The sequence below is a fragment of the Suncus etruscus genome, chromosome 13 (assembly GCF_024139225.1).
Source record: "Suncus etruscus isolate mSunEtr1 chromosome 13, mSunEtr1.pri.cur, whole genome shotgun sequence".
Taxonomy (NCBI): Eukaryota; Metazoa; Chordata; class Mammalia; order Eulipotyphla; family Soricidae; genus Suncus; species Suncus etruscus.
The window spans coordinates 52,470,365-52,758,722 of NC_064860.1; the positions used below are offsets into that span (position 1 = coordinate 52,470,365).

Below are 288,358 nucleotides of genomic sequence, written 5' to 3' on the forward strand. Positions count from 1 at the left end.
CAAATGCTCTACTTACTGTACTTTCACTTTGGTCCTCAAAATAATATTTAATAAATTTTTTATTATTGATATCCAAGTAGAAAAATAATTAAACTTCTAATAATTATTTTACCACTCAAAAACAGTAATTAATATAAATATTTTTATTAGCATATTTAACAAAAATATTCTTCTAGGTTCCCTTGATCTTCTTGACTGCTTCTTCACTTGGTGGTGAAAGTTTTATTTTTATTTATTATTTCCATAAATTGTTTTTTATTTAGAACTGTGATTTACAAAGTTATAGATAGTTGCATTTTAGTCATATAGTATTTTGACACCAATTCTTCTACCAGTGTCAACTCCCATCACCAGTGCTCCTCCCACACAACATCACCTGCCCCCCCACCCCCAACCGCCAGACTCACCACCAGCCCCTGCCTGCTACCTTGTCAGGCACATTACACAGTTTGGTGGTTTTAGTTCATATTTTCAGTTATTGAAACTATGCTTTGGTTTTATAGCACCTCAGTATAATAGCAGCCCTAATTCTGTTCCCTGATTACTTCCCTTTTTCATCTTCTTCCTTCCTGCTTTTATTGTTTTTCTTTTTCTGTATTTCTCCTCCTTAAGCTCTGGGACCAAGGGTGAGACCTTCTTTGCTATATTATATATTCTTTGCTCATCCAGTTATTCTACATATTACAGATAAGTGAGATCATCTTATCCTTGTCTTTCTTCTTCTGGCTTACTTCACTCAATATGGTATCTTCCAGTTCCAAACCGGTTGCAGCAAATTGCTTGATTTATTTCATCATTCCTTGCAGTGGCAGTATTCCATTGTGTATATATACCACATCTTCGCAATTCATTTACTTAAGCTAATTTCATATCTTATTTATTGTACTAAGTGCAGCAATAAATAATGACATACAAATGTCCTTCTGAATGAAAGTTTCCAGGGGTAAGTGGAATTTTTGGGTTATATGGCAGCTCAATTCTAAGTTTGCTGTCGTCTCTCCACACCATTTTCCACAGGAGTTGAACCAGAGAACATTCCCAGTTGGTAAAGTTTTAATACAAGAACATGCTTTCCTTTTGTCCTCTTTTTATTTTAACAATTCTATTATTTCTATTTTAACAACTGTGAAAGTGATGCAAAGGCAATGAAGTGAGAACCTGAAAACATGAGAGGGACCAGCTTTATTGCCCCTACATGAAAAAGGCAAGTCTGAGCAATATGAACATAGAAAGGTAAGAGACTAGGTAACAAAAAGAAAATGTTGTAGAGCTCTTATCAGGCTAGGTAATGAGTTAGGAAACTCAACCTCTTCTCCCCTACTATGTATTTCTTCCATATCAATCTCCATGACTTCTCATCTTTGTTCTTCAAATGTATGAACAATTTTATCAGTGCATCAAGTAGAGATTTTAATAGTGCTGATTTCTCTAATTTTATCTTGATCTCACTTTATGGACTTTGCAATAACTTTAAAACTCTGCCTGGAATCTTTTTTAATATAGTTACACAGCTCATTCTACATCTCTCTTCATTTTTAAATGTTAATTAATTTATTTAAAAAAATGCATTACATATTTGACATAACTGATAATAATACATTTTTAGGAAGACCAAAAGTAACATATTTTTTAAAAAATAGAAAATGTAAAGTAAAACTAAAGAGATAAAATAGAAAGGAAAGAATATGTTTGAAAATTATTGACTAACAATGAATTCGTTGAAGCACCAGCAGAAAGTTTAGTAAGCTCTTTTTTTTTTAAAAAAAAAAAAAGGATAAGAGTTAAAAAAAAAACAGTGATAACAGTATGACAGTGGCAATTGTTGTTGTTTGCATAGGTCCAGCAAAATATGGGTAAAATGGAAAAAAAAAAGCCTTGGCCTAATTACAAGGAGACCTTATCCCTAACCTTATTCTGGCATATATCTTCATATTTTTGACCAAATATCTTTTTGGTGAATTTCCACCTTCTTGGTGTTTATCTGATTACTCTCATTATTCTGTTTTGTACTTCTTGTTATTTATTAATATAATTAAGTTTTTATGGACACTTCAAGTGCATAACACTTAAAAAAGATTAATGAGATGATATAAAGTTTTTTCCATATTCTCATTCCCAAAAGCATGTCCTCTCTGTAATCACACAGAATTGTATATTAATTAAATTGCTAAACTTGTTCTGATAGATAATAATTGAAATTCATAGGTCACAATACATTATTAAGATTCATTCTTGGTATTGTGCATTCTATGGGTTTGGAAAAAATATAGTAGTGTATTTGTGTCATTATGATAGCAAGCAAAGTATTTTCTCTAAGCCTATTTACTATACCTATTCACCCTCTCTTTCCTTTAACTTCTGATATTTGTAGTATTTTCATGGTTTTCCTTTTATATACCGTAAAAAATTTAAGGCCATTCAGTGTAGTTTTTGCAGATTTATTTGTTTCCACAGAGTGATACACACTTAAGGCTTCAGCAGGTCTTTACATGGTTGAATAGCTCATTTCATTTTAATATTGAAAACTATTCCAATACACTGGTGTAAAGAGTTTATTTATCCATTTACTTACTGAAGGACATCCTTTTTGCTCCCATGTTTGGCAATTTTATCCAAAGCTGCTCTAAATATTCTTATGCACATTGTTGTATGGGCATATGCTCAAGTTTCTGGTGAGATACTAAGAAGTATTATTGTTGTATAATATTTTTATTCAGATTATACTTAATTTGATAAGAATCTACCAAAAAGCCTTTCAAAAATATTGAAATGTTTTGCATTCCTACCAACAATAAACGCGTACGTTGCTCTAAATCCTCTGCATTTTCTCCTAAATTTATTATCTGAAATACATATGTTTAGGAATTTTTAATAAAACTATATACAGCACACATAACTGAGTTTAGTATGTATGGACATTACAAATATTTGTTTTTAAATAATATCTTTATTTAAACACCGTGATTACAAACATGACTATAGTTGGATTTCACTCACAAAAAGAAAATCCCCCTTCACCAGTGTTAAATAAAAAAATAAGTTACAAAATTTAGGAAAAGGTAACTTTTTCTTGAAAAGTTGAATTTTAAAACTCTTTCTTTGATTTTTTTTTTTGTGGTTTTGGGGTCACACCCGGCAGTGCTCAGGGGTTATTTCTGGCTCTAGGCTCAGCAATCGCTCCTGGCAGGCACAGGAGACCATTTGGGACACAGGGATTCAAACCAATGACCTCCTGCATGGAAGGCAAACGCCTTACCTCCATGCTATCTCTCCGGCCCCAAAACTGAATTTTAACAGCTTTTGCCCTCTGGTAAATGAAGATGTTGAAGAAACACTCCCCGTGGGCTTAAGTTTCTGTGTTTCAGAGTCTATAGATATTTAGTTTGAAGGTTCTATGCCTAGAGTTGGATGATATTCCAATGCTTGTTATTAAGAAAAAATGCAAAGGATTAAGATGTATATCAGATCAGAGCTATAATTATACAATACAACTGTGGACCAGCTATTATTTATTTCTCATATGTTAAGTTTATTAGGAAAATATTCTTTTTCTCTAAAGAGTTGTGATTTTTCTTTCTTCTTGAAAATCCCTGTGGGAGATAGAGACTTAGTGAATCAGGCACCAGCTAAATCTTTGTTTTCACTCTAGTTACTGAAATAGGCTGCAGTTTAAGAATTATCTTTTCTCCCTTCCTTGACACTGACAGATCATTTTCTGGAATAACTTGGGGCACAGTGTGTTTCAACTGTAGGCCTTTGCTCATCACATAATGCTTTTTGCCTTAAATGGTGCTTTGCTGAGTACCCTCTTGTGCCTACAGCTGAGATGTCTGGCTTTTACAATGATGTCAGATATTGCATGAAGAGCAAATGGTGTAATAATCAGCCCTAAGTAGATCAGCTTCTCTTAGCTTATCATTTTCTAATAAATTGTGTTCATGTTTCCTTTTGTTCTTGCAGACAGTGTTTCATTTATAGAAGTAAATGAAAACTTTAGCAGACTCCTGTGCCTTTGAAAAGGAATCGTTATAAAAGGGGAACTGCTACTTAAAAGCTCCTTGGAGAGAAATCTCAAAGTAAAATATAAATTCTGCTCAACATATATGCAGTATTGTAACAATACTCCACTACATATTATTTTATTGGAAGAAAAAAGGAATGTTTCTACTTTTCTCCCAAACCGTTCAGAAAAAATTGAGTGCGAATGTGATTATGACTTTAATTTCAAAGGGCTTATTTCACTGTATAATGTTGGTTGAAGAATTTATTCCCTTTAAGTTTTAAGATAAGTGGTCATAGGATAGGAACTTTGAACTACTATCTAAAGCAGTTGTTCTCAAACTTTTTAAACTGGGGCCAGTTTACTCTCCCTCAGAACGTTGGAGGACCAGACTACAGTAAAAACAAAAATTGTAAACAAATTCTCATGCACACTGCATATATCTTATTTTGAAGTGAAGAAACAAAACAGGAACAAATACAATATGTTGCCCGTGGGCTGTAGTTTGAGGACCACTGTAAACTCATATGAACATGGACAAACTATGATGTTTATGTTTAGTAAAGACAGTGGAAGAGGCAAATTGACCACCAGTTCAATATAGTCAAAATGTCTTAGGTATATGTAATATATACACATATGACTTTTACATATTCTGAAATCAAGTTATACTGAGATGAAGTGACTTTCTTGTAGATATTGGTAGAGTGAATATTTAAATAACTTTGAGCTGTTGATCCACAGTGCTTCACCAACCTACCCCATTAAATAGAAAGGGTGCTTAGATGATTAGATCGAATCTATTTTGCCCTACTCTTTGACTTCCACACAATTTAAGACTGAGAGTTCTTGTCTTTGCTTGATCATTTTATCTGTGTTTTATCAATAGATATTTATTTAAAGATTTATTAAACAACTTTTATAGACTGGGTACTGTGTTAGTTATGTGAGAGACAAATATAAGTGAAATGAAAATCTTTGGTTTTATAGAGCATATATATCAAAAGCAAAATGCCATTTATATTTTTTAGGTGAAGTATTTCTTGTGCAGTTTTGTTAGTAAGGTGTGATATTTTGTTATGTATTTTCAGATTATAGGCATAATATAAAGAAGTCCCATAATTTGCTATCTAAAGCAACCTAAATGTTGTTTTATATATCTTTACCATACATAGATTTAAATATTATTTTATTTGGCATCATTTTGCATATTTTAATCCTGACCCTTTGATCATATCATTATACAGAAACAAACATTTTCCTCCTGTTGGATGTTCAGATTGTTTTTAATTTCCTACTATTAGGTAACTATCTTTGAAAAATGTTTTTAGTTAAAATGGTCACAGGTATAGGGTAAAATCCTGAAAGTGATGTAACTGGAAAAGTCATAGGATATTTTAAAAACTTCTTATCTGCAGGAGGACTGTACACTTTGTAAAAATAAAGCTATTTTAAATCTGTCCATTTAGATTCTTAGATTCTCACTTTCATTCTAGCTATTGTGTTGGATTTTCTCTAGTACTCACTCTGCAAAATCTAATGTTATTATTTCCCCAAACATTATTCACTTGCTCCCAGAGGCAAGAGGAATGGAGTGATAGGAAAACAAAGCTGCTGAGTGCAGATTGTTTTGTGAAATGACAGTCTCCACATATATTCATATGTGGCTGCTCCATTCTCTGGGCTCTGCTTTTCAGAGTCTTATAAGGGAGAATTTTAGCTGTTTTTATTCAAAACAGAAGTATGCCATTCACCAGGACTTTCTAAAACATACTGAGTTCAGCATGTATACCACCTATGTCATTGTTTTGGTGCTTGAAATACCATTTCTTAGCACAGGATGTTTTGGAATTTCCTCAGAAGTAGTAGATATCTTAATAAACAGAAGTCTTTTTTTTATAATAATTTTTATTTTGACCAAAGTGGATTTCAAATCATTCACAGTAGTATTTTAGGTACACAGTGACATTGAATCTGGGACATTCTCTCTACCAATGTTGTCCTCCCTCCAACCTTGTTCCCAAAAAAGCAGAAGTCTTTTATAACTCTCCAGTACCACTCTTTTTTTTAATATGGATTTGCAGGGGTATTCTTCTTCCTCAAACAACACTATACTTCAGTATTTATTCTGATGATAATAAACACTATACTTTGTAGTTGAACATCAACTGGAATTTAATCCATTTCTGGAATATTTCTTCAATACTAATTAAACAGAATCAAGCGTGTGAGGTGCTTGTTATTTTGAGTTGCTATGGGAGACTAGATATAGTTTTACATGAGAATATGATGAATGATCCATTGTTTTCAATAAGATAAAGTTAAATGTATGTCAAAATTCATTTAATTTAGCTCAACAATTCTGTTAAGAAATAGAAACAATATAAATTCCAGAACCTATATCAAGGTTTATATGCTTTCTGAAGCTTTTGTTTTAAGTGAATCTGCACTTTTGCTGTTTATTTAACAGAACTGATAGGATACGCAGATAAATCCTGAGACATGTTTATAGTCATCCAAGACAGTGGATGCTTCTGTCTCCTTTATTTCACTGCTGTCTGATCAAAGCTCTCTATAAATGCATGTATGATTGATATGCAACACATGTATACACCTGCACAAATATCTATTAAAAAGCAAGCCTCTTCACATTAAAATCTTGCTTAGAAAAATCCCTGCCAAGGAACATGTTGCCAAATACTAATTGAGTGTGTATGCTGGATTAAAATCTCTGTATAGTTTTTGTCCTACAATATAATGAGCTGGCAGTTGAAAAGGAGCACAAGGGAAGATTGGCTTTGCTTCCTTTTGTTGCATTTTTTTCTTAAGTGAATATTCTGCTCTTTTGGACAATGCAAAATTCCAAATACTTTGATGCTTTTCCAACTAGTACTTAGAAAAAAAAGTTTGATCTATGAGACAATGAGGCATGTGAAGTTTACACCTGTTAGGCTAGAGGAACCATATATATTGCTTGGGATTGAACGCAGGCCACCTATATGTTAGGTAAACTACCTTGTCAGAACTATTGCTCTGACTTCTAAAAAAAATCCTTATATTGTATTTTATAGAAACTGATCCAGTTTCCACTGGTAGCAATGAAAGTTGATTTCACCCCCACATTCTTGCCAGCACTAGTTTCTGTCCTTTTTAAGAGTCTTTTCTCACTAGCAAAAATGGTGATTTTTCTTTTTCTTTTGGTTTTTGGGCCACACCCAGTGATGGTCAGAGGTTACTTCTGGCTATGTGCTTAGAAATCGCTCCTGGCTAGGGGGACCATATGGGATGCCGGGGGATGTCCTAGGTTAACCATATGCAAGGCAAACACCCTACTGTTGTGCCACCACTCCAGGCCCCCCAAAAGGTGATCTTTTCATTATTGTTTTGAATATTATATAATTGATAATTTTTTAGCATTTAAAATATTATATTTTTGATGAAGTAAATTATTTTGGGTCTTCTGGGAGAAAGGCTTAGGGCCTGAGTGGGAAGCTGGAAGCTTTTGGTGGAGTAGGGCCACATTGATGGTAGAATTGGTGTTAAATGTTGGATACCTGGAACAACTGTTTTTTGAACAACTTTGTAAATCATGGTGTTTAAATGAAGTTTAAAAAGAAAGAAGGGGCCAGAGAGATAGTATGAAGGTACAGCATTTGCCTTTCTTTATTTTTTTTTTCACTAACGAAATCTTTCACACCTTTATTTTTTCCTTTATTTTTCTTTACTTAAACATCTTGATTACAAATATGATTGTGATTAGGTTTCAGTCATGTAAATAACGCCCCCTTCAACAGTGCAACATTTTCAGCACCAATGTCCCAAATCTCCCTCCATCCCACCCGACCCCCACCTGTACTCCAGACAGGCTTTCAGTTCCCTCATTCATTCACATGATTATGGTAGTTCTCTGTGTAGTTATTTCTATAACTGCACTCACCATTCTTTGTGGTGAGCTTCATGAAGTGAGCTGGAAGTTCCAGACCTCCTTTCATTGTCTCTGAGGATTGTTGCAAAAATGACTTTTATTTTCTTAAAACCCATGGATGAGTGAGACTATTCTGCTTCTCTCTCTCTCTCTCTCCCTCTGACTTATTTCACTCAGCATGATAGATTCCATGTACATCCATGTACGGGAAAATTTCCTGACTTCATCTCTCCTGACGGCTGCATAATATTCCATTGTGTACATGTACCACAGTTTCTTTAGCCATTCGTCTGTTGAAGGGCATCTTGGTTGTTTCCAGAGCCTGGCTATTGTGAATAGTGCTGCAATAAATATAGGTGTGAGGAAGGGGTTTTTGTATTGTATTCTTGTGTTCTTAGGTTATATACCTAGTAGTGGAATAGCTGGGTCGAATGGGAGTTCAATTTCCAGATTTTGGAGAAATCTCCATATTGCTTTCCATAGAGCTTGGACTAGATGGCATTCCCACCAGCAGTGGATAAGAATTCCTTTCTCCCCACATCCCCACCAGCACTGATTGTTCTCATTCTTTGTGATGTATGCCAATCTCTGTGGTGTGAGATGGTATCTCATAGTTGTTTTGATTTGCATATCCCTGATGATTAGTGATGTGGAGCATTTTTTCATGTGCCTTTTGGCCATTTGTATTTCTTTTTTATCAAAGCGTATCTTCATTTCTTCTCCCATATGATCCCCTAAACCTGCCAGGAGTGATTTCTGAGCGTAGAGCCAGGAGTAACCCCTGAGCATTGCCAGGTGTAACCCAAAACCACATATATATAAATAAATTAATAAAAAAGAAAAAAGAAAGAAAACAGAGTTTACTAAACCTTCAGCTATTCTATTAATGATTTCATTGGAAATTACAGTAATTTTCACAAATAGGCTTGCTACTCTGCTCGCTCCTTCCTTCCTTCCTCCTTCCTTCCTTCCTTTCTTGTTTCCTTCCTTCCTTCCTCCTTCCTTCCTCCTTCCTTCCTTCCTTCCTTCCTTCCTTCCTTCCTTCCTTCCTTCCTTCCTTCCTTCCTTCCTTCCTTCCTTCCTTCCTTCCTTGTTTCCTTCCTTTCTTGTTTCCTTCCTTTCTTGTTTCCTTCCTTTCTTGTTTCCTTCCTTTCTTGTTTCCTTCCTCTTTCTTTCCTTCCTTCCTTCCTTCCATCCTTTTATTTTTCCTTTCCTCTCTTCCATTTTATTTATTATTTATTATTTCTATTTTTCAAAAATTTTGCTTTCACTTACCTGGGAACAAATATTATGGTCAATTATGTGATGCATTTTCTTTAAATAAAGGAAAAAGTAATGAAAAATGTTTTAGGAAGTGATAAAAGTGTTAAAGATTAAGGTATTTATTGACATACAATATCACTGTAGCCTACCACCACCAAAGCAATTGCCCTTCTCACTGATCTGTGGCCACCTGACATCTGACATCTAGTCTTTAACACACTCTACTCAACTGTAGCCTGGTAATTTTTTTTCTCCCATTGCCAAGGATTTTCATTGTTCAGTACTTGCTTTCTTCATTTTTTCCTCCTTATATTTCACATATGAGTGATGTTGCGGATTTTTTCAAATGTCTATTTTTTTTTTATAGTAATGTCTTCCCCTCACTTTTGCCCTGTGGTGGGCATACCTGAGGTCATTTCTGGCTCTGTCCTTAAGAATGAGTTTTGGTAATGCTCAGGGGAACTTTCAAGGTGTTAGGGATTGACCTATGTCAACCATGTGCAGGAAAGTGCCTTAACTTTTGAGCCCAAATTTCCCCATTTTTCGGATAAAGTTGTTTGAGGACAAATGTTCTTTAAAGACAAACACTTAATGTCATTTAGTATCAACTCTGAAGTTAAATGTGTGTGTGTGTGTGTGTGTGTGTGTGTGTGTGTGTGTCTGCATGTTGCTGAGGACTCATGCATACAGGAATAATGCTTTAAAATTAAGTTCCACTCCTTGATTCTGAAATTGAATCTCACTCTCAAAAAGTTTTTGCATTTTATTCTTTGATTGTTGCTATTTTGGGGTTGCAACTAGAGATGTTCAGGGGTTATTCCTGACTCAGCATCTTACTGTTTTTTTTTTTTAATTTTTAATTTTATTAAAAAATTCTTTAATTGAGACCATTGTAAAGTACAAGTCCTCATAGTTGTATTTTAGGCATATAGTGACTGAATTAGGGCCATTCACATCACCAATGTTGACATGCATGCATCCCATACCTCTATCTACCCTTAGTACCCTGGATTATTAGTATAACAGGTCCATTTGTGTTTTGCTTGGTATAGTTTGGGTTTATTGATTCTATTGTCATTGACTTTGGCTTGGGTATTTATTTTTTGACCATTTTTTCCCACCCAATGGACCTGATATCACTTGGCCCCTGAGCCTCATCCACTTTTTTCCCTCTCAATTTGTAGAAAGACAGAGAAATATAAGGTAAAGTGATTTATGTCTCCAGGTTCTCTAAAAAACGTAGAAGTCCCTATGTAGAAGAATAAATAAAATAAATTTTTTAAAAGTTTTTTAAAAAGGGAGGAGAGTGTAGCAGGTTTTATTTTATTTTTATTTTATTTTATTTATTTTATTTTTTTTGGTATAGGTTGAAGATTACTGCATTGGGGAAATTAGAAAGGAAAATACTTTTGGCCTAAAAGAAATAGGATGTCTCCACCCTTGAAGCATACTGTCATAAGACTGACTACAGTCTCCAGGCATACTGATAGTTAGACTTCCAAGGTCTTCCTTCATGGTCTCAGAAAAATTTCTATTCAGTTGCGGTTGTTGTAGTCAGGCATCTGTAATTAGAGATCTTGGGTTTTGCACAGATCCTAGGTCAAAGCCTGGGTGTCACAGAGTTTCTTCTGATTTCAATTTCACCAATAGTTGGCAAGGTAGGGAATCCTGCCCATAAAGCAAGTTGTTGTTGTTTCTTCATTGTCATGGAATATATCTTAATCTTATAATATAGCAAGGACTAACTTTTCCTAAACTTTAAAATATTTAATTTCAGATTTTTCCTTGTCTTTTCCTTCCTCAATTATATTGTGATATAGGCTAACATTTAAGATGTTCAAATAATTTCCACTTCATTAAATATACACATATGTGTATCTGTATATATACATATATATATATATGTATATATATATACACACATATAGAAGCTTTGCAGCTTCTCAGTTAATAAGGCGTTATTTTTTTTTCTTTTTAGCAATGTGGAGGAAATAAAACTCACCTCAAAGTTTTGACACATGTTTTTCCCTTGCTCTGAATATAAACCTTTTTAGTTTTTTTTCTTACCATATCTCACTCACTGTGAAACTTGGTTTCTAATAGGTTGCTGCCAACTCAGTTTGAATTTTCTTTTGAGAAATTGCTACTAAAATATTGGGATATAGTCCTTCCTTCTCAATCTTAACTGTCCACAAACTTCTCACTAGTGACTAATTTTTTCTTAGATTGTCAGAGTCCTGCACTTACTTATGGATTCTTTATTGATAACACATTCTGAGAAATTACAATCCCCACCCTCAGCTACAAGTTCTTCAACTAGCAGTTGAAAAGGCAAAGCAAAGCTTTTTTTCAAGTCAGTAAGTTAGTATGTTTATTTTTATGCAGAATATAATAAAACATGGACTTTAAAATTATTGATAGGCCTGGGCTATGATAAAGTGGGTAGGGGTGGTTGCCTTACAAGTGGCTTAACCAGGTATAACTCTTGAGCATTGCTGGGTGTGTAGACAAAATACAAACTAGAAAGAAAATATTCTGTTTTGAGAATCATTTCAATATTGGGAAATATTTTATTTTAATTTAGCTCACTCTGATTATTGATAATTATTTTCTATATTTATCAAAATAAAATGAATAAGTGAAGAAAATGAAGCTAAATTTTTGCTGTTTTTTTTTTCTTTTTTCTTTTTTTTTAGGTCATACCTGGCAATGCTCAAGGGCTACTCCTGGCTCTGCACTCAGGTATTATTTCTGATGGTGCTCAGGAAACCAAATGAGAATGTTGGTAAGCCTGATATACTATCTTTCAATCACTGAAGTCTATATGAATCATAAGTAAATGTTTGCACAACCCATTAGAGCCAACATATATAAATGATACTATTAATTTATCACTAAACTCTGAGTATAATTTTCAAGCTCTGTGTATTGACATGGCTTTGGGGGGGGGGGAATAACACTTTTTGGTTTGAAACAAAACAATTTTTCCATTGTCTTTTTGTTTTGGAAAAGTTCTCCCTAGTGGGGGTAAGGACAACCAGGGCTATATTTGATGGTGCTGGGGAGGCCACATAGTGTTAGGTGTTGAAACTGGGGCCCTCTGAGGGATATCTGCAAAACTACAAACTTGTAGCTGTATGCCAGGCATACCTGCCTGCCCTAATAGCAATCTTCCTATTCTCTTGCTTTACTGCCTTTCTCGAATTTGCAAATTATGTTACCATTTTTTATTGACCACACCTCTTTTGAATTAATCACAGTTTGAAAAGACAGTCCAACATTCACAAATCATGCATGCATGGAAACCCTCCATGCATATCTCAGTTCATACATAACCTATATACACATACTTAACATCTTCTAGAATTATCCTGATCTTAGTAAAAACACAGATTATTGCAAGGAGGCTCCAACTGCATTGAGTGGGTGTCTTCTGATTGCTCTTTATCCTAAAACTCTCTCCCCTGCTACCCACATAGACGCACACAAGTAAATCACCCCCATAGAAGCTGTAGCTTCCTCAAAACAAAATTTTGGTTTGTAAATGCTCTGTATATTGATTCCTTCATCCAAACTTGACGAGAATAAATTTGCTTTTAATTGATAAAGGTGGAAAAGTGTTTCTGGATAGAATTATGTTAAAGACATAGGAAGACTTTTATGTTGTTTTTTTATCTGAAAAACACTACAATTGAAGAGGGTGGGAAAAATATTAAAGAGCTGGTCTGGTGAATAGAGTCATTTGTGCCATAAGATGATATTTATAAGGTAAAAAGTAGAGGAGAATGTAACATGATGTAGGAATGAGTGCAAACAAGTGACTTTCAATAAACTTAGGTGAATTAAAACTCTGGAGATTATTGTCAAGGAATGCCTTGGAAGAATCTAGTACTTGCTTCTTTCTCTCTCTCTCTCTTGTCATTCCTTTATTTTACTTTTAACCTTATATTTCCTATTTTTCTTGATTCACAGACATGCCAAAGATGCTTTTTAAGTTATGACAAATACATAGACGTATTTTTGAAGCAACCCCTATCTATAATATGGCCCTACATCAACATCTATGTAAGAAGCAAAACCAATTTTATATAAAAAGGAATTATTTTATAATACCAATAACGTTTGTTTGACTTCACCTTTTATTTTAATTCTTCTGGTTTTTTTTTTTCTTCTGTTTGTTTTAGAGCCACTTTCAATGGTATTCAAACTATGTCCTGGCTTTCATGGATCACACTGCTGGGGAGGATGAGGAGAACATATGAGGTGCTGGGGATTAAAACCAGTTCAGCAGCGTAAACATCCTATCCACTATGCTATTGCTCTGGTGCCTGACTTTCAAGCTTTAAAAATTGGAAAATTATTCTTGTTTCTTGAAACAGCCAGAATTAATGCAAACGAATGGAAACCATTGCAAGATAAGAATGTGCCATCCATTAATTGCCACAGAAAGACTATACTAATTTGTTTACTTAGGATCCTAGTCACTTTTAATGTGAAAAATTAATTGAATGCATTAAACATTTCAATATAAAGTCAAAATGAGCATTTCTTCGCTCACCTTGGAACAAGAGCACCCTGTCTGCTATGACTAGAAACAGTGTTTCATATGAAATAGTGATTTGGCTCTTTTCCTTTGTACAGAGTGACTAAGCAATTGGAAAATGTTCACTGCTTATTTGTGTACTAAGGCATAGGTTAGGCAAAAGTTCACTAAAGTCATCAATTCATCTGAATATAAAATGTTGAAAGCTATCCACGAGAGAGTGTTAAATGTTCCACAGCACTGCAAATTTGCCTAATAGAGGAAGAGTGCATTAATTTACCATTAACTTGTTACACCTCATTGCAATATTTTTGCTTTTTATACCAATTCCAAGTCAATTGAAATAAAAATGGTAAGAGCTTTATGTACAAGAAAATATGAGATGAAACTATGCCTGCCCAGTGGGGCCTGACTGTGAAAAATTGTGAGTGTTGCCTGTGTGTGTCTGTCTACTGTCCTGCCACGTGAACCTCTTGGGAGTGGGCCGAAAAGAGGCTCCAGAAGAGCACGGCTGCTCTGCTTCACTAAGCAGCGAGCGCTCTTTCTAAGGAAAGAACACCATTGCAACAAGAAGAAAAAATCACACTAAGAACTGTGCTGGATCACTGAAGCCCAGCATTTCTCTCTGGACTATCTTCTCTGCTGCATGCTCAGGCCTAAGATTTGATCCTGTGTAAGGCTTCATCCGTGGAGGACTCCCCTCCCTTGGAGGCAAGTCGACCCACCCAGAAGGGGTGGAGCCAGAGGAGTGTGGCTGCCTACATCATTTAGCCAATGCATACCACCACAACACGTAGAAAAACCCACAATACAAGTGTGACAATGGGGAAACAATGAAGGCCAGCATCAGACATAGAGAATGAAGATGAAAATTCTGATGACCAGATAATGACCAACCAACTAATCAACCTCTCAGATAAGGACTTTAGACAAGCAATATGGAAGATGCTCAAAGAACTCACAGAAACCATGGGTCGAATTGAACAGAACACTAATAAGAACCAAGAAAATATAAAGACAGAAATCACAAAACTCCAAACTCAAATAACAAGTCAAGTAACAGGCCTGAAAAACTCAGTAAACGAAGTGAATGACAAAATGGATAAGCTCTGGGACAGGGTATCAGAAGCTGAGAATAGACTTGGTGCTGTGGAAGATGAGATACATAACAATTCCATACAGCGGGAGAGATTGGAAAAAAAAAACTTAAAGCAAATGAACAGACAGTGGAAAAATTAATCAAAGAATGGGAACAGATGAAAATAGAAGTCTATGATAAACTCAACAGAAACAACTTAAGAATCATTAGAGTCCCAGAGACCCAGGAAGAAAATTTCCAGGAAGAATCAATGGTCAAGAACATCATTAAAGAGAAACTTTCAGAGCTAAAGAATATATGTGATCAGGGGCCGGAGAGATAGCATGGAGGTAAGGCAATTGCCTTTCATGCAGAAGGTCATCGGTTCGAATCCCGGCATCCCATATGGTCTCCCGTGCCTGCCAGGAGCAATTTCTGAGCATGGAGCCAGGAATAACCCCTGAGCACTGCCGGGTGTGACCCAAAAACCACAAAAAAAAAAAAAAAAAAGAATATATGTGATCAAATCCTGCATGCTCGAAGAGTACCAACCAAAAGAGACCCCAGAAAAACCACCCCAAGACACATCCTAGTCACAATGACAAATCCCACAGATAGAGACAGAATTCTAAAAACAGCAAGATCAAAAGGGGAAATTACATTTAAGGGAGCATCCTTGAGATTTACAGCAGACCTGTCACCGGAAACACTCAAGGCCAGAAAGCAGTGGTGGGATGTTGTGACAAGACTGAATGAAACGAATGCTTAACCTAGAATACTGTACCCAGCAAAACTCACTTTCCGGTTTGACAGAAGAATACATGGTTTCACAGACAAAAACCAGCTCAGAAACTTTACAGACTCAAAACCAGTCTTAAGAGAAAAATTGAAAGACCTAATTTAAGACAAGACTAACCAAAAGACACACCAAATTTCGATATAAAGATGGCATTAAATGCCAGGACAATTCTTTCTCTCAACGTCAATGGTCTAAATGCACCAGTTAAGAGACACAGAGTGGCTAAATGGATCAAAAAACTCAATCAAACCTTCTGCTGCCTACAAGAAATGCACCTGACTAGTCAGAACAAACATAGACTCAAAATAAAAGGCTGGAGAAAAATTATCCAAGCAAACAATACCCATAAAAAAGCTGGAGAGGCCATACTAATATCAGATAATGCAAACTTTATACTCAGGAAGGTTGTAAGGGACAAAGATGGACATTTTATATTAATCAAGAGGTATGTAGAACAGGAAGAAATCACTCTCCTAAACATATATGCACCGAATGAGGGGCCAGCAAAATATTTAATACAATTGTTGACAAATCTGAAAAATAACATCAATAACAACACAATAATTGTGGGGGACCTCAACATGGCTTTGTCAACACTGGATAGGTCAACCAGGCTGAAACCCAACAAGAATATACTAGACCTGAGAAGAGAAATGGAAGAAAGAGGCCTAGTAGATATATAGGACACTCCCTCCCCAAAAACCTCGATACACATTTTTCTCCAATGTACTTGGGACATTCTCCAGAATAGACTACATGCTGGCACATAAAGCATACCACCATAATATCAAGAGGATAGAAATTTTGCAGGCTACCTTTGCTGACCACAGGCTCTGAAATTATTTGTGAATTCCAAAGGGACCCAGACGAAAAACACCTGTAAGTTAAACAGTCTTATACTGAGTAACCAGTGGCTCTGAGATGAAATCAAGGAGGAAATCAAAAGGTTCCTGGAAACAAATGACAATAAAGACACAAACTCCAAATAGGAAAGGAAGAAGTCAAGCTCTCCCTGTTTGCAAATGACATGATACTCCACTTACAAAATCCTAAAGACTTTACCAAAAAGCTTCTAGAAACAATAGACTCATATAGCACGGTGGCAGGCTACAAAATTAACACAGAAAAACCAATGGCCTTTCTATACACCAATAGTAATAAGGAAGAAATGGACATTAAGAAAACAACCCCATTCACAATATTGCCACACAAACTCATATATCTTGGAATCAACTTGACTAAAATGTGAAGGACCTATACAAAGAAAACTATAAAACTCAGCTCCAAGAAATAAGGGAGGACACTTGGAAATGGAAACACATACGCTGCTCATGAATTGACAGGATTAACATAATCAAAATGGCAATACTCCCCAAGGCATTATAAAGATTTAATATGATCCCTCTAAAGATACCCATGACATTCTTCGAAGAAGTGGATCAGCACTTTTGAAATTCATTTGGAACAATAAACACCTAGAATATCTAAAGCAATCATTGGGAAAAAGAATATAGGAGGAATTACTTTCCCCAACTTTAAACTGTACTACAAAGCAATAGTTATCAAAACAGCATGGTATTGGAATAAGGACAGGTCCTCAGATCAGTGGAATACGCTTGAATACTCAGAAAATGTTCCCCAGACATACAATCACCTAATTTTTGATAAAGGAGCAGAAACCCTAAATGGAGCAGGGAAAGCCTCTTCAACAAGTGGTGTTGGCACAACTGGCTAGCCACATGCAAAAAATGGAACTTAGACCCTGAGCTAACATCATGTACGAAGGTAAAATCCAATTGGATTAAAGACCTCAATATCAGACCCAAAACCATAAGATATATAGCACAACACATAGGCAAAACACTCCAGGTCATTGAGATTACAGACGTATTCAAGGAGGAAACTGCACTCTCCAAGCAAGTGAAAGCAGATATTAACAAATGGGAATATATTAAACTGAGAAGCTTCTGCACCTCAAAGGAAATAGCGCCCAGGATACAAGAGCTACCCACTGAGTGTGAGAAACTATTCACCCAATATCCATCAGATAAGGGGCTAATCTCCAAAATATACAAGGCACTGACAGAACTTTAGAAGAAAAAAACATCTAATCCCATCAAAAAATGGGGAGAAGAAATGGACAGACACTTTGACAAAGAAGAAATACAAATGGCCAAAAGACACATGAAAAAATGCTCCACATCACTAATCATTAGGGAGATGCAAATCAAAACAACTATGAGGTACCACCTCACACCACAAAGAATGGCACACATCACAAAGAATGAGAATAAACAGTGTTGGCAGGGATGTGGAGAGAAAGGAACTCTTATCCACTGCTGGTGGGAATGCCATCTAGTTCAATCTTTATGGAGATTCCTCCAAAAACTGGAAATCGATCTCCCATACAATCCAGCTATACCACTCTTAGGAATATTTCCTAGGAACTCAAAAATACAATACAAATACCCCTTCCTTACACCTATATTCATTGCAGCACTATTTACCATAGCAAGACAGTGGAAACAACCAAGATGCCCTTCAACAGGTGAATGGCTAAAGAAACTGTGGTACATATACACAATGGAATATTATGCAGCTGTCAGGAGAGATGAAGTCATGAAATTTTCCTATACATGGATGTACACGGAATCTATTATGCTGAGTGAAATAAGTCAGAGAGAGAGAGAGAAAAACGCAGAATGGTCTCACTCATCTATGGGTTTTAAGAAAAATGAAAGACATTCTTGCAATAATAATTTTCAGACACAAAAGAGAAAAGAGCTGGAAGTTCCAGCTCACCTCAGGAAGCTCACCACAAAGTGATGAGTTTAGTTAGAGAAATAAGTAAATTTTGAACTGTCCTAATAATGACAATGTATGAGGGAAATGGAAAACCTTTCTAGAGTACAGGCGGGGGTTGGGTGTGGAGGAGGGAGATTTGGAACATTAGTGATGGGAATGTTGCACTGGTGATGGGTGGTGTTCTTTACATGACTGAAAACCCAAACACAATCATGTATGTAATCAAGGTGTTTAAATAAAAAAAATATATATATATATATATGAAAGAAAATATGAGCTAGATCTTGGCTTTGGAATATTATCATAGAATAGCAGAAACTTACAGTCTGCAAGTAGTGAAGATCATTCATTGAGAATAGAAAGTTTCAGATGGTAGATGAAATACTTTGCAGTTACATTTTATTTTTACCTACTGTAAAGATATTATATTAGTAATCAAAGAGTTATGTACTCTATTGGGCAGCATCCAATATATTGTGTGGTACCTAAAATAGCTAGAACTCTAAAAAGGTTCCCAATAAATATAAAAAACACAGAATAAGTATGTTGCCTGTAGCTTTTCTTCTTCAGTATTTTAGTCAAACTCGGGTAAGAAAATTAATAAAAGATTCTTGTGATAAGTATATAAATAATTTTGAGTAGACTAGAAAGAGTTTACATAAGGTAATATTTTAAAAGTTTTATTATAATGTTTTAAAATCAAATGCACAAGTATGCTTGGACATAGGTTTGATGATTTCCTATCATTCTATTTCTATTAAGTTGTTTCTATCAAAATGTTACTTCCTAAAAACATGTTAAAACACTACTTATGTTTTTGTTAAAATGCTATATTATTGGATTTTCAATTAACATGTCTCGAAAGAAATTACTTTTTCTTATTTTGCCGCACCAGGTGATGTTCATGGATTACTCCTAACTCTGGGAATCACTTCTGACAATATACAGGTACCATATAGGGTGCCAGGGTGCCAGGGATCAAACCTGAGTTGACTTGTGTAAGGAATTTGCCTGACATGCCACACTATTGCTCTGGCACTTTAAAACTGATTTTTAGGGACCAGAGGGTTATCACAGTGTAGGGCTTTTGCCTTGCACTTGACTAACCAGGGTTCAATTCATAGCATTCCATATGGTCTCCAGAACCTTCCTGGAGTAATTTCTATGTGCAGAACTAGGAATAATCTCTGAATATCACTGGATGTGGCCCAACCCCTTCATCAAAATGGATTTTTATTTTATTTTATTATTATTTTATTTGTGAAATATATTTTCTCTTTTCCTTTGCTTTAGTTTATTTGTTTTAAAACAATAGCTTTTTTATGTAAGCATCGTGGTTAAAAACATGTTTGTAATTGGGTTTCAGCAATAAAATATACACACTCCTTACCAGTGCAATTTTCCTCCCACCAATGTGGGGTTTCACTCCTTCTTCATACCCTGCATTTTTTTTCAAGACATGCTTTGTATTTCTCTATATATCATTATCCTGGTAGTTGTTATTGTAGTTATTTCTCTAACTGCACTTATCATTCTTTATAGTAAGCTTCATATCATGGGCTAGTCCTCCATTTCTATTGTCTCTGGGTACTATTAATATACTGTCTTTTATTTTTCTTAAATACCACAGATGAATGAGACTATTCTGTATTTATCTCTCTCCCTCTGACTTATTTCAGTCAATTTAATAGTCTTTATATCCATATATGTATAGGCAAATTTGTGACTTCATTTTTTTCTAACAGCTCCATAGTATTCCATTTTGTAGATGTACCACAGTTTCTTTAGCCATTCATCTGTTGCCAGGTATCTGGGTTGTTTCTATGTGATGGCTATTGTAAAAAGTGCTGCTATAAACATAGTGCAAAGGGCATTATTGTATTGTGTTTTTGTCCTAGGGCATATCCCTAGTAGAGTATTGCTGAATCATATATGAGCTCAATTTGATAACTCTAGTTTTATAGTACAATTTTAAGTACAGAATAAAGGCAAATAGTGCAAAAGTTACATATAGCCTTACACACATCAAACCACGGTATAATCCCTGGTATCATATATACCCCTCCCTCTACATCATCACCCCAATCATGATGCCCTCAGAATAAAAACAGAGACCTAAGATATATTTATTTTAGTCTACTTTAAATATTAAATTTTCTTTGTTATTGATAATAATTTTCAATTTCAAAATAATTTTAGGATGTTTTTGGCTTGATTCCAAAATAGAAAAAAGATATTTTCATAGGAATTACATAGTATCTCTTCATTATTTTAGCTTATATGGCAATTTTTACAGTGTTAATTCTTTAAGAATATGAGCAATAGAGATCTTTACATTTCTTTGTGTCTTCTATTTCATTCAGAAAATCAAAGTATATTTTCAACCAGCTTAATCAGAAAGATACTAGAATGAAACACTTTTCCTCATTAATAATACATAATTATTACTATTTATGTTAAACACATTGCAACTTCAGAAAGTTATATTATTATGAATTTCAGTGGCTTAAAGCAAGGATTAGTTTTGATCTTCTACTCTGAAGTTTTAATAACATAATATATCAAGACTTTATTTACTGTTCTAGGTAAAGTCACAAATTGTTTATTCGCAGACTCAAGCAAACAGACTGCAGAGCTGAGAATAGCTTGCAAATTTGATTTATATTCTAATCTAAGCTGAGCTCAACTTTTGGAACATGAATACTCAAATACATTACTCTCTTGCAAATATTCAAACTTGGAAAGGCATACAAGAATAATATTAATGTCAGTAGTATTGTTCAATTTACTATTTCTTTGTTAGAAAGTATTCACTGAGAAAATTATTTGTACAATACTGCTGTTTTAATGCTTGCACTTATTGCAAATGAAAACACTGAGACATTTAATAAAAAATTGTCTAATCTACTTCCTGATGACTGATAAACAATGGGGTTGCAACAAATGTTTCTTAGTCCACTTGGGAATACTTTAAAAAAAAAAGAGGTGGCTACCTCTTTCATCATGGGTTAATCCCTGCTCTGCATCCAGTTTCAGTGGCTATTTTCAATGAAGATTTTATTAGCTATAATTCATGGGTATCATTCATCACGTAGTATCTTTCTAACAGCTAACCAGACTTTCTCTGAGAAAGCTGGAATAATTCTCAAGGGTATCAGGAAACGTAAAGTGACAAATATTTTTAGATAAACCTGAGTTTGCTCATGGTAGTCAGGCCATAATGAGCATAGTGACAGGCTGTTCCTAGTATGATTAGAGCTCACGAGACAGATACTTAGAAAACCAAGGCAATTGAATTTGACCATGAAGTGTCCAGACTCCTTTAGCAAACACATCTGTCATGGTCTTATTAGCTCCCACCTGGAGTCTCTCTGAGACACATTTATCTCTTTTGAAATGGCATCAGTCATATGAAGGTCAACAAATCTTTCCATTGGTTTTGGATCAGAATATTGTTTAGCCCAGGTAAGTGGGCTATGGTATGTGAATACATGAATGCTGCTTTCTGTGGCAAGTCTCTGAGCAATTATTGCCTTTCCAACTTTCCTGGAGCTATAGGACCGTCAAGATGACGTCCATGCGGTTACTTTCATCTCTTGCTTTGCTAAATCAGTCAATGATTTTGTTTTTGTTTTAGATCACACCAGAAGTGTTCAGTGGTTACTCCTGGTTCTGTGTTCAGAAATTACTCCTGGCAGAACCAGAGATCATATGGAATGCTGAAAATTGAACCTAGGTCAGATGAGCCCAAGGCAATGTGTTATAGCTCCAGTCCCAGTCAATGATTTGTTTTGTTTTGTTTTGCTTCTGGGCCACACCTAGTGGCCCTCAGGGATGATTTCTGGCTTGGCACTCAGAATTCACTCCTAGTAGGTGCAGGGGACCATATGGGATGCCTTTCTTAACAGGTATTGCACAGAAACAAGACTCTCCCTAATTTGAAATAACATTGTCTCAACTGATACTTGAACTAAAAAATCTGATAGTACCTTTTAGTCTTTAATTTAAATTCTCCAGCTTTATATTCTTAGTATTTTCTTAATATTCTCCTAACAGTTTAGTAAAACCGAGTTTGTGAAAAAGCTATATGCTATTATTTATAGTTAAAATAGTTTTTAACAATATAATTTATTACTTTGCCCAAGTGAAGAATGTCACTCAGAAAACCAAGGCTCACTGTACATTGTATGACTGAAACCCAACAATGAAAAATTTTGTAATCACGATGCTTAAATAAAGCAGTTAATATAAAAGTAAAATACACAAACACAAACAAGAGTAATGGCTAAAATTATTGTCTTCTTAAATTGAAATTTTTGTTTTTGCTTTTGTTTTTGAGCCACACCAGGCGTTCCTCAGGGGTTGCTCCTGGCTCTGTGCTCAGAAATCATTCCTGACTTGGGGGATCTTATGGATGGAACACATGTCTGTCCTGGGTCAGCCATGTTTAAGGCAAACACTCTACTGCTGTGCTACCACTCAGGCCCCAAATTGAATTGGTTCATTTTATATTTTTAACTATATTTTCTTTTCCTCTTGGTGACTAAGACGTTCAGGTGAGTTATTCTTACTTGCTTTTGGCTCTCTGTGAATGGTTCAAGTGAATGCTCAGTACAGGTTTGTATTGGAGACATTTACTCCATTATATCCTTTGTTTATTGTAATGGGTATTGTAATGTTGACTTAAAACTCTTCAACTCTTTTCAGTCATGAATATTACTTCCATCTTTCTCATTTATAAGTTTTATTTTGATTAAATTAATATGAGGCAGGCACATAGGAACTTTTGGGTTAGTGAAAATATTTTGTTTTTAATAATGGTAGTCACATGGCTATAATTTGGTAAAATTTATCAAGCTATAAAACTTCAAGAAGAGGTGCTATTTATAATACCAAATTATACCTTAATAAAGCTGATGAGAAATATATTTGAGTCAGAATTATTCATTTATTAATTGTAGTCACCGTTTGAATGCTAAAATATTAGTAGTTTTTCAATGATGGAATAGTTTCAAAATAAAATTGAAAGCATGCCTGAGAAACCGAAATCTCATACTTTTTAAAGACAACTGCTGTATTTAGCGGTAAGAACAGAAACTTAGTCATCTAAGGTAAGTTTTAGATAGAATATTAACTTAAGAGCCAGGTCTTCATAAATATTTATTATTTTTATAAAACCACTCACTGGATTTTCTCTACTAATATTGAAAATTAATTTTGTGTTTCTGCAGTTTTATTGTGAACACACAAACATATATTTTCCTGTTGAAAAGTTATAAATATATGCTTTTCTTCTTTGTAAAATCATTGAAAAAGGCAACATGCCAAAATTCCAGGTATGTTATAAAATGTCACAGGTTCACCAGAGATAATACAGTGTATAGGGTGCTTGCTTGCACAGGGTTGACCTGGATCCATCTCTGACACCCCATATGGTTCAGTTAAGCACTACTAAAAGTGACTTCTGTGTGGTGATACACTATAAAGAAATAATCAACAAAAAAACCCCCACAAAAATAAACCCAGTGTGATAATAGAACAGTGGTAGAGCATTTACCTTGCATATGGCCCAAGTTCAATTCCTGGCATTTCATAAGGTCTCTCGGGCCTGCCAGGAGTGATTTCTGAGCACAGAGCTAAGAGCAACCCCTGAGAGCAACCAGGTGTAACCCAATAACCAAAAAAATAAATAAATAAATAAATACTCACGAATTCTAGATATTCTTTGGGGCTGGTATTATTGAACACAATAAAAAAAACTACCCGTGACAGATATAATTGCCTTTATTGTGATAACTATCTTTTATCCTATATATACATATAAATATATATTGCAATGTCATTTGTATACTTTAAATATATGCAACTTTATTTGTCAATTCTAAACCAATAAAGCTGCAAAAAGAAATTTATTTCAAAGGGATAACTGCAATGGTTCTGGGTCATGTCTCCAAAGAACCCTCACTCGAACAAAAATAAGGTGATTCATTAACTGCCTGTAACTCATCCATCATCAACAGGAGTCTGAGGAGGGTGATAAATGTGCAAACAGAATACATCTCACAATCAAATTAAATACTTTGTTTTAATTATTAGGAACAAAAGATGTAGATAAATCAAATCAGTTACAAATGTTAACCTGGCATGATAATGGAGATATCAGCAAAAAATAAATCACTTAAGCAAGAAAATGAGCCACGATTTGGTAATTTATTCTCTCTGACTAAATGAGATAGGCAAAAAAGGAGACAGAAATGCAGTGTTGCAAAGTACAAAGATTTGTCTCTACATCAAATCAGAAGTCACAACATTAAATATTAAAGAGAGAGTGAGAGAGAAAAAAGGGAGAGAAGGAAAAAGAGAGAGAAAGGAGGGAGGGAGAGAGAAAAAGGAGAGAAAAAAGGAGAGAGGGAGGGAGAGAAAAAGAAAGGAGGGAGGGAGAGAGAAAAAGGAGAGAAAGAAAGGAGGGAGAGAAAGAGAGAAAGGAGGGAGAGAAAAAGAAAGGAGGGAGGTAGAGAGAGAATGAAGAATTAGAAAACACACAGGCAAGAACTTACATCCATAACCCTCTCCCATAGTCTTAAATGTGTGTGTTTGAAGAAAATAGCATCTGAAATAGGATTGAAACAGAAGTCAAGTGTAAAGGCAGGAAATATCGATTACTCATTTGAGAAGTATGAAAGTATAGTATTAGCCCAAGAGTGTGACATAGAATGAGTGTAGTGGAGTTTAGGGAAGAAATGAGGAAGGAAGAGATACACATAGAAAAGTGCATATTTGTGCTTAGATAAAGGAGTGAAGGAAGCTTGGATAAAGATATACCAAATATGTGACCAAAGAGACTGAGTCATGTAACTAAAGAATTGTAGATATTTTTTTCAAAGTCCCACAGTCTACTGGGACTATTGTGATGTCGAAAGGCAGAGTTAAGTTACTAACTGGTAGAGCTGGCAGATGATGGAATGGCTGCTGGAAACTCTGCGTGTATATTAATAGCCAACACTCCCTGAGCATTACTGAATAGCAAGCTTTCTTCTAAGCAAGCCGCCTGGTTAAACCTATTTATTATTCATAGGAGATTGGAGCTATTAATATCCCTATTTTTTCAGCAGCATAGAGAATTTGAGCAACTTGCCCAAGAATTAACACCTCATAATGGTAAAGTCAGGCATAGAATTCAGTCTTTTGATTCACACTTTCCACCCCATCACAATTCTGTTTCCATTTTAATAAATTAAATGAGCTGCTTAAGGGTAGAGTTCTACCATTTTAGCAGGTAGTTTGCAAGGGCAAATTCAGGCCTGCAAGAGAGCAGATTTCTTTCTAATGATGAATGTGGCCATTCCATTTTCATTGCCCAGAGCAAGACTACGATACCTGTAGGTAGTGATATGACACCCGTAGGCTGATTTTCTGTCTTCACATGTCTATGCTCACATATCTTATATATCCTGGGGTGCTGTCAATCCTATTGATTTTTTTCCAGTAATTTTTCAATTGCATCCCATAATTATGTAATATTAAAAAACTGCTGAAGACAATAGGAGTTGTTTCTATTATTTGTTATAGTCCAAAGCTTTAATGGTATAAAACAACAGCCATTTGTTATTTCTTATGGTTATACACTAAGAAAAGTAATTGTATTTACTTATGTGATAACAGTAGTTACTAATCATCATTATCACTACTACATACAATCTCAAAGTAGGTATTCAATGAGGTATTCTTAACACCTTAACTCCTCAGAAGCAGGAGTATGAAGCTATAAGGAATAGCATAAACTTAACTTTCTAGGTGAATCCAGTCATAAGCACTAGGCCAAATCTGAAAGGAATTTGAACCCAATCTTGGTTTCACTGTTTGGTAACTATGCTAACCTGGGCAATTCATATTTAATTAAACATTCTGAAAATCAATTTTTAATACTGTCAATAGGCTGTATACTGGCCTTGCTGGGTTCTCACAATGCTGCTATAAATAATGAATTTTGATATGTGTCTAATTCTTTGAAAAGAGAAAAACATAACATCAAAAATACCTAATATATTGCAATGTTTATACTACTTGTTTGAGCTTATTTGAAATTCACTATATGTATTATATCATTGATGAGTGCTATTATTTCTATTTTGCTGTAAGACTAAAGGCACTAAAATCACCACTAATTTTCCCTAAGCCAGGTATGCCAGAAGTGACAAAGTTATAATAAGAGGGGGTTCTAGAGACTTCTGTTCAAATCTGTTAGATGCATTAAATGACTGGAAGGCTTCCTGGTAAAATATCTCTGTGTGTGCGTGGTGTGTGTGTGTGTGTGTGTGTGTGTGTGTGTGTGTGTGCAAGCATGCATGCGTGCATGTGCTTGCACCAGGGTGACCAGGGAGTATTAAAACAGTTTTGTTTGATTCTAGGCTACACTTTAGAGATCCTATTAAAAATTACTTGAAAAGAAAGGAGGATGGTAGATACCATTTGATAAAAAAGAAACCTAAGATTTTAGTAATACAAAATGAGACAACTTGATTGTGAAGTGTGTTTCAATAGATAGCAGATTTAGAAATATAACTCTTCCTCATGAAGAATATGGGGCAAAGAAACTATGGTACATACATACTACAGAATAGTACTTGGTTTTAAGAAAGATGGAATTATGGGATTTGCTGCTATGTAGATGGGTTTGGAGAGTCTCTGGCTTAGAGATGTTAACCAGAAGGAAAGGACAGACATGGAATTATCTCTCTCAAATACAGAATACAGTGAAAATCAGTATGGGAATAATAGATGCCTAAGCAACAGTAATTGCTAGCAGTGGTTTTGAGTAAAAGCTTACTAAGTCAGGGAAATCAATGGGGGCTTGGAGTTAGGTGAGAAGAACAGGACTCTGGAATGATGTAGAGGGAGGCAAATTATCTGGTAAAGGATGTTGTCCTGGAATTTTGGATGCACAAAACCTGACCAATAACAGTTTTGTAAATCATAATGCCTAAAATAAAAGGAAATAAAATTAAGCATATAATGTTTAAAATTACAAAAAATATGGGCAAAAAGAGTTATTACTAGCCAACATTCTAGTTTTATTTTTATTTTTGTTGAGTTTTTGAAGCTAACAGGATGATTTTGAGTAATATTTATATCTATCTGGGCTTAATCAAACTATGAAATTGTTATGCATGTTTCTCTTATATTTTCAATTACTTTTTCTATTATTATCATTTTCATAATAGTTTGTACAAATGATCCGTCTCTGTGAGTTCTAGATATATTTTTCAAGTTAACTTTTAGATAAAATTATTTCATTTTTTTTAAATATAATTTTTATTTTGATCATAGTGGCTTACATATTGTTGACAATAATATTTTAGGTATATAGTTCATGAAATCAGGGGATTCCCATCTCCCATTTGTCCTTCTTACACCTCTGTTCCTGTCCTACCTTCCATATCTTCCTCTCTCAACCCTGGGGCTGCTAGAATATGTGGTCCCCTCTTTACCTAGCTTACTACTTAGTAGCCTTACACCTGTTTGGTCTTGGTACCTCCCTTATTTCCCCCTCTAACTGGGGGGCAGGACTAGATAGTTCAAGTTATGTGGTTTTGTTTGAAGAAGAGAAAAGTAATAAACTGGGGTAAAAATCAAATACTCCGAAATGGGTGGAATCCTTCTAGAGGCTTTCATCATCGATTTGAGAGATGAAGGGGAAAAAGAAGGTGAGACACCTCAACAGTACAAAAAGAAGTGTCAAATAAAATATCCAGTGAGCACTCTAACAATAAAGATAAGCACCACAAAAAAGCCATGGTCTTGATATAAAAAAACATGGCAGAGCACATAAAGAAAGAAAAGAAAATAAGAAAAATAAATAAATATAAATGGAGACAACAACTTCAATAACCACTCTTAGACAAAAAAAATCGACAAAAAGTAGATAGGTAAATAAAAAAATATAAATAAATAAAAATAAAAAATGTTTTGTGCTTTTTGCTTTTTTTTCCCCCTCCTGCACAGGCACAGTAAATAATGGTGTCATTTGAAAAGGAATTCTCTTGGACTAAGAGATACGGGGTTTCTCCACCCTTGGAGTATATTGTCATGCGATCAACTATAGACTCCGTTCAGGTTCATTTACTCTCCCTTTGGTGCTTTCGTGGTGTTTGGAGAAATTCTGCTTCATCCTGGGTGATAAAATCAGATCTCTGAATCTAGAGATCTCACTATCTGCATAGGTCCACGAGTGGTACTTATGATGAAGTCTTTCTTTGTGGTTCTAAAGTTCTGTTTTCTCAGTGTCATTTCTGGGCTACATATAGTAGCTCAGAATTTACTCCTGGTTTTATTCTGAGGGATCATTCTTGGTGTTGCTCAGAGGACCATGTGTGGTCCCAAAAATAAAATCCAGGTTGACCATGTGTAAAGCAACACCCAACCTACTGTACTATTGCTGTGGTCCTTCAAACTTCTTTGTCAAAAATTAAATTGGGTTATTTAGTATTGGATGCATTTTGATTTCTACATTAATTACTTCTGAACATTTTTCTGAAATTTTTTAATATGACATTTGCCTGTTATTTTAAAGCTTTTTAAAGTTCCATGACACTTATTATATTGATTTCAGAAATGCCAATCATTTTTATTATAAGTGATATACTGTGGACTCTGAGCTTACTCAGACATATTTACACATTTGTGGTATTACTGACTTATTGGAAAAAAGGACTTTGCAGCTTAAAAGATTTATGATGGGATGTGAGTTTGTAAGAGGTGATGTTGTTCAAGATTCCCTCCACCCCCAACCCAGCTGTAAAACTTATAGTCAGGTTTTAAAGATATAGTTTGGAAAAAAAAAAGAAAAAATACAATTTTAATGCCTGAATTTGTGCTAAGTGACAAGAAATATCAAATCAGGTTGACTGGTAGAATTTTACCACATTTTATTCTTTCCTTAATAAATTGACCCTACAGTGGTATGGAGTTATTTAAGGTTATCTTTCTATACATATTATTTTTGTAGAGACTTTAAATGAATAAAATAATCAATTATTGTATTATCCCCTTCTAGGCTTGGTTATCGGTAAACAATAATAATATATTTTCAGAAATTTTATTGTAAACTTTCAATAGTCTATTTTTCTAAATAAAAGTGCAATTTCATCTTTCAGTTGGAAGTAACTAAACATTTTTTTTAATCTTTATTTAAGCACCATGATAGCAAATATGTTTGTAGTTGGGTTTTAGTGCTAAAGAACACCCCACTTCACCAGTGCAACATTTCCACCAATGCCTCCCCCACCACGCCCTCGTCCACCACCCCTTGCCTGTATTCCAGGCAGGCATTCAGCTTTTAAAGTGATGGCATCTTGAGAGTTCACATTATGTAAATTAAATTCTTTTCAGGACTCCTACTTGATAGAAGTATCTTATAGTATGTGCTTTTGGTTAACTTTCCGGTGGATTATTGAACCTTCCTCATCGGACTAAATTGCAATTAAGAGTCCGCAATAAAGGAGCATGCTGTATATTTTGTGAATAAATTCAGACTTCAGTCTTTTATATGTAGTTTATAAGAGGCAGTCAATCTGTAGTCATTGGAACGTCACAACTTTAGTGTTTTGATTCTTTTAATGATCTATTTTAATGCCTAATATATAAGATACACTAAATATCAAATTACAAAATAAGATATAGGTGTCAGAATGAATGTCTTATAAGACAAGCTGGGAGAAGAAGAGATAGGTCAAATGGATTTAGAGCATGCTTTGCTAACAGGAGACCCAGATTCCATCCACAGTTTGGTCTGAACTATAGATGGGGGCAGCCTCTGTGCATCTAACATGGGGTAGCCCCCAAGACTTCAATACTTAAAATAAAGACCTACATACATATTTAAGCTATGTTCTATTTTTTTTCTTCTGGGCTTTTTTAAGTTACAGTACAGTGCATCAGCAATGAGAAGTAGCAATTTTTTTAAGGAGTGGGTGATGAGATAGGGTGTGAAGTGAGGACATGCTAAATTCTAACCAAAGGTTATTCTATCTATGTAACCTTGCACATTTTAGTTTGAGTTAGATTTCATTTTCCTAGGAATTATAAATATGTATGCCAAAACCTGTTTTGATTATTGTACTGATATACAAAGAATAATCAGAAAAAAATGTCTGGGTGCCTGGCAATTCAATAGTCTCAAGAAAGAAGTGTTTGGTTCATTTAAATCACTGAGATGAGTCCACCTACCTGCCTTAGAAAGGCACCTTTCATTCTGCATTCCTGGCTCTGCTTCTTACAAGTTGGTTGGGTTTTTTTGGTTTGTTTTGCATTTTAATGTAAGTTCCTTAGGGGAAGAACTGAGTCTGTTTGAGTTGCTAAAAGTCTAGACCAGCCCTTGCATCTTAGAAGTTATTCAATTAATTTTGAATGCTGAGTTCCATTCTTATCTGTTTTATTGATCACATGCTCTCAATAATAGTTATAGTTCATTGGAGCAGAATTCTCCAACCCATATTTCTTTCTTACATTGGGTAGGAGCAATAAATAAAAAGAATCTTGATCAAGCAATATTTTTCAATAATAGTTACAAACAGTATACCTCTGATATTTTTTCCTCAAAATCACTCACTTAATGCTTATTTTGAAAAAAAAAAAGATCTTTAACTAATCTAATATATATGTGGCATACTTGTATGACTGATAGGTCCTGAGTGAAACAATGAGAAAAAGAGCTTCTTTCAGGCTTTATATTTAGTAGAGAAAACCAATAAATATGACATTTTCGCCTCTGCTTTATAGTAAAGCAGCCGTGAAAATTAAATATCTACCCTCTTTAAATATTTATAAGAGATACAAATTAATGCAGTTAAAATGCCAATTAAACATGGTTAGCAACTCTAAAGTTATGATTAGTAATCTAAATGATATTAAAAATTGAATAAATTTTCAGGAGCTGGACCAGGTTCCACAAATTAATATATTTTGTACCCCTCCCAAAAATCTATCAAAATAACAATGGAAAAAATTCTTCTATTTTTATTCAGCCATGAAATAAAGCATTGTTAAATTCTTTAAATTTGTATGACCACAGATCATTTATTTTATGTCTGTTAGTTCCTTATACAATAGCAGAACATTTAGCAGGACCCCTTAGGAGCAATGGTGACATTATCCTGTGGTTATTGACTACAAAAGGCTCCAAGTAGCAGAGGAATCTCTTCACTAGAGCTTAGAGAATTCATATCTTCCTTTCCTTCATATTTTTTCCAGTTTTTGGCAAAGTACCAGTAAAACTGTGCTGGATAAGTAATAGGCAAGTCTGGAGGCTATTGCATTTCACAGAAAATTGAGATTTCTTTCTTTGCTATATATTCTAAACAATATTATTTAATCAAGAGGATTATTTTGAAGGTAATGTAGATGCATTCCTTCTTTCTGTATAAGATAATTAAGAGATGCATTTTTTATTTTCCTGAACTCCTTTCTATGTTTTTGTTCCTACTAAAATATAGTGACTTTTAAAAATAACTATATTATATCTTCTTGTTAGGAATAAAAAATTATTCACCATGAAGAACAAATATTAATTTATATGATAAGCTTTCAAGATTAAAGCACAATCTTATTACTTATTTTTCAAGAAATATCTAGTACATCTTCACCCATGAAATACTTTAATGGTTTCTTTTATACCCCTCATGGTTTCTTTCTACTTCACTGGTTACTTACTTTTGCTCTGACCTTTAGAACATTAAATGGAATGTACTTGATGCTCAATCCTCCACTCTGTTCAACAAAATGCTATTCCTAGGGATCTCATCCAGTTTTGTGACTTTAATTGCATCAAGAAGGTGTGAATTCTAAAACTAAATTTGCAACCCTTTCCTCAGTAAGTTATGGATTTTGCTCTTTGAGCTAATTGGCTCAATAGACTCACCAAGTTTATTATTTGAAATAATAATAAAATCAGAAATCTGAGTTCTTGATTCTTCCATCAAACCAGTAATTCTATAGCCTTCTCTTGCCAGTGACTATTCTCAACTTTCAGTTATTCATTGATAAGACCAAAAAATTGGGAGATTACTTACCTTTCTTTAAAAACGTCTGAAATCTTTTTCATCAAGAAATACTGTTTAGGGTCAGGAGAAATAGTACAAAGGGAAGGCACTTGCTTTGCATGCAGTCAACCCTGGTACTCACCCATGGTCTCCTGAGCATGGCCAGGAGTGATTACTGAGTTCAGAGCCAGTAGTAACCCTTGAGCATTGCCAAGTATGGCCTCAAAATCCCCCCAAAGAAATACTGTTTACTTTAAATAGGTCCTTCTTCTCAATTGCTCTTATTATTCTAATTTAGGACCCCATTGTACTTCACCTTAATAGCACAACATACCAGACTTTTTGATATGATTTAAGTCTTAACTTTGCCTCAATTAACACTGCCTCATTAAATATGCAAAAAGCACTTAAAATTTAAGTTGAATTTTCAAGAAGTTTGTCTTTGAATAACAGATCTAAATGCCATTATTTGTGTCCTACAACTCACCCCAATCCCAAACCCTTTCTCCCCTGCTTTACCTATGTCTTCACTCATTTCCAAACCTCCTTCTTTCTCATTACATTATCACCTTCATATGTATAGGTTCTCTTCACCAGCTAGTTCTCTGCAAGGAATGATAGTAAACATTTTAAGACACCAGAGTTTATATTACTATTCCTTGCACTGTCTTATAATGCAAAAAACAGGTAGATACTATGCAAACAACCGAGTGTTATATGTTCTAATAAAATTTTACATTTTGGTATTGAAACAATAGAGTTCTATGCTCAAAATATTTCATATCCACACCCTCCACCAGAGTATATGTAATCTTCCACTATTATCTTGTGTTCTCCCCTTAATTTTTTATATAAACCTTGTTATTTAAGATATAAAAACCATTCTTTTGCAGCATTTATTATAGATTTTTATCACTCGTTCTATCATATGGAGACTAATACTCCAACCCTGTCCACCTAATTGTATATATTAATTATAAATATATTTTATTCCACAATTAAAATTTTTAAATTACACATTAAATATTTCTATATTTATTACTTGCCTCTATTATTTATTTTATTTAAAATAATTTTTAATTTTACACATTTTAAATTCTTGTTATTTTTTTATTTAAAGCATTGTAATTTATGAATAAAGTTACGAATAATTTAGGTATTGATAGTTGGGTTTTAGAATTACAGTTTCAACATCAGTCCCACCATCATGTCAACTTCACTCCATCCATGTTCCCAGAGTCCATCCCATATATTGCCAAACCCAGCCTGTCATCATAATAGGCAACTTTCTTGTTTGTTTTTGTTTTTTGTTTCTGGGCCGCACCCAGTGACACTCAGGGGTTACTACTGGCTATGAGCTCAGAAATCACTTCTTGGTTGGGGGAACATATAGGATGCTGTGGATCGAACCCAGGGCCATCCTGGGACAGCCATGTGCAAGGCAAACACTCTACTGCTGTGCTATCACTCGGGCCTCCATAACAGGCACTTAAAAAAAAATAATTGCTAAAGTCAGGGTTTCCTTTTTACAATGTTGTTAATTTGTGTTTAGGACATTTAGTCCTGTCCTTCTTTAACATCACAAATATACTGGAACCCCCTTAATTCCTTTTCCATTATTTAATACTTGTCTTTCTCCTCCTCTGCTGTATTTCTTTCCTACTCCTCACTGTACTCTCAGGCCAAGAGTATTTTAGACAACCACCATTTAAACCTTTGTATTCCCTAATGCAGTTATTCTAAAATACCACATATAAGCAATATTTATGTTATTTTTTATTGTTTTTCAGTCCTTTGTAAATCTGATTTTAATGTCTGTGTTTCTGTTTTTCCTGCTCACTATTTTTTTTTGTTTGTTTTTGGATTATATCCAGCAGTGTCAGGGCTTATTACTAGGTTTGTGCTCAAAGATCTTCCTGGAGAATCTGAGGGACCATATAAGGTGTTCGAGGTAAAATCTAGATTGTCAATATGCAAGCAAGCACCTTACTGCTGTACTAACTCTCTGGCCTTAATTGCATTAGCTTTTGTGATTATTGAACATGTTTTTGTATTTCTTTCATTTGAAAAATATTTTTTCATTTTATCTGGTGGTGTACAGATACTACTCCTGCTCAGTGCTCAGAGGTTGTTCAATGTTTTGGGAACCAAAATTTTCTGGGGATGAAACTCAGCCATCCAACATGTACTCCAATATGTTATTCTCTATTCATCCCTCCCCTTCGTCTTAAACATTCATTTCTGTGAATTTCAGGGGTGTGAGATAAAGATGGGTCGACCTGGAACCAGAGAGATAGCATGGAGGTAGGGTGTTTGCTTCGTATGCAGAAGGATGTTGGTTCGAATCCTGACATCCCATATAGTCCTCCGAGCCTGCCAGGAGCGATTTCTGAGTGTAGAGCCAGGAGTAACCCTGAGCACTGCCGGGTGTGATCCAAAAACAAACAAACAAACAAACAAAATCCCAAAATAGGTGGGTCGACCTAGAGAGGACTTGTATTTTCTTATTCAAGCACCTCAGCCATGTAGTACCACTGTACACTGAAAATATCTATAGGCTTTTTGACCATCCAACACATTTGGATAAAGTCTGCAAACTAGAAATAGACCTAAGCTTGGGTTGTGCATTTTATTGAATGTGTTTCATGTTAATTTTGTACCCATAATCATGTTTTAATTACAAACCCTCAGGTGGAGGATTTAGATTTTCATAATAGCCCAGTTGAAGGTCATAGTCTTTTGGGCCTTACTTAAATGAGATGGTCTTGAATTAGAAACTACTTAGTGCTCTGTCTTTTGTTACAAAAGGTCTTTGAATCCTTGGAAATTGAGACTTACTGACTTGGAAATTACTCCATATATTTCTCTGGCTTCCTATATGTGTTACTTTGCTTTGGCTGAACATTCCTTCTTTTTATTTATATATTTAGAAGAAAAATTTTAGAACTTTGTCCAAAAGTTTTAGTTGTTTTTGGCAGGATTGTTGTTCTATCTGGTCCAGATTCCAATAGTGCTGCTCACTTCAATGGTAGGTGGGAGATTTGCATTCTGACTCAAGCTAATTGCAATATGTTTAAGTGTTATTTTACTGGGAAGAGTCCATGTTACAACACTGCCACATACAATTCCATTAGCAATAATAGGGGAAGGATTGGATAAAAACAATTCAAGCGAAGTTTTCGAAACTAGAATGCTAGAAGTTGGTGGCAACTAAAGTGTCCAATACATATCCTTTCTCAGGGAGGGAAGGTCCAATATCCATAAGGAGACATTTGAAGACCTCACTGAAGGTTTCAGATTATGGATATGGAGTCTCATGGTAGTCCAATTTAGCATAGTCAGATACCCCAGATTTTTACCATATTTTATATATGTGTTATCAGGACCACCTGTCAATTTATGTCTGTTTTGTGTACATTGTTGCAAATGTCTCGGGTTTATTAATTTTCATTGTAGAGTATTCCAACATAAAAATATATATTTATATATCATTTATTTGATTTGATCTAGATATTTTTATCACATATTCATGTACCAGTCTAAAATAATTCTTGTCATGTGTTATAAATATGAAATACAAGAGAATGCAATAGAAGCCTTGATAAATTCAGTTACTTAACAAAATTACTACAGACTCAGCTGTTCTCAAAATTTTGGCCTGAAACTCAATCTTTTTTCCCCCAAAGCTGTAATTTAATTATTGCAGCTTCAAACTTTGCTATCCTCAGCAAAGTTTTATTAAGGGACAGGAAAAATCCTTATCAAAAATAATTTCTTTTCTTAGTTTTAGTAAAATTTTCAAGAATTCCCCTTTTCCCTAAAGAAAAAAATAGCACAGCTCAACTTTTAGGCACATTATTCTTTTTTTTCCTTTTCTTATATGATGTGCATCACAATGAGGTCACAATTCATGATTCTGACTTCACAATAGATATTATTATGTATTCTAGTATGAGGTTATATGTCAAGGTTGTGATGTCACAATGAACATTAAGTTGTACCCATACTACGAGATAATAATTCACCATTATTATATCACAATAGACATTAGGATGCACAATGCTATGAAGTCATTATGTTTGTGATGCCATAACAGACATTTTGATGCACCCATCTATGAGGTCATTTCTCATGCTGTGAAGTCACAGAATTCTTTAATATGCACCACCATTATGAGGTTCATATTTCGTGATTGTGATGTCACAATGGATATTATGATGCACACCACTATGAGGTAATAATTCAAGTTTGTATCATCACAATAGACATTGTGAAGTGGGCCACAATGTCATCATAATTATGATGTAACTTCACAATGGCCATTATGATGTGTTCCACTCTGAGGTCATAATTAAGCATTGTGAACTCACAATGAACTTTATGATGAACACAACTATGAGGGCATAATTAAGGATATTGTGGAATCACAATGGACAGCTTGATGCATACCTCTATGGTAGTGATGTCACAGAATCCTTTATGATTAGGCACATTGTTCTTTTTTATATTTTATTTAAACACCTTGATTACATACATGATTGTGTTTGGGTTTCAGTCATGTAAAAAACATCACCCATCACCACTGCAACATTCCCATCACCCATCACCAGTGCAACATTCCCATCACTAATGTCCCAAATCTCTCTCCTGTACTCTAGACAGGCTTTCCATTTCCCTCATACATTGTCATTATTAGGACAGTTCAAAATGTAGTTATTTCTCTAACTAAACTCATAACGCTTTGTGGTGAGCTTCCTGAGGTGAGCTGGAACTTCCAGCTCTTTTCTCTTTTGTGCCTGAAAATTATTACTGCAAGAATGTCTTTCATTTTTCTTAAAACCCATAGATGAGTGAGACCATTCTGTGTCTTTCTCTCTCTCTCTGGCTTATTTCACTCAGCATAATAGATTCCATGTACATCCATGTATAGAAAAATTTCATGACTTCATCTCTCCTGACAGCTGCATAATATTCCATTGTGTATATGTACCACAGTTTCTTTAGCCATTCATCTGTTGAAGGGCATCTTGGTTGTTTCCAGAGTCTTGCTATGGCAAATAGTGCTGCAATGAATATAGGTGTAAGGAAGGGGTTTTGTATTGTATTTTTGTGTTCCTAGGGTATATTCCTAGGAGTGGTATAGCTGGATTGTATGGGAGCTCGATTTCCAGTTTTTGGAAGAATCTCCATATCGCTTTCCATAAAGGTTGAACTAGATGGCATTCCCGCCAGCAGTGGATAAGAGTTCCTTTCTCTCCATATCCCCACCAGCCACTGTTTATTCTCATTCTTTGTGATGTGTGCCAATCTCTGGGGTGTGAGGTGGTACCTCATAGTTGTTTTGATTTGCATCTCCCTCATGATTAGTGATGTGGAGCATTTTTTCATGTGTCTTTTGGCCATTTGTATTTCTTCTTTGTCAAAGTGTCTGTCCATTTCTTCTCCCCAATTTTTGATGGGATTATATGTTTTCTACTTGTAAATTTCTGTCAGTGCCTTGTATATTTTGGAGATTAGCCCCTTATCTGATGGGTATAGGGTGAATAGTTTCTCCCACTCAGTGTATCCTGGGTGCTATTTCCTTTGAGGTGCAGAAGCTTCTCAGTTTAATATATTCCCATCTGTTAATCTCTGCTTTCACTTGCTTGGAGAGTGCAGTTTCCTCCTTGTAGATGCCTGTAGTCTCAATGTCCTGGAGTGTTTTGCCTATGTGTTGTTCTATATATCTTATGGTTTTGGGTCTGATATCGAGGTCTTTAATTCATTTGGATTTTACCTTCATACATGATGTTAGCTGGGGATCTAAGTTCAATTTTTTGCAAGTGGCTAGCCAGTTGTGCCAACACCACTTGTTGAAGAGGTTTTCTTTGCTACATTTAGGATTTCTTGCTCCTTTATCAAAAATTAGGTGATTGTATGTCTGGGGGAACATTTTCTCAGTATTCAAGCCTATTCTACTGATCTGAGGGCCTGTCCTTATTCCAATACCATGCTGTTTTGATAACTATTGCTTTGAAGTGAAATTTAAAGTTGGGGAAAGTAATTCCTCCCATATTCTTTATTCTTAAGTGTAATGGAATTGTCAAGATAGGCTTGATCATGGTTGAAAGATTCAATAACCTTATTTTCGATATGACTAATGGAAGATAGAATTGTTCTACACTTTATAGCACTGAATTCTGCAAAGATAAGAAAGGAAAGATGTATTTTAGACAGCAAATTATATTTTACACACAAACTGTTTCACACATGTTCTAAATTTATTTATTTCCTAGTAGTTTTTAATTATGGACTCAATAACAAGTAGTCAGATATAAAGTCTATTGATGTAAGATTATTTCTTGTATGTGTATGTGTGTGTGTCTGTTGGGCCACATATGGTGAATCTTTGGGATTAACAGGATTCCTATTAGGCTTGGCTACCATATGTTCTACCAGGAATGGAACCAGTTCAGTTCATGCAAGGTACACTCTACTTTTCTACCATTGCGATGGTCTCAAAATTGATTCTCTCTTAACTTGATACTGCAAAATTATAATATAGACTGGAGTAAAATAAAAGTATATTGTAAAATAGTAAATATATTTAAATGGTATTGTGGGTGGATGTTCAAGTTATATTCCACTAACAGGGATTATTCCTGATTCTGTGCTCAGAGATCACTCCTAGTGATTTATAAGAATCAAACCTGAGTTGGCTGCATGCAAGACAAAGTGCCTTATATGTTGTACTAATCTCTGGCTTCTTATTTGCTATATTATTACAGAAAAGAAAAGTCATATTTTGAGCAATGGGATTATTAGGTGTCAGGGGTCTATACTAGACACTATCCATGTTAAACACACATTCCTGCTTTTTGCAATATCTTTCCAGTCACAAATCAATAAATTTCTTATGACAGTAGAATGCCTGTCTTTCATAAAGGCAGGGACTGAGGGAGGAGGGTGATAGGGGGCTTTGGTGTTGGGAATATTGCACTGGTGAAGGGGGGTGTTTTTGTTTGTTTGTTTGTTTTTTGTTTTTGGGTCACACCCGGCAGCGCTCAGGGGTTACTCCTGACTCTACACTCAGAAATCGCCATCAGCAGGCTCGGGGGACCATAAGGAATGCTGGAATTTGAACCACCGACCTTCTGCATGCAAGGCAAATGCCTTACCTCCAGGCAATCTTTCTGGCATGGGGTATTCTTTTTATGACTGAAACCCAGCAACAAAAATGTTTGTAATCATGGTGCTTTCATAAAGTTATTTGAAAATTTCTATGACACAAAGAGAAATATAGGGGTTAAGAAATTATACAGAAATTATTTAAAAATTCACTTTGTTTATCTTAGTGTTTTACTTGGCAAACATTTTCAATACTATAAGAAAATGCAAATTATATGGTGTATACATCAAAAACATTCTTAATAACATATGATGTTTTTCCTTTTAGCAATTCAAATAAAAAGTTTTAAACATTTTATTAGCATCTAACCTGTTAGATGAAAGAGAAAGTTTATAAAGTAAAATAAACCAAATGTATTATGTTGTGTGTTTTTCTAATCTTTTAAAGATAAGTTTTCTCTGGTGCTTTAATATATTTGATAACGGATAGAAATAACATCTTGTCTTCTTGAGAATATGCCTCTGTTGCATCAGTGCCTAAATACATGATTTACTGTCAATGGTTTATTCTCTAGTTTCTATTGTTCCCAATCCCTAAGATTTAATCACATTCCCTCCCAGTTAGAGAGCTACAGAAAAGGTAAAGAAAAATGGGATTTGAAACCTGGAGCTAAACTTCCAGGCAGGAAAACAGGCTAGGGCAGGAACTTGAAAAACAGAACAAAGCATTCGAAAGCAAAAAGAGGTTGTAGTTATGAATGCTATATAGGCAAAGAAAATACCTTACCTCTGGCTGAGGATGCTTCATGAACTTTTACTCCCTCGCAATGAGAGTTCAACTCATTTGTAGACTCTGTAACTATTTGACAAAAAAATGAGTGAAATAAAAGCACAATGGGATGTAAGAAAATGGGGAAAAAAGAGTAAAGAAAATGGTTTGCTTTAAAAGTGTTTTTTATCCATAATATTTTTAATCTAAACAAAAAAGTAGTATTAAAATTATATTTTTTCAGTAAATAAAGGAATTTATATAATAAGTGAATGACCTTTATACCTCTTCAACAAAGTTATATCAACAAAAAGGACTTTATAATGCATCTATTTCTAGGAGATATTGGTCAAATATTGATATGAGAGTTTTGGGGATATGTGGCTCCCTGAATGTTTTTCTTTTTTGTACAATATTAAGTCTTCATAAAATGAAAGCTCATGTAGGGATCACCTTTCCCTTTCTAATAGAGCTAACATATAAGACAGCCTGAACCAACTTCCTGTCTGTGGCAGTAAATCCTTATCTATTATGGGGTCCTGTGCTTACTGAGTTTGAATAACCTTGAGATACTATTCAATGTCCAAAAATTTATCCTTTGTAGCTATTTGCCATTTTACAAATTATATTACTGCTTGCTATGAGTACTTTGGTGACAAAATTTTGTTATCTTATAATCTCTGGAGACAATAATTTTTGTATATATTATGCTATTTGCAGGTTCACAACCTCTGCCCTTCCAGATATGTACACTGTTCTCTAAAGCAAAAGGAAAGCTAAGAAATCCATTTATATTTAAAAATAATTTAGAAAAAAAAAAACCTTCCTTAGAGTGAAACAGAAAAACACAGACAAAAACAGACCAACTACTTTATGACATCCAAAAAAAATTACTATTAAAAAAAAAGAACTAGCACAACAGACACAAAAAAAAACCCAAATAATTCAGTCAATAAAAGACATTTCCCCAAGGAAATTTTATGGATTACCAGAAAGTAGTATTTATCAAAACAGATTCTTAAGTAAATTAAAATTAAAGCCACAGTGAAATATTACCTCATAACTATGAAGAAAAAGTTTATAACTACCTTCAAAGAGATAGACAAGTGAAAAAATGGTGTAGAGAATAAGACACCTTTGTACACTCATAGTGGTATTATAAATTGGTAGTTTCCATTAAAAACAGACTATTCAAAAATATTAAATTCAGATTACTATATGATCCAACAAATTTCACCTCAAAGCATATAAAATAAGGCTATAGTATATTAATGTAAAAGATGTATTTATTATAATACTATTCAAAAATAGCCCCCACATAGAAGCTGCTTAATGCCCATGATTTGGTAGAATGAATAATCTGGTGAAATAAATGCTGCATATATACACAATAAAATACTACTCAGCTATAAGAAAAATTAAAATCTTGTTTTTTTAAAAATATTCAAAATTTTATTTAAATAGGTATTTGCAAATTTATTCATAATACAGTTGTTTCAAGTATTTAGTGTTCCAACACCATTCCCACCAGTGTGACCTTATCTTCACCAATTTACCCAATACCCTGCACCCTATTTTGCTGTTTTCTTAGTAGGCATAAAATAATTTACTTTATGTTGCTTATTACAACCTAAATCTCACAATGATATTATTAAGGTCATTGTGGATTAACTGAGCATTTATGTGCTATTTGTGCCCTCTGTGTTATTGTTTTGGCTCATTAAACTTAGTGCATTCAACCAAATTTCTTGTATTATTTGCTGTACTCCTACTGTGTTGTCAGTGTGGTGAAATTTGAAAGGTGTTGTGTGGCTTCATATGCTGCTGCATGTTCCAGGAACTGTGGGACAGGAATGATTCAGCTGTTTGACATTTCTGCAAGATTAATGGTGGAACTCTGTTGTTTGTATGCCAGAGGAGGTCAGGTTGTAGAGCTGGTTTTTTATATCCTGGAAGAAGTCAGGTCTGTGATAGGGATCTATCAGGTAAAGTGGTACTTTGCATGTTCCAATACCAAGAAGGCTCTAGAGATCCCCAGATGTATACTGGGAGGCAGATGAATCATCTGCAGAGTCTTTTTGAGAATCTGAATGCTGTTTTTTGATACAGCATGCATGGAATTGGAATGGATCACACACTAAGCAAAATAAATGAGAAGAAAAATACCATATAATCTCACTTACGTTTAAAAAATATAGGGTAATGCAATGAATATAGGAGTAAGGAAGGGATTTTTGTATTGTATTTTTGTGTTCCTCGGGTATATTCCTAAGAGTGGTATAGCTGGATCGTATGGAAGCTCAATTTCCAGTTTGTGAAGGAATCTCCATATCGCTTTCCATAAAGGTTGTACTAGACGGCATTCCCACCAGCAGTGAAAAAGAGCTCCTTTCTCTCCACATCCCCACCAGCACTGCTTGTTTTCCTTTTTTGTGATGTGTACAATAGCCAGACTCTGGAAACAACCAAGAAGCCCTTCAACAGATGAGTGGCTAAAGAAACTGTGGTACATATACACAATGGAATATTATGCAGCCGTCAGGAGAGATGAAGTCATGAAATTTTCCTATACATGGATGTACATGGAATCTATTATGCTGAGTGAAGTAAGTCAGAGGGAGAGAGAAAGACGCAGAATGGTTTCAGTCATCTATGGGCTTTAAGAAAAATGAAAGACATTTTTAACAGTATCTCAGAGACAAGAGAGATGAGGGCTGGTAGGTGCAGCTCATGACATGAAGCTCATAACATAGAGTGATGAGTGCAGTTGGAGAGATGACTACACTGAAAACTATCATAACAATGTGAATGAATGAAGGAAGTAGAAAGCCTGTCTCAAGTACAGGTGTAGGGGGATGGGGAGGAGGGAGATCTGGGAAATTGGTGGTGGGAATGTTGCACTGCTGAAGGGGGGGTGTTCTTTACATGACTGTAATCATACAACTATAATCATGTTTGTAATCACAGTGTTTAAATAAAGATAATTATAAAAAAATAAAGGGCAAAATAAAAGAAAAGGAAAAAGAAAATAAAATCTGTTAGCTATAATGACAAAATGGTGATCATTGAAGGAAAGAATATGGGAGGTGGAATGAAGGTGGAATGAAGGGGATCAATGGGCTATTGGTGTACGGAATTGGATTTTTGGTGATGGAGTTATAGAGTTTATGCAATTATCTAGGCATTAAGTTTTACTCCTGAAACTCATCAACAATTTTATCTCAATAATAAAATAAACTTAGTTAAATAAACAAAATTTACTATTCCCCCCAAACATCCCAAGATCTTTATGCTAGCTTTAAATTATCTATTCTAGCTAAAAATTCTAGCAACACACATTAGCATGATCTATTGTTCAGGGTACAAACGTGTTATCTAAAGACTGACAGATACTTAGATCTGATGTTGTTTCAAGACATCTTTAAGACAAATGGCTCTGTTATTTATGACCATTTGTCTTATTGTGAATATACAAGCATATTTTCCAGGTGTGAAAGGGGAGTCTGTCTTTCCCTCGACAATTTCCAACTATTGTCCCAAGCAACTTATGATCCAAGCATAAGCTTGTTCATTTACAAAAATGAAGAATGAAAAATTTCAATTCGTAAGGTAAATAAAAACCCTCAAAAATTGAAGGGTACTGGCTGTTACAGCTGTTGTTAAAAACTTTGATGTATTTTGTTAGGTGAAAGCTTCCTTAGTGTGCAGAGTGGCATATGTATCATTCTTTTATTTAGAGCTTTGTCCAGTTTAATATTGAACTAAAGTAAATTTAATATTAAACTAAAATAAAGTCACTAACTTTATTTTGTCTACATTATCATTTAAGAGATAGTATGTTAAAGAAGAAATTGATTTTATAGTATAAATATCTAAAGGTGGATAGATGGGATTAAGAGAGAGATTTATTTTATTTTTGGTCTAAAAATTTTAAAAATGATACTCCAAAATTTTCTTAATGCATATGAACCAAAACAACTTACTCATATGTATTGCTGAAAACTTATGTTCCAAGCCTGAAACTGATGTAGGAATAATAAATGAATGTTCTTGAAATTTAAGACAAGCCTCTGCTATCAAAATGCTTCTGTCATTCTTTCTAAAGCTGTCATATTCCTGATAAAACTGATGTACAATTCTCAAAGTTCTAAATTTATTGAGTTTAAAAGAGAGGCTGATTCATATTTTTGAAAATCCAGTACTTGGATGATAGATAACCTGTATCAACTCCTCTGGTGAAAATATATTAGAATTTTATTTGCCCTCTGCCGTGATCGAATATATATAGCTATATGTTTGACAAAATGCACAAAAATGTTTCTTATATAGAGGATTAATCTTATTTATTTAATTAAAACAGTTTCAGGCTGGCAGCATATTTATTTATATTTTAGTTTGTATTGCAATTTAGAAGAAAATAAAATCATATTTAGCTATTTCTCACTTGAAAAAAATGTCTTTCTTGTTTGTACTCACATTGAATGATTGCAAAAATATTTCTTTCATTTTGGGGCCTGCCACAGGTACATAGAATTGTTCTTTAGCATGTTCTGCCTAGAGCAGCAACTGTTCTTTATCTTTGTGACAGAACTCTCAAAAGGGCTGTGCATCATGGCTTGTCCATTGACAATGTTCCAAAAAAAAAGGCTGATTGAAAATAAATTGCCAACCTACTAATGATTCTTGCTCAGGTAAATCTCTCTGTTAGATGACTGTGGGCCACTTTTATTCCAAATAAATTTTTGAATGTCTACAGAGCTTTGGTTTGGCATAAGGCAACCTCAATAGTTTCTTTGACATTTCTTAAATGTTTTGAAGTATTTTTAAGAGATTAAAAATTGATACTAAATATACCTATGATCATATATAGTAATTCATGGATTATTTTATGACACCGTAAAATGCTCTTTTAGAAGTTATTCAAAATTCCTCTCAGTTGAACTTTGAAAAACTATGAATTAATCAATTGTATATATTTTTATTTTATAGAAGTAGATTTTTGTTTGTATTAATGCCATCAATGAATCACTTGTGCACTATCTTTGTTACAACTTAATGAACCACATGCATAAATATGAATGACTATAAAACAGCACCTTTGGTTACTGTGAATGCTGTGGTAAGCCTCCATAAATTAGTAGATAAAAAGAACAAATTTGTTCCTTTATAATTATGGAACACATAAGTTTAAAATAAACTGATGTAACAAAAACAAAGTTTTTTTTTTTTTTTTTTTATCAGCAGAGCTGCTCTCTCTTAAAAGTTTTTACAGGAGTATTTCCTTGTCTTACTTGCATTGAGACAGCCTGCATTTCTTTGGTTTTTGACCCCATCTCCATATTCAAATCAAACAATTTAGCATCTTCCAGTTTTTCTTTCTATTTTGATTATCATATTTGCTTTCAATATCTAACTCTTTCATCTCCCTGTCATAAAGACACCCTGATATGCCAAGAAAATTTTCTCATCTCAGGATCCTCAATTAGGTAACATTGGCTTTATTTTATTCACATATAGTAATATATTTACAAATTCTGAGAATTGGGATATTGTTAGGAACATATATTTTTATCTTAGTAAACTCAGTATTTTTTCCATTGTAAGAGACTACTTAATTGACACAAAAATTAATAAAACTTCTGAAATAATATATTAAACCATCCATATGAAGCATAATGGAGCCATAATTTTAGCTAATAAGCTAAAATTTACAGGAATAGTATACATAACTAACAATTAATAAATATACATTGAACATATAATTGAACTTTTACACTGGACAAGTTTATAGTTTACACAGTCAAATGGAAGAACATTAAAAAGACAATGACCAGGGGCTAGAGTGGTAGGACTGTCAGGAGGGTTCTTGCCTTGCACAAGGTTGATCAGGTTTGATCTCCAACATCCTTTATGGTCCCCTTAGCAACTTCAGGAGTGATTCCTGAGTTTAAATAAAAAAATAAATCTTAAGCATTGTCAGGTTTGGCCTCCAAATCACAAAGGACAATGACCAATTCAGCTAAGTACAGACATAATTCACAATCTATGTCCCTTTCAAATTTCGAGGTACATGTTTAACTGTGAGGATCACAAAATTAATCGCTTTTCATATTTAAACATAATAGTGATGCTACTTTAACCTCTCAATATTATTTATTGCAATGATGCATAAGCAAAGATTTTGATAGGATATCAGAACATAGTATTTTATTTGTTTGGGGGCCCTCCTAGAGATGCTCAGAGATTATTCCTAGCTCTGAACTCTTAAATCTATCTTTCAGATTATGGAGAACCACATTAGATGCTGGGGATCCAACCCAGGTAGACTGCACACTAGATGAGTGCCTTATCCATTTTGCTATCTCTCCTGTTTTATAATAGGGTATTTCATAGTTAATGAAATGTAAAGCTACTATTAACTAAATTATTTGCCATGCAAAGGTTTGCAAATGCCTAGTTTCATAATTAAATTTTTGATATGATGAATTTCTAAGTTATTTAACTCTTATTTTAGCTAAAAATCATGTTAGAAAGTCTGTAGTAAAACTGCATTGGAATTGTTAAATCTCAACTCTGCTAGAGCAAAGAATTTAGCAGAAGAACCAAATAATATATTTTAAAAATTTCCAAAAAATTCCCCTAATTTTAGCATGATTTGATGTAGTTTTTCATTTTAAAAGACTTTTTATATCAAAAAAGAGTCCTTTGTGTGCCTTCTTTTTAATTTTTTCTAGCATTTTTAGCTATTTGTAATATTTATACTTATATTTTTAATATTTTATAAATATAAACATCTTATTTATAATTATGTATCCATTTTTAATAATTATATTCATATAATATATTAAACAAACAGAATTATAATATCAAACAATATTTGATATTGTTTTAAATATATAATATTTATATTTATAATACCTGTTAATATTATTTAAAAATGCAGCAGCTTAGTGACAAGAACTGAAGCTCCATTGTACTTCTTTAGTTATTCATTTCTAGATCACTCTGATTTTGCTTTATTTTTTAAATCAGTGTTTCTTTTATAGGCTAAGTATTCATACTATAATTTTCTCTAAAAATGAGATTTTAATCTAGTCCCCTAAAAAGTGATGCACAACTTTTCAGCACTTAGAAAATATTACTCATGTGGGTGACTAGTAAGAATAATTCCATTTCTACCAATAAGAGGAGAAAGCTTAGAAATTAGAAATTAGTGTGTGTGTGTGGTGGACAGACTTCCTCACCTTTTGGATCCATGGCCACACTTGCTGAGGCTTGGCTTATGCAGAGCTATTGGGCATAGATTTCACGGAGAAATCTATGGCTCTTGTCTAGTAGTTATGGGCATGGGAGCATTTGGGCCAGGATTAAATTCAGGCCTTGAATTACACTGCAAGTTCTTTACTCTTTGAATTATTTCTCTCCAGCTCTTGCATAAACAGCTTAACTAAGCAGTTATATTTATTGATTTTTTCTTTAGATTCTTTATTAATGGAGTATTTACTTCCTATGCTTAGTATATTTAGATAATGCATATATAGTTTTACATGGTTGCAAAAAGAATAACATAATAAAAATATTAAAGTAAATGTAGAGTGCTGAACTGATAGTACAGGGATTATAGTGCCAACCTTAGCTTTATCACTAGCATTATATATGCTACTCCTAACATTGCTAGGGACCACTGGTGAGCAGGGCCAGGAATTGTCCCTGAATACATCAGGGTATGGAGGATTTTGCCAAATAAAATTCATATAAAGACATAAGCATATGTAAATACTAGTGGCAAGTCGGTTTTAAAATACCTCAATTATTTCCTGTAATCTTCAACTGAGCTCTACAAAATAATTATGTCTTCTATTAATAGATGGGAAGAGTAAAATTAAGAGAAAAATGTGTAGCTGGTCTGACGTACTTTCAAGAGGCAATGGTTAGATTTTCATTTAAATATATTTTATAATCATAATATTTTTGTTTTGGGTTCACACCTGGTGGTATTCAGGGGTTACTGCTGGCTCAGTACTTGAGGCTATTTCTGATTCATGCTGGGAGACCAGACAGTATCAAGGGTGGATCCTGGGTCTAGCGTGCAAGTCTTCTGCTCTGGCTTCTTTGCTCTGTTGCTTTAGTAGCTCTCCCAAAACCTCATTCCATAGTTTTGGGATTTAAGCACTGTTACAATAGGTATCAAAGTCTAAGTTCATAACCACTGTGCCCTTTTGAAGTGAATGATGACAGTGATTATTGCTAAACATTGTGTTAAGATCTAGACTTTATGAAAACCAAGCTTAGGGGAGAAAAAATGACATAAAACTATATGTTCTCATGAGAAAAACAAACATAACCTTTCGTCTGTTATATATTACTTTGAGAGGGCTTACAGCAAAAAATATATACGAGTTTAAACTTATTCTGAAGACTTCTTCAATGATCCCTTTTTTTTCATGCTTCTTATTTTTCAAGCAAGCATGACACAAAGTGTAATTTACTAACATGTTGGTTAGCTAATGAATGCAATCTGTTGTTTATGAATTCCCAATTAAAATGTTCCTTAAAAACGTATAGGATGAATAGATCTTAACTATCATGTAAAAGCTGATACATACTAGATTTAACTTTTTAGGGGAAGGATCTCTTTGGATATATAGATAAGTTCCCAGGAGTTTCTGCTAATGGCTCTATAGAAGTGAGATAATTCAGATTTTTTCTTACCAGGATGAAAAATCATATCTCCTTAGTATACACAACTTTTCAGAATTTTCCAAATAGCTCTTTTACATATACTCCTGAACATGAGCAATGCTAATTTGAAGCATATTTGTTAAAAATATTGAGAAAATATACTTAGTTCTTTCTGTAAAACTTTCACTTCTCTTTTCTTATTTATTTATGGCTAGGTATGTATGCTTATATTTAGTTAGCACCATTGATGTAATTAGGCTAGGTATGTATGCTTATATTTAGTTAGCACCATTGATGTAAAAATCCCATATTGCTATTTCAACATGAAAGTGTTAATAAGACTCATTTGATAACTAACAAAAAAATCAGAGGTTATGTTTAGAATTAAGATTGCAATAATGCAAGGTTTTATGGCAGTAAAAGGAGCAGTCTAGAGCCCTAGCTGAGTTTATTTAACTTCACATTTTCTTTTATATTTCTCCAAATATCTATTTAAGTTTCTGTTTCTTCTCTCCATAATTTGAGCTTCCCATTCAATTGTGAATATTTGTATTCTTTTTTTATATTTTATGTTCAACTTTTGGATAGATATGTCTTGGAATACTTTCATCACCAACATCCCCAATAGTCCAAGTGCTTAATTAAAGGCTATAATTTTAGGCAATTCCAGATGATATTTTTGCAATAATTTTCTAGGTAGTGGCTTAAAGTCACAAAAAGTCTTTCATAGTTAGGAGACCAGAAATTCAAAATCAAACTGTGCTCAATGTCTTAGTACCTCCTGAAGACTATAGATAATTTTTCCTTGGTTCTACTTTTAAGCACTTCAGAAGACCCTTGACTGTGGCTGCCTAATTTCTACTTTTTTTTGGGGGGGGGGTCACACCCAGCAGCACTCAGGAATTACTCCTGGCTCTACGCTCAGAAATCGCCCCTGGCAGGCACGGGGAACCATATGGGATGCCAGGATTCGAACCACCATCCTTTTGCATGCAAGGCAAACGCCTTACTTCCATGCTTTCTCTCCTGCCTCTAATTTCTACTTTTTAAAATCTATTTTCACAAGGTGATTTTTTACCCGCTTTATCTTCTCTTTAATCACTTGTTTTATTGGTTCTGGGATTAAACCTAGGTCCTCATATATGCAAAACATATGCTCTTTCACTGGTTTGATTTTATGGTATAATTTTTCAAAATCCAGTTGAAAGAAAAAGACTAAATACTCGAACATGCACTGTGAAGAATTCTCTATATATTTGTCTTCCAATATTTGAGTTCTTTGTATTGAAATCACAGTTCCAAAGAGAAGCAGGACAGATAAAATGCAGACCAATGTATCCTGATGGAGTTTCAGAGAAAAGGTGATTTCATTCAAGTGAGAATTCTTTTTTGTTTTAAATTCAGACTTGGATTTTGCACTTGATCTCAGTCTGAAAGGTCAACTTTCAGATTGTCAGAGGCAAAGCAAATCTCCTTACAATAGAACTTGTGACCCAGTTTATCAAAACTACTGATGTCAAAAGCTGTCTATGCAAAACTAATTCCGGAGCTTCAAGGGATTTGACCCAATGAGAGATCTTGGGTTTAGGGTTTGATCCCTGGCATCACTCTCCATGACTGATCTAATCCCAGCAGTAGTGTTGTCTAAGGTCTTTGATACCACAATAGAAATACCTCAGCTGTTATAAAAATCATGTGCTATTCTATTTCAACAATATAACAGAGAGAAGGAAATAATAAACATGTTAGTCTTTGACACTTACTAGTTTTTTTTTGTGTCTAATACTCACCCCCAAATGTTTTATCTGAGATAATAATGTAAATGTCTTCTGAAGAGATGAAGCAAACAGGTTTTTCTATAGTTTGAAGTACTCTGCTTAGTTTTCTATCATTCATTTCTGTTATTTTTCTATCTATATCACAATCAAGCCGTTTGGAAAACAGGGCTCTTTGGTACTGTTCTTGGATAATCACATGGATTCTATTTTATCCAAGGCTACCACTGCTGAGAAAAGATATCTCTTAGAAAAAAATATATGCACACAGTTATGTATCACAACCCAACCATAACCAACCACAAAAGCTTCAGTGAGTAAAATTTGTAACCCTTGGCAAAATTTGGACATTGATTTGAATTTTTATGAACTTTTATTTTCATCTTTATCCCATTTACATTGAGAAAATTCATTTTAGAGAAAAGTTATTTGCACATCTTTGGTTATTTTATGTTATTTATATCATATTCATAAACTTCTTATATTTTCATGTAGCTTAATATATCTATGTACTACTTTACTTTTATTCTCTTTTCCTAGCTTCATTGAAATAGGGTGATATTAATTGCAGTTCTGTAAAATAGTGAAAAAAATGTTGACATTTCCGAGTCACTATTAAATAAGAAATATGTTTTCTTAAACTTTCATGTTCATTTTGTGGCCAATTAAGGAATTGAAGTAGTTTATAATGGCAGAAAATATTTTCACATTGAGATAACTTTGTTTTATGAAAAATATTTCCTTATTCCCTGAGGAATATCTATAATGTGAACTTGAATTAAAAATGAAGATGCTTCTCTTAAGATAAAGTTTAATTTTCCACAATAAATAAATATTATTTAATTAATGGATATTTATAAAATTATAGGTGTTTTATATTTTCTTTCAAAAATTTAATGTGAAATGAATAATAAACTATAGAAGAAATAAAAATGTTTTAAAAATTTGCATATTGACAATATAGCTAGCTATGTATATATGACATATATATGACAATATAGCTAGCTAGTTCTTAAACACAGGCAATTGGAATGCTTTATTATATTTTCATACATTATAGACTTATGTACTTATGTAAAATTATAATTCTTCTGTTCTTTATTAATATTTAAAACATCAGAAAGAAACAGGGTATAATTATTATGTAAAATATGATGTGAGATTTTTATATTCTAAGTACTATAGAGTGGCTTTGCTACTTAAACTTACATGCGGTAGTTAGAGGTTCACTTTGAACTTTGTTCATATGAAAAGACTCCCCAAATTTTGAAATTATAGTTATTATTTCCTTCCTAATTCTTTGTTTAATTTATTTGAGATTATTTGCTTAATTGCTGAGATTATTTCTTACACACTTTGTTCTTGATTTGTTATCACATTTTAGTAGCTCCAGAGAATGAAACAAATGGCTTTTCATTTATCTAACTTGCATAAAAATTTTATTATAATATTTACAAATCAGCATATATGTTTGACATAGAAGTTATTGGAATGGTTCTTCTCTTTGAAATAAGCTCATATTTTTCTTGAAAATGGTCATGTATAAGTTTTCAACTTTAGCTGAGGGATGGATTATTTGTAAAGGTGCTCAAAACTTACTCTGCTGCTGTGCTCAGGAATCATTTCTGGGAGTCTGTAGGAAGAACCATGTGTTGGAAATGATCCATAGTAACATACAGCACCAGTGGTTGGTGCCACCAGAAAAATTCTGGACCCCAAATGCTCTTGTGCTGAAGACCTCATTTTACAGATTATAATCACCCTCTTTATTGCACATTGAATTATTTATTATTATGTAATATATATTTCCTTAAGCACATCATTTTATTAAAAATACCCTCTAGGGGCCAGAGAGATGACTTGGAGGTAGAGCATTTGCCTTGCATGCAGAAGGATGGTGGTTCGAATACCGGAATCCCATATGGTCCCCTGAGCCTGCCAGGAGCGATTTCTGAACATAGAGTCAGGAGTAACCCCTGAGTGCTGCTGGGTGTATCCCAAAAATCAAAAACCAAAAACCAAAAAAAAAAAAAAAAAAATACCCCTTAGGTGCAGTTTAGGAACCTCTGGGCTCCAACTCACGGATTTTCTTTCAGCCTTAAGAATAATACCACAGAGCAGCACGGGCGGGCAGCTGGCAGACCTCCGTATGTGCCAGCGGCCTTTTGGCCTGGCCTAGGGTGGGGGGCCCGGACCTGGGTCACCCGAACCCCCTCTCCCCCTTTCCTCCGGATCTCCAGGTGGGTTTCTGGGAGGAGCTCATGGGGCACCCTGGGTTTTCCCCACTCCCAGGCCGGGTCTGGGGACCGGCCTAGGTTGGGCTTAAATCCCTGTCCTTCGGGCTTGGGAGGGTCTCTCTCCCTTCCTGGAGCTGGATTTTTAGCAGCACGGGCGGGCAGCTGGCAGACCTCCGTATGTGCCAGCGGCCTTTTGGCCTGGCCTAGGGTGGGGGGCCCGGACCTGGGTCACCCGAACCCCCTCTCCCCCTTTCCTCCGGATCTCCAGGTGGGTTTCTGGGAGGAGCTCATGGGGCACCCTGGGTTTTCCCCACTCCCAGGCCAGGTCTAGAGGGTGGATCAGGGGGTGTAGTTTGATCTGGGGGGAGGCAAATAATTTCTCAGCTATACTCAGGCTGTCACTGGCAATTTCATACCAATCTACATTTTGAAACCGCGCGGGGGCTAGCGCCCCCGCGCGATCATATGCTCCTCCCAACCATCAGTACCCCAGATTTACCCTTCTTAACTTCAGTAACACACAGCTTCAATCTCTGACCAAAGACATACAGTAGATCTTACAAATCCCAGAACTATTTAGAAGGACACAAATCGAACACATATTGAACACATATATTTTTTGAATATTTTATGGTTATTTTCTTTAACTGCTGTAACTCTCTATATATTCTTCTACCATGATGTTTCTATCCACTTTTCATCTTGTCTTTTCTTTGTAAGCTGTTCAGTAAGGATTTTGGTGGAACTATCCCTCAGTTTGATGCCTATGATTGAACTATGTCATGGAAATTGCTGGTCTTGTTCCTATTGCCTCCAGATGCACCAATAACGCTTCGTGGCATTGATCCTTGTTTGCATAGACACATTAAAATGGGAAAACACTATACATACAGATTAGTTATTATCTAATAAATCTCATTACAATGTACCTTACACCCTGAATATTGATATAATGACCTGGCATAGGCCTCAGTTGAATGGGCATTCTCCATTCACGCTGGAACCAGGCAAGCTATCTACGAAACATCCAAGGTCTTTTATAGCAACAGTTGGAAGCAGTCCTCTACCAGGAAAGACACTACCAAGGGTGTGACATCGACCTCCTAATAAGACACTTCCGTTTACACTGAGAAGACGTGACAACAACAATGACCTGCGAGAAGACATGACAACAACGATGACCTGCTCTACAGGACATGGTTCTCTCTATTGCCCCTTAAGTGTGAGGTGAAACGAGAGGATGCTCTGCACCATCCTGACTGCAATATGGGATATGCAGACTCCAGGATCTTTAATACAGAAGAATGATACCAACAACAGAGACTATGTGAGGAATGGAGGTGTATTGCCACTACAGACTATGACTTGAATTGGACAAACTAGTTTGCCTGGAGCCTAGAGTCAGTCCTGTGCCAGGAAACTTCAGGGGTAGGGTCTCCATGTATTTAGACCATAATTTGTCTTTCCATGTCCCTTATGTTTTGGTGGGCCTATGCAAACAAATGCCACTTTAATATCGTTTTTTACTATGTTCTCTTGACTCCAATCCTTAAGAAAAACAACCCATTAAAACTTTTGAGGTTAACTTAAACTAGTAAGCATGTGCATGGAACTAGATAAATGTACTTTGCCCTCAATGTTTAAAGAGTTACATAAGTCTAATATCTTTAGATTATATGGTGTGCTGCTAAGAAACAATATGTACTACAACTGGGGATTTGAGGGACAAAGTAATTGTATTGTACATGGGTTCAGTTTTGTTTTTCTTAATGTTCTTTGGCTGAAAGTTCAAGGCTGGGATATCATCGATGGAACTACTGAGAATCCTGTTTATGGGTGATTGGGCTTCCACTGTAACTTTACCCTGTCCTCTTTCTTTGCATCTTTGTTGTCATAATTAAAATAATAAAAAAAAATTAATAAAAAAATTTATTAGTGAATAAGTTATCAGCTAAATTCCCTTTACTTCAGGGACAGTGATTATAAAATATATGGCTCCGTAAGCAAAGCTCAAAGAATAAATTTTGATATTAAAGAATAATAACTATTTTGACATTAAGGTGCATCAAAAAGCTTACATAACAAAGAAAAACTAAAGAATCCAACATATAGTTGCCTAAAATTATTATTGCACAAATGAGATTGAACTACATTGACTACAGTTTCTGTTCAATGAATATTAGAGTATTTCTCTATTTTCCATATTTTATATTTGAGTATTAACATTTATATAAACATAATCTTTAACCCACATCTTATTTGTTAAAAATTGCATACACTCATATTCCTTATAATATTCCTTATAATTTCTATATATTTCCTAATTACTTGGTATGTATGTGATTATTTCAACAATATTTATTTGAGAAAGTAATTATGATTTTGAAATTTATTCAAAGCAAATACATTGGGGACCTTCAGAGAATAATATTTAATGAAGGTCTTCTTGATTTATTGTAATCAAATAAATGCAATTAAAGGAAAAAAAAAAAGAATAATACCACAATACAAGATGTTACTTGTTGTTTAAACTTAGGTACATTTAAGAGTAAAAATCATAATTATTAATAAGTTTTATTAGTGGATAAGGTTAAATCAGAATTAATATTTTACTTGATATGATTCATAATGCTGATGATTTATTTTGTATAATAAAGATGTGTTAGTCAGATAACACTATTTAAGTCACAATATGCACTACTGCATAAACTTCCTTAATTTTTCTCAATTGTTATCTCTCTCTTTCTTTCCCGAAGAAAAAAAGCCACTATTCTTAGTTTTATGCTATTACTTATTTCAACTAATCTTCTTTTGCTATTGTGTTCCTTGTAAAATAATTTGTTTAAATTTCAAAGAGTAAACTTTACATTTCCTCAATCCCCAATTTCATATCTTCGAGACAAACAGGGTTCAATTCCATTGATTCCTCCCACTCATGTATAAATACACAAATATATATTATTTTTTTTAAATTGACATCTTGTAATACAATACTTATTTTCTATATTTTCTTGAATAAAATTTGATGAATAGCAATGAGTAATTTCTTGGTGTTCTGCTAGTCACTTTGATTTTCTGATGTATCATGCTATGTTTACCATTCAGCAATATATATCATGGTGAAAGTGTTGTAAGTGTTAGTAAAATAATAGCTGCAGCAACATACAAAAGTAAGCAAAAGCTTATCTGCTCACTAAATTTAGTGGTTGTATATATAATTACTAGATGAAGGAAAATAAATAAAACGAGAATATAAAGTTTGAAGGTGAAGTTAGTGCTGTGTTTAAAATCTTTTGTTCTTTATGTGGACCATAGAATCTATTTCTTAAGTTCTAACAGTGATGTTTTTAAGATAGGTGGTTCTGTTTTTTCTGACTTGGCTAGAAATCAAGTGGAATAAAAATACTCAATAAAAAATCTAAAATCTGCCCGACATTTTTATTTTACCATTGACTATCTCTGTGACTGTATTTCTAGGAGATGAAAATTATAACTAACAGCTTTTAAATTTTGAAAACATGTAATATATTATTTAATCTTATAATAACTACAGTGATCTTTAACACCTAGAACATTTTTTATTATATTTAAAAAGGCTATCATGGGATAATATTCAATGAGTTATTCCATGATTGGTTGCAAATAGCTTAAGTTTTGCATAAATTCATAAAATTACATGATATGTAGCACATACACAAGATATATTTAGTAAGACATTAAAAAAAATGACACTGGTTTTTCTTTTTTTTTCTTTTTTTTCTTTTTTTAAAATTTTTTTATTTAAACAGCTTTTTACATACATGATTGTGTTTGGGTTTCAGTCATGTAAAGAACACCACCCATCACCAGTGCAACATTCCCATCACCAATGTCCCAAATCTCCCTCCTCCCCATCCAACCCCCGCCTGTACTCTAGACAGGCTTTCTATTTCCCTCGTACATTCTCATTATTAGGATAGTTCAAGACATAGTTATTTCTCTAACTAAACTCATCCCTGTTTGTGGTGAGCTTCATGAGGTGAGCTGGAACTTCCAGCTCTTTTCTCTTTTGTGTCTGAAAGTTGTTATTGCAAGAATATCTTTCATTTTTCTTAAAACCCATAGATGAATGAGACCATTCTGCGTCTTTATCTCTCTCTCTCTCTGACTTATTTCACTCAGCATAATAGATTTCATATACATCCATGTCTTTCTAATCAGGAAAAATATTTGAAAGTTTACTGAGATGGTAAATGTATCTTTATGAATGTTGTTAAAATGAACTACTTTTATTTTGGGTAATTAATTCGAAAAGAGGTGTTATAAGACAGTTGTGAAATCCAGAGGGACATTATTATTATTTTCAATGGCATTTGTCATGGTAGTGATATAAGCTCTAGAGATAAAACATGAGTTTTGGTACTGCACAAGTAATTTAGGGTAATCAGATTATAGCTGATGTAATTTAGATGTTTGGAAATGGGGGTTTTCTGATAGCAAAATCTAATATATGTAGTTCCTAAAATGGAAAGCCTCTCTCCAGAAGATGACCTTTTTTAAGAGAAATATTTTCTTTTTCTTTCTTTCTTTCTTTCTTTCTTTCTTTCTTTCTTTCTTTCTTTCTTTCTTTCTTTCTTTCTTTCTTTCTTTCTTTCTTTCTTTCTTTCTTTCTTTCTTTCTTTCTTTCTTTCTTTCTTTCTTTCTTTCTTTCTTTCTTTCTTTCTTTCTTTCTTTCTTTCTTTCTTTCTTTCTTTCTTTCTTTCTTTCTTTCTTTCTTTTCTTTTTTTTTTTTTTTTTTTGGTTTTTGGGCCACACCCGGTAACGCTCAGGGGTTACTCCTGGCTATGCGCTCAGAAGTCGCTCCTGGCTTGGGGGACCATATGGGACGCCGGGGGATCGAACCGCGGTCCGTCTCCTAGGCTAGCGCAGGTAAGGCAGGCACCTTACCTCCAGCGCCACCGCCCGGCCCCTCTTTCTTTCTTTCTTTCTTTCTTTCTTTCTTTCTTTCTTTCTTTCTTTCTTTCTTTCTTTCTTTCTTTCTTTCTTTCTTTCTTTCTTTCTTTCTTTCTTTCTTTCTTTCTTTCTTTCTTTCTTTCTTTCTTTCTTTCTTTCTTTCTTTCTTTCTTTCTTTCTTTCTTTCTTTCTTTCTTTCTTTCTTTCTTTCTTTCTTTCTTTCTTTCTTTCTTTCTTTCTTTCTTTTCTTTCTTTCTTTCTTTCTTTCTTTCTTTCTTTCTTTCTTTCTTTCTTTCTTTCTTCTCTTTCTTTCTTTCTTTCTTTCTTTCTTTCTTTCTTTCTTTCTTTCTTTCTTTCTTTCTTTCTTTCTTTCTTTCTTTCTTTCTTTCTTTCTTTCTTTCTTTCTTTCTTTCTTTCTTTCTTTCTTTCTTTCCTTTCTTTCTTTCTTCTTTCTTTCTTTCTTCCTCCCTCCCTTCCTTTCTTCCTCCCTCCCTTCCTTCCTTCCTTCCTTCCTTCCTTCCTTCCTTCCTTCCTTCCTTCCTTCCTTCCTTCCTTCCTTCCTTCCTTCCTTCCTTCCTTCCTTCCTTCCTTCCTTCCTTCCTTCCTTCCTTTCTTTCTTTTTCTTTCTTCCTTTCTTTCTTTTCTTTCTTTTTTTTTTTTGATTTTGGGCCACACCTGGTGGTGCTCCGGGGTTACTCCTAGCTATCTGCTCAGAAATAGCTCATGGCAGGCATGGGGGACCATATGGGACACCGGGATTCGAACCAACCACCTTAGGTCCTGGGTCGGCTGCTTCCAAGGCAAATGCCACTGTGCTATCTCTCCAGCCCCGTACATACAATTTTCAGCATCAAACCCATTACCTGTGTCAACCTCCCTCTACGAATATTGACAGAGTTCATCCCAGTCCTGACCCCACATAGGTCTTTTTATTTACAAATCATAGCTACATTTTTAATCCTCGCCAAACCAAATGCTTAGAGCCATAAAATTAATTAAAGTCATAAAAGACATGACTCTGAGGTCAAGAGAGGTTGAAGACTTGTCACAATCACTTAATGAGTGATCTTATGGGCCAGAACTCAGTTCCAGATCACTCTCATTTCAGATGATTCTCAGGTAACCAGAAAACAGTTCTGATGCCTTTTTTTTTTGCATAGGCCCAGCAAAATATGGCCTAAATACAAGGAGACCTTACCCCTGAAGTTTTCAGGCACAAGACCAACTCTAGGCTTCAGGCATATTAGGTTGTCCAACCTAAGTCATTGTCTGTAGTGCCAACACACTTTTATTTTTCACACAGTCACTGTTGTTGGTATCAGGTTTCTGTAGCCAAGAATCTTGGAATATGTCCATATTCTATATAAGAGTCAGGATGATGCGGAGCATCCTTTAGTTTTACTCATAATCAGAGGGTGATGCAGGGATCTCAGTCTTTAAAGCAGGCTGTTATTGTAGTTATGTTCTCTGGGTGTTAAAGGGAAGTCTCTGTTGAATAGATCTATGCCAGAGCAGTGGTAGGATCTTCCCTGGTAGAGGATTGCATTCAGGTGATGTAGTACAGAACCATGGTTGTTTTGTAGATGGCATACCTGGTTCAGTGGTTAATGGACAATGCCCAATCTTTCAAGACATGAGCCAGGTCATTATGACAATGTTCAGGGTGTAAGGTCCTACTGCATTACAAGATTTGTGTGTTCCCATCTCTATAAGATAAGAACGTGTTTGAATATAATTTCCCATTTTAATGTACCTATGCAAAGGAAGAACAGTATCACATGGTGAGATTGGTGCCTATGGGGATGCTAGAGCAAGTCCAACAATCCAATTGACTTGGTTCTTATATAAACGTTAAATGGAGAGACACTTCTACAAACTTCCTTATTTAACAAATAACAAAAGGATAAAATGTGGGGAAAATAAACAATCTAACTTAAGACAGTGGACTCAATAGTCACCGTTTGTGGGAACTAATCAGAAACCTAGTATGGTAGCAAACACAGTTACACAGTGAAGGAAGAAAGAGGCCAAGAAGTCACTTAGTAAACAAGTAGGAAGGGTACTGACCTCTTCCCAAGGGTCTTTCTTTTTATCCTCATTTTTTAGTTTAATTTATCTTTTCATCACTTAATAAAAGCTTCCAAAATTAAGAAAAATTGATATAACAATTTTAGATGCATAATGTGATAATTACTATTGCATATATTAAAATGATCATCATAATACTTTTAATTAATATCCTTCATCATAATATTTTTCAAAAAAACTTTTAAGATATTAAATATATTACTTAATATACAGTATAGAAAGTCTTACTATAGTCATCATACATACATTACATTTCCATGAAATAAGTTCTTTTTGATATTCACTCTTTTCTCCTATTCATATATCTTCACCCCATTTTGATATTGATAGTTTATACTTTGTATCTATGAGTTTTTTAACTGTTGATCTGTTTTAGATTTTACATATAATTGTGGTACTTATTTCTCTCACTTATTTCTTATAGTATATTGCCTATAAGGTCTATATCTGTTGTTTCAAATAGCATTTTCCTCTGAATAATAGTATTCCACTGTATATCTTTTTCTCCCCTATGATATGTATTTTTCCATTATTAATTAATTAATGGAAACAAGCATTATTGTTATATCTTGGTCTTATAAATAATGCTGTAATAATCATGGAGGTGCAGATAGCTTTTCAAAACATTGTTTCAGTTTCGTTGGTTAAATATCCAAAAGTAAAATTGCTGGATCCTATGGTAGTTCTGATTTTAATATTTTGACAAATCATCTCATCATTCTCTTTCATCATAGCAGGTGCACTAACTTGTTTTTCTTACCAACAACATTCAAAGACTATCTGTGCTTCATATCTTGACCAACACTTGTTATTTCTTGTATGTTTTATCTTCTAACAAGTGTGAGGTTGTATTTCACAGCAGTAGCTTCTTTGCACATTTGTTATTTTATGCTCAACAGGCGCTATGTCCACATACAAAGTTCCAAACTTAATGAGTCATGAAAACAGAGTGAAATGAAGATCACTCAAGTCTTGATGCTTTTAACAACTGTGCAAAGACCTATTTTGTGTCCCAGCTATCTTTAATGTGACTTTCTTCAGAATCAATTAATGTGCTTCTTTGTGTCTCCTCATCATAATTCTTCAGTGTACCAGCCAGGTGTTTAAACATTTGCTGAATCTAATTTGCTCAATTAGAAATTCCTTTGGTCGACTAAAGATAGAGTGAAAGTTTAAGCTCCATCTACTCAAGTTTGCAAAAATAAATAACAACTTAGGAAGTTATTGAGATATATCGGAAGCCTTTATTTGGTCAGTTTTATTTGGGGGCTACATCTTGTATTACTCAGGGTTTACTTCTGGCTCTGAGCTAAGAAATTACTCCTGACTGGCATAGGGGAATATATCAAATGCCTAGTATCGAACCCTAAGTCAACCATGTGCAAGGCAAACGCTCTACATGCTGTGCTACTCCAGCCCTATTTCAGAAGTTTTAAAATAATGACCTTTAAAATACTGACCTTTTACCGAGTATCAGATTATGATTCATCTTGCTTTCCTTCTATAGGGAACATAAGAAAGAAGTTTTTATTTTTATTTTTTTATTTAAACAACTTTATTACATACACGATTGTGTTTGGGTTTCAGTCATGTAAAGAACACCCATCACCAGTGCAACATTCCCATCACCAATGTCCTAAATCTCCCTCTTCCCCACCCAATCCCCGCATGTACTCTAGACAGGCTTTCTATTTCTCTCGTACATTCTCATTATTAGGATAGATCAAAATATAGTTATTTCTCTAACTAAACTCATCCCTCTTTGTGGTGAGCTTCATGAGGTGAGCTGTTGCTCTTTTCCTTTCATGTCTGAAAGTTATTATTTCAAGAATGTCTTTCATTTTTCTTAAAACCCATAGATGAGTGAGATTATTCTGCATCTTTATCTCTCTCTGACTTATTTCACTCAGCATGATAGATTCCATGTACATCCATGTATAGGAAAATTTCATGACTTCATCTCTCCTGACAGCTGCATAATATTCCATTGTGTATATGTACCACAGTTTCTTTAGCCATTCACCTGTTGAAGGGTAACTTGGCTGTTTCCAGAGTCTTGCTATGGTAAATAGTGCTGCAATAAACATAGGTGTAAGGAAGGTTGTTTTTGTATTGTATTTTTGTGTTCCTAGGGTATATTCCTAGGAGTGGTATAGCTGGTTTGTATGGGAGCTCAATTTCCAATTTTTGGAGGAATCTCCATAGTGCTTTCTATAAAGGTTGAATTAGACGGCATTCCCACGAGCAGTGGATAAGAGTTCCTTTTTCTCCACATTTCCACCAACACTGCTTGTTCTCATTCTTTGTGATGTGTGCCAATATCTGGGGTGTGAGGTGGTACCACATAGTTGTTTTGATTTGCATCTCCCTGATGATTAGTGATGTGGAGCATTTTTTCATGTGTCTTTTGTCCATTTGTATTTCTTCTTTGTCAAAGTGTCTGTCCATTTCTTCTCTCCATTTTTTGATGGGATTAGATGTTTTTTTCTTGTAAAGTTCTGTCAGTGCCTTGTATATTTTGGATAGTAGCCCCTTCTCTGATGGGCATTGGGTAAATAGTTTCTCCCACTCAATGGGGGGCTCTTGTATCCTGGGTGCTATTTCTTTTGAGGTGCAGAAGCTTTTCAGTTTAATATATTCCCATCTGCTTTCACTTGCTTGGAGAGTGCAGTTTCCTCTTTGAAGATGTCTTTAGTTTCAATGTCCTGGAGTGTTTTACCTACATGTTGTTCTATGTATCTTATGGTTTTGGGTCTTATATAGAGATCTTTCATCCATTTGGATTTAACGTTCGTATAGTATGTTACCTGGGGGTCTAAGTTTAATTTTTTGCAAGTGGCTAGCCAGTTGTGCCAACACCACTAGTTGAAGAGGCTTTCTTTGCCCCATTTAGGATTTCTTGCTCCTTTATCAAAAAATTAGGTGATTGTATGTCTGGGGAACATTTTCTGAGTATTCAAGCCTATTCTACTGATCTGAGGGCCTGTCCTTATTCCAATACCATGCTGTTTTGATAACTATTGCTTTGTAGTACAGTTTGAATTTGGGGAAAGTAATTCCTTCCATATTCTTTTCCCCAATGATTGCTTTAGCTATTCTAGGATGTTTATTGTTCCAAATGAATTTCAAAAGTGCCTGATCCACTTCTTTGAAGAATGTCACCAGTATCTTTAGAGGGATTACATTAAATCTGTACAATGCTTTGGGGATTATTGCCATTTTGATGATATTAATCCTGCCAACCCATAAGAAGGGCATGTGTTTCCATTTCCACGTGTCCTCTCTTATTTCTTGGAGCAGAGTTTTATAGTTTTATAATTTTCTTTCTTTTTTTTTTTTTAGTCAAGTTGATTCCAAGATATTTGAGTTTGTGTGGCACTATTGTGAATGGGGTTGTTTTCTTAATGTCCATTTCTTCCTTATTTCTATTGCTGTATAGAAAGGCCATTGATTTTTGTGTGTTAATTTTGTAGCCTGCCACTTTGCTATATGAGTCTATTGTTCCTAGAAGCTTTTTGGTAGAGTCTTTAGGATTTTCTAAGTAGAGTATCATGCCGTCTGCGAGCAGCAAGAGCTTGACTTCTTCCTTTCCTATCTGGATTCCCTTGATATCCTTTTCTTGCCTAATCACTATAGCAAGTACTTCCAGTGCTATGTTGAATAGGAGTGGTGAGAGAGGACAGCCTTGTCTTGTGCTAGAATTTAGAGGGAAGGCTCTTAGTTTTTCTCCATTGAGGATAATATTTCCCATTGGCTTGTGGTAGATGGCCTTAACTATATTGAGAGAGGTTTCTTTCATTCGAATCTTGCTGAGAGTTTTGATCAATAATGGGTGTTGGACCTTATCAAATGCTTTCTCTGAATCTAATGATATGATCCTGTGATTTCTATTTTTCTCATTCAGATGTTGTGTATTATGTTGATAGATTTATGGATGTTAAACCATCCTTGCATTCCTGGGATGAAACCTACTTGATCATAATGGACGATCTTCTTAATGAGGCATTGAATTCTATTTGCCAGGATTTTGTTGAGGATCTTTGCATCTGCATTCCTCAGCGATATTGGTCTAAAATTTTCTTTTCTTTTTGTAGTATCTCTGTCTGGTTTAGGTATCAGGTGTTGTTGGCTTCATAAAAGCTATTTGGAAGTATTCTCAATTTTTCGATTTCATGAAAGTGTCTTGCCAGTATTGGTAGTATTTCCTCTTGGAAAGTTTGAAAGAATTCATTAGTGAATCCATCTGGGTCCGGGCTTTTGTTTTTGGGGAGATATTTGATTACCATTTTAATTTCATCAGTAGTGATGGGGGTGTTTAGATATACTACATCCTTTTCATTCAACCGTGGAAGACTATAAGAGTCTAAGAATTTATTCATTTCTTCCAAGTTCTCATTTTTAGTGGCATAGAGTTTCTCAAAGTAGTTTTTGATTACCCTTTGAAACTCTGCTATATCAGTAGTGATCTCTCCCTTTTTATTCCTGATATGAGTTATCAAGTTTCTCTCTCTTTCTTTCTTTGTTAGTTTTGCCATTTTTCTATCAATCTTGTTTATTTTTTCGAAGAACCAACTTCTGCTTTTGTTGATCTTTCGATTGTTTTTTGGGGTTTCCACTTTGTTGATTTCTGCTCTCAGCTTTGTTATTTCCTTCTGTTTCCGTATATTTGGGTTCTTTTGTTGAGTACTTTCTAATTCTATGAGCTGCGTCATTGAGCTAGATAGGCCCCTTCTTCCTTCCTGATGTGTGCTTGCAAAGCTATACATATTCCTCTCAGTATTGCTTTTGCTGTGTCCCCTAAGTTCTGATAGTTTGTGTCTTTATTATCATTTGTTTCCAGGAAAGTTTTGATTTCCTCTTCTATTTTATCTTGGACCCACTGGTTATTCAGTATCAGGCTGTTTTACTTCCAGGTGTTAAAATTTTTCTTCCTTGTCCCTTTGGAATTCACATATAATTTCAGAGCCTTGTGGTCAGCAAAGGTAGCCTGAAAATTTCTATCTTCTTGATATTATGGATTTATGTTTTTTGTGCCAGCATGTAGTCTATCCTGGTGAATGTTCCATGTACATTGGAGAAAAATGTGTATCCAGTTTTCTGGGGATGGAGTGTTTTATATATATCTACGAGGCCTCTTTCTTCCATTTCTCTTCTCAGGTCTAGTATATTCTTGTTGGGTTTCAGTCTGGTTGTCCTCTCCTGTGTTGACAAAGTCGTGTTGAGGTCCCCCACATTTATTGTGTTGTTATTGATATTATTTTTCAGATTTGTCAACAATTGTATTAAATATTTTGCTGGCCCCTCATTCGGTATATATGTATATATATGTATGTATATATGTGTATATGTACATATGTTTAGGAGAATGATTTTTTCCTGCTCTTTATGTCCCTTGATTACTACAAAATGTCCATTTTTGTCCCTTACAACTTTTCTGAGTATAAAGTTTGCATCATCTGATATTCATATGGCCACTTTAGCTTATTTATGTGTTTTTTGCTTAGATAATTTTCATCCAACCTTTGTTCTGACTATTCAGGTGCGTTTCGTATAGCTAGCAGAAGGTTGGGTTGAGTTTTTTGATCCATTTAGCCATTCTGTTTCTCTTAATTGGTGCATTTAGTCCATTGACATTGAAAGAATCATCCTGGGATTTAATGCCATCATTATATCAAGATTTGGTGTGTCTTTTGGTCAGTCTTGTTAAATCAGGTCTTTCAGTTTTCCTCTTAAGACTGGTTTTGAGTTTCTAAAGTTTCTGAGCTGTTGTTTTTCTGTGAAACCATTTTTTCGTCAAACCTGAAAGTGAGTTTTGCTGGGTACAGTATTCTTGGCAAAGTATTTATTTTATTGAGTTTTGTCACTATGTCCCACCACTGCTTTCTGGCCTTGAGTGTTTCTGGTGACAGGTCTGGATTCAAGGATGTTTCCTTGAATGTAATTTCTCCTTTTGATCTTGCTGCTTTCAGAATTCTGTCTCTATCTTTGGGTTCATCATTGTGACTAGGATGTGTCTTGGGGTATTTTTTCTGGGGTCTCTTTTGGTTGGTACTCATTGGGCATGCAGTATTTGATCGCATATATTCTTTAGCTCCGGAAGTTTCTCTTTAATGATGTTCTTGACCATTGATTCTTCCTGGAAATTTTCTTCCTGGGTCTCTGGGACTCCAATGATTCTTAAGTTGTTTCTGTTGAGTTTATCATAGACTTCTACTTTCATCTGTTCCCATTCTTTGACTAATTTTTCCATTGTCTGTTCATTTGCTTTAAGTTTTTTTTCCCAATCTTTCCCGCTGTATGGAATTGTTATTTATCTCATCTTCCACAGCACCAATTCTATTCTCTGCTTCTGTTAGCCTGTTGGAGAGCATATCCATTTTGTCATTCAATTCGTTTACTGAGTTTTCAGGCCTGTTATTTGACCTTTTATTTCAGTTTGGAGTTTTGTGATTTCTATCTTCAAATTTTCTTGGTTCCTATTAGTGTTCTGTTCAACTCAGTCTATGGTTTCTTTGAGTTCTTGTAGCATCTTCCATATTTCTTTTCTAAACTCTTTACCTGAGATATTTATTAGTTGGTTGGCCATTTTCTGGTTATCAAAATTGTCATCTTCATTCTCTATGTCTGATGCAGGCCTGCATTGTTTCCCCATTGTCATTCTTGTATTGTGGGTTTCTCTACGTGTTGGCTAAATGATATGCACGGCCACGCTCCTCTGGCTCTGCGCTTTCAGGGTGGGTCAACTTGCCTCCAAAGAAGGGGAGCCCTCTGTGGATGAAGCCTAACACAGGATGAAATCTTCTGCCTGAGCACACAGCAGAGAAGAGTCTGGTGAGAAATGCTGGGCTTCAATGATCCCACTCATTTCTTATGTGATTTTTCTTTTTGTTGCAGTGGAGTTCTTTCCTTAGGAAGAGCGCAGGGCCATGTAGCGAAGCAGAGCATCCATGCTCTTCTAGAGCCTCTGGGAGAGTGAATTATCTTATAGATGGTTTTCACTTTAGGAAGTAGTTCCTTGGCGTTCGGCCTCTTGAATGAGCCTCTGGAAGAGCAAATTTTCTGGGCCCTTTTCGGCCCACTCCCAAGAGGTTCACGAGACAGGACAGGATACAAACAAACACAGGCAGCACTCACAGTTTCTCACCGGATATATTTATTTTTAATTAGATATCATTAGAAATATACATATACAGATATATTCATTATTTAGAATTATATTTTTTAGAAAAATATATCTATTATTAATTAATAGGGGTTATTTAATTTGATTTATTCTATAATTTCTCGGAAATATCTATTTTTGTAATAGTATTATTAAATGCATGATAATGATTCTTCTTTTGGAATTTTACAGAAATTCTTCTTTTCATTGCTATACTATATACCATACTAATTTTAGCTTTATTAAGGTTTTAGGCCAAAGGTATTACATATCTTTGAAATGATGAGAAGAAACCAACACAATAAAGAAATTTTCTGAATTCTTCAGAATACAACTTATTATACATTTAACTGAGATTGAGAGGAAAATAAAATTCTAATTACCTATAGGACAAACAAAGTAAAATCTATTATTGGAGGTTGCATGATTTTCTTATACCCTAATTTTTTTAGGATTGAAACTACTGTAGAACTCAGAGTCCATACACCAATTAGATCTTTGCCTGAAAGTTTTTCATAGTTTAGAAAATGACTTCCCCGTGGTATCGGGTGTGTAGAATTTTAATCACACAGTTTTATGGAGACATTAAATCTTCATAAAAATGTATTGTACTCACCTTATCCTATGCAGAAGACAGACCTATAATCCTTCTTTATTATTGTATTGCATTATAAAGCACCTTTGTTTAATTTAATTTTAGGTTGGAAGTATGATTTTTAAAATTTGCACTAACATGTATAATTTTATTATGTGTTATCATCTGTGGATAGTAAGTGGGCACAAGAAAATATTAGTTTAAAACATTTGTGTTGTATAGGCTAGTGTCAAAGACTACCAGTCTTAGTTGTAAAATATTTAGGATGTATATCAGGAACAAGTATTTTTAATGGCTAGTAAATTTTTATTTTAATGGTTATCATTTATTTATAGAATGCTTGTGAATTTCTATAATTTTTAATTATACCCTTTTTGGGGGTCTGGACTTTTACTCAACTGCCTATTGGTCATAGATTCATAAATATTATAAGCTCTCATATGTCAAATTAACTGGGCTGAATACATTTATTTTTCCCATATGAACTCCTACTTCTGTTTTCAATGTCAGTGGTAAAGGGTCATACATGCTGGTGCAAATAGCCATTTTAATTTTCCTTTTCATCCTCTTCTCTCTTGCCTTATGATTTAGACCAGACCACAGCCATAGCTTGCTTAGATGGTTGCCACTTATTTTGCCCCGTAACATTACTCTTCTATCACAAGCTTTAGCTCAGGGGTCCTCAAACTATAGCCAGTGGGCCACATGTGGCCTGCTGAGGACATTTATTTGGCCTGCTGGTTTTATTACGCCATCACTCTCTACCCTGCTTAGCAACCAACTCTTCCCTGACCTCAGTGCAAATATGTGGGATGTGAGCCGCACTTTCCAACTCCCTTCATTCTCTCTGTCTCTTGACTCCTTCTCTCAGTTTCAGGCAGGGGTCCTCAAACCACAGCTCACCAAAAGTGGGCCCATAGTTCCCATTTCCCATTGAAAAATTGTAAGTTTGTTGATTAAGTTTACTTGTTCTTCATTTTAAATATTGTATATGAAATGAGATTTGAAAGGACTAGCCCATATATGAAGCTTACCACAAAGATTGGTAAGTTCAGTTAGAGAAATAACTACACCAACAAATATCATGACAATGCTGGTGAGTAAGAGAAATAGAATTCTGGTCCTGAAGACAGGCAGGCGGTGTGGGAGGAAGGAGATGAGGAGCATTTGTGGCGGGAAGGTTGTACTAGTGAAGGAGGGTATATTTTGTATGATTGAAGCGCAACTACAAACATGTTTGTATACATGGTGCTTAAATGAAGATACTAAAAAAAGACTTAAAATGTTGTATTTGTTCCTGTTTATTTTTTTTATTCTAAATAAAATATGTACAGCATGCATAAGAATTTTTTCATAGTTTTATTTAAATTCTAGTCTGACCCTCCAATGGACTGAGGGACAGTGAGCTAACGGCACGTTTAAAAAGTTTGGGGACTCTTGAGATAATTCCTCATATTTTGTGTTTCAGAAAGCAAAACACTGATAAATAAAGAAAATATTTACCAGTAACAAACCCTGAATACTGAAGTATAAAATTTGAGTTCCAGATTAGGCGCAAGTAGTTTGTGAGAAATGTCTCTGGGCATGGATAGGGTCATGATATTTTGATGAAATGAAGACCATAAATGCCAATAGAAACTATAGAAGGAAAACATTATAAAAAGATTTCATTTTCTTTTTTTTAATATTTTTTATTTAAGTAATATGATCATATTTGGGTTACAGTCATATCCAGAACACCCCCCTTCACAAGTGTAACATTACCCCTGCTCCTTTTCTAAAGTGAATTACAAACAAAAAGAGAAAAATTTATGCACGCAGCTGACCCAGGACAGATGGTGGTTCGAATCTTGGCACCCCATATATATAAATTATATATATAATATGCATTATATAATAATTATAATATAGTATTATAATATATAATATAATATATTTATATACTATATAAATATATATTTATAGATATAAAGGATTTAATTTCCATTTCATTATATTTTAATAAGATGTAAATATAACCATAAAATATGCACCATCCTTTAGACTTCCAAAAATACAGATTTATGGTCTAAATTGCTATAGTTGGTTTATAAGGCAGATAAAACTTGGTTTCTGTCAAGTTTTTACATTTTATTCGTTAACTGGCTTTAGTTCTTTGTTTCTTCATACCATAATTCTTCTCTGGTTCTGTATTCTTTGGTATAATATTGCATAGACTGTACTGATACAACACATTTTCATGGGTATTAGCTCAATGTCTCTGTTGTAATGTTTTTATTCCAATTTAAGTTACATATAAATTCTCAGAGAAACATAGTTTTAAATGTGGATGTACAATATTTTTCATAATCATTTCTCATTGTATTATGTCAAGATATTGTGATCTTTATAAAAATGCTCTTTTTATTTTCCTTTTTAATTTCTTACTAAATAGTTTGGATTTGGGGGTTATATCCAGTGATGCTCAGGGCTTTCTCCTGGCTCTTCACACAGGAATTACTTTGAACTGGCTTTGGAGATAATATAAGATGCTGAGGATTGGAACTGGGTAGGCTTAGCAAAACCAAAACCAAAACCAAACCCCTACCCATTTTATTATTGTTCGCTCCATTTTCTGTCTTTTAATATCAGTTTTTTAAATCCAATTATCAGTCCAATTGACACTAACTATATAACTGAATAATAAATGCACAACAATTGATACAATAATTAAAGTAGGATTGTTGGGTTTTGTTTATGGGCCACACCTGGCATGCTCAGGGATTATTCCTGGCTTTGCATTCAGGGATCATTTCTGATGGGCTCAAGGGACCATATAGGGTACCAGGAATTGAACCTCTGTTGACTGTTTGAAAGGCAAGCACCATATCCTTTGTACTATGGCTCTGGTATCTAAGTAGTTTCATCTTTTTTTTTTCTTTTTTTATTTAATATTCCCTCACAACCACAAATTATGCAGTCGAGCTTCCCACATTTGGGGAAATCGCAGGGGTCAGCACATCCGGAATGCAATGGATAAGCCTTACCCTGGGGAAACCACCTTCATGATCATGGTATCTCCCCTGCCATGTAAGTATAAGTATTTTTATTTTGATTATGTAACCAAAGTAAGAGTTTAATCAAGCAATAGATATTCACATAAGATGGTTTATTTTCTATTTCATTAAAACATTCTAGTCATGACCAAATAATGGTTTGTAACCTGCAGTTTTAAAAACTCTGTTATGACTCTTCTTTGAAGTGAAAATTGTTTCCAATTAATGATATTTTTAGAATTCCACTAATTAGGAGATGGTCACATGCATTTGACTTTATCCTCATGTGAACATCCTCATGGAGCTCTATGATATTTAGTAATCTAAGGAGAATTGAGTTTTTAGCTTTGCATTATAACAAGCATAATTTAAAGTACTTAGGCAAATTATGCACGGATATGTGTTCCATATCATATTATGTGGTAATGATTAGAGTATTGCTATTCAATTAGTCTGCTCATCATGCAAGATGTACCATTTAGAACAGCACTGAAAGGCCATCTAGTGCTTTCTTTTTTTTTTTTTCCAATGCTCTACTTAAGTTTCCATGTTTAAGCAAAAAGAAAGAACACTATTAGACAGTGTTTCCTTCTTTCAAGAGCAATGGCTAAATTCAGCCATGTCACATAAATTTTTAGACCACTACATAGGGCCCTAGGAATTTAGTAATGTAGTCATGGCTCCACCCCAGAAACCTTCAGATGGTATTGAATTCCGTCCTGTGCCTTCCTCCTTTGCTTGCTCTACTTTCTCTTCCAAAGCCTTTTATAGCCGTCATATACAAAATGTTTCCTTTCTTTCTTCCTGCCTTTTCTATTTTCTTTTCTTTTTTTCCTCTCTTCTCCTCTCCTCCTCACTTTTCTCTTCTCTTCCCCTCTCCTTTCTTTTCTTCCCTCCCCTCCCATCTCATCCCATCTCTTCTTCTCACCTCCTCCTCTCTTCCCTCTCTTCTTATTTGATCTCTTTTCTTCACAAAATCTAGTTAGGCTTCTTGTTTTAAACTCTGTACTTTAGAAGCAATGTCTATAGTTATAGAGAGAATTAATTGATCCTGGTTTTATATTTCTGAACAGATTTCTAAGAGATAGTTTTTAAGAATTGTGAACACAATTGTAAAGACAAATTTTAAAAATTATTTTAGACCTGGGGCCAGAGTGATGGCTCAAGTGGTAGGGCATTTGTCTTGCACGCACTAACCTAGGATGAACTGTGGTTTGATCCCCTGGAATCCCATATGGTCCCCCAAGCCAGGAGTGAATTCTGAATGCATACCCAAGAGTAACCCCTGAGTTTCACCTGGTGTGGCTCAAAAAAAAAAAAAAAAAAAAAGAAGAAAGTTATTTTAGACCAGTGATAATCTATGTTCTAAAGGACTATCAGTTAATTTAAACATGCTTTTTTTTATTTCTGGGTGCTCATAGCATCTTTCAATTAATTCTACATTTATAGTCATCTTATTTTCTCCTGCAATGAAGTGAACTGTCTGACTGTATATTTTAATGCTTCTTTTTGCTCATGCTATCCTTCATTGACTTTTTTCTTTCTGTTATTCTTCAAAGCCCTTGATGCCAGACTTGTCAATGTCTTCTTCATTTTATTTTAACTCTCACCATGGACACTTCCATATCTAAGAGGAGAAACATTTGTTGATAGACCTTTTATGTCTGATTTTTCTCAATCTTAATAGACACCTTTTCAAATGCGAGTCATTTTTAAAATATATGTTTAAGTATTGTAAACATGTATTTCTTAGCTTCTTTTAGTCACCTAGGGATTACATTCTAAGTCCTGTTTTTTAATCTTAAATTCTTATTGTCACAGCATTATCCTTTAGTTTTTAGGCAAAGGGTTGTCTTTATGAAAAAAAATTTTGAGGCCAGTCAATGGTTTAGTAACAAAAATGCTTTGCCTTGCAAGTGGGATGTCCTAAATTCTCTTTCTGTAAGTCACAGGGTCCTGCCAGCTCTGCTATTTATGCTTGGCAGCTCTGTTGCCTGGCATTAAATATTGCAAGATATTCTTAGTCACCTCACTGCCGGGTGTGTGAGATCACTGCCTGGGTGTGACGCTTGTAGTGAGAACTGAGATTCTTTCTTTTTTTTTTTAAAGGTATGTGATCACTCTAGTGTCCCCTGATGAGCTCAACAACCAGAGTCTGCATAAGTCCCGCCATTAAATGAGTGTAAGCTCTGAACTGCAGCTGTGCAAGTACTGTGACCCATGGAGAGTATCACTGCTTATTGAAAGAGCACAGCTCTCTGACATACTCGCCCTGCTAAGCACCACAATGGGAGTCTGTGAGCCATACAACCAAGTGGGGGAAAAGCCCAGGTCATTGCAATCACATCAATAGAGAAAATGAACCGAGTTAAAAATGGGCATTGCTCTACTCCTTAATGTCTATTCCTCTTGAAGATGTTAAGAGCTCATTCAGTCAAAATCAGTGCTCACTTAGAGACCTTAAACTTCCTTTCTCCAGAAAAGAATCTCCTTTCATATAATGTATATTCCCTACAATAGTAGCTCAGATCTTTTTTTTTTTTTTTTTTTTTTTTTTTTTGGGTCACACCCGGCGGTGCTCAGGGGTTACTCCTGGCTGTTTGCTCAGAAATAGCTCCTGGCAGGCACGGGGGACCATATGGGACACCGAGATTCGAACCAACCACCTTTGGTCCTGGATCGGCTGCTTGCAAGGCAAATGCCGCTGTGCTATCTCTCCGGGCCCAGTAGCTCAGATCTTGATGTAAGTATCTACATAAGCATCTTACCCAGGTTACTCTCCAATTTATTTTTATTTATTTTATTTATTTATTTATTTATTTATTTATTTATTTATTTATTTATTTATTTATTTATTTTTTGCGTCACACCACGGGGGACCATATGGGATGCTGGAATTCGAACCAATGACCTTCTGCATGAAAGGCAAACGCCTTACATCCATGCTATCTCTCCGGCGCCCAGGTTACTCTCTTGAGGTTTCTTTCATCTAGAACTTGCATTTAATAGGTCACAGAAATGGTCAAATGGGCAGCTTCATGTAGGAAAGTAAATGGAGCTTAGACATGTGAAATTCTTGGTTTAAGATAAAAGTTTGTCAGGAGAGAAGATGTCAGGCCTTAGGTGGTAAACTGATTCTTCACCGGGAGTACTTGGACCCTACCAGATAGTGACGAAGATAGACAATACTTAGCTTTATTTCTAATTTTAAAATATTGTTTAAGTGGTATATGGGTGTTACTTTGTAAGCTTGTCTGAAAGTCACAGTGTTAAGGCAACAGCTGCCTCATATATTTTCTAACAAACTCTAATCTTTAGTTGTTCACTCTTTTGGTTTTTTGACTCCTTTCTCTTTTTTTTTTTAATAATATTTTTATTTAAACACCTTGGTTACAAACGTGATTGTTGTTGGGTTTCAGTCACTCCTTTATTATTGAAATCTGTCAGATTTTCTTTAGGTAAAATATTCAACAAGTTTGAATGAATCAAATTCTTCCTCTTTTTACTTAATTGAACTTTCTATGATTCTACATCTAGAATGAAATCAGTGGATTCTTCCCCCATCTTCCTTCTTGGTATTTTTTTTTATTTAAATATTTTCTGGATAAAATAATTGATACAGTGCATCACTGCATCTCAGGCTACTATATTATCTTGATAATGTTCTAAGTACATTTCATATTCACATAAAATGAGGACTTCTTAATTTCTTTTTTCTTTCCTTTTCTTTTTTTTTTTTTTAAGGTTTTTGGGTCACATCCAGCATTGCTCAGGGATTACTCCTGGCTCTGTACTCAGATGTTGCTCCTGGCCGTCTTGGGGGCCCATATGGGATGCTGGGATTTGAACCTGTTTCCATCCTGTGTTTGCTGTTTGCAAGGCAAATGCCTTACCACTGTGCTATCGCTTCAGCCCCAAGACTTCTTATTTTCTATTTTAAATGAATATTAAAATTTTAGGAAAACAGACTAAATGATCAGAAGTTTTTAATCAAATTTTAATTTATAGTATAATAGTGACTAGATGGGGTAGATTTATTACAACAAAAGATACTAAACAAATGTCATTTTACTTGTTATTACCTTGTATTTTTAATGCTTCATGATCATGTCAAAATTAGACCCTATTTTTTAAATTATTTTATATATGCACACTCTTAAAACATGAGCTTCTAGGTTTCTTATTGGATGATAGCTCCTCATGTATGATCCTAAATATCCTAGTAATTTACTTTTGTCATACAGAAATGTCTGAAGTCAGAGATGCTTATTTATAAGTTTAACTTTCAGTGATAAGTCTCTTTGGTGCCCTGCTACCACAGTGAAAAGAAGCTCTTAACTGGTCAACTGCTGAATGAGAAAATACCTTCAGAACCAAGTTATTCTACTCCAGAGTCACTTATATCAGCTTGCTAACCAATGTGCATTTATCTCAGCAAAAGCAATGATATCAAGTGAGCCTAGTCAATATTGAAAGTATCTTGTAGTCAGTCTTAGAAGCATTAGTAAAAATAAAGACTTCTTTTGCTCATTGTTTTCTATTTTTTTTGTTCTTTATGATAATGATAATTGTTAAAAGCTTATTATAATGATTTGTCATCTTGGACAGGATAAATGCTTAATTTGTCATTTGAATATAAATCTAGTTTTGGCTTGGAAGGTATTTTTTGATGAGATTAATATTCATAACCACTGACATTAATTTGAGGAAACTATTCTAGATAAAGTAGCCAGTCTAATTCAGTCCATTGAAAGTAGTAAATCTCAAAAAATCACTTTGTTCTGTAGTGGTTTGTTCGATATTGTGATTCAGCCCAATTGTGTATGTATATGTCTACATATACCAAGCAATATACGAATATTTTGGGGTGGTGCTAGAATACTAGTATAAATGTTAGTGCTTATACTTGACAGATTCAGAGATGCTGACCTCAAGTATGAGGTGTCAATGTCTAACTGTACAAGCCCTTAGATTAGTGTCCTGAGAAAACTAATGAATATATCCATCTTAATATTAGAAATGTTGGGGCTGGAGCGGTGGAGCAAGGGGTAAGTTGGCCTTGCCAGAGCTAACCTAGGGCAGACCTTGGTTTGATCCCCTGGTGTCCCATATAGTCCCCCCAAGCCAGGAGCAATTTCTAAGCACATAGCCAGGAGTAACCCCTGAGGGCCACTGGGTGTGGCCCAAAAACAACAACAACAAAAATATATTGAAAATGACAAGAAACTTTTTCAAGAAATGACCTTTTTGAAAGACAAGGTAGGAGTCCTTTAGGAAGAAATGAAGAGTAGAAAATATTTAACAGTGGTTAACAGGTAAAAACCAGGTATATTGAATTAAACACGTCAATATTTAAAAGACATTTTTCTCTTTATTAGTAAATTCTTCAAAGAGGTGTATTTCATTGAAATTTTTATACTAGATGGCAACTAAGTACTGTAGAGATAAGGAGCGGGATAAAAGATGCTTGGGATGCATAATTTAGGGGATCCTTGACTTTCTGATCAGAGTCTGTTTTCCTATCTAAATAATGTTAGATTACATGATCTCCAATGTAGTTTTACAGTTAAAATCCTTAATTCCTTGATTTCATTACTAGTGCAGGTTTCCTGTATTAAAAATAGATACAATCAGCAAAACCTGCACAACCACATACTAACGTAGCTATTGATGAGGTTAGACTATCATCCCAAAGTGGACAATACCACTAAGTAGGAAAAGAAGGACTAGAATAAGACAGGCAATGGCAGTAATCTGGGTACAATTAAGACACAATTGTTTGCTTAAAGGAGACATTTTTCTTGTGTGTGGGTGGAGTGGGTGGGGAAGGATTTGATAGTTTTTTTCTGAAGATGGGTAGGCCAAATAACTTTAGAAACATCTGATGGAAAGCTTGCTGTAAATGACATTTTATTAGCCCATCAGAAAGAGTTTGATCTTGATGAAAAATGTAGTCCTTGGGAGATGGTAGTTTAACTTGGCCTGACTAATAGTGTATTATGGAAATATGATGTATGCACTGATGCATTTAAAACATAATTATTAAATTCCAAGCATTTGTAATGCAGTGGGTTTGAATACAAAAGGGTCTCTTTTTGTTGGATTCTGAAGCAAATACTGGAAATATTCTGAATATGAAATGGAATTTGTTGTCTACCCTAAACAATTTTCTCAGAGTATCTTCAGTCAAGCAATAGAGATTCATTGTTAAATGACATTCAGATACAAATGGATAATTATTTGCATGAATACTAGTCTAGTTTCATAATTTCGGGATCAAGGCCTTAATATGATATGACATGCTTGCTGAATACTATTATTGTGAAATCTTCTATTAGAATAAAATATACTACAAACTTACTGATATTTTGTTTTTACAGAACACACACAGAGAGATGCAAATAAATGATAAGAAGATAATAGCATTAACAGTTTGGTTTATTTCTAGAAATGTTTTTATGTACCTACATTAAATGTGATAGTGAAAATTCAATGAAAAGTCAAGATAATTCATCATTAAAATCATAGTTTTTAAATTTCTTTTTTATTCTGCTCGTTTTTGGTCTTATTGATGATTTTCCCATAGATTTCAAAGGACTTTTTAAAAAATGTGGCATGCAAAACAAACACTATTTTTCCGTGAATAGCTGGCTCATAAAATTGAGCTTGGACAGTTTATCAAAAAATGTTTATATGTCTGGGAATCATCCCCTTCCAGAACATTGATACACAATGCACTGGGCCTATGAAGGACACAGGGAAAGTAAGAGAAGATGCTGAGCACTGCAGAGGGAGGTTTGAGTGCCAAGTACCTACTTTGGAACAGGTGCCCAAATCGCACATTTCATAAACTTTAAAGTTGCTCTTTCCCTTTTTGCAAGGAAAGAAGGTGGCTTCATCAGTGAAATCAGATGAATGAACATTTTAAAATGTATAGATTTCTTCTGGAAAATTCCATCCTATCCAGATGGCATTCAAACATTTGTGTTTGCACTGAAATAGAAGGGAGATTATGTAGTGCCCTTTGAATTTAAAAATTTTTTTAGAAGTTTACAGAAGAGCATTTTACATGCATTTAGTAAATTTTGTCATTTATATAGATGATAGTAATTCACACATTCCAAGTAATTAGCTTAATAATGGCTATAATAATCAAGATAAAAATAAGGCAAGTGATGTTTTGTTTTCCTCATTTGCTTGCTTCCCAGCTGGGTTCTTTTGTTTAGCCTGAAGAGTAAGACTTTAGAGAGAAGTTGATCAACTGGAAGGTATGAAAACTAAGGAGACTAGAATTGTGTAGGGATTTGAAAGCTTGTCAGTAGAAGTTTCCCTAAAGGAACTATAATATTAAATCTATGGAAACATCTACAGTAGAATTTCAGGATTCCTATGAAATAGACCAAGAACTTTTATGTGCAAGAGAAAATTGATTTGCTCCTTGTGAACTTGAAATTATAAAGCAGAATAAAAAGAAATGAACTTTAAGGAGAATTATTTTGGATTCATGCAAAAAATATTTTTCTTTTTATGTTTGATTTTAGAACTTCTAATAACTTGTTCATGTTTTGCCCTTTCTATCATGATTAACATTTTTATTATTATAGTTTAGGTAACAGGTCTCCAGTGTTATTAATGTTTGTGGTTTTTATGTACAGTTCTCATACCTTGTCCCCAATAGTGTACTCAGGAACCTCCATCAATATAAGTTAGTTATTCAAATATGATTTTCCACTAACCAAATTGTCTAAATATGCCTCCAAATGCCCCTGGGGAAGTAGAACTTTGTAATGATAACATATTAATAGGAGTATAACGAAATGCTCAACAGGGGTTTAACATAAAATGTTGGCAAGGTTATATGCTTTTCAAGGACTCCATTGATTGAGAGGAAGACACCCGAGTTAGAAAATTTCAACCACCACTTTTTTTACGAAAACTAATTTAAAAGCTTTTTTGACAGATTATCAGTTTACATAGATAAAAATGCATGTTTGGAACAAGGCAGATTAAAATTTTGGCTGTGTCAAGGGATATCATTTAAATAAAAATTGACAGGTGACCCTGTGAATATGCTTCTTAAATTTCATATAGCATTGAGCACCAAATTGATCATTTTGAGACACATTTCAAAGTCTTGTATTATTGTCTTTTTGTTTGTTTTGTTTTTGCTTTTTGTTTTTGGGCCACACCTGACAATGCTTAGGGGTTACTCCTGGCTATGCACTCAAAAATCTCTCCTGCCAGGCTTGGGGGATCGTATGAGATGCCAGGGATTGAACCCAGGTCCGTCTGGGCCATCATTGTGCAAGGCAAAAGTTGTTCCACTGTGCTATCGCTCTGGTCTGTGCTATTGTCCTAAAACTACTACAACTACTACTAGTGTTTTGTTTCTATTCTTCTTTTCTTAACATTTAATTGTATGAATTTTCTATTAAAGGTAATTTTTTTTTACCAATTATCCCATCATAATTATACATGATTGGTTTGAGTTATAAGTAAAATTTCTTACTTAGGAGAGGTTTCAAGTTAACACTTGAAATTTGAACCTCTTAGTACTTTGTACTCCCAAGGATGTCTAGAAAGGGACAATTAGGTGGGTCCCATAACATGAAGATGTCATTCAAAGTTAATTCAATGGATCTTCAATATTTTAAATCTTTAAAATGTTATTCTCAAATCTTTAATAAAATGAAAACTTAAGCTAAATTATACTCATGTTACTTATTCATTCACCATGTTAACACATAGACATCTTAAAATGCAATTTGTCAAAATGAATGGTAAATGGACTCATTTAAAATATGATGAATATACACAAGGTCAAACATTTACCAAGAACATCATAAAATATTTTCTTTAAAGGTAACTTTAGTGCAATGTTAGCCCAATCATAGAATACATTTTATACTTTGAATTAAAGGTGACTGAAATAAATTCCATTTGAATTTTAACTTCAGAAATTGGGGTTTACAACCATAGAAACCTCAGTATTGGGCCCATAATATAAGGCACCTTTGCCATTGTAATTACACAGCAGCAGTGACTTGCGGCAAAATTACAACAGCAAAGGTGGCACATGTTATGTACTTATGTATTTAAAATAAATAGTAATAGATTGACTAGAAATATTAACTATTTTAAAATGCCCTGCCTTCATCTATTGATTATTCTGGTTGTTTTTAAAACTTTGATATATCTTTAATAGTTTAACAAAATGATCAGATGTCAAAATGTTATAAGAGAGAAAGTTCATTGTTGATTACATGTATAACTTAGGGTCTATAAACATAGGTTTTCAAATAAAGTTTTGCTTTGTTGTATTGAGCAAAATTTTTACTTTTAATCTCTATGATAAAGTAGAAATAAGCAAATTATTACAAAATATCTTAAATGATTTAAAATGTTAAAACTAGTATTTAAGTGATTTGTGCTATATTGTTATTTGAAATACATTAATCAATATTTTTCCGAAGAAATTTGATCAAGTTTTACTGAGAAATAAATTTTTATCTTGTGATGGAAAATATACATACTTAAAGGATTAATAATTATTGGTAGATTATTAATAACAGCTTTAGATTCTGGTGAGCCTTTTATGGTTCATTATTTCTTAAATTTCTAAAGCACCTTTTAAATTTTTTAATGTTTTTATGCTAATATCAGCTAAACTTGTTAGGGAATATAGATGTAACTTTTATGATGAAATAAAAAATATGATATGATGAATTTTCATGCCAAAGCATCTACATAAAATATGTAGACTTCTTAAACTTTTACATAATTCAATCTTTTTCATTTGTTTGAATGGTTCAAAAGGTCCTATTATAAAAGTTCACTAAAATTATGGCTAAAGGGCCCGAGAGATAGCATGGAGGTAGAGCATTTGCGAAAGGACAGCCCTTCGAATCCCAGCATCCCATATGGTCCCCCGAGCCTGACAGAAGCGATTTCTGAGTGTAGAGCCAGGAGTAGACCTTGAGTGCTACCGGGAGTGATCCCCCCAAAAAATTATGGCTAAAACTTAAAATCATTGAATCTCCAGACCTAACTATAAAATTATAGTAAAGTTATCTTATAAAATTATCTTGCTTTTGCAGACTTAGTATTGGAGTCTGGGGAAATATTTTATTGCGTTTGATGAGAATAAACATTTTTTTAAAAAAATTTATAGATGTTTTCTGTGGATAATGTAAATTACTGCAAAATCAAGTTCATCGAGGAGTACAGGAAGATGGAATGCTGTTTACAGTAACACATGAAACTAACACCTATTTGTCAAACTTGTATGTTCAAACATCCTTGTTTTTTATTGCATTCTTATTTTTTATTTATTTTTTAATATAATTTTTATTTTGAACTTAGTGGTTTACATATTGTTGACAATAATATTACAGGTTCACATTTACATAAAATCAGGGGGGGGGTTCCCATCACCGATTTGTCCTCCCTACACCTCCGTGTTCGTCCTACGTCCCATATCCTCCTCCCTCACCTCCCGGGGCTGTGAGAAATTGTGGTCCCCTCTGTATTAGCTTACTACTTAGTAGTCTTGGTCTTGATGCCTCCCTTATTTCCCCCTCTAACTGGGAGGAAGGACTACATAGTTCAAGTTATGTGGTTTTATTTGAAGAAGAGAAAGTAATAAACTGGGGTAAAAGTCTAATATGCCAAAAATGGGGGAATCCTTCTAGAGGCTCTCATTGTTGGTTTGAGAGATGAAGGAGAAAAAGAAGGTGAAACACCCCAACAGTACAAAAAGAATTGTCAAATATCCAGTGAGCACTCCAGTGATAACGATAGGCACCACACACACACACAAAAAAAGCCATGGTCTTGAGTTAAAAAACATGGCAGAGCACCTAAAGAAAGAAAAGAAAAGAAGAAAAAAAATAAGTATAAATGGGGACAACAACTTCAATAACCAAACCAAAACAAATAAATCAACAAAAAGTAAATAGGTAAATAAAAATAAAAATAATAATAGTAAATGAAGAAAAAATAATATATAAAAGATAAAAATGTTTTGTGCTTTTTACCTTTTTTTTCCCCTCCTGCACTGGCACAGTAAATATTGGGGTCATTCGAAAAGGAATTCACTTGGCCTTAGCGCTATGGGGTTTCTCCACCCTTGGGGTATATTGTCAGGGGATTAACTATAGACTCCGTTCAGGTTCATTTACTCTACCGGTGGTGCTTTCATGGTGTTTGGAAAACTTCTGCTCCATCCTGGGTGATGAAATAAGACTTCTATCTATAGATCTCAGTATCTGCACAGGTCCAGGAGTGGGACTTATGATGAAGTCTTTCTTTGTGGTTCTAGAAGTTCTATTCCCTCAGTGTCATTTTAATCCATCTTCTGTGGTTGGTCGTCTTGGTCTTTGCACTGATCCTAGGATGGAAACTAGGATAGCGTCTTTCATTGTGTTTCCAGAAGCCCCATTCCGTTGCTATTATCTCTGCCGGACCTTTGGAACTGGGGATCATGGTTATTGTGTGGGTCATAGTTCAAACCCTAGACTAGGGCTTTTTTTTTATTGGTCTCAAGATATATTCAATCCAGACATGGTTCTAGCAGCCAGTCATCTGCAAATCGCGGTCTTGGCTTTTGGACCGACCAAAGGGTGACAAGTCTTCTGATTTTGTCTTATAGTTAGCTGGTGAGGTAGGATAACCTGTTCTTAGGTGAAGTTGTTCCCATTTTCTTTGTTGTCAGGATATCATATTAGTGCTGGCACTTGTTGGTGGCTCAGCAGTATTAAGGATGTCCCGGATGGAATTTGTTTCCTGTAGCTGTTGTGAAGAACTGTGTCTATCCTATGTCTGGGATCCAGGGTTCAAGGCTGGACGGATGGTGCCTAATCACCTGAGGTCTAAGTTGGGTCTGTGTGACATATTTTCAAGGTAGCAAACATCCTTGTTTTAATGAAGAGCTAGAAAGGCTTCTTTTAGACAGTTTTGGAAGCACATAAATGTAAACAGTCATTGCACTGATCTGTGAAATGGATAGTTTTGTAAAAAGATAAGCAATTGAAATTCTCTATTGTTTTAATTGCTGAAGAAAACTATTTAAATAGATTACACATATAAGGAAACATTTATTTCAGAGCTAATAAAGTTTAATTCAGGTTCAGTTGACTTACTATTTCTGTGACATGAAGAAAATCGTTTATATTCCCAGAACATTAGTTTTCACTTTCTTAAATATTAGAATTAAAGCTACTTAAAAGCTCATTAAATTGTAGAGATTCAATAAATGGCAATTTTTCTAAATAAGTACTAGAACACGAATCAGTCCATTGCAGATAAGTTTCAGCCAGAGATTCACCATAAAATCATATTGACATAAACTCTGCATTAAATGGCATTATGGTTAGATTATTTGCTCTTGCTATTTTCTAACATGAATTTATAAAAAAACTAAAGCAAAAATTTGTCTCTAATTATTGCAGCTGCACTTTTATTTAAATGTAAGTTAGCAGCAGTTTTATCAAATATTCTTATCAGTATTATTTCGATAAGCATCACAGGAGTAACCCCTGAGCGGCAATGGGTGTGGTCCAAAAAAGCAACAAAAAATTTCTTCTATGAAAGAAACAGTTATTTTTACTGTTTTTATTTTATGTTTGGAGGGAGACTCCCAGCCACTCCCTGTGACTTGAGCAATATGGCTAGCTGTTCAGTGCTAGGGTCCACTGATACAGCGTTCTTTGGGGACCCAGGATGACTGCACTCTGGATGTTGTTCAAGGGCCTCAAGGACCTCAAGACTTACAGACTCTGTGACTTTTCAAAGCTCGGGGCCCTTCTATTTTATAATTAACTAAGAATTATTTTTTTGTAAATCAACTTTCAAAACATGTGCTTGATAATGTGGTGTATGTCTGATTGTTTTGTGCTACTTCAAAAATGTCTCAGTTTAGATAAAGCTATATTAGAGACTTAACATGTTTCTTTCTGGTGAATTAATAGCTTCAATGCATCTTAGAAATATGTAGCTCTTTTGAACTGCATGTTCTCTCTCATTAATGCCTGCAAATACATCGACATGAATGTGAAGCTTAAAGGGATCAATGAAAAACATTGAATGGAACAAATTTTTCTAGAAATGCTTTGATGAGTATTTTCATAGAACACCTTTTCATCCTGTCTGATAATGTTCCATTTTAGAGAGGAAGGGAGGCATTTCCCTAAAGCAAAATAGTGTTTTTGACTCTTAATCACAACCTCATTGCTAATCAGGATGTTCTAGAACTATATTATAAATTTACTTGAATAAGAACCATGTTAATTTCTGATCCTCTAGTTTAGTAATACAAAAACAAACAAAAAAACCAAATAAACAAAAAGCAGATAAAACCTCAGGATATAAGGTCTATTTTGCTATTTTTTATCTACTAAACATGAATTTAACAATAATATAGATGTAACAGTCCTATTTTTATTTTCTTAATTATATGTACATTATATATAATATATTATGAGTATTTATAAATCTGACAAAATAGAATAGGTAATCTTAATTTGAAGAGTAAATAATTAAGAATTTGAGTAAACTGTGATTACAGTTGTAACAAGGGTCAATCTTTTGGACTACCCCTAGCTGAATTAACCTTTTTTCCAATCGCTATAAAAACACTATTTCTGTTTTTCATCAAAGAGATGTAAGAAATAGAGATGCTTGAGTATCTATTTTTCTTGGGGGAGGGGCACACTCAGTGATGCTCAGGGGTTACTCCTGGCTCTGAGCTAAGAAATCACTCCTGGCTTGGGCTACCATATGGGATGACTGGGGATCTAACAGCTGTCAGTCCAAGGTTAGCTCCTGCAAGGCAAACGCCCTACTGCTTGCTCCACCACTCCGGCCTCGAGTATCTTTTATTTTTACAGGGACCACTTTCAGTCATGCTTGGTGACCCAATGTAACAACGATGATTTGATTTGGTGATTTGGGTCTTCTTTCTGGCTTTGTGAAGGACAGGTAGTCCTCAGTGCATCAATGTTCAGAGGAATCTGTTTATCTTAAAATGCAATTGTGCATTAGAATGTCAGGGAATAAAACGAGGTCGATGTCAGAAAGTACAAATAAAAACATAATTTAAAGGGATCACAAAATGACTAGACTGTTAAAAAGCCAGACTCTGTGCCTTGCAAGCAAGTGGTTGTAAATGGATCTCAGGTGATACTCACATATCCAGAGAAAATTCTGGCAGTAGCTCTGGGGTTCATTCCTGGTCCATTAACATCAGTGGCAAAGCCACTTCCAGCTGCATCTTAACCAGGTGTCTGCAAGTACCACGGGTAAAGTAGTGGGACTCCTGGTGAGTATTACGATGAAAGGTAAAATCGTGTGTAATTCTTAGTCATTACAACAAAATAAACAGATGCAAGGACAGTGTGTGTGTGTGTGTATGTGTGTGTGTGTGTGTGTGTGTGTGTGTGTGTGTGTGCGCGCGCGCGTGTGTGTGTGTTGGAGAAAATTTTGAATACTTCTAGAAACCTGTTTATTCTTGAATGCATAAGAAGGATCAATATACTCTAAGATATGGATGACCCCTTGAAAGAATATTTGGCCCGAGCTTCACGCACTTTGCCTTCTGCCAGATGATCTGAGACTGTCGCACCCCACACTGCCCAGGCAGGCTGTTTGTGACTACATGTCAGTCTCCTGCCAGGAATTTTATCAGCATAGCCTCCCCTACAACCCCAAGGAAGAATAAACTTCAGCTACTCAGTTTTAGGACACTGTAAGACAACAGTGACCCCTTCATTGTAAAATTAGTCAAAGCACAACCTTTGATTCCCCATTTGACCTGTTGGAAGTTTCTTCAGTCCTGGAATTGTCTGTTTCTATTAATTGTGTGAGCAGTTGAAACTTTCAGTTCAACTAATGAAAAGATGTGAGCCATGAATTGAGATTGCTTTTGTTTAGCTAGCTTTCCTCAGACCATAACTGCAGGGTATATGGGCTAAAACTAACAAAATAGGTGGTAATGAGCCACTTAAAATGGCAAATCTGGGGGATACTATGCAAATATTCCTCAAACTCAATAATTAGCAACATGACCAACAATAAAATTCTAGGCAAATAGGCTGAAAGTCCTAGGGAAATTAATATTATTGTTCTAGTATTGATGTTGCATGTAGTGTATAAATAAAAGCAATTTTGTAGACTTTTGCTAACGTAAAATTTTATTGTACTACTGGGGTCAACCTTTGTAATTCTATTTGCTTAGTAGCCTTACTCTCTGGGTCATTTTAAAGGGAAAATATGGTGCTATAAAAACTTGAAATGGATTAGACAATTGCAGAGACTTCTGGAAAGGAAATCAACACACAGTGCTGAATTTTACCCAATAGGAAAATAGTCTTTAAATACTTAATTGTACACAAAACAAGAACCAGTGAGAAAAAACACAAATTACTTCAATTATTTTTTTAAAGGGCAGAAAAAAATAGCTTCACTGTAGGTCTTCCATCTGTCTAAAGAGTAAAAAGTCACCACCTGGCTGCCTTATAAGATTATTGCTCTCTTAGTAAATGCCACAATTCTCATTTAGAAGCCAGCTTCCTTCTTTAGCTGTTTGTTTCTCAACCTCAAATAATAATGTACCTGTTACCAAAGTTTAAATACGTTACTTACTTATGTGATGCCCACTGCGGAGATATTACTTGAAACAAGCATGGTGGAATGCTGGATTTCCATTGCATTGTATATTTGTGACCAAAAATAGCTGGATGGTGTTCTAAAATAAAGAATTGATAGTATATGCTTTATCTTTTGATACCTTTATAACAAGGTGGCTATTGCTTAATGGAAATTACTACTATTGCAAATAGTACCGATCTTTGAAATACTGCAGGACCACTTCCACTATAATTTTATCATAGAAACTAAAAAGGTGGTCCACTTGAGCTTAATCCTTAGGTTTTCTTGTTAGATACAAGAATGTACAGAAATTCCCTGATTTTTTTTAGCAAAAAATATTCTCATAATAAGGTAATCCACAATACCTTTATTATATTAATAACCTCTGACTTTATCACTATATAAAATTGGTTTGAAAATAAACAAAATAAGTGTGCCAAAACAAGAAAAAATTTAGAAATATAAATATTGAAGTTAGTAGAAATATTTTTCAAAAAATTTGTGTTGATAAATATTTTATCTCACAAAGCAGCATATATATACTATGCTCTAGTATATATTATAATATACTATAGCATTGCTATATATTATAATATACTATAATAGCTATATTTTTTTTGATTTGATCAAACTTCTGCTTATAGAAATGAATGAGAGGCAAAAATAATATATTAATATATGTGGCTGAATAGATCTATGTACTCATTTTGGAATATTTAAACTCAGCTTTGATCAAGACTTTATTTCTTTATTTCTTCATTTTAATTTTGTGTCACACCCGGCATCGCTCAGGGGTTACTCCTGGCTCTATGCTCAGAAATCATCCTAGCAGACACAGGGGACCGTATGGGATGCTGGGATTCGAACCACTGTCCTTCTGCATGAAAGACAAAAGCCTTACCTCCATGCTATCACTCTGGCCCCATAATAAAGACTTTATTTAATTCCCTTGCCTTCATGTTAATAAAGTTTCACTCTATAGTATGGAGTAAGATTGTCATCATATTAATACAAGTTTTATTGAAAGCAAAAGGTAAGCTACCAAACAGAAAATAAACTAATTTGTCATTAAATATAATAATTTTTATTTTTGTCCCACATTTGTGTCATGAACTTTTATACTTAACTCTTAGTTGCAAATAATTCAAGACTGCTATTTCTGAATTTATATAGTTATACACTAAGATTTTAAACATGACTACTCTCACAGTTTTATCCTTATATTGTCTTTGTTTAGTTGATCCAAAAATACCAACAAAAAATTTTAGTAAGAAAAAACTGATGTGAAATAGGCATATGGACAATTCTCTGAAAAGAATCATAAAATAATTATTTTATAAAATTCAATCATCCTTATCCACACCAAAACAAAGAAGTCAGAAAAAAGAATAAAAAATTGATTTATTTATAAATTATTATATTATAAATTTATAAATCTATTTCTTTTATTCTTTTTTTCCTGACTTCTTTGTTTTGGTATAGATATTGAAGTTGGTGTCTCCATTTTTTTCTTTCTTTTTCCTTTTTGCACTCTGCCATGTTTATATTTTAGGACCATATCTATTATGTGGCGCTTGTCTTTATTGCTGTAGTGCTCACTGGATATTTTATTGGATATTTCTTTTTGTATTGTTGTGGTGCTTCAATTCCTTTTTCCCTTTTCTCTCTCAAACTGATGTTGAGAATCTATAGAAGGACTCCGCCCATTTTCGGCTTATTGGATTTTTACCCCATTTTATTGCCTTTCTTCTCAACCAAAACCACATAACTGGAACTATCTAGCTTCGCCTCTCAAATAGAGGGGGAAATAATGGAGGGTACTGAAACCAAACAGTTGTATGAACACTAAGTAGTAAGCTAGACACAGGGGGACTACTCATCCTAGCGGCCCATAGGGGGGCATGGAGGACATGGGATGCAAGATGGGAACAGGGGTGGAGGGAGGACAAATTTGGTGATGGGAATTCCCCTTATTCACTCTTAATATGTACCTAAAATATTACTATGAAAGATATGTAAGTCACTATGATAAAAATAAAAATTATATATTTAAAAAAAGTAAAATAAAAAATTAAAAAATTCAATCATCATATAAGGGACAAAAACAACACTTAGAAGCTAGCAAACAAGTCTGTAACTAAGACTGTAACTATGACTGTGGACATTTTCTACACAAGTGCTCCCTGACAAAGTTATAACATTATCTTTAAACTAAGCTGTCTTTCTTTTATTTTATAATTCTGAAAAGCAAGAAATTTATAGAAGACAACTTATAGAGACTCCCTATGAACTTCCTTTGGTCAATGTTAAAACGATCACAATTTCTTTACAATATTATAAGCAGTAAAAATTATAGATATTATCTTAAGTTCCTTTCATCTAAAAATAAACAATGTTCTAGACTTGATCTCCATCATCATATTCCACCTATTTGAATTTTAATAAATTTAAAGATATGTATATATATATATATATATATATATATATACATAACACATATAATTCTTCAGGTACTTTTTTTTTGAACTCGGAAATATTTTTTTGCTTTTTTTTTGAACTCAGAAATGCTTTCAGAAAAAGCAATCTTTAGCATAATATAGCATATCTAAACATAATTATGCTGCTACATGTATATTTTTATAAATTAAAAGTACATTATGATAATATGCAAATATTTTAGTGTTAAATTTTATTTCTTTATTGATGGTTATTTGGATTATTTGAAACTAAGTCATAATATATAATTTGTAAAAACAGCTATTTTTCCATAAGCTTCTGAAAATTTTTCTAGCCTGGATGCTAAAAGTGTGGTTGTTGAATAGGTAATATTTATTTTCAAGTTTAAACATGTTAAATTTATCTAGAAACATATTGTATAGAGCTATCTACATAAAGCAGGTGCTTTATATCTTAAATTTCGTATTTTATGATATGCTGATAAGTTGACCATTAAAAAGGTCTTGCAGCATCATAAATCCATTGCAGATAGACCTAAAAGACTCCAATATTGTAATTTATCAGTGTAGAAATATGTGGGTTCTAACGTAGGATAAGACTTTCACAGACACGTGAGCAGTAGGCAAATTCTCAAGTGCTTACTTGGGAAATAGTACATGAGAAGTAGTGAAGTGATTTTCGTTTTTCCCTTCCAGTAGGGGAGTGTTCTCTCTGCCAGTCAAACCTGGCTCTTTCATTATTTTGAAGCAGAATGCCAATGAGGTGAACCAATGTTTGTACCAGGATTTTGTGCAGGAATAAGATACAGAGGCACACATAATCAAGTAGGAAGCAATTTTCTTAGCTCTACTTTTTTTTGATTTGGTGGAATTTCTGCTTATAAAAATGAATGAGAAGCAAATCTTCATTATCACCCTAATACTTTTGGAATGATTTGTTATTTAGCTTAGTGCAGAAGGAAAAGCATCCATGGAGACTTTTATTCATGAAAATTTTTATCATTCTGTTTACGACTCTCTTTCTGGGATGACATCTCAAGTTCAGTCAATTAAGGAAATGTGGTGACTTGTAAAATATTCACTACCATTTCCTGTCCTTTTCTGTTTGCCTAGGATAGCTAACTGCATTTCTGATGGCCCTGTTGAATGAAATCTTCTAGGTTGTGGGAACATTTTCTAAAAAAGTCACCAAATCAGACTCCTTTCATCTTTACCTTGTCTGCAATGTAACTGCTACTTTTTTCTTTTTTGCATTGATAACACTTGCATTAGCATATTTAAATTGCCTATTTACATCATGTTCCATTAACAGCATGGAGCAAATGAGGCATCTTGGGGGAGTAAACAAAGTGGAGATTCTAGTGGCCTCCCTTAGGCTGAAACCTGGTTCTATCTCGTAGCAACTGAGAGTTTGAACAAGTTCCTTCAGTCTTCTCACTTATAAAATGTTCCCACTAATTTAAATACTGCATAGCGCTGTTATAGGAATGAATTAAACTACTATTAACTAATGAGTGAGTGCATTTTGAGGTATTCGAGACAGGCAGAATACAATCTGTTAATTATTCCTAGCCTTGTGTCCTTGAGGTCAGGTTTGTGTCTGCATCTATGCACCTAAAAACACCTGCAAATAAATAATTGCTGAGATATATGTGTGTAGTATCAGTAAACACAGATGTACCTATTTTCTTAACAGGCATTTTATATAGCATACATTTCATCCTAGTTGGCATATGTTCCATTTTTACATCAGTCTTAGAGATGCCTGTTAGCTATTCTTTGTTTTGACAGATTTTTAAGCTTAAGTTGTCACCTTTATGCCATGTCTGCCTGATAAGTTATGAAAGGATGTAGGAAGGCATGATAACTCTTAGCAGCAGGAAGATCCTATTGACAGAGCATTTGGGGACAAAGTTATTACAAATGTTATATTATTTCTGTTATAAGCCAAGAAATACAATTATTTATAGATTTCACTAGAAGGTTCTATCTTCCTTTAACATCATGGATAAATGATTTTTGGGGAAAACATTTTTTTTTGAGTGGGGGCTCTTACTCAATGCTCTGGAGGCTATTCCTGGTAATATTTGGTGAAGCAGGTCAGATGATTAAATGTTCAGCTCTGAAATATGATCCTGTTTGGGTCCAGTGATGTTCATGACCAGATTGTATTAAGAGCTTCAAATAAATTATTTCTTTCAGTCACAGACTGTTAACTGGAACAAAAACAAAGCAACTTATGTTCAATAGAAATTTTGGTATTTACAAAACAATATTTCACAATGAAAGATTTCACTTGTCTTTGTCCATCAATTTGTAAAGCATGTTTTAAATGTTGGGCTTTCACTAAATGGAAAAGCAAAGAATCTTAGAAATGGACCCCTGGTTTAAACTTCCAGCTGTTGCTCATGTAGATCTTATTTTAAATTAAAATCAGAATTATTGGGAATGGGGAGGTACTATAGGGTTCAATTCAAAACACTATAGGCCTTTCACCACCATTATTGACAAATATATTTCTGGAGCAGCCATCACTAGCTGGAGTGGCCCAAGAGGTCCCCAACACCACAAGACCTAAGCAGCATAACAAGATCTATAGGCCCATACATTGAACAATAATCCAAATGGATTAAAGACCTCGATATCAGCCCCAAAACCATAAGATATATAGAACAGCACATAGGCAAAACACTCCAGGACATTACAGGCATCTTCAAGGAGGAAACTGCACTCTCCAAGCAAGTGAAAGCAGAGATTAACAGATTGGAATATATTAAGCTGAGAAGCTTCTGCACCTCAAAGGAAATAGTGCCCAGGATACAAGAGCCACCCACTGAGTGGGAGAAACTATTCACCCAATACCCATCAGATAAGGGGCTAATCTCCAAAATATACAAGGCACTGACAGAACTTTACAAGAAAAAAACATCTAACCCCATCAAAAAATGGGGAGAAGAAATGAACAGACACTTTGACAAAGAAGAAATACGCATGGCCAAAAGACACATGAAAAAATGTTCCACATCACTAATCATCAGGGAGATGCAAATCAAAACAACGATGAGATACCACCTCACACCCCAGAGAATGGCACACATCACAAAGAATGAGAATAAACAGTGTTGGCGGGGATGTGGAGAGAAAGGAACTCTTATCCACTGCTGGTGGGAATGCTGTCTAGTTCAACCTTTAGGGAAAGCGATATGGAGATTCCTCCAAAAACTGGAAATCGAGCTCCCATACGATCCAGCTATACCACTCCTAGGAATATACCCTAGGAACACAAAAATACAATACAAAAACCCCTTCCTTACACCTATATTCATTGCAGCTCTATTTACCATAGCAAGACTCTGGAAACAACCAAGATGCCCTTCAACAGACGAATGGCTAAAGAAACTGTGGTACATATACACAATGGAATATTATGCAGCTGTCAGGAGAGATGAAGTCATGAAATTTTCCTATACATGGATGTACATGGAATCTATTATGCTGAGTGAAATAAGTCAGAGAGAGAGAGAAAAACGCAGAATGGTCTCACTCATCTATGGGTTTTAAGAAAAATGAAAGACACCCTTGTAATAATAATTTTCAGACACAAAAGAGAAAAGAGCTGGAAGTTCCAGCTCACCTCAGGAAGCTCACCACAAAGAGTGATGAGTTTAGTTAGAGAAATAACTACATTTTGAACTGTCCTAATATTGAGAATGTATGAGGGAAATGTAGAGCCTGTTTAGGGTACAGGCGGGAGTTGGGGGGGGAGGAGGGAGATTTGGGACTTGGGTGATGGGAATGTTGCACTGGTGATGGGTGGTGTTCCTTTTATGACTGAAACCCAAACACAATCATGTATGTAATCAAGGTGTTTAAATAAAAAAAAAATTAAAAAAAAATACTTAATTAGCTGAAAATTTCTGGATGTATTGCTTGAAAGACCCACAAAATTAAATAAATTCAAATAAGTAAAACTAAAGACTTTTTTTGATGAAAGTAGCAGAGACCTTTTCCCAAAGCTTTTAGTATTGGGGATTCTACTCTGAAATAATATAGTCTATATATTATTCTTGAAGGATGATTTGTTAGGGAGTGCCTAACAAATGGTTAAATGCTTCCTTTTATAATTGTTAACTCTGTACTCAGACTTTTACTGGAACATAGTTGAAATCCTAAAGAATAACAGATAGAAAAAGAATCTAGATAGATCGGATAGAAAAATGTCAATGTCATTTTAGACAAGAAACTAACCCTTCATAGGGCAATAAGCGTTGGCTTGGAAGAGATTCAAAGGTGTACAACCTTGTTCTGGCAAAAGAGGATTCATACTATACCTAACACCCCAATCCTAAAATTATATAATCACAACAGTGGACTTGAAGGCACTTTTGGATTTAAACAGGGGCTAGAATTACTAGGAGGTGCCACCTTGCTGAACTCTACCAACTTGATTAATGAACATTTCATGAGATCTCTCTGCTGTGTAACACACCCTGAGAACACATTCTTGAGGTTGTAATCTAGGTGTCTTCTAGTCTTGCACCACAGGCATCATAACATGGCATAGGAGGATCTATAGTCTCTTATACTTAACTACAAGATCAATAGTCTCTTATACTTAACTACATACAAAGTTAGCTGAAAATTTCTAGGAGTGGGATGAACACTGCTTGAAAGCCCAACAAAATTTTAAAAAATTCAAATAAGTAAAGCTAAACAATATTTTAATGAGCATTTGGCCTTTCCCAAAGCTTTAGTATTGGGGATCCTTCCTCCATTGAACACTATAGTCTATATATTGTCCTTGAAGGATCATTTGTTAAGGAAAGTTGAATACATGGATAAATGCTTCTCTTTATCATTGCAAACTCTGTACTCAGAGTTTTACTATCACAGGGACATAATTGAAATCCTAAAGAATAATAGATAAAAGTAGATAAGTAAAGTTATCACACCACATTTTTACAAGATATTCCCAAATGCAAATGCTTCAGCAGTCTCACAGGTTTGCCTAGGTTACAGAAACTATTGGGCACTCAAGACTGCAAATATCTAGTTGCTTTCCATAACCTCTTTATTTTGTCTTCACAAATAAGGAGGAATATTAGTATCTCTGACCCTCCCTTTGTCACTCCCTGTGTCTTGGTGCTAGAGCTGATGCAGTGCAGTCATGCCTGCTAATTCTTGGTGGACAGGCAGGTCTCACATCACTCAGAGTTAGAGCAATTGCTAGAATCTGTCTAATGCTACTAGAGTCTCTTCTCTGTCTAGACTTGCCCAATCACAATATTTTCTGTAGCCCTAGGTGCCAAGGGTGTGACAAAGAAATAAAAAATGCACATATGCTAATGTAGAAAAGCAAAAATGTGTGAATGTACTCACCAAATTTATCAAAACTTTCCAAATTCCTTGATGAGATTTCAATAAAACTGTAACAATCAGGTTATTGGGGGAATAAGTGGGGTTTAATAGAGACCAATAGGCTGTGATGGGTGTGGTGGGTTGTCATCATACCCCAAAAGTACACAATTATTTACACTCTTGTAAAGCAAAATTACCTCAAAAAAGTGATGTGTGTTTGTGTGTGTCATAAAGAAATGGTAATTTGAATATATTTAGGAATAACAAAAATTAAATTTACCAGTTGATTTTATATTATATCATGATACCTAGATTCTGAACTGATAGGAAACATTAACTGGAAAGAGAAAAGTGGAAGGAAACTCATGGAAATTGAAAAAGAATAGGAGAAGTTAGAGTCACTAAAAACAGAATGAAGTATTTGGAACAGTGCCCACTAAACTTAGAGTATCATGACTTGAGTTCACATACAGCTATTATTCTAAGTACATTAAGGAAGATCAATTTAATATTTCATTATATGTATAGCTCTGATCTCCTGCCTTAAAACAAGAAGTGCTTCTGTAAAATCACACAAAATGGTTTCCACATTTCTTATCTTAAAAGACAATGGGGTTTAAGAGAACAATGACTGTTTATAAAGCATTTTCTGAACTATTTTTATTCACAGGGGACTATCTTCTCTTTCTGATAAGTATCTCTCAGTAGAGATAATTTTAGAATCCATTTTATAAAGTATTTTAAACTGTTTAAAACTTTGGTGTCACTCATCATGCAATACCTTAAAATTATTTTTAAGGTGGATAATTGCAGTTTCACTGAATTTTCTGTTCACAGGAAAATGGATGAAAGTGTTTTTATATTAAAGTACATTGATTGTTAAATATTAATCATTTTATTTGAATATGATGTAAACGGACTATATTTTAAATATCAGAACTTTCTGTGTTACATACAAAAACACTTGTAATATTTCTACAAATTTACTATCATCATTATAAATTCATGACATTGTGGTGTTGGAGTGATAGCACAGCAGGATCCCATATGGTCCTTTAATCCTGCAGGAGTGATTTCTAAGGAGTAACCTGGAGCATCTACAGGAGTGGCCCCCCCAAAAAAAACCAACCAAACAAAAAGAATTTATGACATAATATAATTATATATTTATGAATGCATATAAAAGGGGATTTCCTTATTTGAACATTTTAAATTTGAATAAAATAAAATAAGTATTGTAATAAATTAATTTCAAACTCTTGAATTCTTATAATTATGAGTTTTTTAAATTATTTTTTTTGGGGGGTTGGGTCACACCCGGCAGTGCTCAGGGGTTACTCCTGGCTCCAAGCTCAGAAATCACTCCTGGCAGGCTCGGGGGACCATATGGGAGGCTGGGATTCGAACGAATGACCTTCTGCATGCAAGGCAAACACCTTACCTCCATGCTATCTTACCAGCCATTGAGTTTTTTTAAATTAATACTTTTATTTAAACACCTTGATTACAAACATGATTGTGGTTGGGTTTCAGTCATATTTACATAATTATGAGTTTCAGTGATTTTTTTACCAAACACACCCTTGAATTCTTTACTAAAATAGATGAGGTAATTGATTAAAATTTGCAATTTAAAAATCTACAGTGTTAAGCTGGAACATAGCACAGTGGGTAGGGCATTTGCCTTGCACTTGGCTGACTCCAGGATCTACCCAGGTTTAATCCCCAACATTTTTTTTTTTTTTTTGGTTTTTGGCCACACCCGGCGGTGCTCAGGGGTGACTCCTGGCTGTCTGCTCAGAAATAGCTCCTGGCAGGCACGGGGGACCATATGGGACACCGGGATTTGAACCAACCACCTTTGGTCCTGGATCGGCTGCTTGCAAGGCAAACGCCGCTGTGCTATCTCTCCGGGCCCTAATCCCCAACATTTTATACCGAGCCTGCCAGGAGTGATTTCTGAGTTTAGAGACAGGAGTAAACCCTGGGCACCACCAGTGTGGCATAAAAACTCAACCCCCCAAAAAAAATATCTACAGTGTTAATGACTACTGCAAATTTATTTTTGTATATCTTCTTTGATACATTCATGTCAAAAGGTAATTGGTACAAAATTAAGCTTTTATTAAAACAACTCATCTATTTTAGGTATATTGAGGATTATTAAAAACAACATATATTAAAATATAAAGGGTTTAGCAAAAGTTAGTTACCACATGCAGCCAAATTTAAATTTTTTAAGAAAGGAATTAATCCTGGAAGCCCACTGGATAAAGATTGCTTTTTTTTTAGTATTGAGGAGATTTTGAGGGAAGGATAGATGATTGACAATAAATATCTTCAGGTTGTCAAAACATCTAAATATTAGAAAAAATTCCAGTCCATATTTTAGCAACTCCACAGTCATGACAGATCTAGTGTTTCTAGTCTGTGAAACTGAGAGTTTATGCTCTTAATGTACATGATGTAATTGTCCTCAAAGCTCTAGGAAAAATGAAGACCTTGACAGAGCCTTGATTAGATGTCCAGGTGTTTGAACAATACAAGAGATGAGCTTTTTACTGCCCTCACTAGCCATGTGGATTGTTTTTCTTGATCCGGCCTGTGCCTGGTTTACATTATCAGTAACTTCTGGCAACCTCATACTTGCTTGAATTAACTGCACATGCATTTAGAGATGAGAAGAGTCAAGCACAATGTCCAATGACATCCGGAGTTGTCTCTCATTTTCACTCATTCCTTCCTAACATATATCATAGCCTTGGAAGAAGTTGGAGATGCTTAGTGGGTAGGTGCTTCCTGTTTCTTCTCATGGAAGTCTTTCTCTTCTTGTATACACAATAGGGAAAGGAAGATAGATGACATCTCTCCTCACTCTATTCCCTCTCAAGAAACAACACTCCTTGGAGTAGCTTTAATAACCTCTGTAGAGAAAGAGGAGTGAGAAGCTTAGCCTTTTTGAATGCCAAGAATTATTGCAAGTAAAATAACTTTGTAGATAGATAGTTGTCTCTTCTAACTAACCTGAGCTGCTTTGTCTGTCTCTATTGTCACCTGGGTAGATTTATCAACTGATAGTCACATAGCTCTACTGTTCCCCAAAGCTACATATATATATAAGATTCCACTCATAGAACTTGTGGGAGTTCACACAGTTGGCCACAAAGAGGCTGCCTCAGTCTCTTGACCTTCAAGAGAACATCTGCATAAGCCACTTGCAGATTCATACAGCTCCCTCAGCTGGCACATCTGCATTGGTGCTGAAGAATGCATTCTATAATTTTTTGTCATATACTTAAACTTTCTTTTCATGATTCTGGGTTGGAGCAAACCCTGAAATACTCTGCAGTAACCTTCTACACTGAAGTTACTGAAGTTGACTATTGGAGAGAATAATAGATACATCTCAAAACATGAACAATTCCCCCCCCCCATAGACTTATTTATTCACATCAGTCTTCTCACATCTTCATGCTTTAAACAAGGACACATCACTCTGATTTTATATATAAGGCTTTATTTTTGTAGAGCAATCTCTCTCCTTTTTCCCTCTCTTTTTCTCCTCCCTTCGCATCTTATCTTTTATTCTACCCCTTCACTTACCTCTTTCCATCAATATTTTTTATTTTCCACTCATTTTCTTTGTCTATCTTTTTATTTTCATAACCTACCTCTTCACAAAGTATATATAATAACAGTGTTGGCAGGAAGTACATTAATTTTACAGTAAAACCTTTCAGTATAAAGTTAAAAATATATTTCACATTTATTAACCATAAAGTATTACCAGATGATAGGCAATATAGCTTAGTGAAATACTTTTTATATAAAAGAGATGACAATATACTGCAAGGGAGGAGAAACCGTGTTTCTCTTAGGCCAAGGGAATTCCTTTTCAAATGACCACAATATTTACTGTGCCTGTGCAGGAGGGAAGAAAAAAAGAAAAAAAAAAAGGCAAAAAGCAATTTTTTTATTTATTTAAATAGTTTTTGCCGATTTATTTGTTTTGGTGTGGTTATTGAAATTGTTGTCTCTGTTCATATTTTTTTCTTCTTTTCTTTTCTTTTCTTTTCTTTTCTTTTCTTTTCTTTTCTTTTCTTTTCTTCCTTTATGTGCTCTGCCATGTTTTTTATCTCAAGACCATGGCCTTTATGTGGTGCTTATCTTTATTGTTGGAGTGTTCACTGGATGTTTCATTTGACACTTCTTTTTATACTGTTGTGGTGTTCCACCTCCTTTTTCCCCCTTCATCTCTCAAAACTAGGATGAGAGCTTCCAGGAGGACTCCTCCCATTTTCAGCATATTTGATTTTTTTCCTCAGTTTATTACTTTTCTCTTCTTCAAACAAAACCACATAACTTGAACTATCTAGTCCTGCCTCCCAACTAGAGTGGGAGATAAGGGAGGTACCAAGACCAAACAGGTGTAGGACCACTAAATAGTTAGCTAGGCACAGAGGGGACCACTTATTCTGGCAGCCCCGGGGGTGAGGGAGGAGGATATGGGAGGTAGGATGGGAACGGAGGTGGAGGGAGGACAATTTGGTGATGGGAATTCCCTTGATTTTATGTTAATATGTACCTAAAATATTATTGTCAATGATATGTAGGCCCACTATGATTAAAATAAAAATTATATTAGAAAACAAAACATCATCCTGTTAAAAGTAAATTTGCTTTCCACAATTTCAAAAAAAAAAGATTCCTGGATTTTCCATTTAGGTTAAAGAAAAAAAAAAGAAAATGATCTTTGTTAGACAGAGAGAAAGCAGTAAATAAATTACATTTTATATATTCTCCACTAATGGTTTTGACAGAAGAGGCTGATCTTTGGGCTACTGTATGAGCTTACCCCAGGTACTTCTTACTCTGCTGTACATTATTCAATGTGTTTGCTTCATGTTGCATATTATTTTCATTTCTGTGCCCTAAATCCAGAATTTTCTTCAACTCTTATGTAGACTCAACTTAAATCTGTCCTTCCTTTGATATGAAAAGCTAGTGTTCCAGTTATCAAACTTTAAATTTTCTTACTGATCTAATTACATGATACAGCCTTGAAAATAAGATCTGAGTTATGAGGAAAAAAAAAGAGATGAAGAATTTATCTGAAAGAGCTCAGGTTCTAATTCATATGACATGAACAAAGCAAAGATTATTATTTACTAATGAAACATTTCATTGTTGGGATATGATTTTTGTAGTTTGAATTTTCTCTACAGACCTCTCCCAAGGGATAGAATCACAGTGATCTGAGCATAGAAACCAGGTGTGTTATGAGAACGTAAAATTTCCTTTTTTTACCATATGAAATTGATTTAAGAGAATCTATTTGCTTTTCTGCAATTCAGAGAAATGATCTGAGAAATTAAAAAATACCAACTCCCTTCAGTGATTCTTTATATTCTTTCATGGTTGCATCCCTCATGAAAAAGTTTATACTAATAGTCTCAAGCATGTGGCTTATTAATATCCACTTGAAGTAAATCTATAATGATAAATGGTGTAATAAATAAGCAAAGGCATGTAATAATAATGGGTTTTTAAAAATAGAAATTGAAAGAGTGGAAATAAAGCATATTGATTTACCAGGACTTCTGAAACAAAATAACAGTCTCATACATTTTTCAATATTTTATAATACAATTATTCAGAGCTATGCATATGTTTTTCTAAAAGTTCTATAAACTATAATTATTAGGGAAAACAGGGGGATAAAATAACTATGCCAGTTAGATGTAGTCTCTTTTTTAGTTTATTTAGTCTTATATTTTATTTCTTACTAAATTTCATTATCAAAAAATGACATGCCCATTGATCACCGCAGCTGCAATCCATTAGCCTAATGGATTGGAATTATAGGTTGCCTTAGGAATTGTCTATTATGTGGCAAAACCAAACATTAATTCTACTGCTGAAAGTCTTGTGAACATTAAATGTGAAAAAATATTATGTGTTCAAGAAGATGTTAAGATAAGACTATGAGGACACCTGACTAACCAACAAGAAAGCAATATGAAGTTTATGTCAAAATATAAGCTTCATACTTGTGTTTTCTTTCTGCTTTGGTTTAGAAGTCCAGTCATAGATTGTTTATTGCCCGGAAGTACAGGGAGATTAGTAATCATCTATTAATAATCTCATGTTTCTAATAAATACTGATACAGTCTACTTGTATGACTATCATTATTTCACTTAAAATTCCATACCAGGACAGATTTCTTCCACTTGATAAAACATTTGACTGTCCTTATACCACATCTTAGGAATGCACAAATTTATAGATATGCCAAGATGGCAAAGGATGACCAACAGGAAGCTTTTAGTACTTGTCAGACTTATTTTGTTAAATTAAAAATATTATAATCTTACTGAGATTACAGCAATGCTAATAATGGTTTCACATTCACACAATTCCAAAACCACATCCAGTGGTTTATCTTCTCCTTCTGCCAAGGATCCCAATATCTTCCCCTCCCCAAATCAATTGTGTGGATCAGTTCTTGCATTCTTTAGACCATTCTTGCAACCTTACTGTATATATATTTTTAAATAAGTTCTTTAATTGAATTCAAGTGACATACATAATTACAGAACTGTTAATGATTGATTTTTAATCAATGTCTAATATTTTTCACCAGTGCACATTTCCCACCACCAATGTCTCCAGTTTTCTTCCTGGCCTCCCCCTTGCATTTTCAATACCTGTCTCTGTGGAAGACATCTTTCTCTCTCCTCTTTCTCACTGTCTCTCTCTATCTCTCTTTCTCTCTGTCTCTCTATCTCTCTTTCTCTCTGTCTCTCTCTCTCTTTCTCTCTGTCTCTCTCTCTCTTTCTTTCTTTCTTTCTTTCTTTCTTTCTTTCTTTCTTTTTCTTTCTTTCTTTCTTTCTTTCTTTCTTTCTTTCTTTCTTTCTTTCTTTCTTTCTTTCTTTCTTTCTTTCTTTCTTTCTTTCTTTCTTTCTTTCTTTCTTCTTTCTTTCTTTCTTTCTTTCTTTCTTTCTTTCTTTCTTTCTTTCTTTCTTTCTTTCTTTCTTTCTTCTTTCTTTCTTTCTTTCTTTCTTTCTTTCTTTCTTTCTTTCTTTCTTTCTTTCTTTCTTTCTTTCTTTCTTTCTTTCTTTCTTCTTTCTTTCTTTCTTTCTTTCTTTCTTTCTTTCTTTCTTTCTTTCTTTCTTTCTTTCTTTCTTTCTTTCTTTCTTTCTTTCTTTCTTTCTTTCTTTCTTTCTTTCTTTCTTTCTTTCTTTCTTTCTTTCTTTCTTTCTTTCTTTCTTTCTTTCTTTCTTTCTTTCTTTCTTTCTTTCTTTCTTTCTTTCTTTCTTTTCATTCTTTCTCCTCCCCATTTTTCTTTTAGACATTGTGGATTGCAATATTGTGAGGAGTATCACTTGACCACCTTTCAGCACCCAGTTCTTGTCTAGGGTGATAATTTACATCTATCATTGTCACAGTAGTCTTTTCTCTGCTCTAATTGCACTTCCCTATTATTTGTGGCAAGTTTCTTATTATGGTCTAGTCCTTATGGCCCTCATCTCTATTGTCTTTGGATATTATTACTGTACTATTTCTTTTAAAAAATATCCCACAAGTGAATATGATATTTATGTTTTTCCCTGTACCCTGGCTCATTTTAGTCTCCTTATCCACCCTCTTATAATAAAATTCGTGACTTCATTTTTCCTAACAGCTTCATAGCAATCCATTATGTAGATGTATCATAGTTGCTATATTTATTCATTTGTTCTTTGGCATTTAGATTGTTTTCAGATTCTGGCTTTTGTAAACAGTGCTGTATGAACATAGAAATGCAGAGGGCTTTTCTGTGTTGTATTTTTGGCTCCCTTGGGTATATTCATAGGAACAATGTTGCTGGGTCATATGGCAGTTCAATTTCTAGTTTTTTTTTGAGGAATATCATAATATTTTTCAAATAGGCTGGCCTAGTTAACATCATCTCTCCAGCCTTGCTCTATGTTCTTAAGTCCCACATATGAGAGATCAATCTGTATATATCTCTTTCCTTTCCTTGTCAAGCTTTCTTAAGCAATATAATATTTTTCTGACAACTTCTTCTTAGAGCAACAGTTCTAACTGGGTAATCCAGGGAAATCTGGGATTTTGGAGACTGTTGGATTCTGGTCTTCTAGAAATTCTGAAATTCATTCTCATATTCAGCCTAGACTTGGAGATAAATGTAAATAGACTTAGCTGTACTTTCAGAGGCCTCCAATATATACATAAGAAACAACTCTTTAGGGAGGTGAGCTCTGTTGACAGACAACCACTTATAGACATGTTTGGGAAGACTTAAAGGCTGTCTTATTTGGAAACAAGTCTTGAGAGTGTGGAAAAATCATTATCCACTCTTCTAAAGTTATAGAGATGATGCAGCCCCACAAGATTATTTCTGACATGTTCTATCTATTCAACTTTCTTTGAGTATTTCACTGATTTGTCTAGAGATGCCTAAGTTATATATATAAAAAATGTCTGTTATTTACATAGGAAATAAAATAAATCGTTGAATAAAAAATCAAACACATGAAGTTTATTTCAGAAAACCAACACAATGTAAAAGTTGGGCTGGAGCAATAGCAATATGGGTAGGACATTTGCCTTGCTTGGGGCTGACCTGGGTTCTATCCCTAGCATCTCATATGGTCCCCTGAGCCATATTCTAAAGTATATTCCTTGAGAATAGATAAAGAAAAAAGGAAAAAACTTATCCCAAAGACTGCTCATGTTCTAAAATTAGGTACAGAATTTTAACTTTTATTGATAAAATATTAAGTTTTGTGGTTTTATTTCTTTTTAATTAGGTTTTGGGGCCACATCTGACAGTGATCAGGTGTTACTCCTGGCTCTGCATTCAGAAATAGCTCCTGACCAAATGGGATACTGGGAATGAAACCTGGGTCAGTCCCATGTTGGCAAGGTGCAAGGCAAATGCTCTGCCACTGTGCTATATATAGCTCTGGCCCCCAAATATTATCTTTTCATATAGGCGACTTGAAATATTTGCTAGGATGCTAGTATTTAATCTCCATCATGGAGAAAGCTTAACTTTTTAATATAATATTAATTTCTCCAAGGGTTATACTTTTGTTGTTGTTTGTTTGTTTTTGGTTTTTAGGCAATACATCATGACACTCAGGGGTGCTCCTGGCTCTGCTCTCAGAAATTGCTTCTGCCAACATTAGGTGACCTTATGGGATGCTGGAGATTACCAGAGTCAATTACATGCAAAGCAAATGGCTTACCCGCTATGCTATTGCTCAAGCCCTGAATTATACCTTTTAATAAAGTGATAATTTTTCCAAGAGTTAATGAATAGCTTTAAATTGTCTCTATCTTTCCCATATACTAGGACAGACATATTCTTTCATCAAGCCAAAAAATCTGTATGTTATTCAGATTAAGAATATAATGTACTAAATGGTAAAGAATTAGCACTCTTGCTCTTTGTGGGGGAAAATTACAGAAAAAAACTGATTTCTGGTTGGCATCCTATACATTTGAAAACTGGAATACTCATAAATTTTTAATCAGTTATTATGTGTTTATCTATGCAATTTTTGTTAAATAATTGGTAAGTAAAGTACTAAAAATAAGAGGTCAGAAAGGTAAGTGAAGAAATGGTGACAAAAGCGAAGCTAAATGGACTAGACAGGATATCAAGGACTCTAAAAGAAAAATGATTTATAGAAGATTGAGTTCAGGTGTCTGTCAAGATGGCATCGAAAGACTGGATTGAGGTGGAATAACGAACTTTCAGTCCTAGGCTTGCTGTGACATGCAGATTAATAAAAGTTGTACTTGAAAAGACTAACTTCTAAGTCAGAATTTGGGTGGGAGTTGTACAGAAGGTGAGGTCTTCCCCTTGCCTATCGCCAAACCAGGTTTGATCCCCTGCACTGCATCTGTTTCCCTGAGCAATGCCAATTGCCACTTGCACTCATTGTCAGGAATAGACCCTTGGAACAGTTGGATGTGACATCCAAATTAAATAGATAAAATCAGTATTTAGATGGAGGAGTTTAATTTGGATACAGTAAGGGGAAGAGGAAGCACTTCTAAAGTAATATGAGATCACAAGTTGGAATCCAGTAGGAGATTTTCAGCTAAAGTGGGAAGGTCAAACATGAATAAACAATGGCATTAGAAATAGAACTTGATTAATGAACTGGGTATATTGATCACTACTATAAAGAAAATGGTCACCATTTATTGCTTCAAGGCTTCAAGATTGTTCAATAGTTTTTTGTGTAAATATCATGTTATATTTCAAATAATTGGTTTAATTAAACTCTAGATGGTTATTCTATCCTATATCTGAAAGCATCTTAATAATCCTTTTCACAAAGGAAGAAACTATAATCCTTTTTTAACAAGGATGTAGAGATTTTCAAGGATTGAAATTTCAGTAGAACAGCCAGGAAGAAGCCTTACTGGGAAGTGACATTTAAGATCTGAAAGATAGAAGTGAGAAAACCTTTTCAAGCAGCAGGAAGAAAAAGAACAAGAGCCAATGTTAAATCACCTATTTATTTCTGTGTCTGCATTGGCTTCAGATTCATTTTACTTATCTATTGAAAAAAATAAAGATTTATATATTAATACACTAAAATAGCCATGCATTAAGTAGATTTATAATAGAAAGACTCCATTAGGGTGAATTTTTTAAATATATTTTTTCTATAGAAATCTCTAGACTTGAGACTATCTCTTCCATTTCAAATCTGTTGTCAGTACATAATCTAAAGAAAAGGGTATTTAAAATTCTACTAGATTACACAAAGCCATCATATAAATTATTTAAATTAAAAAAATTTTCAATGAACAGTATATTGTACATATTTTATTCTGAATTAATAAATAATATTTTACCATTGGTCAAACAATGCTTCTGTTGTTCATGCTGGAGTAATTGCATAATTTTCAATATAATTTTATAAATTTAAATTTGTTATAAAAAGTAATTTTTAAGTTACTTTTTAATTTCATTGTCTCGTTAAGCTTTATTTAATTCAAAGACTATAAATATGCCAAATTTTTGCTTTAGATTTTCTGACACTAATTAACATTTACAACTATTTTTTTAAATTTTATGTGCCTTTATTTTTCCTTTCATTCTATATACTGGATATTGAGTATTAAGTGGAAGGAGTTACAATTTGTATCTTTATCATGGTTTCTATTTAAAAAGGATACTTTTAACTTTTCATTTTTACCAGTAAAACTTTCTGTAGAATGTTCATAGGTAGTTGAGATTAAGCTATCGGACTCCTTATTCTTTAAATTTTGTCCAATTTCTTTAATTCTATTTCTAGCTCATAGTCTTTATCTTTAGAGAAATCTGCTCTTTAATCCATTTACCATGTTTTAAAATTTGTTCACTATTATTTTGATTGCTAAAAATTCTTTTTTACTCATGGATGTTTTATTCTATTGGTCTAGTCAATATTAATAATTTCATCCTATTTTGTATTTGTATTTTATCCTATTGAATATTTATACTTAGTTTTTCTGGAGAGTAGGTTGCTTCACATCTAGATGTGCTCAGGACATGTGCCTGGCTTTCAGTGATGCTCAGGTATCACACTTGTTGGTGCTCAGAGGACCAAACACATAAGGCATTGTAGGACAAACTCGGGGCTATTCTCTTTATACTCTGGTCCTCATAATTGTTTTTTTATAGTCTATATTTGTATGTTGTTTAATATTTCCAATATAAAATACCTTAGTACAAGCTCTTTTTTTTTGTAGTCTGTTTCTGGTGTCATCTGGGTCTACTCATTTGTGTGCTTTTCAATATAGCATATACATCTATATAACACAAAGATAAAACATAATATAAATACAAGAAAAAACACAAACATATTTCTAGAATAAAATATACTTAATAATGTAAGTATAACTCTATATTTATACTATTATTATCAAATAAGTTTAAGCATAAGTTAATCTGTAACCATCTGTAGGTATAAGTCACATCTATATCTTTTAAAGAACACTGAATTTCACGACCAACCCAATTGAAATTCTGTGTTCTCATGGATCCTTTTAGCTCCTTTCAGTAGTGGTTTTGGTCTAAAATAAATGTGTCAGGTCCAATATCCAGTATTCATGAATCTAGTTCCTCTAGCAAATCAGTTTAATGCTGAAATTAATTTAGTTTCTTTAGTTCCTGGTAAACTTATTCTGTTCTCAGACAAGTGTTTTGCTATTGCATTCCTTTGAATAATTTTGCTACTTTTATTAAGGTCAGATGAGTATTGAAAGTTGCATGCATTTGTTATAATTATTTTGAGAGTTTTAAACTACATTTAATTGGCAAACAAGTGGAATATTAGAGCAATCATATAAATATTTCATAAGCATTAACATTTATTGTATTTTATAATATATGTAAAGTACAGTGTTTAGAAAGTTCAATGGAAATTGTCACCTTTCCAGAGGACAAATATGGCAAAATGCAGAAATCTTTACTAAAAATAATATAGTTAATTATCATTTCTACATTTCAATAAGTCATATGAGAAATCAATTTGTGTTTTAAAATGCCTCTCTACTCCATTGTTCTTCATTAATTTCATGCTTATTTTTTGTATAACAAAGTCAGCTTTACTCAGATAATTCCTATGAACTATTTATTATTAACTCTTCATTTTAAATAACAAGACAAACTTTTAATTGACTTGTGTAAAAATAATTTTAATTACCTAGTATTCACACATATTTATGAGCCAATTAGGCAGTGACCATTCACTACAGAAATTATTTAATGCTACAAAGTTTTATTAAAACATCTCAGTGAGATTCATAAATATATATTGCTATTTCTTATTGTAGAACTTTTTAGTACATTATTTGTTAAGCTCAAAAGAGTAAGAAAGCATAAAGAGAGGGAAGTCGCTATTAAATAGGAGAAAATAACAACTCATACATAGAACCTATTAACAAGATTTAAAAACATTCACAAGTTTAATAACAGAGGGGAGAGGAGTTGAATCCTCTAAGAGGACATACAGATAACTAACAGGCATATGAAAAATAATTCTTCATCATTGTTGATCAGAGAAATATACATGAAACATCATCACACCACTGAGAATTGTCATTGTCAAAAGAATAAAAATTGTATAATTGGAAATACAGTAAATGGGGTCTTAATTCACTGTGGCACTGTTCTGTGTTCAAACTACATGGAAAATGGTGAAGAGACTTTTTTTCTTTTTCCTCTCTCTCTTTCCTTTTAGGTACTGAGGTTTGCAGGGGTATAATGCATATCACTTTTACCTCCTTTTTTTAGCACTCAGCTCGTGTCTAGAGTGATAAGTTACAATTATCACTGCCATAGTAGCTCCTTACTTTTATTTTAATACTCTACATAGTGAGAACGATCGTATCTAATACTTGCCTTTTTTTCTTAGCATAATACCTCCCAGTTCCATCCACGTTGCAGTATACTCCATGATTTCATCTTTTCTTTTTTTTTCTTTTCTTTTTTTAATAATAATTTTTTATTTTGACAAAAGTGGATTACAAATCATTCACAGTAGTATTTTAGGTACATAGTGACATTGAATTATGGGCATTCCCACCACCAATATTGTCCTCCCCCTACCCCTGTTCCAAGCATGCATTCCATATCTCCCCTACACCCGGGTTGCTATTATAAGTGGTCCCTTCTGTGCTGAGCTTGCTGTAGATTGGGTATTGATTCTGTTGTAGTTGGCTTTAGATTTGGTGTTTAAGTCTGATCATTTTTTATTTTTACTCAATGTTCATATGCCTCTTGGGTCTTGGTGCCCACCATTATTTTCCACTTATAGCTGAGTGGTTTTCTATTGTGTTTATATACCACGTTTTTTTTTATCTATTTAATTGTTCTTGGACAGTTGAATTGTTTTCATACTTTCTCAGTTGTAAATAATGCTTTAGTGAGCATAGGTATTTTTAAAAGTCTTGTGGATGAATATTTCATATCCTTTGAGTAGAAGCCAGGAGAGGAATTATTCTGTAAGGTGAACATTCTGTTAATTTTCTTAGAGTCCCATCCTCAGTCTATTCCCTGTCTCACTTCTATCCTTAGATTCTGCATTTCATCTATTTTTATCCATCCTCCCACATCTTTCTATCCCAACTCTTAGGAATTTGGAAAAAGTATGACTGGTTACAGTGTTTTACTACCTAGAAGATGTCTTAGATTTAGTTATTCAAAGAACAATCAAGAATTTTATCCAACTTCCTTTCAAATTTTAGGAAGCATGAAGTATATATATATAATATATATTAAATACATGTTAAATGTAAATTACATATGAATATATATTAAATATTTAATCTCTATTTTTTTTTCAGAACAAATCTATAGGGAGGGGGAACTGTGATTCTGGTATGTAAATTATTGTGAACACTTAAAAATACTGTGAGCTGATAAGAAGGTAAACCTTAACAGTCATTACTTCCATAGAAGTTCTAGTAAACTGTAGGTTGTGTTAAGAGAAAGTGATGTAAGAAATTGTGATTTTCATCTCTTTACAGTTTTATCATTTTCTATGGTAGTTTGAATGACCATCAAGAACAGAGGTGTTCATTTTAAGACCACGGTTATTATGTTCTTCAGTCCTTATCTATGTTTTTGTACTTTGCTGGTTACTAGGCAAATTGTTTCAAAATTGGTACAAATTTGTTGTTCCTAATGAAACATAATGTCTTATACCCTCTCCCATGTGTTCTAAGAAAACACATGTGTATGTAATGAAATATGAGTTCAAATATATTTTTAACGTAAGATTATATTAGTTTTTTGTATTTAAATTAAGATAAAACTCCTTTGGGGGCATTCTGAATGATGGCAGACATACAACATGGCTATAACTACTGATTTCCTATTCATTTTTCTGCAGCGAAATGTGTAAAGCATTAATATAACATATTAATGCACCCATATGTAAAGCCTAGTTTAATCATGTTTGATTTAAATATAAGAGAGATGAAATATTGGAAATGAATCAAATTACATGCCACTATCTTTTTAATTCAAAAGTTTAAACTGTTCAATGATTTGCTCACAGAAACTATGACTTTGATGATTATGAACTCCTGTCATTGATTGGAAAAGAATGATAGCTCAGGGTTTAAGACACTTGTGCTTCCTGTAGTAGATCCTGTTCCAGGTCTGCATTGGGGTAAGTAGCACTGCTGTATGTAACTTAGAAACGGAAAGGAAAGGAAAGGAAAGGAAAGGAAAGGAAAGGAAAGGAAAGGAAAGGAAAGGAAAGGAAAGGAAAGGAAAGGAAAGGAAAGGAAAGGAAAGGAAAGGAAAGGAAAGGAAAGGAAAGGAAAGGAAAGGAAAGGAAAGGAAAGGAAAGGAAAGGAAAGGAAAGGAAAGGAAAGGAAAGGAAAGGAAAGGAAAGGAAAGGAAAGGAAAGGAAAGGAAAGGAAAGGAAAGGAAAGGAAAGGAAAGGAAAGGAAAGGAAAGGAAAGGAAAGGAAAGGAAAGGAAAGGAAAGGAAAAAGGAAAGGAAAAAGGAAAGGAAAAAGGAAAGGAAAAAGGAAAGGAAAAAGGAAAGGAAAAAGGAAAGGAAAAAGGAAAGGAAAAAGGAAAGGAAAAAGGAAAGGAAAAAGGAAAGGAAAAAGGAAAGGAAAAAGGAAAGGAAAAAGGAAAGGAAAAAGGAAAGGAAAAAGGAAAGGAAAAAGGAAAGGAAAAAGGAAAGGAAAAAGGAAAGGAAAAAGGAAAGGAAAGGAAAAAGGAAAGGAAAAAGGAAAGGAAAGGAAAGGAGGATGGAGGGAAAAAACAAAGAAGGAAGGAAGAAAAGAAAAGAAAAAGAGAGGAAGATAGGAATAAATAAAAAATAAAAGGAAAATAGGGAGAAAGAAAAAAGAAAAGAAAGAAAAGTAGGAGGAAAAATTGTAGGAAGAAAGAAAGGTAGAAAGAAAATAAATTTGTTAGTGAAGTAGCAGTTAGCAAACATTCCAACTACTGTGATAAACTTAATTATACTTTAAAATAAAACAAATATTGAAGAACCAAAAAGGAAAATTTAAATGTTAATTCTCTTATTTTCTCTATTTAGATAGATTGCATTCCCATGATGTCATGGGATCTTGTTTTTATTCTCATTCCATTGCAAGTTTCTATGAAACAAGCAAAAATGTCTTGACCAAAGATTATAGAGTTTCATTGCATGAAAGATGGCACACATCACTGGATTAACTTGACACACTTTGTCCCCAAGGGCACTTTAAATAAAGCCCTGTCTGTAATGTCTGTGAACTGCATGTTGAACTTAGCACATCTGTCATATATTTTTTATTAAGAGAAAGCAAATGTATGGAAATTTGTATAATATTTTTAAAACATATCTAATCTACATTATACATGTATTCTCAGGCCAGTGATAGGGTTTGATTTAATGCAAAAAAATTTATGGCCCATTCTGGTGCTTAGTTTATAGCCTCTCTGTCTTGTTTGCCAAAACAATAAAAAGTCTGCTTTATGTAATTGACAAAAATAACAAGCGTTTACATGGTTGGGCAAACAGGGAGATGGCTAATTGTAATTGTAATCCACTTTACAGTTGCAACTGAGAAGTTATAAAGTACTGGCAAAATATACATCTCAAAAAGATTGTTTGGTTCATGAGATTGTAAATTTGTAAGGGTTTTCTCAAAAAAAATCAAAAGGACATCACATGGAGAAATAAGGAGAGTCAAGGTTAATGATAATGAAAACCAAAGTAGGGGCCGGAGAGATAGCATGGAGGTAAGGCATTTGCCTTGCATGCAGGAGGACGGTGGTTCGAATCTTGACATCCCATAATCCCATATGGTCCAACGAGCCTGTCAAGAGTGATTTCTGACCATAGAGCCAAATGTAACCCATGAGCGCTGCCAGTTGTGACCCAAAACCAAAACCAAAACCAAAACCAAAACCAAAGTCAAACCTAAATAAATCTTGTAATTTAAGTTTGGACATTAGATTTGAGTCCATTAGGAAGCAAATTATACTTGTTTGACAGAAATGATAAGCCAAATTTCACAATTAAATAATTGAAGTGTAATATTGTATACTGTACAAATTTATACTTACGCTTATTGCAATATTAGGCTTATAGTTTTTAAAAATAAAAATGATGTATAGCATGCCAAAGGACTCAGTTTCAATAATGTTTATTTACTTTGTAATTTCGTTGTGCAGATCAATAATGTCAATAACATGTCTTAAGTTTATACACTTAGGATTACTTATATTCTCTCTTCTAATTCCTTACAGGTTAAGCACTAAGCTAACAATGTGTGATGCATTCCTCTTAATAAAGATGCATCTTTAGAAACATTCAGAGGATGATGCTAATCACAAAATGGGAATGGTGCCAGAGTGTTAAAGAATAAATGCAAATTGAGACCATTAAGTATGACTATTATGAGTTGAATATAGTCGAGTTAATAAAAACAATAGAGTTTCATTTTGTTCATCTATTTTCCCAAGTTAACTATTTTGTTGCCTATGATTGTGTGCAAACACAACTCTGAAAAAATTTATTATCCCCAAGTCTAAATCACACAACTTAATATTCATGTTATTTTAAACTTTAGTTTTGAATGAAGCTTTTAGAAGTTCTCTGGAAATCCACTGATTTCCCTAGTTTATCATCTATAATCACCTTGGTGTCCCTAATTTATGCCAGACTGGTAGGGAAACTATTTGAATTTTTAATTTACTAGCACAGAACCTAAATACCAAGAGAGATATTTCTTTGAGAAGATGATTCTACTTTTATTCAATAATTAAATATATTGAAAGAATGGTGTCATTATTTTTCTATTGTATGCACTAAAAGAGTCACTGAGAGTTATCTGTATGGTAATCTTTTAGGAATAGCCATGACTTTGTGGTTTTGTTTGCCTTGTCATTTATCATAAATGAAAGAAAAGAAACCTATAACTACAGAATTTTTTACAGGTTGTTCACCCTGTTTCTGAATTACCAGTCACTTTTAGACTATTCTTTAAGCTATCTTGAGAGTAAGTCCATATGAGAACATGTACTATGTCATTAAGAAATTAAGATGCTTAAAATATCTAATTCTCCAATACTTTAAAAGTACAGTAGTGATACAGTGTACAATTATGTAGTCTTTGGTAAAAACCATGAGCTTTGTTTATCTACAAAGTACCAGCTATGTTATTCATATTTTATATGGTAATTAAAGATAAGTAGTACTATTGTTCTTATCTAATTGAAAAATTAGCCAATCTATGTAAGGTAAAATAACTCTGGTGACTGTGAAAATAGTCAAATTGTTGCTTCTCTTTTTCCAAAACCCAAAACTCTTCTCTTTGTGCTGGAAGACTGCCAATGCTGAATGTACGAAAATCACACATCCAGTTCTAGAAGGTGTATTAGGTTTGCTTCTCTTCTACTATTTATTGCCTGGAAGTGAGAAGAAATTGGGGTAAATTTTATATTCATGATTTTGCAGGGTGCTTTAACATTGTTATTAGTCACACCCCATGGTTAGAAGCAAAGTTTCAGGAATTTTAAAAATAATTTGTTTTTTCATATTTATGTTCTTGATATTTGATGCTTTTTGACTAACATCATTTAGGATTTTTGGCTTTAATCAGTTTAAATTGGCATTTGATGTTTCTCTCATGTTTAACTAGAATAGATATCTGCAAGGGAGGAAGAACAAAAGGGCACAAATCATTCCTTTTTGTTCATAGTGCAGTTGTTTCAGATATTAAATACCAACTCAAATACCCATCCCACTAACAGTGTGAATATTGCTTCAGCCTTGTCTCCATTTCCTGCCATTTCCCTTTCCTGAACCCTTGCAGACACAAAAATTTTGCTTCATATTGTTTGTTACATGGAAAGGCAAATGACATGATCAAAACTTAGATTATTAAGGGTAAATTTAAAATAAGTGCTATATTTCTCAATGGTGTTTTTTTATTTTTATTTTTTATTTTTATTTATTTTCTTTTTTTCTTTTTTCTTTTTTTCTCTTTATTTGAATATCTTGATTACATAAATGATTGTGATTAGGTTTCAGTCATGTAAAGAATACCCCCCTTCACCAGTGCAACATTCCCGCCACCAATGTCCCAAATCTCCCTCCATCCCACCCCACCCCCACCTGTACTCCAGACAGGCTTTCCAGTTCCCTCATTCATTCACTTGATTATGATAGTTCTATGTGTAGTTATTTATATAGCTGTACTCACCACTCTTTGTGGTGAGCTTCATGGAGTGAACTGGTGTTCCAGCCCTCCTCTCATTGTCTCTGAGGATTGTTACAAAAATGACTTTTATTTTTCTTAAAACCCATAGATGAGTGAGACTATTCTGCGTCTCTCTCTCTCCTTCTGACTTATTTCACTCAGCATGATAGATTCCATGTACATCCATGTATAGGAAAAATTCATGACTTCATCTCTCCTGACGGCTGCATAATATTCCATTGTGTATATGTACCACAGTTTCTTTAGCCATTCATCTGTTGAAAGGCATCTTGGTTGTTTCCAGAGCCTAGCTATTGTGAATAGTGCTGCAATAAATATAGGTGTGAGGAAGGGGTTTTTGTATTGTATACTTGTGTTCTTGGGGTATATTCCTAGGAGTGGAATAGCTGGATCGAATGGGAGCTCAATTTCCAGATTTTGAAGGAACCTTCATAATGCTTTCCATAGAGGCTGTACTAGACGGCATTCCCACCAGCAGTGGATAAGAGTTCCTTTCTCTCCACATCCCCGCCAGCACTGATTGTTCTCATTCTTTGTGATGTGCGCTAATCTCTGTGGTGTGAGGTGGTATCTCATCGTTGTTTTAATTTGCATCTCCCTGATGATTAGTGACGAGGAGCATTTTTTCGTGTGCCTTTTGGCCATTTGTATTTCTTTTTTATCAAAGTGTCTGTTCATCTCTTCTCCCCATTTTTTTGATGGGATTAGATGTTTTTTTTTCTTGTAAAGTTCTGTCAGTGCCCTGTATATTTTGGATATTAGCCCCTTATCTGAAGGGTGTTGGGTGAATAGTTTCTCCCACTCAGTGGGTGACTCTTGTATCCTGGGCACTATTTCTTTTGAGGTACAGAAGCTTCTCAGTTTTATGTATTCCAAGCTGTTAATCTCTGCTTCCACTTGTTTGGAAAGTGCAGTTTCCTCCTTGAAGATGCCTTTAGTCTCAATGTCATGGAGTGTTTTACTGACGTGCTGTTCTATATACCTTATGGAATCCGGTCTGATATCAAGGTCTTTAATCCATTTGGATTTTACCTTCGTACATGATGTTAACTGGGGGTCTATGTTTGCTTTTTTGTAAGTGGCTAACATCATGTAGACCCTCAATGGTGTTACTTAAGTAAATGTTTAAGGATTTATCTAGCAGCAGTTCATGCTAGTTGAACTTTCTATGCTACCTAATGTTTAGGCTTACAGAGCTTGATGTTCTTTGATGTAACTTTCCCATTAGGTTTGTTGTGACCCTACTGGGCTGACACTACTATGAAATTCTGGGCTGTGGCATGACTACCTGTAGCCATGTGGTCCAGGATCTATATATCTGGAACGTATTTCTTGGTAGCTTGTCATATTCATAATGTTACGTTGTGAAACTATACTGTTTCTGTTAGGGATGTAAAAGCTGTGCTTTCAAGCAGAAAGGGGTATCTGCACCTATATTTTGAAAAGACCTCAGAGTTTTCAACCTGGACCAGACTACTGGGTTCAGGTTGTCTGAAAGTCTGAAAATCTGCAGTCATCCATTTTTTAGGGGGAGGGTGTTGACAGGACCTGGTCCATTTTTCTGCTTTTCAAAATGGTGGATGTATTCGGATGCTGCTGGGTTTTCCAATGGTGGGAGGGGTGAGTGGGGAGAGACTTGGCCCCCATTCTGAGAATACTACAGGATTTAAATAGCTAATATGTCATTCTAATCATACCATTCAAGAATATTTACTATTTACTAAGAACATGGCTTAGAGTAATCAATATGTCACTCATCAGAAATGTAATAGTATTTACCTAACCAATAACCAAAATGTTTGGTGCTATGGTTGGTGTTAAGTGTCTTTAACACATTAGTAATTTTTCATACTTTTTACTCTGAAATTATTCTTTTACTCCCTTTCCATGATATCTACTTCTAAGGATAACTCTAGAGTCCATCTGTTCCTGAGAGGCAGGAAGTTATCTGTCCCACTTCAGATACTAACCTAACTTCTTTAGAATTATAAACAATTGTTTATTATATCATATAAATTGATTGATATATTGAACTAGTTGAGTTAGTTGATAGCATGAGCTAATAGATTTTTTTTTTTTTTTTTGGTTTTTGGGCCACACCCGGCATTGCTCAGGGGTTACTCCTGGCTGTCTGCTCAGAAATAGCTCCTGGCAGGCATGGGGGACCATATGGGACACCGGGATTCGAACCAACCATCTTTGGTCCTGGCTTGCAAGGCAAACGCCGCTGTTCTATCTCTCTGGGCCCGAGCTAATAGATTTTTATGTGTTCAGGATTATCATTCAAATCTCTACTTTGTAAACTCAAAATGTTTCAACTTTAAAAGCACATTTAGTTAACTTCTATTTTTCTTTGCCTATAACTTCACATTGTCATTGATATGTTCATTTTTAGCATAACAAAATTCAGTTTACTTTAAATAAATTTTAAATTAGAAAATATGTTGTCTTTGTTCAGTCACAATTTAAGTGCTCCATAGGTGGCTAGTTGGCTATGTTGTAACAAAGCACTATTGTAATCTATATACTCAATGGGTCTGCACTGTTTTAGAATATGGGCATCTCACTTTAAGGAAAAATTTCTTCATTCAAGTTACTTAGCCATCCTGCCACTCCATTTGCACATATTAAAATAAAAATCATACCACCCGTACCTCTTGGGATTTTTGTGCAGAATAAAGTATTGAATGTGTGTAGAATAATTACAATATAATCTGGCACACACCTTTAAGGATAATCAGTTATTCCCGATTATAATCAGTTATTCCCGATTGGATGCATGTCTTATTTTTTTTGGGGGGGGGACCTGGTGATACTCGGGTCACTATGGCTCTGTATTCAGAACTTCTGGAGATGTTCAAAGGTGCTGGGGATCAAACTTTGTAAATCACTGCTCTTTAATTAATTTTAAAATAAAAAATATGCTACTACAGAATTTCTGACTCTGCACTCAGGGATCATTTCTAGCAGTCCTCAGGACCACATGTGGTTCAAAGAAAGCTTCCTACCTGCTACACAGCCACTCCAGCTCTCAATTTATTTATTATTTATACCAGTAAATAAATTTATACAAAGTAACTGACAGATTAAAGCAAGAAAAATATGTGGTTCTGACTTTTGAGTCTATTTAGATTCATTCAAATATAATAAAATCTTTATAGGGTTTTACCCCTTTAGAGTTTTAAAAAGTTTTAAAAAATATCAGTATTAAAATCAAGAAAGTTGGGACTAAAAATAGTACTACAGGAAAGATATTTTGCATCTAAGTTTATTCCTACCTCATTTGGCTTCTGAGCCCACCAAGAGTCAACCCAGAGCACAGAATCAAGAGTAATCCCTGTGTAACATTAAGTGTGGTCTACAAAACAGAAATAAAAAAGATAGCAAAATTAAAGGAAGCTATAACTTAAAGATATAATACTAAGGAAGTATCATACAAATATGCATTTGTTAACCATTTCCTAGGAGTAACTTTACTTGAAATGTTTATTTAATTCTATTATATATCATGCAATTTTTAAGGATAAGGTTTCACATGAAAACAGAAATGTCTACTGCCCATATATTAAATGTTTCTATTCACTAGGACGGGAACAATAAATAGGAACATTTATAAAGCAAAATCGATGTTAGTGGACAGACTGTAATAGTGGGACAGTAAATATTTTTTCTATATATAAGTCAGAGATGCCAAACATACTTGGGTAAGCAAGAGACCAAGTTATGTGGAAAATTGAAGGAAAAACTTCCCATTACAAATCTTGAAGAATATCCTAAAAGTCAGAATTTCTGGAGCATGTAACAGAAAAAACCACAGACCTGGAGCACATGGTAAGATATAAGGTGAAATAAAAAAAAAATTTGGGTGGAGGTTTTGCAATGGGTGGAAGCTGTATTGTTTAGTTTAGCTCAGAATGGACTTATAGGTCATACTAGACTCAGAAAAACTGTAGTATTTTTATAACAAATTGATGTGATATTTTTTATGAACTTAAAGTATAATTTTGACTACTCTAGATAAAAACCATAATAGTAAATGCTAGTTATGGAAATGATAATCATTCTTATAAGTGGTGAAATTGATGGACAAATGTAATTTCTTTCTTTTTTTTTTTTTTTTTTTTTGGTTTTTGGGTCACACCCTGTGACGCTCAGGGGTTACTCCTGGCTATGCGCTCAGAAGTTGCTCCTGGCTTCTTGGGGGACCATATGGGACGCCGGGGGATCGAACCGCAGTCCATCCTAGGCTAGCGCAGGCAAGGCAGGCACCTTACCTCCAGCGCCACCGCCCGGCCCCGTAATTTATTTCAATACTCAGAGCTTCTTATAAATCAGCCAAGTTGCTGAAGATGAAATCCTTCCATGTGCCCTGCTTAGAGTGAGACACAGTGTCAATCATGTTCAATCAGAATTGAAAGCTACTGGGTAGAGTTGAAAAACAGAAAATCAGCTTTAAATATATATATATATATATATATATATATATATATATATATACATATATATAGCAAACAGAGAAATAACTTGAAATCATGCATATAATTTCAAAGTCCAAAAGTCCCACCAAGTTGCATTCTTTCATTTACTTTGTTTTGTTTATTTTATCCTTACTGGTATCTGACATTTCCAAATTAGTGGTTTAATAAATAACTTAGATAATTTAGATAGATAATGTAGGCATACACCGTACCCACCACTAGTGTCAACTTCCTTTTGATTTTATGTCTAAACAGTTAACGCAAAATAATACATTCCTGAAGTGATTGATGGTAGAGTAGATTGAGCACTTGCCTTACACATAATCTGGTTTGATTTCCAAAGCCACATATGGTTTCCCAAGTCACCTAGGTGCAGAATCTGAGCACAGAACAGGAGTATGTTGAATAAAGCAGTGTGCGGCCCCCTAAACCAAAAAAGGACCCCATTTCCTTTTATTTGTTTTTATTTTTTGGCAAAACTCAGGTGTTACTGCTGGTTCTGCACTCAGAAATCGCTCCTGGCAGGCTCGGGGCACCATGTAGGATGCTGAGAACTGAATCCGGGTTGGTCCCTTGGTCAGCAGCTGTTTGCTAGGCAAACACGCTGCCACTGTACTATCTATCGCTTCTGACCCAAGATCCTACTTCCTAAAACTGAATCCACAGAAGAATAACATCAAGTGACATAAAGTAAATTAGAAGTGAACAGTTTGAGAAATTACATTAAATTCTTTTTATCAATCATTAAGTAAAAAATTCATTTCTATTTTTGTGAAGCAAACAACTACAAATATAAAAATAATTAATTACAAAATCGTAATTTTATCAATAATTGTGCTAAAATTATAGGATAAACTAATTCAATTAAAATGGCTCTAGTTAAAATACAGATAATTTAGGGGCTGGAGTGGTGGCACAGTGGTAAGGCATCTTCCTTTCCCATGCTAGCCTAGGACGAACAGCGGTTTGATCCCCAGGCATCCATATGGTCTGCTAAGCCAGGAGTGATTTCTGAAAGCATAGACAGGAGTAACTCCTGAGTGTGGCCCAAAAAACAAACAAACAAAAATAAAAACACCAAAAAACATAATTTAAGCACTACAAAAATATTAAAATGCTACGAGACTAAACAAAGGTTAAAACACAACTGTCTTTTAATAGGATCTAAGTTAAATTCATACATAGTGTTATTTTCTGTTGACTTTTTTAAAAGGGAAATAAATCTTATAGATGGTAATGCTCTTCTCACCAACTGACATTGGCACATTATACTGTGTATTTATATTGTCCAGGGCTCCTTTGAAAAAAATATCCTGTAAGTTTTTTGCCCATTTATATAACATTTTTTCTTTTTAACGGACACATTTACTTCTTTCTAATACATACTTCAAAGTAAGCAAGATGAAATAGTCTGACTGCAGTGATGGCAAACAGAAATTGCATCCAGCTCCTGGCATGATTGCATTTGAGGGTTAAAGACTGTTTGCACACCCTGTAAATTATCTTTCCCCACAACTAAGTGTGCGTCTTGATTCTGAATATAGACCTTAGGCAGTTATTAATCTTCAGTAGCAGAAAAACTCAAGCCCAATCTTTTTATGTTACCTCATTATTCCTGTTCATAAATGAAAATTTAATTTCTGTTATGGTGCTTAGTGCAGTCAACTGTTATATTATTAATTATAAAACTGCTGCTAATGCCTAGGAATGATGGTTTAATAAGGTTTAATCTCTTTTCCATATTCTAGTGTCTTTCATAATTATGTCTCTGCTTTCTCTCCTTGCTTTTATTTTATTGGCAAACAAACTCAGCAGTGCAAGCTGTAATTCTGAGTTAGCTGGTGTTATGGAGTCAGGCATATCATTCATAATCCAGATTCTGGAATTTGTTTTGAAAAAGAAGGAGAAAATGAGACGAAAACTCTATTTCAAATATCAACTGTGATCTTGATCTATATTTTAGCCTCATTTTAAGACTTAGTATCTTCTTGCTTGATGAGATTTTTAATATATTTGACAATCATTCCTAAAATTTCTTCAGTTGAAAATGTTTTGTGTATCAAATAAAATCATAATTTTTTAAAATACATAGCATGTTACTATGCCTTACACAGGAAGCATATAAAAATATGCACTCATTTATATATAACTATAAAGGAAATGGAAAATTTTGTTCTTACATATAATATAGTTTGTGTTTATGTAAGAGATATGTGTATTTGCATTTTGAGACCAGTTTTATTTTCTTTGATGACAGAACAAAACTGAGATTGAAGTTATTTTGGTTAGTGCTTGTTTCTCTTTAGCATATGAAACACATTGTTTTCACTTCTCTTATGCTATTTCCATGATGATCGCTACATTTTATCATGCATTTCTTTTATTGCTATATTTATCTGATAAATTCAGAGAAAGAGACAACAGTATTATTCCAGTATATTGAAGGATAAACTCTTTAATTTATCTGATCGTGTATGACACTCACAAGTAGAAGAGAGGAGTCAAATCTAGAGATTAATGTCAAATTTGAAATTAATTCTCTTCCAACGGATAAGTGAAAATAGAGATAGATTCTGCTTGTTCCACTTATATCTAATGTGGATCGTATGTTTTATTACTGTTGAGATACTAGGAAACAGGGAACTTTAGAAAAGTAAAACATATTTTGGGGGTGTTTTTTCTTTGGGGTGGCGGTGGAAGGCTAATCTGGAAGTGCTCAGGAATTACTCCTGACTTTTTGCTTAGGAGTCACTATTGGAGGTACTTGGGGGATCTTATATGTAATGCCAAGAATCAAAATGGGTGGGCCCTATGGAAGGCTAAGTGCCCCACCAAATTAATTTTTTAAAGTTTACAGTCAATTATGGCTAGAGGACAGGACACATAAGCCTATCATAAATCATTCTAGTTTTGAACAACAAAGAATACACACAAGAAACTCTGTTCTTGAAAATTAAGAGAACTGGAAAAATTAGAAAACATGTTTTTGTTTTATAAAAATAAAAAGCAGTACTTGCTGTCTATTCTCACTGTGGTCACTCCTAGAAGTGCTCAGGAAACTGCTCACTACCAGGAATCAAGGCTGAGCATTATTCCATGTACTCAGTGTTTCAGTCTTTTGAACTATCTATATGGTCTCATAGCATCACTAAAATTTAAGGACTAGAATAGGAGAAATAAAAAATCATTGGTTGACAAGAGGTATCCAAAAGAAAGTAGAATTTAAAATAAATAAATAAGGAAAAAGATGTCATCAAGGAAAGTAGAAGCCTACCATTTAGCAGCTAGATAAGTAAGGAAATATTATTCATAGATTTGACAATTTCTAAAGATTTCGGAAATTGTGTGTGTGTGTGTGTGTGTGTGTGTGTGTGTGTGTGTGTGTGTGTGAAGTAATAGATAGTAAATACTTTATTTAGGCTCTATGTTCTTGGTTTTCTGTTCTTGGTTGCAATTCCTCAATTCCACCCCTAGAGCATAAACTGTCAAAGAGAAAAGGGGAAAGAGTAAATGAGTCCATACTAGAGTTAAATTTTATTTCTATATAAAATCTTTATTTAAGCACCATGATTACAAAAATGATTGTAGTTGGGTTTCAGTCATAAACAGACCATTTCTCCTTCACCAGAGCAACATTCCCACCATCAATGCCTCACCCCTTCCCAACCTGTTTAGGAGACAGGCATTTTAGTTCTCTCACATATTAAGATAGTCATCATAGTTGTTAGTGTAGATATTTCTCTAACTGCACTCACTACCCTTTGTGGTGAACTTCATATTGTGAGCCTGTCCCTCCAGCCCTCATCTCTGTTGCATCTTGGCTTTATTACAATAATGTCCTTAATTTTTCTTAAAACTCATAGATGAGTGAGACTATTCCGTATCTATATCTCTCCCTCCTACTTATTTCACTCAGCATAATAGATTCCATGTGCATCCATGTATAGGAAAATTTCATGACTTCATCTCTCCTAATGCTACATAATATTTCACTGTGTATATATATGACATATTCCTTAATCATTCATATTTTGAACGTATCTTGTTTTTTTTCCAGAATCTGGCTATTGTAAATAGCACTGCAATGAATATAGGTGTGAGGAAGGGATTTTTTTGAATTGCATTTATGTGTTACTAGGGTATATCCCTAGAAGTGGTATAGCAGGATATATGGGAGCTCAATTTCCAGTTATTTTTTAGAAAGCTCCATACTGTTTTCCATAAAGGTTGGACTAGACAGCATTCCCACCAGCAGTGAATAAGAATTTCTTTCTCTACACATCCCCGCCAGGACTGATTGTTGTTGTTCTTTGTGATGTGTGCAATCACTATTGAGGACATTAAAATGGTAATAAAAAATTTCCCCCTAAACAAAAGCCGAAGCCTAGATGGGTTCACTAATGAATTCTTTCAAATCTTTCAAGAACTACTTCCAATTCTTTTGAGAAAACTGAGGCAAGAGAATTGAGATTAGTTGTTTAGAACTAAGTATCAAGTAATAGAATTAATATTATGTACAATTTTATACTCATGACCTCTTTACTACTTTGAGTTGCCACCAAAGAAGTAAAGTTGAAAAAAAATGTTAATAGCCATTGAGAAGAGAAAAAGGTAGAAAGTAATGGGAGAGACATTTTAAGAAGTCTTCTTTTAATACACATTTGCCAAAATTTTAGAAATCGAAAGAAATATTCTAGCTTCATTAAATATATATATCAACTGATGCTTAAATTTCTAAAAATTATGTTATTATAGGAGGCCAATACAGAGATGTTATAATAATTTTTATTATTCTCATTAGATTTGTGAAACGTAAGTGGGATAGATGACCATTATTTCGGTTTTCAGTTACAATCATCATCATGACCATGCTAAAAATGTCTCTTGACATTACTAGATTAAGTAATATTTTACAATGATAAAAGCTTCAACATTTTAACCGAGCTGAGTGAGTGCATGGTTAATGTATACTTGAATATGTAAATATTTAAGAATTAATTAATGACTTAGTGAATGAATTCCTAATCATGACCTTCAGATAGTCTTAGGAAGTGATCTTATTATTCTATGAAAACTTATTGAGAGACAGTAATTATATTTATTACCTGGGGAGAGAAATAGATCAAACCACTGGTTAAGGTGCCTCTTTGGCAATGCTTTTGGAACATTAGGGACCAGCAGGGACCCTCTGGTGGGTTCCACCCCATAGCATCTTTGGGATTGAAAGCAGCAGGAGAATACAATTCCACACCATTTGCCAAATCATTTCTCTTCTTGAGACAAATGAGTAACAACTCTGAAGGAAAATTGAAATCATAGACTTTGGACAAGAGAAAGTGATTATATAACAAAGCTTATGGAAATAAATTGACCAAGGTAATGTTAGAATAATAAAAGTTATAAAGTATTAAATATTCATTGTACCCAAGTCTATACAAATGCCATAGTAACTACATTAATTATTTAGAATTAATAAACTCATTATTTTTTATCAATATTTTAGGCTTTAAGTGTGATACGTGTTTTGGTCATTAATATAAAATAAATAAAAACACTTGTCATGTTTTATATTTGCTTGTTTTGGGCCACACTTATCCAGCTATATTTAGGACTTATTCAGGGCTTACACCGGGCTCAATGCTCAGATATCACTCCTGGTGGACTTGAGGGAATATATGGGATGCCAGAGACTGAACCTGGGTTGGCTACTTGTGAGGCAAATGCTTTACACCAGTTGTACTGTATTCTGGGTTCAAACACTGTAGTTTTTGAAAAATTATAAAGTACATTTAATCTTTTATTGGGATTTAGAAACTATAGTCATAACTTATGCTAAACAGAAAGGATATACTTCTATTCATCGGATATTTAAATAAACCAAAAATTTTCATCTTGCTTCTGGGAAATTATTACTGTAGAAAGCTATTATTTGAATAAAATATAAAGATATTTTCTGTGAATTGGTTGATGTCTCCCATAGAGATCAAAATAATAGATAAAAGATTGAATTTTCTTAGAGAAATTAAGAAAATAGTAGTTGGTATAAATAAAATATATGAGAAGTTTGATGGGAAATCACAATTACATATTAAATTTCTGATAATTTCTTGTACCATAAGCCTATTTTGAATATAGAGTATTGCATAAGACATGAATAAAATCTATGGTATTAAAATAAAAATTATTTTTACACAATTTATTATATTCACCAGGATTCTATATTTATATTATATAGTCGATATAAGATGATATTAACATATTAATACAAAATTACTGCAAGTAAGTGAAATAAAATGTAATCTTTAATTTTAATGACTATAAATTTAATGCCACAAATATCTGTCTTTCTTTAATTAAGTGAAAAAATTTGAAATATCAAAATTACAGTCATATTATCAATCTTATACACTTACCCCTTATTTTTTTTATCATGGTCTATTCTTGCCTCTGCTCTTAGTAATAACTAAGGGAAACAGATGGAGTGCCGGTGATTGAATAAAGTATGGCCAGTCACGTGTAACCATATCTTCTTCACTATCTCTCTAGCCCCCATCTTATCTGGTTGTTAATACCAAGATTTAACCCAAATAAGAAGATCTCAAACCATATTCATTGATAATTAATCAGCAAAATCAAGCAGGTTAATGCATAAGCTGACTGATAAAAAGTACTTAATATGTAATCAATATTATTTTATTATTTTATTATATATTTTAATTAAACTGATGTTAGTTTCATCATGTCTCAAACTTAATGATACGACTAAAGTATATTTGCACTAGCAATTTTATCAATTAAAAAGTAATATTTATTTATTAGAAAATATTGTGGACACCAGGCGGGGAAAATCCGCGAAAGTACACCGGCCCAGTGGGGCTCAGCTGTGAAAGACTGTGAGTGTGACCTGTCTATGTCTGTCTACTGTCCTCTTGCGTGAAACTCTTGCGAGTGGGGCAAAAAGAGGCTCAGAGGAGCACGGCCGCTCCGCTTCGCTACGCGGCCGTGCACTCTTTCTAAGGAAAGAACTCCATTGCAACAAGAAGGAAAAATCACACTAAGAACGGCGCTATATCACAGAAGCAAACATTTCTCTCTGGACTGTCTTCTCTGTTACATGCTCGGGCCTAAGATTTGACCCAGTGTGAGGCTTCATCCACGGAGGACTCCCCTCCCTTAGAGGCAAGTCAGCCCATCCAGAAAGGGAGGAGCCAGAGGAGTGTGCTGCCTACATCATATAGACAATGAATACCACTACAACACGTAGAAAAACCCACAATACAAATGTGACAATGGGGAAACAGCGCAGGCCAGCATCAGACATAGAGAATGAAGATGACAATTCTGAGGACCAGATAATGACTGAACAACTAATCAACCTCTCAGATAAGGACTTTAGACTAGCAATATGGAAGGTGCTCAACAGACTCCAAGAAACCATGGATCGAGTTGAACAGAACACTAATAAGAACCAAGAAAATATGAAGGCAGAAATGACAAAACTCCAAACTGAAATAACATGTCAACTAACAGGCCTGAAAAACTCAGTAAACGAAGTGAATGACAAAATGGATAAGCTCTGGGACAGGGTATCAGAAGCTGAGAATAGACTTGGTGCTGTGGAAGATGAGATACATAACAATTCCATACAGCAGGAGAGATTGGACAAAAAACTTAAAGCAAATGAGCAGACAATGGAAAAAATTAGTCAAAGAATGGGAACAGACGAAAATAGAAGTCTATGATAAGATCAACAGAAACAACTTAAGAATCATTGGAGTCCCAGAGACCCAGGAAGAAAATTTCCAGGAAGAATCAATGGTCAAGAACATCATTAAAGAGAAACTTCCAGAGCTAAAGAATATATGTGATCAAATCCTGCATGCCCGAAGAGTACCAACCAAAAGAGACCCCAGAAAAACCACCCCAAGACACATCCTAGTCACAATGACAAATCCCACAGATAGAGACAGAATTCTGAAAACAGCAAGATCAAAAGGGGAAATCATGTCCAAGCAAGCTTCCCTGAGATTTACAGCAGACCTGTCACCAGAAACGCTCAATGCCAGAAAGCAGTGGTGGGATATTGTGACAAGACTGAATGAAATGAATGCTTCACCCAGAATACTATACCCAGCAAAACTCACTTTCCGGTTTGATGGAAGAATACATGGTTTCACAGACAAAAAACAGCTCAGAAACTTCACAGACACAAAACCAGTCTTAAGAGAAAAACTGAAAGACCTAATCTAAGACAAGACTACCCAAAAGACACACCAAATTTTGAAATAAAGATGGCGTTAAATCCCAGGACAATTCTTTCTCTCAATGTCAATGGACTAAATGCACCAGTTAAGAGACACAGAGTGGCTAAATGGATCAAAAAACTCAATCCAACCTTCTGCTGCCTACAAGAAACGCACCTGAATAGTCAGAACAAACATAGACTCAAAATAAAAGGCTGGAGAAAAGTTATCCAAGCAAACAACACCCATAAAAAAGCTGGAGTGGCCATACTAATATCAGATAATGCAAACTTTATACTCAGGAAGGTTGTAAGGGACAAAGACGGACATTTTATATTAATCAAGGGGTACGTAGAGCAGGAAGAATTCACTCTCCTAAACATATATGCACCGAATGAGGGGCCAGCAAAATATTTAATACAACTGCTGACAAATCTGAAAAATAATATCAACAACAACACAATAATTGTGGGGGACCTAAACACGGCTTTGTCAACACTGGACAGGTCAACCAGACTAAAACCCAACAAGAATATACTAGACCTGAGGAGAGAAATGGAAGAAAGAGGCCTAGTGGATATATATAGGACACTCCATCCCCAGAAACCTGGATACACATTCTTCTCCAATGTACATGGGACATTCTCCAGGATAGACTACATGCTGGCACATAAAACATACCTCCATAAGATCAAGAGGATAGAAATTTTGCAGATTACCTTCGCTGACCACAAGGCTCTGAAATTATTTGTGAACTCCAAAGGGACTCAGAAGAAACACTTTAACACCTGGAAGTTAAACAGCCTCATGCTCAATAACCAGTGGGTCCGAGATGAAATCAAGGAGGAAATAAAAAGGTTCCTGGAAACAAATGACAATAAAGACACAAACTCTCAGAACTTATGGGACACAGCAAAAGCAGTACTGAGAGGAAAATTTATAGCTTTGCAAGCACACATCAGGAAGGAAGAAGGAGCTTACCTGAGTAGCTTAATGACACAGCTAATAGAACTAGAAAATGCTCAACAAAAGGACCCAAGAACAGGAAGACAGAAGGAAATAACAAAGCTGAGAGCAGAAATCAACGAAGTGGAAACTCAAAAAACAATCCGAAAGATCAACGAAAGCAGAAGTTGGTTCTTTGAAAAAAATAAACAAGATTGATAGACCACTGGCAAACCTAACAAAGAAAGAGAGAGAGAGAAACTTGATAACTCGTATCAGGAATGAAAAAGGAGAGATCACTACTGATATGACAGAGATTCAAAGGGTAATCAGAAACTACTTTGAAAAACTCTACGCCACTAAAAATGAGAACCTGGAAGAAATGGATAAATTCTTGGACTCTTATAATCTTCCACGGTTGAAGGAAGAGGATGTAGCATATCTAAACACCCCCATCACCATTGATGAAATTAAAACAGTAATCAAATGTCTGCCGAAAAAACAAAAGCCCAGGTCCAGATGGATTCACTAATGAATTCTATCAAACTTTCCAAGAGGAACTACTGCCAATCTTGGCAAGACTCTTTCATGAAATTGAACAAACAGAAACACTTCCAAATAGCTTTTATGAAGCCAACATCACCTTGATACCTAAACCAGACAGAGACGCTACCAAAAAAGAAAATTACAGACCAATATCACTGATGAATGCAGATGCAAAGATCCTCAACAAAATCCTGGCAAATAGGATTCAATGCCTCATTAAGAAGATCATCCACTACGATCAAGTAGGTTTCATCCCAGGAATGCAAGGCTGGTTTAACATCCGTAAATCTATCAACATAATACACAACATCAATAACAAGAAAAATAAAAACCACATGATCATATCAATAGATGCAGAGAAAGCATTTGATAAGGTCCAACACCCATTCTTGATCAAAACTCTCAGCAAGATGGGAATGGAGGGAACCTTTCTCAATATAGTGAAGGCCATCTACCACAAGCCAGTGGCAAATATTATCCTCAATGGAGAAAAACTGAAAGCCTTCCCTCTAAATTCTGGCACAAGACAAGGCTGTCCTCTCTCACCACTCCTATTCAACATAGCACTGGAAGTACTTGCTATAGCGATTAGGCAAGAAAAGGATATCAAGGGAATCCAGATAGGAAAGGAAGAAGTCAAGCTCTCACTGTTTGCAGATGACATGATACTCTACTTAGAAAACCCTAAAGACTCTATCAAAAAGCTTCTAGAAACAATAGACTCATATAGCAAGGTGGCAGGCTACAAAATTAACACACAAAAATCAATGGCCTTTCTATACACCAACAGTAATAAAGAAGAAATGGACATTAAGAAAACAACCCCATTCACAATAGTACCACACAAACTCAAATATCTTGGAATCAACTTGACTAAATATGTGAAGGACCTATACAAAGAAAACTATAAAACTCTGCTCCAAGAAATAAGAGAGGACACACGGAAATGGAAACACATACCCTGCTCATGGATTGGCAGGATTAACATCATCAAAATGTCAATACTCCCCAAGGCATTATACAGATTTAATGCCATCCCTCTAAAGATACCCATGACATTCTTCAAAGAAGTGGATCAGACACTTTTGAAATTCATTTGGAACAATAAACACCCTCGAATAGCTAAAGCAATCATTGGGAAAAAGAATATGGGAGGAATTACTTTTCCCAACTTTAAACTGTACTACAAAGCAACAGTTATCAAAACAGCATGGTATTGGAATAAGGATAGGTCCTCAGATCAGTGGAATAGGCTTGAATACTCAGAAAATGTTCCCCAGAGATACAACCATCTAATTTTTGATAAAGGAGCAGGAAATCCTAAATGGAGCAGGGAAAGCCTCTTCAACAAGTGGTGTTGGCACAATTGGATAGCCACTTGCAAAAAATTAAACTTAGACCCCCAGCTAACATCATGTACAAAGGTAAAATCCAAATGGATTAAAGACCTCGATATCAGCCCCAAAACCATAAGATATATAGAACAGCACATAGGCAAAACACTACAGGACATTACAGGCATCTTCAAGGAGGAAACTGCACTCTCCAAGCAAGTGAAAGCAGAGATTAACAGATGGGAATATATTAAGCTGAGAAGCTTCTGCACCTCAAAGGAAATAGTGCCCAGGATACAAGAGCCACCCACTGAGTGGGAGAAACTATTCACCCAATACCCATCAGATAAGGGGCTAATCTCCAAAATATACAAGGCACTGACAGAACTTTACAAGAAAAAAACATCTAACCCCATCAAAAAATGGGGAGAAGAAATGAACAGACACTTTGACAAAGAAGAAATACGCATGGCCAAAAGACACATGAAAAAATGTTCCACTTCACTAATCATCAGGGAGATGCAAATCAAAACAACGATGAGATACCACCTCACACCCCAGAGAATGGCACACATCACAAAGAATGAGAATAAACAGTGTTGGCGGGGATGTGGAGAGAAAGGAACTCTTATCCACTGCTGGTGGGAATGCTGTCTAGTTCAACCTTTATGGAAAGCGATATGGAGATTCCTCCAAAAACTGGAAATCGAGCTCCCATACGATCCAGCTATACCACTCCTAGGAATATACCCTAGGAACACAAAAATACAATACAAAAACCCCTTCCTTACACCTATATTCATTGCAGCTCTATTTACCATAGCAAGACTCTGGAAACAACCAAGATGCCCTTCAACAGATGAATGGCTAAAGAAACTGTGGTACATATACACAATGGAATATTATGCAGCTGTCAGGAGAGATGAAGTCATGAAATTTTCCTATACATGGATGTACATGGAATCTATTATGCTGAGTGAAATAAGTCAGAGAGAGAGAGAAAAACGCAGAATGGTCTCACTCATCTATGGGTTTTAAGAAAAATGAAAGACACCCTTGTAATAATAATTTTCAGACACAAAAGAGAAAAGAGCTGGAAGTTCCAGCTCACCTCAGGAAGCTCACCACAAAGAGTGATGAGTTTAGTTAGAGAAATAACTACATTTTGAACTGTCCTAATATTGAGAATGTATGAGGGAAATGTAGAGCCTGTTTAGGGTACAGGCGGGGGTTGGGTGGGGAGGAGGGTGATTTGGGACTTGGGTGATGGGAATGTTGCATTGGTGATGGGTGGTGTTCCTTTTATGACTGAAACCCAAACACAATCATGTATGTAATCAAGGTGTTTAAATAAAAAAAAATTAAAAAAAAAATATTGTTAATATTTGGGAGAGATACAGAAAATAAGATATGTGTAGAGTTGCTGTCAAGATGAATTTTGTATGATTTAAGATGAAACCTTTAAAAAGAGGGATAATATCCGATAAATTATCCTATCAACTGCTGTACATAATCCTGTTATTTCAGGCAAGATAATTGCATGGTAAACAGCATTAGCTATTCATTAGCTGAAGCTGTTCTAGCTGATTCTCAGCTGGGAAGATTTAATTTAGTGACAAGAAAAATACTGCAAATCAACTCTGTCATGTGAATAAACATAAGAATAAATAACTAAGAAATAACTCATACACTTATGAAGAGAGTCTATATTTAAACAATACAAGTCCTCACATCTGATACTACATCAGATAACGGTATAGATTTGTAGTAATGTTAATAAGCAATGCAGTATTTTGTTAAGTGCCATTAGGTGATATGTATCTAAAAATATCAGAAAATTTATAGTATATTTGTTCATCAAAATCAAAATCGTGTTTTTCTGTCTGACTAAAATAAAAACTGTTTTTTTTGCCTTATGCATAATATTGATAGGAAAACTATAAGATTGAATTTTATATTGGCAAGGAAACTTTGCCATTTACTTTCTTTTCTTTTACATTATTGGTTTGAGTCACACCTGAAAGCGCTCAGGGTTTACTCCACTCTGTAATCCGGGAGCACTTCTATAAGGGTCTTGGGGGTGGGTGGGCGGTGCACATACAGGTTTTCAGGATCTGGGTTGGTCAATGGCAAGGAAAGAGACCTGCCTGCTTTCAGCCCTTGTTACTAACTTTCTTAACAGTAGAGTACATTCTTTAATAGAGATTATTTTTAAGCCAAAACATAAAGTACTATTGAGAATTTTTTTTCTTCTCCTAAAATGTCAAATATTGGGCTTCTCTGAATGAGCTGCTTAATCATTTTATTTATTTATTTATTTATTTATTTATTTGGTTTTGGGCCACACCCGATGACGCTCAGGGGTTACTCCTGGCTATGCGCTCAGAAATCGCCCCTGGCTTGGGGGGACCATATGGGACACCGGGGGATCGAACCGCGGTTTGTCCTATGCCAGCACTTGCAAGGCAGACACCTTACCTCTAGCGCCACCTTCCCTGCCCTCATTTGATTTATTTTTTTTTTTAAATATTCAGTTTAGAATGTATGTGGTCAGCTGGTAATTCATACAAATACCCTTTTAGTCGCAAATATTCTCTGCTATTAATTATGACAAAATTAATTGTCACATTAAAATGAATCATTAAGTGAACACTGATGAAGGGATTGGTGCATGCTTGAAACCCAGTCATAAGTGAATTTGTTCATCATGACACATCAAAAAAAAAATTTGAGTGAATCATGAGGATTGGAAACGTACCTTGGATGGATAATTTATTTGAGACTTTACAATTTAACTATTAAATCTTTAAGTCCTGAATATTTTTAAAAGATTTTATTACTGGTCACTTAAGTTCACCTCAGGATATTTCCTATAATTTGTGGACAGATAAAAAAATTGTAATTTATATGGAGAAAAGATAAATAAAGGAATATAAATAATTGTATGACAATATTTTTAGTATTTTTTTCTTTTTATGGTTTTGGGCCATACCCGGTGATGCTCAGGGACTACTCCATTCTATGAGCTCAGAAATCGCTCCTGGCTTGGGGAACCATATAGGATGTCAGGGTATCAAACTGCTGACCATCCTTGGTCAGCACATGCAAGGAAAATGCCCTACCACTTGTGCCACTGCTTCAGCCCCTATTTTTAACATTCTTACAGAGAAAATTGATCTAAATATTATTTTATTCCAAAGGAAACTTAGATATATTTAAAAACATTTTTATTTATAACTAATATAAAGTTGGCTTTCCTGCATGAGGCAGCCAAGAAGATGACAGCATATGTAATCTCTTCAGGGCCCAATGCCTGGTAAACTGTCTCTGCCCAATAAGGGTGGAGCCAGAGGAATAACAGCACTGCTTTGCTTCATGGCTCCACACACTATCTAGCCTGTGAACCTCACCACAACATGTATTAAAAACCACATTACAAGTATGGCAATGAGGAAACAATTCAGGTCATCACCATGCATAGAGAATGAAGATAGCAAGTGAAAGCAGAGATTAACAGATGGGAATATATTAAGCTGAGAAGCTTCTGCACCTCAAAGGAAATAGTGCCCAGGATACAAGAGCCACCCACTGAGTGGGAGAAACTATTCACCCAATACCCATCAGATAAGGGGCTAATCTCCAAAATATACAAGGCACTGACAGAACTTTACAAGAAAAAAACATCTAACCCCATCAAAAAATGGGGAGAAGAAATGAACAGACACTTTGACAAAGAAGAAATACGCATGGCCAAAAGACACATGAAAAAATGTTCCACATCACTAATCATCAGGGAGATGCAAATCAAAACAACGATGAGATACCACCTCACACCCCAGAGAATGGCACACATCACAAAGAATGAGAATAAACAGTGTTGGCGGGGATGTGGGGAGAAAGGAACTCTTATCCACTGCTGGTGGGAATGCCGTCTAGTTCAACCTTTATGGAAAGCGATATGGAGATTCCTCCAAAAACTGGAAATCGAGCTCCCATACGATCCAGCTATACCACTCCTAGGAATATACCCTAGGAACACAAAAATACAATACAAAAACCCCTTCCTTACACCTATATTCATTGCAGCTCTATTTACCATAGCAAGACTCTGGAAACAACCAAGATGCCCTTCAACAGACGAATGGCTAAAGAAACTGTGGTACATATACACAATGGAATATTATGCAGCTGTCAGGAGAGATGAAGTCATGAAATTTTCCTATACATGGATGTACATGGAATCTATTATGCTGAGTGAAATAAGTCAGAGAGAGAGAGAAAAACGCAGAATGGTCTCACACATCTATGGGTTTTAAGAAAAATGAAAGACACCCTGGTAATAATAATTTTCAGACACAAAAGAGAAAAGAGCTGGAAGTTCCAGCTCACCTCAGGAAGCTCACCACAAAGAGTGATGAGTTAATTAGAGAAATAACTACATCTTGAACTGTCCTAATATTGAGAATGTATGAGGGAAATGTAGAGCCTGTTTAGGGTACAGGCGGGGGTTGGGTGGGGAGGAGGGAGATTTGGGACTTGGGTGATGGGAATGTTGCACTGGTGATGGGTGGTGTTCCTTTTATGACTGAAACCCAAACACAATCATGTATGTAATCAAGGTGTTTAAATAAAAAAAATTATAAAAAAAAATTAAAAAAAAAAAAGAAAATCCCTTTTGCATTAAATGCTCTGTAAAGTAAAATGATGATGCTAATTCATGCATTTGTTCAGCAGTTAACTAAGTCCCTATTATCTACAAATAATACCACAAAGCTATGGAAATAAAAGGACATAAAATAGTCTCTAAATTAGAATTTGTGTTATATGTAGTATGTGAAATGAACTTATAAATAGGTATTGATAAAATGAGGGAGTACAAAAAGAAAGATATGTGTGAGGTCATAAAAAGCCCAAAGAAAATATTAAATCCAGGGTAGAATGAAAGTAAGTGGCGGCTGAGTGTCACATCTATGTCCTGCATTCAAATATTATCACATCTAAGTCCTGAATTTAAATTAATCTTATTTCCAGTTAATAATTCTTCCTAAAAATCAATTTCCTGAGAAAAAACAGATGAAAAGGACTGACTAGGTATTGTTTGAGTAAGACCCAGTTTGTAAATCTTGGTTGAGTGAAACCACAGGGAAATTTTTAACTAGGTGAAACTTAACTCGAGATTACTAGTAAGCCAAGTGGATACAAACAAATAAACAAACAAAAACCCAACAAAGCATGGATGCAAACATCACCATAAGTGATCCCTGAGTTCAGAGTTAGTAGAAAACTCTGAGCACAGCTCAGTGAAACCCAAAGCAAACAAAACAAAAACAACAAAAACAAATGGGCAGATAAAATGGGTTATGGGGCTGGAGAGATAGCACAGTGGTAGGGCGTTTGCTTTGCACAGGGCGATCCAGGAAAGACCTTGGTTTGATCCACGGTGTCTCATATGGTCCCCCAGCCAAGAGCGATTTCTGAGTGCAGAGCCAGGAGTAACCCCTGAGTATCACCGGATGTGGCCCCCAAAATAAAATAAAATAGGTAGAGGTGGAAATAAGTCAGTTGTCATGAAAAATTTCTGTCATCTTTCTGTACAATATATGAATAAATAAATTGTTATAAATTTTAGGTCTTTGTAAATATATTTTCAAAATTTCAAGAATACTATGTAAACTAGTCCCATGATAAGTTGAATCAGGGTGAAAATTCCCACAAACTAAGAATACTAGATATTACTAGGCAATTGAGTCAAGTGGTGTTCTTAAACTGTGCAGATTTATTCACCTGAAACATCACATAAACCTATTAATAGTGTAATTTGAAAACACCTTGTCAATAATGAGAAAGCATACTTCTTCTTTGAATAAAGTTTAGTATCTATGATAAATTATATAATATGTATGACTGAAAATTAATTTCGAATTAATAAGATAAATTTTGATATTCAAAGTATTTAAGTTTTATTAGGAATACAAAAAATCCAATCAAGACCTGTTATTACTTTGTTACTTTAAATGAAACAAAACAATGAAAATATATAATTCCATACATGAATATCACTATGTCAATATAACTCATAAATTATTTCTATTAAATTTTTTTTTTAATTTTTTTTTTATTTAAACACCTTGATTACATACATGATTGTGTTTGGGTTTCAGTCATAAAAGGAACACCACCCATCACCAGTGCAACATTCCCATCACCCAAGTCCCAAATCACCCTCCTCCCCACCCAACCCCGGCCTGTACCCTAAACAGGCTCTACATTTCCCTCATACATTCTCAATATTAGGACAGTTCAAAATGTAGTTATTTCTCTAACTAAACTCATCACTCTTTGTGGTGAGCTTCCTGAGGTGAGCTGGAACTTCCAGCTCTTTTCTCTTTTGTGTCTGAAAATTATTATTACAAGGGTGTCTTTCATTTTTCTTAAAACCCATAGATGAGTGAGACCATTCTGCGTTTTTCTCTCTCTCTCTGACTTATTTCACTCAGCATAATAGATTCCATGTACATCCATGTATAGGAAAATTTCATGACTTCATCTCTCCTGACAGCTGCATAATATTCCATTGTGTATATGTACCACAGTTTCTTTAGCCATTCATCTGTTGAAGGGCATCTTGGTTGTTTCCAGAGTCTTGCTATGGTAAATAGAGCTGCAATGAATATAGGTGTAAGGAAGGGGTTTTTGTATTGTATTTTTGTGTTCCTAGGGTATATTCCTAGGAGTGGTATAGCTGGATCGTATGGGAGCTCGATTTCCAGTTTTTGGAGGAATCTCCATATCGCTTTCCCTAAAGGTTGAACTAGACAGCATTCCCACCAGCAGTGGATAAGAGTTCCTTTCTCTCCACATCCCCGCCAACACTGTTTATTCTCATTCTTTGTGATGTGTGCCATTCTCTGGGGTGTGAGGTGGTATCTCATCGTTGTTTTGATTTGCATCTCCCTGATGATTAGTGATGTGGAACATTTTTTCATGTGTCTTTTGGCCATGCGTATTTCTTCTTTGTCAAAGTGTCTGTTCATTTCTTCTCCCCATTTTTTGATGGGGTTAGATGTTTTTTTCTTGTAAAGTTCTGTCAGTGCCTTGTATATTTTGGAGATTAGCCCCTTATCTGATGGGTATTGGGTGAATAGTTTCTCCCACTCAGTGGGTGGCTCTTGTATCCTGGGCACTATTTCCTTTGAGGTGCAGAAGCTTCTCAGCTTAATATATTCCCATCTGTTAATCTCTGCTTTCACTTGCTTGGAGAGTGCAGTTTCCTCCTTGAAGATGCCTGTAATGTCCTGGAGTGTTTTGCCTATGTGCTGTTCTATATATCTTATGGTTTTGGGGCTGATATCGAGGTCTTTAATCCATTTGGATTTTACCTTTGTACATGATGTTAGCTGGGGGTCTAAGTTTAATTTTTTGCAAGTGGCTATCCAATTGTGCCAACACCACTTGTTGAAGAGGCTTTCCCTGCTCCATTTAGGATTTCCTGCTCCTTTATCAAAAATTAGATGGTTGTATCTCTGGGGAACATTTTCTGAGTATTCAAGCCTATTCCACTGATCTGAGGACCTATCCTTATTCCAATACCATGCTGTTTTGATAACTGTTGCTTTGTAGTACAGTTTAAAGTTGGGAAAAGTAATTCCTCCCATATTCTTTTTCCCAATGATTGCTTTAGCTATTCGAGGGTGTTTATTGTTCCAAATGAATTTCAAAAGTGTCTGATCCACTTCTTTGAAGAATGTCATGGGTATCTTTAGAGGGATGGCATTAAATCTGTATAATGCCTTGGGGAGTATTGACATTTTGATGATGTTAATCCTGCCAATCCATGAGCAGGGTATGCGTTTCCATTTCCGTGTGTCCTCTCTTATTTCTTGGAGCAGAGTTTTATAGTTTTCTTTGTATAGGTCCTTCACATATTTAGTCAAGTTGATTCCAAGATATTTGAGTTTGTGTGGTACTATTGTGAATGGGGTTGTTTTCTTAATGTCCATTTCTTCTTTATTACTGTTGGTGTATAGAAAGGCCATTGATTTTTGTGTGTTAATTTTGTAGCCTGCCACCTTGCTATATGAGTCTATTGTTTCTAGAAGCTTTTTGATAGAGTCTTTAGGGTTTTCTAAGTAGAGTATCATGTCATCTGCAAACAGTGAGAGCTTGACTTCTTCCTTTCCTATCTGGATTCCCTTGATATCCTTTTCTTGCCTAATCGCTATAGCAAGTACTTCCAGTGCTATGTTGAATAGGAGTGGTGAGAGAGGACAGCCTTGTCTTGTGCCAGAATTTAGAGGGAAGGCTTTCAGTTTTTCTCCATTGAGGATAATATTTGCCACTGGCTTGTGGTAGATGGCCTTCACTATATTGAGAAAGGTTCCCTCCATTCCCATCTTGCTGAGAGTTTTGATCAAGAATGGGTGTTGGACCTTATCAAATGCTTTCTCTGCATCTATTGATATGATCATGTGGTTTTTATTTTTCTTGTTATTGATGTTGTGTATTATGTTGATAGATTTACGGATGTTAAACCAGCCTTGCATTCCTGGGATGAAACCTACTTGATCGTAGTGGATGATCTTCTTAATGAGGCATTGAATCCTATTTGCCAGGATTTTGTTGAGGATCTTTGCATCTGCATTCATCAGTGATATTGGTCTGTAATTTTCTTTTTTGGTAGCGTCTCTGTCTGGTTTAGGTATCAAGGTGATGTTGGCTTCATAAAAGCTATTTGGAAGTGTTTCTGTTTGTTCAATTTCATGAAAGAGTCTTGCCAAGATTGGCAGTAGTTCCTCTTGGAAAGTTTGATAGAATTCATTAGTGAATCCATCTGGACCCGGGCTTTTGTTTTTCGGCAGACATTTGATTACTGTTTTAATTTCATCAATGGTGATGGGGGTGTTTAGATATGCTACATCCTCTTCCTTCAACCGTGGAAGATTATAAGAGTCCAAGAATTTATCCATTTCTTCCAGGTTCTCATTTTTAGTGGCGTAGAGTTTTTCAAAGTAGTTTCTGATTACCCTTTGAATCTCTGTCATATCAGTAGTGATCTCTCCTTTTTCATTCCTGATACGAGTTATCAAGTTTCTCTCTCTCTCTTTCTTTGTTAGGTTTGCCAGTGGTCTATCAATCTTGTTTATTTTTTCAAAGAACCAACTTCTGCTTTCGTTGATCTTTCGGATTGTTTTTTGAGTTTCCACTTCGTTGATTTCTGCTCTCAGCTTTGTTATTTCCTTCTGTCTTCCTGTTCTTGGGTCCTTTTGTTGAGCATTTTCTAGTTCTATTAGCTGTGTCATTAAGCTACTCAGGTAAGCTCCTTCTTCCTTCCTGATGTGTGCTTGCAAAGCTATAAATTTTCCTCTCAGTACTGCTTTTGCTGTGTCCCATAAGTTCTGAGAGTTTGTGTCTTTATTGTCATTTGTTTCCAGGAACCTTTTTATTTCCTCCTTGATTTCATCTCGGACCCACTGGTTATTGAGCATGAGGCTGTTTAACTTCCAGGTGTTAAAGTGTTTCTTCTGAGTCCCTTTGGAGTTCACAAATAATTTCAGAGCCTTGTGGTCAGCGAAGGTAGTCTGCAAAATTTCTATCCTCTTGATCTTATGGAGGTATGTTTTATGTGCCAGCATGTAGTCTATCCTGGAGAATGTCCCATGTACATTGGAGAAGAATGTGTATCCAGGTTTCTGGGGATGGAGTGTCCTATATATATCCACTAGGCCTCTTTCTTCCATTTCTCTCCTCAGGTCTAGTATATTCTTGTTGGGTTTCAGTCTGGTTGACCTGTCCAGTGTTGACAAAGCCGTGTTGAGGTCCCCCACAATTATTGTGTTGTTGTTGATATTATTTTTCAGATTTGTCAGCAGTTGTATTAAATATTTTGCTGGCCCCTCATTCGGTGCATATATGTTTAGGAGAGTGAATTCTTCCTGCTCTACGTACCCCTTGATTAATATAAAATGTCCATCTTTGTCCCTTACAACCTTCCTGAGTATAAAGTTTGCATTATCTGATATTAGTATGGCCACTCCAGCTTTTTTATGGGTGTTGTTTGCTTGGATAACTTTTCTCCAGCCTTTTATTTTGAGTCTATGTTTGTTCTGACTATTCAGGTGCGTTTCTTGTAGGCAGCAGAAGGTTGGATTGAGTTTTTTGATCCATTTAGCCACTCTGTGTCTCTTAACTGGTGCATTTAGTCCATTGACGTTGAGAGAAAGAATTGTCCTGGGATTTAACGCCATCTTTATTTCAAAATTTGGTGTGTCTTTTGGGTAGTCTTGTCTTAGATTAGGTCTTTCAGTTTTTCTCTTAAGACTGGTTTTGTGTCTGTGAAGTTTCTGAGCTGTTTTTTGTCTGTGAAACCATGTATTCTTCCATCAAACCGGAAAGTGAGTTTTGCTGGGTATAGTATTCTGGGTGAAGCATTCATTTCATTCAGTCTTGTCACAATATCCCACCACTGCTTTCTGGCATTGAGCGTTTCTGGTGACAGGTCTGCTGTAAATCTCAGGGAAGCTTGCTTGAACATGATTTCCTCTTTTGATCTTGCTGTTTTCAGAATTCTGTCTCTATCTGTGGGATTTGTCATTGTGACTAGGATGTGTCTTGGGGTGGTTTTTCTGGGGTCTCTTTTGGTTGGTACTCTTCGGGCATGCAGGATTTGATCACATATATTCTTTAGCTCTGGAAGTTTCTCTTTAATGATGTTCTTGACCATTGATTCTTCCTGGAAATTTTCTTCCTGGGTCTCTGGGACTCCAATGATTCTTAAGTTGTTTCTGTTGATCTTATCATAGACTTCTATTTTCGTCTGTTCCCATTCTTTGACTAATTTTTCCATTGTCTGCTCATTTGCTTTAAGTTTTTTGTCCAATCTCTCCTGCTGTATGGAATTGTTATGTATCTCATCTTCCACAGCACCAAGTCTATTCTCAGCTTCTGATACCCTGTCCCAGAGCTTATCCATTTTGTCATTCACTTCGTTTACTGAGTTTTTCAGGCCTGTTAGTTGACATGTTATTTCAGTTTGGAGTTTTGTCATTTCTGCCTTCATATTTTCTTGGTTCTTATTAGTGTTCTGTTCAACTCGATCCATGGTTTCTTGGAGTCTGTTGAGCACCTTCCATATTGCTAGTCTAAAGTCCTTATCTGAGAGGTTGATTAGTTGTTCAGTCATTATCTGGTCCTCAGAATTGTCATCTTCATTCTCTATGTCTGATGCTGGCCTGCGCTGTTTCCCCATTGTCACATTTGTATTGTGGGTTTTTCTACGTGTTGTAGTGGTATTCATTGTCTATATGATGTAGGCAGCACACTCCTCTGGCTCCTCCCTTTCTGGATGGGCTGACTTGCCTCTAAGGGAGGGGAGTCCTCCGTGGATGAAGCCTCACACTGGGTCAAATCTTAGGCCCGAGCATGTAACAGAGAAGACAGTCCAGAGAGAAATGTTTGCTTCTGTGATATAGCGCCGTTCTTAGTGTGATTTTTCCTTCTTGTTGCAATGGAGTTCTTTCCTTAGAAAGAGTGCACGGCCGCGTAGCGAAGCGGAGCGGCCGTGCTCCTCTGAGCCTCTTTTTGCCCCACTCGCAAGAGTTTCACGCAAGAGGACAGTAGACAGACATAGACAGGTCACACTCACAGTCTTTCACAGCTGAGCCCCACTGGGCCGGTGTACTTTCGCGGATTTTCCCCGCCTGGTGTCACACACAGGGAGCCAGCTTTTGCAATGGATAGCCGGTTTTTATGCTCTGAAGTCCCTCCCTGAAAATGGCGTCTGGGCGAGCGAGGTTTCTGGAGGCTCTTTTTGCCCCACTCGCAAGAGTTTCACGCAAGAGGACAGTAGACAGACATAGACAGGTCACACTCACAGTCTTTCACAGCTGAGCCCCACTGGGCCGGTGTACTTTCGCGGATTTTCCCCGCCTGGTGTCACACACAGGGAGCCAGCTTTTGCAATGGATAGCCGGTTTTTATGCTCTGAAGTCCCTCCCTGAAAATGGCGTCTGGGCGAGCGAGGTTTCTGGAGGCTCTTTTTGCCCCACTCGCAAGAGTTTCACGCAAGAGCACAGTAGACAGACATAGACAGGTCACACTCACAGTCTTTCACAGCTGAGCCCCACTGGGCCGGTGTACTTTCGCGGATTTTCCCCGCCTGGTGTCACACACAGGGAGCCAGCTTTTGCCTATTAAATTTTTAATCTTTCAAATATCACATGGGATTCTTATCAAGCAAGTAGGAAAATTAAGTATTTTATTAATTTACACACATCGCAGATTTAGATGAATGCTTAGTAAGCAGATAGTGAATAAACCTCATCTAATGCAAATCATAGATTAAAATGACATTTATTTTTAATAACAATTTGTTTAATTAGTTATCAAAGTGATACAGAACTTTTCTTTGCAAAGAATAATACTGTTGTAGCTATGGTTTGAACTTTTTGCTCTGTAACTAATCATATGACTACCAAGTAAGAATCTAAGATTGTTTAAATGAGTCACAAAACAGAACCATTGTAGTTTTGGTCTGTTATGTAAACTCTCATTGAGGCATTGTCACTATGATTTTATTCCTCTTTTTATGTGTAACTTCATTCTTTCCTGAATATTTTATGATTTTACTCTACATGAGGATATATGATTCGAAACAAAAATTTTAATTTTTTCTATTTTATAACAATATCTATATTTATTTATTTTTTTCTGCACTTTTTATTTTTTTTTATTTTAATTATGACAACAAAGATGCAAAGAAAGAGGACAGGGTAAAGTTACAGTGGAAGCCCAATCACCCATAAACAGAATTCTCGGTAGTCCCATCGATAATATCCCAGCCTTGAACTTTCAGCCAAAGAACATTAAGAAAAACAAAACTGAACCCATGTACAATACAATTACTTTGTCCCTCAAATCCCCAGTTGTAGTACATACTATTTCTTAGCAGCACACAATATAATCTAAAGACATTAGACTTATGTAACTCCTTAAACATTGAGGGCAAAATACATTTCTCTAGTTCCATGCACATGCTAACTAGTTTAAGTTAACCTCAAAAGTTTTAGTGGCTTGTTTTTCTTAAGGATTGGAGTCAAGGGAATATAGTAAAAAATGGTATTAAAGTGGCATTTGTTTGCATAGGCCCACCAAAACATAAGGGACATGGAAAGACAAATTATGGTCTAAATACAAGGAGACCCTACCCCTGAAGTTTCCTGGCACAGGACTGACTCTAGGCTCCAGGCAAATTAGTTTGTCCAATTCAAGTCATCGTCTGTAGTGGCAATACACCTCCATTCCTCACATAGTCTCTGTTGTTGGTATCATGCTTCTGTATTAAAGATCCTGGAGTCTGCATATCCCATATTGCAGTCAGGAAGGTGCAGAGCATCCTCTCGTTTCACCTCACACTTAAGGGGCACTAGAGAGAACCATGTCCTGTAGAGCAGGTCATTGTTGCTGTCAAGTCTTCTCAGTGTAAACGAAGTCTCTTTTTAAGAGGTCGATGTCAGGGGCCGGGCGGTGGCGCTGGAGGTAAGGTGCCTGCCTTGCCTGCGCTAGCCTAGGACGGACCGCGGTTCGATCCCCCGGTGTCCCATATGGTCCCCTAAGAAGCCAGGAGCAACTTCTGAGCGCATAGCCAGGAGTAACCCCTGAGCGTCACAGGGTGTGGCCCAAAAACCAAAAAAAAAAAAAAAAAAAAAAAAAAAAAAAAAAAAAAAAAAAAAAAAAAGAGGTCGATGTCAGACCCTTGGTAGTGTCTTTCCTGGTAGAGGACTGCTTCCAGCTGTTGCTATAAAAGACCTTGGATGTTTCGTAGATAGCTTGCCTGGTTCTGGCGTGAATGGAGGATGCCCATTCTTCCGAGGCCTGTGCCAGGTCATTATATCAATGTTCAGGGTGTAAGGTACATTGTACTGAGATTTATTAGATAAGAACTTATCTGTATGTATGGTGTTTTCCCATTTTAATGTGTCTATGCAAACAAGGATCAATGCCATGGGGCGTTATTGGTGCATCTGGAGGCAATAGGAACAAGACCAGCAATTTCCATGACATAGTTCAATCATAGGCATCAAACTGAGGGACAGTTCCACCAACAATCCTTACTGAACAGCTTACAAAGAAAAGACAAGATGAAAAGTGAATAGAAACATCATGGTAGAAGAATATATAGAGAGTTACATCAGTTAAAGAAAATACCCATAAAATATTCAAAAGATATATGTGTTCAATTTGTGTCTTTCTAAATAGTTCTGGGATTTGTTAGATATACTGTATGTCTTAGGTCAGAGATTAGAACTATGTGTTACTGAAGTTAAGAAGGGTAAATCTGGGGTACTGATGGTTGGAAGGAGCAAATGTTTGCGCGGGGGGCGCTAGCCCCCGCACGGTTTGCAAAATGTAGACTGGTATGAAATTACCAGTGACAGACTGAGTATAGCTGAGCAGCTATCTGCCACCCACCAGATCAAACTCCACCCCCTAAGCCCAACCCTAGGCCAGTGTCCGGGCCCGGCCTGGGAGTGGGGAAAACCCAGGGTGCCCCGTCAGCTCCTCCCAGGAACCCACCTGGAGATACGGAGAAATGGGGGAGAGGGGGGTCGGGTGACCCAGATCCGGGCCCCCCTACCCTAGGCCGGACCACGAGGCCGCTGGCACATGGGGGGGCCTGCCAGCTGCCCGTCCGTGCCGCCTAAAAATCCTGCTCCGGGAAGGGAGAGAGACCCTCCCAAGCCCGAAGGTCAGGGATTTCCCATATTTATTATATGTACATGTATATTATATAAACATAAATATGTTTGCCACCAGGGGTGGGGCTCTTCCTTTTAGTGCAGTGCTACTCAGGTTGAAAGGGGTTGGGCCACCTGGGATCTATATGGCAGTGTTTTTTTGCTTTTGTTTTATTTTGGGCCACATGGGGTGACTCTCAGGGGTATGCACTATGCACTCAGAAATCGCTTCTGCCTTGGAGGACCTTATAGGACACAGGGGATCGAACTGTGGTCTTCCTCAGTCAGCCACGTGCAAGACAAACACCCTACTGCTGCACCACTGCTCTGGACCCAAGAACTATTTTTTAATATTTTGACATAAGAATAAAATTTGTAGGATTTCATGCAGTCATAAATATCTATAGTTAGGATAGCTTTATAAATTATTACTTTTTAATTATAAAAATCAATACATTTATACTACACATATTTTAAGGTGATTATTTTTCTTTTCTTATTTACAGAAATTCTAAAGCAAAGATGAAAATGCTTAACCGAACATGGAAACTGTAAGCAAATGTTAATGGTTAATTTGGAAAAATATTTTAAAGTAACTGCAACAGTTTCTATATTCAAAGGAGGCAACTGAAAAATCTTCATTTTATGTAGCAAAGTACTTTTACAGGCCTTTTTATTCTGTCATACTAAAATACTTGGAGCATGATCAAAGAAAATGGGATGGTCAAGGCAATGAAATGGAAAATCATTCTGCATAACAAATTTAAATGGGTTATACTTGGATGGAGGGTGTGTAATGTAAAGAAAAGCTAAATTTCTCTTTACTGCTACCATAATAGGAGTCTCTGTTCTTGGAGAGTTCCAGAGATTAAAAATAAAATATGCTGACTCATAACTACCTGCAAACATGATGGTAGCTAAGAAACAAAGGCATATAGAGAAAAATTCTGTGGGAGATCTGCTGAAACTTCAGATCCATGATATTAGTGATAAAATTTTGCTTTCTGTGCTATTTCATTAGGATTTTGGTAATGTAAGTCTAACACACTATCTTTTATTAATTGTCTTGATTTTCTTTGCCAGATGAATTAAGCATTGAGATAAAGAAACACGCAGAGAATGCAGAGAAAAATTCTGATTATTGCACTTGAAAGTATAGTTTATCAATGATTTGTTTTTACTTGGACTTAACTTGATAATACTTAGTGGTCATTCCTACCTCTAGATGCTTGGGATTTTTCCTCTTAACTGTGTCAGGTTGCTGAGAAGTCCCAGGGATTAAATTTATTTTTCTTGTATGCAAACTTTTGCTTCAATCTATTAAGGACAGTAACTCCATTATAGTTTATCTTATAATTTTCCTATGGCTAACCAAGCAATTGGTACAAATAAAAGTTAAATGGTATCATGATAAAAATTAATAAAGAATACACACAATATAATTATTCATTTTCCTTAAAATAAACTATATTTATTTTCTAAGAAACTTAAGATGCTGTTTGAAAAGAATTAACTTTGATATATCTGCACTGGTTAAACTTATTGCTTAAATTGTCTTCTGATATAACTAACATGGACTTTAATTGTTTAAATGTAGTAATTTAATTAATTATCTGAATTATATATAAAACATAAGATTAGGACAAATTATATATTATAGATATTCTATCAAATAAAAGTTTGCTTGTATTTTTTATTTAAATTTTCTATCAGAACAAAGGACTATATTTCTCCAATAATCAGTCAAACAATCCCTTAAGCCAAAGTAAACTTGGTGGAATAATAATAAGTGAGAATATTTCAGATAATTTTAGGTAATAAAATATTAAGGATAAGTGTTCAAATTCTGATAGTTTCAAATCTCAAATATCTGTCCCAGACCTCTAAATACCTGGTTTTGCCATTTGAAATAATATTTGAAAATTAAGAAAAAGAAGATACAAATTTCTTTATGTGGTTTTACCTCTGTAGATCTTCTATGATAAAGTAATAAAAAAAAAAATCAAGAACCAGAGTACAGAGGTACAGAAGATAGCCACTTGCCTTGAATACAGCTGACCCCAATTTAATCCTTGGCATCACCTGTGGTTTCTAGAGTATCATTAAATATGATTTCTGAGTACCAAGCCAAGAATTATCCCTGGTTGTTGCTTATTGCTTATGGTGACCCCCCCAAACTAAAACTCAATAAAGTAATCTGTCACAATATGATTAAAACATGATTATGTGAAATAATATTCAGCTATATATTAAATTTATTCTTTGGGAACAACTCAGATACATAATTGTTAAAATATAAACTCTGTGTGCATAAATATGTGTATATTGATGGATGGCTGTCAATATGGTTCTTCGCCTAGAACATCTGTCTTCTTTTCATATTTGCATCATCAATACCCTCTTTATTGTGTCAGTGTAAAAGACACTGATAAGTAAGCTAATTTCTATCTTGAGGAAAAATAAAACACTGCTGAAATGGAAAAACTTGTTTGTAGAAGAATAATAGCCTGTCTAGCTTGAAAAGCATGATGTGTATTGGAGTCCTGAACTTAGGAAACTGTTAGAGACTTCCCTGCTGTCACTGGATCTAGTTTAAATTTCTAATATCACCTACTATTACTGCTTTTCTTCCTATGGAAGGCATTTAGGAGTGGATGATAAACTGGGGAAAATGGAGGGTTATGGTGTTGCTAACTGTTTTGGTATCCTTTATAGAAAAATTGTTTTAGCTACATAGCTATAAAATATGAACAACACCATGTTATTGTATATATGTAATGTGTATATAGCTTTATATATAAAATTTATAATGGGGAATATATATTAAATACAATTTACTGTTTAAATTTTCATCTTTACTAGCAATGTAGTCAGGGGAGAGAAAAGAAATGTAATTCCTATAGCACCACTGACTATTTTGGAAGTATGACTCTATGATTATTTCTTAAGAAATCGAACAACAAATGATATGCACATTATAATCAAATCAGAACACTTAGAATGGGAACAATTGCAATTTTAGAGTTGTGTTTTGGTATGAAACTTAATGTTGTAAAAGTAAAGAAATTCTAAATAAACAGCAATGATTAAATAAATAACTTTAGCTGATTAGTGCATACAAAATGGTATCTTATGATTATGCTGTCATTTAAAAATAATATAAATTATTTATCCATATGTTTTAAGTGAACAATATAATAAGATGACAACTATTTAATTAACTTAGAACTTCACTGCTTTATCTATTGAATATTTGCTGCACTTCTTTACTAATGTACTTGCTTATGCTAATGTGTGTTGACTTGGCATTTTCCAGATATGTTGACAGGAGAAAATTAAAAATGAAATTTCTAAAGGTTAGTTAATTACAGATAATAAATTTTTTATGCAAATGTGAAAATTATTCAATTTTCCAACAACTCATATTGTGGCAGTAAATTAAAGCTTACCTTTCATTTCAACGTTCAATTGCCAGACAGATGATTACTCAATTATAAGAAATTTAAAATTTTCAAGTGCTTTTGATCAGACACTTTGACAAAGAAGAAATACAAGTGGCCATAAGATACATGAAAAAATGCTCCACATCACTAATCATCAGGGAGATGCAAATCAAAACAACTATGAGGTACCACCTCACACCACAGAGATTGGCACACATAACAAAGAATGAAAACAAGCAGTGTTTGCCGGGATGTGGAGAGAAAGGAACTCTTATCCACTGCTGGTGGGAATGCCGTCTAGTTCAACCTTTATGGAAAGCGATATGGAGATTCCTCCAAAAACTGGAAATCGAGCTCCCATACGATCCAGCTATACCACTTCTAGGAATATACCCTAGGAACAAAAAATACATTACTAAAATCCCTTCTTTATACCTATATTCATTGCAACACTATTTACCATAGCAAGACTCTGGAAACAACCAAGATGCCCTTCACCAGACGAATGGCTAAAGAAACTGTGGTACATATACACAATAGAATATTATGCAGCTGTCAGGAGAGATGAAGTCATGAAATTTTCCTATACATGGATGTACACGGGATCTATTATGCTGAGTGAAATAAGTCAGAGAGAGAGAGAGAGAAAAACGCAGAATGGTCTCACTCATCTATGGCTTTTAAGAAAAATGAAAGACATCCTTGTAATAATAATTTCCAGACACAAAAGAGAGAAGGGCTGGAAGTTACAGCTCACTTCATGAAGCTCACCACAAAGAGTGATGAGTTTAGTTAGAGAAATAACTACATTTTGAACTATCCTAAAAATGAGAATGTATGAGGGAAATAGAAAGCCTGTCTAGTACAGGGTGAGGAGGAGGGAGATTTGGGACATTGGTGATGGGAATGTTGCACTGGTGATGGTGGTGTTCTTTACATTACTGAAACCCAAACTCAATCATGTATGTAATTTAGGTGTTTAAATAAAATATATAAAAAGAAAGAAAGAAAGAAAGATAGATAGATAGATAGATAGATAGATAGATAGATAGATAGATAGATAGAAACAAAGAAAGAAAGAAAGAAAGAAAGAAGGGTGATTTCTTCCTGCTGTACATATCCATTGATTAATACAAAATGTCCATCTTTGTCCCTTACAACTTTCCTAAGTATAAAGTTTGCATCATCTGATATTAATATGGCCACTCCTGCTTTTTTTTGGGTGTTGTTTGCTTGGATGATTTTCCTCCAACCTTTTATTTTGAGTCTATGTTTGTTCTGACTATTCAGGTGCGTTTCTTGTAGGCAGCAGAAGGTTGGATTGAGTTTTTTGATCCATTTAGCCACTCTGTGTCTCTTAACTGGTGCATTTAGTCCATTGACATTGAGAGAAAGAATTGTCCTGGGAGTTAGTGCCATCTTTATATTGAAGTTTGGTGTGTCTGTTGGTAAGCCTTGTCTTAAAGTATGTCATTCAGTTTTTCTTTTAAGAATGATTTTGAGTCTGTGAAGTTTTTGAGCTGTTGTTTGTCTGTGAAACTATGTATTGTTCCTTCAAACCTGAAAGTGAGTTTTGCTGGGTGCAGTATTCTAGGCGAAGCATTTATTTCATTGAGTTTTGTCACTATGTCCCACCACTGCCTTCTGGCCTTGAGTGTTTCTGGTGACAGGTCTGCAGTAAATCTCAAGGATGTTCCCTTGAATGTAATTTCTCTTTTCGATCTTGCTGCTTTCAGAATTCTGTCTCTATCTATGGGATTCGTCATTGTGACTAGGATGTGTCTTGGGGTGTTTTTTCTGGGGTCTCTTTTAGTTGGCACTCTTCGGGCATGCAGGATTTGATCACATGTATTCATTATCTCTGGTAGTTTCTCTTTAATGATGTTCTCTTTAATGATGTTTATATATAATTTCAGGGCTTTGTGGTCAGCAAAGGCAGCCTGCAAAATTTCTATCCTCTTGATATTATGGAGGTATGTTTTGTGTGCTAACATGTAGTCTATCCTAGAGAATGTCCCATGTACATTAGAGAAAAATGTGTATCCAGGCTTCTGGGGGTAGAGTGTCCTGTATATATCTACTAGGCCTCTTTCTTCCATTTCTCGCCTCAGGTCTAGTATATTCTTGTTGGGTTTCAGTCTGGTTGACCTGTCTAGTGTTGACAAGGCCGTGTTGAGGTCTCCCACAATTATTGTGTTGTTATTGATATTATTTTTCAGATTTGTCAACAGTTGTATTAAATATTTTGCTGGCCCCTCATTCGGTGCATATATGTTTAGGAGGGTGATTTAGAGGGTGAAAGCCTCTTCAACAAGTGGTGTTGGCACAACTGGGTAGCCACTTGCAAAAAATTGAACTTAGACCCCCAGCTAACATCATGTACGAAGGTAAAATCCAAATGGATTAAAGACCTCGATATCAGCCCCCAAACCATAAGATATATAGAACAATACGTAGGTAAAACACTCCAGGACATTGAGGCTAAAGGCATCTTCAAGGAAGAAACTGCACTCTCCAAGCAAATGAAAGCAGAAATTAACAGATGGGAATATATTAAGCTGAGAAGCTTCTGCACCTCAAAGGAAATAGTGCCCAAGATACAAGAGCCACCACTGAGTGGGAGAAACTATTCACCCAATACCCATCAGATAAGGGGTAATCTCCAAAATATACAAGGCACTGACAGAAATTTACAAGAAAAAAACATATAATCCCATCAAAAAATGGGGAGAAGAAATGAACAGATACTTTGACAAAGAAGAAATACAGATGGCCAAAAGACACATGAAAAAGTGCTCCACATCACTAATCATCAGGGAGATGCAAATCAAAACAACGATGAGATACCACCTCACACCACCGAGAATGGCACACATCACAAAGAATGAGAATAAACAGTGTTGGCGGGGATGTGGGGAGAAAGGAACTCTTATCCACTGCTGGTGGGAATGCCGTCTAGTTCAACCTTTATGGAAAGCGATATGGAGATTCCTCCAAAAACTGGAAATCGAGCTCCCATACGATCCAGCTATACCACTCCTAGGAATATACCCTAGGAACACAAAAATACAATACAAAAACCCCTTCCTTACACCTATATTCATTGCAGCTCTATTTACCATAGTAAGACTCTGGAAACAACCAAGATGCCCTTCACCAGACGAATGGCTAAAGAAACTGTGGTACATATACACAATGGAATATTATGCAGCTGTCAGGAGAGATGAAGTCATGAAATTTTCCTATACATGGATGTACACGGAATCTATTATGCTGAGTGAAATAAGTCAGAGAGAGAGAGAAAAACGCAGAATGGTCTCACACATTTATGGGTTTTAAGAAAAATGAAAGACATTCTTGCAATAATAACTTTCAGACACAAAAGAGAAAAGAGCTGGAAGTTCCAGCTCACCTCAGGAAGCTCATCACAAAGAGTGATGAGTTTAGTTGGATAAATAACTACATTTTGAACTGTCCTAATAATGAGAATGTATGAGGGAAATTGAGAACCTGTTTAGAGTACAGGCGGGGGTCGGGTGGGGAGGAGGGAGATTTGGGACTTGGGTGATGGGAATGTTGCACTGGTGATGGGTGGTGTTAAGAAAAAGAAATATTGTTATTCAATAATGGAATACAATGTATATACAATATAAAAAAAGAAAGAAAGAAAGAAAAAAGAGAGAGAAAGAAAGAAAGAAAGAAAGAAAGAAAGAAAGAAAGAAAGAAGAGAGAGAAAGAAAGAGAAAGAAAGAAAGAAAGAAAGAAAGAAAGAAAGAAAGAAGAAAGAAAGAAAGAAAGAAAGAAAGAAGAAAGAAAGAAGAAAGAAAGAAAGAAAGAAGAAACAAAGAAAGAAGAAAGAAAGAAAGAAAGAAAGAAAGAAAGAAAGAAAGAAAGAAAGAAAGAAAGAAAGAAAGAAAGAAAGAAAGAAAGAAAGAAAGAAAGAAAGAAAGAAAGAAAGAAAAAAACGATGGAGGATGTCATTGGCTGTCAGAGTAGAGGCAACAGAGATTTGATCAATTTGTGTAGGGGCAAAGGTGCTCAAGGGCTGCTGAGCTTCCATGTGGGAGGAAGGTGGAGGATTTACCCACTGACCACATTGTGCTCAAGGCTTCAAAGCATGAGTTTGCACCATTTAACTTGGAGAAAAAGCTTTCAGAAAACATGGTTGCGGAGGAACTTGTCAGTGACCTCAAAGATTTTGTGTGTGTGTGTGTGTGTGTGTGTGTGTGTGTGTGTGTGTGTGTGTGTGTGTGTGTGTGTGTGAGTGAGAGAGAGAGAGAGAGAGACAGAGAGACAGATGAGACAGACAGACAGACAGACAGACAGACAGACAGGCAGGCAGGCAGGCAGACTGATGAGACAGACAGAGACAGAGACAGACAGACAGATAAACAGAGAAAGTTGGGACACAGAGTTGGCTACAGGCTCTTTGAATCAGGAAAAGGGAATTTGAAAAATTGGTCATTTGGGCACCTGAGGTGGGAGGTAGACACAAACTCTTTGGTACAGATAAGCCTTGTGAGAACTTGCTGAGTTGAGCTGTGAAGAAGTTTCCTTAGTGTCCAAGTAGTATCCAAAACCACACCAGGTTATTAATCATTATTAATCAGATTGTATTTCTAGCTTATGAAAGTTATGTAATTTGAGGATATATTTTCTCTTTTCTTTTTATTTTTATCCTCCCCCCATTTTCTCTTTTCTTAAAGAAAAAGCAGTTCATCAAAATAAAGAGGAAGTACAGAGATTTTCGTCCACCCTTCTCCTATCCATCTTCCTCCCACCCATCACCAACACCAGTATCAGCATCAATCACCAGAATGATAGGGTTTCCCTTGAGGAAGACTTTACTGACACATACAAGATAATAGTTTGCCTCAGACTCATTCTCAGTGTTAGATATTCTGTGGGTTTCAATGAACATATAATAATATGCTTCATTCTAATAATATCTGATCTTTTATTTTTCTTGAAAGGAAACTAAGGGCTCCAATTCTGACTCTCTGAGGTATACTTTGAATCAGCTAGTCAACCACAAAACTTATTTCCAACCTTAATTAATCTCTCAATCCTTAAGACATAATTTGGAATATATGTAGTTAGAAAATCTGAGTATTTAAAAATTATTCATAACTTGCTACTTAATATTTTATGGTATGATTCAGTATGATTACATTATATTACAGTTAGATGATAAAAGACAATTATTTATATAGAATATGTCTATGATTTTTGGGCTATGATCACATATTATAAATACCATTCTGTTCCTTCTGCCAACCAATGTGAATCTTACAAGTCCTACTGTGAATTCTTCCTTTTTCTTTATATTCCTTTTCCTTCTCTCCCCTAAAATTGCAAAGGGAGAAGAGATCGCTTACTGTAAAATTCAATTAACTGACAAAATTTAAACTGAATTTTTACAAGAAAGAAGAAAATGAATATGACAAATTTCTAGGGTTACATAATTATGCTTTAGGATTACATTTAAACATCCAGGCAAGCGCCTGCGTGCAACACACACACACACACACACACACACACACACACACACTCTTAAAAAAAACTCTATTTTTTTAAAAGAAGAATTGAAAGCAAAGTATTCAGTTTCTCACTAGTTTGTGGTTCCCCTTCAGTTTCCACACTAGACCACATTTTCTCGGCACAGAATGAAACCACCACCTGGCATGATCACTGCTAATTCCTTGATCTACCACTTCCCTTCATATCTTAGATCAAATGTTATTTATATTTTTTGGTCATAGGTTCTTTCAAGCATTTCTTAAATAGTGCACTCAACAGTATATAAATATGTACTTATATATTTTTTAAATTAAAGTTCTTTGTTTTAGACACCATAGTTTACAGAGTGGTTCACTTATTTCTGGCATTCACTGTTCCAACAGCAATCCCACCACCTATGCAATTTCTTCTCCATCCTGGACACCAGGTTCCCATAATTTTTCCCTTTATTTAATTCATCAGGTTTTACTCTCCATGTCATTTCTTACAGAGAAAAGATTGATCTTGAGCTAAAATTGACTTTCAGTGTCAATACTGATGACATTGCACAGGACAAAAGAATAAGAAAATAATTTACATAAGTGAGACTAGTTGTGGTGAGTAGAAGAGCTTCCATCTCTTTTTTTGAGATTAAAGAAAAAAAAAGAAGTGACTGATTTCTTAAGGTAGTTCGCTGTAAACTTGGCATGAATATTTCCAAGAGAATTCAGTGGGTTGTATAGATTAAGTCTCCTGCAATGTCTAGAACATCTAGGCCTTCTTACCAAATTGCTCATATGTAGGGCAAATCAAGCAACAAAAAAACTATCAAAATTGAAATTGTATCATCCTTCCTCCATTTTTGCAAAATTTTCTTGGGAACATGAGACCACATATGTTAGAGTTATTTCAGCTTCTCTGCTGTCTGGAATTCGTGTGCTACCACAACAAATATAACGTGTTTGTGTGTGTGTGTGTGTGTGTGTATGTGTGTGTGTGTGTGTGATCATTTTAACCAAGTCTGTGAGCTCTACTGTTTCAGAAACAACAACAAAATTAATGAAAGGGCAAGAAATCATATTAATAGTATTTTTCAAACCAAAAATAAATTCTTATGAGTTGGTTCATACAAACTCATTTGCATGCAAACCAATTCATCTAAGAGAACACATTAAACCAAGTCTTCTATTTTCATATGTCCTATTAATTGTATTTAATAAACTTCTTTCATTTATGAGTATCTATACTAGAAGTCTAGGATACATGTACAAAAACAAAAACTAGAGTAACTAGAGAGATAGTACAGTTGGCAAATTACTTGCTTTGTGCATGGCTGACCTGGATTCAATTCTTGGCAACACGGACAGTCCCTCTATTTCAGCTACGGGGTATTCCTGAGTGTATATCCAGATGTAGACCCCAAACAAAAACAAACAAAAAGGAAACATATAGTTGATCATTTATTTGAGCACATCATTATTATAAATCTCCAATTTATATATTTTGAGAACAAATTATAATAATAGTGAGTGAAATGCTCCTAAAATGAACATATTATCATAAACATGGCTAAAAGGGGCCAATTCTATGGGGAAAGGATAAAATTTGACTTCTAATGGTAAACTTGAGTCATTAAACAGATGTTGGCTTTTAATGATGCATGCATAAAGCATATGTAATCTTATGACAATCTTAATTCTATTAAATTGTTTTTAATTACACAATGTTTTGAGCTTTGCCATATTTTATTTTTTGTAAACAAGTAAATGTTAGTTCATATCCTTTATTAACCTATATAGTTAATTATTTGCCTTATGGTTTGTTGTTACAAAATGTAGACAACTTTTATCACAATAATGTTTTCATTATATTCCAGAGATAATATATAACTGTGTATTAATAGTGATAATTATCCAGATTAAAAAGAATTATGATTTTATTTGAGATATTAGTATATTTCTTATTACTTGACTTTGAGTATTATTTTTCTGGGGTAAGGACACCCAAAGGTGCTCACTTACTTTAGGCAGTGTACTCAGGTATCACTTCTGGTGATAATTTCTCATCTTCAGTATTTTTTTAACCCATACTTCCCATGATAAATTTTTAGATAAATTAAACAATTTTTACTCAGCTGCAAGACTGAAACCATATTATATTAGGTAGTGCATTTGCATTGCACACTCTATACCTGAGCTCTTTTCCTAGAACCCAATATAGTCCTATGAGCTCTGTTAGCTCTGATCTCTGAGTAGAACCAGAATTAAGTCTTGAGTTCCCCTGCATATGGCCCTGAAGCGCAAACACAACAAAACTTTCAAATAATTCTATTCTTCTGCATTCTTAGAAATAGCTAGCACTATTTCTTACATTTCTTGTACAATTTGGGTTTGTCATCACAGGTAGAATTTAATATTACCAAAATATGTAAGTATATGAGAAAACAATTTCAAATTTATAATCAATTTTCCATAGTAATTCATTTACTTATGAGGGCTAAAAATTGATAAGACTATGTTTTCCAATTTGCGACTGTTTCTCTGTCTTCCAAGACTATTAATAACTTTTGCATTTTCATGCAGTATCTCCTCTCTCTCATCAACTCCCTTTTTCATGATATTTAGCCTCAGATAAGTCGCTATAACTTATTTTATATTTATATGTTAGTTTAAAATTTTTAACATACTTAAACTGTATGTCTTTACCATTTAATAATGCTTTATTTTCATTCATATATGCACAACTCTATACCCTGTTATAACCCTATTATTATCTATATAACCCTATATTTGTCAAATATATTCCTATGCTTTTAAAAAGAATGTTTTAGAAATTTCAGTAAGTAACCTCTGATTTACTTGCATTTTCAGGAGGGAAATTGGAGATTACTAAGTGAGTACATTTATTAAACCATAAGTACTAAATTTGATGCTCTTCAAAATTGTCTCATTGCCTTAATTAACGATCACAATCATTTTTATATGTGAGCAAAACTTCACCTAAAAATCATTACAAATAGTGAAGACTTTTTAGTTTATTTATAATTAAAATTTTGAGGTTCTATTGGCTTAAATGATTGCATATCTTTTAGGAGCACAATTTTACAACTCTTCAAAATATGTTATCACATTACCCCTGCCACTGAGGTATTAATATTTTTTCTCCTTAGTCCATCGGGGCTCTTTCCCTTAGAAACCACTCTTTCTTCTATCACTCTGGAAGTCTCAGCTCCCTGGTCCATTTTTATATGCTGTGAATTATGGCTTTACTTCTTAATATTTTATATATAATTGTGATCGTATAGTATTTTCTTATCCTTTCTAATTTATTTCACTGGGCATAGCTCAGGGATTTATTTTATAGATCAGTGAAATACTCAGTGAAATACTATTGTTCCATTCATGCCATAACAAAAGTCACAATTATCTTTTCTTATAACAGAGTAGAATTACATTGTATATATGTACCACATGCTTTTCAATAACTTATTTCTTGTTGATCACTTGAATTATTCCAGAGCTTGTATATTATAGTGTTTACATTATTAAGATAGGTGTTAATGTCAAAGTTGACATTTTGATTTATTTATGAATAGCAAATCAATCAATAGAATTACTGACCATATTGTAGATTTATTTGCAAAGCTTGGGGAGAAATAGTCATACTGCTTTTTTTTTTTTTTTTTTTTTGGTGTTTGGTTTTTGGTTTTTGGGTCACACCCGGCGGTGCTCAGGGGTTACTCCTGGCTGTCTGCTCAGAAATAGCTCCTGGCAGGCAAGGGGGACCATATGGGACACCGGGATTCAAACCAACCACCTTTGGTCCTGGATCAGCTGTTTGCAAGGCAAATGCCACTGTGCTATCTCTCCGGGCCCCATACTGCTTTTATAGAGATTGAACACATGTATCTTCCCACCATCAGTATTTGGGAATTCCTTTATCTCTATACTCCTGCCAACACTGCTGTTTCTAACCTTTTTGATATAGTCCATTATCACAAGTATTAAGTGATAGTATCTCCTGTTCATATACTTAGTAATAAATGCTAATTAAAAAATTCAGGGAGCATCACCAAAGTGCTCAAGTGAACCTACAGAAATTGTGTATATACTTTCCTGAAGATTCAGTGCTCAAATAACTTGCTGCTATTTGCGCAAAGCAGAGGCTTTAGATATAATTTCTATACATATAAACATTTCTTATTTAATATAAATGATTTGTCATCAGTTATTGAGGCTTTCTACATTCGCTATAAGAACAGGATTTTGTGGGGCCAGAGCGGTGGTGCAGCATTAGGAGTTCGCCTTGAACTTGGCTGACCTAGTACTTACCATATTTGGATCCTCTTCAATCCCATGTGGTCCCCCAAGCCAGGAGCGATTTCTGAGCGCATAGTCAGGAGTAACACCTGAGCATTACCAGGTGTGGCCCCAAAATTAAAAAAATAGGTTTTTGCATGATATATAGTGAATATTCACAAATTATGAAATAAATGTCAACACTGCATTTCTAAGGTAGTAACATCAATGTTCTCAACAGGTTGATATTGGATGTTTCTAGGAGTAAAATCTTATTTAATTACCTTTAAATTAATATCAGGATCTAAGATTCACCAATTTTATATTGTCTCTAACTTGTTATATTTTTATGATAAATATTTTGGGCTAATTTTATGACATGTGGTGCTTGAACTATATTACATAATCTTACTTATTTAATCTTCACCACAATTGCACTAATGGATCTAAAATAGTTTTCATTTAATAGATGAGGCAATATAAAAACAATGGATATGGTTTTATACAGCACCTAGACTATTCCAGAGGAGTTAGAAGTTAGTTAAAATATCACTGGATGTGGCCTTCAATACATGTATATAGATAAATGTAGTTTGAAATATTACATGTATAGTATTTTCTTTGTACTTCTACTCAATTTCTCCTTTTTATTTCTGTTCCTCTTAAATACTTTCAAAAGTTTTTGTAGAAATAAAATGAGAAAGGAGCTTCTAGAGTAGTATCATTAGCATCGCACACTATTTAGCATTGCCCTTCATATTGTCAAAGACAAAAATCATACATTCAATTTATATTCTCTATGGTATTATAAAATTAATTTGTATCTTATTTTACATTTTTGGCTCTTTCACTGAATTAGCTTGGATTATTTTTAGCTAATACAGTTTTACAGTTGAACTTCAGAAAATAACCAAATAGATCTTGATAGAATAGCTGAAAAATTTTTCTTGACTATCATGTTAAAATATTTTGTCATGCTTTATAACAGCATAAATATTTAGACCTAAAAATATTTTAAAGTTTTAGCATATTAAAATTAGGTTTAAAAACTCTACAGTTATACTAAACATAGATGTTTGACTTTTGGTTGTTTAATACTCTAATGACAGAAGAAATGGAATATTTTCCCATAGTGTAAATTACATTAAACCTATCTACCGGTTACTATAATTCAATTATTACATAAAATAGAAATTTAATAGTTTCTAATGGCAGTCATCTATAGTATTAAATATGACACATCTATTTTAAGACTGTTGGATCTTCTTAAATAATTGTATTGTTAAAGTAAAACAATTTTGGCACAAAAAAACTATCCACTTAACAAATTTCTGATGTGTTTTACTAAATTTGAAAGTTCAAGGTTCATACTTTATAATTTTATTATAATTTTAAATAATAAATTTTCTAATAAATTAATGATTTGTTATGTTGGATATTTAAATGTTCTTGTAAAGTAGCTATTTTTTGTTTGGATTTTTAATTATATGTTTTCATAATTTAAAACAAAAACTATTGTTTGAATTTGAATAAAAAACTTGTGACTTGTATTCCAAATAGTTACATTTTAATAAATATCAGGATCAAATGTTTTGATAAGTAGTTTTTGATTAAATAGATTGCTTTAAATCAGAAATGGTAAAAATATTTTTGATTATGACTATTTTATTTTTGGAAGTGAATTTTCTGAAAATTTTAAATTATATGCCAGCAGTAGGTGATTTCATTAACACAACACTATAAATGTTACATATATGTTAATTATTAGAAAGAGTGTAAAGGGGCCTGAGTGTTGGCACGAAGCGTTAAGGCATTTGTCTTGCTGGCTCTTGCCTAGGACGGACCATGGTTAGATCTCCCGGCGTCCCATATGGTCCCCCAAGCCAGGAGCAATTTCTGAGAGCATAGCCAGGAGTAACCCCTGAGTGTCACCAGGTGTGGTCCCTCCGATAAAAGAAAGTATGTAAAGGGAATATAACTCTATATTTACCTATCAACTTAAAAAATGTAAACCACTCTTTGGATATTATTTTTAGTTAAATGATAAATTATTCATCTTATTTCATTGCAGATACACTTTTTTACTTAATATACTGCATATACTGCTGTATAAGGGTCATAGTAATAATATAGTGGGTAAGCTATTTGCCTTCCACACTGCCAACCCATGTTCAATTCTAAGCATTTTCTATGGTTCCTAAACCCACTGCGCGTGATTTAGGAGTGCAGACTCATAAGTATGCCCTGAGCACAGCCAGTTGTGGCTACACAAATACATACATATATATATATACATATATGTTATGCATATATATGTATAAATATACATATACACACTGCTCTATGGAAGAAAGATAAGTGCACAACAAAAGAAAAAGAGAATAGGGACAAAAATTGGACATAGGATGTCAACAATTTTGAATTTGGGAAAATGAATAATAGCCTCAGAAAAATATAGTAGTTTATTTAATTCTTTTCTTTGACTTAAAAATCAGCTTTTATTATAGGCTGAAATATAGGGTATATATATATATATATATATATATATATATATATATAGGGTTAATTTATCATTAGCTTCAAATAGTGTTGCCATAGAGAGTTAACACTTGTCCTTCAATCTGTGCTTAACTAAAATCAGATTTCTTCAATTTATATCATACAAACTCACAAGTCACAGTTGTCTTCATCAAAAAAAATATATATATACATAGTTTTAAGAAAGCATAATGAAGAGAGATCACAATAAACACCACAATATAAGCAAGATCTCTTGATTCCCAAAGATGGTTATGAGAGAGATGAAATTTATCTAAATACATTTCTCTGTATATTGAAATTCTAAACCTTTTGGGATTTCAGGCTGTGACATTTGGAATTAGTGTAGTTAAAAAATAGTAACTCTATTACTATTAAAAGTAATTACTCTCCTAAAGTGGTTATATGTCTGGTGTCCTTTTTAAAATAAGACATTAAGATATATAACATAAACACATATCCTAAAACTTGTGAATACACAGGAAAAGAATGATCAGAAAAAGAAAATTCTCATTTTGAAACTGAGTTACTGACACCTTTATCTCAGACTTGCTAGCCTCCAGTTATTGAAAGGGTATATATGTCCATTAAGCTAGTGATCAATTATTATAGCATTTTTACAGAGTCCTTGAAAGATAAATATAGATGTTATATTAATATATTATATTATTGATAAGAATGTATTTGTGTATAATATGTAATATGACCATATAATATAGTACATATTATGTAGTATAACATATAACATAATATCTAAATACATTCATAAATATCTAGAAATAAAACACTTCACTTACATGCATGAATATTACAAATTCAAGTGAAATGTGAGCACACAAAAAACACTGTTTTTGTTATGTACTAAACCAAGCTTCTTGGTTGTAAAGATTTTTATTTGGAGAGATTTTTATTTCTCAACAACTTCTGAAATTAGTGAATAATTTTTTAAATGATAAATTTGAATGATCAGAAAGGTAATTCACAAACTCAACATCTCTCTCATAACCATCTTTGGGAATCAAGAGATCTTTCTTATATTGTGGTGTTTATTGTGATCTCTCTTCATTATGCTTTCTTAAAACTATGTATATATATATATTTTTGATGAAGACAACTGTGACTTGTGAGTTTGTATGATATAAATTGAAGAAATCTGATTTTAGTTAATCACAGATTGAAGGACAAGTGTTAACTCTCTATGGCAACACTATATGAAGCTAATGATAAATTAACCCTTTTTTCTGGAGATGAAGGAAAGGTTTAGCACTTGTTATAAACTGACCCATGAAAAATGCACGATATTGTATTTTTGTGTTCCTAGGGTATATTCCTAGGAGTGGTATAGCTGGATCATATGGGAGCTCGATTTCCAGTTTTTGGAGGAATCTCCGTATTGCTTTCCATAAAGGTTGAACTAGATGGCATTCCTACCAACAGTGGATAAGAGTTCCTTTCTACCCTAGGAAAAAAAAATACAAAACAAAAATCCCTTCCCTAAACCTATATTCATTGCAGCACTATTTACCAAAGCAAAACTCTGGAAACAGCCAAGATACACTTCAACAGATGAATGGCTAAAGAAACTGTGGTACATGTACACATGGAATATTATGCAGCTGTCAGGAGAGATGAAGTCAGTAAATTTTCCTATACATGGATGTCCATGGAATCTATTATGCTGAGTGAAATAAGTCAGAGAGAGAGAGAAAGATGCAGAATGGTCTCACTCATCTATGGGTTTTAAGAAAAATGAAAGACATTTTTGCAATAATAATTTTCAGGCACAAAAGAGAAAAAGCTGGAAGTTACAGCTCACCTCATGAAGCTCACTGCAAACAGGGATGAGTTTAGTTACAGAAATAACTACGTTTTGAACTATCCTAATAATTAGAATGTACGAGGGAAATAGAAAGCCTGTCTAGAGTACAGGCAGGGGTTGGGTGGGGAGGAGGGAGATTTGGGACATTGGTGATGGGAATGTTGCACTGGTGATGGGTGGTGTTCTTTACATGAATGAAACCCAAATACAATCATGTATGTAATAAAGTTGGTTAAATAAAAAATAAAAAAATAAAATAAAAAAGATAACTATTATTCACTGTTCATAATAATGTTGCCTGGAAAAAAAGAAAAATGCACAATATTAAGTTGTACTTAAAAATAGAGGGTGAAAGAACATTACAGAGGGAAACAATGCTCTGTAAGCCCATTTTTCTCTATACTGCCTATCCCTCTACTAAATATTTGAGCAGAATTTTACCTCTTGAGAAATTAGTCAATAAAACATCACTAACAAGAAAGTCAAATATTAATTTTTATTTTCTACAGAATGATAAAATGATAAAAAATGCCTTTGTTTACCTTCAGTCTTAGACCTCATATTACCAGATACTGTATTATTCTATCCATAGTATTCCTTCAGACAAGATATTCAGCACAAAAATGATCATATAAAAAGGTCTAAGGTTCTGATAGCTTGGGTTAAAAAATAAAGCCTCTTGTCACGTTTACCTTCTAATGAATTCTACTAATCAACATTTCCCTCCCATTCTCTTACAAAAGACTTAAGCTTAATCTCTAATATTGCACAGATAAATTGATAAAATATTTTATAAAAAGAAAGAAACCAGAGTAATAAATAGATAAAGAATATTAAAGAAATTGTGATAATGCAGGGAACTGGACATATTTTTAAATATCATAATTTATATTAAAAAGGAAAACTTTGTCCATGTCACAAGATAAAGTTCATATAAAACACAACAACTAATGAAAAAATAACTATGCATACTGGTGCGGGGTCCTGCAAGCCCCCCGGAGGGGCCCGGCCAGCGGGAATCGGCTGGGAGGCTCTCGGACGACCGCACCTTTATTTAGCTGGGTTAGAAGAATAACCACACCTGTAAAAATCTGAGAGAGGTTAGTAATAATGACCTCAGGCGATATAACCGGTCTAAGGTGTCTTTATTGGGGTCCAGCATCTCTTATATAGAGGAGGAGAAAGGGGCAGGTAAAAAGACGGTGTCAATCATACATTTTGGCGGGAAAGCCATGAGACAAAGGCAGTAAATCGTCTCCCAGAGGGGAGGGAGAAGCAGTGACAATTTTACAATCATTCCCAAGTCAGCAGCTTTCAAGGAATTGCCCTATGACCCTAAAGTAGGGTCTGTAGCCCACTTTCCGGAACTCTCAGCAGTTTATTGTGGGGCAAGCTTTGTTGCATAGCCATTAACTCCGGAATGAAGTTAAAGGGAGTAGCCTATATCTGGGAATGGTACCGGGTTGTTTGCTTTCTCTCCGGGCTTCAAAGTGAATTATATCTAGCAGCTGCAAATATCTTTCCTGTTAGCTCAAGGGCTTACAGCAAAGACTGCACGTAGGCAGCTTTTAGGTGAAAAAGCTGGGTAAAGACAGAAGACAGAAAAATTGATCTCTGACAGGATACTGTCTCCAACATACTGGAGCTAGGACAGCAGAAAAATAAGTAAGAGAAAGCAAAATGATTGCATTCAGAATGTATGTTTCTGTATTCAATGCACAAAAACAAAAGATGAACAGTAGAAAAGACAGAGTCTAAACATTAGACAATGTTAAGGAAAACCTCTAGTCCTGGTTCAAAGCTACTAGACAACATGTTTCATCAACATGAGGATGTAAATTAAGAGAAAGAAACCTCTTAGTCCTTTCTGGTTGCTTCATCCACTTGATTCTTTACGAAGGTGGTGAGATTGCGAAAAGCCCAAGGACCAAAAGAAACTAGCAACATAAAGCCAATGAAGGGCCACAAAAAGGCTGGGAGCACTATTGTTATCCATGGAGTGGTAGAAAACCAATTTTTGTACCAGCTCTCACTCTGCTCTATATCTTTTTGTCTATTTACTAAATTATCCTCTATGTGTTGAATGCTATCTCTAGCTAAGCCAAATTTATTTTAAAAAGCAACATTTTACTCTAAGGATGACACAAATTCCCCCCTCCCTCAAAAAAATGTTAATTTTGAACCACGGCGGTTATTCTGCACTCTTTGCTAGGAATCAACAGTAGTGTAAACTTCTTTAAGTTTGTAAACATTTTTAGCAACAGTTATAAGGCATTAACAGATTCTAGAGTATGAACCAATGAATAAATATTTGTGCTTACACCAATAACACCTAGGCCTTTTAATAAGGCTAGGGTGATGGCAGTGTTTGATTTTTGTACTGCAGCGGGGGAGAGACACAAGATTATATTTAAGAGGTAATAAGGCAATTTTTGATCTAACAGTCAATTTAGACATTAAAACAACCAAAACACAGTGGTACTAGGACTAAAGAAACAAATATAAAATAATGGGGGAGATAAACTAGTGAAACAGGCAAGAAACGTTAAATTAGGGGCAATCATGAACTGAAAGGAGAAATCAATGACAAGAATTTGATTACAATTTTAGGGGGAATCATATTGGGTACCAAAAGGCAAAGTTCAAGTTCCACCACCTGTTCCAAGGTGATGCCAAAGTGAGGCTTGGGGCTGGATTGCAGAGCGAGGGGGTCAGAGACAGGCAGGGGGTCGCCAAAGCAGAAGGGCGGTTGAGATGAATAGCAGATAGGCAGGGTCAGTGATGGTGGAGGCGTTGACCATCTGCAGGATGAGGTTCCAGGTGGAAACTGGACCAACAGGTTTGATGGTTAATCTAGGCATTAACAAAGCTAATAGTCATGATAAGCAAGAAACATTTTAGTAACAATATGGGGAGAATGTCCAGTGGAGCTGGGGGCTTCAATGAAGATGGAAGTGTTATTAACCACAATGGTTTGATTGCAAATGTTTGATAGTTGGACAGGGGGGGCGCATATATGGTCCGAGTAAGCAAGGTCCCACGCCCATGACCTGTGTCAAAGGTATGCCTTGATGAGTCTCAGCTCCCCAGTGGAGGTCAGCAGGGTTGTTGGTAGCAGTGGGCATGCTGAAGGTTTATAGAAGGGCTGCCAGGCAGAGTATCATCCAGCATTCCCCTTAGGCAGAGTCAGTCAGAAACAGGTCCGGCAGGAATGGTGGGCTAGCAGGAGGGGTGACAGGCTGTTTTGAAGTGAATGAGGACAGGACTGCGGGAAACTGCAGGAAGTCTGTAAGAAAACAGCTTGGCAGGAGGTAAAATGGTTATTTTTGAATGCCACGGGAATGCCTCCTGACTTCTGTAAGACTTCAGCATTCAAAAAAAATTTTATAATTAACAATCGCCAATTGTTTAAAAACTTTTAAACTGAACTTAAATGATTTTTCTTAAACTTGTTAGTTATTATATTTTTTTATGTAAGATTTCCCCTTTACTTAGTGTGCCTTTGCAGGGGGAAGTGGTGCTACATTATAATGTCTGTATATTTGTGGGTTGATTGATGGGATAATTGATTATGCTTTTCGCAATCTCACCACCTTCGTAAAGAATCAAGTGGATGAAGCAACCAGAAAGGACTCAAAGGTTCTGTACCAACAACTATGCACCTCAGAAGACCAGCTGACACCTGACATCTCCCCTCCTGCCAACTCTCCGCCACTTAAGTTTGAAGTTATCGAGGAGCTGGCGCATAGACCTCAATCTGTGCGCTCGCGCCTTGCCAAGCTTTGGAAACGACTGACTCAAGGGTAGCAGATGCGGTGACTGGAAGCCCCACACCTCTTCATCCAGTGTGGCCAGTCCACCGAGGCACATCTGTCCCTTCCACATTGTATACTAAACAGGGGGAGATGTGGGAGACCGAGCACCCCACATATCAAAGGAACTCTGAATAAATTTTCAACCGCCTGCCTGATTCAAGCCACAAAAGTTTGCATAGCCCCGAACCAACAGAAAACTCTGCAAATAAATTTAGCTCAGCACAAAGAATATGGCTTAACCAGATTCCTTAACCTTTCCATGGAACCTGTTTTTGTAACTGCTCTCAAGCATGTAGTTATAGATATGTTTTTGTAAAGTTTAAATTATGATCCTTATTGCTTGCACAAAAGATAGATCTAAATGGAAAATAGGCTAAACAAATAATTGTATTTGCGTAAATATCAATTAGCTATTTGTTTAAGAATTTGTTTCCCCTCCCCCCATCCTGCCAGGTTCCTCTTTATCCTTCCCACCATCAAAATGTGTTTATGCTCCCATTGGTTAAAATTGTTGTACTTGAAAGAGAAAAAAAAAAAAAAAAAGAAAAAAAAAAGAAAAAAAAAAGGAAAAAAAAAAAGACTCTGTGATGTGGAGTGGTGTTGAGGTCAGATGTGCAGTCTTATGATTACAAGTCTAGGCTGTGGGCTGCATTAAATATACTTTTGAAAATGAAAATAATAGCAAAATACAATTGCTTCTGGAGATAGGTTGGTGCAAATTAAAAAGAGTGCTTTGTTGTGATATAGAATGATCTATGTAACAAATTTAAGGATGTTTCTGCTCATCTCGTCTCATTTTTGGATGGAGTTTGATGTATTTTTTTTTGTTAAGCTCTACTAATATGATCTGTTTCATTTTTTGGTGTCATTTGATAGAAAACTCATAGCTAAAAGTTTATACTTGACTTTAATAATTTATATATTCTACATACCTAGAATCATAAGACTTTTATCTCTTCTTCCTTACCCCCTTTAAGACTGAATTTGAATAAACAAATGGTTTATTAGCAAAAAAAAAAAAGAGAAAGAAACCTCAACATGGCTTTCAGCATAATAGAACCATATGACCAAAGCCATTGATTTTTATCTATGATTTAGTCACAGGAAAGTCATTGACTAAGAACTTAGTAATAGAATAAGAGAATATTTATTTTATATTAGAGAAAGAGTCTATAAGAAATATGTAGTAAGAATTAGGGAAAGAATAGAACTGTAGGCAGATGACTCATTTGTTTACATAGAAAATAGAACTGAAAGTTGCATAAGATCTAACACACAACTTTAGAAATAGTCATAATTAAAAAATCAAAAAGTTAAGTAAATTTAATAAACCACTTTTGGCTGAGTAGACAGATCACTTATTTACAAGTTGATGCTGATATTTCTCATTGTTTCTTTTCCAGGAATATTTATATCCTTGTGATTAAGTCTCAGTCATGTAAAGAAGACCCCCATTCACCAGTGCAACATTCCCACCACCAATGTCCCAAATCTCCCTCCATCCCACCCCACCCCAACCTGTACTCTAGACAGTCTTTCCAGTTCCCTCATTCATTCACATGATTATGGTAGTTCTCTGTGTAGTTATTTCTATAACTGCAGTCACCACTCTTTGTGGTTAGCTTCATGAAGTGAGCTGGAAGTTCCAGAACTCCTTTCATTGTCTCTGAGGATTGTTGCAAAAATGACTTTTATTTTTCTTAAAACCCATGGATGAGTGAGACTATTCTGCATCTCTCTCCTCTCCTTCTGACTTATTTCACTCAGCATGATAGATTCCATGTACATCCATGTACAGGAAAATTTCCTGACTTCATCTCTCCTGATGGCTGCATAATATTCCATTGTGTATATGTACCACAGTTTCTTTAGCCATTCTTCTGTTGAAGGGCATCTTGGTTGTTTCCAGAACCTGGCTATTGTGAATAGTGCTGCAATAAGTATAGGTGTGAGGAAGTGGTTTTGTATTGTATTATTGTGTTCTTAGGGTATATCCCTAGAAGTGGAATAGCTGGGTAGAATGGGAGCTCAATTTTCAGGTTTTGGAGGATTATCCATATCGCTTTCCATAGAGGTTGGACTAGATGGCATTCCCACCAAAAGTGGATAAGAGTTCCTTTCTCTCCACATCCCCACCAGCACTGTTTGTTCTCATTCTTTGTGATATGTGCCAATCTCTGTGGTGTGAGATGGTATCTAATCGTTGTTTTGATTTGTATCTCCCTGATGGTTAGTGATGAGGAGCATTTTTTTCATGTGCCTTTTGGCCATTTGTATTTCTTTTTTATCTAAGTGTCTGTTCATTTCTTCTCCCCATTTTTTGATGTATTATATGTTTTTTTTCTTGTAAAGTTCTGTCAGTGCCCTCTATATTTTGGATATTATCCCCTTATCTGATGGGTGTTGGGTGAATAGTTTCTCCCACTCGGTGGGTTGCTCTTGGTCCTGGGCACTATTTCTTTTGAGGTGCAGAAGCTTCTCAGCTTAATGTATTCCCATCTGTTGATCTCTGCTTCCACTTGTTTGGAAAGTGCAGTTTTCTCCTTGAAGATGCCTTTAGTCTCAATGTCATGGAGTGTTTTAACGATGTGTTGTTCTATATACCTTATGGTATCAGGTCTGATATCAAGGTCTTTAATCCATTTGGATTTTATCTTAGTACATGATGTTCACTTTTTTGCAAGTGGCTAACCAGTTCTGCCAGCACCACTTGTTGAAGAGGTTTTCCCTGCTCCACTTAGGATTTCTTGCTCCAATGTCAAAATCGGTGATTGTATATCTGGGGAACATTGTCTGAGAACTCAAGCCTATTCCACTGATCTGAGGGTCTGTCTTTATTACAATACCATGCTGTTGTGATAACTATTGCTTTGTAGTACAGTTTAACGTTGGGGAAAGTAATGCTTACAATTTTCCTTTTCCCTAGGAGTGCTTTAGCTATTCGAGGGTGTTTATTGTTCCAGATGAACTTCATAAGTGTTTGATCCACTTCTTTATTTCTGTAATCAAAAGAAGCTAGCGATCACTTGACTATTTAAATTATAGACACATATTATTAAAATGAACTTGCATCTACCTATCATCTACCTATCTAATCTACCTATTATCTATCTATCATCTATCTATCTATCTATCTATCTATCTATCTATCTATCTATCTATCTATCTATCTATCTATCTATCTATCTATCTATCTATCATCTATCTATCTATCATCTATCTATCTATCTCTATCTATTGGTTTTGGGGTCACACCTGGCAGTGCTCAGGGGTAACTCCTGGTTCTGTGCTCAGAAAATGCTCCTGGCATGCTCTGGAGACCATATGGGCTGCTGGGGACCCAACCACACTTCATCCTGGGTCAACCCTACTGCTTTCCTATCTCTCTAGCCATCTTGTATATTTTTAAGCTAATGATTACTATTCTCTAAAGGACCTTATCAGTATTGAAATAATTACAGTCATAAGAAAACATTACAGTGGCAAGAACAAGTTGAATATATTATTTGGTATTGTGTAAATTGAGATATTTAAAATTCACAGATTTTGTTGAAACACCTGCATATTCTTTGTGTTAGGTAATTAAGAAATATACAATTGCTAATCTTGAAAAGGATAAGACAAATAATATTATTGTTTATATAATTTACTCGGATTTTTATGACAATTTTTCAGTTTGGAAACTTTGTTAAGAGCATATTGGTACCCTTCCTGCCTCACTTCTGAATCATAGATATTAATAAAATATTAATGCAGTTATACTGAACCTGACAGATTCTACTTCAGGTGTTGAGAAAGTTAAAAGAAGATACTTAAATTAAAACTGAACTATCCATAAAATTGAATAGAAGATAGACTCATTGAACTCATATAGCTATTTTGCATACAACTTATGTTGGCGTGTCAAGAAATACCTTTGATTTCTTTACACTCAACTATGGCTGTATATTTTGTTCCACTGACAGCAAAAGTAATTGGTTTGAACATAACAAAAGTAATTGTGTGAGAAGTTCAACATGACTTTATTGTCACATCTCTTTAGTCTCCGCATTTCTTTTTGCATACCAAAATGTTTTAAAGAAAATATATTCCTGGTACTTGGAAAAAAAGTGATTTTGGTAAGGGCAACATGACATATTCAGGGAAACTATTTTATTTTTTACTTTCAGAATGCTTTGAAAGAATATTTTATCCTTACCTGACAATTTGTTCCCCTTTTGGAAGAGTCTGGAGTGCCATCAATTGTTTTGAAATGTCACATCTTTTGGTACATGTATAATGATAGCTCCTGTTTCATTGTCAGTATTTACATAGCTGATTTCCTTATCATTGTTGAGTTTATCTTTTACTTGTGCACTTGTATATGTTTATGTCTTAAATATGAGCTCTATATAACTAAAGAAAGTTACTGTGCCTCAATGTCATTCTTCAAAATTTAGGAATGAGCTAATTATTTTGTATGCCCAGGCTACTTTATAGATTCCTTTGATGGAAGGTCCTGGATAGTTACTGGTTGTGCATGAATGAACTATCTCTTAACAGTATTATTGTGTTGCATTAGAATATTTCATGTGTTAGAGAAGTAGTTGGTTGTTTATTTAAAGATAACAGGTGCATATATTACTCCAGTACCAGAGAAAGCACAAGTACAAATATGAATTTAATGTTTGTTCAACGATTGACGACATCATTAATAAAATTCACTAGTCAAGAAGGAGGAGCCACAAATTTAGTGACATCTAAACCTTGGATATTCTTAAGCAATTTATTCATATTGGACAAATGTGTGTCAGCTCAAGTTAGAGATAATTAGCAATGTTAATACTATATACATACCTTTTAGCGAAATAATATTTTATGAGGTACCAGAAGCTACCTTCCACCAGAAGCTGAGCAGGCAAGACTCTGACTGACACGACAAGGTTTTTCTCTAGAGTGGGTTTAATGGAAAACAGGCAGGGTAAGGAAGTCAGGGGCCTTAAAGCGGAAATAGCTAGTCTAGTCAACAGTTTCTCCAGTGAAGCCACCTGGGAGAAATAGCCAGAGAAAACAAAAGGAGAAAACAGCCAGTTTCTGCCACACTCCTATTGGGGATCTTATTACTCCTGGGTAACTGCCTAAAAATGAGTTACGAGGGATTCCTGTTTAAAAGATTTCTCTGCCCTTAAAGGGAAAGACCCCTTTTATGGTATATAACCCAAGAATGAGGAGTGGAATCTTCCAAGCAGTGCTGAGAAAGATAATTCATCCACAAACCAATGTGGTTCAATCCTAAAGCCCAAGTTTTAAAGAGCTACCAGGATTTTGCATTATGGGGTACATGTAGTTTCCTTTGCTGATACTGAGTTGTAATTGCAGGGCTATGCCCAGTGATGCTCAGGGCTGGCTTGTGATACATTTCACATTCTGTCTCCACATACTATTGAGCGATTTTCCTTGGATCCTAATCAATTTTATGTTAAATTATGCACAATGTAGTGTGTGACAACTCTATTAACTCAGTTATTTTCATATCTTTCAGAAATATATTTGCATTTCTTTTTTTTTTTGTTCATTTGTTCTGGGATCATTTTTGTGTACTCAGTATTGATTTCATGTGGTGTAAGGAGACATGTGATGCTGGGAAGCAAACCTTTTTTCTTCTTATGTAATAAGCATTATTATGTATTAATATTATGCAATAAACATTCATGCAGTTGTACTTTGAGGTATCTTTCTGATTTCCAATAAATTTTCTTTTATTGTGTAATGAAAATAATGTGAGAGCATTTTACTTGAGGAATATATACATACTATACATACATATATATATATATATATATATCAGTCCGGGCTTGGGGACCATATGGGAAGCCGGGCATCAAACCACAGTTCATATTAGGCTAGCGCTCGCTAAGCAGACACCTTACTGCTTGTGCCATCCCTCTGGCTTCCTTGAGGGATATTTTTAAATATAACAATCATAGCTGATGATAAATATAATGCTGCTAGTCAAATTTCATAGCTTTAGTCTTGCAGAACTAAAATTTTATTTATTTTTTATTTTTTTATTTTGGGGCCTCACTGAGCAGTGCTCAGCAGTTACTCTTATCTCTTCTCTCAGGAATTACTCCTCCAAGTGGGCTCAGGGAAACATGGGTTTTCTGGAGTTGAACTCTGGTTGATCACATCGAAGACAAATTCCTACCTGTTGTACTATACTCTGACCAAAAGTTAATGTACTTCTGCTCTAAAATTATTTGTTAGGAATACGTGACAAATTTTAACATTAACTGAATCTATCTCAATTACTGATAAACTTTATTTTCCAACCACTTCTTAAGCCTTGCTACCATCATTTCATTATTAGAATTTATGAATTGTTTTAACATATCTCATAAAAGTGGTTTAACATATCTCATAAAAGTTCAGTATTTGTCATTCAATGGCTGGTTTATTCCACTCAGCATAATATACTCCAAGTTCATCCTTATGATTACATATTGATTAATTTATATTTTAATAATGTATAGTACTTCATAGCATGCATGTAACTCATTTTATTTCTCTATTTATCTGTCTGTGAATAGGAAAATAGTTGACAATGGGAATACTCATATGATATTGCAATAAGTAAGGAGAAATAATATTTATCTGATGTATTGATTTTATTATCTTGTCACATACCTAGAAGCAATAGTATTGCATTATCTGGAACTTCTGATTTTATTTTTAGGGCTCGCCATATTGTTTTCCATAGTTAAGAGACACGTTTTAAAAAGGGCAGTTTCTCCACATCAATACATTCTGCTTACATATTTACATGTATATTTCTCTATGTAATTACATATATGCATATTTAGCAGCCTGAAAATACGAGTTGATGTTATTGGGGTTTTTAGTTTGAATTTATCTAATGTACAGAGATAATAAACATCTTTTAATGTGATTGTTAGTACTTAATATATATTCTTTGGATAAATCTAGTACCACTTTATTTCATCCCTAATTAAAGTTCTGGGTCAATCTTCTTTTCATGCTCTCCAAACATACCTGTTACTTATTTTAGAGGCTCTGTTATTTTTAGAGATTGCTATTTGTATGATAAAAATTTTAAATCCTTTTGGGCTATTTATGATATCATCAATATCAATATTCAAATAAAATATTGGGTGTATGCAATCTGTATTTACAGAATCAACCATTAAATATGACATTTATATATCTACCTGATGCACTTAAGTTTTGCTCAGGAAACCCTCAGGAAGATAAGAATTCGAATTTGAATGAATAAGAAAATTGTTGGCTTCCAGGAATCTTCACAATTACAGCTACTTATCTGGGTTTTCTCATGTGGACAAACATTTATATAATCAGGAGAACAGTCTATACACCTGTGGTAAGAATTTGGATATAAAGACAAAAATCTGCTCATCAAAATTGCTTGCAAGACTCACCTTGTAATCCTTCATTAATTTTAAAGCTTTATAAACGAATTCTGACAAAAAGCTTTCAATAACATTTTCTTGAGCTGAAAATTCCTGTGGAGTCCAGGAAATAAAATTTATGAATTATCAATTCTTTTCTTACTTTCTGATACTTTTTAATAGTTTGTAAAGTCAAAATTTACCATTTCTGTAATAGATTTTAAAGACTCATTATTGAGTGATTAATAGTAAAAAGACAAAGTTTCTGTTTTTTGACATAAGCAGTGATGGCTCAGGGCTTACTTTTGGCTTTGTTAACATGGATGTAAACATTCCCCTGGATAAGGTTTGAGGATCTTTTAGGAGGTGGGGATTAAGCTGGTGTCAGTTACATGCAAAGCAAACACACCTACCCTCTGCACTATTGATTTTACTGTTTCTGTGTGAAAAATGTGATCTTTGTGACTAATCTAGAATTAACATGTTATTTACTTTAAGTATATTTTAATTGATTTTTCCTTAATTTAATATAAATTATAGGACATAATTTTTCACAGAGGCAATTACCCTCAATATTAAGCCCTCTATAAATGATGATTATAAATGATATAAATAAAACCCAACTTATACAATGAAAAGGGGTATAGTATTCTGACTGAAGAATAAATTTGTCCAAGTACGTTGTGTGGACTATTCCCAGTTAAACTTCAGTATAACTTTATTCATTTTATACTTTATTATTTTTTCTAGTGTTCAATGACAAACTATTGGAACTAGTAAGTCAGACTTAGTGCTCAGGGGTTTCTTCTGTCATTGTGTTCATGAGTGACCTCAAAATTGCTTAGGAGACTTTATGAAAAAATTATGATTAAATAATGATCAAATACATGCAAAGAAAGTGTCTTATTTCCTATATTATTCCTCTGGTTTTGATAATAAAATTATCAAATGACAATAACTTCAGTTTTAATTTCCTGTTTCCTGGATTCCCAATCTGCAATTTTTAGTGCTAGAACTAGTCAGAGAAAAAAAATTTCACACCTGATATTAACTCTTTCTTGGACCATCAGAAGCAAATAAAATGGACACTTCTAAACAATTCCAATTGGCTTACACCTGGACATAATGGAATACTGTCAAAATCCAATCTTAGAAACTAAGGTCAATACTTTCTACAGACATATGTCCTCTGGTTGCCAATTTGAGGCTTAAGGTAAGCTCTCAAAAGATATACGATAGCAGTGACTCTATGTCGGCTAAAGCCACTGGTTTAAAGCCGTTTAAAGATACTCTTGTTGGTCTCTGAGCCAAGAAGTATAGCAATGTAACCAAGTTCCAGTTGCCCAGAATAGTGATGAAGCATCTTCCCGGTGCTCAGCTCCAAGTGACAGATGCAAATTCTCAAAAGTTATGCTAAAAGGGAATTATAAAAAACCTGGCTGCCTGCTGAAGAGAACACACAGTGATGTGGCAGGGCATTCATGAGAAATATAGATTCAGCTGGTGTTGTTTACAGATCAAGAAAAAAATGTATTTTTGTGCTAAATCCAATCTGTGATGTTCCAACGAGAACATGTGGCATTCAGTAATCCACCATCAAAGCTGATTTTCCCACTCTTAAAAAGAGTGATATAAAAGAAAGAGGGATTAGAGTCTCGATTTATTTTCTTCTTCCTAATGCTCTCTTTGGGGGATTAAGCATGCCTGATGCTGGTACACTGAAACAACCGGTTTCAATCAAGTATTTCTTGAGAGAGTGACAGAGAGAGAGAGAGAGAAAAGAAATGACATGTACATCTGGTTATGTACATAGCACTGGAAAAATACTGATGGAACTGCTTGGGGATTAAAAATGTTTATTCTGATCAATTTTATTTATCGTTGAATCATGCAGGAACGGGGAGTACTATAGTAAATGGCACATTAGGAATGTCAAATTGGCATTTTCATGAGCATTTTTTATTAGAGGTGCCTACACATTTCTTTCTAAAATAATGGCACTGTAAAATTCCCACTCTTCGTATACTGCTACAGTGAATATAATACTGAAACTGGTTTTGCCAGAGACAGATTCGCTCTTGGAGATGTTAACAGAGAGGGAACCCAATTTGAGCTTCTTATTTGAGGGAAATGAGCAGTGCCAACTTGCTTTCTTGGACCTCAGCAGTTATCTGACAAATGTAGACACTGCTTCATTTATGTCTGTTGAATTAAATTATATAAGTAAAAGTTACCAACATTATTGATTTAAAATTGCTCGGGAATAAAATAAAGCACAGTGTAAACATTTTATAATAAATAACTTTGATGTATTTTGAAGAATAAAATTTACATTACATATTTAATTTTATTTCTAAGTCTGAGTATATTCATTTTTATTCATAACCATTTGTGCCTTTGTATTCATGACTATTGAAAAATGGATCATCTTAAACCAAAACAATACATTTTTGCTATATGAAGAAATAAATTATTTTAAATATATTTATAAATTGTTATTATAATCTTGATCCTATATTGATATTCTTCTCAATAATTCATTTTGATATGATTTTATAATTTTCTTCTATATTATTTAGTTTGTTTAAATGATATGTTGCTAGACGATCCAGCATCAGGGGTAATAAGGATTTCATTTGGACAATTCATATAGAGTTTTTCTATCAGATCATGAAAATGAGATAACCTATCATGTTTTTATTTTTATCTTATTGGGATGCCAAAACTAAATTTAATGCTAATTAAATTAATTGCTTAAGCATAAGTTGGAATATATTACTTAGCATGTTCTTATTTTATTCTTTCTAGTCTAAAGATTTAACAATAAAATGAGTTAATAAATGCAAATTTTATAGATATGTAGTTAGATAACCAATCTATAGTTTAGATATTTGTATCTATAGATATTAAATCAAAAAACCTGAAAATTATTATTATTTTGTAATTATTTTCTAAGTATGGATTAGACAAGCACTTGAGAGCATTCAATTTGAATGGAATAAATGAACTGATCTTCATACTAGACTCCTAATTATATCATAACAAAACATCACATTTTAAAGGTGTTCACAACATTAAATTTTTTTATAACTCAAAAGGGAATATTTAACCAACATCTATGTTCTTTGTAAGATATATTAAGAACTAAATATGTGAACTAATAATAAATTCCTCGTATTATAGAATAGACTTTATATATTATCTAAATATATTTTATTTTAATTAATCTCTATGATAATTTATACCATATTAAAATATTATTAGTCAACATTTATAATTAATAGTATATATCATGTATATTATAATAGATATAATATATAATTTATATTTTTTAAATGCATAGGTATTTATAGAAAATAAACTTTGGTATTAGTCTCTTTTGAAAAATGAATAGAAAATTTAATTTATTTTAAAGTAGTACCATTGAACAATCATAAGACCCCTTTTTTCCATCTCTCTAAGACACCTTTCCTATTGCATGAATAGATGTTTGATCTAACTTATTTTTAGTAAAATGCAAACTGAAGTCACAATGAACTTTACTCTATGTGTATGAGTGACCTACATAAAAATACAAACAAGTGTTCAATCAGAGAAGAAAACACTTTAGATAAAGTACTGTTTTATTATTTGCTTCTTTGGGTAGAACAATACGCTATGGATTTTTGTACTAACCAAGATTTATTAAAGCAGTTACTCCTTTATGTTATATGCAAGATTAAAGTATCTATAGATAAATTAGTTATAAATTTTCTCTCATAGATAATCTCTCATAGGTCATGTACTTATGTAACTATATTAATTTATTATCTATTGAAGGGTAGAAAGAGAAGCAAAGAGGCATACATTATTATTTTACATTTGTACTAGAGTTTTACTTTTCACTATCTATAAGTATGGGAACTCTAAACCTCTAAGAGTTCTTGGTTGAGATCTTAGTGCAATATGTGGCACAATAAAATTCAGCCTTCAGGCTTTTAGATTTGATACAAGTTTTTACAAAAGATTGATTCAATGTTCAGATGCTGGGTTCCACTTCACTAGCAATCAATTAATGCTCCAGCACCACCTGTCTACTGCAGTTCAGGAAAAAAAAAGAGCACATATGTTTTATTCATATTATTTCTTTGTATTCTACTTCTTAGTAAAGATAGATTTGAAAGAGCTTTCTCAATTTTTAATAAAAATAAAACACAAGACATAGGTGTTTAGGTTATAAAGTAATGTTCTGTATCTCAGGAAAATTCTAAAATGATCAGAGACAAGTCAAACATAGAGTACTTATAAAAATAAACAGTTTAAAGTAAGATGGGCAAGTCTCCGAGCTATTGTCATTTGATATCTTTTTTCATTACCCAGGAGAATGATGGAGTCATGTTAACTAAAGTTTTTAATACATAATAAAACAAAAAAAATTTAAGAAAATTGGATTTATGAAAACATGATGGGCAACATATGGGAATTTATAGAACCATACTTCTTTTGTCTGTAACCTTGATGGACATTGGCCCAAATATCTTGCTGGGAGTAAAAAAAGCAATGGGGCTAAAGAAGGTCAGTGTGTGTGTGTGTGTGTGTGTGTGTGTGTGTGTGTGTGTGTGTGTGTGTGTGTTGGGGGGATTGTATGAGACAGTGCCTTGGGGATGTGTAAAGAGCAAGTCAATAGAACAAGATGACCAAATTTAAAAAACAAAAAAATAAACGAGTGTTCAAGACTAATGAAGTTCATGTTGGTTCCTTTTTGTCATGGTTCTCCCCCATGACAATCAGTGGAGACAGCACAGAATGCACCACAAAGAATTTAACATTGTACCATGTATACTTAATTTGTAATTATCCACCCTCCATTTCCTCTTGCTTTCAGCATATTCTATACTGTGGTACAGGTGTATTTGAAGGAATCCTGACCGTTTTCTCAGGGAAGATTCTGGCTAGTACTAAAAGGATCCTTTTGAGAAGGTTTTGGAAACATCTCACTGAAAATTTATGAGTATTGATGACCTTTGTTCCAAAAAAAAAAGTCAGCTCCAGGAGCTGCACTGTGGAATGCTGAAGGAATTGTTCCTGGCCATCCACTGTAATAACTTGGATGAAGTGTAGAGGTTTTGAGTAAGTCAATCTCAAGTTTCCATCTGATGTCTTAGAGATAGGAAATATGGCATAGCATCGCTATTGATTATTGTTTATGTCCCTAACACATCCCACAGCCATATGACACATCAAATCTACTGTTCTCTTGCACTAGGTTTCCTGAAACCCTTTCTTACATCGAGGCAGCATTTCTTCCTATTATATGTGCAATTCTGTGTTCCTTCTGCCAAGGTACCAGTTGTTTTAGTTACTCCACTTACTGACTATAGAATCTTTCATTTGAACAACTCATCACATCCTGCTTACTAGTATGATCTGGTGCTTATGACAAGCAATTTCAGTTCCATTTCCAGTTTTTTTGGGAACTTTCTTGATGTTGTGGTCCACTTGGTCCTGTTGTGGCTTCTCCATCTGAATGAGTATCTTGGAGCACATGCCATCCTCAACCTCAAAAGAGAACGGGTGTCAGAATCTGGATGATTGATTTTTTTTTTTTTAGTGACATTTCTGGTTTGTAAGAACTATATTTTTTCTGGAGGTCTTTTTTCGCATCAAGCTCAAGTAACCTAATCCTGTACCATCTCTCCACTCCCTTAAGACTATATATATATATTGGGTTGTTGGGTCACACCCGGCAGTGCTTAGGGGTTACTCCTGGCTCTACACTCAGAAATTGCTCCTGGAAGGCTCAGGGGACCATATGGGATGCCGGGATTCGAACCACCGACCTTCTGAATGCAAGGCAAACGCCTTACCTCCATGCTATCTCTCCAGCCCCTCTCCACTCCGTAAGACTATATTTTTTCTTTCTTTTCCTTTGTGGGAAGAGAGTGACATAGTCAGAATTTCTCACTTTTTTGTCCCCATTTATTATTATATTACAAGTGGTGAAGATTGATTCTATTGATGACAACTATTTTTGCATGTGTTTTAGTCACAAAATTAAATGCTACATATTTTACTATTTATTCATATGGAAAATATAAATATCATTTTAAACTCACTCATTTTAGAAACTAATCTGAGCTAAACTGTAGATCTAGACAAATATGTTAGTCATAAAATATGTAAAGAAAGTGTAAAATAATATGTGACATTGTCTAACAACATTTTTCAAACATGATACATTGAAAGAACTATTTAGTAGGCAACAATGGTGAATTAGACCAGATGAAATTGATCATTTTTCTGCACAAAAATACCAATTCATAAGGGAATTTTCCTACTACATTCAAGTGGTATAATTTATGATGTTAAATATGCATATGTAAACTCATACACACATGCATAAATATACTTTATAAACAATCAATGCTATTAACAATAATCTATGAAAATAAACACATTTTTATCATCAGAGTAAATAAACATAATTTAGTGGCATTTTATAATAAAGGGAATCATCTGATGAGACATGTGACAATATGATGTGACAACTGATGACAGCATGTGGTAACTAATATGATAGATTAGGAAACTTTCTGCCATAACTACATTATGCTAATTCTTATCAAATACATTGAATACACTTGTGGATTATTTTTGCATGTTTTTTGTTTTGTTTTTGAGCAAAACCTTGCAATGTTAAGCAATTACTCCTGGTTCTGTTTTCAGGAATTACACCAGAGAGTGGTTGGAGAATAATTGGATACCAAGGATCAAATCTTGGTCAGTCATGTGCAAAAAAACTCCTTATGTGCTGTACTATCACTCCCTTCTCCTATTTTTGTATATTTGTTTCTGGGACATGCATAGAGGTGCTTTGGACTTGCTCCTACCTTTGTGTTCAATGATCACTTCAAGATATACTCAGGGGACTTTACGTTGAACCAGACATTGAACAAGGTTTGGTAATATGCAAGGCAACAGCCTTAATGCATGTGTGACCTCTTTAGCCTCTGTAGATTTTTACTTTTAAAGAAAACTGCAACTCAAATGTCCATATAACTTTTTGGTAACAACTTAAAACAGCTTTTTTTTTTATAGGACTCTAATTATTTACCCACTTAAATTTCAGGAGGCTCCATATGGTTTACCTACTTACTGCTATTTACAATATTCAATAATTAGGTATCCAAGAGTTGTTAAATGAAATGATAAAAACCAGAAATAGTATATAAAACAATTTTACTTATTTTTTTCTGGAAAGATAAATGATAAAATCTATGTAAGTATGTTATTTAGTTAACTATTTTTATAAATATTTCAGAAATAACCCTAGTTCATTTTGTCATAATTTTTATAAAGTCTTTAGCTTTGAAAATATGTGCCCTTCTTTATGTCTGTGTTACAGATTAACTAATATATTTAACCATAAATCTTGGCCATTGACAATAATTTATGATAATGTATGAGCTATATGCAATTTATGTTTAATTCACTCTTCTTGGTATTAGAGAAGTAACTGACTATAATACATGTTTGACTCATGTAAAGGCTATAAAAGAAGGAACAAACATATAAGTTTGTTTGGTCTCAATTTTTCCTTCTGGGAGCATATTGTCTAGAGTACAGGCAGGGGTTGGGTGGAAAGGAGGGAGATTTGGGACATTGGTGATGGGAATGTTGCACTGGTGATGGGTGGTGTTCTTTACAGGACTGAAACCCAAACACAATCATGTATGTAATAAAATTGTTTAAGTAAAAAATAGAAATAAACATACACAATTAAAAAAAAGAAATGAATAAGATTATTTTTAGTCCCCATAATACTCATAGGAGTTTTCCAAGAAGATATTTTAGAAGATATTTAGGTATATTTATACAAGTATAGATTTAAGAAAAATGTTGGAGAAGAAAGAAAGTTTTTGAGAACAGTCTTCAGATAGAATAATGGGCATATTCAATCAGATATTTGAATCAGTGTAAATGATGGGTTTTTATTACTTCTTCTTTAGAGCATATCTTCAATTGAGTAATTTTAAGCTTCTGCTAAGGAATAAAATATATGAGTGGAGTCATAAGGTAAATAAATATGTTAAAACTGAAGAATGTAATGTTTAGTAACTTTTATCTCATGTTATTTTGTGTACTTATAAAAAATTAATTCAGTAAATAGAAACTTTAAAACAAAACATAAGAATTATTAATATAGAAAATTGAAGAAATGGAAATAAACACATTGATATAGTGCTAATTTACTGTCACCATGATTTGAACCAGTTACACACATAGCAACTGATTTTTATGAATTACATGTAAGTATAAAACATGTTCATTAGTTTACTTTTAAGTTTTCATTTGCTTGCCTGGGTCACACAAATAAAAGAATACCTGAAATTTCAATCCAAGTTGTCTGCCTTCATTCTGTACTTTATGTTGTATGATTCAATCTCTTTCTTGTATTTCATAAGGTTCATCCACATATAACAGAGTTATAATAGTTCATTGTAGAAACTATTATAAGCAGATGTAAAACAGAAACAAATTTTCATCCATCTAGAGGACAATCCTAGGTCATATAAAGGAGCAACTATTATCATCTCTAGAAATATTTTCTCTTTCCCCCCTATGATGCTTATAATACAACCTATTCCCATGTTCATTCAACCATACATACATAATTTTCCTCTTGGGGATTTGTACTGTAACATTAAACCACAAATACATGGGAGATTAAAAGATAGACAAATCTCTAGATTTTATTCTGGGATATAAATATATATTTTTCTAACTTCTTTAGTACTAGAATCAAGTTCTATTTTCTTAGTTTGACTAGTAGTTTTCAAAATTTCCAATGTCGGAAATTTACCTTCAGCGTCAGAGCTTTTAACTGACATTTCTTACTGTGCCTGATCATTCAGAAACCATGTACATGAGAATAATTTCCAGACGACTGTTCAAATTTCCTTTCTGATGATTTTGGTACTTGAAGACAATAGTGAGAGATTACAGGTCAAAATCCACATACCACAGTTCTTCATATCTATCCCGTAATCTTTTGTCTCTGTTTTGAGGACTTGTTTTTTGAAGGTATTTACTAATATTTCAACTTTTGAAATATCCTCCATAGTTCTGTTTTATAACACATTTTTATCCCATTTTATTCTAGCATTAGAGATAGAATTTTTTTCCATTCTTTCTTTTTTTGAGGGGGTCACACCTGGGGTTACTCCTGGCTTTATGCTCAGAAATTACCCCTGGCAGGCACAGGGGACCATATGGGATGCCGGGATTTGAACCATTGTCCTTATTCATGCAAGGCAAATTACCTTACCTCCAAGCTATCGCTCCAGCCCTTTTTCTATTATTTCTTATCTCAGAGTTGTTTTGACTTCTCCTTTTACTATCCAGCTTTCCAACATCTGGATTACTGATATCCTTTATTGAGTTAACTCTTTGAAAATATCTAACAACATTCTCCTATGTTAACTGCATTTTAAGGGTATATTCTCACTTACACTCAGTATTCAAATCTTTATCCGTGAAAGCAAATTCCAGGGAAATATAAAGTGAAATGGAGACAACAATGTTGTGATGTATACCATTTAATTATATTATAACATGTAATTGTTATATCTAAAAAGTTTTGAGTTAGCAACATACCACTATCCTAAGTGATTTGTATACATAATTCTTTTAGTAATCCTCAAAAGTAAGCTATTCACTTATGACATTTTCCAATGATAAGCATAGGAATTATTTATAAAGCTCTTTGTTAATAGAATTAGTATGAGGAAAAGAATAATAATTTTATTCTGTAAAGATAAGCAGAGAACTAAGGGTACATACAAAAATTATGATAGTAAAATTATTTCTTATTATTATCTTTATTATCATTTTTTTGTTTTTTTTTTGGGCCCCACCCATTTGATGCTCAGGGGTTACTCCTGGCAAAGTGCTCAGAAATTGCCCCTGGCTTGGGGGGACCACATGGGACGCCGGGGAATCGAACTGCGGTCCTTCCTTGGCTAGCGCTTGCAAGGCAGACACCTTTCCTCTAGTGCCACTTCACCGGCCCTTTATTATCATTTTTTGTGGGCCATACCTTTGTGAACTCAGGGTATACTCCTTGACCTGCAATTGAGAGTAATCGTGATGAGAGTTGGGGACTGAATTGGGTAACTCTAATTCAGACCTGGGTCAGTGGTATGCAAGATACTGCTCTACCCTACTTCTTTGACAATCATTTATTTTTATGGTTTTGTCAAATTTCAGAGAAGAGTTTCTATTCAGAAAATACAAAAGATGATATTTCTTTCAGGAGGAATATAGATAATAGAGAAATATATAGTATACATACAAATACAGCAGTTAGTAGAAATACGAGTATAGAAAAAAATCATTTATTTATAGATACTACTTTAATTGTAGGTGAGAACCAAGTCAATATTTGGCAACAAGGAGGGGGAAATGTTGTTTTAATTTAAATAAAGAAAGAATATATGACTTTGTTTTTTAAAATTGAGTGACTATTCAAAGGGTATGTAACTATTTATCTAGCTCATCTTTAAAGAGCACATTAATTTGCTTATAATAAATTTAAAGTGACATGAAATTTAGCCTGAGATATAGTACCAAGGTTAAGGTACTTTCTTTGCATGTGAGTGACCTGGGTTTAATCTCTAGCACTATGCATGCTTCCTTGATACCACCAGGAGTCATTCCTGAGGACATATTTAGGAATAAACCAAGGGCATATATGTGTTTCCTCACCTATCCAAAACTATAATAAATAATAAAAAGAAGAAAAAATACAAATAAATAAAAATAAATCTGAAAGGAAAAATATAAATAAAGCATAATAAATTGATTTTATAAGTGACCACACTTCAGAAAAACAGAAGTCTGGAATATATATAAATAATATATATATATAAAAATGTTTGTCTAAATTTTTATCAGTGTCACAGTCCATATTATATAATTATATTTATTATAAAATTTTTTCATCTTTATTATGTTTAATTTAATTCTACATATATCTGTAAAAATAAAAATTTGAGTCCGAAAGAGAGAAAAGAAGAGTGAAAGAGAAGGCATAAGATAATATTTTTTCTTACTCAGCCTTTCTCTTCTATTCAGGGTTTCAATAATTTGAGAACTGTCCACATGATCTGCTTTGTTCAGTATCTCCATTCAGATGTTAATTTCATTCAAAAATAGCTTCTTAGGCAACACTATTATAATGTTTGCAATATTCAATAAAAAATCTAGGCACTCCATAGGCCAGCCAAATTGACACATTAAAATGATAAACAATTGATATACTATCAGGAGGTGATTTGTTTTATACTCTATTTTCACCAAATTCATGTGAGTGAAGGAACAGCTATTATAGAATTTGAAGAGGTGAAATAGAAATAAAAGAAATGATGGTCTGAGAATGGGGCACTTGAAACTGAAGTCATGGAAATTAAAACCGTGGTTATGATATAGAGATGAAGTCGTATGTGAAAAGAATAGCTAAAAGAGCAGAGAATGGCGCAGATCTAATTATAAAGCAGGGTGTGTGGTAAAATAAGACAAGTGCATATATCAATTCTGAGTATAAATGAAAGTGTGGTCAGCACTGAAGTGAATGAGTCACATACCAATTGAGAACTAATGAGAGAGTCACTCCCAGGTGACTAGGAAAGTAATGAAATTAAAATTCTATGCAAAAGATGGAATGTGTTTGAAGATGTGGTGGAGGTAAAGGAGGGAAAACATGCTAGCCATAAAAATGCCACATATATTGGCATTTTCAGCAACTCTGGAGTTCCTTTAATGTCAGAATAGAAATAGATTCATTTGTTGAGCAACAGAAACTGGGAAATTTTGAGTTGGAATATTTCATTATTCATCAGTAAAAAGATTATACTTTTATTTGAAAGATGAACTAGAGAAAAATATTTAATAAGAGGTAATCATATTACTGCAATGATAGTCTAGGTGAATCTAACCAACTATTATATTTCAGCAGGAAATGATCGTTGTAATAAGCTATCATAAAACCTCCTCCAATAGCACACTAAATATTTATTTTTAAAAGTTAATTGACTAGGCAAGTAGCACTCTTGATCTTAACTAACAAATCATATCTGTTGTGACCATCTGCCTGATAATGAGGTAGGGTAGCCTTCAGAAAATAACTGCAACAACTTGACAGAGCACAAATCTCTGATTATCAAGAACATTTATCTTGATTTTTTTTGCATAAAATGGTAGAAAAACAAGAGCAACATTGAGAACCATAAACACTTCTTATAGGTTTCTATTTAAGTCAAACCTACTAATTTCTCAGAGGACAATGCAAATATTAACATATATTCAGGGTATTTCAAAACCACAGTGAGCCATTTTTTAAAATATATTTATTAAACAATGTAAAGGCATGGGGAGGTTTACATGATAAGAATGATTAAACAATTAATCAAATAAATTGATTAAAACAGTATATTGCTTAATCAATACAAATGCCTGCAGTCTTTCCATGGCAGTGAGATAATCTTGAAGAAATAATAAAAAAGGTTAACTATATATATATATATATATATATATATATATATATATGTATATACATGTATGTACATGTTTGAGACAGAGAATTTGGTACATGTATCTGTGTGATAGGGAGAAAGTATTGTAAAAGAAATCTCATTAAAATAACACAAATTGCTTACAACTAATGATATGGGTTTAAGGTCTTGTCTACCTGGGAGCTGACCCCAGGCTCATAGTTGCCTTTGGCTTTGTATAACAAAATTTAGATTACCAAATTGTCTGTGGAGAGAACTGGCATGGAGAGGCAGACTAGAGACAATTGTGGAGGGTTTTGGACACTTTGGTGTTGGTGGAAGGTAACTTTCTAATATCAATACAATAAATGTTAAATCTGTTAAAATAATTTTACTTACAATATGGTATAAATTTATTTGAAAACTAAGATAAAGGTAAAATGTGTATAGAACCAATGGGGTTGTAACAAGTAAGGCACTTTACAGGTAAGATATTTATAGGTACAATATATTCTGATCACAGGCCTCATGTTATTGAAGAAAAAATTTGTTTTCCAGAGTCAGATAATCTGAGTTGTATTCTGACTGTGTTTACTATTTTATGTTTTGGCACTTGAGTATTTTATCTCTGAAAGTAGATATCTACTTGAAAGTTATGATTTGGAGCATTGTATGAATTATCTTATAAAGTCAGATGAATAGTCAGTACTCCATAACACTGATCATATTTTTACTTTTCCATTTTCTCCTTCTCACCTGAATGTGTATGTGTGTAAATGCAATCATTTTAATTTTCTTAGAGAACATACTAAAATACTTATTATAATACAGGCCAGAACAATACTGTATTTCTGAATATGTACTCTTTTTCTCCAGAACAGAGACAAGACTAGAAAAATTTTTAGTAAACATTGCAGATATGTTTGAAGTGCTATGTAAAAATTAAAAGCCCTGAATAGGTTTTCTATGATTACATGCCTGTTATATTTTTTTGGGGGGAAGGGGTTATATCCAGCTCTGCTCAGTGGTTACTCCTGGCTCTCCATTTAGAAATCACCCCTGGCAAGCTGGGGTCCATATGGGATGCCGGGAATAGAACCACCTTTCATCCTGGGTTGGCAGTGTGCAAGGCAAATGCCAAACTACTGTGCAATTGCTCTGGCGCCAGTGCCTATTATTGAGAACATTGAATTTTCATCTATCATATTTTAGTTATTTGCAAAATCAAATTTAAGACTGTATAATTTAATTTTTAAGTGACTACACTAGACAAAATTGAAATTAGATTAAGTGTTGGACAGGGCCAGAGTCAAGAGAAAATGAGAACTGACCTAGAGAGAACTTTTACTAACTGTGGTTGGAAGACAGTTTCTCATTCAGATTTGAAAGTTTCCTTTTCAGAAGTCTTTCCATGAGCTTTCTCTCTAACCTAAACTGACTATGAGAAAGTCTATTTGTGTACCCCCAAATAACTTCTGATTTCATTATTAGTGTGGGTAATCTGTGACTAACACAATCATGGCTTTTGTTCATGGCTTTGTAATTCTGTATATTTCTATAAAGCCACTAATCTCCATACTATCATGTAAAATAGTAACTTAAAAACAGATTATAAGTAAAGGTGAAGTTTTTTTACTTCCTCTTGTGGGCGGTAAGCATAAATGCTGTCCTGAATGAGTGAAAAATGATACATATAAAAGCTAAAACTCATATTCTACACTCTTTAGAACTTGCATTTTAAGAATTTGTCCCCAAAGTTTATGAGGAGCTCAGATATCACTTCATACTACACTCAAATCTTTGCACATGCTAAGTCCATATGCAGTCTCTCAAGCCCCCAGGAATACATTTTTAAAATATAAGATTAACTTATTGCTTAATAAAAATTTTTCTTATGGAGGATCTGGTTTGATACTTATGTTTTCACCTTTATACTTGAGGTTTTTCTTTGCCCTTATTGCTAAAGAGTCCATCATCTCTTTCTTTCTTTCTTTTTTTTTTTTTTTTTTTGCCATTTGGATTACTAAATGTCTTGATAATACTCTGTTAGGGTCTATTTTGCTTGGCATTCTTTTTGCCTCTTGAATTAGTAAGAAAACACCTTTCTCAAGGTTGGGAAAGTTTCTGCTGTTATCTTCCTCATAACTTGTTCTTCCCCTTTCCCATTTTCTTTCTCTTCCATTATTCCTATAAGTCAGAGATAATTTATTTTGTCTTTGTTCACTTAGTACCTTACATTTTCTTCCAGTGTATTGTCTCTCCTTAAGTTTTAAGCACTATAATTACAAAAATGCTTGTAGTTGTGTTTCTGCCATAAAAAAGAATACTCCCTTCACCAGTGCAACATCCCCACCAAAATCCCCCAACTTTCTCCTCCCCCAATCCCTGCCTGTATTTGAGATAAGCATTCTAATTCTCTCACTCACTATCATTGTCATGATAATTGCTCAGGTAGCTATTTCTCTAACTGCACTCACCACTCTTTTTGGTAAGCTTCTTATCGTGTGGTGTTGCTTTCATCCATCATTTGTATTGTCTCTGTGTATTATTAATATACTGTCTTTTATTTTTCTTAAATCCCACAAATGACTGATACTAGTCTATACCTATCTCTCTCCCTCTGACTTATTTCACTCAGCATATAAATTTACATGTCTATCCATGTATAAATTTCATGATTTCACTTTTCCTGACCACTGCATAGTATTCCATTGTGTATATGTATCACAGTTTCTTTAGCCACTCATAAGTTGTTGGGCATCTGGGCTGTTTCCAGATACTAGCTATTGTAAATATCATTGCAATAAATACAGGCATGCAGAAGGCATTTTTCTGAATTATGAACAATCCAGCAAGAAAAGAGTAAAATGACATATTCAAACTAATGAATAAAAGAAAAGTTCACCAAGCAAAAGTGTCATTTACCTGGGCCCTAGGATTTAAAACATTCTCTGACAAAAAAGAACTCATAAAATTTGCACTGATAAAACTGACCTTAAATGAACTACTCAAAGAGCAATTACACAAACCAAATTGCCAATTGTAATAACAACAACCACCCAACACAATACAATGGTACAACAGCCCTTTCTGTCAACAGACTATGTCAATGGACTAACTTCTAAATGGACTAAATTTTCCTAAATGGACTAAATTCTCCCATCAAAAGGCACAGAGTAGCTGTTTGGATCAGGAAACAGAATCCAGATAACTGTTGCTTGCAGGAAACACACTTAAAAGGTCAGGATAGACAAAGATTCAAAGTTAAAGGATGGAAAACAAATTAAAAAGTTTATTTTATTGCAATGTTATTGGATTATAAGCAGTTGAATGTTTATATGCCTTTGATGGATGTGTAACTTATCCCACAGCAAGAAAACCAACAATGTGCTTACATGCCCACCACATTTATCCCCATCAGTTCTCAACTGAATGCTGTGATTAGAATATTAGGATTTGTTTTCATTGAATGCCATCTATTTTCTTGCTTTGTTTCTTTATGTAACACACTCGAGTGAGGTTTCTCAGCATTTGTCGTTCTGTTTTTGAATTATTTCACTTAGCATTTCACTAGCGCTCTCCAGTTTCACCAAACAAACAAGTTTTATCTTTTCTATAGTTGAATCATGTATAAATAACCATAACTATTAATTCATTTAGAAGCCACTTAGTTTTTAACAAGTCTCCTTCATGGAAAAGATTTCACTTTCAGAATAATCAATATACTGTCTTCACGAAAAGGAGGTTGGACCTAAACAAGATAAAGGTTTTGAAATACATGTCATTTTATAATTCACTCCACTGTGGCCAAGAAACAAACCTTACTGTGTTGCCCTTTGGACCTTGAAGCTTAGAAAACAACAGGAGACTTTATTCTGAATTTGCTGTAGCATTTGTGATAGCAGTGTATAATAAACTGTTGTTTGTACTGACCCCAAATTCCATGCCTTTCTGCTAATATCCGTAAAATTTTGACAGAGTAATTTGTTAGCTTGCAAGTCAGCTTAAATTTGAGACATTGTTCCTGAGGTGAAGAGTGTGAACTGTAGGAAATGCCTTAACTGTACTTGCATGATTAGATAACTATGAGACTATAGTTAAGCATGTTTTTTAAAGATAATTGTCTTTTAACATCAAAATAACTTAATGTGTGACTAATGCATATTCAATGTACAAAATTAGAGGAATTCTAAACATTATAAAGCACTAAAATAACCATTATTTTATCACTTAGTGAAAAGCAGCAACAATGTTTTTCATCTAATATTGCATCTGTCTCTTACATGGTTCACATACAAATATAGTCATAGAGGGATGTGTATTTTTATAATTTGGAATACTCATACATATATTGTTATATTTTGTGCTCAAATTCTAGTACTCAAATGTGCATTATTACTTAAAATTCCCAGTGTGATAATTATTGTTATTGTGTTATAAAAGCTACCTGTTGGGTTTTAATTTATTTTTCTTATTATCTTTTTTGTCTCTCATCCTTCCTCTAACTTCAATAAAACTATAAACTAAATTGAAAGAACACAATCTACATAAAAGCTTTACATGTCTTATTTGTATAATAATCTCAAGAACTCTAAGCAAATATTGATAATTATCTTTATTCTCTCTAAATTTTATGCTTTTCCTGCTATACACAAAAGACAGGTCCAAACAATGTTACCATTATAAACTTTTAAATTCATCTGAATCCATTTAATGAAGTAACAATCTAATATTTTGGTAATTATAAAATAGTTGCAATTCACTATGAAAATTTTTTTCTAAGCAATGCATATACATGACAGTAGACCTTTCAGTATCTACAGCTTTTAATAAAATTTTTCTCATTTTAAAAAATGGTTAAATTAAACAGGAGTTTAAATGATTTAAAAAAATTACCAGAAAGGGGTCAGAGTAATAGCACAGCAGGGAATGCAGTAGTACTGAAACTGAGAGACCATAGTTCCATCCCCAGCAACCCATATGGTCATCTGAGTCTGGCAGGAGTGATTTGTGAGTGCAGAGCCAGGAATAAGCTCTGATTACTACTGGGTGTAGCAAAAATAAAAATATCACCAAGCAAGCAGATTGCAAGTCAGGACTCATATTTGCAGTCTGACTCCAGTGCTCTCTTAACAATAATGTCATCTTAAAAAGTTAACCAAGAATACTAACTCTGTGTTTTGTTCCCTGATGAAAGTCGTGTTTCATGGTAGGTTAAATTCAGACTTAGCCTGCTCATCATTTATTTTCATTATTCCCCATTATAACATTGTAACATTGTATGTTACAAGGTAGCTGCTTTGAGGAAAGAGCCAACATGCCCTGATACATATGTTTCTTCAACTTTTATTTAATACACATCTGAGGACAAAATATATGTTATCTATGTAAAAGATTTAATAATTTATAAGTGTCACTTATTCCAGGGAATTAGTGGATATGGCAGGAAAATTAAGAGTTTTGCTTATCATTCTTTGTATCTTTTTTGTTGTTGTTTATTTGTTTTTTGAGTCACACCTGGCTGCTCTCAGGAGTTACTCTGCACTCAGAAATCACTCCTGTCAGCTAATGGGACCATATGGGTTGCCCAGCTTCGAACCACCTTCCCTCCTGGGTTGGCTATGAGCAAGGCAAACGCCCTACCGCTGTGCTATCTCTCCTGCCCACATTTTTCTGATTCTTTTAAAGAGATGAAGCATAATGTACAGGAATTACCCTATCACTGCCAGGCTAGATGGGAAAAAGCCCTTTCAGCTGTATACCCAGTGCATGAACCCAATCAAAGTCTCCTTTTTTAGCTTGAATCCAAAATAACCAAAGACTATGCAACTTACAAAGACTAGATTCTTCAATCTTCCAGAGTCTAGAAGTCCAAGTGAAAGTTCAACATGTTGAAGTCTCAAGGGTTTACCTAAAAACCTCACAGACAGGCCCCCTTTTTTTGGTTGCTACATCTCAAGTGAGATGGCGGAGTTTTCTGGTCTGGTCTGGCAGTGGATCAATTGTTGGATGAGGAGATAAAAAAAAAAGTTGGCACAAAAAATTGTTGTTTCGATCTTGCTCATATGCCAGGGTTGTGTTGGCAATGGGAACCCTAAAGCTGAATGATTGTGAGGAGATACCCAGAAAAAATAGTGTTCTTATATTTTTTCTTAATTGAAGATAATATTTGACTTGCAAGTATATTTTTTAAAAAAATGTAAAATAGGCACAGTTCCATTATTGAGGCCTCTACCTTCATAAATTAATAACCCTCAAAATATCTACTTCCTAATTTTCCTTGGGCAACTTAATTTAAGAAATATGCATACACATCTATAGAACATATATATTTGAGGTTCTGGGAATAGAACTATGTTTTTCAATTTTTTAACTTTATTTTATTTAAACCATCATGATCTACAAAGTCCTTCATAGTTAAAATTTAGATATATGTTGAATCAGGGCCATTCCCAAAACCATTGTTGATTTCTATCCTTAAAGGGACCCAGAGTATATTGTGTACCATCACCCTTTGCCCCCAGGCCCACTTAAGTTTTGATTGTTAAAGTTTACGAGTGTTTGCTTGTTTGTTTGTTTAATTTTTATTGTAGCCGAAGTGAATTAACAAATCTTTCACAGTAATATTTAAGGTACATAGTCACAATGAATCAGGGATATTCTCACTACCAGTGTTGTTCTCCCTCTACCCCTGTTCCCAGCATGTATTCCATATCTCTCTTCTTTATTCCCCAGAATACTAGTGTAACTGTTCCTCACTTGTACAGCTTGTAGTAGATTGGGTATTCTGTTGCCATTGACTTTGGGCTTAATGTTCAGGTCTGATCAAAAGTATAGGTTTTTTGATTTTGTTGCTGTTGATTTCGGTTTGGATATTTTGTTCTGTCCTTTTATTTTCTCTGATTCTAGTTTTATGTACTAGAGTTATTTTGCCATTGAGGTACAACCCAGTAAGATGCAAATTAATTTAAATTTACTGTCATCTAGTCAAAAGAGAAGTAGAACACAAATACAGTCCACAATTAAGTATACTCCATGATTATCATTACTGTGTCATCATTACTATGAACAATTAAAAACTATATTTTTTCACATTGACTTAAATGTAGTTGTATTATCCTAAAGTAGTAGAAAAGGTGAGGATGTTCTTTTCTCTCCTTTTTCCCTCTCTAATCATTAGGCATGAAGGTTCTTGCCAACACAACCTGGGCATCTGTGCAGGACTGAAGTAACAGTCTACTTAATTCTTCATTCTGCACTTGACCCATGGCCAGTTTCCCTATATTTAGGTCTGGATGCATCGTTATAATTTGGCAAGTCAATTGACTTTACACTTGAGTCACAACTTCCCCTCTATTTTTAAACACAAATTTATAGTTAATTTAAGGACTCCGTTATTTCTGAGATTGTTTATTTGGGATCAGTGTAGAATATATCAGTGTAGAATCAGGTTGAAAATTTCAGGATGCTCTTATTTCTTAAGCGATGTAATTTTAATGCTCAAAAATTAAACCTAAAGCAAATGTTAATGTGGATTATTCCAAATAATTCATGACTAATTTTTATGAAAATCACTTGAAGAATTATTGTCTACCACTGAAATAATGATGTAATGATGTGTATGCCAATATTATTCTATTACTATTTTGTTACTATTTTAATGAAATAATTATACTGAAATAAAATAAAAATAAATAATAATAATAAAATAAAAATAAAAAATAAAAAATAGTAAAATTTCAGTATCACATACATTTCTCATTATTCTTCTGCATTTATGACTGTAATCTATGTAGGTTTTCTTTTTTATATACATTTATGTATGAAAACAAGTGTGGCTAGCCAATGGAGATAGATATGCAGAAAACTCCTAGGTTTTCTTTTTTTCTCATTTCTTAAGATGTCTTAACGCTATATAAAATGGAAGTAATGTGACATCAAATGGGACTTTCATAATTTTTCTTATGTTAGGATACCACAAAGCACTATTGCAATGCCTTGTTTATTAATATATCTTGAAGAATCAGCAAACAAATTTCGTGCTTTGACCTGGCATTTCATATCATAACACTCCATTTCTTGCAATGATTGCGATATTTGATAGCTTTCCCAGAGGGTAGATAAAAATCAGTGTTTAAATTGTGAACACTTGATTAGAAGAGAACATGCAGATCTCACCTCTGCATTTAGATATCCCACATTTGTTTACTAGTTCATTCTGTGCCCAAATATTCCCTCAACAAACATAAATGTATGAGTAATATCACTTGGGTTCTTATTAAACTACATAGCAATGTCAAGAGCAAATCCGAATTTGGGTAATAAATAAAGGGCAACATTTCTCCTTGAAAAGTTCGAGGATATATCATCTATAATTTTGTTTTCTTTATAATTAATGGTAATTTTAAGATCTGAACTGCTGATTGTAAAAAATTTGAGTTTATCATTAAGTAAGTATACTGCTGATGCAATTTCCTTGTTTTAAAAAGACATAATATTTTATAATTGCTTCTTCCAAGGTTATTAAGGAAGAAAGTGCAATAGATAATTTTTCTTCCTTAAGAATGCTTGTAGCATCATAAATACTGTTAAAACATTATTTTTATAGAGTTTCTTCACTAGAAAATAAAATACTTTATTAATAAACTTGGAAAGGGATTATGATACTTGAATTTATTCTTCTTAAAAAAACTAATTGGGCTGGAGAGACAGTGCAGAGTGCAGGGTATTTACCTCACAAGAAGTCAATCTAGGTTCAATCCCTGGAACCCAGTATGATTCCAAAGCCTGCCATGTGTAAACCCTAAGCTAACAGTCAAGATTAAGCCTTGATCCTATCTGGGTGTTGTCCTAAAACCAAAAACAGCTAACCAAATAACAAAATGAATCTATTAATAAAATTCGTAACTCACTTAAAATGTTAAGTGTATTATTCCCAATGTTTTTTTCTTTTGAAACAGAACTATTGTGGGACTGAAGGGATATTATAGGAATTAAGGTGATATATGCCTTATGTGGTTTAGTACAAACACCACATAGTCCCCTAGCATCACTGGGTGAAATCCTGGGATTCCTAAACAGTGCCAAATATGATCCTGAAGACAGACAGCTGAATATCACCAGTACAGTTTAGTCATCTACAGTAACATTGGGCAGAGTAAGAATGCACCCCCCATCCTCTCCTTTATCTCCACTGTCTGAGAATTTTTGGGAAGGTCCTTGAGGCTCCCAGGCATCCCTATAGAGGTTCCCCTAATAGTATATTGTAAAAGTATATTTATAGTCATTTGCTCTTTTTTAGGTAAATACATAGACTAAAAAATTATTAGTTGCAATTAAGACCAAAAAAGGCTAGGTTTACACCAAACTTAAAAAAATAACTACTAATTAGTGATACTTTCTTTTCTATTAATAAAACATCATTCTATTTTATAGACATTGAATGCAGCTCTTACTCTCAAAGGATAAGAAAAAATGTGTTCAGCTCAATTACCATCCTGAAGCAAAACTCAGTATTTTTGTGTTTTGTCTTGGGGCCACAGAGTGTGGTCCTCAGTGACTTCTCCTGCAGATGATACTGAGGTGGGGAAGAGCTTCCCTTTGGATTCTTACATGTAGAAAAACATGCTTCAGTACTTGTAGCTATCTATGTCCTTCAACATCACTCCTAGGCTTAATTTTGCTGATATAATAATAATAATAAATACCCCAACTGGTTAACTACTTGTTTCTTAAAAATCCACTTTTTATAATAAAAATATTTGTTAAGCATTAATGCTTATACCACATATGCAATTATAGAGCTGCCCACATACTATTGAAATTAGAACCACATCTAAATACTGTTATTTCAAATTAAATTTTTTTTTATAATAAATAACACTGACAACTACAGAGACTACAGTCCTTTAAGTTTTTTTCTACACATAGAGTTAAAAGCACCATTTCTGTAAAGTAGCTGACATTCTTCAGAGTGAGCCAGTGTAACCCATTCATTTTGTGGCTCTCTGCTTCAACAGTGATTTCTAAATCAAGCTTAGGGCAAGAACATTGACTATTTATTATATGAGATACTGTCATAAGTTAACTCTGGGAGTAGCATGAAACATTTATGTTCATGCTTTACTGCTTATACTCACTCACATGACTACAGCTAATCACAGATGCTAGGAAATATAGTTGAAGTGGCCCAATACTTGGTAAAGGCAATGAGTGTATCAATCAATATTGAAGAGCAAGTTTCTTTCTAATTTTTAGTTTTAACTTTTCCCCAGATTTTGTGCTCTGAAGATCAAGTAACTTCTATGTGTTATTACCTTAAAATTTCTTCTTTTATTGTAGATATTTTCTACTTCTTCTGATTTCATATAGTTCTATAGGTCTTGATGTACTACATCTACAATGTCTCTGATCCTTTATAATATATTTGTGCATTAGATCAAGTGACATTTCCGGGAAATTACATAATCCATAATTCAGAGTAATCTTCAGTTTTCTCACTTAGCAAAGTTATTTTTTTTGTATTTAAAACTCTTAAAACATAAACCTTAGTAAGAAATTCTTTTACAAAACCTTTTATTATGTGCTTCTCTCTTAAATGTCCCACAGGAGCAAGATTTGACTTTATTGTTCCCTATTTTCTACCATCAATGACAGTAGAAGAGCTGATAGTTATTAAAATGTACTTGAATAAGTAGAATCAATTTTCATTTCATTAAAAGCACTAGAAAGAAAATAATTAGCTTTCTTTGTGAAGAAATGAAAAGAAGGAAGCCCAAGGAATGATAAGAGCATCCAAAACTTTAAATGATTAGTGAAGGATCAGCAAGTAAGAATGTGGAGTAGCAGATTTTTTATCTAGGTTTCTATTAAATCATAAGATTTTATTTCACAGTTTTGTAACAGCTCCAATTAGAAGTCAACAATTTCTATATAAAAAAAGGTTGTAGTTCTTCAAGATGCAGACTGACATAGCTCTTAGAATGATTTAAATTTCTTCTTTACAAAATTTGTATTTTATTTTCCATGCTGAAGGACTATCATATTGAGAAAGAAACAAATTTGAATTGTAAATATGAATCAAACCATCTATAATCACTTAATGTTATTTTTCAATTTTCAATTTTAGTTTAGCCACTTCTTAGGTGATTTCTTTGTTTGTTTGTTTTGTTTGTTTGTTTTGGGGGGCCACACCCATTTGATGCTCAGGGGTTACTCCTGGCTAAGCGCTCAGAAATTGCCCCTGGCTTGGGGGGACCATATGGGATGCTGGGGGATTGAACTGCGGTCCTTCCTTGGCTAGCACTTGCAAGGCAGACACCTTACCTTTAGCACCACCTCACCGGCCCCTTAGGTAATTTCTTTGATATGATTTGGTAAAACTTCAAAAAAAATTTCCATTTGGAATTATTAAAGTGAAAATTTAATGCTGCTTATTATTTTATACACCAGGAAAATTTGTGTTGTGAGTAGTCTGATGAGCTATTTTATAAAGCTTTATTTATTCACATTAAAATAAAAGTATCTGTAGTATCCTCTCAGAATAATTACAAAAATGAAGTTCCCCATTATTCTGAGAAATCTGGCATTTATAGTAAAGTAAAATGAAACTCCTGATAAGGCAAAGGTATGACAGAGGAAATTATCTTTTGGAAATACTTTATAAATATGCCAAATCACAATGGAATACTGATCTTTAATAACTCACTTTTATAATACAGTAAAATTTTGCTCTGGTGAAAAATATCGTAATAATAATAGCCTCAGTAATTTATCCAAGTCCCTTGAGTCTTGTATAATTGAATTGTGATCCATTCTAGTGGGATTTTCCTTTGCATGTCTTCAACCTGCTCCTTTATGAATTAGCTTATTTTTAAGATCATACATCAGCAGCAGAATTTTGATTATATGAAAGATTATGAAGACCTTAGAGGAAGATTCAGTTGAGGGTAAATTTAACTCAATTATACAATTTCAAAGGTTCAAACAGTATTTCATTTCTAAATCTTCTAGTATATCAGAAATAGGTGATAAGAATAGATATATAAGAAAGTATGTTCTTTGTTTGTAACAAAAAAAGAACATGAAGTGTTATGCAAATTTTATTAAGCACCAAAATCTGAGAAAAGTATAAAGTACATTTATATAAATGTTTCCAGCAATTGCTAAATTGCCATACATAGAAATTCATATTCATAGAAATCCATAGAAAGTCACATTCTATGGGTGCTTGAGAAAAGCTGAGTATTTTCTTTAAAAGGCAGAATTGTTGCAAAAAATAACATTCTTCAAAGTCAAATTAGCAAGGATACAAATTGCTGGTTGATGTTATTAGTTCCAAAGAAACATTTGTGAAATGAGTGCCTTTACAGTACACAGTTGTGAAGGACAAGGTAATGCTTTGTAAAAACTGATTTTCACAAAAACAAATGTGTGTTATTTTTTGACTCTGGACCATGCATCTCAAAGCAAGTTATTACATATGAATTTTAGTTTTATCGCTTAAAAACAATTTAGAGACATGTTAGTTTTAAATTTTATATACATGCATGGAGATACTACTTTTAAACTATTAAGGTTATTGTATCTAAGACCACTTGAAGTGGAATAATTCCAAGAAAGTTAAAAGTTGACCCAAATTATCTACCTAGAATTTTATATTTAGTTAGCTATGCAATGAATTCATATAGTTTTATCATGAATGTCAACACATTGCTAGGAAATTCAGTGCTGCTTTCATATGAGAGATATTTTAAACTAAATTCTATTTCTATTGATTGTATAATATTGCATTTGCACATATAAGTACATTATAGAATTTTATTGAAATTAGCAGCATTTTTCTTATATTGGCCTTTATTAATTACCTAGAGACAACAAAAATATTAAGTAGGCTTTAATTTATATATCATGTCATGAATTGGCATTTCTACTGATCAAATCTGTTTACTTAGAATAAAAATACTCAGATTATAAAATATAATTAATTTTTATCTGCTTCTTATATTATTTGTATTTTTACTATATAGCTAAACAGAAATGTTTGCTATTTTCTGCCTTGTAAACTTATCTCATCCTAAAATGGATTAACTTGTTCAAAATTATAATTGGTATAGTAAAATTAAAAATAACTAAAATTGGGGCCGGGCGGTGGCGCTAAAGGTAAGGTGCCTGCCTTGCCTGCGCTAGCCTTGGATGGACCGCGGTTCGATCCCCCGGTGTCCCATATGGTCCCCCAAGCCAGGAGCAACTTCTGAGCACATAGCCAGGAGTAATACCTGAGCGTTACCGGGTGTGGCCCAAAAACCAAAAACAAAAAAAAAAATAACTAAAATTATTCAGTTTTCTAAATCAATTTCTTTTAGATTGAGAAACTGTATAGTTTAATATGATCTACAAAATATGAGAAATTTATTTTTTATCATTTCATTTAATTATTTTCCTATTAATTCAATATTAACCTCACTAATCAATTTTGTATATTTATTTATCATATTTACTTGAGGCTTTAGTGAGTCAGAAATGACAATATAGTGAACATTAAGCATTACTTCAAAAGCAAACCAACAGATCATAGGTTCAAAGATTCATTCAAATTATGATATTTTTTAACTATGCCTTTGCTCTATAAACTAAGCTGATGCCAAATTCTATTAATTAATTAAATGAAGTGGAAAACAGAAGTACTACTTTTGTTACACATTTATAATTATTATGTGTTAAATTTATAATCCTAGTTATAGTATTACCATTAAAATTTTGAACTCAGCTAAGTTAATATTTACATACAGAAGGAAATTCTTGAGAAAATATTATAGTTAATTTCTTTTAAATGTCGACATTTGAAAAGGCAAGTGAATGAGTGAAGAGATGACTAAAAAGATGACTGAGATAGTAAAGAGTAGAATGTACGTTAAATTTTTCAGGTATTTCTTGCTTTTATCACTTTAATTATAATTAAACCTAATCCACATTAAGATGACTTAATCATTTAGATTGAAATAGTCACCAGGTGAAAAAAACGCATCAATTTTTCTAATAAAATTGGTTCAACCTACCAAATAAATTATATAGAGAAAATAAAGTTTATTCCTTGGAAGGTTAATTTTTTTTAAGGTTGGTTAGTTTAAAGAAGCAAAGCACATTCAATTCCCATCACCAGTATTACCAGAAATTAAAATTAAAATTGTTGATACTGTCCTTATTTTTATTGTGCATTCTCCCAGACTTGACCATTAAGTTGATCTATTAGAAGATACATTATGTTTATAATTAATTTTTTAAAAGTTAAGTTCTTTTATTTGTTTATTTATTTTTAGGTTGTTTTTTTCCTTTGGCCATAGCCAGCAGTACTGAGGTGTTAATCCTGGCTCTGGGAATCATTAGGGATGCTAGGGAATGAACCAGGGTTGGCTGTGTGCAAGGCAAACATTCTAATCACTGTGCTACTGCTCTGGCCTCAAATGTTGAGTTTCTTTAAAACAGCAATGAATCAAGTAAATAGCACATAATCTAATGATTATATATAGAACAACAGTCAGATCATAAGGTTCAGGACTGTAAAAAGTACTCATTTTTAATTTTCTTTTCTTCTTATATGCTAAATTTAGGTGAGAAATTTTTTGAGATTATATTCGTTGTGATGATAAAATGTGATCATTGGATCAAGAATAATAAAATATTGAGGCAAAAAGCTATCATAAGTGTATAAATTAATACATAATTTATTTATGTAAATAAAGTCTGGGCTAATTAATTATATATTTCTATATTCCAGGAGAACCATCAGCATAGCACAAAGTTAACAATAATAGTTTAATATAGAAATCATTTAAATGTCCTCAATTCCTTTCTTCTTGGTGCTTTGGAACTTCATGCTTAAAACTAACTCTGTCTAATCAACACATTTTCTCTAAATCAATTTTCTACTTTCATTTTATATATATATTTGGTTTGGGGGCCATGCTGTGTGAAGCTCAGAAATCGCTCCTCGCAGTGTTGGGGGACTATGTGGGATGCTGGGAATCCAACCTAGTTCCATCCCAGCTCAGCTGCATGTATGGCAAACTCTCTACCATTGTGCAATCACTTCCCCCTTTTTTCCCGTTTTTGGGAATATTTAAAATAGTATTCATATCATAATTTTGAATTGGTTCCTTTTTTTCTTTCTTTTACCAATTTTAACTGAAGTATAGCACTGGTTGAGACAATAAATTCATCACACTTTATCTGGAATTGTGGAATATGTTTCATTGTTGACCTCTTGATAAATAAGTGTGTATATCTTATTATTTTTTGAAAAGATTGGAGGTGTTCCAGACTCATTTTATAGAGTTCTCCATCACTCCATGAAATGGAGTTAATTGTGCTAATTAAAATGATCCACTTTACTTTCCACTATGTATTTGATAAAACTGTCCTCACTTAATTTTATTAGGTGTAGAGAAAACTTCGAATTTCTGGATGCCAACTTTGGGACTTTTGAGAAAAGCTCACGAAAATATGTATAAAATTGGGATATAATTGGGATATCCATGATATACCTTCCATAACAATATTGAAAACCATGGTATCTAAAAGAAATAAAGAAAGAAAATGAGAGAGAAAAGAAAAAAATTGCCAGAGATGCAGGCAGGGAGATGCTAGGGGGTAAATTGGGTGAGAAACCAGGGACATTGGTGTGGTCAATGTGCACTGGTGAAGGGGTTTTGCTATTGTACAGCTGAAACTCAATCATAAACTAATTTTTAACTATGTATCTCATGGTAATTCAATTAAAAACTTGCTTTTTTAAAAAAAAGCATAAATGCAAAATCAAATGTATGAAGTTGGACTGGAACCATAGTATAATATAGCAGGTAGAGTGCTTGCTTTATATTCAATCTAAGTGCCATCCATGTAATACTTATGGTTCCTTTCTGTTGACATTGAACCCTGAGCACAAAATGAGGAGTAAGTCCAGAATACCTGAAGGTGTGCTCCCACACCCCAAGCAAACAAAAATGGCATTTACATGGAAAAAAAGGCAGTGGTAACTTGAAATAAACAGAAAGGTAGAAAGGCGGGATAGCATATCCGAACCCATATTTGTGCTGAAAACAATCATCTTTCCCAAAAGGTAACACATTTTTACCTATCAACTGGTTTGAAAAGAAACTTTAGTCATTTATAAGTAAAATAATCATTTATTTATGTTTATAAAAGGTAAATCAGCTTCATTTAAACTTAACAACTCTTATTATCAAAGTGCTTGGAAGTAGTTTATATAAATTGGGCCTAGGTATTTTGTATTTTTTGTTGTTGGTGTTTTTGTTTTTTGTGGTGGTTCTGGGGGAACTATATGATTCACAACTGGCCCTGTTCAGGACTTATTCCTGGCTTTGTGAGCTGCCAGAGACTATTTGAGCTGCCATGATTGAATCCTGCAGTGATTGCTGCACGCAAGGCAAGAATACTACACACTATACTGTATTGCTCGGGTTCATCTCTAAATATTTGCAATAAATATAGAGCTTTGTTTAGAGATTAAATTTCTCATTACTTATTAGGTTCACAAAGCTATATTTTAACTTTATAGAATAACTATCTTTGTAGCTTATAGAGTTAATTAGCTAACCTGATCATAGTTATATATACATATATAATTTTTATTTGAGTTTATAACAAAGATCTTGATACTAATTTAATATTTTTTCACATTTTATCTGGTTCCCTCTATTTTGATTCCATCTTTCATTACTGTAGACAATTTTGAAGGCTGAGAATTTTAGTTCTACTTTATTATTCTTTCTTTGCCACTATCTCCTTCTTTGCCAATAACCTCATTCCAAAGATTCACTCACTTGTTAGAAGAGTATGACTTACATAGAGGATGCAGATTTTTGCATTAAACCTGGAATTATATATTTTAAACATAATGTCAATACTCCTCACATGTGTAGCAATAATAATTTTATCATGATATCAGATATATGTGAATTATTTTAGTAATCTACAGATTTTGATAAGCCAAGGCAAAAGCAAAATCAATTCTCAAATTAAAAATTTATACTATTTTAAAAATAAAAAGTTATTTCTTTAAAGGGAAAGAATGTTAGTCTTTCTATACATTAGATTTACTTGAGCATTATTTTCACAGACATCACTTATCTTAATGAAGTGGTAAGTTTTATAAAAATGACAAAGGTCTGAAATATTACACTGATATTTATTAGATACAAAAAAGTTTTTTGACACTTTTCTTTTGTGAGCTTTAATATGAGAAACAGTCTTCTCTACAAAATTTTCTGTATATCTCAGTGGGAAGAACTAAAAGTTAAGGTATCATCAGAGTTTGCAATAAAAGCTCCAGCTCTTTGGTTTATGGGGCAGTTCTAACAGGAATAAAGATGGAAAAAGTAGCTTTTTTTAATGTTAGATCAAGCAAGTTCACCACTGTTGTCTTTACTAAAGAAAAATGCAATCATTTCTACTTGTCTCACATAAGTTGTTTATCCCATCTGTCAGGTTCTGTGATTTTCTATTTTTGAAGCAGGCAAGTCCAGTTTCTTCTCCCAATCATTTGACAGTAAGTTAATCAGCTTGAGGGGCTATTGAATAATATCGAATGGGACAAGATGACGGGCCCTATTTTGTCTCTTTCTTCAGCTCAAAATAAACTTGCAAATGGAAAGCTAGACCCCGGAAGCTTCATCAAGTCACACTTCACCAGGCAAGCAATGCACATTTTTGAACATACTTAAACTCCATACAAACAGTATAAAATCACTAACTGTGTGACTTTAACAAATGTCTCATCATAAGTGAGATAAACACCGTCATAGGAATTTTCATAATGGCTCCTCAATTCTCGACAGACTTCTATAAGGAAAGTAAAGTCATCTGCCACTACTCAAAAGACTCCTCTGGACTCTGCTCCAGAGAAAAGATAGCACGGATGTTTGCAGTTAATTAAAAGCCATTTAAACCACATACTTTTCTTCTAAGATTCTGGAAATTTTCTTTTCAGAGTTATTTTAAATGAGTTCATCATTGCCTCAGATTCCTTTGGGCACTTTGCACTGCTTTGCAGGCCTTCTCCAATGACGGTTTTTTCTAACAGTCCCCAGCAGACCCCAGAGCAGTTTTAAAAAGATTTCTCTCTCAGCAATAAAATGCTCTTTATTCCCCAAAACACCATTGTTTTTAATTTCAGGCCATTTCCACAGGGACAAAAACATATTTGCACCAAAACTATAGTATGGATGGTGGACGCTTTTATTGGTTTCACATAATCAAATCTTTTAAATTACTGCTTCTTGTGATCTTATCCCCATGCAAAAGCCATTCACATTCCATTTCCTTCTAAAGTAATATTAAATAGTAAAACTACTAAGGTATCTAGTCACCTGAAATATACAAATATTCTGATAAGTAGGGGAGAACATCTCATTTTAGTTTTATTTTTTATTTCAACAGAATACTATTCTCTTAGGTCCTATAAATTTAATTCTTCCTACTTTCCCACTTTCCCCCTTCCTAGTGTAAATATTATAACATGTAAAATTACGAGTAATTATTCAGATAGTCTTTTTATAAAAGTATATTTTAATAGAGAAATAAAAATTAAAAATTACTAAATTTGAGTTAGTTTCCTATTTAAAATGTATAATTATGAGTAATTATTCAAATATTCTATTTTAAAAGCATATTTTAATAGAGAAAAGAAAGTAAAATCACTAACCTTGACTTATTTATCTATTTAAAATACTAAAGTTGTACATTTGGTATTTATTGTGATTTCCTGAAAATGAGAAGCAAAAGACTTGTATAGAGATGAGGCACTTATCAACTCGCCATGCAAAAAACATCAGAGAAACAAATAGAAAAAAACGGAACGAGTACCAGCCTATCAAATTTTTAAGAAGATGACAATACAGGGTTCATTATTTTGAGGTCACGTTCCTGGAGTTTTTTTGAGCTGGTTTTGAGTGGAAACATTAGATTCAGTGTGTGCAATATCTTGTTCATAATCATTTTTAACTTTTCTCCTTTAAATTCAACAATATGACCTATCTTTTATTTTGTGTTTCTTATCTGCTTTTCTAAATGAACAGCCCCATCATCTGCTTAGCTATTTCAGCTAGAAATTGCAGTTGTCTCTAACATTTTTCTGGTCCACATCTTGGCGCATCGTTCATAACCATGACGCTACTCTATTGGGTCAAGTGTATCCATCTCTTCCAGTCCATTGGCTCTGTCCGCTTTTCTATTTAAATGGTCATAAACTTTTCACTGTGCTATAACATAGTTTCTGGCCGCTAGCATCTCTTTCACCTGCTTCTGCTCCGAGGCTTATTTTCGAAGATCTCAGCTATATTTAATCAAACCACTGAGTTAACAAACTGTTTCCTGGATTCTATACCATAAGCTTTAAATACACTTTCTCATAGTCAGAAAAGACTGATCAAATCTTTGTGAAATGACAATTTGTAGTTCAAATTCCTATGATTTGTGAGTCTTTGGATTTTGCATGTCGTGTCCATTTTACATGTCATTCTTTGTGATTTGCTCTTACTATTCTAATTGCTTTTGGAAAACATCAGATGTATTCATGTCAACCAACTACCATTTATACCACTCCAAATTTCAAAACTGAGTATTACTTTCTTAGTGGGGAAAACTTCTTTCATATTTTTCATGTTTTTCACTTGAATTTAGAGACATCACCAAAAATGAATCACGTGTTCTTCTTACCCCAGTATATTTGAAGAAAACATCTTCTATTTGTATTGTCTGCAACACCACTAAAAATTTTCTAGCTACATCTTTATCAGTGAAAAACTAAGTTTTAAAGATATTTTAAAGACAACTTATTTGTTTGTCTTACTCCAGAACATTGAATTTAATTCTCATGTATTTATTCTACTTGAAGGAGGAAAACATATAAGATTGCCTGATGTTCTGAACAAGGTATGTATAATAGGGATCATAGAGTGATTAAGAAGAATATGTAATTGTGCATTTCATTCTTCTATAATATATTTTATGCCTTTTCTCTTTTCTTAACCCAAATAACTTTGATGTAAAAATAATTATGTAACCATTATGGCAAATTAGGAATTCACAAAAAAAATCTTAATATTTGTGGTTTATTACATGAATAACATTGTCTTGCAAATAAAAACTTTGGGACACCTGGGAGGGAGTACAAAGGGATAGAGAGTATGATAAAAAGGAGATTATCATATTTTTCTAATTTTTTAAGACTTCTTCAAATTTGCTTTGAAGAAATGTTACAACATTGAGGGTATCAGAGATCTACCTTTAAGCATAAAATTTTTAGAACATTCTAAAGAGTTATTCATGATGTCTTCTCAATAGTTTTTTTGTTTTGATAGCTAATCTCATCAACTTCCTTCACTGTTTCAACTTATTTTCTCTGGAGGGAAATTTTTTAGCTCTTACAAATATATTATTTAACCCTTTCCTTATATTTCTCTAAGATAGCAAATTCTGGTCAAGGATTTTAACAAACCCAGTGGTTAATGCTACTTAACTAAAATGGTAAGGTATTAAGACCAGCACAGGTCTTACTTAGAAATTCAGGGACTTGTTTCCTGACATCCTGATTTCATCCTTGGTCTAACTATACTTTAGCTCTTTGCTGTAATATCAGTGTTTATCCTATCCCATATGTATTTTTAGTCATGAACTCTGAATTTAACTTAACATGAGAAAATAACTCATCTTATACCTACTTCATATTTTAATACTGCTTAAAGTACATACCATAATTTTCCTTCTGATTTAGTGTTCCAAAGTTGACAGTGATTATTTCTACTTTACACAATAAGTTTAATATTTAGTGTTATAATTTTTCAATTATAAAAATTGTTATGAACTGAAGTATATCTCATCAACCAACATTTACATGTGGAACTCCCTATTACTCAGCACCTTTGGATATGCCTGTATTAGAGATATAATATAAGCCTTTAAGAGTTAATTAAGGTTGACCGAGATGAATCCATATTTAATATGATTAATTTCATAAGAAAAGGGACATCCATCACTCAAAGAGACCCTAGTAATGTCTAGTAATGAAAATGATAACAGTGTGAAGTCACCTGAGGGCTTATATCTACAAGTCATGGGAAGGGTATCAAAGGAAACCGGTGGGGTTCACTTTCAGCAGCAGTAATTGAAGAGTTTTAAATTATAGAAATGTGAGAAAACATTTTTCTGAGATTAGGACCATACTATCCGTGGTATTTTGATATGATAGCCTTGCAAAATTATACATAAATGAATTACATATAAATATATAAGGCATAGTAACTCAATTTATATATGACAAGTTAATTGAGTCTATTATATGATAAATCAGGAGGAAAAGACAGGTGAAATGTTAGACCCAGTCATTATTATGTTTTTGTTGGGCCATTGGGTTTTTTTCTACTAGCATTTGTATTGAAACTATGCAATATATATAAATTCTGAATTCATTACTTTTAAAAACTCAGTCAATGCAAGGATTAATGGCAAATATAAACTATTGATTCTGTAGAAGAATTGCAAGTGTACTTAGATTAGCTATGTTTATTGGAAAAGCATAGCTTAATGAAAAAGATTATTGAAAATAGGGGAGTTAATACGATTTTCTCAAATCATTTTAATGCGCATGAAAGAACATGAAAAGCAGGGTAATATATAGCGGGCCTTGAATTTTAACTATGCTATATTCTCTTTGCAGGATATTGAAAAGTCAGTTGTCTTCTCTTTTTGACTCTAAGAAAGTTAAATATATCTGTTTTAACTCAGACAGAAAGTATTATTACTTCATAGACTAGTGCTAGGATTTCAATATATATTTTCATCTACTAGATTTGTTGGCATATGGAATCAATCTGTAAATAGAATCATCATCATCTTACTTAAAATTCTGAGTTAGTGGACTCAAATAAATCACTGGCTGGAACCTTGAGGAAGTGCTTCAAGAAAATTAAAGTTGGAATAACTCTTCCCTCAGAGATCTAGTCAACGTGAGATAAAGAATTAAGATATTTACAATATATAAGAAAAGTTGAAAACTATGTACATTAGAAAACTCATAACAATTAGGTACAGCTATCTATCCAACTTTTCTGGTCTCCAAAGTCGCTCATCTTTTTAATAGACACTTGTCTATTAAACTGTTTCTTTATAGGATCTAGAGAGCATCTCTCTCTCTCTCTCTCTCTCTCTCTCTCTCTCTCTCTCTCTCTCTCTCTCTCTCTCTCTCTCTCTCTCTCTCGTTTTTGGATCACACCCTGCAGTGCTCAGGGGTGACTCCTGGCTCTATGGTCAGAAATTGCTCCTGGCAGGCTCTGGGGACCATATGTGATGCCAAGATTTGAACCACCGACCTTTGGTATGCAAGGCAAGGGCTTTACCTCCATGCTATCTCTCCAGCCCTGAGCATTTCTCTTTTTAATCAAATCTTAAACTTCAGTGAGAAAGAATACTTTAGAATATCGCTCAGTGGTAAAACTTAGGCCTTATATGCATGAGACCCTGAGTTCAAACCCATATAACTGAGTGAAATTAGCCAATACCATAAGTGCCTTCTGAGCTAAAGTGTGACTGATAACTAAGATGGTGAGAATGATAGACTAGTTTCCCTAGGATTCATGTCTTAATATAAAGATAAAAAAAAGAGAAAATATATAAACATAAATTGAATGAGTAATAATGGAAAACAGGGATCTGTGTAAAAATAGGTCATATGTGCTTTGTTTTATTTTCTTTTTTTCTTTGTCTTCTTCCAGCAGAACCCCACAACTTGAATCTCCTTGTTCTGCTTCATGAATTGAGTGAGAAAATAAAAATAAACCATACCAAGATCAAACAGCAGTACAAATTTTGAGTGGTATTAAAAAATGTTCTGTTTAAACATCAAACCTAAAGTCAGTAACAGAATAGATACCCTATTTACAACAAGCTATATGCAGAGGGGAACATTTTCACTAGCACTCCAGGGGCCAACGAGGAGATATGAGACACATGCTGGGAAATGAGGTGGAGGAAGGACAACCCTGGTGGTGGGAATGGCCCTGACTCATTGTCACTATGTACCATAAATACTACTATGAAAGATTTGTTATTCACTCTTTGGTCACAATAAAATAAAATAAAATAAAATAGGTTTAATGAAACGACCCTTTGGAAAATGTTCTGAGGATTTTTTGCAGTGAGACAGTATCACAAAATAAAATTGAGTTGCCAAAAGGAAAGAAAGAAAACCAACTTTTGGAATATAAAATTTCTCCTGTGCTTCGATAGAAATTCTAGCACAAACAAAGTCGTCATACCTCTCAGTGACTAGCACTGAAATCAATGGGAGTAATCAGTCATGATATGCCACAGCGTGTTGCATATACCTATGGTTTTGTTTCACTGCAACAAACCTGGAAGTAATTTTTCTTTTCAACATGGCAGAACTTAATCTACCAGGGAAAAGCACCCATGTAGAGATTAGAGGATTTGGAGCAATTTCAGACTTCCATGGTTTACCTTCTTTCCCTTTTCTTTACTCTGTCCCAGGAGACTTGTTATTACCTACCACCAGACACACACAGGAGAAAGTTTTGGCTTCCATAAGGATTACATTATATTTATTTTAAGAATTCTAGAAAAATACTTTCAGGCATCATAGCATTTTTGGAAAAAGGAAAATGAATATCAACCAGAGAGAATGAACAGATTTCCATTAGGATTTACATTATATCGACTTAGAAATTTTAATAGGAAAATGTGTGAAGAGAGTACAAGTTTTGTGTAGAGAAAATGAATATTCATTTTCAGATCACTTCCTATGCAATCATTGCATATGCCAATTTATTATCCTCAGGATATTCTATAATGAAAGTCTGTTAAAAAATGGGTGCCAGAGAGATAGGGCAACTTAATTTAGAGTTTAGGTTTCTAAAGGGTATTTATACTATAAAGTCAATGTAAGCTATATAAAGCTAATGTGGAATAGAAGAAGATATTAGTGAATTCTAGTACAGACTAATGAGCTTTCATGCCGTTTTCAGCAATAGAGATTATCTTCAACCCAAGCACCTTGCCTTCATTGAAGCCTATTATTACTACGTGGACTGATTAGTTTCTCCAGACTCCAAGTTTAACCACTCTATCTGGCCCTGTTGGATTTACAACACCATTAGAAAAATCTAACTTAGAATCAAATTAAATGTACTGGAAAATTTTGAGAGTATTTGACACAACTTTCAGAAGATAAAAATTAGCTTAACATATAATAGAAGAATTCACTTTGCATTATTTTTGTCAAAAGTTATAAAAATCAGATAGGTACAAAGAATTAATAGATAGTTCCCCCAACTATTGCACTATTTTTCCTTTGTGATATGTTAAATGTTTTAATTATACATTATATGTTACATACTGATCATAGAGATCTCTGCTTGTTTCTGAATATGTAAACCAATTATACAGAGACAAATTCTCCAAAAAGGCAGACATTTAAGGTATGGATTCAAGTTGCCTTTCTCATAAACCTTTGCCTTGTAACTTACTGGAACTCTCTGAAAGAACAAAGTAAATTACTTCTCTGGGGTTCCCACCATCTTTTCAAATTCGTCAATAAAACAATTTTATTCTGTAAAGTAATATAAATTATCATCATAGATATATATCTGAAAGTGGTTACTACTCAAAACTACATCTTATATAGATACTTGAAAGATAAACTTTGTGAGCTATATTTATATTAAATTATCTAAGCATTGATAAGACCACTAGGTGTGCTCCCCCAAACAAATCAAAACAAAAATGTTTTCTAAAACAACACAAGCCTGCAAAAAGGTTTTCTTATTTTCCTCTTTTTCTTCTTCTTTTTTTTTTGTTGTGGCACACTCATTGGTGTTCAGGATTTACTCCTGGCTCTGCACTGAAACATCATTTCTAGTGGGGCTTAGGTAAACACACAAGTGCCAGAGATCCAACTGAAGCTAGTCAACTGCTTGGAAGGCAAGAGCCATTTGCTCTGTACTATAACCATGACTCTAATAATGTTATCTTGCCTGGATAATAAACCCCCTATGAATTTCACATATAAAGCTGTTAGATGTGTTGTGCTGCAGTGCTGATAACTGCTACATATGTGGAAATAAAAAGTCTTTACCTGGTATTGAATGTCAATGACTAAATACACTGTTTTATTCCTATCTCTTCCTTTCCACTTCTTTTTGACAAAAAGGTGCTTGTCAAGATCAAGCTTGTTTCTTAAGGGTGAATATTGAGGGGAACGGATAATCAAATTGCAGAAGAACAAGCAGGTAATTGCCTTTTTCATTCCTTTGACTAGGCTAACCCCAAATCATTACAACCACTTGCCACCTGTTTCTATCATTGTCACTTGTCTCCTCCTGCCCCCTCCCTCTTCCTTCCATTGTTTGAGCAGATATTCAGAGGTTTTAGATAATTAATCATACAGAACTGTTTTTAACATGAATCCACTGAGAGGCCTTTCAAACAATTAGCCTCTTTGCAAATGTTCAAAGATGTACTGCACATTGCCAAGATTGTTATTCTCCAGATTCCGTGCTGCTTACCAGAGATGTGCATTAAACCAGTCTTTCAAATCTTTATTTCCAACTGCAGAGAGAGCTCAGACAGAAGATGGCACTGTTGACTTATTATTATAAAGGTCAGCCCATCACTTCCCTTTAAGGGGGAAGCAGGCTCTTTCCTCTGCTAGGAAAACATACAGTATTATTAGACATTTGAAGTGTGAACACGCATATAATGAACACTTTTTTGGGGGGGATATTATGATAGAGAATATAAATTTAAAACAAGACAAGGCAAACCACATATGAGTTTGAACTTTCGGGGCCAGCGAGGTGGCGGTAGAGGTAAGGTGTCTGCCTTGCAAGCGCTAGCCAAGGAAGGACCGTGTTTCGATCCCCCGTCGTCCCATATGGTCCCCCCCAAGCCAGGGGCAATTTCTGAGCTCTTAGCCAGGAGTAACCCTGAGCATCAAATGGGTATGGCCGAAAAAACAAACAAACAAACAAAAAAAAGAGTTTGAACTTTCATGAACAGCCGGTTTTAAATAAAATGAGCTTGTAGTTACCTTTGTTGAAGGTTTATTTTTATGAAACCATGAGTACTTAGATGAGATGCTTAATACTCACTGAAACAAAATGCTCTTATTGAAAAATGAGGTGATAATCTATCCTATAACCTTAATTTGTGAATTGAATGAGCTTGTAGTAAAAGTTCAGCAGTGATTTTAGACTTTGAGTCATAACCTTGTTTATGAGGCATTTATCTTCCTATCATGATCACAATTCTTAAGACAAAAAACAGGACTGAGACTGATAGAATGACTAATCCAAAACCTTAGAATTTTGAAGTATTTTATGTTGGCTTTTCAATAAATTTTATTCAACAAGTAAAACAAGGAATGTATAGAAATGCAGCCAGTACTACTCCAGAACTTCACAGTACTTGATTTATTACTACATCTTTCTTGTAGCACAAAAATTTGTTTATTCCTAATTAAAAGATTAAAGATAATTTTTTTTATTAAAAGGAAACATTTTATTCAGGTTCTTAGTAGCAATGAAAATATTGAAAGACACATCCAAAATGATAGAAGTACCAGGGTTTTTTCGGGAAGCAACTTCAATTAAACTTATCAGCATAGTCCTGGAAGATTCCTACTAAGGGTTGAGGCTACAGCTGTGCCCTAGTGTAGGTAGTCCAGAGACTTCCATGATATGAAAAGGAATGAAGGATTAGAGGCAAGTATAGAAAGAAATATAAAAAATAAAGATGGAAGAAGAAACAATTAGGGAGTTTGAAGAGAAATGAGCTATAAATGAAATATATATATATATATGTATTTCAAAGGCTGACAATATTATATAAAGCTCATTGTATTTAAACATGTTTGGTGTCAGGTTCTGTTCTTTTTTGCTACTTTTTTTGCTACTCCTGGTCTCAGGATTATGGTTCTACTAGGCTTGGTCTGTTGATTTTCAGGTAGATTTGAAGAGTAGGAAACTGTTGTAGAAAAATTGAACACTGGAAAAAGAGAAAGAACGGGGGGGGGGCACTTTTTCCTTCCTCTTCTGTGATGAATTCTACAATGCTTGGTACCAGTGGCAACATGTGGGTCCTTCCCCTGATCTTCTAGGCTTTAGTGACATTGCTTCTTTAATTTTTCTATTGCTGACATGTTCTACCACCACTAATATCTTTTATGCCACTAAGCTCTTCAACAAAGGTTTTGAAAATATTTCTGGGTAGATTCATTTCCCAATAATATCATGATGAGTACAAAGTTCTTGTTGATAGAGTTGTGCTTTGGAAAAGGTTCCAAGTTTGTTCTGATGCTCATTTCTGAAATGGAAATTGTACTTAGAATTTCTTAGAATATTGGTGACATTCTGCAGCAGAAAGGTATATGTCACCCCACATGTGACTTACATATTTGCAAATATATATGAATAAGTGTAGACAATTTTCTTGGCATTGACTCCAGGGATATTTTTCTATTGAAAGAATCTAAACCAAACAGAAGCCATCTATTTTTATCCTAGTCTCAACTTTTAAAAGCTGCCAATCTTTGCAGAATTTGAAATTTGGGATTTTTAGTGATATGTGTGAATGAGTCAGGGTTGCAGAGTGTTTCACAGAGAGGCAAATAGATAATAACCACAAGAGGGAAGCTAAAATAAGATCAATAATTCATCAGAAGAGGATTCCTGCAGCTTGGGATGATTATCTACTAAACTTAGGTAAGAATTTTGAGCAACCCTAGGAGAATTCTAGATTTCCCCTACAAAAGTGGTTTTGGCTAATAATCAACTTAGAAAAGAAAGTAGAAGTTTCTTTGTTAGCAAAACAAATTCTTGGCAGTATAATAATGTGCACTCACATTCTGAGGCTGGGCACAGGGTGGACAATAATGGAAATATTTAAACTCTGTTTCCCCATCTCACAAGATAATGAAACTTGCAAAGACTTTCAAACTCTAGCCATTGCTCTTCTCTTGTTTCCTAAGTCCTCTTAGAAAAGTATCAGTAAAACGATAAATGATATAGTGTGATGAATCACAGTCTGCTCCTGAACATGGAGCAGGAAGCTAAAATCTCCTGCTTGCAGGACCACCATCTCGGAAACTCATATATGTCTGTTGTCCTAGGTTACAGAATTCTCTTCTGAATGTCCCTCTTAGCATGGGGAAATGAACTTTCTTTCAAAGGCCCCATCCCTGAAGAACTATTATTCCTATACCAATGAGCTAGCACTCCCTATTGATAAAGCTATCCTGCTGCAAAGAGTAAACCCAGGGGCGGAGCAGTGGCTCAGCAGTAGAGTTGTTGCCTTGCACGCTGGTGACCTAGGACTGACCGGATGGCGTCCCATATGGTTCCTCAAGCCAGGAACGATTTCTGAGCATATAGCCAAGAGTAACTCCTGAGCGTCACCAGGTGTGACCCAAAAAAAAGCAAAAAAAAAAAAAAAAAAAAAAAAAAGTAAATGCAGAGAAATCTAACTGAAATTGCACATAGATTTGGGGGTTTAAAAATTTCTTAAAACATTTTAGATTCCGTTACCTTATGATATTAAACCATTACTTTAAACTAGTTTTTATTTGTTTTTAAATTCAAGCAATCACTCAATGCTGTCATTTTTTTGCTTACATGCAAAAATTTCTATGTTCTATCAGCTTTTGTTATTTTCAGCATACCAACCAGTATAGATCATGAAAAATTACCCTGAACCTTTTTTTAGCCTTTCATCATCACCTTTCTGTCCTCATTCTTGTTTGTCTCTATGGGTTTATATTTTGCAGCTTTCAACTCAAGTAATTGTGAAAATAAAACAGAATTTTCATAGAACCATGCCCTGTTTCTTTATAACTACCATACTCCATGAATCTATTGTCTTTACTGATAATATATTATTTGTACAGTATTGATAACCATGACTTATGCATATGTCTTTAACTTTTACTTAATGTGCTTTCTTTGGTTTTGTTTTGCTTTGTTCTTGGATTCTTAACCTGTTTTGTGTAACTCTCCATTATATGTAGCTGTCAGGACCTTTTAGAATCTCTTTGCCTGTGACAGACCATGCTTGTTTCTAATGGCCATGACAGTTTTGAGGAGCACTTGGTCAGGTGTTTTCTCAAATGTCACTCAGATTGAATTTATCTGATGATTTTATTTTTTGAGTAGAAAATATTTTTTATTTTTTAAATTTTTAATATAATTTTTATTTTGATCATAGTGGCTTACATATTGTTGACAATAATATTTTAGGTAAATATTTACATAAAATCAGGGGGGATTCCCATCACCAAATTGTCCTCCCTACACCTCCGTTTTTTTCCTACCTCCCATATCCTCTTACCTCACCCCCAGCGCTGCTAGAATATGTGGTCCCCTATGTACCTATCCTACTACATAGTAGTCTTGCACCTGTTTGGTCTTGGTGCCTCCCTTATTTCCCCCTCTAATTGGGAGGCAGGACTAGCTAGTTCAAGTTGCGTGGTTTTGTTTGAAGAAGAGAAAAGTAATAAACTGGGGTAAAAGTCTAATACTCCGAAAATGGGGGGAATCCTTCTAGAGGCTCTCATCATCGATTTGAGAGACGAAGGAGAAAAAGAAGATGAAACACTCCATCAGTACAAATAGAAGTGTCAAATATCCAGTGAGGACTCCAACAATAATGATAAGCACCACAAACAAAAACAAAAACAAAAACAAAAAACAAAAAAACAAACAAAAACACCATGGTCTTGAGATAAGAAACATGGCATAGCACATAAAGAAAGAAAAGAAAGAAGAAAAAAATAGGTATAACTGGGGACAACAGCTTCAATATCCACACCGAAACAGAGAAATAGACCAAAAATAGATAGTTAAATAAAAAAATAATAATAATAGATGAAGATAAAAATAATATATAAAAAATAAACAATGTTTTGTGCTGTTTGCTGTTTTGTTTTTTCCTTCCTGCCCTGGCACAGTAAATATTTGGGTCATTCGAAAAGGATTTCACTTCGCCTAAGAGATATGGGGTTTCTCCGTCCTTGGAGTATATTGTCATAGGATTAACTATAGACTCTGTCCAGGATCATTTACTCTCCCAATGGTGCTTTTGTGGTGTTTGGAAGACTTCTGTTCTGTCTTGGGTGATACAATCAGACCTCTGTGTCTAGAGATCTCAGTATCTACACAGATCCAGGGGTGGGACTTACGATGACGTCAGTCTTTGTGGTTCTAGAAATTCTTTTCCCTCAGTGTCATTTTAATCCATCTTCTGTGGTTGGTGATCTTGGTCTTTGTGTTGAAACTAGGATGCCACATAGGATAGCATCTTTCTTTGTGCTTCCAGAAGCCCCATTCTGTTACAATTGTCTCTGCCAGACCTTTGGAACTAGGGATCATGGTAATTGTGCAGGTAGTAGTTCAAACCCTAGACTAGGGCTTTTTTATTGGTCCCAAGATGTATACAGCCTGGTCATGGTTCTAGCAGCCAGTCATCTGTAAATCACGATCTTGGCTTTTGGACCTACCATAGTGTGACAAGTCTTCTGATTTTGTCTTATTGTTAGCTGGTAAGGTAGGATAACCTGCTCTTAGGTCAAGTTGTTCCCATTTTCCTCATTGTCAGGGTATCATATTAGAGCTGGCACTTGTTGGTGACCCCGCAGTATTAAGGCTGTCCCGGATGGGATTTGTTTCCTGCAGCTGTTGTGGAGAACTGTGCCATTTCTATATCTGGGATCCAGGGTTCAAGGCTGGATGGATGATACCTAATCACCTGAGGTCTAAGTTGATTCCACATGACATATTTTCAAGACAGGAGATATCCCTGTATTGTAAACAACTATAAGTTCCTATCTCTAGTAGATAAGAGCTCTTTTTTATATGTAAGATTTCCCCCTTTTTTAGTGTGCCTTTGCAGGGAAAAATGGTGCTACGTTATATTGTCGGTGCATTTGGGGGTGAACAGAGCGGAAAACAGAAACAGGTCACATACCCAAAAAAGATTAAAAAAATAGGAATAAAAATATATTTGCTCACATATGTATATGTAAGACAGACATTTTTTTTAAAAAAATGAATTAACTAAATATTTAAAGAACCAAAGTGATGCAAAAGATTACATTACATTTGGGGAAAAGCAGGTAAAGAGGTGGTGTAATACAGGTCTTATGCTTATGTTGGAAGTACAGGTTTTCCCATTGTCTTTTGGGTTTTTCTTGTGGTGTGTGGGTTCCCAGGCACCTTTCCATCACACCCCCTGACCTTCTTCAGATTGGCAAAAGATTTGTGTCAGGGAGCTCCTGGAAGAGTTCTTGCATTGGGGCTACTTTAGGAACTAAGTCCGGTTTCAAGTAACAGTCCACGTTAGGGGAAGTTGATAGGGAGGGCCGCACAGCATGAGTCTGCAGGGGAGTTGGCTGCCTTTTCTTGCAGGAGACGAGGTGTGGGTTTGACTGGGTGTCCCTTTGCTTGGGTGCTGGGTACTGGTTTGTTGGGGTAGGAGGTCAATCTTGATGCCTAATAGATTAAGGACTGAGGGTGAAGAGTTTTAAAATGGTGGGAGGTCTGGAAGGGATTGAGGGGTGAAAGGATAGTTGGATTTCCAGAGGGGGAAAAGGGGAAGGTATATTGAAGGGGTAGGAAGGGAGAAAAGAGAAAGTACATTAGAAATAAAGGGAGAAGAGAAAAGGAAAAATGTAAAAAGAAGAATAGAAAAGAAAAAAGAGAGAAAAAATAAAAAAGAAAGTAGTGAGAAGAGAGGAGAGAATAGCAAGGGAATGCTAGTTTGCTTGAATGTGTTCGATGAATAGAGCCTGTAGTTTAAGTCTGTATGTTGCAGTTACTGCTTCGGTGGTCTGACTGGTCACGTGCTTCAATTCCTAAAAAAAGGTATAACCTAGAGATAAAGTGTATGTTAAAGAGTTTTCTCGGGGCCATCTCGTAGTGCAAGCTAGGTATGGTATCTCGTGTGGTATCCCGAGCTGCCATCTTAGTTTGTCCGCTCTTTGTATCCAAGAATGCCTGTGGACAGAAAAGCTGAGAGGTTATTTTAAATATAGTAATATAAAGGCATAAAAACATAGTGTTATGGGATGGTTCCATTGAAGTCAGTGATTTCCCATGGTATTCTTAACCTGTGTTCCTGTATATGATCTCTAAGTGATTATTGTGAGCCTTTGTTGTAGAAGGCTGATTACATACCTGTTCTCTCTGTGCTGCTGTTTCTGGTGTTGCTGTTTTCTTTGTGGTATAATGTGTAGTCAAGAGTTTGCGTTGTTCCTTTTTCTTGTATTTTGGGCACTGCTCCCAAGTACACGTTGACTATTACAGTGTTTGGAGTTTCTACCCTGTTAGACCCAGTTATTTGATTGTTAAGTATTAGTTGTGTTTAAGATGTATGTTCTAGGTGCTTCAGAATAGTGCTACCATTCTGTGTTTATCTTTTGTCTTCTGACTTACTTCATTTAACATAACATGTTCTAGGTCCATCCACGTTGCTGCAAAATTTGTGATTGTATCGTTTCTGACTGCCATGTAATATTCCATTGTGTATAGATACCACATCTTAATGATCCATTCATCTGTTGTTAGACATCGAGGTTGGTTGCAAGACTTGGCTATTATACTGACTGCTGCAATAAATAGTGGGGTGCACACGTATTTTGGAATGAATGTCCTTCCAACTTGGGGGTATATACCTAGTAGAGCAATTGCTGGGTCAAATGGCAGCTCAATTCTGAGTTCTTTGAGCACTCTCCAGACTGTTCTCCATAGGTGTTGGACTAGGGGGCATTCCCACCAGCAGTGGATGAGAGTTCCTTTCATACCGCATCCCCACCAACAAAGAATGTTCTCATTATTTTTGATGTGAGCCGTCCTCACTGGTGTAAGGTGGTATCTCATTGTTGTCTTGATTTGGATCTCTCTGATGATGAGTGAAGGTGAGCATGTTTTCATGTGTTTGTTGGCCATCCTTCTGTCTTCCTCAGAGAAGTGTCTATTCATTTTATCTCCCCATTTTTCTATGGCTTTATTTGATTTTTGGGGCCTCAGCTTTCTGAGTGCTTTGTATGTTCTAGATATCAGCCCTTTATCTGATATGTCGAGTGAAAAGATATTTTCCCATTCTGTTAACTGTCTTCTTGCTTTAAGTAGGGTTTCTCTTGCCATGCAGAAGCTTTTTAGTTTGATGTAGTCCCATTTGTTTATGTTTGATGCTAAAGTTCTTGCCATTGGTGCTCCATTCTAGAAGACCTTTTTGATATATAAAAATGGCTGTCCCTGCTCTTTTTTGTTTTCCATTGGCCTGAATAATTACTTTCCATTCTTTTATTTTAAGCTGTGCTTATCCTGTAGCTGTAGGTGTGTTTCTTGCAGACAGAAGAAGTCCAGTTTATTTTTCCTAATCCAGTTCTTTACTATGTGTCTTTTAATTGGAGAGTTTAGTCCATTAACATTTAGGGAGATTATTGAGAGAGAGGATTGTTGTGCAGTTTTGTTGTGTAGGTTGGTTTTTGTTACAATTGGGGGTTTGGATTGTGTAATTCATCTCTGAGTAGGTCGTTTAGGATTTGTTTTGTTTGCACAAATAGTTCAAGTTCGTTCTTGTTTGAGAATGTTTTTAGTCTGTCCTCCCATATGAATGATAGTTTTGCTGGGTATTGGACCCTAGGTTGGAAATTTCTTTCATTCATTCATTTAAATATGTTATTCCATTGTCTTCTTGCTTGAATTATTTCGAATGAGAGATCTGGTTTGGTTCTTATGTCCCTACCTTTGTACTTGAGGTTTATTTTCTCCCTTATTGCTTTAAGGAGTTCCTCTTTCTCTTTGTTTTTTTTTTTTTGCCAGTTGGATTACTATATGCCTTGGTGTTGGTTTATTAGGGTCTATTTTATAGGGACTCTTTTTACTTCCTGTATTAGCATTGAAGTTTCTTTCCAGAGGGTGGGGAAGTTCTCTGCTATTATCTCTCTGACTACTTGTTCTTCCCCTTTCCCTATTTCCTCTCCTTCTGGTATACCCACAATTCTTAGATTGTTTTTTTGTCCTTGTTCATTAGATACTGGACTTTTCCTTCCAGTGCTTTGCCTTTTATTTCTTTGTTGGTTTCTTGATCATCTTGTGTTTGCAGTTTTCCTTCGAGTTCTTCAATGTGTTTCTCCAACTCTGTGTTTCTGCTTGTAAGGCTTGTTACTTTGTCTTTTAATTCCTTTACCTCTTTTTGTATGGAATCTCTCATGTTCTTTAACATTTCTTCTTTAATTTGGCTGATTCGTTCATCCATAGATTTCTTATACTCAGTAGCTAGGGTTTCTTTCATTTCTTTTATTAATTCTTGCATTTTCTATCTCATGGCTGCTTTTAGGTCTTCTTCCCATGGATCTGTGCGTTTTTGTGGACTTGGAAACTTGCTAGGGCTTGTTTCCGTATCTCCAGCTATTGGGGTTCTCCTTGATTTACCCATATTTCTTTGTATTTATTGGTGTGCTTTAGAGTGCTGTGCCTTCTAAATTTAGCCTGTTTTGATCCCCTGTGGTGTTGGAATGGGTCCCCTCCCTGAGGGTGGTTCTAGAGGGAATTTTGGGTGAGCTCGCTGAGGTTTGGCTCCTCCTGTGCTCTTTATGTGGCCTGAATCGTTGCTTTGACCTTTTGTTGGCAGCTAGTGCTGGTCCTCTTCTGGCCACATGGTGGAGGGCACTGTTGAGTCTAGCTCTTTCTCCCTCCACCCCCCCTACTACCTGGAAGTCAGCCTTCCTTCAGTTGGTCTGGTCAATTTCCTTCTCTTTATTCCTGTCAGCCGGTGCAGTTCTGCTCCTAGTCACACTGGTTGCAGGCGCTGTTGAGCCTAGCTCTCTGTTCCCTCCCCTATCTGGGAGTCAATGAAGCTCCGCCCCCTCCGAGTTTTCACAGAAGAAATTCCCCCAGCCAAGCCCACCCGGTAGCTGCCCTCAGCCCTTGGGTGGTTCTCAGGTCCACTCTGGGGTTCAAGGGCCTAGGTTACTCTAGGTTACCCAAAGGTCCAGGTGGCAGGCCCAAGCTCACCCAGTCTATTGGTCCCAGCCTGTCCCAGTGGCACAGGTGACTCTGGCCAGCTAAGTACTAGGGAACTGCCCTCCTCTGTCTAAGCTCGTGTCGGGTGGGGTGAACTCTGGGACCCGGAAAGTGAGGCGGCAGGTAATGGGGTCTCTGTGCAGGCAAGGTGGCGTGCACAGAGGTCTCCGAGTGCCCACGTGGAAGGGCCCCAGGGGAATGCACTCACCCTGGGCACCTGCGTGGGGGGGTCGCCAGCGCTGTGGTTCCTATGCCCCAGGTGGAGCAGCCTCAGGGCACTGCAATCCCTCTGGAGAGAGGCACACAGACTGGTGGTGCAGAGGTCTCCAAGCGCCCACGTGGAAGGGCCCCAGGGAAATGCACTCACCCTGGGCACTGGCGCTGGGGGGGGGGGTCGTGGGCGTGGGGGTTCCTATGCCCCAGGTGGAGCGTCCTCAGGGCACTGCAGTCACTCTGGGGAGAGGCACGCAGACTCTGAATTTATCTGATGATTTTAAATCAGCTTTTTGAGGAGGAAAATCTGAGGAGGAAATGCCTGTCTTTTTACTCCATTTTAAGACTGTATACTCTAAAAGTTACTTATTACTCATACTGTACTATAATTCTTTGTTATGTTGTAAATTTTTTTATAATTATTAATATATATATTTCCTTAGATATACATTTGCTACTGTACTTCTGATCCTTAAAATAAGAGACTGCCATAGTTTTTATTATCTGAAAATAAAAGGCAGACACTATGTGTAATGGCTCTTTTATGTCTTTCCCAACTTTTGTTATTGAATGTAAAAGATCATATTATCCTGGGTTATTTTCCTCAGCATATTTCACAAAATGATAAAACATTAACTAAAAACAGAAAATGTCATAATCTAAGTAGCTATACACTATATGAAACTGGAAAAGCATGTTGTTGTTTTTAAATGTGGCAAATGCCATTTTTCTTATTGTTACTGTATTGTTTCTTGAATTTTTCTGTTTATGTTTATTTATAAGTCAGAAATGCATAATGCCCTAGATATCCAACAGATCATGCCCCCACTATCCTAATAATCAGAATTCTTATTTGCTTCTAGTTAATTTTGAAGAGTTTATATTAATCTTCCCAAACTTGGGGTATTGTGGGCCATTTTTACTGATAGTTAGAGACATGGGCCAAGGAAGCATTTGCTGTTTTATCTCTGTAGGACAAGGAACATTGGAATATTGAGATGAGTGGTACTCTAAAGATAATATTGGACCTGAGTATTAAACTGGAATTTTACACTTCAAAAGCATAAATTCTTGACTCCATGCTATTTCATAACCCCTGTGATAAACTTCCATTTTCCCTCCAAAATAATAGCCAGATTAACATTCTTACTATTATTGTGGTTTATATTTTTTCATAATTTATGCCATATATAATTATTTATTTAATTAAAAAATACTCATGAGTTTGATTTATACTTTTTAATGATAACAATACTGAATATTTTTCATGTATTTGTTTAATTTTAAATTTTGGAGTGTTTGGGGCCACACTCAGCAGCACTCAGGGGTCACTCCTGGCCTTGTGCTCAGAAATCACTCCTAGCTTGAGGACCATATGGGATGCCAAGGATCGAACTTGGGTCTACCCTGGGTCAGCTGCATGTGAAGCAAATGCCCTACAACTGTGCTACCACTCCGGCCACTTTCCATACATTTGTTGGTAATATTTTTCCTAGAGAAATATCTATCCAAAGGTCTGTTTTGAATAATCATTAAATACTTTTTTAAGTATTTTCATTTTTGGTTTATTTTTATTGTTCTAGGGAGCCTAATAGCTAAAGTTATAAAAATCTAGTTGGAATTAATAGCAACTTCATTTCCAATTTATGAAAATAAACTTGATTTATATGTAATTTATTTTCTCCCTCTTTGTGTTGCAATTTCAGGTAAATATCGTCATTCTAAACTATGTTTCCATCAAAATAAGTTCATAATTATACTTATGTAACTGCATTCTCAATAAGTTAAAAAGAATGATTTATAATTTAAAACAAAATGTCCTCTGGTAAAGGCTTTCCACACTGGGAGCTCCTTGTCAAATTAAATAAAGACAGCTTGCCAAGAGGAATACTCTACAGAAAACCCAGACAGGTTATATAATGATAATCTTCTGGAATGAGACTTGAAAGGGCTTCAGTCCTAATATGCCATCCCTAGTGGTTTCCAGAGTGTAGCTTTTCACCATGTTCATGAACTATTGATATTTGAGACATCATAAACTGAAATCATGGGTTATGCATCTGGAGCAAGTTAAGCCATTGTCATACTTGCTTTCTAACAAACAATTGAGTGGCTTTTCTTAAATAAACATTTCCCAGGTTATTGCAAGTGTCTTAATGTCTAAAACTTTAAATGTGGGGCCGGTGAGGTGGCACTAGAGGTAAGGTGTCTGCCTTGCAAGCGCTAACCAAGGAAGGACCATGGTTCGATCCCCCAGCATCCCATATGGTCCCCCCAAGCCAAGGCCAATTTCTGAGTACTTAGCCAGGAGTACCTCCTGAGCATCAAACAGGTGTGGCCTGAAAAAACAAAACAAAAAAAAACTTTAAATATATTAATGCTAAGCATCTTTGAGTATTGTTATTTATTTTACGTAGATGAGAAATATTTGCAATACATTATTTTATTTTATTTTATTTATTTTTGAGGTTTTTTCTTAAACACCTTGATTACATACATGATTGTGTTTGGGTTTCAGTCATGTAAAGAACACCACCCATCACCAGTGCAACATTCCCATCACCAATGTCCCAAGTCTCCCTCCTCCCCACCCGACCCCCGCCTGTACTCTAAACAGGCTCTCCATTTCCCTCATACATTTTCATTATTAGGACAGTTCAAAATGTAGTTATTTCTCTAACTAAACTCATCACTCTTTGTGGTGAGCTTCCTGAGGTGAGCTGGAATTTCCAGCTCTTTTCTCTTTTGTGTCTGAAAATTATTATTGCAAGAATGTCTTTCATTTTTCTTAAAACCCATAGATGAGTGAGACCATTCTGCGTTTTTCTCTCTCTCTCTCTCTGACTTATTTCACTCAGCAAAATAGATTCCGTGTACATCCATGTATAGGAAAATTTCATGACTTCATCTCTCCTGACAGCTGCATAATATTCCATTGTGTATATGTACCACAGTTTCTTTAGCCATTCGACTGGTGAAGGGCATCTTGGTTGTTTCCAGAGTCTTGCTATGGTAAATAGTGCTGCAATGAATATAGGTGTAAGGAAGGGATTTTTGTATTGTATTTTTGTGTTCCTAGGGTATATTCCTAGGAGTGGTATAGTTGGATCGTATGGGAGCTCGATTTCCAGTTTTTGGAGGAATCTCCATATCGCTTTCCATAAAGGTTGACATTCTCCAAATCCCCGCCAACACTGTTTATTCTCATTCTTTGTGATGTGTGCCATTCTCTGTGGTGTGAGGTGGGTATCTCATCATTGTTTTGATTTGCATCTCCCTGATGATTAGTGATGTGGAGCACTTTTTCATGTGTCTTTTGGCCATTTGGGGGGCACACCCGGTGATGTTCAAGGGTTACTCCTGGCTGTGTGCTTAGAAATTGCCTCTGGGCTTGGGGGACCATATCGAACTCAGGGGGATCGAACCTCCATCTTTCCTAGTTTAGCGCACGCAAGGCAGATGCCTTACAGCTTTTCCCATCGCTCTGGCTCTCTCACTTTGTTGGATTGGAATATTTTAATCTGTCATTTTAGGAGCTAAAAAGCTCTATTATTAATCAGTTTAAATTCACTTTAAAGTAGCAGGAGAAGCTATTTGGAATGAAGAGTGGAGTGAGACAAAGAAAAAAAGAATATTCAAGAAGAGCTTGAGGAAGCAGGCAGTGCACAAGCTTATTATAGATCATATTCAGTTTACCTGAGGAGCAATAGGAGGATTTTGATGAATATTAAGTAAAAGTGGGGCCAAGAGGAATCTAAAGAAAAAATCAGTTAGAAAAAAGGAGAGGAGGTTTAGTATAGAAAGGAATGGAAATGAGAATAAGTGGATGCATTTGAGAGATATTTAGAATGTAAAGTAAACTGGATTTTGGAGGACTAAAATGAGAGTTAGAGGAAGAAAGTTATAAAGTAATATATATTTTCTGCCCTATTATTACCTCATGCTTCTATTCTTCTAGATGAAGTTTTGGATAATTGGATAGATGCAAGTGTAGAAAGAGAAATTACTCTAAAGTATAGGCATTATAAAAACTTTTAAGGAGTGATAAATCTTTTCCTCCACATCCTCTCAACTAAAGAAGAAGTTTCTAGGCAGAAGAGTTGACAGTATCTATAGTTACTAAGAAAATACTTGGAAAGAAGCAGGAGAACGTGATCAGCATTAAAACTAAAAAAAAATGAAATAATATAGCTATTTCCTCATCTTAGAATTTTATGAAAATAAAAATAAAAAATATGTCCATTCTTCTGAAAACTACTCATTTTTCTTGTTGTCACTTTTTGATTCTATATGAGATTTGATTGAAATAACAGTTCAAAATATCTCGCAAAAACTAAAATTGTAACCCTTCCTGATAGTGTGCAAGTTGCCGCTTTATGTAAGTCCTAGGTCTTACTCTAATTATGATAATGATACTATTGTTATACCCTACAGCCAGTTTGTACATTGAGAAGCTTGGGTTTAAGAATAAAGAACATTTCTACAAATGGGGCAAAAAAGAGACAGGCAGGTAAAAAAATGTCTCCATGATATAGGAAAATTTTCTCTCATTATGTCTTTGATTCAAGGGAGGAATAAAAATAGTAAAATAAGGTCAACAAATAAGGTCTTCTGTTAAACACAAGTCAACAGAAAGTTCTGGTTAGGGTCAAAAAACTTTTTCCTAACCAGATATTATATCCAAAAATGAGGGATATCTCAGAGGAGTAGATGACAATGGAGATCTGTGACTTTGGAGGAGAAAATGAAAGGTATAAATCACCAAACAAGTGAAACTTTCCTACTGTTCTGGCACTTTGAGAATTATGTATTATAGAAACTTGGGTTGGTCATAAGTTAAAATAAACAAGAGAACCAGAATGTGACATATGCCAAAAGGCAAATGATCTAGAGCCATTTTCCAGAAATATATGAGCTAAGAATAAGCAAGTTTGTGGTTTAAATTTTACTAGGAAAGCCATTTAAACAGCTTCTGGAGAACCCATGTTACAGTTTAGGGCTTAGGGAATGACTGATCAAAGAAACTTTAAAATAGGTACTTGAAATTCTTGGTATTAGGAAGATTAGCCTGCTAATATTGCATATATTTAAATTGCTGTTAAGTTTCTGGAAAGAAAATGTACAATCTGTCTAGATAGAAAGCTAAACTATAGATCAAGAAGTCATTGCTAGATTGAACTCAAGTTCAGTGTTCTACAGAACAACCATTGGAAACTGTGGGACATCCTTAGTAAGTCTGTTTTACACAGAAATAAGAGAATATACTGACACCTAAATAACCTTGAATAACCTTAAATAACCTTAAATTGGTTAGTCTAATTTGAGATCCTAGTTTACTTAATATGTAACATGAATCTAAAATTTATAATTCTTTATACAAAAATAAAACTTTTCTCTAAAGTTACTATAGGATAGTATTATAAATATATGAAACAATTATTAACATACATGTCAACACATCTTATTTAAACTTTTATATTTTGGACAGTTGCATGCAAATATGCATAGATAATGATCTAGAACTTTTGTTTTCATTCAGTTTCTTGAACATGGTTGATGAGATAAGATTTGGCAAACCAGTAAATAAATACCTAGTGTTATTATTAGTTTGGTTCTAGGAACACTCTTTAAAGTGCTTGGGGACCATTAAGGCCATTTCTGATGGTGTTTTGAGGACCACAAAATATCCTTAAAGAGATGAGAATTATAGTTTCCAGACTTTTGAAATCATTAATATACAATTATTTTTATATATTAGATAATGGATGAACATAGGGTTACAGATATTTTCAAGCACGTCCATATTAAAATACCAAAAGAAATATAACTAATCTCTATTATTGTTTCTATTTAATGCAAAAGTTTGCTGTATAAAATATAATTGATTATTAGGTTTTGTACAAAATATTAAGCAAATGGTAGAGGCATCATACTATTACCAGTCACAACAGATAGTAGATTATATACTTCTCTGATTAGTAATTATCAAGATCTATACTTAATGTACATAATATCAAGGTTATTTATATTTCATATCTTAGATTCTTGTAAAATTACTCTGCTTATTTTTATATATTTAACATGTTGAAACTTTGATAGACACCCATTTGCAAACTTAATTTAGAATAAATATTTTTTCAGGTAGAAAATCTGAACATGGATGTGATAAATTTAGAATGTCCTCAAACACATGAAAATACATCATAAACTCTGTCTCTGTCTTTGTCTCTCTGGCTTCTAGTGATAAGCATCAAGTGTATGTTAAATGTTGAAAAATATCTTTAATACGATTTATCATTAAGCATATAGTAATTTAAAGAACTTATCACTGTAAGTAAAGTTAATCTGGTAATAAAGCTTCATAATAAAAGGCATTCATCTTTAATCTGTAATGATGTCAATATATCTATGTATTGCAAGGTGTATAGAGATCCAGATTTGAGAGTAGATGTTTTTTAGTAATTTATATTTTAAATATGACTATCTATGATGCAACTTCCTTCTTGCTTATGATAGCACTGAGGATTTCTTGATATATATTTATTTTGGAACTTAAAAATTCATATGTATCTGCATATCTATAAAATAGATATTTATTTTAATTTTAGAAATTGTAGCTCCTGTCAAAATAGTCTAATTTAAGCAGTCCAACTGATGCATTAAGCTTTCAGTAAAGTCACAACCATGAATTTGCTGTGTCTATAGAGAAATGGAAATTATTTTCTTTTCTTGGCTCCTGCTCTGATTTTACATTTTAAAATTAGATTTCACTCAAGGCCTTCCAAATTGGTGACTTGTATCATAGTCTGCCTTCATCAACTATGTTCTGTTTTCATTAACCTTTTTTTTAATGGCATGCATCCAAAAAGAAAATTACTTGAATTGAAGGGGAAGACATATTTAGCATTTTATTTTTCTAAAGCAGCATATCAGAAGTCAGATAAGTATATCAGATTTAGCTCACTCCTATTGGGATCCTAAAAGCATGACAATCTCTCATGATATAGTCAGTGACACATTTTGAGTTACTTAAATTATTTCAAATGAATAAAAACAGTCAATTACAAAATTTCACAGGATGAAGTTCATAATCTGTCATGTGTATGTGCGTATCTTTGAATCCATTCTATGTATAAATAAACTTATTTGCATATTCTTTTATTAATGAGGATATCATAGAGAAATAAAATTATCTTTTAATAAAAATGCCAGACTGGAGAGACAGTACAGCTGGTAGGGTACTTGCCTTGAACACTGGAACATAGAATCCTCTGGATTTGATCCCTCAAACACATACATCCCCTAAGATCTACTGAATGTGCTTATGTGCTTATCTCCTTATGTGCAGAAATTAGAGTAAACTGAGTATAGCAGGGGCTGGCCTCAAACAAAAACACAAAACAAAAAATCAAACTATCATTTATGAGTTAGAAATATCTTTATAATATCCCAGACTACCTACTTAGTATTTTTTTTTTTTTTGGTATTTAACAAAATGAGACTTCTAACATGATGTTGGAAAGTTGGACAGGTAGCTAAAAAACATCTCTAAGAATTTCACTAATTTTCTGTTTTCTATTTTTCTTTTAGTATTGGACTCATTAATGATGAAAGGGAACTTAAAAATAGAGTCACTTTTGATTGAGGTGCTTAAGAGTCTAATTTTAAGATTGCTTGTAAATATAACAGCAAAATAAGAACTACTTGCTGAATCTTTTATGTAGATATATTGAACAGAGAAGCAGAAACTCATGTCATCAAATAACTTCTTAAGTTATTCCACAAAACTATTTGTGAAAAAGAGCTCTTTCTACTATAATAATTTGATCTTCAGAGATGGCCCTATGGTCTTTAACTTACTATGTCTATCAATCCTTAAACAAATATCTTGTGAACTTTATAAATACAGTTTCTTGTGTGTGTGTGTGTGTGTGTTTTGGGCCACACCTGTTAGATGCTCAGGGGTTACTTCTGGCTAAGCGCTCAGAAATTGCCCCTGGCTTGGGGGGACCATATGGGATGCCAGGGGATCGAACCACGGTCCTTCCTTGGCTAGCGCTTGCAAGGCAGACACCTTACCTCTAGTGCCACCTCACTGGCCCCATAAATACAGTTTCTAACTTAAAAAATTGCCTTAAATTATTGAAATCTGCTTGTTTCCTTTGTTAAGACATCACTGCTACTTCTCAGGGAGAAATACCTTACTCATAATGTTAATGAATTAAACTTTACTCACTTATATTTTTTTATCATTTTTTATAAAGAGAAATTTATAGTTGACTAGTTTATATAGTAATTTAATATTAGAGTAGGTAAATCATAATTCAGTGGTTTCTAGATAATGATGTGACTAAATATTATAAGAGCACAAAAGTCAATCAGTAATAAAGTTACTACTTTATAATATAAGTATTTGAAGAAATTTTGATTGTATTTGTCTAGCATATTCAATACAATTTATTTATATTTATTTATTTTAATACATATTTATTTGTATATATAAATTTATTGATATAGTCTTATATTCAATAACTATATTTCTTGTTAGTCATGCTATCATCTGTCAAGTGTGTTAGGAATATTATAGCTTAAAAATTCTCACCCCTACCCTCCTTTTTTCCCTCACTTCCAAATTTTTTATGTTAGTACTTTCTCTAACCTTGATTTCTATTATTTTTATGTTTATTATTTTATAGGGACCACATCCATAAAAATACAGGGCTAAAGGAAAATGAAGTCCTGGGAACTGAACTCAGGACTTTATTCATGCTCAGCTTGCACTCTGAAACATAAGCCATATTCCCAGTATCATTTTATTACACATATGCATAACACATATATAAGACATATATTATATGTATAGCATACATATGCTATGATGTTTACCAGTATATGCTTATATTTATCATCTATTAGCATGGTATCTAGGAATTTTGAAATTTCAGCATCTCATTTCTCTTCTTAGTAATGGTCGTCAGCAATTATAACTGACCACATAGAAAATCTACTCTTGCTGGCTGGAGCAATAATACCATGAGTAAGGATTTTTCTTTGTATGTGGCTCACCTAAGTTTTATCCCATATGGTTTCCTGTGCCTGCTAGGAATGATTTCTGTGTACAAGCCAGGAGTAATCCCTGAGCAACACATGTGTGGCTCAAAAACTAACAAAAAGGAAACTACTATTTTTGTTAAACTATTGATGGATTAAGAAAAGCAAAGCATTGAGATAAATTAATGCTGAATCTATACATTGTATAATAGAAACATTTTTTGCAGTTGTTATGGAATGAACATCATAATGATTGCTTGTCACTATTTCTGAAATATTGTGATCGTTGGAAGAAATTTAATGCACCATTGATTAACTTCAATGAAGCTAGAAACAAAATAATATGCTGAGGCTACATTAATAGCCTCATTAAGATAAAGGTATTTGTTGTTCTTAGCATGGCAACTCTATTTACAATCTAGTGTTTCCATGGTTGACATTAGAAATTTAGAACCAGGAACAGAAGTGTCTTGGATTCAGAGACATGCATTTCAATAATCTGTGAATCAAGACTACGTGTTGAATGGAGATATAGTGGCATGCATAATACAACAATAACAGTACAATAATACAATAATAACAGTAAGCCTAAGTTCCTAAAAGGGGAAAAAGAAAAATATGTTCCTGCCATAGTATAAGATCAAGTAGAAAGGGGAAAACTGGGGACATTGGTGGAGTGAAGTGGACACTGGTGAAGGAAATGCTGTTGGAACATTGTACACCTGAAACTCATTACGAATAACTTTGTAACTCTGTAGTTCACAATGATTCAATAAAAAAAATAAAATACCAACCAAACAACAACAAAGAAATGGTGCTGGAGCAATAGAATCAAAACAATAGTATCAAAGGTACTGTACTTGCTTTGCAAGCAGCCTAGCTAGGTTTTATCTCCAGCATCGTAAATGAGCTCTGAATGCTGTCAAAAGTAAACTCTGAGAGCAGAGCCAAGAGTAAACTCTATGTATCATAGGGTATTTTGCCCCCTTAAAACAAAAAATGTAAACCGGGGCCGGCGCAGTGGCGCTAGAGGTAAGGTGTCTGCCTTGCCAGCTTTAGCCTAGGACTAACCGCGGATCAATCCCTGACTTCCCATATGGTCCCCCCAAGCCAGGAGCGACTTCTGAGCACATAGCCAGGAGTAACCCCTGAGCGTCACCGGGTGTGGCCCAAAAACCGAAACCAAAAAAAAAAAAAAAAAAGTAAACCAATCTAAGAGCATTGCCAACATCGCACCATTCAGAATAAGAAGGGAGAGAAAAATGCAATTTATATCAGATGAGACATTTCTGAAGATGACTCAGTACGTTGGAGATGGTCCCAGATAAATCCATAGGATCATATATATATATATATATATATATATATATATATATATATATATATATATATATATATATATATATATTAAAGATTTTTGGAATGCATTACAGAGGGTTCCAATTCAGTGTCACACTAGTAAATTTTCCTCCTTTTAGAAACATTCAAATTGATTAGAGGCATACTAGTTCCACAAAGAATTCCAAGAAAATTTATTTATATCCTGCTATTGACAAATGTTTTTTCCCTTGAATTCCTATAATTACAACTCAGGCATTTTACTTAATAGGTTCCAGTTAATTCTTAACTCTTTTGATCCAGACTGACTGAATTGAACAAACACAATTAGTGAAAGAAGTTTTAGAGAGTGAAATGCCTAAGAGTTTAGGATGCAGGGTCAGAGGGAGCATGGATAGAAGAGAAAATCTTGTACAGATTTGGGATCAAATTTGATATGCCGTGATTACCTGCCTTGATTATATTGGCCCAATTACATGCCTTGATTAACTTGCACGCAGAAAAGAGAGTATGGCTTGGGATTGATCTTGGTGTCTTTGCTATAGGAGCTTGTAAACATGTTCAGAGCCTGACTGCAATGAGTCCTTTAAATTTCTCTCATATACTAGATAAATATTAAAATTTAATATTTGTGTAATGAGTCAGCAAAGACCTAGGCCTAACTAAGCATCAGCAAGAATTGTTAAACATTTGTATTAGTGATGGACCACTTCATAGGATGATATGGTCACTATGGTCCATGAGAACACTGGTAGTGAGAGAGAACAGGGGAGTGGGAGAGAGACAGAGAGACAGAAGGTGCTGAGTATTTCTTTGATACCTACCAAAGAAATCTCATTTTATACAATTTTGTAGCAGTGTTTTTTTTTTTTTTGTTCTTTGATGGCGTGATGTAAATTCTTATGAAAAGAACCATATTTTTTTAAGATAATATGATATGAGTTGGGGCTGGAGAGATAGCATGGAGGTAGGGTGTTTGCCTTGCATGCACAAGGACGGTGATTCGAATCCCAGCATCCCATATGGTTCCCCCAAGCCTGCCAGAAGCAATTTCTGAGCCTAGAGCCAGGAATAACACCTGAGCACTGCTAGGTGTGTCCTAAAAATTAAAGATAATCTGATATGAAGAGGAGCTGTGATTGCCCTTATAAGAAATGTTTTACATTTAGCCAGAAGAGAAAGTATGTTAACCCAAATATTATTTAGGATGAAGGCTATGGAAAAGGCAGTGAAAAAAATGGACAAACCATACAAGTCCTCAATATTATATAAATAATATATACAGGTAGGTCTTCAGTTCAAAATACTTAGATTTTTTAAAGGCAATAAATGTGATTCCCCAAAAATTTCTCCAAGTAACTTTTACTAAGAAAATCTTGAACACTTTGTACAACAACGGAGAATAAATAAAGAAAAAACTAATTAAATATTTGAAAGAAAATTCTCATCCTTTTTCAACAAAGTTCAGAATTGGTAGACCAAGAAACTGCAAAGTATTTGACAAAATGAACAACAGGTTGGAATGCTGCAATACTTGAATGCAGAAATAGAAGATGTTTATAAAGATAAGTAAGCCAATTAAAATCTCTGACTAAAGAATCTGGAAATAACTCAGATAGCTGACATCAGATGAATGGCTAAAAAAACTGTGATACATATACATAATGGAATACTCTGCAGCTATCATGAAAAGTGAAGTCATAAAATTTTTCTATTCATGGATGGGCATGGAAACTATTACGTTGAGTAAAATATGTCAGAGGGAGAGAGAGACACACAGAATAGTTTCACTCATCAGTGGAATTTAAGAAAAGAAAAGACAGTATATTAATAATACCCAGAGATAATAGAGATGAGGGCTGGAAGGACTGGCCACAAAATGAAGCTTACCATAAAGAGTGGTGAATGCACCTAGAGAAATAACTAACAACTATCATGATAAAACAGTAGTGAGTAAGAGATATAGAATGCCTGTCTAGAATACAGGCAGGGATGGGGGAGAAGGGAGACAAGGGATTGAAGGTGGGAATGTTATCCTAGTAAAATTGGGTGTACATTTTTATGATTGAAACCCACCTACAAACATGTTTAAAATCATGGTGCTTAAATAAAGATACTTCTAAAAATATTCTGGCTAAAACCATATTAATGACCATATATTGTCTGAAATTAAGAGAGATCACATAGATGATGTGAATTTTAAAGTAGAGAAAAGAAGGGATGCCTAACATCTAGTCTGTTCAGAAGTTGAGCCAAAGAATCTTATTTTCTATGTCACTTTTTGTGACATTTAAAAAAGCTGGAAATATAAAAAAAGCAAAAATATTTTTACATAATATAAATATATAAAAATATAAAATAATAATTTTTATAAAAATATAAGTTTTTGTGAAGCTTCATATTCAGGTACACACCTCTATATGATGGTGTTGGAAAACATAAAGAAAGAATTGGAGCAGACCATGTTCTTCCATCAAAGGGATGATCTTCCATGTACAACTAACTCTAGAAAGGGAGCAGTATTTATTCTGATTTTCATCATCAGATACGCATAGCAAAGTTTAGTTTGGAGGAAGAAGTCAAGAAAAGAGATAACCCTGCCCCATTGTCTAGTCTGGTTTTTTTGGTTGGTGTGTGAGATGATTCTAGAACGGTCAATGGGTTTATATGTGAACATTTATAAGAAATTTGTATTTATAGGAAAATGCATTTCATCAGGTTGTAGGGGTTTTTTGTGGGAGGGGGGAATGAGGGGTGCTTGGACTACATCCAGTGATGCTCAGAAATTACTCCTGTCTTTGCATTCAGTAATCCCTCCTGTTGCTTCTCAGGAAACTATATGTAATGCTGGAGATAGAACCCAAGTCAGCAGAATGCAAGGCCAAAGCCCTACCCACTGTACTATGGCCCCAGTGTCCCAGATAGCTTTCTGAAGATCTATTGGCATTTTCTTGTAATAATGGAACCTTATGGGTTTCTGGAAGAAAGTAGGTTTGACTTTTTCTACTGTGACTCAGAAAGAGATTGGACAGATGCACACAACCATAAACCAACATTCAGGAAGCTAACCAGGACTGAATGGGGAGAGCAAATATGTTGAAAGACAAGTTTCTCCCCATGGAGAGAGAGCCTTTTGTGCAATGGAATTAGGTCCAGAGATCTGTGAACTAAAGAAATTTCATAAAGTACAAGGAAGGTAGACAAAGAAGTTGGGGCTTAGAGGTAATCATTAATTTTTTCCCCAGATAGTAACCATAATCATTAGTTCCACAGTAGTGTGTGGAAGAAGAGTGCTGTTTAATAAGATAAGTGGGACAATTCTGTGGTTTTACTAGGACTTTAGGAGACATTGATTCCACCCCATTTCATGAATAGGATTTCAAATTGGGGCTACAAAATATGTAGGTAATCTGAAAGTATTTTCTAATAATAAGGGCTAAATGATATTTTAGAAATAACCAGTCCCTTGACATTTTGCTAAAAATAAATGTAAATGATTGAATACCAATTAAAAACTCTTTACTACAATGCAGCTGACATAAAAATATGTAGATATGTAAAATATTAAACTTGCTGAAGTTATTGATAAAGACGTGTATAAAATCATCATCTTCATTTCTGCCTCTCCAATTTTTGTTCTTAGAGTTATTGAAGTGAATATGTTCCTTATTTCTCTATTCCCTATGGTGAATGTATTGATAATCACTGTAATGTATTTCCTTTTATCCACAAATTTAGGTCTACTATATCCAAATTTAAAAATGTTTATTTTTTAAATAAACAAGAAGTTTATTTAAAAAATTAAAGCTAGCTCACCATAACTCACAAGTTTGTAAAGAATGCTCAGATTTCAGGTTCTTGAGAAGGAGATTCCCCCTCCTCACTTCCAAGCCAATTGCAAATCTTATTTTTCTCTTCAGATATATAGAGGTGAGTGTCCTAAACAGGTACAATGAGAGCACCAATGAATGTCTGCACAGGAATAAGGCAGAAAGCAGTTCGTATGCAGGATTTAATGAAATTTCTGAAGAGTTGTACTTTTCATAGACTCTATTGCAGGAAAAATATCACAGTGGGACTTAATCAAATCTTGAGGTCAGTAATAAAAGAAGAATTCTGGATAAATAAAATTGTTTTCTCTGCTGTATAAAATGCACCCTCCCACAGCAACTTCCAACATAATAAAGATAAAATTGCACTAATATTGAGAGAAACACATAAAGATGATGACTATTTTTTAAACTAGATTGACTTTTCAATTTGCCAGCTAAAACTTGAGCTCTGGGATCAGCCTTTTCTCCTCAAAACCATGGTATGTTGGAATATTTTAAGGGCTGCATTTCTCCCCACACATGACATATTACTTAATAACTGGATCAGGGAGATAAACAAATGGAAACTTGAAAGGCTTACTTTTCAACTGAAAATTAATAAATATTATTAACATGAATTGATGATGGTTTCGTGCTTTGTGCCAATTTAGAACTTACTCTGAAAGGCATTTCTGTATTTCTTCTATCAATAGCTGAGTTCTTTAGAGTATTTTTATAGTTTCTAGTAATGTATTATTTTATATATCTACTGTCTCCAGTAACTACCAATATACTCGTAATGGCAATATTAACAGTACTGTATATCACAGTGTCTCAGACAAAAAAGACATTTAAAAAATCCTATTTTGATCATATCAGGAGAGTTCTAGAGTTATGCTTATTTTAATATAGTATGCCTTATCTTATTGTATAATGTCTCTGGTATATTGTTCAATATACATAACGCTCATATGTTAAGTTAATGTCTTAGTCCTAGCTTATTTGTATACATAAAATTTGTATCCCTTCATAATTTCTTATATTTATTCAGCCTAAGCTTCATATGTATGTCACTTTCAGTTTTGTTTTTTTTCCCACTCATCTTTCAGTCCAAAGAGAATTATAGCTATTTTCCCTTTGGGTTGAAAGAACCTATTCTTTTGATGCTTCATCATATGCTTACAAATATTTTATTAACATTTAGGTAGTGTGATTTTCTTATACAAGGATGATCTAGTAATTGTTTCCATTTTATAATAAAATTATGTAACTTAGAAACATTTTGAAACTATTGTAGCATATTAGAAACATAATGTAACTTGTATAAATGAGCAAATAGCTACTTAACTGTTTAGGGAAAGTCAAAGAGACATGTTCTCAGGGTTAATATTTTTTGCTAGATGTATAGAATATATCATATACATTGCATAGCAATACAAGATGTAAATTGGCTTAGTATAGAGAGTGCCAAATAAAACATAACTACAGCATCAGATTTCCTCTCTTTTGTGTTATTATTATTCAAAAGAAGTAAGAGGGAGTTTCTATAAGACAGTTCATAAACCAAGCACTTCAGGTTCTCTATAATTTCACAGATCTTTTTCAATATAAATCAAATCTACCGTGCAGGTAAAATCAAATGGAAAAAAAGAAAATATAACAGACAATAAGCTTCAGCAGATAAACTCACAGTTTGAAGTGGCACTTTAAAGGTGAGAATTGCAGAGCAAGAGCATGAATCATTTCTCCAGTAGTGTTTCTGCTGCTAGGACACACCCAAGACAGGATCCCTAGGACCTACTGATGCCTTTGGAAATGTTTGAGAGATTTCTACAAACCCTCTTTTACAGCTGGATCATCAGTTAAATAATATCGCAAAGCAGATTTGTCTTGGTTTCTCTAAGTGCATTGGCCTTGGTGAGAGCAGTTAATGTTTCACTATCTTAAATTAGTGTAGCCTGACACTTCCCTGCTATACTTATCACTGACCGATTCTATGCCAAAGCTCTTTTGATTATAGGCTGTGTTCTACATTGATGGTTGGCTTTTATTGCTTATTGGAAGCTTGTTGAGTTTCAGCGTAATGCTCTGTTGATGACTATTAATGTCTGGTTTAATCTTCTTTAGGAATAGAATACTAAAGTTTTCTAAATGAAGAAAAATATGCTCTATCTCTAAACACTATTATTAAGATATTTTTGCAGCTTGGTATTATTTTCAACAGATAAAGGAAAAATAAAAACATTTTTTAAAGGAAGTAATGTAGAATAATATAAACAAAAAACAGTACAGAGGGTTTTTTTGACTTCACTCACTCACTCTATAATTGTTGGAATTTTTTTTTAATTGTTGGAATTTTTCCCTTAATTATTGGGAGTTGGATTTTCTTAGTTTATAGAATAGTCCAATAAGCTAGCGAAATTATTTTTTTTAGAATCCGGAATTATCATTTAATGTTAGAAGATATATTTTCATATATGAAGTCGTTGAGTTATATTTCTGTAAACAATAATAAAAATTCTAAAAGTTATACATTCTAATTATAAAATTGCTAGAATATTAGGGTACCAGAGTTTCATTTTTACATATAAAATCTTTATTTAAGCACCATGATTACAAGCATGATTGCAATTTGTAGTTGAGTTTAAGTCATAAACAGAACACACTCCTTCACATTCCCATACCAATGCTCTTCCCTCTCGCCTTTCCAACCCTTGTCTGTATTTGAGACAGGCATTCTTCTTCTCTCAAGGGCCACACAAGCTGTACTCAGGTGTTACTACTAGCTCTATGCTCACTCCTGGCAGGCTCCAGGAACCTGGGTTTGGTTGCATGCACCAAACACCTTACCCACCATGCTCTTGCTATTGCCCCAGGGTACCAGAGTTATCTGAAAGTTTTACTATTGCTTCTCTTGTTTGGGGGCTCTACTCAGTTATGCTCAAGGATCATTCCTGAAGGGAGTCTGGGACTCAAATAAATGTTGGGAATTGAATTTGGGTCAGGTGAATTTAAATCAAATGTACTGCCCATCGAACTATTTCTCTGTCCTTGACAGTTCTTCAATTTAACAATAATCAAAAAAATAATAAGAAAAATAATCAAGAAAAAGAAATAAATCTTCTAGACATATTCTAAAGAAAAGAGGGGAGAGAAAGTTCTATGTCATCTACTGCTCAAGGTGTACCTCTTATGTAAGTGCTCTCTCTCACTGAATGTGGCACTTACTATTCGCCAGAACTTGTTTCTTTCTTTAATCTCTTCTATCTACTATGTGCTGGTTGGGCAGTTTTAATTTTAGCTGGGAATTTCCAAGGCTTTTTTTTTCAAGAGAACACCCTTTATGAGAAAAGCAGAGGCTAATTTGTGCTGTCAAAGGATCATAAAAATTAGAAGAGAAAATAAAGGATCCCCTATAGATGCTTCAAGGGTGCAAACACATGCTTTCTAAACTATTAGCTTTAACAGTTGGGGGAATATATCTTGCTGTTTTAATATAGGTTGTTTATAGTATTTTAAGATAATAATCCAAGAAAAATGGTATATTATTTAATCCTTAAAGAAATTGTAAAATCAGAGGGGAGGGGAAAAAGGACATTGTAAAATCAGTGCCTAGCAACAAGGAAAGAGACTGAAATATTCTCTGCTGCCATTGTCTATTTCTCTTCTGTCTCCTGAAATTCTCCTGAAAAAGCCAATAAAGACCTAGTAAAAACTGTCTTCTAGACACTCCAGAGCAGAACAAAGCTCCAGAAGATGCACAGCCACTCTGCTTTGCTTCATGGCCACATGCTTTTTCTAACTAATGAACCCCCACCAAAACACACAGAAAAAAATCACACTACAAGTGTGACAATGGGGAAACCTCATAGGCAAACACCATGCACAGAGATTAAAGATGATAGTTCTGATGACTAAGAAAAAAAAACAAAAAAACAAAAAAACCCACCTGATTAATCTCTTAGATAAGGAGTTTAGAATAGAAATATGGAGGATCCTCATAGTAATCAAAGAAAGCCTGGATCAAGCTGAACAGAACACAACCATAGAAATAAAAAAACTCCACACTTAAATAACAGGTCTAAAAAACAAGGTAGATAAACTGAAAATCTCAATGGAAAGCCTCTCCAACAGGGTAACAGCAGCAAGGACAGAATCAGTGAACTGGAAGATGAGATGCAGAATAAGTCCATACAGCAGAAGAGATTGGAAAAGAACCTTAAGGCACATGATCATACAATGGACAAAGTACTCAAAGAATGTAAACAGATGAAAATAGAAGTCTTTAATAAAATCAATAGAAATAAAATAAAAATCATTAGATTCCCAGAGACCCAGGAAGAAGATCCCCAGGAAGAATCCACAGTCAAAGACATCATTACAGAGAAACTCCCTGAGTTAAAGACTTTATGCAACCCAAAGATTACAAGCCAAAAGAGGCCCAAGAAAAGCAGCCCAAGACATATCCTAGACACAATGATGAATACCACAGGTAGAGATAGAATACTGACAGGAGGAAGATCAAAAAGAAAAATTACATTCAAAGGAGTATCTTTAAGATTTACAGCAGACATGTCACAAGAAACCCTCAAGGCCAGAAGACAGTTTTGAGATATTGTGACAAGACTGAATGAAATGGATGCTTCACCTAGAATACTGTACCTAGCCTGACTCACATTCAGTTTTGAAGAACGAATACAGAGCTTCACGAATAAGCAAAAGCTCAGAAACTACAGATGGAAAAGCAGCCTTAAGTGAAAAGCTGAAAGGTCTACTGTAAGAAAAGACAGACCAGCAGACACACCAAACTTATACACAAAGATGGCATTAAATCCCATGACACTCATCTCCAGCAACGTCAATGGACTAATAGCACCACTTACGAGACACAGAGTGGCCAAATGGATCAAACAGATAAATCCAACCATTTTCTGCCTACAATAAACACACCTGAATAGTCAGAACAAATATAGACTCAAAATTAAAGGCTGGAGGAAAATCATCCAAGCAAACAAACCCTTAAAAAAGCTGAAGTGGCCATATTAATAACAGATAACACATACCTTAGACTCAGAAAAGTTTTGAGACAAAGGTGTATATTTCATAATAATCAAGGGATATGTGCCACTGGAAGAAATAGCACTACTAAGCATATATCACCCAAGAGAGGCCAGCAAAATATCTAATACATTATTGACAAATTTCAAAGAAGAAATCAATAGTACCACAATAATGTGGTACTCAACACTACCCTGTCATCCTTGACAGGACAGCCAGACTGAAACCCAACAAAAATATACTATCTCTGAAAAGAGAAATGGAATAAAGAAAAACCTTGTAGATATATATAGGGCACTAAGTCTCCAGAAACTTGGATACACATTCTTCTCCAATGTATATGAGTCATTCTCCAGGATAGACCACATGCTTACACATCAAACATACCTCCATAAAATCAAGAGGATAGAAATTTTGCAGTCTAACTTCGCTGACCACAAGGCTCTAAATTGGATGTGAACTACAAAGGGACACAGAAGAAAGACTTCAACACCTGGAAATTAAACAGCCTACTGCTGAACAACAAGTGGGTCTGAGTTGAAATTAAAGAGAAAATCAAAACTTTCCTGGAAACAAATGAAAATGAAGACACAAACTATCAGAATATATGAAACACAGCAAAAGTGGCATTGAAAGGAAAATTTATAGTTTTGCAAGTACACATCATGAAGGAAGAAGGGGCCTACATGAATAGCTTAATGAAATAGCTTATAAAATTAGAAAATGATCAACGAAAGGAACTAAAAATAGGTAGACTGAAAAAAAACCAAAGCTTATAGCAAAAACCAATGAAGTAGAAACCCAAAAATCAATCTGAAAGATCAACGAAAGAAGTAGTTGGTTCTTTGAAAAATTAAGCATGATTGATAGACTACTAGAAAAACTCACAAAGAAAAAGAGAGAAAAACTTGATAAACCATATTAGAAATGAAAAATGCGAGATCACTACAGATATTTCAGAGATTCAAAGGGTAATCAGAGACTACTTTGAGAAAATCTATGCCACGAAACATGAGAACCTGAAACAAATGGATAAATTCTTGGACTCTTATAACCTTCCACAGTTGCATAAGGAGGATGTAGCATATCTAAACACCCCCATTACTATTGAGGAAATTAAACAGTAATCAAATGGATGTCCCCCAAAAAAGCCCAGGCCCAGATGCATTCACTAATAAATTCTTTCAAATTTTTCAAGAGGAACTACTACCAATCCTGGCCAGGCTCTTTTATGAAATTGAAAAAAAACAGGTACACTTCCAAATAGCTTTTATGAAGCCAACATCATCTTGATACCAAATCAAGACAGAGATGCTGCCAAAAAAGAAAATTACTGGCCAATATTCCTGATAAACACAGATGTAAAGACCCTCAACAAAATCCTGTCAAATAGGATCCAATGGCTTATAAAGGAAGTCATTCACCACGATCAACAAGATTTTATCCCAGGAATGCAAAGATGGTTTAACATTTGGAAATCAATCATCATAATACACTATATTAACAACAAGAAAAATAAAAAGCCATATGATCATATCAAAAAATGCAGAGAAAGCATTTTATAAGGTCCAACACCCATTTTTGATAAAAAGTCTTATCAAAATTTGAATGAAAGGAACTTTTCTCATTATAGTGAAGGTCATCTACTACAAACAAATGGCAAATGTTATCCTCAATGAATAAAAACTAAAAGCTGTTCCTATAAAATCTGGTAAAAGATAAAACTGTCCTCTCTCATCACTCATATTTAATATAGTATTGGAAATACTTGCTATAATGATTAGGCAAGAAGATATCAATGGCATCCTAATAGGAAAGGAAGAAATCAACCTCTCACTGTTTGCAGGTGACATAATACTATATGTAGAAAACCCTAAAGACTTTTCCAAAAAGCTTCTAGAAACAAGAGATTCATATAGTAAAGTGGCAGGCTACAAAATGAACACACAAAAATCAATAACTTTCTTATACACCTATAATGAAAGAGAAGAAGTGGACATTAAGAAAACAACTCGGGGCCGGGCGGTGGCGCTGGAGATAAGGTGCCTGCCTTACCTGCGCTAGCCTAGGAGACGGACCGCGGTTCGATCCCCCGGCGTCCCATATGGTCCCCCAAGCCAGGAGCGACTTCTGAGCGCATAGCCAGGAGTAACCCCTGAGCGTTACCGGGTGTGGCCCAAAAACCAAAAAAAAAAAAAAAAAAAAAAAAAAGAAAACAACTCCTTTCACATTAGTGTCACACAAACTCAATTATCTTGGAGTCAACTTAACTAAAGATGTGAAAGACCTTTACAAAGAAAACTACGAAACCATGCTTCAAGAAATAAGAGAAGACATGCGGCAATGGAAACACATACCCTGCTCATGCCTTGGCAGGATTAACATAATTAAAATGGCAATACTCGCCAAAGCCTTGTACAGATTTAATGCAAACCCTCTAAAGATACCCATGAAATTCTTAAAAAAAAAAGTGGATCAAACACTCCTAAATTTAATTGGAACAATAAACATCCAGAAATAAGTAAAGAAATCCTTGGGAAAAGGAAAATGAGAGGCATTACTTTCCCCAATTTTAAATTGTATTACAAAACAATAGTTATCAAAACAGCTTGGTATTGAAATAAAGACAGATCCTCAGATCTGTAGAATAAGCTTCAGTATTCAGAGAATGTTCCCCAGACATACAATCATTTAATTTTTGTTAAAGAGGCAAGAAATCCAAAATGGAGCAAGAAACGCCTTTTCAACAAGTGGTGTTGACACAACTGGTAGGAACGTGTAAAAAAAGCAAACTCAGACCCCCATCTAGCACCATTTACAAAGGTAAAATCCAAATGGTTTAAAGATTTTGATATCCGACCTGAAACCATATGTATATATAACAACACATAGGTAAGTCACTCCATGACATTGAGACTAAGGGCATCTTCAATGAGGTAACAGCACTCTCCAAACAAGTGGAAGCAAAGATAAACAGATGGGAATATATTGAGCTGAGAAGTTTCTGCACCTCAAAGGAAATAGTGCCTAGGATACAAGAGCTACTCACTGAATGAAAGAAATTATTCACCCAATACTCATCAGAAAAGAAGCTAATATCCAAAATATACAAGGCACTGACAGAACTTTACAAGAAAAAAAAAAACATTTAATCCCATCAAAAAATGTGGAGAAGAAATAAACAGACACTTTGTTAAAGAAGAAATACAAATGGCCAAAAGGCACATGAAAAAATGCTCCCTATCACTAATTATCAGGGAAATTCAAATCAAAACAACTATGAGATACCATCTCACACCACAGAGATTGGCACATATCACAAAGAATGAGAACAAGCAGTGCTGGTGGGAATGTGGAGAGAAAGGAACTCTATTCACTGCTGGTGGGAATGCCGTCTAGTCCAGCCTTTATGGAAAATAATATGAAGATGTGTTAAAAAACTGGAAATTGAGTTCCCATATGATCCAGTTACACCACTCCTAAGGATGCACCCTAGGAACACAAAAATACAATACAAAAATACCTTCCTCACACCTATTCATTGCAATGCTATTTATAATTGCCAGACTGTAAACAACCAAGATGCCCTTCAGCAGAAGAATGGCTAGAGAAACAGTGGTACATATACACAATGGAATATTATGTAGCCGTCAGGAGAGATGAAGTCATGAACTTTTCCTATACATAGATGTAAATGAAATCTATTATTATGAGTGAAATACGTCAGAGGGAGAGAGATAGATACAGACAAATCTCACTTATCTATGATTTTTTAAAAAAATTAAAGACATTATTGTAATAATCCCAGAGACAATAGAGTTAAGGGCCAGAAGGACCAGCTCACGATATGAAGCTCCCCACAAAGAATGCTGAATGCTGTTAGAGAAATAACTACACTTACAACTAGCGTGACAATGTTAATGAATGGGAGAAGTAGAATGCCTGTCTCAAATATAGGCAGAGTAGTGGGAGGGAGATCAGGGCATAGGTTGTTGAAATGTTGCACTGGAGAAGGGTGTGGTGTTCTGTTTATGAATGAAACCCAACTACAGTCATGCTTGTAATTTATGGTACTTAAACAAAATATTTAAAAATAAAAGATACAAAAAAAGAAATTGTACAAATCTCAATTTAAAAATAAATAAAATTAAATAAAAAAATAAATAAAAATAAATATAATAAATAAATAAATAAAAATAAATAAAAAAAATAAAAATAAATAAAATTTAAAAATAAATTAAAAAAAATTTTTTTTTTAAAGAGCAAAGTTTCCTTGTTTACAGTAAAAAACACCAGCTGAACACTCAGTTTATGCCGTCCAGGTGGGGGTAAATCAATGGAAAGGCACTGTATGGCGACCGCAGAACGAGGGCAGGGAGGCCGACGTCACCGCCAGGATCGCAACAAATGTAAAAAGCGCTTTCAATAAAGAGGCATCATGGCGGCTCCTCCTGGACACATAGTTCTTTTTTTTTTTTTTTTTTTTGCTTTTCATTGGCAAAATGAGGAACTAAAATCTGGGAACTACAGAGTCACTTGGAGGGTGAGCCTGAGGGCGCTTGCTCTGGCACAGCCCCTAAAAGAAACCTGACAAAACTCATTGTGCATTACTTAGTGCAGAAACAAAGACTCAGAAAGTGCAAAGGTGACTGTGGTTTTCCCTTGTCTTCAGGAAGCAGCTCCCTGGTCACCATGCAGGGTTGCAGGCTGCTGCCCAGCCGGCCGGCTTAGGGTGCGTGGGCCTCTGGCCAGACCAGCTCTCCTAGCTCGACTCCCGGTTCTTCTGGTTCCGCATCAAGGGGCTGTGGTGACCTAGACCGCCCATGCTGTGCTGCCAGTGCCAGCAGCTCCGGCAGAAGTACTTGAAGCACACCTGGTCCCGGCAAAAGAAGGGGCCAGACTGGGAGCTGCAGATCTGGCACAAGGAGTCCTCCAGGTAAGGGTCGATCTGGATCTTCTTGTTGAATTTGGTGGTTTTGATCTCAACAAAGGCGGCGCTGACAGCTTTCAGGTAACTGCGCTGGTTGCTGAAAGTCACACGTCCGGACCCAATGGGGTACTTGTGCTTGTCGGTGTCAATGCTGGCGTACACCACACATCCAAAAAGGTCATTGAAGATGGCCACCAGTGCCTCTGCGTTGAGCATGCCATGCAGTGCACCCACGAACACAGTCCTGCTGAGGTCCAGCCTCATGGATGGGCTCCGCACAAAGCTGCTGTTGGCCACAGCCCAGGGGATCACCTGGACCTCCTTGCAGCGGGTCCTGCGGGTGGACATCTTGAAGTAGTACTCGCTCAGGCTGTCAGGGCTCAGCGGGTCATGGGAGCAGACCTGCAGCAGGGCGTGGATCGACTTCTCCAGCTCAAAGACCAGGTATACATAGCCTCTGGGTACGTTACCTTTGGGCGGGCACCGCGGGTGCTTGCCATCCTTACCAGGCCACTCCACAGTCAGAGCACCAAACACACGAAAGGTGCTAACCAACCCGGCTTCCGTGATGTCCCAGGGGACGCCTCCCAGAAACACCTTGCAGGAGTAGGTTGGGTTCTTGTAGTTACGTGGAGGAAGCTGCCCGCTCCAGGTGTATGTAGCTTCATTCACAGCTGCAGCCTGGCGGTGCAGCCTGGCCTCCCGCTCTATGTTGAAGGGGTCTTTAGGTGCCTCCAGGAGCTCCCAGGAGGGCCACATGGACGCTCCAGGCCACCTCTTGGATGCATTGGAGGAGGAGGGCGTGACAGCGGTGGTCGCGGCTAACTCCTGGTCCATCCGGGATCCGACCCTCATCTGTAAGGGGTCTCTGGGACCACCCCCAGTCAGAGACAGGAAGGGCAGAGGCGGGGAGATGCGGAGGCTGGAAATGAGATCGGAGAAGTAGTCGGAGCCAGAGCTGAAGCTGCTGGTGGTGTCCGAGTCAGAGGGGCTGCTACAGCGTGATTTCAGGTGGGCCCCACGAACAGTGGGAGACGGGAACTTGGCCACATCCAATCCCAGGGGATCCAGAGGCCGGAAACTCAAGGGGGACTTCCCCAGGGCATTGCCCAGTGGGACCTGGGGCATGCCAAGTACGGGGTGTGAGCTGCTTGAGGCTGAAGAGTCAGAGTCCTGGGTGCTCCAGGGCTGTTTCCAGCCCCTGAAGCTGAGGGCCTGCAGACCAAGGCACAGGTCGCCGGCACTGGGGAGGCCGTGGGCACTGGGCGAGGATGTGGGGAAGAGCATCTTGTAGGCTAAGTCCTTTTGTAGGAAACAGATTTTATGTTTTTCTGCTTACACGTATGAGAATTGTGATTTTCTTTACATGATTTGTGTGATTGTCACTTACTTTCTAATCCCCAGTTTTTATTCTAGTTTCTCTTGCTGAAAATTTTTTGCTGATTTTGTTCCCTATCACTGAATAATAGCCTCCATATAACACACTCAGAAATAATTGTCCAAATTTAAATAAAATCAGCAAGATATTTAAATATCATAACCATGAGTATTTAGAAACTAGCAAGCTTTTCTCAAAATATTTGTATTTTCTTATAATTCATGTTTAAAATGAGATGATATAACATAAGAATTTATTTTATAAAGCAGTGAAAAGATAAAATAAATAATAATACATTAATTTTTCTGAGATTCACAATTTCATCTACTTATTATATTAAGCTCATTTGATTAGATGTTCCAATTGATAATTAATTACATATTAATTTTTCTACTTTCCTTTATTATTTTTGGATTTGAAAATGTCACTTTTATAAATATTTTAAAATAAAAATTATGTTCACTGAATTTTTACAGAAAGATTAAGAGAGATGATTTTAAGGAGTTCAAAAGCAAGAAAATAAGAATTATAATAACTAATTGGCTGATTATAATATCATATATTTTTATTATTGCTGTAAAAGTATACAGCAATAAATAAATAAAAAATTTATTTTACTGCTTTGATTTAATAAATTTTATTTATTTGAGAATGGTAACTCACATATCAAAGTAGGACCTTGATTAAAGTATATAAGTGAATTATATCACTTTAAAAATAACCAGTGTTATTTAAAATAACCAGAGTCAACCTGACTGAAGATGTGAAGGATCTATACAAAGAAAACTACAAAACACTGCTCCAAGAAATAAGAGAGGACACGCGGAAATGGAAACACATACCATGCTCATGGATTGGCAGGATCAACATCATTAAAATGGCAATACTTCCAAAAGCATTGTACAGATTTAACGCGATTCCTCTGAAGATACCCATGACATTCTTCAAAGAAGTGGATCAAATACTTCTGAAATTCATCTGGAACGACAAACAACCTCGAATAGCTAAAGCACTCCTTGGGAAAAGGAATATGGGAGGCATTACTTTCCCCAATTTTAAGCTGTATTACAAAGCAATAGTTATAAAAACAGCATGGTATTGGAATAAAAACAGACCCTCAGATCAGTGGAATAGGCTTGAGTACTCAGAGAAGGTTCCTCAGACATATAACCACCTCGTTTTTGATAAAGGAGCAAGAAATCCTAAATGGAGCAGGGAAAGCCTATTCAACAAGTGGTGTTGGCACAACTGGTTAGCCACTTGCAAAAAAGCGAACTCAGACCCCCCAGCTAACACCATGTACAAAGGTAAAATCCAAATGGATTAAAGACCTTGATATCAGAACTGAAACTATAAGGTATATAGAACATGTGGGTGAAACACTCCAGGACATTGAGACTAAAGGCATCTTTAAGGAGGAGACAGCACTTTCCAAGCAAGTGGAAGCAGAGATAAACATATGGGGCTATATTAAGCTGAGAAGCTTCTGCATCTCAAAGGAAATAGTGCCCAGAATACAAAGGCCACCCACTGAGTGGGAGAAATTATTCACCCAATACTCATCAGATAAAGGGCTAATATCCAAAATTTACAAGGTACTGACAGAACTATACAAGAAAAAAACAACTAAACCCATCAAAAAATGGGGAGAAGAAATGAACAGACACTTTGAAAAAGAAGAAAGGCAAATGGCCAAAAGGCACATGAAAAGATGCTCAACATCACTAATCGTCAAGGAGATGCAAATCAAAACTACTATGAGGCACCACCTCATGCCACTGAGATTGGCACACATCACAAAAAAGGAAAACAAGCAGTGCTGGCGGGGATGTGGAGAGAAAGGAACTCTTTTTCACTGCTGGTGGGAATGCCGTCTAGTACAACCTTTATGGAAAGCAATATGGAGATTCCTTCACAAACTGGAAATTGAGCTTCCATACGATCCAGCTATACCACTCCTAGGAATATACCCAAGGAACACAAAAATACAATACAAAAATCCCTTCCTTACTCCTATATTCATTGCAGCGCTATTTACAATAGCCAGACTCTGGAAACAACCAAGATGCCCTTCAACAGATGAGTGGCTGAAGAAACTGTGGTACATATACACAATGGAATACTATGCAGCCATCAGGAGAGATGAAGTCATGAAATTTTCCTATACATGTATGTGCATGGAATCTATTATGCTGAGTGAAGTAAGTCAGAGGGAGAGAGAAAGACACAGAATGTTTTCACTCATCTATGGGCTTTAAGAAAAATGAAGGACATTTTTAACAGTATTTCAGAGACAAGAGAGATGAGGGCTGGTAGGTGCAGCTCAGGACATGAAGCTCATCACACAGAGTGATGAGTGCAGTTGCAGAGATGACTACACTGAAAACTATCATAACAATGTGAATAAATAGGAAAGTAGAAAGCCTGTCTCGAGTGCAGGTGTAGGGGGGTGGGGAGGAGGGAGATCTGGGAAATTGGTGGTGGGAATGTTGCACTGGTGAAGGGGGGTGTTCTTTACATGACTGTAATCATACAACTATAATCATGTTTGCAATCACGGTGTTTAAATAAAGATAAAAAAAACAGTGTTGTGAAAACTTTATAAAGACTTAGGATAACTGGCATTGTAGTTGGCAGAAAGTAGCACTCTCTACTAATTTCTCTTGGCTCTGCTTTTGTTCATATTTTTAAGTGAAAAATTACATCTTATTATGCTAAGAATCTTGCTAGTTACATCTTATTATGCTAAGAACCTTGCTAGTTTGTGGAGAAAATGCAGTAAATTCCAAGAATTTCAATACCTGACAGCTTTTATCAGACTTATAATTGCCTTATTTGTGAAGCAATTAAAACAGAGAATTTACATACTGATTTAAAGGACCTATGTTAGAGACAAAAAAAAAAAACCCCAAACATTTAAGCACAGTGATCACTGAGTGCATCATTATAACTAATAAATATATTATCAGAAGAAGCTTTGTCCAAGAAGCATGTTGTTATAAATATTCACAATGACTTTGGACCCAGGGATGCCCCTATTATCATTAGAATTAATAGATAATGCTTTTTGCTCTATTGAATACTTATAACTACAGAATTTCCATGAAGAATAAGTTCAACTATATCAAGAGGAGGAAACCCATCACTACCAAATGCTCCTGCCAAGGTGTAATCAAATGGATATTTGGTATTATGTTCATAATATTTAAGTTTGTTTATGATAAGCAAACAACATAAATGTGATAGGTGTTCACTTCTGTTTATAAAGTATAGCAAAACTAATGACCATCTAATAGAAACAATCTTGAATCCTTGGAGATCTCCAACATTTAATATTGAATATATTCAGGTAATTAACTCTCTTGCTAAGAAATCTACATTAGTGGTCTAATGTTTCCTTTATAAACAATTCACTTACAAATATATAGAATTCACCATATGTTCTGAAAAGAAATAGCACTTAAATTATTAACACTGAAATAAAGAGAATTATTCATACATTTCCTATATTATGAAGATAATATGTACTAGCCAGGTCTCCAACATTATAAGTTAAGGAATCTATAATGATTATTCTTTATTTTGATAATCAGATGCTCCTAGACTGGATAGTCACAACATAATAAAAAATAAACATGCTTTAAATGAAGTTTGAAACAAAAGCTATAACACAATTTATCTCTAGAGAATACTGCTCACTTTCAAAGATTGGTTAGAAGTAAATTTTCTCTCTTAATAGTGCACTAATGTTATTGTTTTATTTAGAAGGTTTGTGTATTTTATTAAAAACTCAAATGAGATTAAAAAAAAAGTTGTCTACTCTCTTTTGGGCAAGTTAATTGCTCAATTAACCAAACATAAAATAAAGCCTTCTCTGTGGAATATTGGCCTTTTTTTATTTGCTTGATGTTTAACATTTTTACTTTAATTTAAAACTGACTTACATGAATCTCTTTCAATAGCTTATCTCAAAGTGGAGATAAAACTCAAACTACTCACCTATTTATAACATCTCAAGACAGAAGGACAGAAGGCTCTTTGTCTTTTCCTCATTTTGGTCCATCGTTTGCTCTGTTCACTCTGGCCTTTTCATTCCCAGAGCACACCAAACTTGCTCTCTGCCTTAGGGACTTTGTGTTTTATAGTTCATATTCCCCAAATCATCTTGTATTTTAGTTAGCTCAAATGTCAGTTTCCTCAAATCATCATTTAATTCATGTCTCAGCTCAAATGTCATCTCCTCAAAAGCATTTCCAATGACCTTTAAACTCATGAAGAGCATCCACCCTCCTCATTCTTTTTCTTTGTAGTATATATCTGGTGTCATTAATTTGACAGCACTAAATTGAGGAAAAATATTCCTTCTACTTCGTAATCTCAATACCTGGATCCTATCAATTATATGGGCAAAAGAGATATTAACAGTAGAAAAAGAAAGTGGTTGCATGAATGTGATAATGACAACAAAAATTAAAATCCTTAGTTATGAAATGATTGCAATTAATAAAGATATAGGTTTCTAATCTTATTAATAAGGCAAAAAGGGGGAAGAAATATCATTATGAGGAAAATGAATCCTTTTATTGTAAGTCAATTATATTTTTTGAGAGCATATGGGAAATAGAGAAGTTTGGGCTTATACAGCTTATATAAGTATGATGATCTTCCTGTTTTATTGATTGGCCATGATATTCATTCACATAGATTTTATGGTAAGATTTTCTTTGGATCTTTTTTGGAAGCATACTCTCCAATGGGAATATTTTTATAAACTCCTTTCTAAGAGGTTAATATTTTAGTTAGCTAAAATAAGCTTCTGAGAAAACTGTCTATTTTGTTTTGTTTATAATCTCAAATTTTCAGTATTATATAGTTCAAGCTTTCAAGGAAATCTCCAGAAGCTCAAAAACAAAACACAACAGATTGAGTGACTTAGCTTATGTATATAAAAATGTATATATGCATAATTGTTCAAAACTCAATTTGTACATCTTACTAGCTGTGGTATTTTATGCATTAAACGTTGAAACAATAGAAATTCAGAATCATGGTGTTGGCAGCTCTATTTTCTTCTTTCCCTGGTTTGAATCTATACAAGCATAGAGAAAAGAGCATTATAGAAATTGTATTAGAAATTTCCTTGATAGTCTAATTTTAAGTAAATCACATCTTTAACATTTCTAAATTGATCTTATTTCTTACACTCAGAGAAAGTAAACCTTAGGACTTTAAGATAAAAGGTTGAGGGTGGGACATATTTTAGTCCATAACATATTAAATACTATTACTTTATTTTACCTCACTAAGCCATGCAATTTGTGGTCAGGGAAATGCGAATATTTCTTTTTTTTTTTTTACTTTCCTCTGACCAGGTAAAATGACTATTATCTTCATTTTCTATAGTTAGCAACAAAAATATTTTAGTTTATTTGATCTCGGGGAAACACACCAGGTAATACTTTGGGCTTACTTCTAGCACTGCTTACGGGATTATGTAAAGTGTCAGAGATAGAGCCTAGATTGGCCATCTGTCAGGAAAACACTTTGCCTGCTCTATATATCTATGGCCCCAAATATAAATATTTTTCATTGTTTCAATAAATAAATACTGACCTTGAATATGAAAAATATGAATGAATATAAGTGTGAGTTATGTGAAGAATCAGTGGAGATATTTAATCATCCCAAAATATTTGGAAACTCATTCAAATATTGACTTACTGAATTGTTGATAGTTTATCTTGAAAATATTATGCATAAAATTCTGTTTAAAAAGTCGGTGTTGGGGGGCCGGGCGGTGGCGCTGGAGGTAAGGTGCCTGCCTTGCCTGCGCTAGCCTAGGATGGACCGCGGTTCGATCCCCCGGCGTCCCATATGGTCCCCCAAGAAGACAGGAGCAACTTCTGAGCGCATAGCCAGGAGTAACCCCTGAGCGTCACAGGGTGTGGCCCAAAAAAAAAAAAAAAAGTCGGTGTTGGGGCCGGAGAGATAGCATGGAGGTAAGGCATTTGCCTTTCATGCAGAAGGTCATCGGTTCGAATCCCGGCGTCTCATATGGTCCCCCGTGCCTGCCAGGAGCAGTTTCTGAGCATGGAGCCAGGAGTAACCCCTGAGCACTGCCGGGTGTGACCCAAAAACCACACACACACACACACACACACACACAAAAGTCGGTGTTAAACTCGACTATATCATTTTTAGTAGTAGAGGACTGTATTCATGCTCTCCCTTGAGGAGGGGAAGCTTAGCAATATTTAAATGTATCTTTCAAGAATAAATACATCCCTCAATAATAATTTCATTCATTTACACAGAAAACAATTTGCTTAACCAGAGTGCTTACTCTAAAAATTTCTGGGATGGTAAGGTATTAAAATGATCAGCATTAAGTAAAAATTTCTATGAAATATTTATCCAGGAATGCGAAAATTTTCTTTGAAGAAATAAGGAAAAAATTAATCTTATTGAGTTATATAATTCAAATGATAAATCTAGCTTTGTCAGTTAAGAGAAAACTAAAATTGAGCAACTGCAGAAAATCAATGCTGGTAGAAGGGGTGACTTGAAAAATATTTTATCTCACAGTTAATGTAATTTTGAATTAAACCTAATTGGATATTTCTTTGTTAAAATGTTTTTCATTACATTTGTTGTTTTTTTTAATACCATTAATAATTCTCATCCATATACTCATCGCCTGTGGATCCACCTTCTTCCCCCAAGATCCCAACATCCCTCCCTCTCCTCACAACACCTATCCACAATCAGTCAATCCTATGGATAAATTCCCATTTTGTTACCTATGTCTTTTGTTGCTTGTTATCTTGTTATGTATCTTTAAATCTCACAAATGATAAATTATTCTATATCCATCCTTTTTCTGTTAGCTGATTTTACTCAGCATTATGTGAAAACAACCCAACTATGTGTACTAACTACAGAGAAAACATGAAAGCAAGAGATTTTAAAATAATGTAATGACAGGTTATAATTTTGACCTAGACTGAGGCTTTAGTGCTTGGCAAATCAGAGTTAAGAGCAATAGTACAGCTGATAAGGCACATGCCTGGCACATGGCTGACTTAGGTTTAATTCTCAACATCCCATATTATCCCCTGAGCCTCTCCCTGTCTGATCCCTGAATACAGAGACAGAAGTAATTTCTGAGCTTTGTTGGTGTGGCTTCTCCAAGAACAAACAAAAACAAACAAAAACTCAAATATTTGGTAAATCAATATCAACTAGTTTAAAATATCAATTAGTTTAAAAAATGTTCCTTTTCTACTGTAAACTTGACAAACTGGTTAAGGAGCAAATTGTATTATTCCTTTTAATATGGGAGAGCTAGAGAGGCATCATAGTTTAGAACAAAAAAATAATGATATTCTTCATTTATGTGTGGTGTCTTTGTAAAGTGAAAGTCTCTAGAGAGTAGAACTTTGATCAAAACCAATCTAAATAAAGAAGGTATTTAGAGGAAAATATAAATTTTGAAGAACTAGACAAGTAGAGTCCTCAGTACAGAAAAGAGAAAAATAAGAGTAAAACACCTAATATGCAGCTTGGAGGATACCACATGCAGAGCAAATTTTATGATTTCAAAAGAGTGCTCTCAGAAATATACAAATAATTTGAAATAAATTGGTTCTCAGTTGTAGTACTTTGAATTATTTTCAGGGTATAAACTGAGTGTTTTGCTCAAGAGAAATGATTTTATGCATTTTCATCATTCTATGATTTGGAGAATAGGTTGTCGACATAGCAGTTTGTTCTATGTTCTAGTTGCTACAGCTAAGAAAAGAGGAGATAATCTACAAGATTCCACTATATGGCTCTATTTTCTTTCTTTGGCAGGGTGGAGGAAAGAAGGGACACCCACCGATGCTCAAAGCTTACTCCTGAATCTATGCTCTGCGAGCACTTCTTGTTGTGCAGGGGGAACACATAGGATACTAAAGACAGAACCTGGTTAGGCGACAGGCAAGGCAAGCTCCTCCTCATGTACTATTTATTGTTCTGGCTAGCTCTATTTTCTGGCTATAGTTCTGTTGCACAGTGTTTGATTCTCTTCATCTGTTTTTGTCACTTACTCCATTCTGAAACTCATTCTCATTTTGTTCACTCTGCACTATTAGTACCTGTAAGACATTATTTGAGAAAGACAGAAACCTCTCTACTTCCATTTCATGAAGCAGCCGGGTCAGTTCCCATTCAATACTTTTAAGGACAGACTGGTGATATCAGGAGATTGAAATAATTGAAAAAAATTTCTTGGATTGTTGATAAAAAGCAAAATTCTTAAGAAAACAAAAACCATAAACTTTATCTAAATCTAGGAATGTGATTGATTATTTTTCCAAGTTCCACCACCAACAATGTAAAGTAAGAAAGCCACACTGAAACCTAAGAGGACCAGTAAAGATAAACTTAGAAAAGTTACGGCATTTATATGTTTACTTCTATATAGAAACAGAAACAAAACAAAACTATATGTGCATTAGTAGTACTTTCAGCTCTACAAGGACCTGAGCAAAATTGATCATTTGGGGTTTGGAGGCAGTAAGATGGATGAGGAATGTTCCCTTCAGGATTTTGTAAGCTGAAGCATTTCCACACATCATAACAACCCACCTCTATCCAGTGAACATGAAAGCAACTGTGTTCCTGCAGGACCTTGACCTTTTTTGCTAAACTTGCCAACTCCTCCCTTTTGGATTTCTGAGCCAAACTCTTGTATTTTATTTTTCTTCCTATTTCATCTTCCCCTGTAAGAAAATAAGGTGAAAAGCAAACCTTGAATCTCAAGATACACTGGAAACTAACTCTGTTCTATTTCTTTTTGGCCATAAGATTTCCCCACTCAGTTGCAGAAATAAACAGTTTTGGAAAGCAATCTTTACGGTTTTAATAGTTTGTGGCAAATTCAATCTCTGAAGCCCCAAACTTGTCTCTAAAGTTTTCTTTTTCAACCACCTGGGGCTTTTTGGAAAATGTCATTCTGGCTGGGAGCACAATTTTACTTCTTTGTTTATCCAATTTTTTTTTGCTGTTTTTGAAGTAAGCTATAATTTTACTTATTTTTATTATTGAAATAGAATAAAATGTGATAATAAAAATTTATCTGTAATTTAATTATATATTTTAAAATTATTTTTGCTCTATTTCTATATTTCATAAAGGAAGCTAAATACCACTTGTGAATTTTCTTTCAGAGACTAAACTGGAACATTTTATAAGTTTCATTTGACCAGAAATGCTGTAAATTTCTTTCTTAGAAATTTTATATGGAAGGAGATGAATCTAGGGATCATATTTATTAATTATTATCTAATCAGTTTCCTGGAACTTAATTTCCTAAATTCACCAAATTAATTGAACAGGAATATATTTGTGTACTGTCATTTACTGTGCTAGAAATAGTCATTCTTTTAAACTTGGATTATGTCTTTGCTATTATATATCTCTAAACAAACAAAAAACTTTCTCTGAAGAAAAGAAGACTATGAAGGTAATTTTTGTTAATTTTTATAATTAATGTTATTTATTTAGTGAAGCAAAAGAACTATAATTAAAGAAAATACTTTAGGGAACTATGAGTGGAAAGAGAGGCATATACATGTTCAAGAGATAATTTGTGCTGATAAAAAAAAAGTAGACAAAATATCTTTTAAGGTTAGACAGAGTGAAGAAAAGCAATGAAAGTAACTTTTTTATATTTTATTTAAACACCTTGATTACATACATGATTGTGTTTGGGTTTCAGTCATGTAAAGAACACCACCCATCACCAGTGCAACATTCGCATCACCAATGTTCCAAATCTCCCTCTTCCCCACCCAACCCCCGCCTGTACTCTAGACAGGCTTTTTATAACCCCCATACATTTTTATTATTAGGATAGTTCAAAATGTAGTTATTTCTCTAACTAAACCCATCCCTGTTTGTGGTGTGCTTCATGAGGTGAGCTGTAACTTCAGCCCTTCTCTTTTTTGTGTCTGAAAATTATTACTGCAAGAATGTCTTTCATTTTTCTTAAAATCCATAGATAAGTGAGACCATTCTGCATTTTACTCTCTTTCTGACTTACTTAACTCAGCATAATAGATTCCATGTACATCCATGTATAGGAAAATTTCATGACTTCATCTCTCCTGACAGCTGCATAATATTCCATTGTGTATATGTACCACTGTTTCTTTAGCCATTTGTCTGTTGAAGAGCATCTTGGTTGTTTCCAGGGTCTTGTTATGGTAAATAGTGCTGCGATGAATATAGGTGTAAGGAAGGGATTTTTGTATTGTATTTTTGTGTTCTAGAGTATATTCCTAGGAGTAGTATAGCTGGATTGTATGGGAGCTTGATTTTCAGTTTTTGAAGGAATCTCCATATCGCTTTCCATAAAGGTTAAACTAGATGGCATTCCCACCAGCAGTGGATAAGAGTTCCTGAAAGTAACTTTTACGGTCAGGCAATTTCTAACTTTAAAAAATATTTTCTGTCATTATCTTAATTACTCAGGGGGTCTTAAAACTCCTTTTAGAGAAGAGATTCTTCTCAACTTTTTGTTTTCAGGACATATCCAGTAGTTCTCAGTGGTTTCTTCTGGTCCTGTGCTGAGGGATTTCTTGGCATACTCAAGGGACCACAAGGAGTGCTGGGGATAAAACCAGGGTCCATGTGCAAGGCAAATGTCCTACCAATTGAACTATATCTCTGGATCCCTCCTCTCCAGTTTTATTATCACATCATCTCTATACTTTTTGTTATTATACCTGAAATGTATTGGTTATTTCTTTCTTTTTTATGAGTTCCAGTAATGTTAATTTTTCTTTATCTTTCAATATATACATACAAACCTAACATATATGTAACTTACATGGAATATAAATTTTATGTAATAGCATTTAAATATGACATACTAGTACCTTGAGCTGCACACATGTAATATATAAGCATTCTAATAATAGAATGTATATTTTAAACAATTTATTTTTATTATGTAAATATCTATAAAATATAACTTACATATAAATAGAAGCATTAGATATGTGTGTATTTCTCTATTTAATTTTCAGTACTTTACATATTTTGTGTAAGAATTTATAATCAATTATAAGAGACTCAGTTTTATAAGGTATCCAGAACATAGTTCTATAAAAATAAATGATTAGCACTATTCTTTGCAATATATAGATATTCACAGATATGAGTTCTGGTGGTCAAAAGGAAATATATTTTCTCAAATTATATGACTGAACCAGGTTAATGTTAAATATAAGATAATTAATTTAAATAAATGTATCTTATTATAAAGCTAGTCAAATAAAAATTAATGGCAAAGTCTACAAAGATTGAACAATTTAAGAAAACTGATTTTTGAGTGAAATAAAAAGAGTAATATAATAAAATATTAAATTTAAATATTTTATGTCTTATTAAATTTTAATAATGTTTTAGTCTTTGTATTTATTTATTTATTTATTTTGGTTTGGACACTGTGCTCATGTGTTTCTCTGGGCTTTTCACTTAGGAATTACTCCTGGGGGGGTTGGTGATTTATATAGATGCCAGAGATTGAAGTGCAAAGCAAACATAGGACATAGCAAAAATAGGACACACTGTCCTATTTCTTTTATAGTCACTGAACTATTGTCTAATTCATAAAACAATAGTTAACATCCACTTGAAAATTTTGTGCTTAATTATGATCTAGATATGCATTTGGAGAGATAGCTCAGTGGGTAAAGCACATGTTTTGCATCTACACAACATGATTTTGTTCTCCTGCACGCCATGGTTCTTTGAGAAGAGAACAATATTCCAGAGCCAGGAATATCCTTAAGCACAACCGGAAGTTGTTCTCAAATAACATCCCACTCTTAGACACACACACATAGGCACACACATAGGCACACACACACACACACACACACACACACACACACACACACACACATGTCCATGGATAAATTTTCTCAAAACGTACAAGACATTTTGAGTTGTAAGAGGATGAACTTATAAAGTAATTTGATATGTTTTTAGCTAGATTATAATTATCTTGAGGTTGTTAGTAATTTCATTTTAGTTTTGATAATGGTGTAAAATTTCCTCTCTGTTTCTTCTATTCTTGTCTCTTCAACCAACGATCCTGTAGAATACATTTTAAAATAGTTGCAAATATTAGCTCTATGGGTTTTAAGAAAAAATAGAAGCATTATTGTAATAATTCCCAGAAACAATAGAAATGACGACTAGAAGGACAGTCTCACATTATGAAGTTCATCACAACGAGTGGTGAGTGCAGTTAGAGAAATAACTACATTAACTATCATGACAATCTTAATAAGTGAGTAGAATAAGAGAAGTAGAATGCTTGTCTCAAATGCAGGCAGGGGGTGGGGAAGGAGGAAGATGGGGGCATTGGTAGTGGGAATGTTGCACTGGTGAAGTGGCATGTTCTTTTTATGACTGCAACCCAAGTACAGACATGTTTATAATAATGTGCTTAAATAAAGATATTTAAAAAAATAAAAATTATAAGATAAGAATTTTCAACTGAATGTCTTAAGTCATCCATAAGTTATTGTTTTTGTTCCATAAAGTAAGTAAATTAATAAATAAATAATAGCTCTTAACATTAGTGGATATCTGAGAAAACACAATTCACACTCACTGATAGTGCTTTAATTATAAAAAAAAAAACCTGAAATTCCTTACCAGGATATATGCAAATCATTTCTTTCTCAAACTAGCCCCATAATTATTTCTCCAGTATGTACTCCGCAATTATTCCCTATATATTCTTTTGGCCATGTAATATGTAAATTGACCACTTATATGTTATTTTATTTATGAGATTTTTATTTCATTGAATTGATCTATTTGTCCATTATTCTTGCTTTTGAAAAAAAGGTGAAGATTTGAATTATATTCAGAGGTAGTCAGGGAATAGTTCTACTTTGGTGCTCAGGGCTTGATCTTGGTTCATAGCTTTTTCTTATTCATGGTTCTCGCAGGACCATGATGGAGATTAAACTGAAATCTGCTTCTTACAATTCACTAGCTTTAACCTTCTACTGTTTCTCCAGTCTTGAGTTTATACCAATGGCATATATTCTGTTTACTACAGTATTGTAATGAAGTTTGATGCTCCAAGCGCAATTCTTCTATCTCAATATACTGTTGGCTACTCAGGATCTTTGTGGTTCCACCCGAAAGTATAGATTTTTTTTATTTTTGTGAAAAAAGTCACATGGATTTTATTGTGACTTATAAATTATGTGTGTGGATAGTACATTCATTGTATTTAATTAATTAATTTTTGGTTGGGAGGTCACAACTAGTGATATTCAGAGCTTACTCCTAGACCTATGTTAAAGGATCACTCTCGGAAATGTTCTAGGATCATATTCAGTTTTGTGTTGACTATATACAAGGCAGAAACTCTTTCTACTAGACTACCCCTATGTGGTCATTTTTGTCATGCAGTTATTTAAATTTGTAAACACAGAATATCTTTCCATTTGTTTGTATCTTCTGTGGTTTCTTTACTAATATGTCATATTTTACTATGCATAGAATGTTCAAGTTCTTATAGATATTTATTATGCATAATATTTTATTAGCCTTCTGATTTGAATGAATTTAGTATTTTTCCTTGAAGTTTTTAGTCAATGAATGGCTTTCTTGGAGCAAGGCTTATTTTCTGCCAGAAGATGAAAGAATACTTATCTGTTTAACTTGAAGTTGCAAAATAACTGAATTATACATTGTCACTACACATGTAATCATGTGAGATAAGAGATAAATAAGCTAAGTTAATCAGTAATAATTTTGAAATGTGTTAATCAATTTAACAGGCTATATACTTATACTTCCAAAGTATTATATACAAATAATATCAATAAATGTATGCAAAAATTCTTAGAATATTAGAATGAAGGCAGTGGCTTGGTAGGGTAACTTATATTTTATGCACCTCTAAGCTGGTATGGAGCAGACATGGAGATGTTATCCTGAGTCTAGTTTATAAGTAATGAAGCCAAGTAATTTTATGTTTATGCTTTTTGAATAAGAAAATCAGAGACTACCTGGCAAATGTTTTTAATGAAAAGAATTCTTTAATATATTTGAATTAAATAATTTATTGAAAGGATTAAAATAGATGCAGAATTTTCTGGATTATTGAGCATGAAAAAATTTGTAAATGATTAGTATAAATTGATGAGTTCAATAACTATGTGAGTTAAATGCAAATGTAAAGACCTGGTTTATCAGATTTATCAGAAGCATCCTAATGAGAAAAGGAAAAAGAGACAAAGAGATAGAGAGAGAGAGAAAAACAGAGAGACATAGACATAGATAGAGACAGAAGGGAAAGGAGAAAGAATGAGTGAGAAACCCTCTATTTTTTTAAAAAGTATTTAAATATATTTGTGTTATTTCCTATGTATTTTGCCAATCACATGAATATTATGAAACTGTCGAGAAAATTGTTGTTAATACTGTAGAATAATCATTTTTACTGCAGTCTTGGAGGGGCCAAAACAAAACAAAAAAATTCCCAGAGCAGTTTTGATGTTGTTTGTGTTTTCGAGACAGCTGCTTCATTTTCTCTTCATTTCTACATAATTAAATTTTGATCAAGGAGGTCATAACGCCCAAGTGTCAATTGGCTAATGTTCTATGAGGCAACTCCAAACTCAGCGCTTAAAATAACAATCATTTATTATAATAGCTTTGAAGTTATGAGTTTGGAGTTTGGCTGAGCTCTGCTCTTCTCACTCAAATTCAGAGACTGGAAAGCTCTTGGCTGCCAGAGACTGAGGCCTCATCTGTGAAAATGAGAGAAACCTGGCTCTGCTTTATGTGTCCTTCCTTCTTTTTCTGGAGCTGGTACATAAAGTCAAGTATGACTGTCATGTGGAAACAACAGAAGAGGAAGCAGGAACAAATCTGATCTTTTAAGTCTCATCCAAGGTTTTCATTGGGTCCTCTGTGTTAACATGTCATTGGCCAAGTCCAGTCATTTGAATAATCCCAGGGTAGAGAATAACTTCTCTCACTATAGTAGAGAACATAAAAATGGCTGAATATATCAGAGACCTCCTTGCATTCTTGCTAGATTTCCAAAGGAAATGTACTTTTTTTTAAAAGTCTATATCCATAGGCTCATGTAGATCCACAATGAATTATTTTTATTTAGCATAGTCATCATTTCAAATAATCGTGTCAGTTTTTCTTACTTTGTTGTGAATTTATTTCTAGCATTGACTCCAAATATTAGCAACTAGCAAATGTGCTAGGCAAAACTAAATAATAAAATTGTAAACAAGAAAATAAACACATGCAAGTTCTATCCCAATTTAAACAAAATTGTAAAACAAGTAATACCAGATCAACATCCTAAATCAAACTTGTACACATAAAGAATAAAATTTTATAACTAAGATTTTTCTATCTCACATCTACTTTAGAGTAATTTTACTCTTGTTATATTTCATATATTTCATAATTTGAAAGAATTTAATTCACTGAGATCCTTATTTCTAGTGAATATTTTTGGCAGAATAAATTAAATTTATAGTGCTCATAAGATTTTATCTGATTTAAACTGTATTTACTTTTGCTAAATCAAACCTGCATGGTTTTTATTAGAAATATCAAGCTTTTTCATAGTCTTGCATTGCTATTGTAAAGTTATTAAGATATAATTTAATAGTATGTTTTAATACCTATTATTGCTTTTCTTTAGATGTGTTCTTGTCAACATATTTTGAATTTGTATTCCAATTGACTCTGCAGAACCTGATATTGCCTGAAAGTGAAGGCTGATAATTATTCTCCAATGTGATCTTTGTCATATTTATGATCCATTCAGCCCGTTAGGAAATACAATTGCATTTCATTTTAGCAGACTCATCATTTTCTTTTGTGTATACTTGTTTTTGTGCATGAAGTACTTATTAAAAGAGCTGAAATTTGAAGTCATACATTGACATGAATTTATTAGAAAACTAAATTATTGTTGACCTACTTGAAGTACAACAAAGATGCTGACTTAATAATCTAAAGGATAATGAAACATAAGTATGAAAAAGGAACAGACTTCTTTAAAGAAGTTTCAGAAGACATATTTGTTTACATAAGAAATGGGGACTATAATAGAAGTAAAAAACCTCATGATTTTCCACTTACAGAACCAAAATATTAAGACTCTAACAATAAATATATTAATCTATAATTTTGTGACATGATTATATGAAATAGTAGAGAAGAATTGAATAAGCTCTAAGTGTAATAGTACAATTATAGTCTGCTAGTAATGAAAGAAAGCCCAAAACTCAGAAGTTATCATCGAGAACAATGGATACCAGATAATGAGCCAGTGATGAAAGAATTTTAATAAAATTGAACCCCATGGCCACTTATCTTCAGAGGCAAGGCTAGTGAGGTACAACATGGATAACTGTGAGTTAGAAAAATAAATATTTCTCCTACTTATAGCAGTGCTGGTCATGTGTTCTAGTACACATGCTGTCCCAAAGATAGTCAGATATAATATACACACAACTACACATTTAGGAACTTTGGGAGAAGAATCATATTTCAGATTGCGGGAATATCTGTGAAAAGGGTTAAAATTAGTGAAGTTGAAGGTGTTCAAAAGTTCACTAGATATCTTCTAGAAGAAATGATGAAAGTTTAGGGATTAAAATGATTTTTCTACAATGAAAGAGACCACTCTTATATTACCCTAAGTAATTCATTTCAATGATAAAAATAGCATTTTAATCATTCAGAAAGCTAAATTTACCCATGTTTGTATTACAAGCACTATTTACTTTAGCTAGGAACAGTAAACAAAGTAATGAACATAAGCAAAATGTATATATGTATGTGAAAATATTTTTAAAACATAAATACATGTATACACACATACCATATGTGTATAATATAAATATATACATTCACACATAATGGCATAGTAAACAGTACTACATTTATAGTTATATAAAGTTTAAATACTCTACTTGAAGCAGCATGGATGAGTCAACGGGTATTACAGTAAGTTAATTAATTTTAACAAAGAAATGCAAACACTAATTTTGCTTTTGTGGAGTTTGGAGAAACTAAAATAATAATTGAACTAAGTAGAAAAAAGACATACCTTCTACACTATGAGACTCAAAAAGAAGTTGAAAACAATGGAAGTATGGGTAACTTTGGTAAACGTAGTCAAATATATTGTGAAGAAATGAACTGAAGTTTCAGTGTGAATACAATGTTTTACATATAGATGTTGATTATAAAGATGCATATATGAAATTTATATAATGCTGAATTACATTATAGCTTCAGTAAAATATCTCAAAGGTTTAGTTTTTTTGTTTTTTTGTTTTTTTTTTTTGTTTTTTGTTTTTTGTTTTTGGACCACACCCGGAGACACTCAGGGGTTATTCCTGTCCTGGCTAGGCACTCAGAAATTGCCCCTGGCTTGGGGGACCAGATGGGATGCCAGGGGATCAAACAGCGGTCCCTCCTCAAGTTAGTGCGTGCAAGGCAAACACCCTCATGCCTGCGCCATTGATCTGGCCCCAAAAGGTATATTTTTTAAAGTTATCTAATAGTAATATGAAGAATGAGTTGATGAGACAGAGAATAAATTAGATAATAGAATGAGAGAGCAGATTCTTTTGTGCCTAATTCTTTGAGATTAAATACAGCCAATTCCATTATATTCATAGAAATAATTGTTTACATAGGTTTTTACATTTTTATGTATTGTAATGTTTAATGGATATAAGAAAATACTCATAGAACTTGAATTCTAAATTTATTTATTAAATAAAATTAGTTTAAAACAAAAATTACAATGGAAATAAGATTTATAAGATACCACTTTTGTTAATTTATATGTAAAAACTTTTGGTAGCTTTTCAATGGAAACTTAGTTTTAATTATTTTAGAATAAAATATTTAAGAAAGAAGTAAATAGCATGCATCTGTTAATTATAATTTATAGTGGATATATCACTAAATGTGTATCTTTCTATATCATAAGTAGTATATAATAATTTCTTTCTTTTCTATTTTCTTGTTTTTTGTTTTTGGGTCATACCCAGCTGCGTTCAAGTGTTACTCCTGGCTTTATGCTCAGAAATAGCTCTGGGCAGGCTCGGTATTCAAACCACCAACCTTCTGCATGCAAGGCAAACTCCCTACCTCCATGCTATCTCTCTAGTTCCAGATGGTAATTTCTTAATATGAAATGCTTCCTTATCCTGAATACTTTTGATACTCAGGTAAAGACATTTATTTTCAGATCCCAGGACAAATATGATTTTTTTCATATTTTTTATTTAAACAACTTTATTACATACATGATTGTGTTTGGGTTTCAGTCATGTAAAGAACACCACCCATCACCAGTGCAACATTCCCATAATCAATGTCTCAAATCTCCCTCCTCCCCACCCAACCCCTGCCTGTACTCTAGATAGGCTTTCTATTTTCCTTGTACATTCTCATTATTAGGATAGTTCAAAACATAGTTATTTCTGTAACTAAATTCATCCCTGCTTGCAGTGAGCTTCATGAGGTGAGCTGTAACTTCCAGCTCTCTTCTCTTTCGTGTCTGAAAATTATTATTGCAAGAATGTCTTTCATTTTTCTTAAAAACCATAGATTAGTGAGACCATTCTCTCTCTCTCTCTCTCTCTCTCTCTCTCTCTCTCTCTCTCTCTCTCTCTCTCTCTCTCTCTCTCTCTTTGACTTACTTCACTCAGCATAATAGATTCCATGTACATCCCTGTATAGGAAAATTTCATGACTTCATCTCTCCTGTCAGCTGCATAATATTCCATTGTGTATATGTACCACAGTTTCTTTAGCCATTCATCTGTTGAAAAATATCTTGGCTGTTTCCAGAGTCTTGCTATGGTAAATGTGCTGCAATGAATATAGGTGTAAGGAAGGGATTTTTGTATTGTATTTTTGTGTTCCTAGGGTATATTCCTAGGAGTCCTATAGCTGGGTCTTATGGGAGCTTGATTTCCAGTTTTTGGAGGAATCTCCATATTGCTTTCCATAAAGGTTGAACTAGAGGGCATTCCCCAAATATGATTTCTAACTCTAAGACCATTCACTTTCCTCTGTCCTTACAACATTCTTATTAGTTAAGACAGAAACCATGACAACTAAGAGTTGGATTTTATTCCTTCAATAAGATCTTAAAAAAAAGTTTATAGAGACAGGAGAAATAAGAAATATTTTTTTCTTTTTTATTTGTAAGAATTTATTCAAGAGACAAAATTGATTAACATAATGAGGTTAACTAACATAACATAATATAGTGACTAACATAACATATAATATAATTGATATAATAATAATACATGCAAGTAAAAGAACGTTTCTTATTAAAAACACATTTTTTCCATAATGGCTTACATATCTTTCATAGTAGTATTTTAGGTACATATTAACATTGAGTCAGAGGAATACCCATCACCAACTATGTTCTCCCCCCATTCCAGTTCCCTTTCTACAACCCATATATCCCACCATCACCCCCCGGGCTGCTAGAGTAGGTGGACCCCTCTTTGTCTCGCTTACTATTAGTGATCACATATCTGTTTGGTCTTGGAACCCTCCCTTGTTTCCTCCTCTATTTAAGAGGCAGAGCTAGAAAAATCAAGTGGTTTCGTTTGAAGGCAAGAAAAGCAATAGAATGGGGTACAAAATAAGAGGAAAAAAATAGAAGTCAAACGTCAATTATGCTGAAAATGAGCTGAGTCCCTCTAGAGGCTTCCAACCTCAGTTTGAGAGAGGATGTGAAAAAGGTAATTGAAATATCACAACAATAGAGAAAAAAATATCGAATTAAATAACCAGTGATCACTACAGCAATAAAGACAGGCACCACACAATAGTCTCGGTTCTGAAATCAAATCATGTTCGAGTGCAAAAAGAAAGAGAAAGACAAGACAAAGTAAAATAAAATAATATTGGAGACATCAACCGTAATCTCCACACCAAAATAAAGACATCAAAAAAATCTATCAATTGATAAATAAACATGTGGAAAAATGATTGTTTTGTGCTTTTTTTTCTCCTTTTCTTTATCCCCCTGCATAGACACAGTAACTATTAGAGATATTGTAGAGGGAATTCCCTTGACCTAGGAGATACAGGGTTTCTCCACCCCTGAAGTATACTATCATGGGATTAACTCTAGACTCCTTGCATGATCATTTACTCTCCCATTGCTGTTTTTGTGGTGTGTGGAAGACTTCTGCTTTGTCTTAGATGGTAAAATCAGACCTCTGTTTCTAGAGATCTTGGTGGCTGTGCAGCTCAGGGAATGGAGTTTATGAAGTCTTTCTTTGTGGTTCTAGCAGTTATGTTTCTTCAGTGTCGTTTTAATCCATCTTCTGTAGTTGGTGTTCTTGGTCGTTATGTTGCTCCTAGACTGGAGCCTAGGGTATAGTCTTTCGTTATGTTTCCAGAAGACCCGTTCAGTTGCGGTTGTCTCAGTCAACCTTATGGAATTGGAGCTCTTGTTTGTTGAACAGATCATATACCAAAAGCTAGGCTAGAGCTTTTTGTTGCTGTTGTTGTTGGTCCCTGGATGTGTACTGTCCAGTCTTGGTTGCAACAACCAGTATATAGCGATCTTGGCTTTTGCACATATCAAAGGGTGACCTGTTTTCTGATTTTGTCTTATCGATAGCTGATGGGGGAGGACAACTTGCTCTTAGATCAAGTTGTTCCCATTACCTCCTTGTCAGGTTATCAATTTAGGACTGGCTCATGTTGGTGTCAGAGCATCATTGTAAATGCCCTGGAGGGGATTTGGTTCCTTGAGCTGTTGCGGAGAACTCTGTCGTATCTATGTCTGGGATCCAGGCTGAACGGTCAGTGTCTAGTTCCCTGGAGCCTAAGTTGTTTCCACATGACATACATTCAGGGTGGGAGATGTCCCTGTGTTGTGAACAAGTACGAGTTTTTATCCCTAGTAGATAAGATCTTGTTTTTATACGTACAATTTCCCTTTTGTTTAATATGTCTTTGCAGGAGGAAGTGGTGCTACCTTATATTGCTTGTGGATTTTGGGGGTGGAGGGAAAAGAAACCAGACTCCTGACAAAAACTAAGAATATATATGCTCCCACATATCTAAAGATAAAAAAGTTTCTTTAAAAAAAAAAGATTAAATAAAAGATGTAATTAATGGGATAAAGTGGGGCCAGGAGAGATAGCATGGAGATCAGGCGTCTGTCCTTTCTGTAGAAGGGCAGTGGCTCAGAACCTGGCATCCCAAATGGTCCACCATGCCCTCTACGGACATTCTCTAAGCATAGAGCCAGGAGCACCCTCTAAGCGCTGCCAGGAGTGACCCAAAAGAAGCAAAAACAAATCAAATCCAATAAAAAAAATCTAAAACAAGGCAAAACAAAAAAAGAAACTAACAAGAATTAAAAAAAAGGGAAAAAAAAAAAAACAAAGAAAAGTGGGAGAAAATGATGCAGGAGATCACTTTACATTTGGGGAGAAACAGGATAAGAGGTAGTGTTATATAGGTCTATACTTATTATAAAATAATAGGGTTCCCCCTTGTCTTTTGAGATTTTCTTGTGAGGTGTGGGGTCCAGGCAAGGAGGTCTTGGGTAGAGTTCTTGCAGTGGGGGTCCTTTGGAGCTAGTTCTGGTATCAAGCCACTGTCCACATTAGGGAGAGATGATTAGGAGGGCCACACTGCATGAGTCTGTCAGGGTGTTGGTTTTATTTTCTTGCTGGAATGAGGTGAGAGCTTGAGTGGGTGTCTCTTCACTTGGGTAGTGGGTACTGGCTCATTGTGGTAGGAGGTCTTACTTGGTGCCTAGTAAATTAAGAGCTGAGGGTGAAGAGTTAGAGTGTGGTGGGGATATCAAGGGGAGACAGGAGAAATATTACAGGGAGTAGGGCACTTGCCTTGAACATGGCCATGATGTTCAACAATGAGGATTTCATTTGGTCTCCTAAGTACCATCAGGAGTAACCCCTGAGAATTGTTATATGTGTCCCATTTATAAACAAAAGTTTAGGATTTGACTTGTTGGGGAAAGATAACAGAAAAATACCTCCAATTATTTTTAAACACTATAGTACTCTGCTTGCATTTGGGCCTTTTGTCAAATACCTATAGTAGTAGTAAACATGCAAAAATGGAAGAAGGAACTAATCAAAGCAAGAGTAAAAGTCATATATCTGCTCTGAAATTGATCTTTATCATAATGCTCAGCTATATACATATATATAGTGGGAAATATGGTAGCACTTTTTTAGGTTATTGTGGTGATAAAAAATGGTAATATGTTGGGGTTAAAGTGATAACACAGTGGATAGAGCTTTTGCCTTGCATGTGGATAACTCTTGTTCTATCCCTGACATTCTATTATGGTTCCCAGAGTTAGCCAACAGTAACTCCAGAATATCACTGTGTTTGGCTTAAAAACACAGAAGCAAATTACAAAGTGCTTCTAAAGCACATCATTTGAAGAAAATAATTATTCAGTCACTGAAGTCAGCGCCATTGTTAATGAAACCGTGGACATGAAAAATAAATTAAAACATTATTTGCTCTGAAAATAACTAATCCAAATGAAGTATCATAGAGATGTTATCCAAATAACCATCACCAAGAAAATAAAATATTGTTTATTTATAATATCAAGATAATTCATTATCCTTTGTTATCATTTGTTATCTAGATAATGAACACTTTTTCCCAAACAAAAGTCCTTAAAATTCCAGAAAATATTAGTCCTCAGAACTTTACAATAATTAATTTGCTGATTGTTTGTATAGTTTTGATTTGTTTGCTCTGGGGACCACAGCAGAATGTTCTTAGGAATTATCCTTATCCCTGTGCTCAGAGATCACTACTAGAAAATTCCAAGCATAGTTTTCAGGAATGAAAATCAGAAAAAGTAAATGCAAAGCACACACCTTGCTAGCTATCTGACTCAAGTCTCAATTTTTAAATGAAAATTTAAAAATAATTTAAAAATAACATTGAATTACTAAAACATATGTGCTTAACTTAATTATTTTTAAACAAATTTATGGTAGTACATTATATTACATATATTTTAATTATTAATTTATTTAGACGAATTATGATGTATTATAGTACTAAATATTAGAAATATCTATGTGCAGGTTGTTTACAAACCTGTTTCACCAACTATGAAATGTATGTGAGGAAATCTACCAGATATACTTCAATATTAATTATAAAATGATATTCTTTTTTATAACCGGGATCATAATGTGATTAACTGCCTCAGATCTCACTGATAACTAACTTAATTTTTAAATTCTAAAAATTCTTTGGATAAAAAAAATCTCTTTAAAGTAAACAACAAATAAGAGCCCAAACACTCCAAATGAAGAGCTACCTCAAAAATATTAAAATGGGGGAGGGCGGACTGAGAGATAGCTTGGAGGTGGGGTTTTTGCCTTGCATGCAGAAGGACCGTATTGTACATTATACTCTGTACATATGTAGAGTATTGTACAGATACACATTCAAATTAGGGCTGAATTCTACATTTTGCACACTGATAAAAACAAATGCTGGTAAAAGTGTAAAGCTTCAAGAACTCATTTATTATAATAACCAGTAGTTTCTTATTAAACTAAAGATATTCATACAATGTGATCCAGAAATCATAGTGAGTGATATTTGCATAAAATAAATAAAAATTTATGTCTGAAAAAACCTTCACACATTACTTATAGTTTTATTGTTTATAATTGACAAAGCTAAGAAATTACAAAAAACCTTACAATTAATAACTAAATAAGCCGAGATATTTACAGAAAAATGGATTTTTTGTTTTTGTTTTTAGGCTACACCTGGTGATGCTCAGGGATTACTCCTGGGTATGCACTCAGAAATCGCTCCTGGCTTGGGGGACAATATAGGACACCGGGGATGGTACCCAGGTCCATCTGGGTCAGTCACGTTCAAGTCAGACACACTACCTCTGTGCTATCGCTCTGGCCCAGAAAAAATGAAATTTTAAGTAATGAAAGAAATTAATTACACAAACTGTAAAAAGTCATAGAAGAAACCAACACACTTTAATAAGCACTTAATAAGCAAAAGAGTCTTATATGAAAAGGCTATATATCCTGTTTCTAAGTATATATGTTCTACAAAAGACAATACTGTGGATATCTGTGGTTAATGTACATAGATTATGGGTGTCAGGGGTTCTTGTGAAGGATATAGTAATATATGTGTATAAAACTATTCTGTGTAATGCTGTACAAATATATATATATTGTAAACTCTCAAAGAATTTTCAAAACTGGAGTGAACCTTGTCATGTACAAATTTAATTTATAATATTCTATTATTTTTACAAGAGCCAAAAATGTAATAACTGTAAATCTCATAGAAGAAACTTCAGGTGCGTTTTTTTAATAATCATGAGTTAGGAACTGTTTCTATATTTTATGTATAACATAATTAAAAAATAAAATTTAAAACTATTTTATTGAAATCATTGTGATTTATAAAGTTCATCATAGTTGGGTTTTAGACATATAATAAATCAGGTCCAATCTCACCACCAGTGTCCACTTCCTTCCACTTAGTTCCCAGAGTGTATCCCATACCACCACCCTTTACACCCCAGCCTGCTAATATAACAGACCCTTGTAAAGTTTATGTTGTTAGAGTATGAGTCTCTTGGTTCCATGTTATTGACTTTGGCTTAGATATTTAGATCTGTCCTTTTTTTTTTTAGTCTCCATCAATGCACATCTGCGTGATTGGCCCTTGGCCCCCATTCTTTCATGTTTGTGTTTCTCCTGCTCCACTCAGTTTATTTCGTTTTCCTCATTATACCCTGGGCCAAGGATAAAACAGGAAAGTTGCTTGTCTTGCATGAGGCTGACCTTGGTTCTATCTTTGATACTGCCAGATTAACCCCAGATCACAGAGCCAGAAATAAGCCCTGAGTATTTCTGGGTGTTGCCTTATAAAAACAAAACTAAACTAAAACACCACAACTGAAAGAAAAAAAAATATATATATATATATATTCTCATTGCCTCATCAATTTAGAAATCGAAAGTTATTGCTATAAGATGTGTTGGTTGGAGAATCTTTGAAAGGTGAGAAAGTATATAGGAAATCTTAGAACATATCACTGTTTTTCTCTAAACCATGACAACTTTCAAAATAAATGATTCACTAAAACAAAAAAAGGGTGAAGATGTAATCACTGAGAGGTAGTTTGAAAATATGATTTGGTCATTTTCCAAACTGCTGGCTTATTGCCACTAAAATTCTGTACCTTTGAAAAATAGTTCAGAAACACGCAGCCCGCGCGAGCAGTTTGGCTCTGCCCCTGGCGACTTCCTTCAGTATTCTTCAGGTAGGGAGACCCCGCCCAAACACGCTGCCCGCGCGAGCAGCTTGGCCCCGCCCCCGGCGACTTCCTGCAGCTCTCCCCAGCTAGGGAGACACCGTCCAAACATGCAGCCCACGCGAATATAGCTTAACACAACTTATAGGTATAGCCAGCTCAGGCCTAACACCAAAATTTCTTAAATAATCAAGAATCCATAACATTGGGGAAAAAAAAAGGTGGGCAATCGGAGACCTCTGTGCCCCAGAGTATGCGTGCTTCTCCCTAAAGTGAGTGCAGCACCCAGAGGCCACTCCACCTGGGGCATAGGGATCCCCGCATCCACGACCCCCCACTGCACCAGTACCCAGGAAGAGTGCATTCCCCTGGGACCATTCCACGTGGGTGTACTCCAAAGCATACCAATAGACGCAAAGAAATATGGGTAAATCAAAGAGAACCCTAACATCTGAAAATACAGAGACAGACCCTATCAAGTTTCCAAGTCCGCCAAAATGCACAGATCCATGGGAAGGTGACCTAAAAGCAGCAATGAGGAAGGAAATGCAAGAATTAATAAAACAAATGAAAGAAACCTTAGCTACCGAGTATAAGAAATCTATGGATGAACGAATCAGCCAAATTAAAGAAGAAATGTTAAAGAACATGAGAGAGTCCATACAAAAAGAAATGAAGGAATTAAAAGACAAAGTAACAAGCCTTACAAGCAGAAACACAGAGTTGGAGAGACACATTGAAGAACTCGAAGGAAAACTGCAAACAAAAAATGATCAAGAAACCAACAAAGAAATAAAAGGCAAAGCACTGGAAGGAAAAGTCCAGTATCTAATGAACAAGGACAAAAGAAACAATCTAAGAATTGTGGGTATACCAGAAGGGGAGGAAATAGGGAAAGGGGAAGAACAAGTAGTCAGAGAGATAATAGCAGAGAACTTCCCCTCCCTCTGGAAAAAAACCTCAATGCCAATCCAGGAAGTAAAAAGAGTCCCTAATAAAATAGACCCTAATAAAACAACTCCAAGACATATAGTAATCCAAATGGCAAAAAATAAAGAGAAAGAGGAACTCCTTAAAGCAATAAGAGAGAAAAAAACTCAAGTACAAAGGTAGGGACATAAGAATCAAACCAGATCTCCCATTTGAAATAATTCAAGCAAGAAGACAGTGGAATGACATATTTAAACAACTGAATGAAAGAAACTTCCAACCTAGGGTCCAATACCCAGCAAAATTATCATTCATATGGGAGGATAGACTAAAAACATTCTCAAACAAGAACGAGCTTGAACTATTTGTGCAAACTAAACCAATCCTAAATGACCTGCTTAGAGATGAATTACACAATACAAACCCCCAATTGTAACAAAAACCACCCTACACAACACAACTGCACAACAGTCATCTCTCTCAATAATCTCCCTAAATGTTAATGGACTAAACTCTCCAATTAAAAGACACATAGTAGAGAACTGGATTAGGAAAAATAAACCAGAATTCTGCTGTCTGCAAGAAGCACACCTACAACTACAGGATAAGCACAGGCTTAGAATAAAAGGATGGGAAGTAATTATTCAGGCCAATGGAAAAAAAAAGGGCAGGGACAGCCATTCTTATATCAGACCAAATTGCATTCAACATCAAGAAAGTGATCAGAGACAAAGAGGGTCACTACTTACTGATCAGGGGAACATTAGATCAAGAAACACTAACCCTGGTCAATATCTATGCACCTAATGTAGAGTCAGCAACATATGTGAGGCAACTGCTCGTAAACCTGAAGAAACACATGAAGGGAAATGTGATAGTAGTAGGGGACCTCAATACTCCACTATCACCACTGGACAGATCCACCAAACAGAAAAATAGCAAAGAAATAAGAGCTCTAAATGAAAAATTAGAAGATTTGGGGCTAATAGACCTATATAGAGCCCTCCATCCCCAGAAAGCAGAATACACATTCTTCTCAAGCCCACATGGAACCTTCTCCAGAATAGACCATGTCTTAGGATACAAAGCCAACCTATATAAGACCACAAAGGTAAGGATCATTAGAAGTACCCTTTCAGATCACTATGCAACAGAACTCAAAATTGACGTCAAGAAGAAGCAATGGAGAAAAACTAATACCTGGAGATTAAACAATATGCTGCTCAACAACAGCTGGATCAAAGAACAACTCAAGGAAGAAATAAAAAGATTCCTTGAGACAAATGACAACGAAGAGACAACATGTCAAAATCTGTGGGACACAGCAAAAGCAGTAATTAGGGGGAAACTCATAGCAATACAGGCCTATGTCAAGAAACAGGAAAATAACAAAACCAACAGCTTAAAAGATCACCTCAAAGAATTGGAACAACAGCAACAGAGAAATCCAACCACAACCAGACGGGAAGAAATAATAAAAACCAGAGCCGAAATAAACAACATAGAAACTAATAAATCAATACAAAAAAATCAATGAGACCCGAAGTTGGTTTTTTGAAAAAATAAACAAGATAGACAAACCGCTGGCAAAACTCACCAAAAAAAAGAGGGAAAACACCCAAATCAATAGGATCACTAATGAAAGGGGAGAGATTACAACAGAACCCCAAGAAATACAACATATCATGAGATCATATTATGAACAACTATACTCCACTAGGCTAGAGAACCCAGAAGAAATCAACAGATTCTTGGGAAAAAAAACCCTCTTCCAAGAATGGAAACGGAAGATCTAGAAAGCCTAAACAGACCAATCACCTCAGAGGAAATTGAAGATGTAATTAAAAAACTCCCTAAGAACAAAAGCCCAGGTCCAGATGGATTTACAGGTGAATTCTATCAAGCTTTCCAAGAAGACTTACTACCACTTTTCCATAGGCTCTTCCAAACCATAGAAAAAACAGGAATCCTCTCTAACTCCTTCTATGAGGCAAATATCACACTCATACCCAAAGATGGCAAAGACATCACCAAGAAAGAAAACTACAGACCAATCTCACTAATGAACATAGATGCAAAGATATTCAACAAAATCTTAGCAAACAGAATCCAGCACTTTATCAAAAAGATAATACATCATGACCAGGTGGTATTTATACCAGGAATGCAAGGTTGGTTCAACATACGCAAATCAATCAACATTATACATCACATCAACAACAAGAAAGACAAAAACCACATGATCGTATCAATCGATGCAGAGAAGGCATTTGACAAAATCCAACACGCTTTCATGTTAAAGACACTCAGTAAAATAGGCTTGGAAGGAACCTTCCTCAAGATAGTTACAGCTATCTCTGAAAAGCCAGCAGCCAACATTATACTTAATGGTGAGAAACTAGAAGCATTCCCACTAAGGTCAGGAACTAGGCAAGGCTGTCCACTCTCTCCACTCTTATTCAACATAACCTTAGAAGTCCTAGCAATAGCAATCCGACAAGAGAAGGGAATCAAAGGAATCCAAATTGGGAAAGAGGAACACAAACTATCTCTATTTGCAGACGATATGATGATTTACATTGAAAACCCTAAACAGTCCACAGTAAAACTCCTGGAAACAATTAACCAATACAGAAAAGTGGCTGGATACAAAGTCAACACACAAAAGACAGTAGCGTTTCTATATACAAATCACGAAGTCTAGGAGAGAGAGATTAAAAATACAATTCCATTTAAAATAGTATAAAAAAATATCAGGTACCTAGGAATCAACCTTACAAGGGAAGTGAAAGACCTATACCAGGGAAACTTCAAAACACTTCAGAAAGAAATTGAAGATGATCTAAAGAAATGGAAGAACATCCCATGCTCATGGATACGTAGAATTAACATAGTCAAAATGACTATCCTACCCAAACTTCTATATAGATTTAATACAATCCCTATCCAAATCCAGACACCATTCTTTAAAGAAATAGAACAATCAATCACAAAATTCATCTGGAACCACAAAAGACCCAGGATAGCCAAACAAATACTGAAAAACAAGAAGCTGGGTGGCATCTCCTTACCTAACTTGAAACTATACTATAAAGCCATAGTAATCAAAACAGCATGGTACTGGAACAGAGACAGGACCTCAGACCAGTGTGTCAGAACAGAATTCCCTGACATAAACCCCCAGATATACAGCCAACTAATATTTGATAAAAGAGGCAAGAACCTGAAATGGAACAAAGAAAGTCTATTCAACAAATGGTGTTGGTACAACTGGAAAACCACATGTACGAAAGTGAAGATCAACCCATACCTCACCCCTTATACAAAAGTCAACTCAAAATGGATCAAAGACCTTGAAATCAGACCCGAATCTATAAAGTTTATTGAGAATAAAATAGGCAGAACACTCGAAGACCAATATATCAAAAAGGTCTTCGAGAATGGAGCACCATTGGCAAGAACTTTAGCAACAAACATAAACAAATGGGACTACATCAAACTAAAAAGCTTCTGCATGGTGAAAGAAACCCTACTTAATGCAAGAAGACAGTTAACAGAATGGGAAAAAATCTTTTCACTCGAAATATCAGATAAAGGGCTGATATCTAGAACATACAAAGCACTCAGAAAGCTGAGCCCCCCAAAACCAAATAAAGCCATAAAAAAATGGGGAGATGAAATGAATAGACACTTCTCTGAGGAAGACAAAAGGATGTCCAACAAACACATGAAAACATGCTCACCTTCACTCATCATCAGAGAGATCCAAATCAAGACAACAATGAGATACCACCTGACACCAGTGAGGATGGCTCACATTAAAAATAATGGGAACAATCTCTGTTGGCGGGGATGCGGTATGAAAGGAACTCTCATCCACTGCTGGTGGGAATGTCCCCTTGTCCAACACCTATGGAGAACAGTCTGGAGAGTACTCAAAGAACTCTGAATTGAGCTGTCATTTGACCCAGCAATTGCTCTCCTAGGTATATACCCCCAAGTGGGAAGGACATTCATTCCAAAATATATGTGCCCCCCACTATTTATCGCAGAACTCAGTGTAATAGCCAAGCCTTGGAACCAACCTCGATGTCCAACAACAGATGAATGGATCATTAAGATGTGGTATATATACACAATGGAATATTACATGGCAGTCAGAAATGATACAATCACAGACTTTGCAGCAACATGGATGGACCTAGATCATATTATATTAAACAAAGTAAGTCAGAAGACAAAAGAGAAACAGAGAATGGTAGCACTATTCTGAAGCACCCAGAACACATATCTTATACACAACTGATACTCAACAATCAAATAACACGGTTTAACAGGGTAGAAACTCCAAACACTGCAATAGTCAACATATACTCAGGAGCAGTGCCCAAAGTACTTGAAAAAGGAACAACGCAAACTCTTGACTACACATTATTCCACAAAGAAAACAGCAACACCAAAAACTGCACCGTAGAGAGAACAGGTAAGTAATCAACCTTCCATGACAAAGGCCCACAACTATCACTTAGAGATAGTATTCAGGAACACAGGTAAAGAACACCACGGAAATCACTGTCTGCAATGGAATCATCCCATAACACTACGTTTTAATGCCTTTATCTTATAATATTTAAAAAACCTCTCAGCTTTTATATCCACAGGCATCCTTGAATACAAATGGCAGATAAACTAAGATGGCAGCGCGGGATAACACATGAGATACCATACCTAGCTTGCACTATGAGATGGCCCCGAGAAAACTCTTTAACATACACTTTATCTCTAGGTTACACCTTCTTTTAGGAACTGAAGCACGTGACCAGTCAGACCACCGAAGCAGTAACTGAGACATACAGACTTAAACTACACGCTCTATTCTGTGAACACATTCAAGCAAACTAGCATTCCCCTGCTATTCTCTCCTCTCTTCTCACTACTTTCTTTTTTATTTTTTTCTCTTCTTTTTTTTTCTCTTCTTTTTTTCTTTTTCTCTCTCTTTTCTACTCTTCTCTTTACTTTTTTCCTTTTCTCTTCTCCCTTTCTTTCTAAAGTATTTTCTCTTTTCTCCCTTTCTACCCCTTCCATATACCTTCCCCTTTTCCCCCTTTGGAAATCCAACTATCCCTTCACCCCTCAATCCCATACAGACCTCCCGCCATATTAAAACTCTCCACCCTCATTCCTTAATCTATTAGGCATCAAGATTGACCTCCTACCCCAACGAACCACTACCCAGCACCCAGTCGAGAGAACACCCCGTCAAACCCACACCTCGTCTCCTGCAAGAAAAGGCAGCCAACTCCCCTGAGGATCCATGCTGCGCGACCCTCCCCACCAACTCCCCCTAACGTGGACTGTTACCTGAAACCGGACTTAGGTCTAAAAGTATCCTCAATGCAAGAACCCTTCCAGGACCTCCCTGCCGCAAATCTTTTGACAATCTGAAGAAGATCTGGGGATGGGATGGAAAGATGCCTGGGAACCCACACACCACAAGAAAAACCCAAAAGACAATGGGAAAACCTGTATTTCCAACATAAGCATAAGAACTCTATCACACCACCTCTTTACCTGCTTTTCCCCAAATGTAAGATAGTCATATGCATCACTTTGGCCCTTTAAATACTTTGCTACCTCATTTAAAAAAAAATCTGGCCTACATATACATATGTAAGCACATACATTTTTGTTACCTATTTTTTTCCATTTATTATTTTTTCATCTTTTTTTGGGTATGTAACTTGTTTCTGTTTTCCCCTTTTGACCACCCCCAAATGCACCAACAATATAAGGTAGCACCATTTCCCCCTGCAAAGGCACACTAAAATAAAGGGGAATTCTTACATATACATATATATAAAAGAGAGCTCTTATCTATTAGAGATAGGAACTCATAGTTATTTACAATAGAGGGATATCTCCTACCTTGAAAATATGTCATGTGGAATTAACTTAGACCTCAGGTGTTTAGATACCATCAATCCAGCCTTGAACCCTGGATCCCAGACACAGGAATGGCACAGTTCTTCACAACTGCTACAGGAAAAAATCCCATCCGGGACAGCCGCAATACTGCGAGGTCACCAACAAATGCCAGCTCTAATATGACATCCTGACAACGAAGAAAATGGGAACAACTTGACCTAAGTGAAGGTTATCCTACCTTTCTAGCTAAAGACAAGACAAAATCAGAAGACTTGTCATCCTTTGGAAGGCCCAAAAGCCAAGATTGTGAGTTACAGATGACTGCTGCTAGAACCATGACCAGACTGTATACAGCCTGGGACCAATAAAAAAGCTCTAACCTAGGGTTTGAACTACGATCTGCACAATGAACATGATCCCCAGTTCCAAAGGTCTGGCAGAGACCATTGTAACGGAGTGGGGCTTCTAATCCTAGAAGCCAGTGTGATCGGAGGCCTCCATTTCCTGATATTCCTGGTCAGAATTTCCTGCATGAGCTAATTCTTGGTATTGTTGGCATACTACCATGAGCTTGACTTCCCCAACCTGAGTTCGAATGAACGTGGTGAGGCAGCTGATTATGCATGGCCCAATGGCTACCAGAAGTAAGAGGCCCAAAAGGGGCCCCAGTAGGGGTATTAGATAGGGGAGAATACCACCCCATAAAGACCATAGGGACCATTTAATGCAGGGGTCCTCAAACTTTTTAAACAGGGGACCAATTCACTGTCCCTCAGACCATTGAAGGGTCTGACTATAGTAAAAACAAAACTTATGAACGAATTCTTATGCACACTGCATATATCTTATTTTGCAATGAAGAAAGAAAACAGATACAAATACAATATGTGGCCTGCAGGCCATAGTTTGAGGACCACTGGACTCTAATTGCTCCTTTCTTCTTTTGGCCAGCTCCTCTTGATGGTGTCTGATTCTGTCCCGCACTATTCCCAATTTGTTGGTATAAAAACAACATTTTTCTTGCAAGGCCACGCAAAGCCCTCCTTTCTCTGCCAGGATTAAATCTAACCCTCGCCTGTTTTGTAATATTACTTCAGCCATGGAGTCGAGCTGGTCCTGCAGATCATTAATAGATTTATATACCATCTCCACATCTGAAATTAACTTTTGCAAGAGTTGTCATACCTGTCTATTGATATTGCTAGTCCTGCTCCCCCAGTCGCTAATCCACCTGATACGCCAAGCCCCACCAGTAGGGGCAGGAGCACCACAGCTCATCGAGACAGATGAGTGCCGCCTAAGAGATCTATGCTAGGCAGAGGGATGGGCTCTGTCCCCGGGATGATGTCAATGTTGGGAAGTATTAATGCTGGGGCACAAATTCCAGTCCAGTTTTGGGGTAGAAGAGAGTAAGCCAAATTTCCCCCGCATATCCATAGCCGTCCCAGAGGTAAGCACCCTGGGCTGGGGGGCAGGTAGGACTTCTGAGCACTAAGTGGCTCCCACCTGACCTAGGTCTACAGATTCAGTGCCATTATGAGAATAGCAAACAGAAGATTCAAAGCTAAGAGGAACTACCTTAAAGAGTTTGACATAAGTACAACTAAAAGAAGCAAAGGTTAGATTACCTAGTCTAACAGGGACAGCCAGAGGCCAATTTTCCCCCATCTTCATACAAAGCCAACAATCAGCAGCTAAAGAAGGGTTAGAAAAATTAAGAAGTTTGAGTTTCCTCTAGGATGCTCTGAGTATTTGGATCTAACTTCTCAGCAGGCATCTAGGGTCGAAGGGAGGTATGCTGGGGCCACTTAGACATTAGGGCCTCCACCTCCTTTGTAGCCCAGTGTATGACATCCTTCTCTTTTTCCTGGTCTATTGGCCCCCCCATCTGAGATGTGAATGGGCACCTTTAGGGGCCAACAGACCAAGTTTCCCACTTCGGCCATGCAACTTGAGGCTGCATAGGGGGACTTATGGCTATTAACTGTCCAGTCCCCTCCCATGTTCCCCCTGTAAGTTTCAGTGAGCTTGGCCACCAGATATGCCTTGTTATTTTTGGTACACTCTCGATACTCCCTATAGCACCAGGAGTGAACTTGATTAATTTCCACACATTCAGCAGGGCATCCCCCCCCCCCCCGAAGAGGGAGGCAAAGGCTGAGGTTTTGCTTTACAAACCCATTCTGGCTTCCCTCTCACATGGGAAGAAGTAGGGGACTGGAGGTAAGCAGCTCTAGTTCCACAGTCTACTGATCGAGTGCACAGAAACCTACTGTTAAGTTGATAGCCCCCCCCCCTGTAGTCACAGGGGTTTCCATATAGTCTTTTTACCAGTTCATCCGGATGTACGGCCTGATCAAGTCCTCCCTCAGCAAGTTCCAGGAGGAGCATTGTCAGTCAGTGAGTGCATCATGGCTGGAGTGTGTCCGCCAGACCCGAATCTTGACATCAGAGTTCCTTAATGGTTGGTCCTGTAGGTCCCTCTGCAGCCTACTCTCTTCGGCCAGCAAATCCTGGCAGTTATGCAACACTGGTGTCTCTGACTCTTCAGGGAGCAGGGTGGCCGGATTTAGGGTCACAGGTAGGCCAATGGTTATTCTGCCTTTGTCTAGAAGGATACTCTGATAGTTGGTGATACGGGCATTTGAGAGCCAACGGTCGGGGAGCTGCCGAATTGTACTTTCCAGAGCATGAGTGGCTATTATAGTTAATTTCTGTCCCAAGGAGATTTTATCCGCAACCTTTACCACAGTGCAGCTGCGGCTATTGCCCTCAAGTATTTAGGCCACCCGCTGGCCACTGAGTTTAGTTTCTTTGATAGGTTGGCAACCAGCCTTTTCCATGGACCTAGCATCTGTGTCAGCACTCCCCTTGCCATACCACCTTTCTCTTCTAGATATAAGGAAAAGGGCTTGCTAGCATCAGGGAGGGCCAAGGCTGGGGCTGTGAGCAGAGCTGTTTTGATAGAGTCAAATGCCTTCTGGCATTCATTGGTCCACTCAAACTTGGCGTCCCCCTTCGTGAGGGGGTATAGTGGGGCTGCCAGACTGGCAAAACCAGGGATCCAGAGGCATCAGAAACCTGCTGTCCCCAGAAACTCACATAACTGCCAGCGGGTGGTAGGCACTGGGATTTGTGCCATGACCTTCCGGGCTTCCGTTTACCATCATTTTCCCTCTCTTAGCATGTATCCCAGAAATGTCACCTCTCTCTGGCACAGCTGCGCCTTCTTGGCTGATGCTCTATCCAGTGGTCCTCATACTATGGTCCACGGGCCACATATTGTATTTGTATCTGTTTTTGTTTCTTCATTGCAAAATAAGATATATGCAGTGTGCATAAGAATTCATTCATAAGTTTTGTTTTTACTATAGTCAGACCCTCCAATTGTCTGAGGGACAGTGAACTGGCCCCCTGTTTAAAAAGTTTGAGGACCCCTGCTATACCCTAGTCAAGCAAGTTCCTTTAGCAGGTCATGGGTGGCCTACTTGCAATCCTTTTTAGTTTTTCCTGCAATTAAAAGATCGTCCACATACTGTAGCAAGGTAACCTGGCGGTGCTGGCTGCAGAAAAGACTTAAGTCTTGGTGCAAGGCCTCATCAAAGATGGTAGGGGAGTTCTTAAATCCCTGGGGCAACCTGGTCCTGGTTAGTTGACCCGAAATTCCTGCCTCCGGATCACTCCACTCAAAAGCAAATAAGGGTTGACTGGCCGGTTGTAGAGACAGGCAGAGGAAAGCATCCTTTAAGTCCAGTACAGTGTACCATACTCTTTCACGGCATAAGATGCTGAGGAGATTGTATGGGTTAGGCACAGTGGGATGGATGACTTCCACTTGGCTGTTAACCGCCCTTAGGTCCTGTACTGGCTGATAGTCCCCGGTCCCAGGTTTTTTAACTGGGAGTAGTTAAGTATTCCAGGCTGACTGACACTGTAATAGAACTCCCTGTTGGAGAAATTTCTGAATATGAGGAGTTATGCAGTTCTTCGCTTCCTGACTCATGGGGTACTGTCTGACTCACAGAGGGACAGCAGTAGCTTTCAACTCTACCACTACTGGAACCTGCAAGGTAGACAACCCCAGTTAAGCAGTTTTGGCCCAAGCTCCCAGAACTAGTCTCAACCAAAAATCTGTCTTGTGAATGGAATCATTTGTGAATAGTCTATATTTATCCTCAGCCCTAATGGTCAGGATAGAGGTGGTAAGTGGTTGGACATTGGGATTTAGAAAAGCAATCTCTGGACCAGTTTCTTCAAAAATTATCTGGGCTCTGAGTTTGGTTAGCAAGTCCCGTCCCATTAGAGGTGAGGGGCAGTTCGGTATGACCAGGAAAGAATGCTTGATTTCTCCTTTCCCCAAGTCCATAGTCCGGGAAGTAGTCCATTAGCTGCTTGTACTAAGGATTGCTTACTAGAGAGAGGTCCCAAAGGCCTCTTTAGGACCAAGTATACTGTCCCTGTGTCAAGTTCAAAGTCTATGGGAGTCCCCTCCACCTAAAATTTAGACCTGAGCTCCCAGATGGGGTTGGAGCCCTGACCCCCCCTATTTAGATTCAAGGGCCAGGGTCCTTGAAGGTTGGGAGTATCATGGGGGTTGGGTGCATTCTTGAGCCCAGCATCCCCTCTGGCGGCAGCAAGTACATTAGTCCTTGTCCAGGGGTCGGCGTCTTCATGGGCCCAGGTCCCTACCTTTCTGACCTGCGCTAGATCTGTCTACCACTACTGCCAAGACCCTTGCCAGTTCTTTATTCCTTCTTTGGTTTTTTTGTTCTTCCCTCCACTCTCTCTCTTCCCTCTCTTTTTTCTCTGCTTTCTTTCTTTTTCTGTCCCTCTTCTCCTGCCACTCTCTCCTCTCCTTTTCTAGTCGTTCCTCTCATTCTTCCTTTGTTTCTCTCTTACTGAACACTTTCTCAGCCTCCTTTATTAGGTCCTGTAATGTCTTTCCCTGGATATCCTCCAGCCTCTGAAATTTCTTACTAATATCTGCTGCTGACTGCCCTACAAAAACCATAATGACTGAAGCTTGATGAGTTTCGGAGGTTGGATTAAAGAGGTATACCTCCTATAGGCTTCCATCAGCTTTTCTAGGAAAACTGTGGGAGGCTCGCTGGGTCCCTGTATCACCTCTTTTACCTTGGCCAAATTGATGGGCTTCCCGGAGACCTCTCATGAGAGTCTGGCGATAGGTGGACAGGCTCCCCCTACCTTCGTACGTGCTGGGGTCCCAATTCGATCTCCACAAGGGGAAAGCATCATCAATAACATCAGGTCTGGTTGTAACCAAGTCATATAATCCTATTACACTCTTCCAGGCTGCTGCCAATATGCGGTCCTATTCTTCAGTAGTGAACAGGGTACGAAGCAGCTGCTGGCAGTTGTTCCAGGTAGGCTGGTAGGTGTTCATCAGAGAGTCTAAAAGATTAATTAACCTAGTGGGGTCTTCAGAAAAAGAGGGATGGTTATGCTTCCAATTATAAATGTCAGAAGAGGGGAAGGGCCAATACTGGAGGGTAGGCATCCCCCCCATCTTCCACCATAGGCCCTACTGGCCTCAGCAGCATGATTGGCAAAGCTCCAAATGCCGGATCTCTTCGTTTGCTGTGGGTCCCTGTGGCTGGCCCTGTTCAGCTCTCATCTGGCATGGACTCAGAGGGTGATGGAGGCAAGAGAGTTACTCCTTCTCCCTCTCCCTGCAGCATGGGGGAAGGCAAAGAGGAGGAGGAGGAGGGGGATTCTGCTGGGGAAAGGGGTTCTGCTGCCTCCTCTTCTGCTAGAGCGGAGGGGGCACGAGAAGACAGGTGGTAAGGAGGGGGGTCAAAGAGAAGCAGGTCCGTGATGTCAGGGTAAATGAAGGGCACAGCTCGCTCTTCCTTAGGCTTTAATTCTGACACCCCCTCCACCTTCATGGGTAGTATCGTAGACTCCAAGGGCGGCTGTAAGGAAGAAGGTTTAGGAGGGGGAAGGAATGGCCACACCCAGTCTGGGGGGCTGGTACAAAGGTCTTCCCACATGAGAATGTAGGGTTCTTGAGCAGGGTGTTCATGTGGCCCTGGTCGGTACACAATGTCCTTCACTCTGCGAACTAGGAAAACATGGAAAGACCCTCCCTGCGGCCATCCAACCTGAAAGGTAGGCTACTCAACAGCACAAAGGTCCACCACTTGCCCTTTTTGGTGACTAGGGAATGGTTTTGTGCACGAGTCCTTACTTCTGACCAGTGGTCCAGAGTAAGAGACAAAGGGGTAGTTTGCTGCTGACCCATAATGGGAGTAGAAAATCAAAAAAGTAGATGAGGGAAAGTTGGGAGGGGACAAAGGAAGTGAGGAAAAGAAGAGTTCAAGGAAATAAAGTCAACACCCACCTACACAACCTACACACTTACACAAAAGGAAAAACAAAACCTCAAAAATGAAGATCTCCAATTAATAGAAATAGGGTCCACCACAGCAGCTCGGGAACATCTTCCTGCTGCAGCAAAAACCGAACTCCTGGGGCACCTCCAGGGTCGTGACCTATAGTTTTTGAACCTGTCAGTTCACTACCACTCGGAATTCACGTCAACTGGGGATTCTTAATTCCACCCAGAATCCACGTCGAGTGGAGACTCTCAAGCCCTCGATCACACAACTATTTCCCTATTTTTATTTCCAACACACGTCAAATTACAACCAACATCACAAGATATACTGCTAGTTCCTACACACATCAAATTACAACTGACATCACAAGATATACTACTTAGAACCCACTGAGTCCATCTATTCACCACTCTGCTCCGGGCATACAAGGACTCCTGGCTGGCTTTCCAATGAAAGGTCCGGCAGTCCAAATAACACTCCAACGTGGAGAAATGAAGAGATGATTACTAAGGCAAAATCTCAAGTGGGTCTTTATTTCTGGCCGGTCAGGGTCTACAGCCGTGTGCCCGTAACAGAATAAAGGCAAAAGACCTCGTGGTGTTCTACATTTCTTCTTATATACTATAAGGGGGAGAGGGTAGTGACGACTTTCTTAGAGGCGGGACATCTGCCAAGGTAATATGAGGTATTGGTGGGGGCAGGGTAGTGAGGTAGTGATGACTTCCTTAGGGGTGGGACATCCACCAAGGAAATACGAGGTATTGATGGGGGCAAGGTAGTGAGGTAGTGACAACTTCCTTAAGGGCGGGACATCAGACAAGGTTGGTGGAGCGGGGGTAGTGATGACTTCCTTAGGGGCGGAACATCTGCCAAGGCAATTCGAGGTATTTGTAGGGGCAGGTAGTGAGGTAGTTACAACTTCCTTAAGGGCGGGGCATCCTCCAAGGTTGACTTCCCTTTTCACAACCTACTTAATTTAATTTCTACACATTTTCTTAGAATATTTTTCTAAATACATTTTCTTAGAATTAGGTTTGGTTTTGAAATTCTTATATTTTCTGTGAAAATTTTGCCCTTATACCAAGCATAGTATTGGCTTAGAAGATAATTTTTGTGCTTGTTCTCAGCTCATAAGAACATGGCCTTACAGAAGTATTAGATATAGTCTTGATAAATCTATCTTTTATGTCTTCCCAAAGACTAATGAATTCAGAAAATAATGCCAGATATTTTATGAGGGAAGTTTATATTGAGACATTGATCAAAATCTTATTAGGTATTTCCACTGCCTCTTCCAATTTTACCTGAGAGAATTTGCTTCAAAAAGGAACCTCTTGAAACGTCTTCAATAAGAAACTTTATATAATTAAAATATGAATAAGTGTATGATATTCACACAAAAGGATATTTGACATTGGGTGTTTTATTTCTATGAAAGTATATTTTCTTTTAAAACAGACTTGCGTTTTTTTATGTATTTGAACTACAATTACATTTTTGTCTTTCTGAATTGTTTACTTTCTTTAAGAAATTTAAAATTCTACAGGGTATTTTGAGTTCTGCCAACACAAACATAATTATTAATTTGAGAAGGGTAATCGAACAAAAAATGCCATGCACATGCAATTCTAAATATCTAATGTTTGATGTGTTGTGAACTTTTGTAGAAGAAAGATTTCAAATGATAGTAATTCTCAAGTTACTTCTGTAAAATATTTTATAGCTTAGTCTAATAAAGCCTGTGAAAAATGCAAGCTGATTTTTTTCTACTTTATTTCCTGGAGTCACAGCTTAAACCTAACAGCTTTTATTCTACTATTTTCTTCTCTGTTATAAAAAGATATTATTCTTGCTTAGCCCCTCTCTCACTTCTTTTGGCCTATTTCCTTTTCCTCTCTGCACAACAAGAAACCCTCCTATCTCAATTGCCTTTTAAGGCTAAACCTCCTTCAGATTAGAGCAAGCTCCTTATGGTTGATTTTAAACCCTAGTCTCATTCTTGTAAAGAGCTTTCCAAAACCTCACTATAAAAGAGAGAAATTCACAAAAGAATTTAGACAGTTTCATGAGAGTATAAAACTCCATGCTCAATATTAAATTCTTCCTTAAGATAGAAAAATACTTCAAGTGCAAGCAATTGAGTGGAAAAGGTAGAGTGGGAAGTGGAGAGACACTCTTCCTCCCTAGCCACTGTGAGGTGGGGCATATCGTGTCATAATTCAAACATAAGTAAGACTTTTGTTGTTTTTTTTTGGTTTTTGGGCCACACCCAGCGATGCTCAGGGGTTACTCCTGGCTGTCTGCTCAGAAATAGCTCCTGGCAGGCATGGGGGACCATATGGGACACTGGGATTCTAACCAACCACCTTTGGTCCTGGATCAGCTGTTTGCAAGGCAAACGCCGCTGTGCTATCTCTCCGGGCCCCCATAAGCAAGACTTTAAACCTGGACCCCTGAGCATCTCCTTAGACCGTTTCATTTTTTCCTTTGTCATCCCTTTTACTGTTGTTTCAATGAGCAAGGTTCAACACATTTATGTGCTTTGGTTACACTTCTTTGAGGTCTCACACATACTTTATTAGCACACTTAATGTGATGGATATTTCACACTTGCTATTGTTCTGGGCTATGTATTGCAATGCTATAAGGATAGTACTTGGTATGCTGGGTGCTGCCAGATATAGATGAACCAAATATATAATTTTAAAATGAATTTAAAATGGACTTAAATTTTAGCCAAAAAATCAAATGTCCTCTAGAATATTTTGAAAACTCCAATTATATTCCTAGACCAATTCTGACATAGCTATTGAGATATTGACTTAGTGTCTACATATCTACATCAAGTCAAAATAGAACCTTTCCACCAAATGGTAAATTAATTGTGATCCAAAATTTTGTAGACATGTGCATAAATATTAAGAGTGAACCCATAAAATTGCAGGTTGATTCCTTACACAACTTTATGCAAATTTTCACATTACCCTCTAGTACTAAAAGTTAAAGAAAAATACAAGTTAATATTTGGAAACCATAGTAGCTCAACATGCCTAAAATATGTTTGTTTAATAACCTTATTATTTCAGTCAAGAAGTCAGTATAGATAGGACATTGATAGATTATACATATCAGGGACATAAAAATTTTCATTCAATACTTCTTTATGGGTTAGAATATGAAAACTACAATTTATGCCATATATAGCTATTGATCTATGTTCTAACATGTTTAGTGTTCTTAAGGTAACTATTCAATATATCAAAGTATTTTACTTTGCACTTTTTATTAAGGTAAAGAATTATCACAGTTTATGTGTATGACCTATCATTTTTCTCTAATCATGGGTTGAGCACATTGATTAAATTTATCTCTTTAATCTCAATGCCTTCCAAAGATCTAAAATTTCAAACCAAAGTTTAAAATTTTCAAGACAAAAGGAATTACCTAGAAAATAATTTGATCAATAGGGATATTTGCTCCTTTCTGAGAGATTACAAACCATGCAGATAGCATTGCTCACTTAATCCCTGTGGTTGTGGAAGAAATAGCTAATTTCTCTAAAATCACCACATTTGGACATTATCAAGTAAAATATTCCTTCCCAAGTAACACAATTTTTTTCTTAGTATTTTAATAAAAATTCAATACTATGCAGTTCAA

At 35.0% G+C, this 288,358-nt stretch overlaps 1 protein-coding gene and 1 pseudogene across 1 annotated transcript; both read right to left on the minus strand.

The window, feature by feature from the left end:
* Window positions 1-70,724: 70,724 nt before the first annotated feature.
* LOC126026982 (uncharacterized) lies at window positions 70,725-70,873 on the minus strand (annotated as a pseudogene).
* A 173,139-nt stretch (window positions 70,874-244,012) lies between these two features.
* On the minus strand, window positions 244,013-245,970 carry LOC126026059 (cytoplasmic polyadenylation element-binding protein 1-like). The gene has a single exon (XM_049785776.1). The coding sequence runs from the start codon at window positions 245,965-245,967 to the stop codon at window positions 244,513-244,515; it is 1,455 nt and encodes a 484-aa protein (XP_049641733.1). The 5' UTR covers window positions 245,968-245,970; the 3' UTR covers window positions 244,013-244,512.
* Window positions 245,971-288,358: the final 42,388 nt, after the last annotated feature.

Bases quoted from the DNA above. Each gene is read 5' to 3' on its own strand.
- LOC126026059 (XM_049785776.1), bottom strand. From the start codon at position 245,967: ATGCTCTTCCCCACATCCTCGCCCAGTGCCCACGGCCTCCCCAGTGCC.